Raw genomic sequence first — 288,358 nt, forward strand, 5'->3', positions numbered from 1 at the left:
CCGTCCCCTCAGTCATCCCCTACAGACCTCAATTTGTCGGCCAACCTGCCCATGTTTGCTGAGGAAATGTTCACTTAGTGCAGGAAATCTGAGGTTTCACTTCGCACGTTTGATTCCAGCGGTTGCCCAAACAACAAGTGGGGGTACGAGTCAGGTCAGGAAAACAAGGGTGGGAACTAAACCCAAAGGAGCCGTGAAACCTCACTTCACCTGTGTCAGATATTTATGACACTAGCTAAATCTTCTAAAGGCTCACTTAGGTAGCACTTAATTTTCTTATTTTTTGACATGCATGGCATCAGACATTTATAAGCCCAATTTGACAGAAATATTATAACAAATCATTAAAATATTTTTGTTCAACATTTGAATTTTAGCCAAAGAGCTTCTGATTAAATTATTTTCAAAATGTGGTTATGCTATTTTTGTTTGTACCATCTAATGTGCACAAGATACAGAGCAAAGAAAGCCCCAACCTGTGATTACAAAAAGGTAACAAAAAATATATATATTTATAATAAAGAAATTTGTTCATCAAAAGAAGTTTTCAGATGAGAATTTCATTTATCAAAGGAAACAGCTGTCCAAACCAAACTGGTCCATAACTTTAATCTTGTTTTTTTTTTTTTTTTTTGGGGGGGGGGGGGGGGGGGGGGGTTGTCATTCGGACTCGAATTTGTTGCTATTTTACTGATCATCATCCTTCTACATAACCCTAACGCAACTGAACTCAACGTCCCAAACTGACGGCTCAATGTTATGGTTTATCATTTTCTAGTCACAAAGGAGAATTAATAGTTCAATCAACCAAAGTTGTTGGTACATTTGGAAAGAGCACAGGGGTTATGCAGATAAATGTGGTGGGAAAAACTGAAAACATACTGACTTAAATTATCAATAATTCATCTGTGTTTTTGCTCTGGTTCTAGTTGCCCTCAGTGACACTAACATTCTGTTACTGTTCAAAAAATAATGTATTCTAGGTAGACAATTGTCTAATCCAAATCTGACCGTGGATTCTGGGTTGGTAGACTGCCATTTCCATCAACAGCTGTTGCATTTTTGAGAATGTTGTTGTTTTAAGTTGACAGGAAAAGAGACAAAAATTGTTTGGAATTCTGTTTAATCAAAGTGATTATGCTAACAGTTATCTTCTGCGGGCAAAATATTTCAATGTACGGTCATCACCTCTCACAGGATTATTATTCAGAATGTCTGGACTACCACTTTAAAAGAAAGTTTTATTCCTATTAAAACCAGCCTAAGTTTCAGAAGATAGGTATAAAACATAATTCATATCATAATAGTTCACAAGTAAGATCCATATCACAACAGAAAATTCATAACATTTTCCATGTCCAATTCTCCATCTTTTCATATCAATATTTCTACACTTAAAGAAAATGAGAGTGTCTACATATTATTAATAATAATAATAATTCATCACATTAAACAAAGTACAAATATGAAGTCACATCTGCCTCTTTGAAATCATACAGTGTACAGTAGCTACATCAACCTATTGGCAAGTCTTTCTGCTTTTGCATTTTCATTATCATCCTGCAGGGGCGGTAGTGAGCAGCATTCTCCTTACAGTTTCTTCTTAGCCAGCTGGGCCAGCTCCCTGGCTTTCTTTCTCTTCAGCTTCTTTTTGAGGAAGAGTAGGTTGATGTAGACAATTTGATCCAGCACAGTCGAGGCGCAGAGGAGTCCGCCATGCAGAGCGCCAGCAATCCCACAGCTGAACACATCTTGGCCTGAAAGAAAGAGAAAAACAAAAAGACGCTTTATTTTTCTGTTTTGCTTGTGTATAACAAAGCCTCATATAGCAGGAAACCATTCACCGATGAAGTCAGTTCACAGCAAAACTCCCTATACACACTGTCTATTTCAGTATGTTACAATTTAAAAAGAGGTTTCTCTGTCTGTGACAATTACTCAAAGGAGGAGGCTGTAACATTTTCCACACCTGAGATGTAGAGGTTCTTAACAGGAGTGCTGCTTCTGTTCCTGGCTACAGCCTCAGCATAGAAACGCTCCACGTTGTGCTCGGCAGAGTACATGGCTCCACGCTGAGCGCCCAGGTAGTGCATGTTGGTCAGCGGAGTTGCCACATCTTGGAAAACAAGCTGAAGAACAGTTTTTCCAAATTAATGTAAAAAAGATTATGTTGTTTCAAGTTACTTGAGCGTCCAATTACCCATAAGGAAAATGTTTCTATATGTACAAATTTTGACAGATTTTACCTTGTCTTTGACTTTAGGAAACACAGTGCAGGCCCAGTCAAAGAGGTTCTTTGCGAATCTCATTTTGTAGTTGTAGTAGTCATCACCTCTTTTGCGCACGGTAGTGTCCTTCCACTCTTCAAACCATTCATATTTGACCATGGTCAGTATTGTCATGCAAGACTTTCCTGAAAGCATAACAGACAGCACATGTTTGTTATTTTGAGTCAGATTTAAGAACAGAAAAAAGATTCCTGTCACCATTTTTGGTGTCAAAATCAGGAAAGAAGCAACTTTATTTACCTGGATGACGTATATTGGCTTCAGGATCTTTTGCAGATGGTACTGTGATGAACATCATCGGGATGTTATCAGGTGCTTCCTCTTTGCTCAATGCAAAAAAGTCCTCCATCCTACAAAATCGATAATAAAATTATTATTTTACTGACTTACTCAAGAGGGCTGCATAAAAATACAGGCCAAACTTTTCAGACTTTGTTGTAGACTTTGAGAGCCACGTCTCCTTTTCTTCCACTTTGCAATTATGCACTACTTTGTGTTAGTCTGTCACAGAGAAGATCCCATTAAAATACATCAAAGTTTGTGGTATGTGACAAAATTTTTAAAAAGTTCACGGGTGAAGGGTATAACGAGTTTCACACGGCAGCACTATGTGACCAAGTTTTCTAGTTTCTCTTAATGCAATAGCACCCTCTTGTGGCAAATATGTTCAAGTTCTATGCCTCATTTGATTTCTTCTACTCACGACTTATCCATGTTGTTGTCTTTGAAGAGCCAGAAATTTGTAGAGACAAGACCCAGGTCCTCCGCAGTTCCATCAAAGCCAGAAAAGATCAACATTGATCCTCTGCCATGTTTCATCATGCTCAGTCTTTCCTGAATATCTACAAAGTGGAACCTTTATAAACAACTTAGAATATCTTTGCAGCCCACCTTTACTTTGGGTTGAAGCAGTTCCTCGGCATACTGACCATGTCTGACACGAATCTCAGGTGGTAGGAGTTTCTGGAAAGTGGTAAAGACGCCACAGTTTGAAACCACTACAGGTGCGTGGACCTCGACTTCGTCCTGGCCTTTCTTCACCTTCACACCTAACAAACATACACCGAACGTAAAGTCTTGACCTTCAGCAAGCGGAAACAATCTGGTTTCACTTCTCACCATAGGCCGCTCCCTTCTCGTCAACCATGATCTGAGAGACAGGAGCTCTGACCAGGCAGCTCCCTCCATATTTCTGAATAGTTCTGATGATGTGGAAGGCGATCTCACTGGCTCCACCTTTTGGGTAGTAAGCACCTCGTTTGTAGTGATGGATCAGGAGGGCGTTGATCAGAATGCTGGATTCCTTTGGAGGCACACCTAAATGGGACACGAATAGCATTCTAGGAAGTAAATTTCAAGGACTAATGATTGATGTTCCCTTTTGATAAACTTTGAAGGCTGACTTTGAGACACACCATAGAAAAAGTAAGAAAAGATGACTTGGAGGTCTTTGTTTTTGGTCAGGGTGTCCACAAAGTCAGTCGCTGGTGTGCCAGATAGGCGAAAGACTGGAGAGAAGAGATCTGCAATGCCTGACTTCAGCAGAAGCAAAGAGACCCACTGAGGAATCAGCTTCATGGTTGCCAGGTAGTGGGTCTTCTTAGCTGAGAGCTGTTGCAACATGAAAGACATTTATTAGAGTCTGTAAAACACTAAATGTTAGATTGCTTTACCATAATCAATACCTTCATAATTTTGAAGAATTTCTCAATGGCCTCTGTCTCGTTTGGAAATTGCTCGATCAGGCGGGCTTTCATTTCATGTTTTCCAGTGAAAATCTTGTATTCCCGCCTCTCATCACCACTGCCGATTTGGACAGTGTCGACATGCGGCTGCAACTCCTGAAACTCCAGCTGACCCTCAGTGATCTGGTCAAACGCAATTCGAAGCAGACTGTTTTCATGGACTTGACCGATGTAATGAAGGCCTGAAGATGAAGAGTGACAGACAAGGTCTTCAACTATTTTTACTCGAGTGCCAACAAAGAACATTATATTTTCATAAACTGAATAAAAGAACAGCTGCAGGACAATTGTAAAGGACAGAGAGAAAAAAAATTATGCAAATGGAATTGAATCCTCATCCATTGTACATGAACAGAAAAAAATATTTTTTTTCTAAAGGAAGTTAGAAAAGTAGCAGTTTAAAAGTTTTATGACTTAGGAACACCTTAAAACAAACTTATTCTGGTGTTTAGCAAGTTATTATGTTGGGTATATTTGTGTATCAGAATGTCCTAGTCAAGGTCCAGATGTAAACTCAACTAAGAATCTATGGCAAGATTTGAAAACTGATGTTCACAGATGCTTTTTACAAAATATGATTAAGGTTGGGAGGATTTTTAATTTTGCATAGTAGAATGAGCGTAAAACATCAGTTTCTACATATACAAAGCACTTGTAGACTATCTCAAAGTATTGACAAACGGGAATTGAATACTAATGCTTTGCACTTTGCAAGTCTTGTGAGCTGAAAAGTTTTGAAAACCAGATTCTGTTTTTCGTTTAGTTTCACAAATCTGTGTTATTTGGTTTTGTCCTGTCCTGTCACCTGGAATCTTAGTGCATTTTACTAAGATTCCAGTAAAACACACTAATTGTAAATGTGGCTTTTGCACAGTGGCGCAGTTGGTAGAGTTGTTGCCTTGCAGCAAGAAGGTTCTGGGTTCGATTCCCAGCCCCAGTCTTTCTGCATGGGGTTTGCATGTTCTCCCTGTGCATGCGTGGGTTTTCTCTGGGTACTCTGGTTTCCTCCCAAAGTCCAAAAACATGACTGTCAGGTTAATTGGTCTGTCTAAATTGTCCCTAGGTGTGAGTGTGTGTGCATGGTTGTTTGTCCTGTGTGTCTCTGTGTTGCCCTGTGACAGACTGGCGACCTGTCCAGAGTGACCCCGCCTCTCACCCGAAACCGGAGATAGGCACCAGCAACCCCCCCGACCCCACTAGGAACAAGGGTGTAAAGAAAATGGATGGCTGGATGGGCTTTTAAGACATTTTGTATATGTTTAATTCTTCTTTTTATGACAGTTGGAGAGCACAGTGACCTGGCTTTCCTTTAATCGACAACCACAATCATACCTGAAGCTGTTTTGAAATTATATGGAAAGATTCCTTACCAACATCAAACTCAAAGCCCTTCTCTACGTAAGTGTGGCAGCAGCCTCCAGCCTGGTCATGCTGTTCCAGGACCAGAACCTTCTTTCCTGCTTTAGCAAGCGTGGCGGCGGCTGACAGTCCACCGATACCACTTCCGATTACAATCACATCCAGGTTCTGGGGCACCTTGTCGACACTGAAACCTGGACAGCAACACACAGGAATGCCTTTAGTTATCAGGTTTTGTTCCACTGTGTAATCTTACAAAAGTGTTGAGATTGACACATCAGTAGAAGTTACATAACTGTTTTTCAGAGCGCAGTCTGAAGGTTGGCTTTCAGGTCATAAATACTGAAGATGTGACAATGGCAGCATATGGGGTCCTGTTATCAAAATTTCCAATTTCCAACCTAATTTCGATCAAACACCCATAAATATGTAATCACACTTCTGTTAATTTAGATATGATTTCCTGTCTGATAAATGGTACGCTAAGAAAGTGTTTATACACATGCGTTGGTTCAAATCCATAGTGGTCATAGCATAAGTAAAACAGTTTCAGGAGAAATAAAAGGGAAAAAATAAAACTCAGAAAGTACTGGCTGAAAATAATACTTGTTCAATTGGAAATAAATTAAGCACCATGGATTTAATAACACTTCTGAAGAAGCCATATTGAGCAAATAAAAATATCCAAAGCTTGTTTGTCGAATTAAAAGTACTTTTGGGTTTGCAGTTGGTTTCAGAGGAAGAAAATCAGGCAGCTAGCACATAGCTGATAATTTGTTCAAAGAAATCAAGGTCAGACTTCCTATTTGAGGCTCCTGATTGGTTTGAAGGTAACTTGTTTGGTAAAACAGAGTTAAAATCACTTCTGAACAGTTTATGAGACTTCCTTTTCCAAAACAGGAGATCTCTTGAAGCTGTACTAACAAAGTTATTCAGTAAAAGGGTGCATAGTGGTGCAGTGAGCAGAACTGGGCCTGCATGGAGTTTACATGTTCTTCCCATTCACTTTGGCTTCCTCATACAATTAAAAAAACATGACTGTCTCTCTAAGTTCCCACATAGTATTTGCATTTTTTTCTATTGTGTACCCCTGGGATGAACGGGTGACCTGTCCAAGGTGCACATAGCATGTACAGTGGTTTATGGCCACTGTAGATGGGTACCAGCCCCCCTCGTGGTTCATAAAATAACATTTTACTTTACATAAGTAGGTCTATTACCAATAAATTTACTGAGAAATGTGTCGACATATTCACATCTGCATCAGCTTTACCTTGTTTGATGACTTTGTCTCTCTTCTTCTGGTCAAACTCACGGGGTGCGGGGGGTCTCACAGACTCCAGGGAGAACGGACTGGGCTTCCCGAATAAGTACCAGTAGGTGCCACCGGCCCATATAACCAACCAGACTACAAGAATCAGCAGCCACATTTTTGAATAAAATACGCTGACAGTGTCCTCAGCTGTTCTGCACAACAAATGGTTCAGAAGTCTCCTTTTTATTATGCTGCAGTCCAGAGCCAAAGGTCTGGGGACTGATACGAAACACTATCTGCGTTACAAAGAGCAGTAATGATAAAGCGAGGAAAGACCCACTTATTTATGATTACAAAGCATACGTAGACCTTCAATAATCACTGTAAAGACAACAATATAAAATAATGTTCACTCTGTTTTTCTGAATGTTTTTCATTAGATTGCCCTTCAGCTTGCCCACATTTTTGATAAAGTATTTGATGGATCACATGCAAACATTTCGACTTGTGTTCCCACCTTCTCTAAACTGGGCAGCAGCTCATATGTTTGCTTTTTTTTTTAACAAGCATATTTTTACATTCACATTTACCAGTACAAGAACTAAAGCTAATGTTTTCCAGTTTATTTGTTGGTTAAGCTAAATTTTCAAAGAATAACTGGACAATTCAAAGAGCATGGAGGAAATCAGAATTGATTAGATAAATCCTTGTGAAATTGCTTTTATCTGATAAGGCAATTAAGATAATTTCCCTCTGCAGATGTTTGCAGACTTTATACATGTCATTACAACAGCGCAGCTGATTAGATCAGTAGGTTTCAGAAACCAGATCATGTCACACATTGACTTTACCCTGAATAACTTGGCAATAAAAATGTCTTCTTTGAAAATTGAGAAAACACAATTCATAAGTAATCCTTTCATACCAGTAAGAGTGTCATTTCACTGTAGAGACAAAAGTATTAAAAAGTTTCTACATTTTGTCACGACTTAGATTTTAATTGATTGCACAAAACAAAGCAATGGATACTTTTCAGACACACAGAAAATAAATAGTTTGAGGACTGTGGTGAGGTTTTGTATTCAGTCCTGCTGGGTCTGTACTTTATAGAAACAATTTTGCTCAAATCACAGCTGCAGGTTTTTTGGGGCAATGTCGTTGCTTACTTTACACAACTAGAGACTGACATTTCTGCTAATAATTGTTTTATTTTATTCAAGTTTTATTTTTATTGTAATGTTTACGATATTCTAAACACTACCTGTATTACTCAACTTTCTGTTTCAGTTTATTTCATAAAGGTGTTGGAAATAAATTATCGTTTGTCATGATGTTGATGTTATAAAATTGTAGGTATTTATAATTATTAAAGTAAATATTCTATGAATTAACTTTATTCTATTCGTAGAATATTTAGTAGTGCATTATGCTGAATAAAGTTACAAACTTTCACTTAATCCAATTAACTGTTTAAACTAAACCTGTGTGATCTTGTATGCATTGAGCTTTGATCATCCTTCTAGTTATGGTCCTTAAAAGACAGACAAATTATTTCTTTTGCTACAAAGGAAAGAGAAGTTGAGTTTATTGGGCTCTGGCTGAAACTAATTGGATGAAGCGAGCAGATTGGAAGCTAATGAAGAGTGAAAAAAGGCTTAAAGACTTTGAAACAGGAAGCCACTCTGTGTAAACAGGCCGGCTTGACCAACCGCGCTGAACCAAAGAAAATCCTATTAAGGTTAAATTCAATTGGAGGCTCTGAAGGTTTTGCCCTGTTATGCACAGTAACGTGGGTTAGCAAACACTGACCAGTAAACATGTTTTCAATGCTGCTTTGTGTAAACTGAAAAGGTAAAAAGATCTGAACACCAATGATAAAAGCAGACAGAAGATATTTAAATCTATTTTTATTTATTTACAAATTAAACCCACTGTCATGCTGACAACTACAGTGCTGAAAGAAACGCTGATGCACACCTTCTGTTTCTTTCATTTAAATCAGAAAAAAAACACTACAAAGAAACCATCTCTGACAGAAATAGAACCTCTTCCTTGGATGATTGTGTGCTATGTTACAGTGCAGCCTCCTTTGTCTCCCTTGTAAGGGTTCTTGTCATCTGGAACTCCCTTAATCAGCGGATCGTTTGGCAAGAGTCCTTCAACGTAAGCAATTGTGTCAGCACAACTTGCACTCACCTGTCGAGGAGGAAATATGAGACACTCTGTGAACATGTTGCCAAAAACAACTTAACATGAAACTGTTTGATTTTTTTTAGGATTGATAGAGCGAGCTTTAGCAGCTACATGAGAGCAAAGTTGTTAGAATTAGATACTTACTACTGTTCTCGGTGTGCTCACTTCCTTTTTCAATTGGTCCAGTTCCATTTTCAAGATTTCCTTATCTGACATATCCCGAGCCATCCTGGCTGTGGAGAGAGAACAAAGTCCTGGCTTCAAAAGGTGTCAAGGATAATAGCGACTCCCTAAATGGTTTTCTTTAGTGATGTCTGTAGATTCATCCAGGTAGCCTTTCATCTTTCACTTCCTAAATCAAAAAAAGCAACAAAATGAATGTTTCTTGAGTGTTTACCTGTCGAATGGCCGGATCCCCAACGTTCAGAGAAATGTTTTGGCTCCTAAGAGCTCCTTGACTGTTTGCCTTCCTGCCGTCTGGCTGCCTCTCTCCACTAACTGAGCTGTGCTGTCCCACTGCTCCTCATTTACAGCTGATCCCCGTCACCGGCTTTCGTTTGAGGTCGCCACCAGATTGGAGGACCTGATGTCACCAATCCCCTGTGATGAGATTAAACAATCAAGGAACTTAACTCCTGAAACAGGAAGAGCACCCTCACCGGCTACATGCAGAAAGTGAGAATATGACATTTAAAAAGTGAATTTGCAGCATCATCTGTACTTAAGTTGTCATAGAGGAATACCTAGCAGAGTGCTTTTCAATCTATCTTCTAACAATAAAGACTGAAAAAATTACAAATCTACCAAGAAATGGATGCTCATCTCTTTTACAAAGTAGAATGAGATAATTTTTTGTTCTCGGAATCTCCAAACTTGACAGAGGTAGACTCAGAAAAGGTTGCAGGTGTAATTGCAGTGGAAGATGGTTATAAAGAGTATCTAATCATCCTGGATGGATGGATGGATGGATGGATGGATGGATGGATGGATGGATGGATGGATGGATGGATGGATGGATGGATGGATGGATGGATGGATGGATGGATGGATGGATGGTCTCTTAATGTTTTGAAGTTACTTTAACAAACAAGAGAATAAATCAACCAAGATGTCAAGATCAGTGTGAGTTTTCTCGTTTAGCTTCTTACTGAAGTAAGATTCTATTTAGAAACTTACTGTATTAAGTGAGGATTTGATATAACAGATGAAAATATTGATTACTTTGCACATTTACTACCTTCTGTTTTATGCACATCTTCAGAAAAGCGTAAGTCCTATATATAAACATGAAATGGGTTTTATTGTTGTTCTTTTTTATTCACAGCACTCTCTTGCCATCACCTCCTTATGACATTTGATGTGGGATACATGACAAGCCAGTGATCAGCTGCTCAGCCTTCCGCAGGACTCACACTAAGCCATTTCCAGGATCTGGGTTAGTACTCAGGATTAACCCCACACACGTCACATGGATTACCGGGTTGGAGATGCTTCTTATGAATGTGGGCAGAGTCACTGTGCACCAAGTGGGCTCTTTTGGATAAAGGGAAACAGCAACTTTCAAAAAGAAACCTTTCTTTGTTATTGTATTGATGTAGTTATTAAACAAATATACATGATTATTTTGAACATTTGTTTCACCGTGTCTATATATACATGGAGATATTTATTTATTTATTTATTTATTTATTTATTTATTTATTTATTTATTTATTTATTTATCACATTACAGAATTTTCCTGGACTTACAGAGTCCTGGATTTATTAATGTTTGCTAAGGTATTTATTTGATACAATGAATCTTTCAAATGAATTTTAAATTCTTTATAATTATCAATTTATTGATTGATTTATCAAACTAGATTTTTTTTTCAATTCAGTTCGTAAGTATCTTATGTCAGTAACTATAACCTGTTGTAAAAAACGTAATAATTAAATGTGTCCTCTAGATGGCGGACAAGGTCTCTTTTTACAATATATATCTAAACATGAAGACAGTCTTAGCCAATCAGAACGCTTTACCTGGGAACTTGACCGCTTCTTCAAAATAAAAGCCTTCCTGTATCCCTTTGAACGGCAGCTGGCTCACTGGCAACAACGTGGGACAGCCACATTCTTTTAATTTGACACGTAAAAGGTGTTTATTGGTCGGAAGTTCAAGTATCTGGTAGGTTGACTGGCGGATGGGATACATGAGCTGGAGCTATGGCAGGTCCAAGTAGGAAGCAGATGTTAAGGTTTCTCGGCCAACTTGGGGCGTTTATTCTGACCCGGTTCGGATTCTGGAACTGCTTCAGCATGCTGATGCTGTTCGCTGAAAGAGCGGACTCAAAGAGGTAAAAGTAGCGTGTAGTTTGACGCAGAGCTTTCAGCTAACCTTAGCTGAGCGAGCTAACGGCAGTTCAAGGCAACTTCTGTGAAAAAAGCAACTTAATGACTGTTCATAAATACCTGGAGCTAATCCAGGTTGATAGATATTAGAAGAGAGAAAAACATTCAGTGCACGAATTTATGTCTCTTTTCCGTTGTTTGTGGCACACCAAGTATCTGAATGAGCTGTATTTTACTTGCACAATTGAAAAGCTGACTTTAAATGTTCCTTTAAGTTCAAATAGCAGTTTATATTTAACTTAATAATCTTTAAAATTTAGCCCAACAGATCCTTGGACAACTTCCCACCCCAACTGACTGTGCTTTCATTTCTCTGTGGTTGGGCTCCTGAAACCTCACACATCCACACCCCTCCAACTTCTCCTGTAATTATATGCTATACGAAAGCAATAATAGAGGCCATGTTCGTACTAAGCAGAGTTTTAACTTTATACTCTTACACTTTTTAAAATCTGCTTGAGTAAATTACATTAGGTTATCAGGTGTCAGGTTATCAAATGCTCAGTACAGTTTCGTTATAGCTTTCTTCAGTTTAGTCTTAAAAGTTTTTTGCAAGTATGTATTAATAAATTAGAGTATGATTGGGTGGGAAAAAAATCGAATTTATTTTAAAAAAAATTAGCTTCCTTTATTATAGAGTCCTTATACATAGTGAAAAATATATATACTTGCTGTATAGACAACTCCAAATGGAGTTGGTCAGAAAATTATCGTTAGTTTATTTTATAACTACAAGAAAAGGGGGACTTTTAATGTCTAAATGCTGCTCTACTTCCAAAACATTCTTAGAATAATTGGTAATATTCCGAATTTCATTAATTTGGAAAAAGACATAAAGCACACAAGGCAGTATTACATTCTGGAAAAAACAACTACTGCCCCTCTGTAGTAACCCCTTTAACTTGAAAGCTAATTAGCAGTTCCAACCCTGGGTAGCCTTTTAAAAAGTTAAAGATACAGCTATATGAACTCACATTATATAATAATGCAAGATATAGTAAGTCACAAAGCAACTGAATAAACAGCATAACTTAGATGCTGTTTATTAAGTCTCCTGATTCTCTTTCCTCTCCAGAAAACCGGACATCCATGTACCATACCTGTATATTGACATGGGAGTAGCCGTCCTCTGCGCTAGTTTCATGTCATTTGGAGTGAAGAGGAGGTGGTTTGCTGTGGCTGCCGCCATGCAGCTGGCCATCAGCACGTATGCATCCTACATCGGAGAGCAGGTGCATTATGGGGACTGGCTTAAGGTGAGTGAAGCTCCTTGATTTACAGCGTTGAGTCAACTTCATCCACATAGCAAGTGAAAAAGTGCAACATGCTTTACATAGAAAACGAGTATTAAAAAAAAAGAGACAAGATTAAAACCATTAAAGAAATTATAAGAACAGAATACATAAAACATCGTACAGCCTCAAATGATGTAAAAGAACAGTAGAGCTGAATAGCAGCATAAAAATGGTATAAATATATTTGTAGTGAGTTACACTTTCTGTTTTGATCATATTCATCTAACAGATCTGTGATCTGGGAAGGACTCATTAGAAAGTGAGCCAAGCTTTGTGGAGGATCAATATGGAAAGAAGATCTGAATTTGTAAAAGTAGTTTAAGTCAAAGCGCTTTTTATTTTGGTCAGTCATCTTTTCCATTCATCCACACATGCGTCTGGTCATTGATACTTCTGTTCAGCCATTGATTAAGCAGGCAATCTATCCATCAGTATGTCCATTTATCCTTTGTCCATACGTCTAACCTTTCATCAGTCTAACGATCCCATCATGCAGGTTCTATATTTAATCTTGAGCTCATAAATTGACTGCATACTCTTGAGTTTTGAAAACTGTTAAATATCTTCTTGCAGAACGTGTAGGAACATTTCTATATTCAACACCGATCCTTGTTGTCCTGCAGGTCCGGATGTACTCCAGGGCGCTAGCCATCATCGGAGGCTTCCTGGTCCTGGCCAGCGGAGCGGGGGAAGTCTACAGGCAGAAGGCCCGCAGCAGATCGATGCAGTCCACTGGGCAGGTCTTTCTGGGAATCTATCTCATCTGCATGGTGAGGCTCTGATTGAAAGAAGAATATGCTCCATGGCTTTTTTTTTAAATTCATTTATTTTTCTGTTACCTTACTTGCACTTCCACGTTTTCTCCACTAGGTGTACTCGCTGCGGCACAGTAACGAGGACAGACAGGCCTACCTGAACCACATTGCAGGGGGTGAGCTCACTCTGATGCTGATAGAGGTGCTGTTTGGCGTTCTAGCTCTGGCCTTCCTCACCGGGTACTACATCCGGATGGCCGCTCAGATCCTGACCACCATCCTTCCCCTGGTCATCCTGCTCATCGACGGAAACCTCGGATACTGGCACAACAACCGCAAGGTGGAGTTCTGGAACCAGATGAAGCTGATCGGCCACAACGTGGGGATTTTCGGCGCCGTCCTCATCCTGGCCACCGACGGGTAGAACTCTCTGGCTTTTAAAGACAGTTTTTTTACAAACGGGAGCGTCTGTGCAGAATGAGATTGTTGTGGCTGGATTGTGCCGGAAGCCGCTGCCCGCCTCAGGATTTAAAGCGCCCAGCTCGGGAGAGCTCAGACGGTTCATCATTAGCTACCAGATGGCAGCTTTCCTTCTACAAGAAAAACACGTTTCCTTTTTACTTTTTAAATAGCAAATGGTTTTATTTATTTGGTTTCTTGTTTACACTTTGTTATGCTCTGAAACTTTACAACATGAGTGAGTATTATGCATTTGCAGGGAGCTTTTACTTCCCTGGGAAACCCTGAATATCACAATTCATGTTTTAAAATTTTCAAGTAAATGAAAACTGTTCTATAATGGTATGTTGCTTTTAAGATGTACAAAAATGTTTGGTTTTTTTTTCAATAAATTTAAAGTACCCAAGAATGTCAACTGACAAAATACTGTGCACATCATTTATATGTAGCGATAATATTATCAGCTACTTTACCGTGTCGGACAGATTAACTGCAACCAAAAACTACAAGCATTTGTTACAAAAATGCACCAGATTGTCTTTGTTGTTCGATCTGTCAGATGAAATTTTTCTTTTCTTTTCAAGGTCATAAGGCATAAAAGGAGACAATTTTGTAGCCTTTTTAATAAAAGCTGTTGGCTTTGAGTCCAATAGAAACTGAAGGATGAAAACGTTTCTCCTTGTGTTGCAATTATGCAATATTCTAGATGTAGCGCACAGAATATTGCGTAATTACAGCAACAAAAACCAAAGAGACTGCTACAGATTTAAGGTATGGCGTCAGCTGGATTTATTCCAAAACTGCATGAAACACAAGATGAAATTTATTCGCTACTTGGACGACTTCTGGAAGTAAGTGGTTGTGTTGGACTTTTTTAGAGTGGTATTGGAGCAAACTTTTAGTGATTCTTTTTTTTTATTCATTAAAAAATGGAAAACTTGATTTCCTTCCATTCCACAGTAAAAACACGACTTTGGATTAGTCTAGCCAATAAAAAGCCCAGTGGAATATGTTTTACATTTATGCTGATGACATGATTCAATATGAAAAACATTTAAGTTTCAATATTTTTGCAAGCAATTGTGGAAAGCCTTTCACTAAAACTAGTCAAAGGACAGAAAATAATGACAAAGTTTTGGATTGTTTTCCACTAACAAAAAAAAAACACTTGGTGTTTCTCCAGTGGCTGCTTCATGTAGCGTCCAGCAGTAGGCCGTCTGTGTGTGTCGGAGCTCCATCCTTTAACCAGTCACTTGTCTGAAGACTCTGCATCACTTGCAGCTTGTTTGTTCTTGCGGTTGCGCTCAGCTTTGACCAGCGCACCGATCACCGCCAGCATCACGGTGATGGTGATGACCAGCACTGACGCCGTCTCCGCCATGCACAGCTGGCTGTCCATGGACGCGAGGGGGCTCCCGGCCTGCTGAGGAGGGGCGTGGCAAAGGATGGCCTTGTAGTCCTCCACATGCAGGTGTCGCACGAACTGGATCTTACCAAAGACGCGCTGCAGGTCGCAGTCGCAGGTCCAGGGGTTGAGAGACATCTGCAGGTGGGTGCTGACGGTCTGCAGCTTCAGGAAGGTCTTGAACTTGATGTGCTGCAGCCGATTGCTGCGGAGGCCCAGCAGGGTCAGACCGCGGAGAGGGGCCAGAGCTTCGGCCTCGATCGCCGAGATGTTGTTGTGGCCGAGCAGGAGAACCTCCAGGCTCTGCTGGCGGCTCAGCAGCCCGTCTTTGAGCATGTTCAGCCTGTTTCCCTCCAAGTGCAGGAGGCGCAGTCGAGAGAGGCTGTGGAAAGCCCTGGCGTCTATCGTTCGGATGCGGTTGTAGCTCAGGTCGAGCTTCCTCAGGTTGTCGCAGTTTCTCAGGGAGGAGGAGTCGACGTGCTGCATCAGGTTGTGGTCCAGCCGCAGCTCCTGGAGGGAGGTCAGATGGAGAGTGAAGTCCTGAGGCAGCCAGCGCAGTCGGTTGAAGCTCAGGTCCAGCTTCTCCAGAAACTGCAGGGATGAAAGGGACTGAAACACAGACAGCCAGTAAGAAAGGGTCACTCTGAACTGGTAAGCACATTTTTCTTATTTTGTTTGTTAAGCACAAATAAATTCAGAGTACAAAGATTCAGAGTACAAGTCCATCATAGGAATTACATTCAAAAATTGAAACAGTTTTTAAACTAAAATGTAACGTCCTGGCCTAACGATTGTGGGTGAGTGCTGTATCTAACCTTAATAAAGGAAGGCGGCAGAAAAGACTGTACAAGAAACAGGGTTGCTAACACCAACTGGAATCTTTAACATGTGATGTTCTGTATGATAGCAATACAAAAACAAGCTAGTTGAAGTTGGCAATAGTGACACCCTATAAACCAAAGAATCCTGGCCAAGAACTGAGTGCATTTACTGTACAGTACAGGTACATACTATTCAATAAACTTGAAGCTTTGATTTTTTTTCTTGATCTCATGCAATAGTCAATTTTGATGTGAAACTTTTTTTTTTTTTTACATTTTCATTTTCCCATCCACTCCGAGTCTGATGAATCTAAATAACATAATATAGTTTCACAATTTTGAAATAAGTGGAATAATTTAATCTTTCAATTGTGTTTTATGCTAATAAGATGTGTTAAATGTTGCAGATTAGAATGGAAACAATTAACTATGGAAAAAGTGAAGAAAAGCAGAATAGTTATGAAGACAAATAGCTCAATATTCCCATAACATTTTAAATAATTCAGTCTGGGAAACAATATATTTGGAGAACTTTCTTCCCTTCCCATTAAAAACGGGTACATGATCATTTTAATGTGTTACATACTTGTCTTATTTATAAAAATGAAAGCTGAACAAAATAAATAAAGCAGACCATTATAAAGATATTTTAGCAAAGATCCTCTAGTTTCTTTACAGACAAGAACGTTGTTACTTTTCTGTGTTGCTCAGTTTTATTCAACGTGAAAAAACAAAAAAAAACATTTAGGTATTTGGATATTGTTTGGCAAATATTTAACACAATTACATACAAAGCCCCAGTTTGAATTTGCATTCACTCATCGACAATTCATCAACCAGGGTGACATATAAACCTTTCCAGGGTGGATTAATAACACATGTAACTTAAATAATTTTGAAAACCACTGTTAGATGCAGAAGTTTGGAACGTCCAACAAATGTTTCTAATTCATAATTAGTCAAATATATTTTTACTCCAAGTGTAAGGAATCTCTCTAAAATGACCGTTTCACTTTCTGAAAGAATACTGTTTCACTTTTACGCAAAACAAAAAATGTAAACTGTAATTTAGAAACACACGTGTACTCTACACGTGTTTCAAACCCATAAAAAAAAAAGATGAAGAAGAAGAGGGGGAGGAAGCTTTCCCATACCTGTGGATGCACAGCATGTATGCTGTTGTTGGACATCAGTAGAAACTTCAGCGACCACAGTCCCACGAACGAATCACTGCGCACCTCTCTCACCCTGTTCCCGCTGAGATCCAGTAGCCAAGTGCCGCGGGAGACACCGGGGGGGACCTGCTCCAAGCCCTGAGACCTGCAGTCCACCAGGTCAGAGGACTCGTAGCAAAGGCAGGGGCTTGGACACTGCCTGAAGCCCGACATGATGCTCGGAAGCGGCAGCAGAAGCAGCAGAAGCAGGGGAATCAAGCAGAGCATCTTTGTGCGCTCCAAGTTAAGACTCTCCTGCCGAAAGCCATGGCTGACCCTCCTGCGCTCGCACACAGCGACACATCGGAAACACTGCGAATATGTTTTGCAAACTGCATAGAAATGTGTCATTTCAGCAGACTCCCGAGGCACACGCATGGAATATTCCCGATTAGACGGGATTATGGGCTTAAACTGATGATCACATAACCAAATCTGGGGAGAGAACCTGCAGTCCGTTTTGAACCCTTTCCCAAATGAAGGATTTACATCTGCTTCTCTATATGGATACATCAAGCGCAGTTGCATGATAGCAGTCGGTTTATCCTGTTTAGTTCTATATTACATAACAACGAACGGATTATCTATAGACCATCTATGCAGACAGACCGGACTGAATCTGAGCGCCTTTTGTAAATTCCTAACAGTACAGACACAGGCAGATTTCAACATTACATCACCCAGAAGTTACTTTATTGCAGTATTTTAGTCCGAATGTTACTTTTGATAATTATGGCGTACAGTTGAGGAAACTTAAAATGTTACTTTTCAGAATCACACTAGGCTACATCCAGAAACGCATTTATATTTGCGGTACCAAAATAAGCATCGCTTACTTGTTCGGGGCTCCTTATGCTTGAAGTGCTGCATCAACACGGAGATGATCAGCTTGTGGCTCTGACTCTCTGACTCTCTCTCTCTCTCTCTCTCGAGTTGGATCTGGTGTCTCTCATCTTCCTCTCCACAATACTCCATACATTTTCTGTGAGGTTTAGATCAGTCCAGTTTGCTGACGAATCAATTCCCAGCAATATCCTGATTATTATTCAGCGCTGGTACTTTTGGCTGGATTGGGCCTTGAGTACTGCGGCAGAGACAGCTGCTCTGACAAAACACAGAGGAGCAACAGCAGCAGATGACATGTCCCCAAATCGTCAGACTTTGGGGACTTGGATTCTGTAGCTCTCCAAATCTTCCTCCAGAATTTGGGACCTGGATTTCAAACCGACATGCAAGATTCACTTTTTTTTTAATCTCAAAATAGAACTTTGAAAGACTGAACAAACCGGTTCTTTTGGATCAGTTCAGTCAGCTACTTTAGCAGTTACCCTTTAGTGGCTTACACCATTATCAGTATTACCAATGATTACATAGGCCATCATGTTCTGTATTAAAAACCCTCAATGATCTTCTCTTAGCATTCTAATTTTCAGGTCAACAGAATTTTGGGTTCATTAGCCTAAAAGCTATAATCATCAGAACTAACACACTACATATATATTTTTGAACTGAATTAAGACTTTTCTAAATAAAATGTCAATATTTGTATTGACATGTACCTCTATCATTTCAAGTATTTTCTGTTCAAGTTTTTAACCGTCATATCTAAATATTAAAAGCAACAGGTTGCAAGAAATATATTCGTGCAACAAGCAAATGTATCCAACTAACAGTATTCTATCACACAATAAAAAAATAGAAAAGGCTTTTTTACACAACTTCAGCTGGATTATTAAACTTACCATCATTTTCTCTTAAATGCCAACCCCAGAATTCACCTATAGAATCACCACAGGCTGATAAAATGCGAGTAATTTTGGTTGAGTCCTTTAAAACTGCAAGTTACATATTAAAGACATAACCTGAGCATCTGTGGAATAGTGAATCATGGTGCTTATAAACATGTTCACCTACAATTTCGGTCTGTATTCATTTCCTCTTAACCCTAATCCATATCTCACAGGTTCTTCCATAATCTGAATCAATACCTGTCAACACATAACTCCCCCCACCCCCACAATCTTTACAAACTGCTCAAAAAGTTGTTGAAAATTACAATATTACAGTCAGAATTTTTGTTACTTTTATTTTAGAAAATGTCCTTTAAAGTGTGGCATTTCAAGTCACATTTTGTTTTAAAATACAGAAAATACAGACAGTAGAACATGGATACAGAAAAAAAAGGAAACAATGACAGAAAATAAAGCTAACAAGCCTTTCTGACTGCTCTAGTTTTCTCTTTGAAATGGAACTGAAGGCAAAAGGAGGAGGAGGGCAGAAAAAGGAAAAAAAAGGTTTTAGGGGACGAGAAGAGGGAGGAGGGATGGAGGAGGGAGGTGGGGCGGGATGAGACAAGTTAGTTAAGGAAACTATGGTTTGCTTTATGGATCATGTTTAAATTATTCTTTATAAAGTCTAATTTAAGATTTAATCTTTCTTCTCTCTCTTTTTTTGTCTTTTTCATTTAATGGTATTTTGATCTTCAGGATCCAGGGCCCTCAGCGCTCCTCCTTGTGGTCTCGGACTGAGGACAAGGAATGCCGACTTTGTCTGGCAGTGGGAACAGAATCACCCGCGTCGCCTTCCCCCGGCCGATCCGCACTGCCAACTCAAGAAGATAAAGTGGAGTCCTTCTGTGTTTGCTGTGCTTGTGAACGTTGCATGGACTTCTGACTTTCCACGTCTCTAAAATGTTTCTCAACCTGCAACGACGACGGAGGGGGGGAAAAGAAAAGAAAAGAAAAAAAAAGAAACATTTAGATCTAATCTTCAACACTGACAGGACAAAATATTCTCGATTTAAATGGGAGAGAACAGTTTGGTCAAGGAGATGCTTCCAAGATTCATTGTTGTTTTGAGTAAAACCACACGCACGCACACACAAAAGGTAAAAGTAAAATAATCTGCCAGTGTAAGTAGTACTTTTAGAAAGTAAAAGTACTATGATCTATGAAAATAACCCAAAATGTCATAATATCAGGAGAAGCAAGCAAACAGTAAACCCAATTAGCTTAGCACAACAGCGCTGCGACGACAATAACTGTGCAAATGGATGCATTTCTACTACATAAGGTCTCGGATCTCCCTGATCCGATTCCTATTCACTGCACGTTTTCCAGTCGCTAACTCCAAACATGTTGCATTGCAGTCAGACTGGCAGCTCAGCTCAGACTTGTCTGCTTCATGAATGAATTTTAAAGCTGTTTTCTTCTGCACTCTGCCCTGTTGAGTGTGCAGGAAAAAAAAAAAAAAAAAAGAGACTAAAAACAGATTTAATCAGGGAAACATCTGTCAGTTACGCCACCGCTGGGGTTTCTGAGAACACTGGCAATATTCTGCTTTCTGCAACAAAACAAAACAGGAGACTGCAGGGATACGGACAAACAAATCCCACACTTTCCCCCCCCTGAAGATCTCTTTGAGTCAATGTGTAATTAAACTTTTAAATACAACCACCACAAAAGAAAAACAGATGGATGGTTACAATTTGATCTGTTTGCAAGATGGAAAAATGCCTCGTCTGTTTCTAACATGGGCTGATGTGTGAATATTTATCGCCACTAATGGAGTTATTGGATTGAGGTTCAAATTCAACTTCAATAAAATGTGAGCTTCAGCTTCACGTACTCTTAACTACCATAAAGTTTTTAGGTAAGGGAAGGAAATCTATTGCGACCAATGTGTTTAATTGCCAACATTGATCAATATCTATTCAAAGCTTTAAGTGCATCTCAGACTCTACATGCGTCATTATGTAAAATAATTGTGGGACATTAGGAGAGCCAGACAGAAATTAATCTCTGCAAACCTAAACAATCTGAGACAGTCTTGTGATGAGTGGGCTTACATTTTTCCACAGTGATGTGAAATTGATAGTTGGGCTGAACAAACTACTCCAAGTTATTTGACTGCTAAAGGTGGCTCTGCTAGCCACTAAATATGGAGTACTTTATCCTCACGCATATACATTTTCTCTACGTTTTTTTTTTAATAACTGCAGCATCAGCTGGGTTTGTTTGCAACAGCAGTAGCTGGTAAATATCAGATCAGTTTCATTACGTCCCGATTCGCGGCGTACTGCGTGGTCCCAAGTCATACTTACTATTTTGCGTACGTGACTTAAAGCGCTTCCCTCTTTGCCTCTGCAGTTCTCAACCTGATAAGGCGGCGAGATTACAACGTCGTCCATCACAATAATGTTCTTCTCCTGCCATTTACAGTCTTTGATGCTGCAAAGAAACATTGTTATTACTTTTCACTTGTCCATGTTTTTTAAAAAAAAGAAAAAAAAAAAAAAAAGAAAATTCACTATGAAATACAAGCAATTGCAACATGAATACAACGGTTACAATGATAGCTGACCCACTTCCTTTGCTTTTCCGTCAGCTTTATGTTCCCACACCTTCAAGTGAGTTTTAGCAGCTCACTCAAGTGTGGGCATCAACGGCAGTGAAAGATTTTAGAAACACGCAAAGGGATTTCAAGAGCTTTAAGAAACACCTTCACTTATCCAAGACAAGGGCCACAGACATCACATTTGTGGAGTTAAGACCCTCCTGGACCACGGACAACATCAGAAGCATCTTAACCTGGCCTAACGACAAGACTCAGTTGTCTAAAATCATCTTTTCGGAAGAAAGTGGAGTTTGCATCTTATTTGAAGTTTAGGGGCTTGGAGAAAGAGTGGAGAGGCTCTAATTTTAAGTTGTTTGTTGTGGTCCTGAGTTAAGTCTCTACACTTTGTGATGATGGCTAGATAAATGAACAGAGATGAAAACTGAATTTCAGTTTGTGGAGCCGCATCATCCAATGCCATCGCACCACTGCGTTTTCTTTTTTAAAAAATTTTATTTAATTCCTAGTCAGTGCCACCATCGACAAGGAAGTTTGAGCAATCCAACTTTCTTTCTTCTGAAGACGAGCAGGGCTCGGCACCTGCCTGTCTTGATAAAAAGCAGCGAAACCTGATTAACCATGGCATCAAACTCAGAGATAAACCCCGTAGAGCAGTGTTTCCCAACCCTGGTCCTCAAGGCACACTGTCCTGCATGTTTTAGAGGTTTCCCTGCTTTAATTCATTCATTAACTCATTCAGCTGACTGCAGTTCAGCAAACACTTGTTAATTGAAATCACCCAGCCTGAAGCAAGAAAACACCTGAAACATGCAGGGCAGTGTGCCTTGAGGACCAGGGTTGGGATACAACCCTGAAAATGGAGACGATGAGACTCCAGACCCAAAGATGAAGACAAGCTGAAGGCCACCATTAAAACCAACTGGGTTTCATATCAAAATGAGTCATAATCAAGTGCTGGATGCATATATTGTAGGGTTGCCAGGATACTGACATGTCAAACTTGATACAAAAGTTTATTAAACAAGCTCATGAAAGAAAAAAAACCAAAGCAAATATTGGGGGGGGGGGAACAGACCATACTTCTACATCATGAGCCTCACACACACCCCTGTAAATTAATATTAATTTACAAATCTGTCAGAAGAATTAAATGCATCTGAAGGGAAATTCATAATTTTTTAGACTGTTTTCACATGTCAAAAGCCAAGGTTTGGATCACAATATTTAGATCGTAAGAGGTTTATATAATCCTGAGGAAATGCCAACCCAGTCCTGAACCTGTAGGGGTGGGCATTTATCATACAGTTTATCATTTAGGGTGAGAAATTTCTTAGAGGGATTTTTGATTCATCTGTTGTCACCATTCCAACTAATGCTATTTAAAAACACCCCCAAAACTGTCCGTATCGTTGGGATTGTTAGTTTCATCTCCATTGCTTGATAAATAAGAGCATTAACAAATATCAAATTTTGAAATATGATTAAGTGTAGTTACTGTGTGCAGTTTTATGTGACTGGTGTCTTAAAGAAGCACACTACACTTTGGTATATTTTTCAAGAGCAATATTTGTGCTTGAGGGACCAAGATTGCTGTGCCATGCAGTCACATTCATAGTTACCTTAAAAAAAAATCAGTAATAATTCTTATTGTCACTTATCGTAATCACAACAGTACCACAAAATATTGTGATAAAGTCCATATCGCCCACCCCTATGTACCTGACACTTCACTTTTTATTAGTGGTTCCTGCTCCTCCTCCTGTCCCTCTTCATCCATCTCTTTCTCCTCCTCCTCCTCACTCCAACTGGCATTATCCTGTCCCTCTTTTACAACTCAGCTGACATGGTCCTTGTCTGCTACTTTACAGCAACAATAATAAGTTTTATAGCACTTTTGAAAAGAATTCACTGTTAGAACACAAATATAAAAAACTAATTAAGAAAAGTCCCAAATACACAGGAAGTGAATTACTGACCATTTGCTTTTTTCTTGAGGTGGTTTAAAAAATAAGGTATATGTATTATTGAAAAAACAGGACAAATAGACTGTCTGGTTTGTTTATTCACATTTCTTATTTACTTTGAACACAGACTTTCCATTAAAATATCTTCTTTTGGGTGTATTTTTCTGGTCAGCCAGTATGAACTGATTTTAATTGATAATCTGATCAGGTTACCAGGTTATCATTCACTGAGCAACAGCAGGAAGTCCTTACGTTTTGTGAATAGTCTGGAATAGCTGCTGGCCCTCCACAGAAACCCCAGCACTGATTGCATAGGCTTGGGACAGCTTGTCTTCTTTTTCTGTCCGTGCTCGATTGGCAAGCTGTGAAAAACAGAAGAAATACAGTGAGCTCTACTCAGAATTCGATATTTCTATTTCACCATTTGCAGCTGAAGACTGATGCAGGTACTGCGTGGAAAAGACAGGAAATGAAATTGTATCAGAAACGATACGAAAGAAGAACATTTAACTATGTTTTTTTTTTTTCATATCCAAAGACTAACATTTTGCTCACTTCAGCTAACCAGATATATTTAATATTTAGGAAAGTACTCATCAAAATGAAGCATCTTTTTTCAAACCAAATTTGTACTTTTTGACTTCCAAAACTGTTGTTGCACTTTGTTTGTGTTAAGCAATCAGCAACTGCACTGGACTCTAAATAAAGTGCATTTAAAACTCCTTTCATCTTGTGAAATGATTCCATGTGTTTGAATGACTGAATGTGCAGAGCAGCTTTTCACACAGTGGTGTAATAAAAATAAAGACATTTCCCTAAAGTCACATCTGTGAAGCTCTCAGCTATCAGAGGGAAAAATTTTATCTATAAGTGAACTTTATCAATTAGCAATGAGATCAATGTGATTTTTGATAACCAGTGAGGTTTAGATAGCTGTACAGCTTCACCTATAAGACAACTCTTCCGAATCCCTGCTGAACTATGTTTAATAAGACCAAAAGAAAATTAATTGCGATTTAAACAAATGTACTGAATTCATCTACTCGACATCTGCAAATTACAGTTATTTGTGAGAAGGTGGTTAGAAAACAAGGTTGTTAAATGCTTATAAGAATCACCAAAATACAACGGCACTATTAAAGTCTTTCAGATGTCAGTGATGAGGCGATTCAGACAAGCTTTCCTTTTTTTTAACCAACTAACAGATTTCTACCAGCAGATTTTAAATTCAAAACAGATGGAAGATTAGTTTGGAAACTTCTGATGATAAAAACACCTGAACATGTCATTTCCAAGTACAAATCATTTCTAATGAAGTATCCAAGTACCTTTAAAAATCAGAAGAAACATTTAATAAATCATACTGAGAATCTAGGCACAAACCATTACCAATGTGATGGCCTTACCTTGCTAACATTCAGTGATGCTAGAGGAGGTGGAGTCTCAGTACGGTCATGTATTATGTCCACCTTAGATACATAGGCTAAGTTGATCAGGATAACGTCGTTGAGGTTCGGCTTTCCGCTGGAGGAAGCACATTCTGAAGGGGGAGACGGGTTAAGGCAGAATATTTCAAAGCAAAGACTTTTGTGGAGGGTGGGGGGGGAGAATTACAATTCTCAGCTGAGCAACAAAGAACTTCAACACCATAGAGACAGAGAAGCTTGTGATGCAGAGCGCCGAGGCTAACACAGTGTCAGTGAAAGGTCGTGCCAGTTACAGCATGTGACTACTAAAAGCATTATTCAGTTCAGGAAATGTTTTAAACATGATCTACAAAGCAAACCTGAAACATGCACAAAACTACAAACCAAACATAATCAATGGGTGATATTTTAGTATTGGTGTGTGCAAAATGAAATCTTTGGGAGGAATTTAAACTCTGCATGCCGGTAATATATTTAGCCTGTTTGAGTTGCTGCAATAGCACAAAGAGTTGGGAACTTCGTAAAGGCAGATGAATATTTATATTCAGGGAATATTTGCATTCCCTATAAATAGAGCTCTTTCATTTGAATCAGTTTCTATCAATCACAGGTGATGTATTAACATCAACCTTCAGGAAAAGAAAGTCAAACTGAACACAAACGTGCAGAATGACACAATCTCTCCGATATAGCCTATTGATAAAATGCATGGACAAGATTCTTATTAATGGCAAAAAGAAAAAAAATCTCTAGACACTTATTCTAACAAGTCAAAATGTTTAAATAACTGAACAAAGCGCTCATTTATGGAGCCACATGACACCCGTTGAAGGGAATCAGAGCCCCAACAGTCATCAGAGCCCATCAGGATTCAACATGGTCCATAAATGGGCCCAACTTTAATCTGTGTGGCTGCAATTCAGACATGGAAGCCTGAAAAACTGCCTGTGCAAAGTAAAATGCATCACCACGAAGTGCGTCATCCAACTCTGTGGTGCACATTTCTATGAACTGGATGATACAAAACATGACCTGTTTCAGCACAAGATGGTTTTTAGAAGAACAAATTGGGGGCTGAAGATTGCTGCAGCACCATCAACTGGATCATTAAAACTACAATAACTGCTTCAACCAGCTATCGGTTGCATTTTCCTTACGTTTTCATTTGTTTTTATGAAGTCCCCCCAACTCCCTGTGAGTTTCAGCATCTTAGTCATAAAAATTTACATGAACTCAGGGCATCAAGGGATTTGACACTCTAATCGGCTAAATATATTATTGGCATGCAGAGATTGAAAGCAAGGCACAGTAAATAATATGGTGAAACAAATATATCCTCCAAACAGGGATATTTAACACAGATACGGCAAAAACAATTGCAATTTAATTTACTGGGCAGCTCTACAGCCAACCAAGTATCTACTGCAACACTGCACACATTGATATATTAAGGATGAGAAGCTATTTTAACATTTGTTAGCATAAAAGTAATAATTGAGACAAGGATGTGTCATCTTCAAATAATAAAGACGGACTAATACTGTTTGCAAAGCCCCAAAACTTGGGCCTGACTAGTTTTTCAGCTTTTCTATGAGCTCATTAAGTGCTTACATTTCCCAAAAAAATATGCGTCTAATTCAGCTGAGTACAACTAATATTTTTGCCAACAAGATTCAAGCGAGAGAAAATAAATAAACGGAAGAAATTGAACGGTTATTTCCAACAGGACGGAAGATGCAACTCAGCGTTTACTGGCAAACGCCCTCCACTAAACTCATTCATTCATTCATTGTCAGGCTGGACACGTTCACGTTAACCTCATTAATAAGATACGGTATTTAAAATTAAAACAACAACAAGATAACACATTTGAATGCATTTCAAAAGAATATGAGTGAATCTCATGACTCATTCAGCAACTCTCATGCAAGACTCATGAGGGAATGAAGATAGGCAAGTTCACAGGCTAAGGTTCATGGTAGTGATTAGTTCAAGATGTTCCCACGATTAGTTGTAGCACAATTCACCCCAGAAATCTAAGATTGTGGTGACACCTCAAGACTAAAACTAAACCAACAGAGCCAAGAATCCCCAAAACCGCTATGGAGCTACAGGGCGGTTTTGGGAGTATCTGGGTTTGACCGAAACTTAGCATGTTAGCCGAGTTAGCAGCAGCTTCTCTGTAGCGTGGATGGAGGGGAGGACAGTGAAACTCGTTATCGGACTCCTGAAAACGGCTGTTTGCATCCCCGACGATGGGAGTGGGTAACTAAGAGAAATAAACGCGTGGACACCTGTCAGAACAGGGTGTGCTGCGTCTCAGTTAGCCCGCTAACTAGCATCGGTTGAGAGCCATGATGCCTTACCAGGATTCGCTGCCAGATAGTGATCCATGTTGAGGGCAGGCAATACAATGAGTGAATTCAAAACACATGCACGTCCGGGCAGGTTATTTAGCACAAAATAAAAACAAAATAATAACAATAGACTCGTTAAAAGATAAAAAGATAACAGGTGGGTAGTTTGTACAAAATAATCTAAAACGAACAAAGATGTGTAACTCAGCCAAGACCAATTACGCCTGCGCGGATCACTATTTGACATCTTTTCGGTTACCCTACAGGCCCTTGCAGCCAGGCAGGCCAGCCAACCAGCCGTCAGCGGCGCCGAACAAACAAAGGATACTCAAGGTTAACATCTTGGACTGGTAGTCAAACGCGACCACTTCTCCCTGTAGCTGTTGGCCCAAACAGGTGAGGCAAGAGACATGGCTCCCGACGCTGAAATACTCCCCCGGTCCAGGAGCCGCCATCTTCTCCGCCAGGAAACCGGAGCGCTTGCTATACGTAAGGCAACGTGATGTCGTCGGAGGACGACATCTGGGCGTGTCGTCGTACGTCAGATTTACGGTCATGGAGGAGAGGGAGAGGGAAGGGGGGGGGATCAATATGATGGAGTTTACGCAAAATATCTTTATCCATCCATCCATCCATCCATCCATTTTCCTGCACCCTTGTCCCTTAGTGGGGTCGGGAGGGTTTATCTTTATCCAGTTTTTACAAAAGAAAACAATAGAAAAAAGAGAAACAGATTCAATACCCTTTCGATTTCAGCAGAAATAAAATATTTAAACTTGCAACATAACATTGTACTTATTAAGTACATGTACTTATTAAGTACAATGTTATGTTGACATGTTTGTCAAAAATTAAACTAAAACAGTTTCTGACATTTACTTAAAAAGTCATTTTGAAAAAGAACGTGATTTAAAGCTTTCAAGAAAAGCTGACATGCACCAATCAGCAATCACGTCCACTTTTTTTCTTTTTCAGTAAAATAGCACTTTTTTCAGTAACGAGTAATCTAACGCGTTACCATTTCAAATCCAGTAATCATATTAAAGTTACCTTCCCAAATCACTGTGCGTCACTGTTTTCTTTTGTAATATAATTTTATAGGAACGTGTTCCTCCTATCTGTGCTACCCATTCATTCGTCCTACCTTGCGGTAATGCGCATGCGCACGTCGATGCTACGCCACATACTGCTTACTCAGCAGATTTCTTATCAATACATCATACCTGAGCACTAGCGCCGACAGATCGCCTTAGATAAGCTGTTTCTCGTCAGATGTTCCTACCATGGTCTGGATGCGTGATTTATTTCCAATGTGGACACAGAATGGGGTTCAGTTCAGTTCAACTCAATTATTTAATCAAGGACAGCACATTGAACAAAGCAGAAAAACTGTTGTTTTGTGCATAGGTTTACTAGCCTATGCACAAAATAAATTTTTTGGTTGTACCTTTATTTAAAGACAGTAATATCAGAAGTTAAAAATTCCTGTCATATGCACAAACACCTATCTTGAATTTCCTCAACTATAAACCGGAAAAACATAAGCATATCAGAATGTATATCAGAGAAAGCTAATTCTCCATATGTAGGTCAGTATAAATGAGTCTTCACATATTTGTTTTTGTTTTAGCCAATGTTTAGTCTGGGTAACAAAAACTCGTAAAGTGAAATGTGCATTTTGAGTTTTAAAACACATGAGTTTGTTATTTGGCTTTTGATGGTTACATTTACCGATTTACCAGCGGAAAATTGATGGAACGGGACCTTTTAATTTAGAAATCTTCCCATTTTGCCTGAAACTTGTTTGTATTGAACCACCAATCACAAAAACATGCTTCTTTACATGACAGTTTACTGCTCTAATGTAATGGGTTTGAAATGTTTTCTTCTCTGAAAAACACATCGGCAATAAATCTCAGGCTCTGAAAGGAGTCAAGGGATTATTTAAATCCACAAGGGGTTGCATCCTGAACTGTCTTATACTAAAGACTAAGCATAAAAGAGAATTAAGCCCAACCATAGTAATTGGTATAATGTAGAAAACATTAATAAAACTTTAAAAATCAACTGAGTTTATTGTACTAGCAATTGGAGAACATGTGATTGAACTAAAATTACTTCAATGTGCATGTCGATGGCATTTGTTGTGAATTGGAAATATATAAAGTTGCACTTTCAAACTAACAAATGAGCCCCAACTATAAACAATATAAAAAAAACAAGCAAAAACCCAAATAACCAATACAACAAAGTTCAAAACCCCAAAACTAGATATCAAAGCATTTAAACCCCCAAAATATACCAAAACATTAAGGCTCCCAAAAGTAGATCAAAAGGTTAAAAGCTTATAATAATGTTAATTCACAACAATGTTATTTTCATGGCATTTTACGAAATGTAATTTTAATTTAGTCAGATTACTATTGATCCAAGTTATCAATTAATTAGGTTCACTTAATTATAAAGCAGTTTCAAAAGTTTGTACCAAATAAAACCCAACAGATTGCATGGAATCATTACTCATGGCATTCACTCCCCTGACCAGCAGGGGGCGACAGCAAATCGCTTGTATTGAGTCGCTGGCTTCACAGCAGTCCCTCATACAGGGCATGCATGTTGTGACAGTGGAGAGGAAGAACTCCCCTCTAACAGGAACAAACAAACAGCAGAACCGGAACCGGGTTCAGTACCAGCAGCCATCTGCCATGACCGACTGCAGCTGAGAGAAGACAGAGCAGAGACACAACAACAGGTCAACTGTTCAGGAGAACTTTCCATGTTCAAATGAAAAGGAGGAGGGACAACGGTTAGGCGATGGCAGCATCATGTCAGCCAGCGCCCTTTTCCAGGAAGCAACCACAACTAATCAGAGCAACAGGCCCGGTGTAGCTTCTGTGGAGAGAAAAATAACTGAGAAAACGAAAAGCTTAGTTTCTAACTAAACGTTTTAGTTGGAAAAAGGTTTAGTTTCTAACTAAACTGATTGTTTTCTAACTAAACTGATTGTTTAGTTAGAAACACCAGAGCGCCACCTTCTGGCCTCTCTCCAGATCAGTTCAGTTCAGAGCAGGGAACTGTTTCTGGCTTTGTTTTTTCCCCTCTTTGGGCTGCCACCTTACCGTGGTGGAGGGGTTCAAGTGTCCCAGTGATCCTAGGAGCCGTCTGAGGCTTTGTGCCTCTATTTGGGTTGGGTCTGCTAGGGCAAACTGGTCCTAGGTGGGGAATCGGACCAAGAGCAGCCCAAAGATGGCTTAGAGATATAAACACAGAATGTTCCTATTTAGAGATGGCGATATAGACAGGGTTCCTGCTTACGACCAGAGATATAGACAGAAGTCAGAGTTTCTACCAGTGTTTTGTCAGCCTGGCGGGCCACCAGGCTTTATCCCCCCACCCCCAGGCTATGGGTTTTTATTTTAAATGGAGATTGACTCCAGGATTCTCCTACTTTTGATATTATTGGTGGCAAACTTACTTATTATATATATAATATGAATAATATTGTATTATAATATTAATACATAATATATTCCTTATATTATTTGTTATATTACTTATTAAACTAATCATTTCCGCCACCACTAAACTAGCATTTGAAGAACTGGAATAAAACAAATAAATTCGACTCCAATCTGCCTTCAGACACACAATAACCTGTTATATGTTCGCTGATTTAACCCCAAAGAGCCCAGATAATGTAAAGTCGTGTTTCTTGGATAACGTTTACGGCTTCAATTAATGTAAGATGGGTTTCAGCACAGGAACAGAAACCATGTTTTAAATCATGAAATGATTCTAACTAGCTTTTAAAACGAACTCAACCCATTTAATTGAGACACATGCAGATGACAAATTTCATGACACATTTAAACAATTATTTTATGAGTTACAGTATTTATTTATTGTAATTTGGAACTCTTCATTCTCCATACAACCCTGGCTTCTCCGCATCGCATCCTCGCGATTTCATCATGGGAATTCAGGGACCTCTTTGGGATCTCGTTCAGTGTGATCACTTCATCTAAAAAAAAACCTAACGTGTTCAAAAGGGACACATCCAGACCATAAAAGTATTTTTCAAAAGAGTAGCACCGGCCAATATATAACTGTTAAAGAATTTGACGCATTAGAACAAATCATCACAACGTTTATGCCGTTTCTTCACGGTTGGCTCGCACAGCCAGTCAAGCTGGCTCGGGCACGAACGACACATCTGGAGCACACGAAGATTTCAATTTCAGTCATTATTTCTACCGATCTAATATACTTTAAAAGACGCCGTAGAAATGGAGGCGTTGCACACCAAGGGTATTTGGATGGCTGAATGTCTGCAGCAGCAGACAAAGAACATAGAGCAGTTCTGGCTCACCGTCACTCACTTCGGAGATCCTCAAGTAGGATTTCTGTTCCTATTCCCTTTAAGTTATTTCGTGTCTAATCGATTGGGAGTTGCGGTGCTGTGGGTCTCGGCCCTGACGGAGTGGTTAAACCTGATGCTTAAATGGTAAGACCGTGGAAACAGGTAAAATAACAAATTTAGTTTTTGATTTACAGTTTAGGTGCAATATGTGGATATGTAGCATCTGATTTTCGTCTTGTACAACAATCGGCGTAACTTATTTCTCCATTCTTATGTATGTCTCCACATTTTGGTTAACATAAAATTTGAGATTCTCTTGTATTTTACTTTAGTAGACGTTGTAGCTTCCGGGACAACACCGCAGTTCCTACTCTATATGTTGTCCGTGGCGGAACAGACTGTAGTGGAACCATAAACATAGGGGAACAGACTCTTAACGACACTTAACGCCACATACGTACGTCAGTGTCGACTCCATGTTGTGATTGGCATTTGGTTGAGACACTCAATTTTCCTTGCAATTCATTTTCGACAGCTGTTGATATCGTACAAAATAAATATTTTAAAAACAAACAAACAAAAAAGAAAAGTATTAAGTGGCTGGAGTAAAAGCAACAGCTAAATAAAATAATACATTAAATTAAAATAATAGTTATGCAAGGTAATATTTAGTGGGGTTTAGTTTGAATATTCTTGTAGATACTGAAAGCTTTCAGTTGCTTTTGTTTTCCAGCTTCTTTTCAAAACGTTTTTTTTAACTGAATGAAAACAAACATTTAAGTGAAAGTCTAAAATCCTCCAAAAACTTGAGATAATAATAAATAAAAAAAATCTCAATTTTGTATGCAGACGTTAGATAGAAGTGGCTTTGTAACTCTTTTTTCAACTAAAAGATGCCAGTTGTTTTGTTTCTTGCCTGTTCTTGATCAACCATAAGTCCCAATGGAGTTCTGTTTTTTTTTTGTCCTTTTGACTTCTCCTAGGGTGCTGTTTGGAGAAAGGCCGTTCTGGTGGGTTGGCGAATGTCAACTATTTTTCATCACAAAGCCCAGAATTTTCCAGTTTCCATGCACCTGTGAAACCGGCCCAGGTGAGGCAAAAACTAAACACACCCAAGTCGTATTCAGCGCCCTTCATTTGGAGTTAAGAGTTCCAGATTTGGTGTTCGTTTCTCAGGCAGTCCGTCAGGACACGCGATGGTGACTGCTGCAGTCTGGTGGGTTGTGGTGCCCCCTCTCAGCTCCTTTCTGCACTCCCGCACTCACCGGTAAACAAAACGAACAAAGTATGTTCGAAAGGAGGAGTAAGCGCAAAAGTTTTAACTGTTTTTCTTGTCTTTTGTCCACAGTTGGGAGATATCAGCTGCTCCCTATCTGATTTACGGGCTGCTGGTGGGTTCAGTTGGACTATCCAGGATCTTTATCCTTGCTCATTTTCCTCACCAGGTTGTTACTGGAATCATTGCAGGTCTGAGTACAGAATTATCACACATGCTTGATATATTTACAGCAATGCCACCTGCCTATGGTGCAGAAACCCTACAATTTAAAGGCATTTCGATTGATTTATTTGCATCTTTCTTTCTCTGGCCTCATTAATAATAACACAGTGTTAAAAAGTGGAATTTGAATCAATTTCCAAGTCTGGATGAGTTTAGGCTAAATGACAGTAGAGTTTGAAATAAATCGTTTTTATTTGAACTTTGATTTGCCACAACCTTTTTTTTTTATGCCAACTCTGACTATTTTGGTGTTTGATTTCCTGACATATAAATCCAATCCATTTTTTTTAGCTCTGAAATATGGATTAAAAAGCTGTTTTGGCTTTTTGATACCAAGATAAAAGTTTTAAACCAGTTCACTGGGTCTGATTTATATGTCCATTCAAATCCAAAATACTTTATTAAGCGCAGACGGACATTAAATACCTCAAACTATGTTTATTCAAATAATCTTTATACAGTTGAACAATTGATTTTATTCCAAAAAAAAAAGGTTTTGGTAGAAAATAAGACGGGCATTTTTCAAAGGCTACTTTGGAGTGTTAATATTAATTATAGTGAGAAAAAACATGTAGGGACAATTAAAATGAAATTTAAGATGTTAGTCTGGTAGCAGTATGAATAATTTTGGTCTTATAATATATAATGGCTGTAGGCAGGAAGGATCTCCAGTACTGGTCTTTGTTACAGAGGTTCTCAAGAAGCCTCTGACTCAAGACACTTTGTTATTGAATTATAATGTTATGAAGATGATTCTTGGATATTTCCATCATATTCTTCATAAGCTTTCTTTCTGTACAGCCACCTGTAGTGGTGAGGTTATCAACATTTTATTTGTGATTACCAAACTCAACGAAGGAAATAATTCTAGTGAATTATTCTGAATGTTATAAACAATGCTTGAAAATTGATTATGTAAAAGCATGGGAAATCTGTAGAAACGCTATAAGGATCTGAATTCCCTTTGAAGAATCTGAAAACACTGACAGAGGTCATGGTTACACATTTTTCATACTTATTTGAACTGATCGTCTCCAGGCATCTTTCTGGGGATTTTTCTTGGCCGTAGAGTGCCAGAAGGGCGCCCCCTGTTGTTCTTCGTCAGCTTCAGTGCAGGAATGCTGTTCAGTGCTCTGATTCTGAATGTTGGCCTGAAGCTGGTTGGCATTGATCTCCTCTGGTGAGGGTCTTAAACTGATGGAACATAAATCAATGCTTTGACGAGAGGCATCCTGTCTCATGGGGTTTTATTTTTGCTTATTTTAAAGGACTGTCACTTTGGCGAAGAAATGGTGCAGCCGTGCCGAGTGGGTCCGCTTGGACACAGTCCCGTTCTCCGCCCTGGCCCGGGACTGCGGGACCCTTGTTGGTCTGGGGCTGGCCCAGAACTGGAATCAAAGCGGATGGTGTACGTCGACGAATCACCGCGCTCTGTCTCTGGCTGTTTCATTCATTGGGCTGTACCTCGTGTACAGCCTGCCGTTCCCTGGCAAATCACAGGACCTCTTTTACTGCATGGTCTTCGTCAAGTTCACCCTGGTGCCTCTGACTGTCATGGCGGTCAGTCCTGTGCTGGTTCACTTTTTCATACGCAAAATGAAAAAGGATTAGAGAGGCACTTCTTCACATGAGTCCAAGTTGTCTCGAGTCTTTTACTCTTCTTACTTCTGAAGGTTCCAACTTTAAATGATGTTGTATTTCAGATATAGTTCTCTGTTTAATGGTGTTAAACAGAAACCAAAAAAAGAATGCTGGTATTTTTATTTATTTTTTGTTGTAAGTGACGTGATCAAGAGTTTTTATTTTTAGCCTGTCAAAATATTTTCGTCTTTGACAATGCACTTTTGCCTCATTCGTGGCGATTGTGAGAGAACGTTCACGCTTTCCAAATTTGTATTCAATGATTTGTTGGTGTTCTAAGTGTTAAAAAACAAAAACCAGCTCTATTGTGCGTGGGCCGACATCAGGTTTCCACTGTTTTACAGCTCTTAAAAGTGAAAGTCAAAAATTGCAAATTGAACAATTATTCCCCCTGCTGCTATGATCCAGTATGTTGTTTATTACAGTTGCAATAATTTATTTAGCAAAAATAAATTACTGCATAATTTATTACGTAATGATAATAGCGTATGTATGACACATACAAACACACAAGCGTATGTGTGCGTAATAAATACGCATTAGCAATTTTCCGGAGCCAATTGTGGGACCTTTTTGTTTCTCTGTTTCTGGAACAAAAACATAAATATTTTCAAAAGTAGCATTGTTTCTTCTGCAGTGAGCTGCAACGGGAGGAGGAACTACCTTATGCACTTTTTCTGGCATCTCATTAAAAGTAGTTCAATTTGTAGGAAATGTTTCATGGATAGTTCAAGACCATTACATTTGAAAACCTCAGTATTCCTTAATGTAGCTTACACTGGCCCATGCACATAAGGCGACTTAAAGTTGTGTCAAATTGTTTAAAGTTGAAAGCACTTTCATACACACCAGATGTGTCAAACGTTAGATTTCAATCACTTTTTTTTTTTTTTTTTTTTTAAAAACCCTAGTGGTCGAGATATCCGAGTCTGTGCCATTTTAAACTGTAGTATTTCAGTTGTTTACAAAAATACAAAAACAAAAATATTTCACTGTGCAGTTCAACACCTGTTTTTTTTTTTTTTTTTTAATAAATACTTCTTTCCGGACTATTTAGTGAAAATCCTTTAGAGAGCCAACTAATAAACATTCCTTGGCCGTCAAATCCCTTCCTACATACTCAAAGTAGCTAATTAATCCAGATCCACAAAGTCTTAACACTATTTTCTTGATAGGAAGATTTATTTTTGAATTGAGGAAACACTTGTCAATGTTATTCAAATTTATCAAGATGTTCTAATGTTTTTTATTTTTGCTTCTACAAATTAAAAATTCTATTTAAAGATCCTTAAGAGGGTTGAGTCCAGATTTTTTTTCTCCAGAGTATGGAAAGAAAGAATTGCTAACATTGTTCAAAAATCTCTGTTTCATGTTGCGTTGGATTAACATCTTTTTTTTTTTTACCATATCTATGCAATTGACAAGTCAAAAAATAAATGACCGACATGCATAACGTGTTTCAGTTTATAACCATTTATAAATATGTTTTTTTTTAATACATAGGTTGGACTGTACATGTTACAATCAGTTATCATGAGATAAAAACACATTCTTTTTTAACATTTTTAATGAAACTTTTTATCACAGCGATCTGAAAGCTCACATTTACAGACAAGAGAACTCTGCTCAGCAAGCAAATACGTTTAAAAACTAAAATAAAGGAAATCTTTTACTCGTTCTGGTGAGGCTGAAGGAGAATGGATGAGGACAGTTCGGGGACAGCAGCCGTCTCCTTATCTTAATTCCCGACACCGTATCACACACTGCTATACATGTTTCTGCTGGAGCTTCATGGAAAGAATAGAACATGCATCGGACTATTTACAGCAAACTAATATACACGTACAGCTCGAACTCGAACGCCCTTGGACTCCCGCAACCGAACAAGTCCTGTTTAAGTTAGGTATGATACAGTTTGACCTTCATTTCTCTGGTAGCTGTTGAAACAGGAGACGAGGAGGAGGTCTCTCTGTCGATCATCTTTATCTGACATCACAAAGTAAAAAAGCTACAGACAAAAAAGCCTATAACTTTTCTCAAATATAACAAGAACGTGACTATTTTTGTTATTCCACATTACGATGACTCCAAATATGGAGATTCTGGAGAAAATACCAAGCTTTATTGTTATTATTAGTCTATAATTATTCTATTCTCTTTCAGCAGATTTCTATTATTTCCAACATTTGTGCATTTAAGAAGCTGTTCTTACATAGGCTTTTTTTGGGTTTTTATTTTTTTGGAACAAGGTGAAACATGATTTGGCCTTTAAAACAAAACACAAAAAAAAACAAACAAACCCACAAATCCGAGCCGGATCGAGCGCAGTATCTAAACCACTATATACAGCTTGTGCTAGAAAGTCTATACATCTTCGCCAGTTTTTAAAAACGTCGTTCTCTCCTCATACCGTCACTCACCACCAAGCTGAAAAATTATACAGTAATGGAATCTCTGACAGTCTGGCCGCATCGGACGCACACCCATGCTCTCCAAATTCACCAAGCGCAGCAACAACCCAAGTAGATAAAATATATAAAGTGCACCCTTAGTTCAAAATGTAAGACGCATTCAGAGGGCAGAACTGGCTGGGGGGAAAAAATAAATAAAAAAATCATGAAAATAAAGTAGAAGAGGGAGAAATGTTTACCAGGAGCTGGTGAGGAGGAGGGGTGGTGGGGAGATGCATTTGCTTGCTTGTAACCTTTGAGCACTAACCTGTCACTATTTCGAAGGAGGGACAGAACCAAACTTCAATTGTACTTTCAATATTACACTTCCAGTTAATTACTCATCGTTAACTTAGGCAAAACCGCTGTATTGCAATCAAAGCAGATCTCTGTTCTGTAATTCCAACAACTGGAGCCACTAATTAATAACGAATAACCAACATACTGCAGCCAAATGGCTCTATGGACAGTGGATCTACAGTGACTCTTTAGAAAAGTCTGGTTTTTAATTACGTTAAAAAAATGTCTCTTTTCAAAACGTTTCTCTACTGAACAGAAAAATAAGCTAATCTGTTTGAAAATAATAATAATAAAAAAAAAACTAAAATCAATAAATCCTGGTGGCATAAGTGTGTTCAGCTTTAGACAAATGCTTCCTTGGACTCTTCAATTTCAGCATTCAGTGTTATTGAAATTCACTACAACAATCAATTATATTGAATTTGTTTAACATTTGGATCCTTTAGCTAATCTATAAAGGGATCTCACTGTACAAAGGTATCCCTAAACCTGGCAGAAAAAACTTAAACCGAGTATCATCTTGGGGAAACAACCATCTAAAGGTATTTACGTTTTACTCCAAAATGGAAAACAAGGCAAGGGAAAACTTTTCATTGGCATTAAAGCAAATAAAGTCTTTTTATAATTGCTCAGCAGCTTTTTGCATGTTTCCACTGACATTTTCATGGTTTATCTTTGGTGATGAGTAAGGAAAGTTCTCTTTGCAATCACCCTAATACTTAGCTCAATCCATTAGATTCAAGTTGGGATTCTGGCCACTCCAAAATGTTACTACTTCCAGTCTGAAAAAAAAGGTAAAATCAAGAGATGACTTTAAACATTAAAGCCAGCAGCAAAACATTGTAGATTAATGGGGGAAAAAAAACAAAAAACTTCAGCTTTTGGACCACATCCTTTGCTAGGGTGTTGCTTCTCTTAAGGACCGGCTGAGCCAGAATCCAGAACTAAATCAGACATAAAATCTGAAGAGAGCAGTGGACAAGGGATGTCCTCACAATCTGACGGATTTAGAGAACTTTTAGAATGGACTAATGCCAAGAATGCTGAACACTATGCAGTCATAAAAAAACAAACAAAACAAAAAACAGATTCTCAAAGAATTACTTTAAAGGTGTTCACACATATGCCACCAGGTTATTTAGGTTATTGCACCTTTTTATTAAACAATTTGTCCCTAAAATATATTGTTTTTAATTTCGTTATGCAAAAGCTTTGAAAATGGGCTACTTTTTTAACGTCACAATAACCAAACAGTCATATAGGACTGAGTATACGTTTCTAAACCCGTTGTAACAGATATGTTGCCAAGTAAAAGATAAAATGTAGATTTTTTTTCCTGTTTGTTTTTAGCATGCATAAATCCACACAGAAGTTGCAGCCTGACCATTTTAATTATCAACCTGTTGTAATAAAGTTTCATTTTGGGAAATATTACCAATCCTTTGTTTTGTTTCTTTTGCGTTTGAAAAAAAAAAAAAAAAGAAAGAAGCAGAAATGTAAAACATGCGGTCTACATCTGATCAATTTAAGCCCCTCCACAAAGAATAAATCGACAACTTCAATCATAAGCAGTTTGCGATTTTAAGCAGTTGCTTGCATCTTTCCAAACAACAATGTATCAAAGCTTGTCTGTCCCTCATTTGTCATTGGTCAATTTTTCCACCTCCACACGACTAGCAGTGTGACACAGTAGCAGGGCTAACAGAATAAACTTTAAAATGCAAACTATTCTTTGTTTTATTTTCTATGTACAATATATAACTTAATTATAAATATTGTCATTTTTCTCTAAGTACTGAGTCGTAGAACCTCTTGCTTTTTCAGAGCAATGTACAGTATTGAACAGATAATATTGTAGTACATAGAATAGAGCCTACACAGCAATCTTGGTTAAGAGCACACTTTGAAAGAACAGAAGATGAGCAGAGAGTCCACGAGCAGAGTCTGATGAGGAGGAGCACGGTCACTCTTTCCGTCCCATCTGGGGTGGTTACTTGTGGTCGCGTTGTGCCACTCTAAGTCTTGGAAGTGCACTGGTCAAAGAATGAAATGAGAACTCAGAAACTTTCTGTTGTTCGGCCTGTGTGCAGATTATGATGATGACGATGAAATGATCATTTCAGTATCAGTTATGTTTTTTTTTTTTTCATATAGGATTGCGTCTAAAAGCCTAAATGTGGTTTTCTCTCTTTGACTGGAGTTGTGTCTCTTTAAGAGTTCTTTTGCATGAGTTTGTCCATGACACATACACAGATCACATGTCACATTTTTTTTGTTTGTGTTTTTTTTTTTAGATAAATATTCTTCCACCCTCACTTCTACTGACACACCAAAGTCCAAACTGCCCACTCACACATTCGACTCCACAAATGGTCTCTTTGGTTTGATGGGGGATGTAGGGCCTTGGGTCCGGGAGTCACGTGACAGCTGGCGGTACATGTTGTCCTGGTAGGCCTGTGCCACTGGCAGAGTCCTCGCCACCTTCACGTCGGGGTAGGTGGGCACCTGGCTGACCCGTTCCAGAATATCACCAGTGCCCCGGGATCCGTTGGCCAGCTTTCCCAATGAGGAGGGCTGCGTCTGGGAGTAGTAGTCCTCCTCCAACAGGTGTCCATTTTGGGCATTGTTGGTCTTGTTGTAGTAGGCGATGTTACCCAGAGATGCCGGGGGACTGTAGGTGGAGCCCTGCTGGACTAGCTGCCCAGGGGAGGTTGGGCTAATAGCAGAATCCATGGAGGTCATGGGCCTGGACCGTCCGGGCTGATGCAGGTACTGTTGAGTCCGAGCGGTCTTGTCTATGATCCCCATGAAAGGCGTATTCCTGGAGCGGGTGGTTTCGCCCTGATACAGACCGCCGCTCTGAGAGGGAGAGATCGGGGAGATGTCATCACAGGTGCGCTCGTATGTGGCTTGCAAGGGAATCTCCATCTGCTGAATAGACGCGGAGGGCCTAAAGGCCTGAGCTATGTTGGAAGTAGACCCAGCCGAGATGTTGTTGCTAGAGGGGGAGAATCGCAGGCCTACACTCTGAGAATGGATGAGAGGCCTGGGGGTGGGCACGTGCTGCTTCATCTCAGTAGTATTGGCACTCACGGGACGTCTCACCATGTGGGGGATCTCAGGAGAGCCCAGCTGACAGGGAGGCATGGCGTTTGCACGCTCCAGTACGTGTTCAGAGACTGGGTAGTAGGCTGCAGACTGGCTGCGGCTTATCTGAGGTGTCTGGCTGTAACGGATGCCCCCTGGTCCCCCGCTGCTGGCGCGGTAGGCAGAGGAGGGGCGCTGGGGTAGCTCATCTTTCAACAGGTTTGACTCCATGACCCCTCCTCGGCCGCCGTGCTGACAGAGGGCCCCAGAGCTGAGGCTGGCCTGGACCTGGGGCATGGACCGCCCATCCAGGGACGGCTGGTACACCAGGCGGCTCTCCACATCCACTGAGCCCCCCTGATAGCGACCGCCAATGGAGTGGCCCATTGGACCGCTAAAGCTGTTGCCCAAGACGTTGGGCTGGTTTGTGCGGACGATTTGGGCGATAGAGGGTTGGAGGCGAAGACCTTGGGCTTGGTGATGCTGGGAGGATATTGACGGCTGTGAGGTCAGCTGGAATGAACGCTGGCTGCTCATCTTGGACAGGGGAGATTTGGGTCGTCCAGGGAGCTGCTCCGTCTGGTATCGCACCGGAGACCCAGATTGCGATCTGTACAAGCACACGGTTTCCAACGGTGGACTAGCTCTGTACTGAGCAGCCCGACGTAAAGGAGAAGGCGGTGGGCTCTGGTGATCCATCCCCTGACCCCCACTGCCCATCGGAGGTGGGCTGAATCGGTAGGACTGTTGGTGCACTGGGGAAGTGTGAGGAGGGCTGTGTCGGTAGTGGGAGTTTTGATGAGTCGGAGAGAGAGAGGGCGATGGGGGCTGATATGAACCTCGAGTTGGGGAGGACATAGAGGAGGAGGTTGGGAGGTATTCATAAGGCTGGCCCATGGGTGAGCCCCCAGTTAAATAAATCTGATCCGGGTGTGTGGGGGAGAGAGGTGGGCTTTGTATGATGGGAAGACTTGACGGATTGGTGAGAGATTCTGGAGGTGGTAGTGCCAAAGACATTGCCTCCAGCTCCTGCTCTAAGTAGTCCTCATCCTCAAACAGGTCTTGGACAGGCTCCATGTCCTCCAGGCGGGGCTCAGGTGGAGGGGGAAGAGGCATGGACAGGGACAAGGACTCCTCCTCCTCTGGAGGGGGTGTTGGGGGAGGTGAGGGTGGAGGCTCCAACTCCATGTCCTGCTGCTGGTGTTCTTCCTGGTAGAGCTGATGACATTCCTCCTCCACCCTCTGGAGGAGTCGCTGGATTTCTCTGTTATTTGGACATAGTTTTATGGCTTCATTTAGGTCCTCTAAGGCTTCAGGAAATTGTCTGAAAACAAGACAAAATTTTGATTTTTTTTTAGAGAACAGGTCCACAACACACACACACAGAGTATGAGTACATCTCAAAAATATAATACAAGAAATGAAGATGGTGAAGAATATTTTCCGCACCTTCCTTTTTGTACCCGCCAGGGAAATATTTTTGAGAGCCAATCATTTTGAAGTAATTTTCAAACAACTGATCCAATCACAAGCTAATTAAACTGGAACAGACAATAAAATGTTTTAGCTTCAGCTAAATTTCAAAATTGTCTGGTTTTTATTCATGCTATTAGCTTTTGGTATCTCTCCCAATATTATTTTTGTCTTATTAGTTTTACTAACCTTGATTTTATTTCTATTTTGTCATCTATCTATCTGTGATGATTGTTTGTTGTGAAGTGCGTTGGTCAGCTGAGGCTGTTGTAAATGTGCTATAAAAATAAACTTTGACTTGACTTGACTACAACGTTAACATATTATGTTTTAATATACAATATAACCTGCTTTACTTTACAATTGACATAAATTATACTACGAATAGACAATTCTATGATCATTTTCAACGACAAGTATGGTCTCAGGTCCACACAACGTTACCAATCAAAGGTTTTATTAGATGCATAAGGTGTGCCTGAGAGAAAACACTGCAAACGACAAAACCCTTTCATTGGATCTTAGAAGGATGAAGAGAGGTACCTGCTGCTACGTTTGGCACGTGCTCTGGCATAATAGGCCTCATACGATTTTGGTTTCAGTTCAAGTGCCTTGGTAGCAAATTCCTCAGCCATCCCAAAGTCCTGCAAAGATTGAAATGCATACAAAAAATGTGACAAACTGCCTTAAAAACATGAAATGACTAATACAAAATGACCTTGCACGAGGTTAAATCCCAGTACGTTGACTCTTTTATGCTTTTCATCTCAGCCATTTTGGGTACTTCTCCATTAGTCAGAGCAGATTAATGGCAGACTTACATTCATTTTCCTCCGACATCGGGACAGGTTGAGGAACAGTGATACTTTGAGTTCCCTGAATGTCTTGAGGTCCTCACTAAAGCCTTCACGTGGAAACTTTTTCAGAGCGTACTGGTAACGTTGAGTAGCCTCCTTCACCTTCCCCTTCTGTTGGAAGAAAACCCCCCACAGTTTTTAACTTCCATCCATACAGTATCATTTTGTGTCCTATCCTATGCTTCTATGCCATGCTGTGAGTCTTACTTATATTATTATTCAAATTTGCAGAATAATAATCTGAAAAAACATTTAAATCAAAGGATGAAATATGCACATTAGACTGAAACTCTTGTTCTCTAACCTTGTAGAAGCTGTCCCCCTCCTCAATGAGCTTGCTGAGTAAGATGATCATGATGTCAGGTTTTGAGGTGGCCATGGCCCACGTGGCTGGACCTGCACAACACACGACGGAGAGGATGACAGCAAAAACGTGGTGAGAAAGACAGGTGGCTAAATACAAATCTAAAGGGCGTGGGATGGAGGAAGGAAAGTTTAACTAGGAGACGCACCACAAACAACAGTAAGACCACAAGAATCAGGACAACAGTCAAAAATGGGGAATGGAAGAGAGAACACAGGCAATCGAATGCAGAGGAAAGATAAAACACATCTGCTCTAAAACCTCAATGTGACCTCGCTTTGGAACTTCATGCTTCAGTCAAAAATATTTTTCCAATTGCTCAATTTTTAAAAGGCTCCTGAAAGCAACCATAAAAATAGTCCAATCGGTAAAAAAAAAAGATTTCATGTCGTGTAATGGATCAAACATATGCAAACAGAACTTGGTTAAATCAAACTTCTAAACAGAATTAGTGAAATCATCATTTGAAAATCGTATCTTGTATTTCAGCCACAATAGAGGAGATCCATAAGGTGGGGGGCGGTATTTTACAGCACTGTAAGAGAAAGCTGGCTTCCACATGAAAAAAAAAAACAACAACCCAGATACAAACAAAAACAACAACAAAAAAAACCCCAGCGGACGGATTTGTTGCCAACTAGTGTGTGTGTGTGTGTGTGTGTTGTATCTGTGCAAAAGCAGCTTTTGACACACACACATATACACACACCAACCGATGTAAACTATATGAGAACTTGCACAAGCAGACATGGTGCAGGTGTGGTGAACAGCACACGGCAAGCAGAGTTGATGTGAGGTGGGGATGATCTGTAGATGTTAACTGTCCACTGAGCTGCAGGTTGAAGGACAAATGCTGCTGAAACAACCAGGCTGATACAGAAGGCACACCTGAAGGATGACCGTGGGTTTCCACTGCAGTCTACAAACACATGCACATTGGGGAAATCACTTCCACGTAAGCAGTAATGCGTGTTCCTGTTCATGCATTTGCGAGGTGAGAGGATATTTCAGCATGATGTCGCAGGCTGGAGGCCGGGCATGCTTTTATGAAACCACTTTGGCGTTAGCATCTACCTCTAGACAATCCCGAGCTCGCCACTGTCACAGCTAATACCTTTTTGCATGTTATTATTTGTCAGTTTGAGAAGGATTTTGGTAGCTAAGCTCGCCTGCTGACACTTAGGACCACACAGACAACACAGAGAGAGGAGATAGAGCTGTCAAAATGCCTGGTAGGGTGAGAGGTCGACAGCCTTGGCTTTACCTCGGGGCCGACTGGGCAGCGTCTGACATCCTGGCGCCGGTGAAAGAGGCAGGGAGGGGGTTGGAGTGGAGGCAAGAGTGAGGTGGTAGAGGGTGAGTGGGTGGGGACGGGATTGCCGGAGAAAAATAGTGGCGTGGGAGTGCAAAAAAGAGCAAGAGGAAAGAGAGAGAGCAGGTGGGTGAAAGAGAGGAAGAGGTGGTGGTGGTGGTGGATGTTGTGGAGGAGAGGTGAGAAAAGGAACACAAGCAGCAGTGAGAAGCGAAGGAGGTAAGTGCCTCAGCAAAAAGAAAAAAAAAAAAAAGAAAAAAAGAAAAACAGATACCGAAAAGAAACACCGCAGGCGCTAATAACAACCTGTCTCTGAGTAACTGCAGAGGAATGGAGAACGAAGATGTGATTGAGAGAGAAAAGAGCGACGGAGACAGACAGAGGCACTGAGAGAAAATGATAAGAGGAAAGCAAAAAAAAAAAACACAAAAAAAACAGCAGTACAGTTGTATAATAATAATACTAATAATAATAATAATAAAAAGACACATCAGAGCTATAGATAGCTGAGAAGAGGCAGCAGTAAGCAGGGGGTAGAGTCCATGGCTTGTTGCCACAGAATACAGCAAAGAGAAAGATGCATGTAGAGGAAAAACAGGAGGACTTTCATCTACGGAGTCACAGTTTGTAACCTTTCCATGCAGCTCATTCTCCAACTGCACTGCAGGATGTTTGGCCAAGATGCTACTTTAACTTTTGTTTCGTACCCCTCAAACTCTTTCATGTTTTCTCAAGTTTGTCAACTACAAACTTAGTGTAGGCAAATTAGATGTGAAAGATCAACAATTATGAAGTATGTCTCTACTAGTTTAAAACATTGTAAAGGGCCATAATGTTAAAAGGTCCAAGGACTGTAAGTACTTCTCCGATGCACTGTGTCTTAAAACATTCCCTTTATGATGCCAAAGATGCTGCATCCATGGTGCGCCTCACTAAAAGGCTCCTCAGTCTCTCAGAACTTTTCTTACCAATCTTGGCTCCTTTCTTGAGCAGGGCCACCACCACCGACGTGTTTCTGCAGCCCACTGCTCGGTCCAGAGGCCGCATGCCGCTGTAGTCGACGTGCTCTATCATGGCCCCATGGTCGACCAAGAACTGGACCTGGGAAAAAAAAAAACAGTTGATACACTGGAAAAAAAAAACTGATTCCAACGTAAATGACACAATACAGTAGATATATGAGAGCAAATTGGTTAAAAATGTAATTTTTGTATCTTTCCTACCACGTCAGAGTCGCCGTAGAAGGCTGCTAGGTCGAGGGGCGTGCGTCCGTTCTTGTCTGCGTGGTCAGTGGCAGAGCCGCTCTCCACTAGGTAGCGGACCACGGGCAGATGTCCTTTCAGACAGGCCCAACTCAGTGCAGTCAGACCCTCCTTATCCATCAGAGGCAGAGAAGCTCCTGGGAAAAGTAACAGCAGCAGCACCTTTAATTTGACTGATATTAACTGAAACTATGCTCATTGTTTCTCTAATTGATGCATAGTTTTACTGAAACTGGTGGAAACATACCGATCTACTAAACACTTCTCATTTCAAAGCCATGCCAAAAGTTCATCCTGAAGTTATAACCACTGGTGAATGTTTTTTTAAAAATATTAATGATCTCTTATTCAAACATTTTTTGGGGGGACATTACAACCTTCTTCAGATTTTGCGCTATTTCAACTCAGCTTATACAGAATACGTGCTGAGTATTTAAACATTTGCCTATTTTGTCTAGTTTTCGGTTGTTTTAAATGTCTAATGGTGAAAGTAAAGGCAAAACTAGCATCATCAAGCTAATGTTTTCTGCCATCTTCCAGTTCGTTAACGTTGTACTGGGACTACGTACCTTGGGAGAGTAAAAACTCAACCGTTCCCAGATGTCCCTCTGAGGCGGCCATCATCAGAGGCGTGCGGCCCTGCTTATCAGCCATGTTGATGTCGGCTCCATGAGTGAGAAGGAGGTCTACAATCTGCAAAAACAAAAACAAAAAATACATCAAATTCACAATCTAAACTTTGAACTTAACGACTTGTAGTTCGTTTAGACACATTTTTCATTTGTCCAGGAACAGCTGATGGAAAATAGTCAATTAGAAAAGTGAGTAATTACTTTGCATTGTCCCTACCAACTAATTGAATACATTTCAAATTTAAAACAAGGAAATGTTCAGTCTTATGGGAAAATATTTTCGTTTTTGCAAGATTGCATAACAAGGATAACAGCATGGACGGCGACCCGGATCAATAAGAAATCTAACCAAAAATCAAAACTAGCAACTTGGGAAACTTGGATCACAGATAACAGATGGAAGTTTACAAAGTGAGAGAATGCTGTCGCCGACCTGCCAGTGTCCGTGTCTGACGGCGCTGAAGAGTGGAACAATGCCTCGTCTGTTGGGTTGAGCCACGGCGGCGCCCTGCTCCAGTAAGAGGCGGCAAACCTCCAGCTTCCCGCGACCCGAGGCTGCCGTCAGAGCTGATGGCAAGACATACACAGACCAACGAGAAACAAGAGAGTAATGTTGGAAATTCATGCATCATTGTTGGTTTTTTTTTTTTTTCTACCTTTGATAAGGTTACATGCTTCACCCACTACAACCCATCTAAAATTCTTCTTTCCAAAGATTGGTTGTCTGCGTTGACACACTTCTGGGAAGTTGCTTTATGCGAGGCGTGTACACTTATGAACATTTATCATCTCATCTGGTGAAGATTGGACTTCAATTGATTCCTTGTGAATTTTCCCGAATGAGTTTTGCTTCTCAATCCTCTCAGTTTTCCTTCCACTTAGCTTTCCGTTATAATGCTGGGATACAGAAATTTGCGCAGCCAGCTTCTTTAGCACAGACCTTATGCTGTTCGACACCTGCCTAGTCATTAATGTATTTTGGAATATAAAGTTGTTTTCTTATTGGACTTTAATGCTATGATCACCAAAGGAGCTGCTTTCAGTTTGTCACACGCTGGCTATACAGAATTACCAATATAAATTAGCTTTTGAACTATATTCTGATGAATGGTTTTAAACTTAAAAATGTTTCGGAAAACATAAATGTTGCATTGGAAAAAGCGCAATCTTCCCTGATACATTTGAGATGTTCTGATAATCGAGGAGAGATTTGTCTCATTCAGTTATAATAATTAGGATTTTTAAAAAGCATGACCTAGTTTCTAACACTGAAGGCGGTTGCTGCCCCGTTTGTATGACCTTGCATCAGCTTATTTATTTTCTACTGCAGAACTCCTTTGAGCTGAGGTGTGTAGCTGGGTACATTTCCCCGAGTCGCTCTCAGAGCATCTGTTGGCCTTCTCATCCCTTACAAAATGATAAGTATGTGACTGAGTGAGAGCACGTTCGCGCCTCGGCAGACACTCGCGAACAGCCGTTTCCACGCCGCAGCTGGGGGAAGAAAGACTGTAATGAAATTTTGTAGCTGCAGGTTACAATGATGCATTACATTTCTCAGCACCCTGCCACAGTACAATCAGACTAGTCATTTGAAAGCCCCCCTGGAGCGACTGCCTCTCCTCCCCACCCTTTCCCCCTGCTTGTGAGCGACACCCTCTGACTGCGTCGTCATCAGCCTCTGACGCAGCAGCAGCGCGCAGGCCGACGCAACAAGAGAGATCGCTTACATCCGCACTGCAGCGCTCTTGCCTCTCGGCGGCATTCAGGAAGCACCCTCTCAAAGAAAAACAGTGCCTGTCTGGAGAGACCCCAGGACGTTCTCTCCTGCAGGACTTCACGTCAAGACATCTTTTGCGATTGATTTTTGCGCGAGTTTTGTGTGTAATGCGGCGGTGTTGAAGGTATCCCCACCTGTCTCTCCCCACAGGGAGTCAAAGTTATTGATCTGAGCACGCTCCACTTCCTCTTCATCTTTCTCTGGCAGGTCCAGCAGGTAGGAAACAATCTGATGGAGGAAAACACAAAAGAAGCCACACATTAACATCCTGGTTCACTTAAATATCTCCATTTTCTTTTTTTTGTTAAATCGCATGTTTCTCCTCTTTTATGTGCAAGTCTCTTGATTTCAGTCTAATCTTGTGCTTCCATGCGTTAAGTGTATGAATATTTGGGACGTGGAGTTTCTTTCCACCACAACCCATTAAAGAGTACTGCAAAAGTATTGAAAAATTTCAATGTATTTTATTCAGGATTTTATGTTCCACTTCACAACAAGCAATTGTGCAGAGGACGCAAAATGACACATGGCTTTCACTTTTTTTCTCCTTTTTAAAATTTTTTACAAGTAAAAGTCTGGAAAGTGTGTGTGCGCGTTTGTCTTCGCCATGTTTTTCTTATTTAATTTTCTGGTTTTCTGAGTTTGCTCGATGGACGCTCCTGAAGATACAGAAAATACTACAGGAAGATGCAAAAAAAAAAAAAAAAAAAACATGAGGCGGAAGTTGTGAATATCACCACTGTCAGGTAAATTCCACATGACAAAGAGACATGCGAAGCGTCACGGTAACAGACAAAAGCAGATGTGCTGCACCTCTGTGTAGCCCATGCTGGCTGCAGCAACCAGTGCCTGCTGGACCGCTTGGCTCTTGGTGAAGGCTGCCTGCTGCTGCGCCTGTGGTGACTGTTGCTGCTGCTGCTGTGAGCCCACGTTCCAGTCACTCTGGATGAGGAACTTCACCACCTCCATGTGGCCCCTCAAGGCCGCATGAACCAGGGCGCATTGGCCGTTCTTGTCCAGATGGTCCACCTTTCACACAAAAACAAATATTAACCCAAATGAACAGGGTCCGATCGAAGAGTCGCGCCTCATTGTGCCGCTCCCTCCCCTCCACACACCTTTGCTCTCTTGCGACAAAGTGCAGTGACGATGGCCATGTGTCCGCCGGCAGCGGCGTAGGCAAGCGGTGTGAGGCCGTTTTCAGACTGGGCGTCCACAAAGGCACCAAACTCGAGCAGCAGAGCCACCATGTCCATGTAGCCCAAATGGGAGTGGACGCAGAGGATGGGGGCGTTATTCAGCACCTCCGTGCGGTAGTTCACGTTGGCACCGCCCAGCATCAGAAGCCGACTCACCTAAACACGCATACGAAGAGGAATGCATTGGGATTCATCTGTGAAGTGTTCTCTGCGTGTTATAATTAAACGCAACCATCGTTTATGGATCACTGCACCTTGATGTTGGGAGTGTAGAGATTTCTGAGCGATGAGAGCGCCGCAGAAAGACCCTCTGTGCTGTAAGATATCCACAGACCTTGCAAGATGGACGACGAGACGCCAACTTTCTTGCTGAGACCCTTGAAGACAGAACGTAAACATTCTTTAGTGCAATGCTTGACCACAGCTGTGTGTGTGTGTTTGCCTGGTTACAACGTTCCACCTTGAAGATATGCGCTTTGAGGATGTGATGGCCCAGCTCGATGGTCTGCTGTCTGTTCAGCTTGTTCTGCAGGCGAGAGAACCAGAAGGCCAGCAGGGTGTGTCCGCTCCTGCAGAGACGATGAACACATGCCATCAGTGCTTCCTGTACTTTTTAAAGCTAACAGCACTGCTGGTGAGGTTAAGTTCTTTAATATCCACAACTAGTTCTTTTTAATTTTAAGTTTGGTTTTTTTACATGTGGTGTCTCTGATCCTGGATTTTACTGTTCCATTATCCACCTGCTCTCTCGCTTATGCTCACCTCGGGTCGCAGAGGAACTTTGTCTTTTCTCCCTCTTCTCTCCAGATCAGCCACTCCCTGAAGGAAGGGTGAACAAACATCCTGGTACCGTCCCTCCTCTTCACGAGGAAGACTGACAGGTTGTCGACGCGCTGCTGAAAGTCTTCCCAGTCCAGCGTGCCCTGCCACCAAACACAACGCACGTGTTAAAGCTGGAAGAAGTCGATATTTGTCAGGGCTGAAATTAAAGACAAAGCTTTTTTTTTGCCCAGTTCATATAAGCATAAACACAATCATGCTGTCCAGCACGGCAGAGGAAGGCCAATGATTTGGGTCTGTTTTGCTACCATAAGATTGTTTGGACCATTACTACACATAGGCTATGTTCACATTACACCCTAAAGTGACTCAAATCAGATTTTTTTTTTTTGCAGCCTGTGTCTGATCTTTTTATGACAGTCTGAACAACAGGGATTGGATTTTCACAAATGCTGCTCAGGCCACCTGGGTATGTGGTATCTGATACATATCAGATTTTTTTCAAATGTGAACTGTGTCTGTACACAGCACTCACCTGAAATGTGGATACTCAACAAACCTCAATAATCCACATCCCGATACGCGGAAGAGGGAAGAAAAACTAACAACCATGTTGGACTATAATGAGGATCAAGTTGTTAACGTGCTCGACAAACAACTTTAAAATCACATGATTTGCCCCGACATTGTCAAACACTGAGCCATGCTGGCTACGTGTGACGTTACTGTGCATGCAGGTGTGAATGTAGCCATAAAGTCTCCATCGCCTGACGCGCCGTTTTCAGGAAAATTACCTGCAGCGAACCGGCGTTGATGGCCTGGTATATCTGCTCGTCCGTCAGCGGATGGAGCGACGCCACGGCCACGTTGAGGAGGGGAAGCGCCCGCTCGAACGACGACTGCGTGGGGAAACGCATGTTGCACTGCAGCAGGTACACCTCCGCCAGGTTTACCGGAACCACCTGAGGAAGGAGGGAAGCAGAGAATCTGAATGGCAATGCCGATTTCCTTTGGATCCCTTCTGCACAACATGAATAATGCATCGTGTTTGCACGCGGAGCGCCTTTCGCTGCTCCACACGGACTTCCTCGGAGCGAAGAATGTAAATTTATCACTTGTCACTTCTTTATGGAGTCTGGAAGCGCATCCGAATACATGAAATTAAATGAGTCTGGGGGTGCGAGATAAAATATTTCATTACGAAAGGCACACTGAAACATTTCGAATGCATTATTAATCAAAGGACGCGCTGGGTCCTGGCTGTTCAAAAAAGCTTTAGTGACACTACAATGCAGGTAAATAATAATAATAATAATAATAATAATAATAATAATAATAAAAAGTATTGTCTGAGGTAATTAGTAACTTATTTATTTTGTTAGGAGGGCTTTTTTAAAAGAATAATTAAATCCATAATAAATAAACTGAAACACAGTCACATTTGCTTTCTATAAATGCTAAATGCAACACCTGGACAACGTTTATTCACTGTATATAAAAGCATAACGTCTCTCTGTCGAGTCATTCTAACATTTTTTATCACAAAGGGAATGCATTTTGATGATGGCAGGTGGTTGATAATTACCTTCATGAGCTGCGTAGTAAAGCTACAGCTGGTAGAACAGCACACAGCGATGGGAGGCAGAATAAACAAGTGGCTAAACTCCCTCTTTCCTTTCCACACTGCCACTGGTCAAAATTCAGTTTTTTTAAGAATCAAATTTCTACATTTACAGAACATTTTTATATCCTCACAACCAGACCTGTGGGAAGGCATTTCTACGCCTCGCAGATTTCTTTGATTTTTTTTTTATTTAGTTTTTTCCTCAGTCTTCGAAGCTTGAGATTAAACACATTTTAGCATAATACAGATATAATCAGAATACAGAAAATGCAGTTTTCAAAAAGCAAGGATATAATGTACTCAGGGAAAAAAATTCTACCTAAACCAGCATCTATCTAAGACGCATTTGACGTGTCTACAAACGCGTCAAATGCGCATTTGTAGACGTCAAATGCTCAAAGTTTAAACGTAAACCTGAACCACCCACCTTATAGCTGGAACTTTTGAGAACAAGGTAGCCCTTCTCAATGAGGTCAAAGGTGAGCTTGAGGTACAGGTAGGACCCCTGGCTCAGGGCCTTCAGGTGGCCGCTGAGCTTGCCAAAGGTGGTGTTGTCCATCTTGCCGTTAAGCGAAATGTTGTTCTGAATTTCGGGGCTGCTGTGGATGCGGTGCAGGATGTAGCCCTGCAGGTCCTGGTCTATGGCGTCGTTCTCCTCCAGGCTGTCCAGGGAGATGCGGTGAAACGGCAGCGCGTTGGTGATCTCCTGCAAGCAACACGTTCGATTTCGGGTTAATATTTGCGTATTCAGGCCGAATGCACCGACGACAAGTCGAATCTGGAATCCACTCAGAAATAAATGAGAAGCGGAAGTTCAGCGACTTAAAAGCGCTGGGTTCTTTCACCTGTAGCGTCGTTCTGACCGTCACCACTAGTTTGAGCCAGGGAGGGAACTTGTGAATGGTTTTGGTGAGGAAGGAAACAACGGTGTCTCCGTAGTCCGGCTTGTGGAACTCGGCCTCGTTGAGGCCGTCGATGAGGATAATGAGGTCCTCCTCAGAGCTGATTTTTCTCTCTATAAAATAATCAGTGGGGAGAAACTGCTTAGTAAAACTGTTCTATAGGAACCTTAGCTACAGATTATGAATCTAAATTTAATTGTTTGAGTTTTCTCTGTCTTCGATGAATTGTAAGCTTATTAAAAACGTTCTACAGAAGCCCAAACCCAACCCGACCCGACCCGACAGCAACCAGAGTTCTGGTGAGGTTCAGGCTACAGAGCTAAACTTTAAAAGTTCACTTTACTAGAAAACACCAGCATTCCAACACAAACGCTTAAAAATTCACCACAACAAATGCTGAAAGACTTGTTGCTGTGCTGCTTTAATGCTTTCATTACTTGGGTAGAATTTCCAGCAACGAGAGTCTCACCTTTGTAAAGTGCGTCCAGGGGCTCCAGGACCCCCCTTCTGAAGGAAGCCAGGGGGTCCTGGACGCAGGAGCGCAGACTCAGGACACTCTGCAGGTGTGGTTCCCTCAGAAGCTGCTCCCTGTAGGCGACCAGGTGCGGCGAGCGGCACAACAAGGCCGCGACGTTGTGCACAAACTCCGGCACCAGGCAGGTGTAGGCGTTATCTGCCTGGCAGTAGTGATAGGCCACCACCTGGGGGCGACAGAGTACAGAGCAAAAACGGCCGGTCACTAAATGAAGAATCCTGCATTCATCACTAACTCTCCTGAACTTTACTAGCCTTTGCATGTTACAAAACTTATTAAAGATCAGTGCTGAGGAGAACATCTCACCTTGAAAAATAACTGCTTTTAGAGCTGTGTGAGTGCAGAGTCCGCTTTTTTTTTTTTTTTCCACCGTCATTTGGGATGGAGTCAACTTCATGGTGGATGATTGCAGCATAATGAAACATAATACTTGTTGTTTCACTGTAAGGCTTTAGCTATTAATAATTCATAGCTGCAGGCTGATTCCTAGTCGGCTCACGCATGTGCGAGCTGACTGTGGCACGACGGAGTCAAGTGTTAAACTGCCACATTTCACAGCTACGAACTGGAAACATGATCAGATGAAAAGGGGGGAGGGGAACTGACTCAGAAAAACCTTCCAAAAGGTTTGCGGTGACGGAAAGTAGCGCTGGATTTTTTGCGAGAGGTTTTCAGATGAAACAACGGCAGCAGGTGTGACGTAGAGGTTGAATATTCAGAGGTGATGGCAGAGAGACGGGGGAAGAGAAACTCATCAAATAAAATGCAAATTTTTTTTTTTAGTCACAATGGAATACTGGGTTTTAAAACAAAAGGGGTGAAAAAGGGAGCGAGTTCAATTATTAATGCCAAGAGTTAACGAGATCTAATAGCTTGGCTAGAAAATGGCTTTCTTCAGATATAAATATTTTATAAGGCTCCCTGGCAAAGTTGTTTTTTTCTTTTTTAAACACATCTGCATAATGCAGGAGGCTGGGACTGGGGATGCAGATGGTCGAGCAGCAGGGAAAGGAGGGATCGAGGTGCAAAAGTGGCCTGGAAGAACAACGGGGGGAAGTGGGCAGGTGTTCGCACTTTGTGTGTGTCAAGACTCGAAATATGTTCAAGACAGCAAAGAGGAAATTTTAAAGCAGATTCCAAACGTTTTAGATGATTGTCCCCTTTTCATCTTAAAAGACAGTTTCCAGCTACACCAACATTAACACACTTTCTGTTTCAAATTTCGAGACAGATTTTCAAACGTCTCAGGTAATTTTTTTCGTACAAACATTTAAATGCGTTGATTTATTTAATTGGTTTAACTCTATTTGTTCTAAGAGTTTGGGTTATGACAACAATGTCCCTGATAAATCAAGAGAGGGCACAGTCAAAGGCTGTTCAAATGTGTAGGTATTAGTAACTGAAACTTCAAATGTCAAGCAAAAAAATTTATTTTTATATTTAAAAAAAAGGACAAGTTGTTATTATCTTGAGATAATCTTGGTAATAATTACCTTGTTAAAACGAGCTAACAGTTTTGTTGACAGTTGACTTCGATGGGATAAAGAGATGACTCAAAACGCTGACCTAATTTTAAGCTTCAATATCAGACAAAGTCTTAATCTTTGAATGGAGAGGTTTGTTTGAATAGCTGTGTGTTTTCCATACTTGTGACGCCAGCCTCCTCATGGACTCTTCCTGACGTCGCCTCATCTCAGGGGTTCCAGGACAGCTGCCTCCTCCTAGGGTGCCGTGCGTGGGTTGGGGCTGCGTGAGAGGGAGCCCCTCTCCATCTGGACACAAGACGACGAGAACAAGCTAAGGGCCGGCTCGGAAAAAAAAAAACATTTACCGTGACTCTGAACAGCTATTTTTCAATCAAATATCAAAGCGGTGCTAAAAGGTAGAACTTAAACGGGTTCGAAAGCAGATTGAAGCTCACGTTTGGGTGAGGCCTGCGGGCTGTCCGAGGCGATCTGCCTCATGCGGGTGCCGTGGCAGCTCAGCGCCACCAGCCGGGAGATGATCGCCGTCTTGCCGAAGCCGATGTTGCCCACGATCACGACACCGTGGTTGCCGCCGCCGTTGGGGTTGTTGAGGTGGGCGTCAATCTCCTGGAAGAGCCACTCGCGTCCCGTGAAGACGGAGTCCATGGTGATGCTGGGCACTTCGAACAGCAGAGGTTTGAGAGCGATGTCCTGAGGCCGATAAGGTGCAAAACGCACTGCGGGTTGCAGGGAAACGGAGGACGTTTTAGAGGACTCGGAGCTACTTTACTTAATTTTTTAAAAAGTTATTTTTAAAATCAAATTTCAAGATTTTTTTTATTTTAGCTCCCTTTAGCTGTACGTCAGAATGTCCATTATATAACTATCTAATTTAATGGATGGACGAATGGACGTAGACAAAAAATGTTAATGGACAATGTTATGGACCGACAGCCAGGTGGATAAATGGATGCATGGATAAACAAACCGTTTGGACTTTGAGACAGACTGATGGACAGGCAGCTCCATGGCCGGATGCAGGGATTGGCAAACGTATGGATGAACAGACGGACAGATGTGGGGATGAACAGACATGAAAGTGCATCATACAGATGCGTACCTGCTATATCTCCTACATGTTTGCTAATAAGTAAGCTAATAAGTTTTATGTGGACAGCTTGCAGCCTTCTGTTTGGTATCTCTACACCACGCAGCAGGAAAACGCAGTTAATTAGACCAGATATGATTTCAATGCTTAGAAATTTAGCAGTGGTAATTACAAATAAAAAAAGAAATAGTCCAAAAAGGGTTGCTTTAAACGTAAAACACTAGGAAAGTATTCATAAGTACAAATAAAAGGAATTGTGGGATGGTGATAACCTAAAGGAGTAAGATCATTATATAAATCACAAGAGGGAGAAAATGTAACTACAAAGATCAAAGAAGGTGATTACTGCTCTTCTCTACCCAGTGACTGCTTTCATCAGTCGCTGCCAACTGCTGCTTTTTCTCACTAGGGGGAGTTGATAAGCCAAAGTCACCCAAAGGTTGGACATGTTCTCTGCAGAACATATGGACCATTAAAGACTAATGAGGGTAAAATGAATCTGGTACACAGTTTTAAAGCCGTGTGATAAAAACCTCTGTAAACTTCAACTCGCTGCCTCTGGGCATCATCTCCCGAGCCTCGTCTTTTAAACTCTTAAAGCATCCCCTGCTTTTAATAGTTACGGCATTCGTTTAAATATTGTATCTTTAGCCGTTCTGCTCGAGACCGAATGAGATTTTTTGTTTGTATTTGCCGATTACTACAACAGAGCAGGGACATTTTATCATGTTACAAATAAGTACTTTAAGTGTTTTTACTGCGCCTTGATGTAATATTCCAACACAAAGTAATGCTTAATTAGTCAACTGTGTAATTGCTGTGAAAAAGATACATTGTTTAGTCTGTAAACTCATAGAAGTTTACGGTTGCAATTTGATCAAATGTAAAATTTAACTGTTACGAACACTTTCTAAGCCGCTGTAACTAGTAGCCGGCGAGGAAATTGTGTGAAAGACCGACAACCTGATGCGACAAATGAAATTTAAAGTAACTTACGTGACTGAGATTGCCAGGCATGGGTGTTATTTGCAGAAGCTGAGACGGACAGCAAGCAGAGGACAGAAAGTAAGGAGAGAAAGAAGAAAACAAAAAGCAAGTGAGGACAGAAATGAAAACTGCAGCAGTGTCAGAGGACAGAGCAAGGGGCAGCTCAGTGGAACAAGAAGTGAGCACACACAAAAAAAGTAGCTCTCGCATCAGCATGTTATGACGTTAGACACAACCAAACTAAGGTCATTTAGCTACTAGTCTTTGAATCAACACTGAGCACATTTTTAAGTGTGTCTGCAGGGCACGTTGGGGAATATAACTAGTTCAATTGTTGTTAACAAGATCAATAAATTCCCATAAAGAGTATTGGAGAGAATTTCTGGTATTAAGACGACTCGGGAATGGCGGACTCCGGCCTTGAATCCGCTGCTTTATTTCATGTAGGTTGTTAGCAACATTTGAACACGAAGCCATCCACGTCTGCCATGTGTCAAATCTCAAATTTGAAGCCACAGCAACAAGTCGTCTCTGACAACGTGCCAAATCCTATTTCTGGTCGAGTCTTTCTTTTGCTTCCCTTCAGTTAGGTGAGTTGCGATCAGATCCTTGCAGAGAAAAGTAGCTGCTGCTCAGATGACAGCCTGCGAGGTAGTTCATTTCACACTCTGCGGACTACCAGCAATAAGCATACAGAGAACCAGAGGTGCAGAAAATGTGTACTTTGCAAGACAGCAAGCACGATATGCTCAAAGAGTGCGTTTTGCGAGTTGGCATGAATTTTTATACTGTGCTGTGAGTTCAGAGGCAAATATCAGAGGGTTTCAATAATGCATCAGAGAAAATGTGAAGGAAAAAAAAGAGAAACTGGATGCTTTCAAATGAAATGTTCAGTATTTGGTGCGACCGTCCTTTTGCTTTCAAAACAGACAAACGTAAATGCAGTTTTTAAAAGGACCTCGGTCGGAAGTTTGGAGAATCGCATAACTCTGTGGGTGCAAACCGCTTCGAATCCTGGTGCCGTTTTATGTAAACCAACAGACTTGACGATGCTGAGATCAAGACACTGTGAGGAACTTCTTTTTTTGTCGCTTTTGCTTTTGTTGCTGCAGTTTTTGCACAAAAACATATTTTTTTCCTCAAACATTTGAACCCCACCTGCTTATGCAAAACAAACAAGCGAAAATTCAGCTTCCTGAAGAGACGCCTCGTTTTGCCACTATGTGACACCTTTTCATCTAAGAGTAACACAGAATTTGTTGTCCTGCAGCAAACAGCTCTCTAAAGGGCTTTTTTAGCCATGTATCCCCCCAAGAATGCTACCATGAGGATGAAAAGAAATGTGATGATCACACTGAGAATATTTCAACCAATAAAACCAGCAAAAAAAGAGAGAAAAAGATCAACCCGACATGTCTAGAATTGTGTGAAAAGCTGTTTATTAGGAGTGCATAGGCAGCACTAAGCTGCGTGCCAGCTGCAGCTCAGTGTAATAAAAGATGCTTCATCCATATTCCCAGGTCAGATTATTTTTTAGTGCTAACTCAAAAAACCCATGTAGTCAGAGGGAAAAGAGGCAGAAAAACAACTAGACACTGATGTAATATTCTCCCAGAAAGAATGATGACCTGATGTAACACTGGTGATAAAAAGTGTAAAGACTGCCCGAAGCTGCCAGCACCAGCGGTCACAGAAAGAAGGAGCTAAACACCCAGAGCTGTTCTGTTTTAAATGGTGCTAATCCAATTATCCTTGGGGGGTGACTGAAAGCCTAACGTGGCTGCAAATCTCCTCCCGTACTTGTGGAATTAGCAAACCCAACCTTGCGCTATCTGGCACCATCCCCCTAAAATGATTACCCCGCCTCACACGATTTGAGCCATGCAGCCTCCGCTGCGCCACTGTGCCAGGCATTCCAGGAAAACATGGCAGCCATGTTGTGAACGGGGGCTGAGGGAGTAGTTTCAAGGCTGCTGAAAGCAAATGTATCTGTGAGGGATGGATGGATGGCGGTTGCTCATAATCCTGCCCATAACACTCTCCCTCAGGCGACGCAGAGGAAGGTATCACTCCCCCCCTCCCCCCCATCTCCTCCTCCTCCACCGGTCCCCTCTCCAAGTCCAAACGGAGTGAGAGTCCCAGACTTTTTTAATTATTCACCAGGTGAGGATGACTCATGGTGGCAGGGCAGCCTTGAGAGTGAGGAAGAGGAGAAAATGAAGAGACGAATCAGTGGAAAGAGTTGTGGATAGACATTCTGCTTGTAGCAAAAGGGTTTTGGGAGGGTGACGATTGGGATCATATGGTCAGAGAAAAACCTAATTATACTTTCTAGGGTCGTCTCCACACCTAGCACTCGCCCCATATCCATTGCTGTGCTGCAACTCATTCTATAGAGGCGACCCAGCCAGGTCCTGTTTTATCAAAGCATCCCAAAACCATGACACTCCCACCTCTATGCTTCACTGCTTCCAAACATGTCATCTTTTAAACTGTCTAAATAATTACATTTTACAATCATTTGTCAAAGGAACATTATCCAACAATGTTCCTTTGATAATTATTTGCCCAACATGTTTATCACAGAGACCAAAGGTTTTCTCCTGAAAGTTCAGCTTTTACAGTCGCTTTCTGATTGTATAGGTACTAACTTCCATGTCAGCAGTAGTAAGAGTCCTGTGAAGATACTCTTTGGGTGGCTTTGGGAAACTTATTTTTGCATCTTGCAGTCTGCTTTCCAGTGTGATACTGCTTGGTCAACTAAATCTGGGCATGTTGGCAGTTATTTTGTAGATAAAAGTCAAGGCAGATGTGAAACAACAAATCAAAAAAGTTAAACTTCAACAATTTGTGTTTTTATCATCTTCAATACTGCTCAGCTCTTTATCATTTGTGGCCTAAAGCAATACTTAAAATCCAAATGTGCTTCTGCAAAATCCAATTTTCAGAATATACTTTAATATACAGACTCAAACATACTTTTAGAAATGCTTTACTTTTAGCAGCCAATGCACTCCAAGTTTGTTATTTGAGATTAAAATAATAACCTTAGCAAATAAGTAAAAATTTTGAGTATATTAATGCAAGGCTAGGCTTTAAAAGACAAAGATGTTAAGTCATATTTCATTAAATGTGAAATGTAGCAAGTACATGATTTGAATGAAAAATCATGTATTTAAAAATCATATTTTTAAATGATCGATTTTAAAAGGCAGTGTTAATTTTCTGCCATCTCATCTGCATATGGGCTAGAGAGTTTTACCTTACAGCACCGTTTTCAACTTAGCCGACTTCCTCATATTGCTTGTTGCAAATGTTGAAAGCTTGATATGTTGTTTTATAGCTTAACTCAGCTTAAAAACCATCTCTCTGTTCATCTGCCACATATAATATCCAAGAAATACATTAAAATCTGTGCTTATAATGTGACAGGATGTGGGAAAAGCTAAAGAAGTATTGATACGTTTCGTGGTGCCGCACAGAAGTGATGCTTGTTTGCAGGAGAGTTTTGTTAACTGTAAGGAAGTCAGTGCATCTTTCAATCCTCATTTCTTAAATGTATCATCTGTAACGGCACTCAGACGAGTTTCTCAGAGTTATAATTTACTCATCACTCTTGTCACGGAGTAACGAAACCATCTGGAAGTGTAATTATTTTTATACATAAAAGCCCTCAGTCAGAGTCAGATTTCTATCCATAAGCAAGAGGCAGAGAGACAGCGATGGACAGGAGGAGAGAGCAACAAAAATAAAAAAGGAGTGAAAGTGAAGATAAACGAAGGAGAAAATGTGTGTGCAGCGTACGGTTATGTGAGGGAGTTTGCAGTGAATAGATAAGGTGGGCGATAAATCTTAGAGGTGGGCAGGCAGGAGCACAAGACAGTCCATTACAGTCTGACTCACTCTGCTCAAAACAGCAGCACTGCTTGGCGCCCCCCACCTCCCCACGGTGGCTGGCTTCAAAGGAAGATCGGACAAAATCAACCACAGCTGCATCTTGCCAGCCGGCTACCACCTGACCAGTGGATAACCTCCTCCCTGCTAATCCATGTACGAGTCCGCATCAGTCAAATCGTTGGATACGATCTTCAGAGCAATTATTTTATTTTAAGTTCTTACAGCAAGAGTTTTAATTTGGATCCGCCAGCCGACAAAAGTCCAGAGAAGATCACAACATGATTCACTCTTTGGTAGCTTGACCAGCTTATGACAAATTTCACAGCAATCTGGACACTAGTTATCAGTGTGGCACAAGACTGCCGTCTAGAAGTAGCTTCATGTTCAGCTTCTACATATAATAACTTCATTTATTAACTTCCGTATTTCCCCAAATGCATTTGTACAGTTTTGCCAAAGATTTCTTACTCCTTTCTTTTCACCTTCTTGTCATGCTACACTCACAATGTACAATTAATTGTATTGGGATTTTATGATAAGCCAAAACAAATGTGCATTTTTTAAAATTTATTTATTTATTTTTTACAAATAAATGAGACGCATATTTGTCTTTGATAGGCTACACCTAAAATAATGAAGTGCAAGGAACAGTTTTTAGAGGTCATGTAATAAGTCCACAAAGCTAAATGTTTGGGGAGAAAGTATGGAAGAGCCATTGGTAATCCAGTGTAAAGCAAAACAACATGCGAGTTGGTAAAATAGCAAAACATGGTGGCGGCAACATTGACTTACACATAGAAGATGGAAAGATGAATGGAGCTAAATTCAGGGCAATCCTGGTAAAGAAAAAAAAAACTACAGATGCAAGTCACAATTTTTAACTTTAAAAAAAATAAAAATGTTCTCATTACTTTGTGTTGGTCTGTCACATGAAATCTCCCAAAAATTCAAGTTTGTGGTTGATAAGGGCCAAAAAGGAAACATTAGAGGTGTGAGTTTGACTGTATATTAGCCAAGTTCAGACTGCTAAAAAAAAAAAAAAAAAAAAATCAAGCTAACAGCATCTCAGTTTTTATCAGATGAAGTAAAAAGAAGCTGGTGAGATTTTATACAGTGACAGATTGATCTTGTTAGCTTGTTAAATCTACCAGCTTTTTCCTCCCTCTTCTTTAAAAGACAGACTCATTGGCCGATGCTGCTGTTTTTATTGATTGAAAGCAAATCAACCTTTATAATTATGAAAGGCTTTAATTGCGGAACCTTTTGAGGCGAGTAAACTGCGGCTTTGATGCTCTGGTCACATAAATTAATATATTTTCTCTTGGCCAAAACCCTATTTTACCTCTGCTTCTACTTTTAGATGCTTATTGATCAGTATGAGAGAGACAGAGGCAACGCCGTATCCTGCTGCTTTCGCCTCAAGTCTGTGTCATTCAGCTGACAAACAAATACATTGTTATATAGAATAGGCTCACCATGAACCATTTTCTTGCATTTTTCATCGTCTTGTAAATTGGAAATTAAGTGAAGTTCTCAACATGTGCTTCAGGGGTTTTTCCTTCAGCCATGCAAACCAAAACTAAAACCCAGAACCGCCCTCTAGTGGCCACAATCCTCAACAACCATGGCTGTGATGCTTGGCAATGTAAGGAGGAGGGGGACCTATTTAGATGAGTGGAAGGAGGATAAACAAGACTTTTACAGAACTACAAATAAATAAAACCTTCAGATATCTTGGGATAGTTAAGATGACAGCTACTTTTCTGTTCAATCAATTGTCTCTAACATGAGAGTGTGTAACTTCAAGCTTTAAGCATGACCTTGAGTAAAAACCTTTTGTCGTCTCATTCTTCTTGGGGGGGGGGAACATAGATTTTCGATTTACTCTCATGCCCCGTCTAGCTGTGCCTCTTCCTCTGTCTCTAACCAAGAAGCCACAGGAGCAGAGCACTCAGGGAGGCTCTGACACTGATCTAAAGGGGCAGAAAGCATGCTGGGATGCAGTCGTTTGGCTTGTAAACACACTCGGCTGCCCTAAGAGAGGGGGTCAGTTAAAACAAGTGGCTTTGGCAGAACCCGGCAAAGCTTTGGAAAAAAAACAACAACAGAGAAACGAGGGACTACCTCATCCCCCTGAGTCTGTCTCCATCCACTGCCCTACATTTTTCCACACTCCTTTCACTCCACGCTTCCCTGCAGACAGCTGCCCTCGAGCAGGGGAATTGCATCAAACCTCGGCTGAACGCTCTCTCGGGTGAGCAGGGTCTTAACAGGTGTTTGAAAAGACAAACAGATGCATATTTGTACTCGCTCGGGCGGCAGAGGGCAGCCATGACGGCGCTCGTTACAATCCGACAGCGGAGGAGGAAAAGGAGGAGGAGGACGGGCAAGAGGACAGATAGTGTTGTGACATTTGGCTGTTTAAAAAAAGAAAAAAGAAAAAGGGAGGCGCTCGCTGTGCGTTAGAATTAAAACAGTGTGAAGTGAAGCGGACACAAGCTGTGGCTGTTGAGACAAATTTTAGCTTTGTAGTGACACAGCGTGACAAAAAGCTCTTTGTCTGCTCTCTCCCTCCTCTGCTTTTTTTTTTTTTTTTTGCGCAGAAATAAGAAAGAAACTACACAACAGCTGAGAACGTTCAACAACCGAACCACCACATCTCTGGCTTAAAACCTCACAAACACATGCAACTGCAAATCTACCCGCCTCGGATTTCCTTTCGAATGCTAAGTAAGATTCGGTCGTCATGCTGCTTTGCCTCGCAAGTCCTCAGATGCTTTTGAGTTGTGCTGCTTGTCGAGGACGGGCTGAACTGATCAGTGGAGAAGGCAGCACAACAGGCTAATCACAAACAAACCTGAGACAAAGCAGCATTTTGTAATTGAAGAAAAAATCCATTATGGCTGCAGGGCTCTTTAAAGGATAAAAAAAAAAAACAACAGTCCTGGTATGCAGTCTGTTAGCCACAATCAACACAACTACAATAAAAAGAAAGTGCACCTTTCACCGCGGTTGGGGTTTCAGGTATTGGGACACATAACATATTATTTGTCCGTTGGACTCGAAGCTTGACTGAATCAAGCTTCGCCTCCAGAAAAAAAAAAAAAATGCGGGACAGATTGGAACATGCTGTTATTTTTTCAAGCCAAATACTTTGACTGTATTGTATTCATAAGAAAGCATGCCACAGGTGGTTTATCGAGGCCTCACAGAACACTTTATAAAACTAAAACACAGTTTCTTCAAAAATAAGAGGGTGCAATCGGAGTTGCAGCAAATACAGAACTAATATTATTGATTACACCAAAAAAAAGGATCCTTGGGTTAAATTCTTGGGATTTGTGACACCGTGCAGACGTTTTCTGTCAGTTACTTTTCACTTTATGGTTGAGAAGTCAGACTATCTTGTGATGCTTTCAAGTCACTATAAGCAATGTTTCTCAAAGTTTTCTCAATCAAAAAGAAATGAGCTAAATATTAAATGTCACCATATGCCCACATGGTGTGCGATATTTACACAATGCTTAGTCAGGGCTTCTTTCACACGAATAACTGCATCGATGCCATTAGCCTGTAGCTCTGCTGAGACGTTAATTAAGCCCAGGTTGCTTCGACAGCGGCCTTCAGCTCGCCTGCGCTGTTGGTTCTTGTACCCGTTTTCTTCCTCTTGTCAGTTCACCATAGATTCTCCATGCGGTGTGCTGACCAATCAACAACAGTGATACAATGATCATTAAAGCAGCTGTTGGCAATTTTGTTTGTGTGGGCTGGTTAAAAGTCCAAGTCTGGAAAATGAAATCAGCATTTCATCAGTTTGTCAGAAGATGGAAGCTTGAAGCGCTCTGAGATTTCCTGGTAGACAGCGAGCCTGACTTCGGACCAGAACCAGCGGATGAAACTTTGGACCAATAGGAGATTGCCTCTCCAATCTTCCTTCACATTCTGGAACCTTAATTTTTGACTTAAATGCAAAACTAGCTTCCATCTGAAGAAAAAAAAAAAAGGACTTCAGACCAATGAGCAACAGTTCAATCCCTTTTCTCTTCATCTCAAATTAGATGCTTAAATTATTACTGGTTCAGGAGTGTTTTTGTAGTCCACGTCTTGGATATTTATTTGTGATGGCTCTTAAAACTATTGAAACACATTTTAAATTTACCTGAAACTCCTAAAGTGGCTTCACTTCACAATACCATTAAGGTGGCAGTTACCCCTGAGCACTTTTCTCGCCGATACTTTTTTCTTCCACTCAACCTTCCATTAACATGTTTGCATACAGCACTCTGTGAGCACATGGCTTATTCAGCAATGATCTTTTGCGATTTACCCTCCTGAGTGAAAATGGCTTCCTCACAATTATGCAGGATATAAACATTTCATATTCAACAGTTACTATTTTTGGTCAAAATATGCAAATATTTCTCTGAGAAACTGTATAATAGTTTAGCTTGAAATGCACCACTACACGGAATGACTCTATATGACAAAGCAGTTTCACTTGTTGAATTGTAATGTAATAAAATGTATGTTTTGATGATATTGTAATGTGGCGAGACACACCCGAGAGTGTGTCCGAGTGTTTGCACTCACCTCTCAGGTCCTGCCCGGAGCGACCCGGCCCGCAGGTGGTGCTCTGCCTTGGCATGCGCAGCGAGGTGCGTAACGGAGTGTGCCTCTGATCATCCAGGTACGCCAGGTCCTCCAGGTGGGCCGAACTTGTAGCTGTTGTCGTGTGCGTGACGGGGGGTGGGGGGAAGGAAAGGGAAACAGCAGGATATATCAGAGGAGGAAAACAGAGAAAAAAAACCCATACAAATGCCAGAACGCGTGTCAACAAACTCATAGTGTGCACACATACAAAAAGAGCGTGGCAAAGGTTTCAGAGAAAGCGGTCCCAGGCTCGAGCTCCTCCAGGAAAGATGGAGCCGTTGCTTCAGCCCTCGAATTCCCTCCTCTCTGTGTCTGTCACGCAGCACGGAGGCAGATGCCATGCGGGCCCTCTCAGGATTAATTAGCTTAGCAGACAAATGTCTTATTCATGGAGCGGGCGCTGTCTGACGCCGGCTGATGATTGTTTCACACCAACACTGTGTCTCCGAGGCCGACACTCGGAAACCGCTGAATGCTGAATGAGATCAGCGGACGTGAACAACCCGCCTCGTCGTCGCACCTGAGCTTGCACGGTTCACTTAGAGGTGAGAAAATACGAGACGGGAGCATTAACATGCGGGGAACACTCGGGGATCAAGACGCGCAGGGTTTGGAGCAGATGAGGGCAAAAATGAATTTTAAAATGGATTAATATTCTATTTAAACTTAATATTCCCTCTTCCCAACCATTCTTATTCCATACGTGTTTTTCTATGAGGAACAAGTTTTAACATTTTGCTGTATTAAAGCGTATTGAATAAAACGTTTTATTACAATCATCTCCACTAGTTATTGTGGCTGTAAAAACTAGACTAGAACAACTTAGAGACAAAGAATCCCTCACTCATTTTGGGAAAAAAAAACGCAGCCAGATGGAAAAATAAATTCAACCAATGGAGCAATATTTTCTTTATCAAACAACTTTTAAATGTCTTGAGGTTACTTTCAAAATTCCCTGATTTTCCTACTGCTTTTGTATCTCACTTCTGTTACAGCAGTTATGGTTATTATGTTTGACAGCAAGAGCAAACAAACAAAAAAACTGCAGAAAAATAAACAGTTTTAATAATTAATTCACTCCTTTTCAAATGTTGCATGATACCTGAGGTAGTTCCTAGATCCAGTCAATTTTACGGGGGTGTCAGTGGGCATCCATCAGCATTATCTGTTGTCTCTCACCTTCTCTTTTCGCAGGCACAGGAAGCTAAGGCATTGTGATTCTCCAAGAAGAAGGCGGCCTTCTCTCACCTTAGACTCCACAACACTGACGCCTGCCCTGTCCTATGTCTAAAAACAGGTTTTACATGTATAGCTTAGAAAAATACCGAGCACGTCCGCTCAGTCGTATGAGTTTGTTGCTGGGTGTCTGAGTCACCCAAGTGACAAACCTTAAAAAATGAGCCACATTTGTTTCTCAAATAGGAAGGAAAATGGCAGCTGGGAATGTTGTTGTTAGAAGCTCAACCCTGATGGGAATAGGGTTGGAGGGTGGGGGGTAGGGGGTTACTGGTCGCTCAACTGGGCTAAAAGCAGAAAGTGTGGAGGCATTAATGTGCAGCTAAACCAAGGAAGAATGACTCAGGGCTTCAGGGTTGGGAAGTCTTCCCCCCCCTCTCTCTCTCTCTTCCTCTCTCTTTCAACTGTGTTTGAATGTGAGAACTGAAATCTGTGTGCTCATCATTCCTATCTGCAATGCAGCAGGCTGCTGGGGATCGCATTCTCGCTGTGCCAATGCGCTAAGACGGCACGCAGAGCGGAAAGAAATAAAGTAGGAAGGCGGAAAAGAGTGGAGTAGGGAGAAGAAGGTGTGCATTAAAAATTGGACTGTGTAGATGAATGCTCGGTGCAATGATAGCTGCACTTCCTGTTTAGAGGACAGACGGATAGCAAGAATGCATGCATGCACAAAACACACACACTCACACACTCAATCAAACAGCAGCTGGGCTGTCGTCCAGCAACGGTTACAGAATCAGCTGGCAGGACAAGGAGTTGTTTCATATAAAGGTTAGCTACTGGCACTTTAAGAGCCTAACAAATTATTATTATTATTTTTTTAAATCTGATTGACAGGAATTTATCATCACACCACAATGTGGATCATAGAGGTACTGTAGTGCCCTCCTATCTTGACTTGGAGAAAGTCTGGTGCAATAAAACTTGAGGTCCTTCCTGCCAAGTAATAACGTTTTATTTTTTTCTATCAGAGAGCTAGATGAAAACCTATTTAAGTAACAGAAAACACAAAGTTTCAAAAATGAACAGTGTTTCTGAAAGGTTCGTTGTGACGTTGGTGTACCTCAAGGCTGTGTATTCGTTCCTTACGCTATTCAGCTGCCATATCAATAGTTTCGCATTGACATAGCAGGGTATGTGTGTGTGTTTGTCCACCAACGTAAATAGGACATTTATACTAATAGTACCTAGGAATATCTATATGGAGAAAATAAGCAACATGTTCCAAGAATACATTTTCTGAACTGGCTGTAAAGTTCATCTTTACATTTTTAACAAGATTGTTGGAAGTGGTGGACTTGATCAAAGGGACAAAAGCAAATACAAATCTGCGGTAAGCGCTGTCATTTGTAGGCAGGAAAAAATCCTAATAAAATGTGAATATGAGCTCTATAACAAATACATTTATCTGTCCTATTTTATTTTTTTTGGGACAGAGAGCTAAAATTTTATTCAAGCCAGCCAGGAAGAATGAAAACTCTTTTGTGTCTGTGTTGGAAATTGGATAAGGACAGACAATTAATACTACTGTGACTTCAGATGAAAATTGGCCTGCATGTTTGAATAGCAAAGACCTGATAAAATCAAGTGCTTTTAATTTTTCATTCAAAATATATAAAGACAGATAGGCATTCAGACTCCCCAACTGACATTAAAATGCCAAAGTGATTTGGACTTTTGCAGGAGACATCTTAAATCAGAAATTTACTCCTCCAAGTACATTGGGCAAATGTCTTAAACTACCCTAACCTTTTTATAAGTAAGGAGAGTAAACTACACCTGAGAGCATCAGCATATTGGTAAGTGATTATTAAAAAAAAAATCTAATTGTAATTAAGATCATTTTTAATTAGAAGGGCAGAAAGAGAAAACATAATCTAAAACAGTTAGACATGGTTTCACTACCTGTGGTGTCATAACTTAGAGTGAAAATACAAGTTTGAATTTCCTGAATTTCCTCTTTGTGGGACAATGAATGCTTTTCCTGTTCTGTTCACTATTATGTAGATTTTAAGGCAATGTCTAAGATGACCTATTTTCTTTTACTTAGAAAAGCTCACCCGGCACCTCACAGCTTATGACGTGTAATGGGTGTTGCTATTTTTGTTTCTACACAATAACTGTCAGATTTTTCTGCCTTTAAAAAAACGGCTGCTTAATCCTGTCATAAAACAGTGCAAATCTGTAAAAACATGTTACTTTAAAACCCATTTTGCCATTTATTTTTACACTGTCTCCTCTGTACGGTGATTCAGTAAGCTTATTGAGAGAGTTCACAGATAGGTTTAGTGTAATAATAATAATAATAATGCTTCTACAAATGGTGGGGAGCTTCACTGCCACAAACACAAACTGGACGACACCTGTGTGTGTTTGCATGGCGCTGCTGCAGGGTGGCAGGTCTGAGCAGCCCGCAGCCTCCACCTGGATGGTGCAACAGCATGCAAAGACAAAAAAATGCAGGCAATTATATTTACTTTTAGGAGGGGGTGACATTGTATTACACTACGCTCCAATCAAAGAAGTATGTTTCTGGCATCTTGTTATCAGAAATGTAACACACAGGACAGAACAGTGTTTGGTTGTTTTGAAACATTTTAAACACATCTTATTAGCGGTGACCAACCATGTCTAAAAATAGCACACCTTCCACTTCCAACAGAAGACATGAAGGATCTTACTTCTTTTTTTTTTTTTTCCTTAGCTTCAATCAAACTAGGACACCCGACTCTCGCTGCTTAAATATTGACAATTCCTTCTTTTAAAATTCCCCCCCCCCACCCCTCGTTTTCACAATCGTAGTCAACTTCTTTCTCTAATACATTCTGGCAGCACCGTCAAGAGAGAAAGTGCGATGAGCATACTTGGTCCTAGTTTCTGCTTCCTCCATATCCATCTTTCAGCTCTACCAACGCACATGCCTTCATTAGGTAATAGAGTAGCCCCCTCACTCCTCATTCCTCCCCGGTCGCCTTCTGCTCCGGCTTCGCTTTTCTCTCCCTCCCTCTCTGCACATCAAAGAGAGTCTCTCCGTCACTCTGGGGGATAGAAATGGTTAATGCCTGGGGCTTTGATGTTCCTCTGCTGGGTGAGCTCAGCCAATCCTCGGCCCGCGCTCGCCTCCCATCCCTACATCATCTAATAATTCTTTGTGGAGGAGAGACGGCAGTGTGAGAAAGAAGAGATTATGAAACGCTCTTTCACTCCTCTTCCACATATATCCATCTCTCTCTCATAAATATGGAGTTCCTGTCCCTCTGAAAAACACAAACGCCTTCTGAAAAATCATCACATCTTTCCCTTCTCCCCCCCCACACGCCACCAAATTGCCTCATTTCTATTTGATTATCTTATTTTATTTTCATCATCTGCAGCTAGCAGCGTATATTTTAAAGCCGTTGCAGGCTAATTCGGTGCCATCTGAAGACGTGTGTCGGAGGGCAGAGATGAAAACGACGATGAGTCCTTTAACCCCGGTTGCTCTGCGAGAACGGCAGTGTCAAAGAGCAGAACACGAGCGGCATGCAGACAGGGTCACCACTCCACCTGAAGAATGTACAAGTTTTCACACATACAGTTGAAATCATGATTACATTTAAGGGGAAAAATGCCTTCTAAATTTGGCATGAAATGTGAAAAACTGTCTTTTTATTCTTTGGAAAGCTGAGTTCAGTTTCTCTAGTCAACTAGAACTTGCCCGACAGCATGAAGTAGGGTGTAGGATCTCAAAAAGCAACACACGGAGCTGTGAGGCTCCCGCAAGCCGCAGTGAGAGCCACAATCCACAAAGGCAGAGAACACTGAGCAGTGCAGAACCTTTCCCAGGAGTGGACGGGAGACACCAGAATTACTGCCAGAAAGCATCGACGACTCTTCAAGGAGATATCTAAAGTCCTGCAGGCTTCACTTGCCTTAGTAATGATCAGAGTTCAGGATTTGACAATAGGAAAGAGACTGGGGAGGGGGAAAAATGGCATCCTTCAGTGACTTCAAAGGAAATAAACACTGCCGACAATAAACAACAAGAAGGCTCATCTCAAAAACAGCCTCATGATCCGCGACACTTTTGGGAAAATACTCATAATAATAAATGTGGAGTTTTGGTGGTTTGAGGGTCACGAGATGATTTGCTGCTTTAGGTCTTGAGAAACTTGGTCAGGTGATGGAAACATGAACTCTGCTGTCCAGTAGGAAAACCTGAAGAAGAATGCTACGTCTATCAATCGTTAACCTTCAGCTCAAGCTCACTGAAGCTGTGCAGCAGAACAACAATTGGAGACAAAGTCTGGACATAAATCCCACCCAGATGCCGCGGCATGACCTTCAACTAGCCACTCGTGCTCGTAAACATCTCCAATGTGGCGCAAGCTGTAGTCAGGCTTAAGTGGCAAATACTTTTTGCCCTCAATAAACGAAATCATAATTTGCATTTACCTACGTCATTATTGGTCTGACATTAAAAAATGGGGAAACAGAAGAAATCTGTAGGGGAGCAAATACTTTTCAACAGCCCTGTGTAAACAAACGCTTTTGTCCCACTGGGAGTGGGAGGAGTGCATATTAAAGCTCATCATCTGTAACAGAGTCTCTGCTGATTAGAACAATAAAACAATCAGACCCATTATGGGGGCTGCCTCCGTGTTATGAAACTAACATTTTTTTTTTTTTTACTTTTAGGATTCTTTCACAGCAGCTACAGAAAAAACCTCATATGAATGAGACCTTTAGCCAAACAAAATCCAGCTTTATGCTATGTGATGTTCCTCCAGCCGCAGTCTGTAATTCCGCAGAAGCAGTTTGTCCCAGACAGTGTTGTTCAGCTGTGCGGTTTCGATCTACACCAGAGGGCTGAGGGAGCTTAGACAGAATGCCACTGTGGATTTACTACTTCCCAGAATTTTTATCATCACTGAATAAACGCTAAACACAATAGTAGTTTCAAACTTCAAATTTCAAAGGAAAAGATGTTGAAAAGCTACGTAAGCAAGCAACTAACCGGCTTTGGAGGAGAGCCGGTTAGTTGTTTTACTTTGTAAATATCATATTTAATAGCTGAACATTCCGGCTTCATACCTCAAACAATGAGTGACATTGTTGTAATTAATTGCACATCTCCATTCAGATCAAGCAGAGGAAAAATAATGGGATCGTAAACCGAAACAACAATTACTACTTCGTTGCAGCTCCTCTGTATTTTTGACAGCTTGAACTCTTTGAGGCAAAGGCTGTCTGCACAAATGAAAAACAAACTCTTCATCAATCGAGTTCAAACTAGAGCTGGGGCGTCTTGTTGGTGTAATCAATGACACTCGCATCGATATTTTTTAATCAACCCATCAAGTTTTAAACCAAGTTTTATCCATTTTGGTCCATTTCAAAACAAACATGCAGGCCAAATCGACTGCTTCTCTATTCAACAAGGTTGGGTGTAAAAGTTTTTCAAAATTTTAAGGGAGTATTTTAAGTGATAAAAAAAAAACAACAACTTGGATTTGGATGCTCTGCGAGGTTCTGTTGGGAACAGCTGGAGCACAAGTACGATCCACAATGAGCTGCTGAAAAAAAAAAATCGACACGGTGAGCTGACACTAAAAACAAAGCAACATTAAGTTTTTCAAGCTGCAAATGAAAATGAAACAAATGTCAGAACAGACTCCAAGAATAGGATGGCATAAATAGTACCATAGATTGAACAATGATAAACAGATCAAAACTGGTTTTGGAGAGACGAAAGTTCTCCAAATGATAAATGATCTTCAAAACACACGGACCTTAAAATCGTAGAAATCTTATGGCGTATGCTTACAAGAAAAGCCAATAAAAGAATAAAAAATAAAAAAGTAAGTTTCTTATTCAATCAGAAAAAGTCAAGAAGCTTGTGGATGGCATCAAGGAATAATCGGGGTGTATGTATATATTTGAGCTTGTATGTATATTTCTGGTCCTGTTTGGACACGAAAAGATCCACAAATTTAAACTTTTGAACCCAGTTTCTCAAGTTACATGTGAAATCATGATGAATGCATGTGAACTTGTAGACAAAGCTGAATACTGTAAACACGTTGAAAATTTTAAGAAAAACAGGCAGAGCCAGAGTTCACTCAGTACGATCCAAAAACATGGACATAGACTAGAAACTAAACTGCTGCTTCTCATCTTAATAATAGCAAAAATAAATGTATTCTTAATACACAATTATTTAAAAAAAATCACAAGCCAATCAGAGTCAAGTTAGTGAGAAATTAACTTCAGACAATTTAAGCTTTTAAAGCAATAAAAACACGTTTGACTGACAGTCTAAAACATTGAAAGTGTTCGATAATCAGACGCAGACTTGATTAAAAGCCTCAGAGAGGCACATCAAAGAAATCCATCAATGCATTAATGACTTTCTCACCAAAAAAAAAAACAAAAAAAAAAAACAAGCAGGGTTGGAAGGAAAGGAAGCACAGAAGGAGTCAACGAGAGGACAAGACATGACTGAACAGCAGCACTTCAACGCAATTTTTCTAGAACAAATAATTTGCTCCGGAGTGCTGTGTACACCGCGTTTAGTACCTGTGTATCACCACTCAGAGAAACCTTTGCCACACACCGTTTTGTTTGGTTTTAAAAACAGGAGGAGAAGGGGGAAGAGGAAGGAGACTCACCGGCCACAGAATTGGGACGGGGCATGAGGTACAAAGGGATGGAGTGGGCAGAATGGGAGGACATGCTCTCCAGGTTGCGCTCAGGGATTTTATTCAGGCTGAAGGTGGAGGCGGTCATGTTTTCATCCACCCTGTACAGGAACGAGTCCATGCCTGATTTCTGGGACTGCCACAGCTTCAGGTTCCCTCGCGAGCCCTCGCTGTATTTGCCGCCTCGCTCCATGTTCTCCGAGTAGCTCGTCAGAGTAGCTGGGGGGAAAAAAACCAAAAAAAACAACAGATAACGATCAACGTTTCAGACCATTTCTCACACTTTCTCTCTAAATCCGCTTCCCCATACGTCTGATTTCACATCAGTTTACTGTTGCTCTGAATCAATATCGTTGTGCCAGTGTTTTGGGGTTTTTTCCCATCTAACACTGCAGGTGTTTGCCATTGTTGCCAGGAAACAATGATGGCCCCTGTTCTGACATCTGAAAAGTGCCTCACATCGGTAGGCATTTCAGCTCTCCTGTTGTCTCTTAAATCATGCACAAAAGCTACAGTTGAAGTCAACATCGGGTACTTGAATTAGTTTCCGAAGGGAAAAGCAAAGCAGGTACTTGTACTATACACCACATTCAACAATCCCTGAGGATGTGGTTTTACTCTAAAGAGAAATGTTTCACATTTGTAGAGCAGATTACTGTTTAGAAATTACATGGTGGATAATTTCAACTTTACATTTTATTGTTTTAAATCCAGCTTCAATGTGTTGTAGTTATTCTTTTAAGAGGCACTACTAGCACCAAAAGAATTAACTCATTTTGGCATTTACACACGTGGACTTATGAGACGGCTCATTCTTAAGTCATTTGTGAGGTCAGACACTGATGTTGGACAAGTATGTTTGAGGAGTCTTCAATCTAATTAATTTCAAAGGTGTTTATTTTACGTTGAGAACTCATTCATCTCTTTATAGACTTTGCTTTGTTCACTAGTTGTGGACGGTTGTTGGAACACAAAAGGTCAATCCCTTAACCATTCCCACAAAGTTAGGCACATACATACGGTGATAATGTGGTTGCAACATATATATTACATAGCCTTGAACTGCAATATTTATTACATAATTATTAAAGTACTACACAGGCTAGCAATACCAGTCGTGTCTGTTCTTTAATGCATCTAAAAAGCAGATGTAGCCAGATGCTGCGTTTTCAATTAAACAATGTTGCTGAAATGGGAATAGTAAATTTTATTTTTCCTCCAGCAGCTAGATAGACTCCAGCGCAGAAAAGTAATGACACTATTTGCTTAAACACTCATTTATTTATTGTAATTTCACTGTTTCCATGTTTCCCGATCTCATTGCATGTTTTCCTAATATTGAGTCGTCCCACTGAAGCGTTAAGAGTTCCTTCCACTGACAGGAGCTGAAGACAACTCCTGAAAAACATATTCCCTTGTGCATCAAACATTACACTTGACCCAATGAAGAATGGCAACCACCATTCCTCTAGCAATTGCTAACCCCAGAGTCTTGCATTCGACTTATAGTCACAGAGGTCAAAACCTTCACTCCAGAGAACGCAACACCAAAGCTGTCCAGTCCAGTGCTGATGTGCTTTTCACCAATACGTAGCAGGTTTTTGACTTTCTAATGAGAGTGAAATTACACCGCGAATATTTATCTTGGGAGAGTCTATGTAAGCACGCAGGCAGATCTCACCTATAATCCCACTGTCTCTGCTCTCCAGTGTTGAGGTGGGGCTGGTGACAGAACCGTAGGCACAGTCCTTGTTGCCGGCCTGGCCCGGCATGGCCATGGGGAGGGTGGAGCAGGGGCTGCCTGCAGGCGGAGAGGCAGTGCTGCTGGTCAGGGTGGAGCAGGGGCTGATCCTCTGGTTCTGGCCCTGCCGCAAACACACATTCACAGGTTTTGTTCAAGCTTTGTACGCCCCCCCCCCAAAAAAAGTGGGAATGAATAAAAAAAGCGGCAATGTTTGAAGGAAAAAAGTCATTTCAACATTTCAGTTTTCAAAAGCTTTGCCGCCCTGCTGCTTTCGCAATGTGAAGTCCAACTTTCTTTGGATTGGTTCGCGAACATGTATGCAAACGCACGCTGTGTCACAACAGCAATAAATCTGCTGCTTTTATCTTCAATCATCAAGTGTAAACTAGCAACGGGCTGCTGTCAGACTCACCTCGAGTAAAAATAGCACGATTTTACACCATCGTTGTGTTAACACTAAAAATAAACACAAATAATGCATAACATAAAATCAATTATAAAAAAAGAAAAACAAAAAAAAATCATAATAGTGCTGCTCAGTGACCAAATTTTTACAGAAACAGTAACACTATATGCACTATTTACTGATTATTTTTACACGTAGGTGAAAGCAAAAGTGCAAAGTAACCACCTGCTAAATTTTATCGTAGCTTTCAAGTGATTTCGCAAACAATATTAACAAAAAAAACAAGTTAATATTAGTTAAAATATTTCCAATCAGCTGCATTTGTGGTCCTTTCATTTGAAAAATGTTTTTAAGAAAGAAAAAATAAGAAAATAAATAAATAAAAAAAGATTAACTGGCATGTTGTTGATTTAGGTTTTTCCACTCATAATTTAGAAAGTCAGTCTCATAAATGTCAAAGCTTTTAAATCCTCTAACTTCTAGCTATTGTACATGCAATCATGTAATCATTACCCATCAGCTGCTGAGAAATTGTACAATTACAAAAACTGATCCCCTGAAACATTTTCAGGGGATCAGTTGTTTTTCTTTTATTTCCCCCACTTAGAGTTTCTCTACTTGTTAAAAAAGAGCGAATAACACAAATGGCGCAGGCCAAGTTCTGCTTTACAAGACAAAAACATTCAGAGCAAACCTGTTGTGCATAATAAAAAGCAAATTGAACCCCCCCCCCCTCCCACAGACCACTGCATGAGACCTTCTGGAAAGCATCAGAGAGTTTGGAGTTGCAAAGAAGTATGCAAACAAGCCTGATACATTTCTATCAAAAGCTGAAGCAGCTGGCAGTGATAGCAGTGGTATGTTTGGAGTAAAATGGAGCAACATGTCAAGTAAAGAGCTCCATCTGATCAGCATGAGGAAGCAGAGAAAAGGATTTGTGATTGTGTGTGCAGGCACAAGTCCTTTTAACGGCGGCAAAAAATAAACTATAACATTACAAAAGTGCACTGTGGTAAATAAGATGCTTATTTTTAGCTCAACCTGCACTTATCAGCAGTCTAGTGGTTGTAAACCTTGCTTTTTTTTCGTCTTACCAATCAGAGAACACGTGACCACGTTGCACTGATAACGTCTGTGGGGAAGTTGCAAGTGAATATGACTGTTTGCTAATTTCGATATCAGTGACGTGTTTAAAAACGAAGTCAGAGGAAGGCCAGAGATGCACGAAGCTTCTAGAGAGGAAGCTGTATGTTCTGTGGAGGGATGTTGGCTGTTTGTTCAGGCTGCTGCTTATAAAAGAGCATGACGTCAACAGATAACAGCAAGCTAAATATAATACAGTGAAGGTGCTCTAGTTTATCATTTTCAAGTGTTGCACTCTGTCACTTAACGTGCTGGATTAGAAGATGCAGTCATCTTTTTATAGCTTACGTTTAAGGTGATGTTCCTCTTATTCTGAGGATAATACACACAGACTGATATTTACGGTGAATAAGTTAACTGTGCTAACCAAGCAAACCATGCTGTTATCCCAAATCATTAATGTAAAATGCTATGGAGAAGTAAAAATGTCCACTGTGTAGTAATTTTGTCTTTATTATATTAAGCTGCGAAGCTGTGGCACACCGATTCTCTCACATGGTGTGACATCACCTCTAGTTCTAATATAAACACTGACCAATCACATAAAGCTCCTTAAGGGTCCTGTAAAGTTAAGATAATTCAATGGTGATTTAAAATCCAACACAAAAATAAGTAAAAGCTACTTCCTCTTTAAGAGCAAGTAGCATAAAGTCATTTCAAGGTAATATTTGTACAATATCTCAGTCCAGTAATAAGGAGAATTTTACTGTGTTTAATGATTTCCAATAATAAAGAGAGGGACAGCTCTGTAACGCCGGGTTGTTTTGGGGGTGGTTCAGTGATTTACTTGACTATGAACTGAAGTTAATCAAAACGGTAGAAAAAGATATTCTGTTGTTCATAAATTGCTTTTGACAGGTTGGAGCTAAAAAAAAAACAAAAAAAAACCCAACTGTTGAAAGTGGTCACAAAAAGTCTCATCTACTCAAAAAAAAAAAAACATTTTCAAACAATGTTTCCTCAAATTTGATCCTTGTTCTACTGTTCTGCCCTGACACACTTCATCTTTACATCAAGCTCTACAGAGGGCATTTGAAGCTCTGCGGACTTAAAAAGGGTTCGCTGACGAAACCAAAAAGTATCTAAAGGACACTATTGCCCCGAGGACCCAAACTGGAAAACTCAACCTTAAAGTTTTTCCCTCATTACCTCAGGAAGTACTTTGTTTCCAGTGACATCAAGACCTTTTGACCTTAAAGGATTTCAAAAGACCAAGAAAATCAGCACGAGCAAGAATTTCACAGAACTCCAGGTCGTTTTCAGGAAGGAACGAAACAAAACCCAGTTCCTGATTGCAGCTGTCAAATGATTAACTTTATGTTGACCTTTTCACAGTAAAAGATGCAAATGAAAATGTAAACATATGAATCTCACTATATTTTAACTTTTCAGAAAAAAAAAAAGCATATTTTGGTTCTCAAAATTCTCAAAATTTTTGGTAGAGTTTGGAGTTGAAGTTCCAAACTCTACTGAAGTTCAAAAAATATGTAATAAGTTCATAGGTTTCAAGTAGTCCATAGTCACTTTACTGAAATGCTAGAGAGACGTAAGTTTTCTCTAGCTGTAAGGAGCATGAACTCATCCCCACCTATCGCTGCCCACTGACAATCATTTTGGTGAAAGTCTCCGTGCGTTTCCCTTGCTTACAGCTAAGCTAAGCTGCTTTATACATTTCTAAACTGTCATGGTGCTAAGCTAAGCTAGCCTGCAACATGTCTGTAAAGCAGCTGACTAAACTTCTACTAAATTTAGAGGATGTTTATTCCAGATCTTTTGTTTATTCTAGACTGTGTTGATGAAATAAGCCATCTAAGGGTAAATCTGAGCAAGACCTATGAACTGAATAAATTCTATACATTTCAGTATATCTTTTCTGAGTTCAAGATGTCTAGTATTTGCAATAAGTAAAGAAAAAAAGAATAAGTAAAGAAAAAAAAACAATTATACCCTGGGTATAATTGGTTTTAAGTCTTTGTGAAAATACAGAAATACTATAAATCTGCAGCGTTTATACACAAAGCTATCATACAATAAAATTCTCAAATCCTGCCAGTGAATAGATGATAATCTTTTTTTTTATTTGCTTTCTTTTGGCACCCTGCAGGGACCTTATTCTATGTCAACTCTGATTAAGAGACAAGCAATCACAGGGGACAAAAATAAAAACACTCATCTTATCTGCTACCGTAAACACCCACCGATTCAATCGTACGCAAAAACACACAGTTGCATCGACTCAAAAGACACAAACACGCACCTTCCACAGAAACGCCAGTATGCTGTGAGAGATAAAGTGGCTAAATTTGACTGCAACAAAGAAACACTCAGAGGTCTCTCCTTATCGGGGCTGTTGATGAGATCGGATCAAGAGTGGGATGAACGCAACAAGACCAGGTTGGGGGGAAGAAGTGATGCTCAAGGCAAATCTTAGTCTAGATTAATTTGTCAGAGGAAGACTGAAGGATCCGAGCAGTCAATTTGTATTGGTGCTGAAAGTCGTTATTTCCTAGACATTTACTTGTATTGATTCATGTGTCAATTACGGGTTGACGGCCTCTCGAGGCTCTGGAGAGGAGATAGGCAGTCAATTAATCTCCAGGTTGGATTCATTCGTCTACATGTGAAGGTGTCCTTCAGAGAGAGACATTAAGCCCCATTATTCTACAAACAGAAAGCTATTTGTGAAAGTTTTAAAAATGTATATTGTATTATTGTTTTTTTGTTTACTTCACAACCACAATCTACTTTATTAAGATTTTACATGACAGACAAACACAAAGTAGAGCATATTTCTAAAGTTTAAGTGAACTGGAACATTGCTTTACCAGTGTTTTTTTTTTTTTTTTTTTTTTAAATAGTTTCTGAAAAGTGTGGTTATTTTTGCATTCATGTCCTTTTTGAGTTGGTCCCACTGGATTTATTGACTACAATGCAAATGATTAAATTGCATAACCAACTCTCATCTTTAGGTGGCTAAGAAAATACAAAAACTTAACTATTCAGTTTAAAAAATGGCCAAGACGTCTTAAAAACAAATGGGAGTTTTGTGAAGTTAAGGTTTCTACATATTTTTGATTTCATTAAAACTATAAATTTTATAGACATGAATTGAAAGATTTAGATATAATGTCTTTGATCTGTTGTAAATGTAGACATATAAATAAGATACACCAATCAATGGCCCAGAGACCTTTGATGAGCTCTAATCAAATATTGACAAATCTTTTCTCTTTTTTTTTCTTTACAAATATTACATGCAGCAAAACTGAGAACTCCCACAATATGCAGCTTGATGGCATTTTGAGTTTAATGAAAATTTGATAAAAGTTGGGGGCATATGCTTTATCGCATAAATGTGGATTTTCTTGTTATCTTTTCATTTTCTGTTGGACTCAATGACAAACTTGCAGCACATTTTTTTCTCCCTTTGCTTGCTCTTGTCCTTAGTAAAAGAAAAAAAAGCAGCATAGGGAGATCTGACCTTAAAGAAAACGACCTCAATACCTACCAACTTAAAATAATGAATCCAGTGATAACTTATCAAACCTCGTTTCCTTAAATTCTGTGATATCTTCACTGCAGTGACTGCCTCTCAAACGTAGTGAAACCTACACATAGAAACATTGGGAAGCCTAAAACTTGCACCAAGTATAATAGGCTATTGACCCCCAAACTTGTGAGGGTGTGACCTTAAATGTCTCATGAGAATTGGACTGCACTTGCAACACGGCATCTACTCAGGCAACGAGAGCACAAGAATATGAGGCAATTAACTGAAGCCTCTGCATGTTAAGGTCACCTTGTTTTTGCCAGATGGTGAGGCATCGCAGGCCTCAACTTTTGCACATTTATTCCCAAATTCCCTTTAAACTGGAGGACGGTTTGCATGTCTGTTGACTACAGCTTGTTTTCCACAAAATGGCACAGAGTTGCAAACACACAACAAGCATCGTTTCTACTAATACATAAGAAATGATGACGCATTCAAATTTTACAGGGCAATGTGCTAAGATGTGCAGCAAACACTTGTGATAACGCAGACCTTTTTTTAAATATCGAAACCATTTCCAGGAACAAATAACAAAATTGAAGGTTTTACAAAGTTTTATTTTAGACAATTCAGTTCTTGCAGTAGATTTTTCATAAGATGTATGCCTTTTTTCTTTTTTTGGAACTGAACAGAAACATGTCGCAAGAGATGTCTAATAATCTAATTGATGTTTCTGTTTATATTTGAAAAAAAGACCTTAAACTAGAAACATTCCCCTTGAAAAGGAGAGCCTGTTGACTAAAGCAGAGTGGAAAACCAGTCAGACTCTGAAGGAAAACATTGAAGACCATCAGAAAGCATTAAAAAACTTAAATATTACTTTGAAGAAGAAATGTAAGCAGCTAAGGATTGACTCTAGACTTTTGCACTATAACTTTTGCCATCAGTTTAAACTGTATCAAACTTGGCCTTTATAGGTTTTAAGCTAAAGCCAATTGTCTCCTTTTTTTTTGTTGCCAATTAAATTTATCATAATAATCCAGAAAATAGTATTTGGGCCAGACATCTACAACAATAAGTTTGTGCCGTGCGCACGATGCAGCGAAGAGCTGATATGAGTCACATCTCTAAAACGAGCCGCTCGAACGAACCTCTCTCAATTTCTACACCCCCACTGCTCTGACAGTGCTTACATCGAGCACAGGCGGTCCATCAGCCTAATCGCTTATTCACACTGTTTTAGTGCAAACCCATACGTACGCCTGCATAACATACTTCAGCAACAGGTTAGCCGCCCCCTTTCTCTTCCCCTCCTCCCCGTTTCACCTCCTCTGTGTCTCTCAGCTGCAAACGTTTTTCCTCCCACAGTCTGCGAACAATTCATTCCTGTCAAATCAGGTTTAAATAGAGAAACCAGGACATCTGCAGCCGCCCCGCTGTGCCAGGAGATGTTTGTTGCACAACTGTCAAATTCATAAGCAAAAAGGTGACGGCGCAAAAACAGTAACCCAGGAGGCACTTAACGTGAGGTGCATCAACCGAGGATACCTGGTGCTATTGAACAATGTTAAACTGAGAAATTATAGTTGCATATTTTCTCTAACCAAAACATAATTTTAAGAATTTTATAGGAAGGCTCAGATGCACATAGGCTAATTATTTAGTTACATATTCTTCAATGAGTTGCAGCGAAACCACAAACTTTTTGCAGCCATCCACAAGCTTCTGGTATAATTTGGGATTGGGTCTCAAGATCCTTCTTAGTTTTTAGAACTGGTAGACTCATTTTAAATTGGTTGGTGTCCTGACACATATTAGCCTCAAGCATCATCAACACATTTTCAATAAGGTTTGAGGTTAGGGCTTTCAGAAGGCCAATGTTTAAATCCATCCCTACAGCAGTTTCAATGTATTGTTTTGGGATCACACTCCTGTTGGAACACCAACGTTTCAACCATGCGGTTGTCGGTTTGAGATGATGTTAAAGATTTTCCAGCCACTTTGTACAATATCACTTCTAGTGAAACCTTTGCAAATCATCGTCTTGATTGACAATCGGTACCCCAACTTCACTTCTTCAAATATACTTTGTGTCATTTTGGCCAAGCAGCTCAGTGTTTGTCTTCACCAACCAGAAAGTTTCCGGTATGTTCACACTGGCAGCTGGGGATTTCAGTCAAACTTGAAGTGGTTGATTTTGAAGCAGGATCTACTTTCTCTCAGTCAATATTGATATATAATTAGTTGTACTGCTGGGAGTGACAGCGGTGTTCCAGCAGGTTAAGGGTTCATGGCAGCTTTGGGCCTCGTCGGTTCTCGAGTCGTTTCCAAATATCCCCCCCAAAATTTCTGTCTTTCGTCTGAGAGATGTAAATTGGTGGCTCTTCCAGATCTTGGCAAAGTAGAGGCACATCTGAGTAACTTGTATTGGGGTACTATTGTTTGAAGTGATGGTCAAATATTACAGCTATTTAGAAATGGCTCCAAAATAATTTCCCAACATCTGTAGACACTCAATTATTCTGTTGAAATGTCCACTGAGTTATTTTGGACCTTCCTGTCATTCTGAGCTTTAGTCCACTCAAATGTGGTCAAATATAATATATGTTTTGCCTGACCATAAAACATTTCTTAGGAAGGCATGTGTCTGAAAATCTCTATCATGCTTGAAGTTGTTGATTTTGGAGCAGATGGTTTTTTTTTTTTTTGATGATATCTAAGTTTGTAATGATTTAAAACCTGCTTTATTGTGGAGAGCAACATTGTGTTCCAACAGTCTCCATTTCATGATATCCTTCAGCCTTTCTGGTTCCTGGATTGTTGCTGAATTTGGGGCTTCCGACTAGAAAATCATCCCAAACACAGATCAAAACTGATTTTGGAACAAAGAAAGCAGCTAAAGACCAATCGTCTGGAATGGTCCCAACCTCTATATCATTGAAAATTGTCGGGGTAAGTTTGAAATTCGGGTCAGTTTCCTGGAAACCAACCACTTTAATTAAACGAATTCTGCCATTTCTGATAGTAAGATGGGTCAGGTATCCACCTAGATTCAAATCAGGAGCATGCTGATCATTACAAAGTGTGGTTTCTCTGCAACACTAAAAATATTCTATCAAATTTCAGTACATTTGAACCTGAATGTATAACTTTGACCCTGTGTGAATTAGAGAAAACAATACAAAATTCAAATCTGTGGGTGTCTGAAATGTAGTAATGCCTATAAAAGGATAAGTCCATCTGAAAATAGTTTAAATGCTTCATTAAGAGGCCAAAATTAATGTGGAAATCATGCCGGTGATGTTTGAATGCTAACGTCTCTCCGGCACTGTAATAAATATGGATGTGTTAACAGTCAAAGATGTGTAAGAACTAAACAAAAAGGAGAACAGCAGTGAAAATAAATGTCAAAAGAGATTGATTTAGACATTAAGCGTTTTCCTCAAGCGCCTGAACACAACTTCTCATAAAAGGAAGTGAATGAAATATAAACACTACAACGCTTTTAGATGTGACCTGTAAAGTATGAAAAACATTTAATCTAAAACAAATCTGTGGTGACTTAAGAGTCCGAGACAATACTCTTTTCACTGCGAACAATGAGTGTCAAATATAACACTGGGACACAAAAACACCTTAATGGGAAAGAGGAGATAAGGACATCTGATCACCGCTAAGACATTTTTAGGGGGGGTGTTTTATTTGAATAGAATTGACAAGTCTTCGTTGTTCAATGAGAAGAGCAAAGAAATGCCATGCTCTTAGCTATACATCCTAATTAACTTTAAAGGAACTTTGAAAACAGAGGCAATTTGATAACATAATAGAAATGAGAAGTGCTGTTTGTAATGTCTTTGATGTCCTGCTTTTAGAGGAAGTTTCTTGCTTTTAAAAATAGCAGCAGTCACTATGCCTTCTGTGTGTAAGATAAGTAGAATACAGAGACAGAAACATGTTGCTTACCGATTCCAAACAATGCACCAACTTCAACAATGCAGTGCATTTCATCCAAAAATGTCAATAAAAATCAAAAACAAAAATATGTTTCAAGCTAGCTAGAAAGAGGCAAGAAAGAGTAGTAATCGTCAAGTCGCACCAAGTCTGGCTCAGTTCACTGCTCAGCTTCACCACTCCAAATGTGGAGGTGTCCTTGGGTAAGGCACTGTCCATCCGAATGAACCACTTTGATTCTGATGTGTTCCCCACAGTCACCTCAAACAGCACAAGTCTTTGAATGTGGCTGCACTGAGACAAAATCTGAAATTGGTACTCACAAGACAAGTTTTCACATCCTGCTTTCCTGCCCATCCTACCTCAGCGTTTCTGCCGCATCATTACACACTAATCATACTGACTCCTCAGTAATTACTTCCTGGGATAGACACATTTTGTGTTTAAATGCAGTTTGTAACAGCACAACCCAGGTGCAATTTGGAGGAGGGTGTGCTTTTCACCTGCTAGAAACCTAATGGATGTCAGCAACACGTGCAGTACATGCTGATCGGGGAAAATGTGAATATCCTACAATGTAATGGGGAGATCGATTTGATCCGTGTCAAAAAATAGCTAGCTGTGACACACGTAGGAGCTGTGGTACCAAGAGATATCCTTTGGCCAGACACTGCCATTGAGTATGAACCTACAGAAGTCTTTGACTGTGCTGGGATCATGGTAAAATTCAAAAATCTCTATTAAGACAGTTGCAGTGCTTTCTCAAAAAAGGTTTGTTTCATGCTACGTGCTCCTCTGTAATCAATGTTTCATCCTCAGAAAGTAAAAATCTTTACATTTTTTCCACTGATCATTGTCAGTCAATCACACTGACACCAAGTCAAATTATTTTAAAATTGTATAAAACATCTACCGCTACACTTTTACTTCAAGTCGTCTTCCTCCTCAATGCTACGCTAGTGATGCATAATCGAGGCTTTCACCTCGATTATGCACTTTTTTCCTTCCAGTCAACTTTCTATTGATATGCTTGAATGCAGCACTCTGTGAACGGCCACCTTCTCTAGCAACAATTTTTGCTCACCTATCCTCCCTGCAGAGCTATTCAAATTTCTGGATTTAGAGTTTAAAAACTAACAGTAGATAATTATCACAAAATATCACCCAATAGTGAATACATTTATACATCAGGTTACTATTGCTGAAATGAATATGCTTTTCCATTCTGTTTAATTTATTGAGATTTCGATGTAGAACAAGATAAAAGCTCTTTAACCTAAGCTAACAAAACACATCTTCTCCTCTTAATAGAAACCCATCGCCCCACAGTCAGCCTATCTCAGTAGATTTGAATAAAGGAGGAAAGTTACCTGTCTCGCCTCGGGTTCCTCCATGCTGTACTGCGTACCAGCTGGCCCCTCACTCACTTTGTCTCCCAGAAGGAAACCCAGCCGCGTCATCAATGTGTTGGCTGCCTCATCCACGGACGGAGGGGGCCCCAGCTCATGGCTTGACTCCCCTGCAGAGGTAGATAGACAAAAGGAGGAGGAGGTGGAGGAGGAAGAATGGTAGAAAACAGAGAAATACAAGTGGTGAGCAAAAAATAAGGGGACAGTTCATTTCACCATAAAATGCAGCTTTTAGCTTCACGTCCGTCTCATTTAAACAACCGAACACAAAATGTGTCCAGTACAGCCGTCCTCCATAAAACACAGCAGACAGAGGATACACAGCACCTGCACTCAGGCAAACAAACGAAACACCCTGTCGCACCTGAGTTTTCCCGTAGCTCAGAGCGGCGCATTACAAACACATTCCTCAAAACAAATGGACGCCGTGGCTTGGACGATCCACTTACATGAACTCCAAAAATCCCTTCAGCCACAACAAGGATTGTTTCCAGCTGTACTGAAAGACCTTCTTTTCACACTGAACGGCAAAAAAGTCCTCCGAACTGACGACAGCTGCTTCCGCACCACTCATTGCCACTGCAGCGTGAGTGACGTAATGAGAAACACCCTTTACCTGAGTGTGTAAGTGAGAGAGGGAGACGGAGAGGCGTTCCTAACCAAAGTGGGTGTGTACGCACTCACGCACATGCACCCCCATACACACACACACACACACGCACACACACCTCTGTCCTATTTATGGAGCCTGGAAGCGCTAAGCAAAGCAAAGAGACGCTGTGGGGTGAGCCCGCATGATGGTAAATCCACCTACAAACATTCAGAGCACTGGTGGGGGTTGTCGGCTTTTAACCAAAGCAAAAATCTCTCAATGACCTCATCTTGTCACCTGGTTGCCTGGTTACTCTTCAACCGTAACAAACCCTCGTTGGTAGTATCATGTTCTTCGGTAACACCTGGCTAACGTGCCTGGAGGAGCCGACTGCATGGATCAACTTCAGTTCAATTCAACGCTCGTCACAGCAATGTCGCTTTCTGGCGAGGGGATTTTGTTAATTACTTTCCTGCTCAGGAGGAAAAAGTAACTATTGGCCAGTAATTCAATGTACGAACCTCTGAATTGGTTCAGACATTAATGGCATTTAGGCCAACAGCTCTGGGTGGCCAGCGTTTAAATAAACAGCAGTCGAGACAAAGACGGCTTACTGGCAGGACCAGTTATTTTTTTTAAACCCTTTTCACCATACAGCAGGTCGAACCGGACAGACAGGTAGCCAGATTAGACTCTAACTGACAACTGTTACAATCCAAGCCACCAAAGCACCTCTTTGAAGGCAGACAGCTCCCCCGAAGCCTGCAGTCTCTCACTCATGAGCTCAAAGACACATAGGCAGGCAGGCAATCTAAAGCCTGGGCTCCCCTGTCCATTCCCTTATGGACAGCAGCCTCATTAGATTGACTCAGAGTCCCTCTGAGCGAGTAAGTAAGTGAGGCAGAGACCTTCTGAGAGAGGGGGGTGGGGGGGAAACAACCTTTGAAACAAATGGGAATGACACGCTGCAGAGCTTCAATAAAAACACACAGCAGCATCGAATAATGAGGTAATCACAGCACACATTAGGTACCAAATAGGCTAATCACATAAGAGCTTTGATGCTGTTTAGCTATGTACATGGATACAGGCTGCAATACTAGCAGGACATAACACCTATGTTAATGAAAGGTTTTTGCTTGAGTTTTATTTTTTTTTTTTACTGAGTTGCTCAGTCTATGAAAGCTGGCAGAGAGTCCATAAAGTCGAGGGAGCTTTTTAAATGGTGGTTTTTAATCATAAAAATTTAAACAGACTGAAAGGTACAGAGTCCATATATTATAATAATTTTATCTGCTAAATGATCACCATATGGCAAAAATATAGAGGAGGTCATAAACACTTGCAAGATTTATGAAGCAGCAGCTCACCGGTGTTTGACACTAATTCTATTTTTACTTCCTCTGCATCTGTTATGCTTGCTCGTGAATAAACAGGGACAACAATTTGATTCACTCATCAACTTCCTGTTTTTTATGAATTGTACAGATAATCAACATGCAAACAATCCTACAACTTTGAATAAAGTTGCTCTCAGTTGTTTAAACCTGTTACTTTTCTCACTCCCAGCAGTGACTGGCTGTACTGCACTGCTGAGTTGTGCATAAAGAGAAAAAGAAGCCAAAACTCGGCTTCCACTTCAACTTTCTGTTGAACCCATGGACTTTCCAGATTGCAAAATAACAGGTCAAAAACAATTACAAGCTCAATAGACCAGGGTCCCCAAACTTTTTCCTGTGAGGGCCACATAACTTTTCCTCTTCTCTGGTGGGGGGCCGGAGTCAGTTTATAAGAGAAAAATTGTGACGATTGCAGGAGTGCCTACATGTAAAAATGTATTGTTTTCCAGAAAGCACAATCAAATAACCCTCTCTGGGATCTTTACAGAAAAAAAATCCAGGAAATAACACTATTTATGAAATAAATACCGTATTTTCCAGACTATAAGCCACAGATATCTCTGCCACTCCAGGTTTTCCACAGCGATGCAGCAGAGGGGGGCGGACACCCAAAATTTGAGTCATAACAGGTCAATTGAATATCACATTTATTATGGATGAAAACTGAACTGATTACGGTAGTTTCCGAACAGTAACTGTAACAGTAAAAGTGCTGATCCTTCGTGTCTGCTATTTATGTGCTAAATAAAAATAGGCACTTTCTTCTTCTTTAGATTTCAACGGCAGCTTGCATCCATTATTGTTGCACTACTGCCTTCTAGGGGATCCTAATATCTATACCTCAAATTCTCATAATGATCCCAGTACTATTTAAATAAATTGAAAAATCTTCTTTTTCCCCTCAATGCTATTTAACTGATCAACAACATTCTCAAATTTCAATTCCCTATTAAAACCTAATTCCGTTTTAATGGGTGCTTTCTTCTTTTATTTCCAATTTTGACTTCCAATTATTCACTTCCTGCTAAAGAGCCCCCTGGTGGTTGAAGAAAAATCCACATATAAGCTGCATGGTTCAAAGCTTAGAAAAAAAGTAGCGGCTTATAGTCCGGAAAATACGGTATATAAAAAAATAATCTAAATGCGCTCTGGTATTGTTCAGGGGGCCGGAAAAAATGTGGAGGCGGGCCGGATCCGGCCCGCGGGCCGTAGTTTGGGGACCACTGCAATAGACAATAGTTCAACTTTATTTTACTTTAAATCACTGCTGTTAGTGATGATGATTTTCACATAAGAGCTGATGAAAATCTGACATTAACGATTATCAGACTTACAAAATCAGTTTAATAGACGCTGCTTCTCTCTATTAAACTGAATGTCAGGAGTTTGTTTTAAAAAATAAATGACCTACATAACCTTGAGCTTCACTTTGTAGCCTTTTGCAAGTTAGCTGTAGTTAGGAATATTTTCTGGTCTCAGATCATTACAGAGCTCAGTGTTCATGAGGTTTAAAATTAATAACTCTGTTTACACTGGAGAAACAGCCAGGACTGTCATGTTTAAACATGTATGTTTTGCTCTCCTCGAGATGTGAGCTCCACCTTGGACACACACACACACCACTGTTATGTACAAACCATTCATATAAGACTTGTTCCTGTTTGCGTTCCGCTCGATGGATGCTCACAGACACACTGCTAAAACCTTTATGTTAGAAAAGCATGATTAAACTCTACTCTAAGTAATTTAAATATGTTGGCAATAAGAGTGAATTGACAAGCTGTGGAAAATAAGTGAACTTAGCTTTGTGCAGCGTGGCATGCAAATGTGGTTCTCCTCTCTGAGGTCATGCTTGTGCAGTAAGCAAACATGAGCAAACATTGGTCTAAGAAAACTATAACAGCATAGAAAAGACAGGAGCAAAATGCCACATCTACTCTTCTAGTATGTATATACTGCTGTTGAAAAAAAACCATGTTGCTTTTGAATGCTTAACTTTCTCTGAGAGTGAAAATGTATTTTTAAGGATAAGAACTAAAAAAACTACTACTACTAATATTATTATTATTATTATTATTATTATTATTATTATTATTAACAAATAATAATAATAATAACAAAACACCAGCACACCTAAATCCACTACTGCACTATTCATTAGAAAGAAAGAAACTGGCAACATTCTGAGCACTCTGAGTTTTTTTTTTTTTTCAAATTAAATGACAAACAAAACAAATGGCTGAATAAAATGAATGGTACCGACCATCAGCCACATTGAGCTTCAAACAATATGTCTGCAAAAGAAAAAGGCCAATTGTCTGACCTCTGCTGTCAAATGCAGAGGTCAGACAGCATCGGAACTTAGCATCAAGTTCTGTGATGCTAAAACAATCTGAACAAGAGTTGTACTTTTACTAAAGAATTGACCAATCAGTCAGATTTTATTTACTTCTAATATATTAATATATTTATTTCTAATATAACCAGAGGCAACACAAAGAGGTGATGCAAATGTTAATAAAGAAGCTTGTATACAACCAACCATCAAACCCACAAAATTCTAAGCTATTAGATTGTTATAAGCACAAAAAAGTACAATATATAACAATATAAAAAGTCTGCAATCGCAAAAATATAGATAAAATCTGAAGCAATATATAATTTGTTTCTAAATCAAAACAGAGATTAAAAGAAAGATAAATAACATTAATGGCATTACGATATGAAAAACTATCTTGGAATATGAGACTGAAAAAAGTAAAATAAAATAAAACAATCGCTAAATTGCAAAAATAACATTTTTTTAAAAAAGCTTTGAAAGATGCATATTTTTTTCCTTGTATTTCATCTCTTTTTAGGACATTTAACATCCTCGTGGTGCAATACTAGTATACTTGTGCATTTTTAATGCAGTAGCTGCTGCATCTTTATGCCAGTGTCTGCTTATAGGCAGTGACGGCTTTCCAGTTGACAGACTGCAAGTCGTAAGGACTGAATACATCAGCAGTGATTAGTCAACTGCTCCTAGGGGGCTTGTGGCTCTGAGCGAGATCAAACAGCAGCTCTGTCCAACTTTTCCACCTCTATAGGTGCACCGCATACCTACCACTCAGTCTACGTTGCAGACTTTCTGCCTGTCGCTTCATTTACTCCTCTTCCCGCTAAAGTTCCTGTTTCCTTATCACAGCACCTCCGTGGCGGCCAGCTGTTGGCCGACCCCTTGTCTTTGTGCCGTTTGATACGGGAGCAAAATCTCTAATCTGGGTGTCTGAGCTCACAGCAACTCCCAGTAAGGCAGACACAGGCAATCCCTCTGTACGTACTCTAACCCTCCAAAAACACCAGCGGCAAACATACGCCGAGACCCAGTTTTTCCACCAACACTGAGCCGTCGCATCAAATCGACACCAAAAAAAAAAAGACGTCTGACTGCAAACGAAAAAAACAAAACAAAAAAAAAACATGTCGCACACATGTCACACAGCCTACTTCAAACTAATACAAATGAGCTGCTTTCAACAGCGATTCATTACCATAATGCAGGGGTTGTATGTTGATTTCTTCCTATTTCCAGTGCCTATGTTTTGCTCTTTAAATACCGATTGCAATTATATGAACTGCCTCTTACTGAATCCTGTGACAACAAGCATCTACACCACTTCAAAGCACTAACAGCACCTTGGAATGGAACAGGCATCTAAAAAATAAATAAATAAAAAGAAATTGTGATGTTTCTCATCAGAGACTAATGACAAGAAATGCAAAGCAGAAAATAAACATTCATTAAACATAAAACAGCTATTTTTTTTCCTTTTGAACCAGCCCACCTCACATATACACACACTTCTCTCCTCTCTATCGGATTCCAGAGCTGCGAAAGAGACAGATGGTTGCCATAGCAACTATCTTTGCACGCAGCTAGGAATGCATTTCAGTGCAAGAGCGCATCTGTTTCTGTCCGGCCGTGCACAGATCTGGTGCGCCCCCCTTCCCCGTCGTACAGAGAAAAGCCAGAGAGAAGCATGTGTGCTGCAGGCGGGGGGACTGGACAGGACAGGAGAGAGTATTAATAGGCCCAGGTAGCAGGTGGGGAAGGAAAAAGAAGAAGAAGAAGAAGAAGGAAAAAAAATGGTGGCTCTTATTTCATCTAAATTCTTGAGGTATATATTTTACTTCATCTAGATGAAAAAAAAATATGTTTCAGGGTGAATACAGCTCAAAAGATGCAGAAATAAAAATAATAATAAAAATAAAGCAATATTGGTAAAAATAAAGCACAAAACCCAACACAAGCACGGATTCCTCGCAACCAGGTGATGGAAGAGGGAGCACGAGATCAGATGAGGGAAATTTGCATTCCTGCTGAACATATTTCAGATCTTATCTGTGCAACGCCACTTCAGGTGTTTTATAAATAAAATCACAGGAGCAATCAGCAGCCAGGGTTTTAGGTGTCAGTGAACTGATGACGTTCATCATGAGATTAGGCTTTAATCTTTACGCTATTTTGGACAAAGTTACAAATCAACAAGCAAAGTGTTGCAGACATATTGTATGTTCAGACAACTAAGTTTTAGAGAGTTTTTATCTATACTGAAGAACGTATTTGTTTCTTTGGGATAAACTGCATTGCTTTCCAAAGGGGCTGTGCGATATACATCTGCATAACTGTTTAAAATTTGAATATTTAAGTTTAAAGAATATATAAAAGATTCTTCTGTTAGAGTGCGATGTATTGTATGCAATCTTAACTCTGACATTTCTAAAAGACGGTTGGCATTTCCAAAGCCAGCATGACCAATGACAGACAAACAGAGCAACTTCCTTGGACTTCCATCAGCCTTCCAGTTTTATGTTGGAAGTTTCACTTTCCTGCAGTCACAGATATGTTCGGCTATGTTGTTGTGGAAGACTGTTTTCTTTTAATTAACTTTGTGCTCTAACTTATTACTTCATGTAACACTTCAACTATTTTGTAAACAGCTCAGTTTAAGTATTCGTCTACGACCCATCACAGAATGTTGTCGACATGACCCACAAGTGATTGAATGTGGTGCAGTCAAGGACTGGGAAAAGATACGATTTTGCAGTTTCTTGGTGCATCTCTAACTATCAAACAGAATTAAAAAATTCATCCAACTCAAAAAGTGCAGACAAATCCACTGTCCACATTTACTGGACATCTCTACCTGAGATTATTTCATTAATTTAGGACTTTCTTCACCGTAAGAGTGAAATATCAAAAATGCAAAAGTTACGTTTGTCTCTTGACAAATGATGTCCCTATGTGGCATCATTTGCAGAAATCTTAATCTACGGTATTATTGTGAGTGATGGGTCTAAAGATGAGTGCCTAAAGCTTGACCCCTGCACCTATACTTAAGACTCTAAGCAGACAACAATTGGTTACATTAGTACTGATGAAGCCTCCATAGATGTTCTGTCATTCGTGTGGCAGTGTTTAGGGTTTTCAGTGGAGAAAAGAAACCATAGCAGAGAGAAAGTGAAGATATCGACCAATTACAAGCACTGTAAGAATGAATGTTCCTTTCCACTGTCGCCGCATCACTCAGGAAGAGGATCAGAATTTAGATAACAATTGGTATTTTTTGGATAGTCTATTGTCCACTGCATTGCTATTTAAAATCAGTGGCCACTTAATTGGGTACATTTGCTAAATTGCCTGCTTACATAAGTAGTGAGTCAGTCCATCACATTGCAGTATTTATACAGACACATTTAGGCATCTATATAGAAGTGGGGAATGCAAACTGCAGGAGCTCAAACCAGAAAGTGGATATAAGTGACTTTAGACTTGACATGGCTGTTGGTGCCAGAGAAATTCAGAAACTGATCATCTGCTGGGACTTTCAAGCGCAACATTCTTTTTGGTTTAGAAAGAATGGACAGAGAAAGAGAAAATAGGCAGTTGTGTGGAAGAAAATGCCAAGGTATGTGAAATACTCTTGAACACACAACACTTTGACCCTTTAAACAGACGTGCTACAGTGCAGGAGAGAAAAAAAAAAGAATAAGAAACTTAGGCTACAATTCAAAGAGGTTAGACAAAATGAAACACTAGCAGACTGGGAAATTGTTCGTTGGTCTGATGAGACTTGATGAGCTGCCACATTCAGATGATAGAGCCGGGATATAGAGTAATCAACATAAAAACACAAATCCATCCTGTGCGTTAATGGATCAGGCTGCTGCTGGCGGTGGTATTATAGTATGTTCTTCTCAGCACTTTTGGACCTTACTGCCAAGTAAACGTCGTCTCAATGCCACAGCCTGCCTGAAAGTTGTGGCTCATCATATCATTTCCTTTATGAGCACAGGGCTACCTGATGGTTACTTTCAGCTGGTTATTGCGTAAGTCACAAAGCTCAGATCACTTCAAACTGGCTTTTTTGAACATGAAAATGAGTTAACTCGTATCCAAACGCCTCCGCAGTCATCAGATCTCAATCCAACAGAGAACATTTGGGATGTGGTGGAACATTATGGATGTGCAGCCAACAAATATGCATCAACTGCGTGAAGACATTATCTGAACACAGACCAAAACCTCAGAGCAAAGTTTCAAGCAACTGAATGATGCGGTTTTAAAAGTAAATGGGGTGTTAAACCGGTACTGCGAAGGTGTACCTAATAAATTGGCAGATGAACGTAATTAGAAGGAATCAAATCACGTCAAACTGGTTTCTTGAACATGAAAATGAGTTAACTCATTGTCATTGTTGTTTTAAAGTGTTTCTAGAGGCCAAAGAGAATTTTGAACTGCGCTCAAAGGCCACTACACGACATAAAAACATACAGGAAGCAGAGGATTTTATTTGTAGTCTGAGACTGTTCCAGACTGTTAGAGCACAGCTTCTCTCCAACATCATCATGAACGCTTTTCCATCCATTATAAATGACAGATTGCTCGTGGCAAATTTCACAAGTCATCTTGCAAAATATTCACAATATTTATGAGCTCACAAATGTTTCCTTTTTTTTTTGTAGGCCATAAAAATAAATAATAATAATAATAATGATAAAAAAAATAAAATTAAATAAAAATCAGCTGATACCTACACTCCTCTAGGCGACAGTCAATGTCAGAAGCAGCAGCGGCTGCAGCAGAGTGTGGACTGGCAAGCAATCAAGTGTTTAAGTCACTGCCCTGCTGTTACACATGCCAGGGAGGCCTTGTTAAGAGCTCAGACCTCCATCTGTCCACCTGGGAGGTACGAGTACTCACCCTTGAAAAAAAAAAAACTCATCCCGGCTGCTTTTCAGCTTGAGTTATTACTCCACACACGCAGAGAATTCCTGAATGTAATCAACCGCTTCCTCTGTCGATTGTAGCGCAGAGCACCATTTCATCCCTGATATGTCACATCTTACAGCAGCTCTTGGCAGCTCATAGCTCATATGTCACAGTCTATTTCACAGGAACGATGCAAAATAAAGAGAGGGTCAAGAGTTATACAAGCCATGCGAAAACAAAAATAATGAGGGAAAAAAAAAAAGAAAAAGATTGCAAATCGGCAAATTTGTCTAGAGGTTTAAAATCAAATTGAAATACGTTCCAGTGTAAATCACATACTTAGAATTCCCCCTGGGCAGAAATTCAGCAGAAGAGGCCGACAGAAGGAGAAGGCGGGTAGTGCTCTCTCAACCATTTTTTTCCCCCTAAATCACACAAGGTAAGCCCCGAGGCCCCCCATTGTTGCTCCACTCACGTATTAAGTCCTGGCCTGAAGTGCTGAGGTCCACAAAGCCAACAGAGGTTGAGTCAACAAGACATGAGAGTGCGGGCCAAAACCGCGAGACGAGAAAGCAGATATATATCGGAGCGCTGTCCTCAAGTAAACTGCTTTAATGTCCGCCCTGATTGAGGAAGGGAGGAGAGCGTCGGGTTTGACAGGGCTGTCCGTGGCAGCGGGGGGGTGGGGGTGTATATGCGTGTGTGTGTGTGTGTGTGTGTTGGTGGGGGGGCGGAGGGGGGGGTGGATAGGAAACTGGACCGTCTGCGGGATTAACGAGCAAAAAGCCGGCAGTGAAGTTAACAGAAAACGGCGGCGGCACTCAAATGAGCTCCGAGAAAGCGGCAAGGGAGGATTAAAGAGGCAAAGTGGGAGGAGGCAGTGAGGGTGGGCACAGGCAAAGCTATCTGATTAATGATCTTAGCCATGTTTTCATCTTACAGCATCCAGCAGAAGATCTGTCCCACAGATAAGTTTTCCCCTCTCTGTTTTTGTGCCTCTACAATTGTAGTAGCACAACACGCAGAAACGACAAAATGAGGGATAAGCTGGCCAAAAAAAAAAAAACTTACCAGGGCAGTATGTGTCCAGGTCTGTATTCTTGGCAGTAGCAGAGGTGTGTGTAGGGGAGCCAAGCTCTGATTGTGGAATGCGAGGGCTCTCCACAAACTTTGCTTTCCGCAGAGGGGCTGGGAGCAGAAAGCACATGCAGATGCACACACAGACACATAAACATCCATATAGAGAAGGAGACAACACACACAGATACACACACACACACACACACACGCATTCAATAGGGAGATGGTGGAGGACAAGAAAGAGAGAAGTGACAGGGACAGGACAGAAAGAGGGGGGGAGGGAGACAGAGAGCTTATGAACTTGGAGCAGCACACTGATAAAATGACAACATCCTGCAGGCTTTTCTGTGAAGCTTTGTTTGATAAAGAGTAAACATGGAGCATGGGCAATCAGGAAACGGGCGCGAGAGAAACCAGCATCACCCTCACATAACATCAGCCCACTGACGAAATCTAAAAATACCTCCATACACCGTGTTCCCTGGCCAACATTTACCTCACAACACAGAGAAACGGTCCAGGAAAGATGCACTTAATGGATAAAGAGGAGTATGTGTGTTCTGTCCATTGGGTCCACAATCACACCAAGAACGGCAGTGACGTCCGCCGGCGCAAAACTGAAGCGTCGAATGCGAAATTTACAGTAGAAAAAGATGTGGGTGGCGGTTGTGATGTAATCACAAGAAAAATAGCTTCGCTGCAAAGACAGGGTTGTTAGCGGTTGTGGGTAAACATTGAAAACAATGGCAGCCATAATCTTCCGTCGGTGCGTCCTTTTCAGTGTGTGGAGCAACTTTTCAGAGGCGATGTGAAAACCGTGGCCTGTTCTCTTAAACCAAATCAACAAGGACGAGATTTAGAGATGCACCACAATCTGACGGTTTACTGCCTGATTATCAGTGACCGGATGGTTGAAAACTCAAACGCCCGATCTTTGTCTGATCGGTGAACTCATACCGTGTCAAAACAACTGCACTGTTTGGTGTGAGTAAGAAGGATCCCAAAGTAAGCAGTTTACATTGTGGTGCACAAAACAAAGTCAGATGAAACACAAAATATGCGAGAAGCTAATTCAGAGGAAAATATTTTCGACAATATGTCTGCAGCTCATTCAGGATGGGAGTGAAAAGACTTTCAGCAGGAAACAAGGGTTCAACAAGTTCAGCAATGTTGCTGGGTTTAATCTATTTAGGCTTTCAGCTTCCATCATGACATGTTGGATTTGGTAAATTTGACAAATTATGACAATATCATAAGGAATATTTGTCGTCTTAATCGCTGACTTAATCGCTAATATAATATGCTTAAGATCTGCTAACTGTAATTATTTTTTATTGCGAAACAGTAAAACCTTGTTTTGGAATCACTGCTATACATGATCTCAACCTTTTTCCTAATGTAAGTAATTACTGACTGCTCATTGTCAGTAAGACCAGAAAAAAAAAGCAGGAAGACCAGAAAAAAAAAATATTTTGAATGCTGCGGAAATTGAAATTTCCTAAAAACACTACAAGGAGGTCAAAACATACACCGGTAATTGTCCAATAACATTTCATCAGTCTGTTAAAACTTTTTCAATATGTGTGTCACAAGATCTCAAAGTATTAAAATATCACAGTGCTTCTTATCTCAAGAAAATAAATTCCAACAGCAGTATCCAATTGCTGCTAGAGTAAGTTATTGGGGCTAAGTTTGCCCTGAAGAATACTTCACTAGTTTAAAATAATTTGTGTTGCAACATATTGGGCAGCAGACTTTAAAAAACAAGTCAAAAAATGACAATAAAAAAAAGCTGTGAAAAGAGACTATAGACTAACGCAAAATGCGTTGCGTGGGGGAAAACCATCAATGCACATCACACCAAACACAACATCTCCATAGTGACACATTGACTTATTTGGCATAAATAGACTTTAGATGCATATTGATGATATGGCCCATTATACCATTAACACTAAATATTTATTATATTTGTGCAAATACACAAAATAGACCATTTTAATGGACAGTAAGACACAACACTGAAAATTCAAGAGGAGGACAGCTTCCACTAATCTGTCCTCCATCTGATGATCTTTGACATCAAAATGTAAAATATTTAGACTGACCAAACTTTAACTTGATAATACTGAAATTTATTAAAACAGTTTGCAATCTATGACACTTTCATTCTATTTGTGAAGAAGGAGAAAAGGTCAATTGTAATTCTTTTTCTGGAATTGGGGCCAACCTAGATGGGAGGCTTTTTTTCCCCAATCTTTTCTACTCTCTGTACTCATGAAAGTTTGAGATGGGTAACAACTGAACATAATTTACTCTTAATCAACTTATCTGGTTAAACAAGGGTTTTAGGATAGATTATGTACTGTACCCTGCAACTGTTAGCCATCATGGGTGAGCGCACATGTCCAAAGCAATCCGGCGGAGAAGTGCAGCGCTGAACCAGTCAACAGTGAGCAAAGAGCCACGAGCAGCAACTTAAACATATGTTCAATGAACAATGACTGCATGACTTGAATGAGTTTCTCCTCACTCACAGATGGGTTTCATGTTATGTTTAATGTCAAGATAATGTATCAGCCTGTAGTGAACGGATAGAGAGCCAGGCGTTCTTTATAAATATAAGCTGAATCAGAAGGGACTGATGCACACAGAGTACATGCTCTACAAGAAATAAATATTATTACTGCATGCCGCTATTATTACCGTCATCCTTTCTATTAAAGCAAGGCTGCAGACTTCCACTGTCTCGCTGTAAGACATTACAAAATTCAACTTTCCAGATATGTCACATTTATACTGGGTGGCGTTACGAAGAGTGCTTCATTTTATCCAAACAAGAGGGCTTCCAGGCACAGTGAAAGCTCTGAAGAGGCATGTATAGACGCAGACATGCTCTCAAGAAACATCAGCAAAGGTGACAAAACCTCCCATCAGGATGCTGGCATAATGATGTTCAACAGGTAAATAAAAAACATATCTTGCAACTGCATTCCACTATGAAACCTGTTACATTTAGTTGTTTTTTTTCCAGCTTTTTCTCCTTATGATGTACACTGTCCATGCGTAAACATACAAGCAACTGTCTAGTAGTGTATTGGTTCCAATTTTGGTGCAAAAACAGCCCAGACCCATTGAGGCATGGACTAGGCCTCTGAGTGTCTGCTATGGTATCGTGTACCAAGATTTTAGAAAGAGATTATTTACAAAAAAATACAAACATGAGAATTAAAAAAACCCCAAAGATTTCAAAGAAAATACCAACATCACGAGTTAAAATTTAAGAGTTACAGCACTACAAAAGGAGAAAATCTGGGGTTATTTAAGTGATCCATGATCACTCAAAAATGTTTGAAATTTGAAAATGCAATAATAAAAAATATATATAAAAAAATTTGTAATTGACAGAAACTTTAAACCATATTGAGATCCTGCAAAAAATGATTGTGGCTATTTAGAATATTTGTAGCAAAAATAAACGTAAATCAAGTTATAGGCCAATGCAAAGTTAAGACCAAGATTAGAAACCACTTAGAAATTTGAACACAGAAACCATCTAAACCAACTTCAACAGAAGAAACATCCCACAGTAAAACTTTAAGACCAAATGAAGAAGTTAAAAATAACTCCTTCTTCTTATAAAAACTTAAACGCTTAGATATCTTGACAAATCTGCAAATTCCCGGCCTTACAAATAAACTCGGCCTCTTCCTGGCCGAGTGAACTCCCCGGATCTATGTGAAGAAGCATTCGCTGCCATTCTCGAAGTGTTAATGCTGTGCAGCTATGGACTGCAGAGGAGTCCGTTAATTGACTACATCCAGGAAGTGAGCCAGCACAGATGCCACAGAGAAAGTACAGCTGACAGCCAGAGGAAGAAGAAGAGGGAATCCAGGTTTTTCATGGCCAGATCGACTGCCATCGCAGTGACTGTCACTTGAAAAAGGCTAGACTTTTCTGCCTGTCCAACCAATTTACATGCTGATTTCTTTGGCTAGTATCAGAAATGAAGGTGTCAGTTTTAACACCTGTATAAGCTTTCTATGAAGGTAATTAAATTATGGTTTTGTTCTTTTGTTCAACATGCGTCCTGCCACTCGTCTTTAAAGTTTAAAGCTGTCGAAGGGTTTTATTTTATACTGGCTCGAAAACATTCTTCTTGCTTTCAAATTCCAGTTTCTGGTCACAAAATGACTGTGTCCATTTGTCCATTTATTTGCAGCAAAGTTTCTGTCTTCAGTTTGTGCTACTGGCAATTAAGCAGTTGGACATAAAGTGCAACTGTAGACAGAGAGTGCCACCAAAGCAGTACAAACCTAAGCCAAAAGCTCGCACAGAATACGTAAAAAGCATTCAGTGCCTAATGCTGCATATTAAGAACTTTAACTTCTCCGTATTTTGACTTAAAACCACATTAAAACTTCAGACTTCAACTTTGCAAATGCATGTGGCGTGCCTTAGTCGGATGTCAGATTACAGCTGGCTTCAATACAAGAATACTTCTTAGACAATGATTTACTTTAAAAAAAACAAAACAAATGAATTTCTACTACTTTGCAGTCAGAGTATGTGAATGCTTTTTCAAGTCACTGTATTTGCCCTGCGTTATTAATAACCAAAGCAATACTGCTCTGAAGTCTGCAGGGTTAACAGCTTTTTTTATTTTAAATTATTTTTCATTTTACCATATGCTTTAATCAACTTCTAAACTATTAATAACTGTTGTTTTCATGTGACACACACACACACACCGCACGCGCGCACACACACGCACACACACACACACACACACACACACACACACACACACACACACACACACACAAAAACAACCCAAAAGACAATTGTAAAAAATTTCCAATGCTTCACTTTCAGTTGCAACAGCCAATCTGACACTTTAAAAGACGCTGTTGCCAGTCAGGAATATGCATTTTTGTGAGCAGCAGATTACCATGTCCTTTGTTTGCCGTGTCTCTGATCTCACCTCTACAAAGAAGAAACTCGGTCTCTACTCTATTGGAGTAAATCCTCCCTATATCACTGGCTCCAGGGGAGTAAATCCCATGGACTCCTCTCCGGCAGCTCCGTTGTCAGCTCGTGCCAGGTTGAGGAAGGGTGACAGTGTGATGGATGGCAGCAGGCAAATCCACTCCTCTAATGAGCTTATGAATAAATATATCTTGTCTTGCATGTGCAGATCCACGTGGCCGTGAAATGGATATTTGTTACGCGCTATGCATGCGAGGGTGTGAATATGAATATGCATGTGACATGTATGCAAGTGCACATGTGAGCTTATGATAAGAAATGGTGCAGAAAAAAAAAAACAAAGAACTGTCACAACAAAACACGGTGTGAAATGTTTCAAAGTTGATGTCTATTCCCGAGACTATTAGCTTTTGATTAAGTGATCCACAGAAAATAAAACAAAATCAGTGTTCTTGAGTACAACAGTCGAGTCATGTCTTCAATAAATGGATCACGAGCTCTGAATAAGAACAAGAACAAGCTAAAGGATGCGACGCACATTTCTTCACTGCTTCTGGAAATAGTCTAATGCGCAGGAGTCCTTCTACAGCGATAAATTACCATTTCTGCCACCGTCTCCATTACATACGACCACTCAGACAAAAACGCTGGCGCCTACACACGCATGCATTAACATACACACAGCGATGATGTGGGTGAGGACATACATCAGATCGCTGTCTGAAAACCCAAGCAGAGCTCTGCAGAAACCCAACACGCGGCTCCCGTCTCTATGGCAACAGCAGAGAACAGGGGAAAAAACAACAACAAAAACACAGGGGGGGTCGGAGAGTTGTCCACCTCTCAAAGGTGGTGGTAACGCATGGAGAAGCCAACTTCATCGACACTAAAAGCCTGCGATGCATTTTGCTCAAATGTAATCAAAGAAGCTCTTTGTCTTGATTGATCTTAGTCAATTTACAGGAGCAGTTCTTCCTGTTTCCAACTCAATTCAACTAGCTTGGCTTTTAAGGACTTAAGTAATGAAGGTTCGGCACCTTTTATGTTCAAGTCAGCCTGCTGCTACCCAAAGTCAGACAGGAACGACCTGACAAAGTTTCTTTACATTATAAGTTGCATTTAAGGCTGCTTCATTAAAAACATTATTTTTGAAAGTTCTGATTAAAGTGAAACAAAACATATCACTCTTCTATCTATGTGGAAAAAGTCAAGCTTATGCTAATGTTGCAAACATTTTTCTGCACAATTTCCTCGTCAAAATGTCACACTTTTCCAGAAGCAGGCTTTCGTATTCCTACTCCTGACTTCACAACTCTTTACTAGTCGAAAGCTTGGTATGATGCGTTGACATCATGAGGTTTTTCCACACCAGTAGCCTGACGATGGTATTGATTACAATTAGTCAGCATTTTCCTGACGCTTTTCGCTTCCGCCCTCCATTATGCTGTCCAGCATTGTCTGTTATGGGCATTTGTACAAATAAAACAAATACATCAGGTTACGGCTAACATATTTTAGCTGTAATTTGCACCGCAAAAGAGACTCAATCAGTGCAATCTGTTGTGCAGCTCTGGTTGCCAATCTTGAAGAAAGGAATTATATCCTGTTCATTACTTAAAAGAGGCATTCCGTGGTAATTTGATGCACAAGGCAAAAAAAATTAAAAAAAATCTAACTCACGATAGACTCAGTTACATTTCTAGTCGACCTAAAAATTATGCTGTGGTGCACTGCTGCCCAATTGGAGAAATATTCTTAACATGTAAAAAAGAAAATGTTAGCATATTAGTATTCTGTGACACTAGTACTCTAGAAGTACTCTAGGGATTGACTCATAGTCATAAGCAAAACAAAAATTGGTTTAATATTGCTCCTAGGGAAATTTGTCTGAAATGATCTGAAAACTACATTTCTTGTAAACAGAGCTAAAATAATAATTGATACATGATACAGGTTAAATTAAGTTTAATAATCAAGCTTTCACATTCATTTAGCATCAGTCGTAAGCAAGAGTAAGCGTTGGTTTCCATTTAAAGAATGCTGGCAGTTGCACCGTGGTATTTTTCTTCAAGGTTGTTACACTATGAAAATTCACCCTGGGCTCTTACACTGATGTGTCTTCTGCAGCCAATCAGAAGCAGCGTCTGAATGTGTTGACCAGGAAGAGGATGTTCCATGATGTTCAGAAAACTACTAGTATAGTTAACAGATGAAAACAAAGAGAGGAAAAGTACAGAGGGAGATGGGGAAAAAAAAGCTGCTATTTGTGGTTGGATTGTGTAAGGAGGGAAAACATCCAAGGTACACAAAAGGTCGGACAACAGGCACATTTACTTTTGGAAAGGCTTTAGTGATGTTAAATGTTGTGTAGCAGAAAAAAAAATTAAGAGAACACAAGGAGCGGAAGGAAGGATTACCAGAAATCTGCTATTACTGTGCAAAACAATGCTGAAATAGGCGTGACTTGAGTTAACATAAACAATCCCAAAGCGGATGGGAGACGCAGTGACACAAACAAGTACATATCTTACTAATGACCAATGACATGAAAAATATCAACCAACCATAAAGAGGTCACTATACAAATAACAAATTTTTACTTTGCTTTTTCCAAGTCATTTGACACCGTATCTGTTTGAACCAGAAGCGAGAGGGCTTGTAATCACAACAGGATGAGAACTGGAGCACTTGAGATTTGATCAGTTAGCCAGTCCTTACATCTGACCCAGAGACTTGATCCCCGTGTGCTCATCAGTAATCCGGCTCAGAGACCACATATGATTTTGTGTGCAATCCGTGTCGACTTGTCAAGCAAAAAACAATGCAGACCAGATGTTGCTGTGGCACACAGCAGCCGCTGACAGCCAGCGTAAACCAGACTGCACGTCCATTAGACAAGATGCCTCTTCCTCCTATTTTATGCATGTGTGCGTGTGAGTGTGTCTGAGCGCGAGGCTGTCTGCACACGTGCACATGCGGCTCCATTATTACAGCCTAGGAAGGATTAGCAGAGCAAGGTGAGGCGCAGCCAGAATTTTAAGAGAGCTTCGGAAGGGGTATGATTTCTAAGAACGCTTATTAAGAGAGCTCTCCCGAACACAAAAAAAAAAGCTGCTAATTCACCGTTTCACGTAGTCTTTAGCCAGGACTGGATTAGAGCTGTGGCAGAAAAACAAAGTGACCCTAACGGTATTTCTGATCCAAGAAGCAGTTTAGAATCATAAACACTTTATTTACATAAAGTAAATATTTGGAAATAGACCAGCTTTGTGAAGAAAAAAACCCCAAAACAGATAAATTGCATTTGCTTTACACAGATGAGAGACAGATCTCCCATCACAGTTTGACATGTTACAAATTACGTTGTGTTGGGATTTGGACCAATACAAATGTGTGCGGAATTGTGAAGTGAAAGAAAAGGGATAAATATTTTTGTCTGATTTTCTGACTCGATGCAGAGTTCCGTTTGGAGGAAAACTAACTCTATATATCAAACTGAACACACCATCCCCAAAGTGATGGCAGCATCACACTCGGGGGAGGCATTTCTCCAGCAGGGTTTAGAGGATCTCCTCAGGTTGACTGATAGATGGACGAATGGAACCAAATACAGGAAAATGCAGGAAGATACGCGGCCAGAAGCTGAGGATGTGTCTGTTTTCTGGATTTTAAAGCAGGCTTTTCAGTTAAAGTTTTTATCTCACGTTTCCGCGCCTTTTCATCATTTTTTAAGAGTATTTAATAAAGTGATTAAAAACCTCTGCCTTTTTCTAATGTTTAAACATAAACCTTCAGCTTGGCATTATTTTTATTAAAATATTTTTAATACATCTTACGTTGCACAGATTCTCTTTGTAGTTATTTTTGTTTATATATATATATATATATATATTTTTGTTTAGTTTCGTCTATATTCCAGTAACGTCCCTACTGCGGGCTTTCTAAGCATCTGTCCAGTCTCGTTTGCGAACGCTTCATCTCCGATGCGGCGTGACCTCGTGACTCAGCTGTAAAAGCACAGCGGCTATTGTCAACGCAGAGCGTTTCTGACGCTGTTAACTTTCCTTCCTTATGGATTCCCTCCGTCAGCGCGGAAAGGGGCTGACGCACAAGAGTGACCGGGAACGTTCCCTCTCGAAGCCCCTCGACGAGAAAACTCTCGAACGCGGCTGCGAGCTGTAAAGTTACCCGTGAAATCGCTTTAGGAGAGTATCATAATTGGCGAGGACGCCACTTGATAAGGTGGTCTAATAATAGCAGCGCTGCTGTGACCTTTATTCCAGCTGGAGTTCACCCCCTTGAGGAGGTATTTATAACCTCCCACTAGAGAACTCCACCCTTTGTCATTGAGAAAATTAGCATGAGCAGGATGTTTAGTTCAGCTCGATGTTATTTAATTAAGAACTTCCTTAAAACAAAAAAAAAACAAAACGGCAAACAGAGACGCGCTTTGCCGATACTGACTTTTGATTTTCAGCTGCTCTGATTAAGGAGGCGTTTGATAATCTGTGCAACACAACACAAAAAAAAAAAAAAAAGATCAGAGGCCATGAAAACTCTTCAACGTCTGATAAAAACTAATCATCTGCTGCCGCCGTGAAACCCTTTGGACCATGACGCCAACAGACGCCTCAAAGCAGACCCTGCAGTGACCGAGTAAATACGTTAACAGCGGACAGACGAGAGGCGAATGTTAACGCTGAGGACGGTGTCATCGTGGTGAAATGGCCTGCAATTGATTGGATTTACATGGAAACACAACATTATCAGACCGTATCCCGCAGCCAGGGAAACGTTTGCTCAGCTCCCCACCAGCAGGATTCGCAGAAAGCACTGAGGTGGTAGTATATGTAACCCACTGCTCTGTTTTGTAAGCAAATTCTTATCATTGCTAATAATAGCACACTGCGGGTTTCTCTTCTCCACTCCACAGCCTTTTCATGTTCCCAGAAGGAAAAGCTAAATACCCAGAAAAAAAATAAAAAATTAGGCGGAAAAAAAAAAAAAAAATCCCTTCAGAGAAAGCTATTCAAGTATTAAAATTACAAACACACAGAATAAATGACAATTTTAAATTAGATGTTAGTGTACGTAAAATGTGTTTATTTTGATGCAAATTAAATATGGTGGTCTGAAGAAATGACTGAGCTTGAATTAATGCTGGTTGTGTTAATAAAATAAAGAACTAAGCATTTTTATATTCGTCATATTCAAATCAGAAATGTCAATAAATATTGTGATTTTACCAAGACATAATGGAATAATGATGAAGAAAAAAATATTCTAAAAAGATTAATAAAATCATAAGAGCATTATCCCAACCTTAAAGCATGCAAGTGTGCTTTTCTGCAAAGGGGACAGAATGATCACAATATATTGAAGAGAGGACAGATGAAACATGTATGGTGAGATTTTGTAATACCAACCTCCTTCCCTCAGTAAGAGTATCGAAGATAGATATTCTAGCATCACAATGACCCAAAACAAACTTTCAAGGTAAATTGGAAAAAACCTTTGCAAGAAGTACTTTACGGTCCTGGAGTCGATTAACCGTTCCCCAGACCTGTACATGAAAGAAAATGCTTGTAGGAAGTTAAAACTTCACGTTGCCTGGCAACAGCCCTGAAACATGAATGATCTGAAGACCTGCATGGCGGAGTGGGACGAAATCTCTGCTGCAGTGTCTTCAAACCCAGTAAGGAACGACAAGAAATGTCTGAACTCTCTAATCGTGAAAAAAGTTTGTAGAAAAACTACAACAGTTATTTGAAATACTTGTTTGTTACAATAAAATACAAAATAATTATTTAAAAATCATACAAATGTGTTTCCCCCAGTGTATTATAAGCCTGGCGGGCCACCAGGCTTTACTTGTGCCCCCACTAGGCTTAGTATTGATTATTTATTACATTCTTCTTTAAATGTTTGCCTTTTTTTAAGACTTAATAGCTGGTGTTCTGATACTAATCTTCCAATGACACAAATATCAAGTGATAGTTTCAAATTTCCTGTCAACTTTAAACATTTTTTAACTCAAAAACACGGCAGGCGGCTGGATGAATAAATGCCGAGCGCCCCTACCACTAGGCTTAGCAAGTTTTCTTGGGGACACCTTGAATTCCTTTTAGATACTTTCACAGCTTTACGTGTACCTATGATGACAATTACAACTGTCAAAAAACAAAAAACAAAAAAAAAAAAAAAAAAAAAATCCACTGGTGTATAAAAATGTATTTTCCTCACTGAATAAAAGAAAGCAAACCAGCCAAGTCATGGCGTTACTCTTTAACTAACTTCAATGCAAACAGAGCATCAATCCAGAGAAATTAACTATTTCTTGCACACTCCAAAAAAACTGACCTTCAAGAATGTTTTGCCAGCAGATAATATTGTTCCAACAATGCCATACAATAATCATGTTGTAGGTGACACAGCAAACACATAAAGAATGGCGAAATGGTGAGAGGGGACCAAAACTATGTCTTGGGTCTTGCAAAACAACTGTGGCAGAAAGCTAGCACTGAAAATACCACCTCCATGGTAGAACATGGAGCGGTTTCATTATCATGCAATGGGCAAGCTTGTCGTCAGCAGGGACAGTGAAGCCGGAATCAAATATATGAATAATAAAAGCAGAATGGTTGGAGGTTGCAAAAAGGTTTAACCCTCCAGTAGGACAACAACCTAAAACATACAGCATCTCTAAACTAATTATTCCAAATAATAAAAAAGAGCATTTCTGTCCGTCTGCAAAGTAATTTAAAGGATTTTCATTAGTGTTATTAAACTCAGAGTAGGAGTGACTGAAAGGCTACAACAACACATGGCTCTTATGCAACTTAATTAAATTCCCCTCCTTACGTTTCACAGTCGGTAACAAAGTGATGCATTTGGGGAGGGGGGTGCGACAGTAGTGCTGTCAACGCCTGATATATGACCAGGCTGTCAGGCAAAGCGAGACAGTGTCCACCCGCCTATGACGACCGCTTCTGTAATCAACACTGCAATCAAGCACTAAAGCCGGTCAGAAGCTGCATCAGGAATCTGAAAGCCACACAGGCACAGTGTAACACTCCAATTCAGAAACATCACACAGTGAAAATTTGACATTAACCTTCTGTCTGCCTTTGATTTGTCAAGACTTGTCTTTGGCTATTGATACTTTTATCTGACACAAGTTCAGAGGATGACATGAGGAAGATATTGAGCAATTACAGGAATCAATATGAACCTGACTTGCTATCGAGGATGCGTGGCTTTTAAACTCACAGAAGTGGGTGTAAATTGGGACGGCGACTGTTCAAAGCTGTTCAAATTGTCACACGAATAAATACGACATGAAGGGCACTGACTACAGCCTACGTGGGACTTAAAATGTACAAAAGAAAGTAACTATGGGGGGGAAAAAAACGTAATTAGCAAGACAGTGTAGCCTCTGCACCATAACTTTTTAGGAGTTTGTTTAAGCTAGGAGACCACAACGAGGAGTGTAAAATCAGATTTCACACCTGTCATTGAGTTGAGGGCTTTCCAAAAACTTAATGTTTTAATCATTCATACCAAAACCAGGCCTGGTGTGTCTGGGATCATTCTTCTGTTAGAACATTCAGTCAGTTCCAAGTTTTTTTTTTTCTTATTAAATCTTTCATTGGAAAAGCACATGGAATATTACATTAGTATGAATATTTACATTGCTTTCACATTTTTTTGACTTTCAGTCTCAAAAACATTGGGAATTGGGGGGGTGGGTTGTAGAGAGTATCTCTCAGCACTTTTAGAGAGAAATACAGCTTTTCCATTGCATAATCTCTTGTACAACATTTATCCAATATTCAGTTGGTGGTTCAGGGTTTCATCTCGTGGAACCTGTTCACTGAAGGTTTTTCGCCATCAGTTATGTCCATGTCTTATCAAAGCTGCTGATTTAAGGTGAAGCTAAGAACTAGGAGGTTGTCTTCCAGCTTTGTTATTCCATCTAGTTTGTGCAATGCACCAGTCGTTCTGACATCAAAACAACCCGACTCTCTGATGCTGTCTTCTGATGATTGTAGACACAAACAGTTCAATGTTTGTCTCATCCTTGTTCCTAATCATGGTTTTGAAATCTCATTAACTTACTACAAGCTAGACATTAAAAAAACTAAATGTTTCGTTGGAAAAATGTACACAATGAGCCAACGTATCCGTAGGGAGTTTACTGTTTCAAGACGTAATATTTTAATGGATTGTGCACTTGAAGTGGTAAATAAATCAATGGATGAGACAATGCTGACTCTGTCCATCAATGATCTTCAACCACCACAAAGCAATGCTGGACCTGAGAGCGGATGCTCTCCGTTTCCCGGCGTGGCTCCGTCGGGCTCAACCACGCCACGAGGAATCCTAATGCGAGGAAAACCTTCACCCACCACTGACTCAATAAACATGGCTTTTTAGCAGCGCTCATTTTAATATTCCTAGCATCATTGCCTTCTGCGTTTTGAATGACAGCTGACAAAGTAAGCTCATCAAAGCCCCTCTCCAGGTGGCGGTACTAAGTGGTGTGAAAACCGGCTGAAGGCGCCTCATCAAAAGGCATTCACCTGAGACCGGCGATAGCAGCTGCTGATGAGGTGTTTTTCTGGCAGACAGTGTTATTGAGACATTCTGTTCTGTTCACAGATGAGCTAACAGCCCCCTGGGACCAGGCAGGGAGGCAGGGATGCCTGCAGCACCGGAGCTAGAAGGAGGAACCGCGTCCCAGCATAATGACAAGGGTGACTCCGGTGTGCCACAACAAGCTGCTGCCGACTGCGGAGCGGCGCGGAGGAAACAACTCCCCACCAACTTCAACGCGTTTACGCAAGCATATGCTACAAACGACGCTGCTCTCTAGAAGGAAAAGTGAGACGCACATCAGTAGGACCAAGCCCCATTAGCCGCCCACAGCTTGTGCTTAGACACACACACACGCACGCACGCGCTTCAACAGACATATACATACGCAAGCTGAAAGACAATTGAATGCTCACCCCAGGCTGACGCATGAAACAGACCAGCTCGCCACGAAAAAAAACCCACTTACATTATCACACTCTGGTTGATTCACAGGCCCTCGAGCCCACACTGTGATTAGTTCAGCCCTTTGACAGATGCATCAATTCACGGAGCAAAATTACTTTTCTTACTCTTCCTCCCATTAGCCCCATGTCTGCGCGAGCGTCACTCGAACCGGCGGTCGGCACAGATGCTCCAGCTGTGAGCTAAGACAGCAGACAGACTCTGGCTGAGCAAAGGTGGAGCAGCAGGTGAAAGAGGGGCTGGTGGACAGGGAGGGAGGAGAGACGGGAGGGCGGGGAGAGAGGGCTGGTGGTGGTGGTGGAGGGGGGAGTTTGCAGGGACATATGGAGGAATGAATCAAGCGACGGAGGGTGTGGCCGGGCTCACCATTTTCAAACCAGACCTCGCATTCCTGAAGGCTCGAGTACGGCACCAGGTCCCCTCCTTCCAGCGGCACGAGCAATCCTTCCTCCCCGAGCGATGACCAGTTCATCAAAAACAGGGAGGGGAGAAATGATGGAAGAGATCAGGAGGAGGAAAAAAAAAAAAAAAGGCAGCTGCTGTGAGGCAGCGTGGAGGATGAGCAGAAGGGGGAGAGGAGGCTCTCCCTCTCGCTTCCACTTGTCTCCCCTCTGAAGAAATCTCCACAGGTTTCAGTGGCGATGCTGCCCGCTCAAGCTCAGGCGCAGGAAATGATACGGAGCCGGGCAGCTTTGGCAGTGACGGGAGGAGCGAGAGGAGGAGGAGGAGAAGGAGGAGGGAAGGAAGAAAGGATGAAGAGAAAGGAAAAGTGCAGCAGTAACCGTGCCACTGGGGAAAGAGGGAGGCATGGAGGTGACAACTCCGCTAGTGGAGCATGTACCAAAGCTGTCAAGTGACAAAAAAAAAAATCTTCACTACTGCTAAACAAATCTGAGGTAAAAAAAAAAAAAAAAAAAAAGAAGAGAAAAAACAACAAGTGAAATTTCCTGCGTGTTTAGAGAAAGGTGAGCTCCCCGTTTGGCTGTGTGACTGCATTAGCGCTCACTGTGTTATGTATGGATGTGAGAGGTGCACTCTCTCTACAGGAGCAGGGAGCCCAGGTCTCCAGCAGATGAATGGTGCAGTGCTGCTGTTCTCATAGCAACCAGAGAGCAAAAAAGGAGGGGGAGGAGAAGGGTGGGTGCTGAGGCAGGACAGAAAATGGCATAAAAAAGGGGGAGGGCATTATTAAAGGGACACGGTTTTCTTGTTCAGGAACGGAGCTTTGGGGACAGATTGGATCAGGAGCGGAAAAAACAAAACAAAACAAAAAAAACAAGAAGGAAGGATTTCAATACACTCACTCGAGCTTCCTCTAGGGCTCCAACATCTTGTCTGTCCTTGTTTCACCCTTGAAAGTCTATTTGCACAGCTGCAGCCATGTTTTATGGCTACTTAGAGGTTCAAATCTTCTGGGGGTGGCCACTTTTATTGAGCACTGCCCTCGCTTTTGTTGAAGTTAACACCGGTAAGGCTGTGAGGCTGCAGTTCTGTTTTATTAATCTCCTTTAGTGACAGTTATTCCCCCAGAGTGACATCTCCAGAACCCTGAAAATGTTACCAACGAGCCTTAAAGAGGTGCCACAGTTAAAGGTCAAGCTCCAACAATGTACCACTAATTAAATACAATGCAACTGAGACACAGGAGCACATGAGGTACACAGTATGCAACTGATTTCACTAGGACAGGCATCTTCAACTTAACCATTAGGGGGAAAAAAAATGTAAATTGTGAAATCAGCAATATCAATCAGTCAGATCAGGTGTTTTGACCTGAAGTGCATAGACAAAATGTTTTCATATTTCATTATTTTATGTTCAACTTAAACAACTGGCTAATGAGTAAAAATATATATTTTCAAATGTTTGACATTGATTTGTTTATACTTTAATAGACAACCAGCAGCTGAAACGAACAGATGTTCCAGTATGGGTGGATTCATAATTTCATCACTTGTGCTGTGAATCTAAAACAAACAAGTCTGCTGTGCCTTTTAGATAAATCAAAAGGTCCTTCAATATTTTAAAGACAGTAAAAAAGAAAAAAAGTGATATTAGCATTTCAGGACATTTCATCTCTCAACTGTTCAGACTGTCTAGTGTCTACAGCATAAGTGTTTTATCGGCGGTTTTATACAGCTACTCCTGAGGGCATCCTACTTAGATTTCACTCCTCTTTCCTCTTAACCTTGCGACAATGGAGCCGCAAATGTCACATTTTCTTTCAGTGGAACAAATGATTCTACAGCGGCAGTCACTGTCAAAAGAGGGAAATAATGTCAATAATTGAAGAGTAATTTTCTCGAGGTGCGGCGCTGGCCTAAGGAGGCGTGGAGATGGAGATGTCAAAAATGTCAATGTTCATTGCACACAAATGTCGCAGAGGACACAAATGCCTCCTAAAACACGAGACTGGCCAGGGACGCAGGGAGAGTGCGAGGTGTCCCGGATGTCAGGGTTTGTGTCAAAAATACACTGTGTGGGAAAAGAGCATAACATCCTCTGACATAGTATACTGCTGGATGGATTTAGATTTAGATAATATTCAGAATAAGAGACAGTCAGAACAACGATACAGAGACTTTTGCACATTAGCCATATTATATTCAATGTCAGTACATAATGTTTTGACCTGTGCTTACGAACTACAAACGGTTTCAAATTATATCTAATTGAGCGGCGAAATATATATATATTTATATATACATTTCAACAATGCAGGACATTTTTTATTTTTTTTAAAGGTAAAAAGGGTTGACTCTCTAAATGAAACTCGCTTCTTAGAGAACATAATAGGGTTCACCTCATGGTTCCCAACACCATAAGCATGGTTATATGACTCATCAAGATATCATCAATTCTTAGCAATCACTTTACACACCGACCAAGGTTCAGGCCTTTTGCTCTTGTTGTCTATCCTTTGCATAGACACAACAGATGGTGAACTTCAGACACAATCCTAGATGCTTCCTCTGTGCACACAAGTGCTACTTAATCATCAAGTCCATTGCTGGAATGAATGACCTATTTTTATTCTTTGGCATTTGACTCAAATAGAGTTTCTTTTAGCATGACAGTTGTATTTTTTGTTGTAAACTTACCTTTATATATATATATATATATATATATATATATATATATATATTCTTGTTATCTTGCTGTATTACATTGAATTGTACAGCACTTTGGTCGACATCTGTTGTTTTAATGTGCTATAAAAAATAAATTGACATTAATTAGGGGGGGGGAAACAAGGACCTAAGAGCCACAGAGCAAACATAAAGTTTTGCATGCGCTCTGTAAACATGTGAAACCATTGTACTAAAAGCCAAGAGCACAGTAAAACCTTCTACTCCCGACTACATTAGGTGGAAACATCTATCAAGACGCCTAAACAAGGGTCACTGTGGCTTAGAAGCAAGCGAGCTGAGTGATACGCGGCCAGACAATTCTCAAACACCACAGAGACAATTTCATCTCCAGCTACGTTGTGCAAGTCTACCTCTTATCCACACATTCAGTCCATGTTTATGTGTATAAAAGGGGGTGTAACTACATTGCAGTAATGTAACCATCAAAACATTCTGCAGAGGGAACGCTCTTACGCCGTAAAAAAAATAAAAATAAAAATAAAAAATTCTCTTTCCAGTTAGTTTTCCCCACAACATATGATTTGGCCTTTCAAGTCACTTCGAATTAATCCACACATATGGTAGACAAAATGGAAGTTAAAATAATTGTACAATTGAAACTACAGCTGCAGCTTTGAAACTCTAGTTCATTTGGCTCAGACATAATGAAAGAAAAACGGGCAAAGCTGAAACTAATCATTGCATATAAAACACAGGAGGAACATCTAGAGAGCCATTTTTGATTAAAATGATTTTCAGCCATTTTGTGCTAATGGAAGACAAAAATCTAAAGGAAGTACCTTTATTAACCTTTTCTTCACAAACAACTACAATCAACGGAATTTTTGTGTGAAAAAAATTACTTATTTGTACTGAAAAACAATGGAAAAGCTGATTTACGCACTAATATGTTAGAAACATAGATCTTTAACTATTTATGAAGATGATGCTCATTTTATGTGGTCTCTCCAGGTACAGTAAACAAAATTTTCTCCAAAAACAAACTCTAGGACTCTAAGAGATAACAGGCTTGTTTCCGCGTGATTTTTTTAAAATCTGCACACATAAAAATAAGTCTTTAAAAAGATTTTAGAGCAAACTTTTCTGTCATCTCCCTATGGGAAATCCAAAATAGCACCAATTAAAGCTACTGACTCAAAGATGTAGCATTCATCAGAAGTACATAATTTACCCTAGTTCACTGTTCTGCAGGACCACCCACATAGTGATCAGATCTGACTCAGCAGTACTGTACACTGTGCTCTGTTAATCCTGACCCTTCTGACGAATATTTGGATGCCCACATCAGTGAATACCAGGCTCCTACCACAGTAAATATTACTCTGTGACTCAGACGAGATACATCTTTCAAAATTTAAAACATAGATTTTAAATTTCCAACACGCAACTGACAAAACTGCGAATCAAAAGTGTGAGAAATATCAATCATAGCTTTGGTCTGGTTCTAATGCAGGTCCCCCCCCACACACACACACACACTTTTACATGAAAATCCATGGGGAGACTGTAATTGTATTGATTGCAACCATTAATTAGAGAGGAGCAGTGTAATCTGCAGATAGACGTAGAAATAATTCCCTTTAAATGTTTGAGAGTGGAACAGAGCCAATCAATCATCTGGGGTGATAATCTCTGGTGAGCCCGACACTTGACTGCGAACAAATAAGTAATCAGTGATTACAGCTCATAACAATCAGGCGGTGAGATATCACTGCGAGAACAAGGAACTCATTTATATTAGACAACACTGGATAAAAAAAACATTAAGAACCAGTATAATATGAAACATGCAAAAATGCAAACGTGTATGTATTGCATAGGAAAACATACAGGAAATGTATTGTCTCTATCCATTTTATCAGCAGATCTTTGGAAACAATTAAACAAGTGTAGCCGCTGCACAATCCATACAGGGTTCCAATAGTTGCTAACTTACTTAGTATCTTCCATAGAGCATGAAATTATATTATGGCTACAGAGAGTGTGATTATAGTTCTTCACAGCTGATTCACTATTACAACTTTTAGAGCCTTCTGTGGTGGAAAAAAAAATAATTCCATTACTATAACCCATAATACCCAGTGCAAACCAAGAACACTCATTTCCCTTCTCACCAGTGTTTTGCTGTTGTTTTAATGTGAGAAAAATACATTGTGTCAACGTTTTCAACCACAATTAATTTATTTCCATATAAAGAGCCAGATTTCTTTATAAGACTCATCTTGGTTTTGAAAAACATTTTCAGTGGTCTTTTTGGGCCTTTAGCTGCTTTGGATCTAGTTTTCCGTCTTTGTGCCCAACAATGGCAACACATTGTGCTCCGTGCAATTGAAAACAGAGATGTACACATATACATAACAATGCTGTAAACAATAAGTTTAAATAATAACAGCAGTATAACAAGCATAATCTCATGAGAATACAAGTATTTTGGTAATATGTTTTGTTGTATTTGTTTTAAAGTGAGGCTTTTATTTTAGTTGTATTATAACTGTGGAACTTTTTCCACTTTAAGGGGCTCTTTGCCTGATCCCCTTTATTAACCCTCCAGGAAACAGGCAAAACGCAAAGATTAGAGTGGGATCAATTACCCGTAAAACAGCAAACAGAGGGAAGAAGTACTACTAATGTCATCCTGATCATTCAGAGTGGGGCATGGAGTGCTTCTGATGATGGTCAAGTGATCTCACCACCTTATTTCTCACTAGGTTGTCTCACTTTTAATCTCAGCAGCCGCTGCTAAAATCTGTTAACCTCAAGCTGAGCCACAGGAACAGTTGTTGCTGAAAATAAACACAGCATTAAAATGCTGTTATTCGTGATCGCTCTGGACGCTACGGTGAGGGCGCAGTGAATAATCTGCCGTCTCTGACCGTCTCGCAGCTCTGGGATGTAAACAAAACTGTGACACGACCAGATTTTTCAGCGAGGCCGACATCTGTATTTTAGATTAGTGCGCTGCACTGACAACCGAAGCAAGATGCTCACTGCAGAGGGAGTGAGCAGGAAAGACCACGACAATGTCAACTTCTGTCATGACTAGTGTGATTAATATAATTCTTAAAAACTTACAATTTTTATTATGATAACTGTCAAAAGGAAGGCACGATGACGGCAAAAGCAACATAAAATGCCAGTTTAGAACTTTCAAATGCTCTCAGAAACAAAGGTATTCATTTTTGAAGACATGTTGTGTGGTGTCATCCTAAATTTTAAAGGATTACCTTTAAAACCTTCAAGATGAAGTATGTCATCCCAAATATGAAGTACGTGGATGGCAGCAACATGATGTAAGGGTGTTTGAAGACGGGGGACTAGAGAAATTCACAAAGTAGGTGCAGATACAAGCAAAGAGACAATTTAGAGGTCACTCAAAAAGTTAAAGTTTAGACACAAATAGGTCTTTTAAACCCTATAAAAATTTAAGAGACGACAAGAAGTAACGTGGCCTAAGAAAGCTTGGCTCAGTAAACCAGGTTTGTTGAGAGGAAGGGGCAAAAAGTCCAGTAAAGAGTTGTGAGTGGCTTTTGAAATAAAACCTGAAAAGTCATACAGTTTAAAATAGAAATATGTAAATTGTTGACTCTGTAGAAAGTATTGAAAAATATCTCTTACTTTTAAGAGATTTAGCAAACAGAAATAATTCTGATTCTTTTAATCCTAAAAAGGGTACGATCTTCAAAATGTGGGCTTTTTTTTCTACTTACAGTACTTAATACAAGGGCCTGTTTTTGCTTTTCTTGAAAAATACCACAGACAACTGGAGAGAAAGACCAAAATCAACAGAAATGGTGAAATATAAATAAACACTTTCATACAAGCCTTAAGAGTCAGTTTCATAAGTCGACCCTTCAAGCATCTGAAGCCCCTCTTGAGAGTCGTTGCACCACCGGAGGGGATTAAATCAGTAACTCAATGATTCTCCTAAAAGGTCGGCGCCTTCATTGCATTTTTATTCAATCGGAGCCTTGAACAGTAAGTCCTCAACAGTCCACCGCTCTGCTTCCCTGCAGCCAATCAGGAGCTGCGTAGAGAAGAAGTCACTGACGGGCTGCGGTGTGTTGGGGGATCCACTGTGGACGATCAACGTGCGGCATCCGTCACTCCCCCCCCACCGCAGTTCACTCTCTGGTGCATTGCTCTGCCATCGCTGCTCCTCTCACCTCTGCCACGGGAGGCGTTCCAGCATGTGACGCCAGCACTACGCTCAGGCGGATGCCGTCAAGCTGTGCCGGATACGGCGCTGAGTTGAATTAATTAAAAGGATGAGAAGGCCGAGGTGGTTGAGCTGGTGCTCAATGCCACTCGAGAGCAGACGGGTCTTTGAGGACTTGAAGGACGGCGGGCGACAGGAGGCAAGTTGCCATTTGGTCAAATGAGGTGAAGGAAGAGCTGATTCACCTTTAACTGCTGTACAGACCCTATGGACGGCACAGGGTCCGTTAGCTGAAGGATGACATTGATTTAGTTATGTATGCAATGAAATATGATTTCTTTTGTTTTATGTGACTTTCTTTAATTAAACAAAAAATAGTGATATTACAAAAACATCAATATAGCAGTCTCAAAAAGTTCAAGGCTGCTTAAATCTTAAAACTTTTAGTTCCAGGCAGCTAGATTTTCTAGTGATATTCTGATTGTAGCAAACGCCACCCACAGACGGAGACATTTTGACTTATTGTAATACGTGAACACCGCGTCATCGTCGACATTCTGCTGTCATGCAGAGCATGGAAGCGTAAAGACCTTGACGGGCTTTTATAAGCTTCCAGCTGGAGTCTGGAGTCCCTCTGAGTCACCCACACAGACTATGTTTGTTTTCTGATTGAGAGAGCGAGACAGTTGAATCATTTCATTATTTTTTGTTGCTTTAATTGTTAATATTGATTTAAGGCTTTCAGATGTTGATAAAGCTACAATAAGACTTTTCAACTTTAAGGTGTTTTAATGGTGAGAGCTTGAGGACCTTAGAGAATCTGCTGTTCGACAAATGCAACTCATTTGGACAATAACAGATCGGAAAATACAGCCTAGACTGATTAGCTTCAATTGTCGCTGCTACATTCAATTTGTAGAGTCAGAATCTAATGCATCCTGCCTTGTGTCAATTGTTTAGTCTGTTGGTGGCAGTATAATGATGTGGGGCACACCTTGGTCCCTTTGCAGCCAGTTAGGTGTCATTTCATCCCTTCTGTCCAACCAGGTGTTCCTACTGACCATGCACCTCCCCTTATGTCCCACAGTGTACCCTTTGGCTACTTCCAGTAGGATAATGCACCATTTCACAAAAAACTCAAAACATTTCAAAGCTTTTACGAACATAAAAACGAGTTCACTGTACTCCAACAGCCTCCAGTCAACGGATCTCAATCCAATAGAGTAACTTTTGGATGTGGTGGAACAGGTGGATGTAATGTGGAGTTCAGCAGAAAAATGTGCAGTTTTCACACTTTTTAATTTTTTTAATTATGAAGAAACATTTTTTTTAGAAATGTGTATACCTTTGTGAATCTATACCAAAAATAATAAAACTGAAAGAGGTGTCTAATTAATTACCAGAAAATTGTACCTAATAAAGTGGCCAGTGCTTGTGACACAGTCAAATGTTCCATAGAAAGAATTTCCACAAAATAAACAAGCTTTATGCTGTTTACAAGCATAAGTCTACTTGGTATGATCTGTTCTTGAATTCAAATAGCTTAAAATGGCAAAAATACCTTTGAAGCAGGTTCGAAGTAAAATGAAAAGCACTAAAATATGTTCCCTTTAAGGGTACACATGTAGATCAAATACAGATGAAAAACACAATGATAACAGTGGAAACACAAGGTTAGTTTTACAATATAAAAAAAAAAAAATCGCCAAAATATAAGCTGAAACTTAAAAATGAAAAGCGGCCCCCTAAGACGAGCTTCACCTGCCTGGTGTAATATCTCAGGCCGGATAATGGCAGGTGCGACAGTCCAGCAAAGAGACCTCTCCCTGTGTCGGCCTCGGAAATAAGAATAGAACAAATGAGACAGCCCAGCAAATCATTAATCAGGCTATTTTTGGCTGTCAACGACACCGGTACGTACACAGGTGTTTATACACACACACACCCACACTGTGGCTCTGAAAAATTCACTTTGATTCTCACAGATGAAAGCAGAGCTATGGAGTCAGGCTGCCATGAACCATTACAGACAAGAAAATGAAAACAAGTCAGACAAGCCAAGAGAGAGAGAGAAAAAATAACAAGATTTGACCCGCTAACACTTACTTGTTCCGAATTTAAGATCTTTGAGCTCAAACCTTTTAAAAGCAGCTTTTCTTTGAATCTCTATTTGACTGTTAAAACGAAGGAAAGTGATGCTGCGTTTCCTCTAAACTTGCATGTCCCTTAAGAGACTATAAACCATTCCGTATGATGTCAAAATCACACTCCCTGTGGCATATTAAGAATGATCTAAAGAGGGTGCGAGTCTGGTGCGCCCTAGTGGTGACTCCTGAATCAAGCTTCTATAATCTCACTATGAAAATACAGAGGCATCTGTATTTGACCTATGAAGGAACTCAGTGTGAAGACAACACAAAGTTGTTCGTAATTGTAAAATGGAAAGAGGAAAAAAAAATGCAAGTTTTAAAATCTTTTCAATTAAAAATCTGAAAATTGTGACAAGCATTATGCAGTCTGTTTTACTCTGATGAAACTAAATAAGATCTGGTGCAACCAATTGCCTTGATAATTCGTAAATAGAGTCAACTTGTGTGTAAATTAACCTCAGAATAAATCAAGTCGTTTGAAGGCCTCAGATGTTTGTTGGAGAACGTTAGTGAACAAAAAGCTTCGTTGAGACCAAAGAGCGCAACAAACAGATATGGAAGAAAGTAAAGTTTACAGCTGGGTAAGGTCTAAAGCGATATTTCAAGCGCTGTACATCTCAAAGAGCACTGTTCAATCAATCATATAAATGGAAAGTACAGTACAACTGCAAACCTACCTAGATATGACTGTACATTAAAACTGACAGACGTGGCAATAACATCATTGACCAGAGAAGCAGCCAAGAGACCCTTGGTAACTCTGGAGCAGCTGCAGAAATCCACAGCTCAGGTGGGATAATATGTAGATAAGACAAGTATTAGGTTGCGGACATTTCTGCCCTTTCTGGAGGAAACAAAAAAAAAAAACAACAACAAAAAAAAAAACAGTTTGAGGCTGTTAAGATTGAAAAATGGAAGAAACTTTACTGTAAATTTAAAAAAAACCTGTGATGGGAAAATTACATTGGGAAATCCAAATTGAAAATCTATCCATCCATTATCTAGAACACTTAACCTTGCAGGGTCATGAGAGGTGCTGATGCCTATCTTCAACGGTCAACTGGCAAGAGGCAGGGTACGCAATGGATAGGACGCCTCAGAGCCACAGTGTGGGTGTGTGTGTGTATAAACACCTGTGTACGCACCGGCGTCGTTGCAGGCCAACACTCAGGCATACAGGACAAATAACCATGCGCACACACACGTGCACGCAGTCGTCACGCACGCACGCACGCACGCACTCACTCACTTACTCCCAAGGAGAATTTAGAGAAACCAGTTAACCTAACAGTCATGTTTTTTTGGGCTGTGGTAAGAAGACGGAGTACCTAAAGAGAACCCATATACGCACAGGGAGAACATGCAAGCTATGCTGAAAGACCACAGGCCGGGACTCAAACCAAGGACCTTCTTGCTTCTTTCCTCCTACTTCACAACCATTCAACACTGACAGAAAAGAAACCGTGGTTGTAGCGTCAGTAAATATTTGAGGCACTAGATGTCTGAGGCTCCGCTGGCACTGGGCGAGGCCTGGCAGTCGATACTTCGTTTCATAATGTGAAATCTGATCCGATGTTAGGCTTTAGATGTGCTGTGCTGCCTGGTTGTACCAAACCCACAACGCTCCCTAATATAATAGCAGAACAAACATGACACAGTCTCATAATGCAGCTAATGGGGAGACAGAGCGGAGGCAATTTCCCACATTCTCTGAATGTCAGAGATGAGTGTGGAAGGAAACAATTAGTGAGAGGGGATAAAGAAGATGGAGGAGGACAGAGCTGACCGCAGCTTGGAGTCCATCAGCTGTTCTTCGCGATGCCAATTAGATTGGGCTTTAGTGATTACAAGAATTGGAAATTGCAGTGTTTACAACAAGCTTTATTATTCTGCTCAGCATTAGTGGATAAGTGATCCAGTAAACGTTTACTACTCATTAACAACACACCCCTTTTCTCCCCCACTTGGACGCTTAAAAACTCACAAAATCTGACCTGAATTGGTGTGGTGGGGTTCTGTATTCAGAGTGGTATGGTTAGAGGAGGGAGAAATAGCATAATGGGACTTTGGAGGAAGACAGTTACAGAAAAAGACATTGAAAACCGAGCTGAACTTAGCTTAGCCCACGTTTGTGTTGACTGTAATTGTCCCGCCAGCGGTACCTGTGAGTTTCTTCACCGGCTGCAGCCTGACACCGATGGCCTGGTGGGCGAGCAGTGGGGAGGAGGGCAAAGAGCGCGACACGCCCTCCATGATGCGAATGTGCTGCATGCCCTCGGTCATGGAGAGCGGGGGAACGGCGTAGTCTCCCTCGAAGGCACAGTCGCTGTCTATGCTGCCACCTTCAGAACAGGAGAGCGAGAGATGTTTGTCTTGAACGGAGCATTAAAAATGCATAACACTGCGATGCTGATGGGGGAGATGCAGGATCAGTATCCGCTATAGAAACAAAGAAATGCCACGAACACATTCATAGAGATGGCATTTAACTGAGAAAATGGCATTTAATTTAAAAAAAAAAGTTTTTAGTTAAATCACATGACAAAAAATAAGGTGGACAAGCAAATAAAAATATACACTGATGTAAAGAAAGTGCAACCTGTTCCACTTCTATGGTTTATTGCAAAAGAATATCATCATTTAAATTTTACCAGGTAGCCATGGTTAATAAGCTCAGGTTTGTTAAAAAAAACCCAGAAATAACATGACAGAATACACACCAACTAAAAAAGTATCTTCCACACATATACAATCGAATCAAGCCAATACAATCCGACAATATAAACAGAGTAAAAAGTCTTTAAATTCACTTTATAATGCAGGCTGGTGAAAAAGTTTCAACTCTGCGGCAATTTCTCCTCCAACAGTTTGTTTCTGTGCGGTTCTTAAACAAACTGGCCAGATGAAGACTGAAAATCCATCAAAATCATATAAGTGTGGTTGATCCTCCAAAGAATAAAGTGGCACGGTATCTGTTTCTCTTTATTTTGCCATTTTGTTGTACATTTTGATTTAATTGGAGAAGGTTTACCCTTACAATCCAAAGTTAATCAGAGTTAAGGCTGAACTTATTCATACTTATGGAACATTTAAGTTTAAAATCAATATTTTCTGATACGCTTTTTCTGACCACAAGTAGTTTAAACAAATTGGAGCGGCCCAGACAGACTCCTGACTTTGTGAATCAGTGGAGGAAGCTAAAGATTAAGATGATGACCAGGAGGCCCCCCAACCTGGTTAAAATACACGACAAAGACTTAGTCAGTGGTTTCACAAGGGTTTGATTGATGCAAATAAAGAATTCTCACAGTTTTTAATACCATTCAGAATAAAATAAAACATTGCTATACATTTGTTTTTAAATATCATCTATATTATTAATATCTATTGCTTTATCATCTTTTGAGAGATCTCCTTTTCATTTATGTGTGATAGCAAGATAAATTAAGGTGACTAAGCTGAAAAATGCTTTGGCTTTTATATAAGCAGCAGATCATTTCCCCCCAATGATTAGAACAAATGTTCTGTCAAATCCTTCCAACTCTTAGCAGTGTTCAATTAGCAGTTAATTCTTTTGGGTGTTATTGAGTTGTGTTGATTGTTTTCTCCTTATATCTTCAGCAACTGTATAAAGTGTATGCTCTATAAATGGGGTGTTTCACCACTGGATTGTCCCTGGATCCTATCAGTGCATCATCTGTATTGAGTGTAAAGGCTAACATGACCTAAAAGCAGAAACAGCCCTGCAGGCAACATGTGCAGCTTGCATTTGCTTTTCTACAAACAACAGCCAATGCAGCCTCTAATCTCACTGAAAAACAATACTCCACATTTCATATATAATAAAGGGGCATTTTCTAACCACATGAAATGTGTTTAGAAAGATTTTTTTTTCAAAAAAGGATAAAAAAAAGAGCGCAGTCATGACCATGTGACTGTTTCACAGTAAAGCTTTCACAATGAGCAGTAATTGCAGGGTATAACCAGCCGCTCGCTATCTTTAATCAACTCTGCTCTGCTTCGAAAAGCATAAATTATAACAATTCGGGATTCTTAAAAGATTACACACTCACATTATTCAGTTTTAAAACACCTTCAACGGGTGGCTTTAGATCCCTGCAGAGAGGCTTGCCAAACTAAGTGGTCAAGCTACAGTTTCACATCTTTCACATTGCGCAGCAGCTGCAACGGTGGGACAAGAAGTCATTATCAAACACCGGTTTGTGACAAGTCCCAGAGGAAGTCTGGGTGGCTGTTAGAAGCGGCTGCTGCGAGAACGAATACACATGTATGAAAACATTTGGTGTGAATATCAAACACACACACACACACACGCGCACATGCACATGTGGCTCTGGATTTGCTCCAGTCATTCACTGGGAAAAGAAAAGGGGAGGGGAAAAAAAAAAAAGGGAAAACAACAGCCAAGAGTCGTGGTTACTTCCAAGACTATGGAAATTGTCCACATGTATGCAGACTCTGCAGGGAAAGCCAGAGAGGAAACTTGGTATTTTGGTTGCAATTATCGCTAGTCCAGATCCAACTCGATTCTTTTCCAACCCAACCCCCCAAAAACGAAGAAACCTCTCAGTTATTCTGTCATCAATCAATTAGCAACCACAAGACTAAAAAAATGCAACATTTTACTATAAAACGACAAAGTCGTTAAAAAAGTAGAGAAATTTCTTGGCTGATTGGAATTGGATGATTTTAGGATTGACTGTTCGGTGGAAATCTAAAAGTCAGTCCTTTTTTCTGGTCAGTGAAAACACAATGTAAGTGCTATCAGTTCCCAATAACCAGACCACTCTTCAGTGTCTAAGTTAATACTGAGGGAATACTATTAAATGTTAAGAAAAGGGAAGCACAAAGATGTAAGAAACTATCTGAACACAGAAATGTCATCTGTTCACAGATAACAGTTAGTTCAGGATGCAGTTCATTTCAGCACCGCTGAGATGTTTAAAAGTTTTATCAGAGGAAGCACAAGTGGTCTTTAAATAAGTAAAGATGATGGCAAAAATATCTGAAGGAATAAATAAATGAAGGAATGGGAAAAAAATTTATAAAAATCCTTTTTTAAAAATCTTGAAAATTTTGCTTCACAGTGAATCACAAATACTTCATTCAAATCTTAAGAAGTTAAATGTTGCTTATTTCAATAACAATGAACTTTCTGTGAAAAAAAAAACTGATGTGACTTCTGCATTTTACTATCCTTTAAAAATTCTCATTACCACCTTGAGGATTTGACTGCAGTTTATGATTTTAATAATGCAGACACCTCTCTAACATCGAGCTGTTTTTAAGGAGGCTATATTATCTTGCAGTAAAGTATACAGCACTCGGACAGTTTGATGTTTAGATTATGCAGAGAGCAGAACAAAGCATTTTGTTATATGCGTCTCTTAAAAAAGAAATGTAATCGGAATTTTGCAAAGACTTGGTGGTTAGAAATCAGTCATAGAAACTTTTTAATAGGTGCATCTCTAATTAAGAAAAAGCAAAACACCGGACAAAGCAGTACATTTTTATTTCCAAACAAAGTCACACAACCAGTCAGTAAACGAGATGTGCTGAACTAGAAAGCTGAAAAGCGTTCTGATCTGGGGCAAAGACTATACAGCTGGAGAGAGAGCACCAGCCACACTTGTGCGGTGAAATCTAAAGAACCAAAGAACTGAAGGGTAAAATGACGGTGTTTTATTTTAGACCGTGATGAGAGATGTGCAAGAGGGCCTCTCCAGGCCTTGAAATGAGCACAAAAACACCTACTCATCAAGGTGCTTAGTTCAAAACATGCACAGGAGGAGGGGAGGCAAACAGCACAGCATCAGATTTTTGTTGCTCACAAAATTTCCTGCAAAGCCCAGGCATTTGGACCTCTGCAATAAACAGCCCGTTTCCCAAGGAAGACGCTTAGATTTACAGACAGAATTACAGGAACATAAAATTCATACAGTTCTGTCCCTGTAAGTATAACTTCATTTCCACCAGTCGTAAACTCTTTTCCTATAAAGCTGAGTAAAATACAGCCCACTAAACCGAAACTCAATAGACTCCCTGGGCAAAAAAAACATGAAGGGAGTCTGAAAAAGAACGGAGAGGAAGAAATAAAGAAGCAAGGACGCGGAACGAAACCATCGCTTACCTTGGCCAATGTGGCTCAGATGAGGGTCCAAACTGGGCGAGCGGGGGTCTCCAAAATCGTCGCTCCCACCATCTGCAGAGGAGGAGCAGACAGAGAAAGACAGGGAGTGAGCGCGAGGGTGAGGAAAGCAGGGCGAGGAGGTCCGAGCCAGCAGGAGGGCCACTTCCTCGTCTCCGATCAGCCAGGTGTGTGATCGGAGAACTCCCAGCAGGCTGCTCACGCACAAACTCTCGACACCCTTCCTCCTCGGGCCCAAATGACCCCTGATCGTTGCGAAAGGGGACAGCGGTGCCATGGTCCACTTTTTCTGGCTCCCCATGTTTAAAAAGAAACAACTAAAGGCTCTTCTAGATAAGAAAACTGCTTAAATTACAGTCGATGTCGCATGCAGCTGTGATGAAGCTACAGTCAAAAAGCTCAACGGGCGTTATGGTTCACTAAAAGAGGATCAGCATTAAAAAAAGAAAAAGAAAAAAAAGTGGGCGTTTCTCTGGATAGATACACATCAGGGGAATGATATGCGGATCAATCAGGCCTAACAGAGCAAAGCAGATGAAGCAACAAACGAGAGATAATCAGTGGATTGTTTCATGATAAATCGTTAAGCAAGAAGCAAGAAGATCACAGGAAAATAATAGAAAAACTGACCAACCGCATTTATAATTTGCAGGTAAGGATACAGACAGAGTCCAAAGAACAACACCGAAAAACCTGGAGAACTGATGACCAGGGTAAATAGGTTTAAATAAACCCATCAGGAGCAAAGTGCAAAGGAAGTAGTCGGGGTTTAGACGGATTCACATTGTGTTTCAATCACGCATCACACCATCAACTCATAAAAACCAAACAAATAATTCAGTATTATCTCTGCCTTCACAGATTCACACAATGTCATCCAGCAGCCACACAGTGGGCTAGATTGGCTCGCTGGTGGAAAGATCAAGCTCATCGATGAACTGATAGAATAAGCTGTGGGGCATGACTGTGTGAGAACTGGGTCGACCTGACACCGACACCAACTGCAGAGCCGGGGTTACTCGGTTACCAAACATTTCCGAGGTTCAAATTCCACATTTTCAGACTCAAAGCTTAAGAGTTACTAGTCTTAAGCAGTTTGAATGAACCTCAAACACATCTTTGCGTGGCTAGAAAATAAGACTTCCCTTAAATTATGCAACTAACTTTGCTTCCTCTCCTTAAATTTTATATACCGTCCTGTTACTGAAAATCACTAATCTGACCAGTCTGAAAATGAAGTGTACATTGGTTTTACTGTTCAGTTTTCACATTTGATCAATCACAAAGTTTAAATTCATCATTATTTTTGTCTTTACAGTTCTCAATTTTAGTCGTATGCAGTAACTTTTGAAAGTGTTAGGTCTGAAGACAGTAAAAAAAAAAGCTAACTTTTCAAAAAACATTATTTTAAATGCTTTCACCGTAATGCAAACTATTTAAGAAATAGCATGAAATAGCATTTAAGCACGGCAATTTAATGTTTCTGTTCCTGTACATTTATGCTCTGCTAGAGCTAATAAGGGCACACATGTCACTGCTTTGGCTAGGACGTGAAAAGACCTAACAGTTTGTACTTGTGCAGGAACATCTCATATAATTGCAACACAAGTGTTTAATCAAAGAAGGGTAAACTGAAACCTTTTGAGATCATCCTGTACTAAACGGATACACGCACAAGCTGTTCCCGGGTTTCTGTCAGAATCTGAGATAGAAGATTGACTCATAAAAATAAAGGGGCGGGGGAGCTAAACTGGAAGAAACCTTAAAAAAAAAAAAAAGTAGCTTAACGGTGAAAGAACCCAGAATTTATGAGTCCAGAGACTTGCGTCCTTAAGCTTAATGAATTCACTCACTGACAGCCCCATGACTTGGCTGTTTGGTTCAGCACCTCAGCTCTTCTGTAGTTTATTGCCACTTTCGGACCTTAAAGTTACATTGCCCCCCAAAACAAAACCAGGTCTCAAAGTTTCTCAGCAGGAAGAAAAGCAGTACACTAATTAAAACCCAGTTACTCACCATGTCATGGCCCATTTTTCTTACGCTTCATCAAAATAACACAAAGTATGCCCACGAGTAGTAATCACTAGAGTCTAAGTAAGTTTCATGCATTATTCCTGGTAGCCTTGTTGGTCCTAATGAGCACTTGTACACATACTACATATAAAAATGGCTGCAATATTTGAAAGTAGCATCCAGGAGATCCCCTTGACCTTTGTATTCACAGACTTACTGATTAAACCGCAAACATTTTTTAACAGTGCTTAAGTTAAGTCAGCAGAATTAAAATGAGGGCATATTTATCTTTTTAAGCATATCTTCCGCAATGCTTTAGGGTTCACCTGTCAGAGTTTAAGGGCATACGTTCTGAATGTTATATATTTACAGTCATATACAGTAATTTGGAATATTACTGAAACAATCCTTTATGTCAGAAACTCAATTCACCAAGTGAAAAACATTATATAGATAAATGACACATAGACTAAGGTTTTCAGGCTTTTTTGATTTTGATCATTATGATTTTTCACATACTCCTAAATTAAGCACAACATTTGAAGACGACGTCTGACTAATAAAAAGTGTGAATCCAGAAATGCTACAGAAATAAATTTTCATCAAGTACTTCCAATCTGACAAATGAGCCTCATCAAGACTTTTATGTTCTAATGTGTGAAATAGGATTTAAAAACATAAACAAAACATGTCAAGTGTATTGAAGGAAATACCTGTGGTTGTATAGTTGTTCGTTGATTGGACAGTTTTCTTGAGACAGCTATCAAAGAAGAGTGAGAAAATGAACGCTAATAATAAGAGACAAAAGACGAATGAGTACAAGCCTTTGATTGAAAAGTTGTTGTTTTTTCGCAGCGAGTTGACAGTTTTGTTGAGACAAAATGTAGTTATTGCTCAATTTAATGTTTTTTTATTTTTGTTCTGCGCTGCATTATTCTAATCAAGTTCGTCTTGTGACTTCAAGAATGGATGGCATGGTTGTGAATGCCAGAACAACATTTTTTTGAAAACTGTTGGGATTTCCTTGCACAAAAGCCGCTTGGGTGTGTGAGAGCGGTAGCTGTGTGGACAAAAATGCCTAAAACGTTAAAGGGGTGTGTGAATACTTTTGTATGGCATTGTGATTAAGAATCATGTTTTCCTGTACAACTTAATTTGAAGCTGCAGAAGAATTTTGATATTTTATTGGAATAAGAAATCACTTATATGCTGATTCATATCCACCTGTGTGAAAACATCTGCAGGCCTCAAAACAAACTCTGTCCTCATCAGGTTTAATTTTCATTTTAGCTGCATTAAAATCAGATTCACTGTAAAGTGGAGCACCTTAATGAATCACACTGTGTCGACATCTGCTCAGTTCTAAACTTAGCAGAAGTCTTCATTAGTACGAGCCTCAGCGTGAGCTAACACAGAAATGTCTGCATGGATACCAAAGATAAACACACACACACGCACACACATCTTCTGTTGGAGAGCTCGTTAAGAGCCCATTCTCCTTCGCTGCTGTGATCTGGGCCTGATCCACCGCAGGAGAGCGGGTGGGTTCTCACATCCTGCCAATGTGCAACAATAAGAAGCCACTTTCATCCAAATCACTACACAGAAACAAGGAGAGAAGCAAAGATCCTAGAGTTGAAGAAATAATGGCTACACTAGCTGCATTTTTGGATTTATGTTGCAGTACACCAAGATATTGATGTTTCTATCTTTTCTGCACTTACGTGACAAAAGAATATCTAACAGACATTCAATGTGGTGCTCTGCATTGCATTTTATCTCTGCTTTTGGTTCTGGTATAAAGATGATTTCAGAGCAGGGCTTGGGATCCGCAACTCAGACATTTGTTTTGACGAATTCAAGAGGAAAGCAGTGATTGAAACGCAGCAGGATGGCATAGTCATGACAATAGAAAAGTTGAAATACAGGCTCAGCAGCAATTTTAGGCATTTCTCTAAAATAAGACAATAAATATTGTTTTTGTAGATGATTTAAAAATGTGTGCCAGAAATGCAATCGGCTTAGTCAGGTCTGATTCACAATGTTTGTCAAAGTTTTCTCTCGGATAATTTTTTTCCCCAAATAGTGTTTGTGTAAGCATTTTACAAACAGGTGCACAGCTAATAAAAATGAGGATAAAATACTTTTAACATTTCTAGAATTGTGTGTTTTCCCTCTGTTTTGTGCTCCTAGCAGAAAACTGGAGTAACATTTTCTTCTACAAGTACCTCTCAGCCTACAATACTGTGACATTCAGCTTCACAAAGACACTATATCCTTCTGCAGGCTGTTGTGAAGCCCATTTATACATTTCAGACCTTTTTAGTGTACTTGGAAATTTGACAATGATAGTCTTAGGGGCAAAAATCCAAGCTGTGAGTTATAAAGAGTGAAAATAAAACATTTCAACGGCTAAATGTGTGTTTTGGTAAAGAAACGAGAGCTCTTCGGAACACACTCGTAAGGAATGTATTGAAAAACTAGTTTGGAAAAAACTAATCCCAACCCTTATAACTGCCTAACCTGCTGATTCAAGAAATCAATGATAGGAACTGTCTGACAGCATGAAGTAGGCTGAAAGATTACAAAAAAGTAACACTCATGAAATTCAATCTCATGAAAACGAATCAAGTTAATGTTATTGACATCTTTCAGTCTGAAAAGAGTTACAAAGCCATTTCGAAGGCTTTTGGAGTTCTGCGAGTTGCAATGAGAGCCATTATTCTAAAAATGCAGAATACGTGGAAGATTATTAACCCTTATTAGGAGTTATTAGCCTACTGAAATACTATTCTAATGATTCATACAGGAAATCACGGAACACCCAGAACAACACCTAAAGCACTGCTAAACTGACATTGATGGGAGCTCGCAGGTCAAAACCACAGCTGACGAAAGATATCACAAATACCGAATTCACATCTGCCAAAACAATCCTCTGGTGATCCCTAAAGACGTCTATGGCCTGAGCAAGGAAAAAAGGAAATTCTTCAGAAGAGAAACATCACACTGACAGTCAAATATGGTGGTAGTAGAGTGATGATTTGGGGCTGCTTTACGCCTTGGACAACTTGGCACAGCTGAAGGAACCATGGATTCTGATCACTGCTCATTTGGGTTACGCAAGCAGGATGACGATTCAAAACATGCTAGCAAGTCCACTTCTAAATGTGTCAAAAAGAACCGGAAGATTATGGACTGTCTTAGTCAGTCAAAGGTAGGAGCTTCAATCCAACTGAGGTTTTCTGGTATTACCTCCGACTGGTTATTTACACTAATTCAGTCACAAAGTTGGGAAAAATTCAACCTCAGCAATGTGAAAGAATCATTGCAAATGATCACAAATGCTTTATGGCAGTTGTTGACACCAACGGGAGCAACAACCAGTTCTTAAGTTTCAAATAGGCGATTCTGGTTTGAGTTGTCAAACACACCTTCATGTAAGTACAGCACCTCTTACCAAACTGAATGGCTGAATTGACTGCATTCATGCTGCACTAAATAAACAGATGTTGGCAGGTTTTCTACCAGAGTAAAACCAACTTAGTGGGAACTACAGAATTGTAATTTTCACAAAAAAGGAATGTTAAATTTGACATGATCAAAGTATTACTTTCTTCTATTGTGAAGTTTTACTGCATAATGATTGGAGAAAATTCCACATGCCAGACAATCAGTCAAGTCTTAGGCGATTTCAGGGTGATCCAAACGGATCTGTAAGGCTGAGGGTGTGAGGTATTTGTCACAGGCTCTATTACCTGCAGTGACAGGCTAAAAGACAATCCTGTCAACTCTTAAGAAGTCTGATATTGAGGGAGGACAGGCTGCAGTGGGTATGAAGACTCCCAGGAGAGAGAATATAATGTTATGGACCATTGTTGTTGTGAGTCTGCGAGGATGGCATAATGCAAGTGCACAGGCAGCAGTTTCACAAGCTGTTAACTGGAGGTAGGACAATGTCTATATCATTTTTGATTAATGTGTGATCTACTCTTTTACAGAACAGAAAACTGGTCAGTCAGAGCGCAAGCAGGCAAAACACAGGGTGTCGTGTGGGTAGTAAACAGATCTGAACTTTTCTGAGGCCAACCCCCTGTTGAAGAGAACAAATCAACAAAAACAACGTTGAGTGCACAAAATGGGTTTTCACAATCTCATTTTGTGCGTCATAGATATAAATCCAATGCAAAAAAATATATATAAAAAAAGCGAACATACTTCCCCTTCAGTTTTTCAAAGTTTCCTCTTTAAAAGGTTATAAGCAAAAGAAAATGTGCTTTCTAATGTACCAGCAGGGCAAATAATGTAGATGAATCTTTGTTGCCGAAGCTGTTGCTTCCTTGTTGTGCCTGCAAATTGGTTTACCCGCAGAGAGCAAACTGTAAATCAGTGGCATCTTCCAATTTACCAACCAGCAGCAGATGCAATAAAAGAAGAAATTTCCGTATGCCAGTAAAGCCCAAAGTCTAACCGGGTTATGTCTCTTTGTTCTCTTTATAAACTGGAGAGCTAAAAATAATAATAAACAAATACCAGGGCAGGTCTTACTGTATCTTTTAATGATTAAGCTCCATAAGCTCCTTTTGGTTTTTGGGGAGGTTTTTTTTTACCTCTCTTTTTTTGCTTTCTTCCAGTTTGACCAACCTCAGTTGGTTTTAAAGTCGAGTGACTGATAAATTGTTTTTATTTTTTTTTTTTAATTTTAATTATTTCAGTGTAGGATAATTCAAAAAAGCAAGCTCTTACTTCACCACATCTTTGCTGCTTTTTAACTTTGTTCAACCTACTCAGTTTGCGTTATGCTTTTGTGGGCTATTTTTCTTGATACATTTAGTTTAATTATTTAAAAGTTCTTACATGTTTATAAAATGGTTTACGGATTGAGCGTATTGGGACATACTCATATTAAATGAGTACTGACTATTTAAAGTAGGCAGCATAAGAATAATTAGGACAAAATCAAAGGATATGATGTTGTCCAGGTTCAAATATACAACCCCTAATACAAGAGCAGTAAACAACTATTTTCAGATAGTCTTTGTATTTGCGTACATTTTTAGACATATTTTCTATACTCCAGTCATTTTAAACTCTGCAAATAACTATATCAACTGGAATATGAAAATTTTTTTGATTTTATTAATTTGTTCAGAAACTGATTCATCATATAGATTCAATATATAATAAAACATAGTCATAGACTTAAAGTATTGATTTATGTCAACCTTGATATTGTAGATCTGATTTTAAAGAAATTTTATGCAAGACTGATTTTAAAAAATGGATATCTGGTGCAGGAATTTTATCTCATGAAATCTTTCTCTTAATTACAGAATCAAGAGAATGACTTCTGACAGAAAAGCGACCAACGCCCTTTCCAAGCAGGATTGACCATAAAACATAATTGCTACACAAGCTGTCTGCTTAGAGAGCACTGCTTACAGGCTTAGTAATGGAAAGTTGAGAAAAAGGTGAAAATGTGGTTGAAAATCTTCTTTTCAGATGACAAAAAAAAGTATCCAATTTGGTACCAGAGTTTGGAATAAGAGCAGAGAGGAACAGAGTGCAAGCTGCTTGATGTCCAGAGTGAAGTTTCCAGTTTTTTTTTTAGGGAACTATGTCAGCTGCTGTTTTATTAAGCGTCTACTTGTACATTTTGTTTTCCCTGTTTCCCCAGCTTACCTGCTCAGGATATCACTGTGCTTGGTTACCGTCAAATTGCCCTGATCTAAACCACCGACCCACAGACAAGATGAGGGCCTCTATTAAAGAAATAATCCACGCAAAATTACATTTTTACATTTTTTTTTCCAATATTACAATTAATTGAGATGCAGTGGCCATTTTTTAAACCAAAGATTTGGCCTTGAATCATCCAAAACACAGAACAGAAAGTGTAGTCTTGGCATGAAGAAACACTATACCTTCCCCCTACCCTACAGAAAAGCCTGGAGCATCTCCTATCCTGGCCACTGAGGGTCTGTACAACTGAAGGACAGCAAACAGCATGGTGGCGGCGACAGGCCAGAGAGGTGACGCATATGAGAGTGGCTGAGTGCGTCAGGCTCTGGCTGACAGCACCACGACTCAGCAGTGTCCTGGATGGATGGAGGTGTTATGATGGAGGAAGTAGGAAGAAATGGAGAGTGTGTATGCGTGCAACAAAGCGAGTGAAACAGGAAAAAAAAAAGAAAAAAAAAAAGAACTGATATGCCCCAACTCCTACGCTGCCATTTGATGCTGAATAAAGCTATGTTGCAGCACTGAGTGGGTGGGATTCGTTTAAAACATATAAAAATAAAGGCGGTGAATAAGAGTCTGGAAAAAATGAGAGGGCCTACATTAAGCCTCTCCTACCTTCAGACTGAAACACCACTGGGGTTACCTCACAGAGCACAGAAATGAAAAAGCACGCAGCAAAAATAACCAAGCGGAATTGGATACATATTCAGCTTTCTGTGTTCTATCACAAACAAGAAGAGGGCAAAAAGAGAAATAAAAACTGGATATGGCTTCTGGTCTGAAGAATTTGTTGTTGCATATTTTCAGGTTGCCTTTCTTTATCTGTTATAAATGAAGCAGCTGACTGGCCTTAGGCTTCGGAGATATTCCATCAAAGATAATTGATAACATCAGAATGCTTGTGCTAGCTTTCTAACATTAGCTAGAATTAGCTAATGTTATGCAAGTATAAAATGAGAACACTTGCTATTGCTAGCATTCTACGTTAGAATGCTAGCCAATGCTAGCATCCTAATGCTAGCATCTCTGTTTTGTCATTTATTACAAAGATTACACAAGGAAGTCAGTCAAAAAAAGAAGCGAGTAAGACTGAAAGCAATCAAACTAGTTTTTATAGAAGTCATATGCAGTTAAGGTTGGTTAACTGATGAGACACTCATAAAATCAGATCTAATAAAAATGTGTTTTTTCCAGTTAAATGTGGCTGGTGTCCCTGTAAATTCCACTCTATGTTCTGCCTAAAAACTCAGAAAAATAGAGCATTAAAAAATTATTTTAATGCTCTGATGAACATATCAAGCTCCTGATTAATTGTTTCAGGACTAGTTGAGCTGTAAGCAAAATGTAGAACATTTGAAAGCCTGCTGTAATTGAAACCTGGCGTAGTGGTGCGTTTTTTTTCTTTTATTTAGAGCAACATCATCCCGTGTTCCCTTTGACCTCGGGGTGTTTGCAGCAAGAGAAGGGGAGTGTTCAACTCCTGCTAAGCTTGCAGATGCCACTCTCTGCACCGGCGAAGAGTGTTTAATGAGAAAAACTTGGAATCCTCATGAATTCACACAGAGAGGCTGGGAAGAAAAGGAGCTCCTGCAGCAGTCACAGTTCATTCATTATTGTGGATGATTTTTACTGGCTTTTAAATTGCCTAATGACTGTGAGAAATATTACCATACAGCGCTTTTAGAGGAGTGCTTAAAATTTGCTTCTGTTGCTTTAAGCGTTCTCCTATTATTACGACAATTTGTGAGCTTAGGAGCGGAAATTTGTAACGCACTCAAATCTTGCTTCTTACATCAGGTGAGTGAAATGAATCCTGTACAATGGAACTATTCATACAATATAGGAGGAAAAAAAACTTCTGTGAAGGATTTTTCAAACTCTCCATCAAGATTTAGAATGACAACGGATATTTTACACAAGTCTGTACAAAATGTTTTAAGTGTGAACTTAAATCCAAGTGACTTACTGTGCCTTATTGCTGAGTAATGCTTAAATTGATCGTAAGATGGTAAATATGTTTTATAGCCCTGCATTTAGACTTCAGATAAACAATTTCTCTCAGTCATTATTGCAGCATTAAATGAATGCAAACAATTCTGGTCATTCTAATTGACCAAACAAATCAATAAACACCGCATTTAGTCTGATATTGCGCTAGACAGCACATGCAAGCTACTGGTTTCAATGTGATGTAAGAAATGCTTGTTTCAAAAGTTATCTGCCGCCCAGAGCGCTGAAAACAAAACACAAAAACCTAAACAAAGACCCATAATAAAAATAAGTCTCACTGCTTTCCTATGAGCCACTCTGCGGTTATTACTCGCTGCAATGTTACACACTGGTTCGCCTGCAGCACTAATTATTTTCCCTGTTTATTTCAGGCAGTTGATAAGTCTACTATTAGATTTAATGAAAAAGAAACTGCCAAAGAACAAATGAAAACGAGTTCTCTAAATTACATACCGCATTTAACTCCACAGATGACAGAGGTCGGCTAACGTAAATAGGCTGCATAAAGTTCAAGAAATTTAATAACATCCAGACAAACAGCCTAAACTCTATCCAGTGTTGATGCCACGGCTCCAGGCGTCGGATTTGCGCACGGCGACACGTATAAAGACCGAATCCTCTCTCGGGGAGTTGTGCAGAAGTCAGTTTTACTTTCCATGGACCGTCTACAGGCTGCATGACTAATCATTCTGTTGAGTGGCTATTTGATGATATTCATGTTGAAAAAGCTGCAACCCTGAAATTAGTCACCATTTAATAGAATTCACCATAAGGGGAGGGGGGGGGTGCTACTTTTTACCAACACAAAACAGCCTCAGATAAAAAAAAAAAAGATGACCAATATTTGTTAAAAAACTTCAAAATGAAAGAGTACCATTTTCAGCTTATTTCTTTATTTGATGATTCAAAGCTTCTTATGCTTTTATTTGCACAAGAGATACCACTTCCCTTTGTGTGACACCAGCTGAATATGAAAAAGGGGTAGCAGATAAAACACAGCGTGCAATGACTCAAACACAACCAGAGGCAAAGAAAAGCAACAGCTGTAAAGGCGCTGCACCATGTTTGACAAAAGCTGGCCAGGGGCAGACGAGTGAAGTGTCATTTTGAATCTTGCTCCTCAGTCTGCGAAGAAAAAGCCATGAGGTTGCAGGGAACTAACCAGAAGTTGAAAATGAACCAACGGGAGCCCAGAGAAGAAACAAAAAAACTGAGGCGAACGACTAGCAGATAACGCGTGAAGGAAGACCGTTGCTCGCTCTAGCAGTTCTCACCCGCAGTGATGCAATAACTGACTCTGAGTTCGGCGTCACTGTGACGACAGGAGGTGGAAGAAAAACCACATGTGCTTATATACACGCAGATAATGCCAACGCGGTATACTTGAAATGCAACAGACGAGTCTGTAACTGCACACGTGAAGGACTGAATAATGAAATGGACATTAAAAAATAAAAGGACGCTGCAGAGGCACAGCAGACACCAACACTTCCACAGGGCGTGGAGAAAGTAGGCTAATGTCTGCGGCTGCGTATATTTTATCACCAGTATGACAGCTTCACCATAGACCGGGCTATATTTAGAGGTGAGAATATATATGTGCACATACATCAAAATGGAGCTTCTTCACCATTCACATAAAAAGCAGTAACAAGTCAGTTGGAAGATGGAAATGTTCTGATACGCTTGATAAAACGAGTAAGATTAAGTTCAGATAAAACATTTAAAAACTGTTGTATAACTGAGATTTTGCTGAATGCAGAAGTCCAGCGAAAGGTGTGAAGCTTTGATAAAGTTCAGTTTAGTTTATGGATAATCGTGTGTCTGTGAGAAAGAGACACTTATTAGTTTTGGCAGATCCTGCTCTTATGCATCAATTTTTTATATAAAGGGTTGCTGTCTGCTGGGCACTTAATATTGTGTGGCAGGAGACCATTAAAGAGACAAGTGGACATCAAGAGATGGGTTTCGTTCCTTTAAACAGTGTAGAAGAAACAAATACATTTGGTTTTTGTTTAACAGCAGGTTAGTTTAATGTCACCCCACCCCCGTTTAGCTTAAAGTGAAATCTCAATTTAATGAGGCAATTAAATTGAGAATTAAATTATCGAAATCTTCTCAAACACTTCTAAGAACAGAATGAAATAACAAAGGTCATGGTTTGTACCTTACTCTGAGTTCTTATAAATAAATCAATGAAGACTCATTAGAAGCTGTTCAGAACATGCAGTCTGACTCTGCATTCCCTGGATAAGCAATGTCTGAAAGATTATGATTTATCCTATTTTTTTTCTCACTTATTTATGAATACTTGGATTTTTTCACACCATTATTTTTCCCCCAAACACCTCTCTTACTGTAATTAACGTGATGTTGAACTAGATCAGTCACTCCGGCAGCATTTGCAAAGTGTTTGTGACGCAACAGCTCGTCCATTAACTGGCACAAAACACAGTATTAAAATATCACTTCAGTCGACGACTTTCTCCCATCGTTTCCTGTCCAGTTTCTCACTCATCTTTACAATTCTGCAGCTCATATTTTGGGGCTGTCACAATATGACAATTTTGCATCGTTATCATTGTGTTCAGGGTGCATGCACTTATTATCCGGAGCTGATTTTATTGCACTAAACAGTTTATATTTTAAATCTACATTTGATTGTTAGTTTTTTTTTTATTTGTTTTCTGGCTATCAAAAAGTGGAGCATCTAGGCTTGGATTCAGGATCTCTCAATTAGAAACGAGATGTCTTTACTTGATGAGCGACACCCTGAGACTGCGTCATGCACAAGAAACATGCAAGTCAGGGATGTATAATGTATACAAGTCTCGGTTTTATTCTCATAGTTTGAGAATTATTGTATTTTCCTGCCAAATGCAAATGAAGCTCCGTTGCTCAGGTGCCTCCGAGATGTTCCGTTGGCGCTGCAGGGTTGCCGCATCATGAGTAATTATCTCACATAGGTGTACTAGCTCCGGATAGGAGCATCTATGTAGTTTTTCTTTCATGACAACAAACTAACCTTACTCAGTGTTTAGCTTTCAAATAAGAAAAAATGGGTAACACTTTAGTTGAAGGGGTGTGCATAATACATGACATAACACCTGTTATGAACGTGAAGGAGTCTTCATGAATGTTTATGACTGTTGACATGAAGTGTCATTCAGTAAATGATCACACTTTTAATGCAAATGTGCATTAAAAGTTGCATTAAGGGTGTCCAACTTAGCATTATTTGGCAAATAATTAAATTTTTATGCAAAGTTGTATTAAAATGTACATTAAAAATCAAATAAGAGAGCCAGCTTTGCATTAAGTGTCATTATTTGGCAGCTCATTTTAATTGAGCTTTTCAGACGTTTGACTAAAATGTAATTGTGGTTCAGCACCAGATAAAATCAAGCCTGTTAACTCCAAGAAACACATTAATGAAAACACAGTGTATACTCTCAGACATTTTAGGATATGCTTATAGCAGTGAAAATGGTGCAAGTTATGATTCAGTATTTTACAGTTGACGTTTGCTAGTTTTGTGTGCTTGTCTAATTACATGTTTATGTTGGCGCCCACTGAAAATATATTCATATTTTAGGTTGGTTAAACATTACATCGCATAATTATTGCGGTTTATATTTTTACATGTTGGATTGGAGTTCAGTGATGTAAACTGTTAATATTTTTAATAAAATCTCCTAATAATTTGCATCCGTATTCAGAGCAGTTCTGTGTTTGAGGCATGCGTTTGGTGTGAGAGTGGTCTAATGCTAATGCTTGGACTTGCATTTGAACCTCCAAGAGTTGAGACTGGAGTTGTGTTTTGGAGAAAGAAAAAAAAAAAGCAGATCTCTAAATATCTTTGCTACAGATGATTGAGTTGGGGCTAAAACATAATTACATTTTAGTCACAAGACTGAAAACGAGCTGCTAAAGATAACTCTGCTGTTTACCTCTGGATGAGAAGAGATTACATTAAAATGATTTGCATCTGTGCTGGTGAGAACAAGCTATTTAGGAAAAAACAAGGTACTTTTCATTCTGGTCAAAGAATGGATAATGATAATAAATTCATACAGCAATAACCACCATATATTTTGCACAACTAACAGATCTGAGCTAGCCGACACGCTGATCTAGTGAGTCAAAAGCACTCAGAGTTCTGCTGTCCATAAACTGGAGAGAGGGAAAGGCGGAGGTATCAGACAGAGGAGATTTTGCTCTAAATGCAAGACGAGACGACAGATTCCATGAGACAGAGACAGCAGCGGAGGTGCATATGGCCGCAATGGGTTTGCAGTCCACGCCTCACAGTTGTGGTTCTCGCAATTACTGCTATTGTGAAAGGAACCAACACTCCCCTTTGCTAACACAGCAGTGTGCGTCTTACTGCCTGTGCCATGCAGCACAGAGCGACTCTGTGCTGGATTCCGACTCAGTTTATTGTGAACATTCCTAAAGACTCACAAAGTACTCGCTCTGTTTCTCTTTAAATATTATTAAAACAAAAGCGATGAATGTCAGGATGAATGGTTAGCTCAATGGACAGACGGTGGGTTAAAAAAAAAGAAAAAAAAAAGAAAAGTAAAATGTTTACAAAATACATGCTACTTCCATACTTCTTCCTGTTCCTGTTTTGAAAATCCCAACACTGTAACATTGGCATGCTAAGTAAGCCACGGCACTTCCTGTTATATAAAAGTTTGCGACATTGAGCAACCATAATAAGCCCATCCAGATCAATAGTCGCGATGAAAGACACTTTCCTGGGAAAAATAACAGGATGTGGAGGGGGAAAATATATCTGATACAGACTGAAAACCATACAAATGCTTTTATAAACATAAATTCATTTGTGTCCCATTTAACCAAATAAAAAAGGAGTCACTTTATCGGTTTTCTCCATAAAAGATTTGTACAAGTGACAGCAAGGTCCACCAGGAAGCGAAAAGATGACTAGAAATTAGATTTAAAAGTGTTTTAGCACCTGCAATTATGAGCATAAATGGATGATGAACGAGCGGAACGAGTGGGACTTGACAAAAAGAAGATGAGGGGGAGGGACGAAACAACCACTCCAGAAGGAACGAAAGGAACAGAGAAGCAGCAGGAAGGATGTGAAAAAGAAGCCGTGATGAAAATGTTACAGCACACAGATTGACAAAAAAAAAAAAAGAGAAAGAAACGAAGGCGGAAGAGGGAGAGAAGTGGCCGAGTTGGAAGAAGAAGACAATGATGGAGGAGAAAATTACTCGAAGGTGGGAGCACCCTGAGGGCATGAGGTGGACATTTGGTTATGAGATGATGCGGATAAATTGGGAGGCACAAGGACTCGGGGAACAGAAAAGAGAGGGGAGGAAGGGAAAGAGAAACAAAGTGGTGAAGACTCATTAGCCTACGCAGGGCTGGTACATTAAGTCTTCCCTGCTCTAGTGTTTTATCGCCCCCACTCCCCTCTCCTTTTGTTCTCCAGAAATATCTGAGTGGGCGGAAGAGAGTGTGTGAGGAAGAAGAGGAGAGTTGGACTACAAGTCAAGTGATGACAGAGAGGCAGAAAACAGGAAGACGTGTGACAAAGAGTGGAGAGGAGCAGAGAACAGGCCTGGTGTCTGAAGCAAAGTAAACAAAAAATAAAAGAGGCTCATCTCAATAACTTATAAAATCACTGAGTAAAAAAGTAAAAACTCTTATGTTTTACCAATTCATTGCACAAAGACTACACATTTGGCAAATTTGTTCTAGAAAACAAAGGGGGGGAAAGACATTGCACCTTGACTTTATTTATGAGATTGGACAGGCTAAAAGAAAACGGCACAAGGAAAATCTGTAAATCTTACAAATCTCTGAAACCAAACTTAGGCCATCCTAAGCTTAGGCCAGGCTAAGCTTGGTTTCAAATCAGTCCATCTCTGGCCTCTGGTTTGACCTGTAGCCTTTTTGTCAGTGCTGCTGTCTCCCATCAAAGACTTTAAACTTTGAACTTTCTGACAGACACCGCCCTGTTGATGCTCTGCTCTTCACCCCTCCTCATCCACCGTCCAAGTCTCTTTTCCTTGCTGCTTCTGTTTATTGACAAACCAAAGAATACTGCAAACATTCATCAAAAATAATCAATTATGCAGAAGAAACCTTTTACTGCAGCCATTAAGAGTTTAAAAGCCACAATTTGGATTCAACTTCAGCATAATGTTCTGCAGGGAGGACCCTTTCCGTGTAGTTCTTTTTCATTTGGCATTAGTGACCAGCTTTGTTTACATATCAGTACATATTTTGTTACATCTTTTTTTAAATTATTATTATTTTGACATCTTCTTGGGAAGACTGTAAAACCCTTCAAGAGTCAAGATTGAGTAGATCTGCAGGCCGATTACCTTAATGATACATTAAAAATGTTTTTTTTTTTGTTGGTATTTTCTAATACATCCATCCATCCATCCATTTTCTTTACACCCTTCTCCCTTAGTGGGGTCGGGAGGGTTGCTGGTGCCCATCTCCAGCTAACGTTCCGGGCGAGAGGCAGGGTCACCCTGGACAGGTCGCCAGTCTGTCGCAATATTTTATAATATTCACCAAATATTAGAAAACCAAATTATGAATTTTCATTAGCTGTAGGCCATGCCACAAAAGAAACTCTCCACACTTATCTACATTTTGAATTGAATTCCTGAAATGCAATAACTTTTCAATTACTTTTGGTTTTACTTCTCGAAAGGGAGAGTTAGAGGACATATTAGATATTTAGGAATGTCCATCTCTCTAAATACAAGATGTGATTGTTGAATGAAGGCTAACAAAAAAGGATTTGGGGGATAAAAATAAGTAATTACTGAAATAATTGTGACATTTCAGGAAAATAATATGGATTTAGGGGGATTAAATTAGGGCACGACATATTTGTCAAAATTAGAAGAGCTTTATAAAGAGACTTCCTGAAAGTCTGTCAACAAATGAAGATACAAAAGTATTGCGAATGGATTTTAATATCCAATCTAAATGAGAAAGAGCCGAATGGATGACCATCTAATATAAAATAGAATAATTTGACAAAGAAATGGGATAGAACAAGAAACAAAGCAGGGATTTATGAAGAGATGAAGAATGACAAGTATCACCTTAAAAACATGACTTCTAATACTCATCAATAACTTGTTTTGGATTTATTCTTCTGATTGCTTTTCACCATAACTCTCTTCCACCATTAGTGTTCTATAACAGTGACACACACGCACACACACGCGCATCTCATGCTTAAGGTGTGGCACGATGCCGCTAAGACACAAATTGCTGTGAAAGCCTGGGTCAAGGTGACTCCAAGCGCAGGAGCCAGTGCAGAACAAACAAATCATCAAGTGGGGATTTAACACCAGCTGCTGACACCAGTCAGAAACCAAACAACACCCAGACACTCTTCAATCCCACAGCTGAACCCCTCACCTTTCAAAGTACGAGCTGAGACACCTACACAGAGGCTTTTCCCATCAACTGCTGCTCAGACTTGCAGGCTAAAGCAAACAAAAATAACAGGGTGAATAGTGTCTATTTTCCTCTGCAGCCTGTCCCTACCACTCCCTGTATTCAGAACTGAATTCAAAACACCAATGCGGTCCATCCGCCCTCCTGCCCCGATTCATCCGGCTCACCTTAGTCAGTCGAGCGCATGTCTGGCCAGTCAATAAAAATCCTGCAGCATGGTGGAGGAGGTCCTGAACAAAAGGAAGAGGCTGTAGGGACACGGAGAGGAGCAGGAAACGACGAAGGGGGAGAAAGGCAGAGAGAGGGACAAAAGATAGAGGGATGGAATAAAAAGGAAAAGAGGGAGAGGTAAAGAACGGTCCAGACAGGCTGAGAGCTCTCCACAATGTGAGCAGCGAGGGAGGGCGAGCACCAGGTGTCAGCACGCATACACTCACCGAGCCGAGCCGAGCGCACACACACACATATACTCGCATACCCACAAAGCCGAGCAGACAGGCAACTCTCTCTCACTCTCATTCGCTTCCCACCTCCTCCTCCTCTTCTTCTTCTTCTTCTCACTCTCTGGCAGCAATAACGCTCCTCATCCTCCCTCTCACTCCATAGCCAGAGTGGAATTCCTTAACCATTTCAAAACCAAAGATCTCGAAATCCAAAATGTTTCGCCATGTTGTTCAATGACACTTTCTGTGATTGAACAACATTTGATAAAATACAAAAAACAAATCATCTAAATTTGGTGAAAAGTAACCTCCCCCCTCTCTGTGTTAAATCACAAATTAACTATGATTAACTGGATTTTCCAACCAAAATTACTAAGAGCGACAATTTACACTTCACATGGACTCTGTTAGCAATTTCCAAGGCAAAAACCACTGCCTACTAAGAGAACAGCCAGTCACGTATTTGCCAGAAACTTATTCATGAAGCAAGAGAAAAAAAAAATTATTTGGGGGGGTGTTTTCTGTTAGATCTGTCTTAAAACTTAAAGATAGACTAGAACATAATTTCCATCATTATACAGTCAGACAAAATGCAACAGTATTTGGACTGAACAATTTTCGGATCTTAAACTAGCCCTCCGAGCTTTACAACCCTCAAATATGGATGAGTTAAAGGAATTCTTTAAAGAAAATTATTATGATGGAAGAGAATAATTCATACATTTTGCAAAAATTGGCGCTACCAAACTGCTGCCACCAAAAGTGATAAACCAGTTATTGGGTATGGGGAAATTGCATTTTCACATAGGGCTAGATATTAAGCATATCTTTGTCTGACATCAATATTTATTTAAGTTGTTATGTGTTACAAAAAAAAGCAAAAGCAGAAGAAACATGTAACAGGAGCAAACACTTTTCCACAGCACAGCAGTCTCTTCCCTTTTGCCACTTGGGGGCAGGGCAGGAGAAACAAATTGTAAACGCAAACTTGATCTGGCAAACATGATGCCAAACAGATTCTTGTTTATGCATCTAGTTTTGCATGAAATCCAGAGGGAAATTTTCCACTCCAGCTGCTAAATTTGCAACGACTTCAAGCAGCTTTCTGTTTGCTAACATTTGTTTGCGTGATGTGAATTTATAGGCGGTTACAGATTTTTTTTCCACTTCAGAGCGCGTCCTTGAAAGTTTTCTGAAAGTTTTCAGTTCAGCTGAAATTTGCAGCTCCCAACATGGAGAATCTAATTACATTTTGGAAAAAGTACCTGTGGTCAGATGAGACAAAGATCAAAATTTTTATTTTTTTTCCAAAATGACAAGATGAAGGTTCACAAGTATGTGAGTTCACAAGTACGTCTCTCAAGTATGGAGGTGGAAGCATCATGCTGTGGAGCTCTTATGCTCCCGATCAGTGGCGCAACTACACATTATTCAGGTGGATGTGAAAACATAGATCGGGGCCCCCCGAGGCGACGATACGTGAACGGTAAAACTCGCTACATTTACCTCGTTATGTGTGCAAGTTGAAGGAGCGTAAGGCGCGCTGAAGTGTACGGGAAGACATCATCGGCCCCTTCCAGACGGGGTTTTGGCGCGCCCTCTGGTGCTGCGCCCCTATGCGTTGCATACCTTGCTTACCCACTTTTTGCGCCACTACTCCCGATGATAGTTGTGCACAAAGTTAATGGAAAAATGAAGGAGGGGGAAATACTTCAAATTCTTCCATTCTTCCACTTACTTTAATCAGGCAAAGTTGGGAGTTCCAAGAACACAATGATCCAAAATACACATCAAAAGTGGGTTTGGAATGGAAAAAGCTTCAATTTAAATCAACTCTGTCAAATATGCAAATAAGTGTGGTTAAAGTTTTGCATTTTCAAGGCTATAATGAGGTTTTGCCTAAACTTAAAGAAAAAAAAAAAGTCAGGATTGATTTTTATTTTTCAAAGATAATTATTTTTGTTGACATCAATAAATATAATTATCAGCCTAGTTGCTTGAAAAAATCCTTTTCATATTTCATACATTGTTTTCCTCAATAAAATCTGGGATCTTAATTATCTCCCTTCTCAACTACATCATCATCTTTTTTACAACTATTAAATGCCAATAAAACAGCCATAAAAGGAAACAACACATGTAGGTCATGGTAGTAAGACTTGCTAAATACAAGTCACACTTCACCCTCTTATCTTCATTAAGCCTTCATCTTTAGTTGAAGAAAGGCAATATAAACCCGGAACCCCTAAAACACACAATTAAATCCTGAAGGTTTTCTCCTTAAAGCCTATGTGAATGACAGAAGGGAAATTGAGGACAAGAGCCATAGAAGGAGAGCAAGAAAATAAATAGACCAAGAGGTGAGGGAAGGGAAAGATGCACGAGTTACCACTATTGACGCTGTGATCAGAGACGGAGGAGAGTTTATACCAACGCTTCTTTACCCACGCGTCATGCTGCCCACTCCGTACCGCTGATGCTGAAATGCATGGCTCCCATGACAAAAGAGCAGCATGCGAGAGAGAGACTCCTACAGATTCCAGAGCAGCTCTCTATTTAAATATCACTGTGCTCCAACACAGCAAGTGAAATCACTCAGAAAGATTGCGAGAGCAGCCGTCATACTGCTGTCAGTGGGATACTCAAGACCCTGCTGAGGGTAGTCGCAGAGTTGAGAGGGGAAATTCCCACAAATAACTGCAAAGGATTTATATGAAAGTCAAACATTTCTTTATATTTAGCTTACGGGGAGGCGGACTTTGTTTCCCTAAGTCTAAGTGAATCATTCTCCAGGCTTTGTTGAGTTCTTTGGACAATAGGCAGTTTCTTGGTCACAACACACAAAGATTCAGCCACAAAATGGCTTCTAAACCTACCATAATCAGGAAAAATATGAGTTTGTACAGGAGTAGGCTCAAGTTAGAGTCATTACATAGAGTTCAGACCTCACATTCTTTCTGGATCGTGAAGTTGCCTAGGTATAAAAACAAGAGTTTGCTGGCTGATCTAATTTTTAAAACATAAATGTCAGCCTAATGAAAAAGTGTGTTGATTCATTGCTCATTATAGGCACTTAATACTTTTAGCATGGGACGGAGGCCAACGGTCTGGGCTAAAGTGTTAAGGAAGCCTCAGTTGCTTTACGCAGCCTTCAGTGTGTCCACATTGTTGGGTCTTTTTTTTTTTGCCTAATACTCCAAAGATCTTCTCATGTTTAGGTCAAGCCAGTTTACAGGCCAATCAACTTCAAATAAAATGCTAAATTTACCTTCACTTATAAAAAGAAGACTTTTACCATTGAAAGCAAACCATTGCTTTTTCTCCTTGGTCCAGATAAGACATGTATGATGCTGTCTCTGCTGTAAGAAGTGGGTTGACATGAGAAATGTGGCAGTTGTAAAAGAAAAAAAAATGACATCCATGGTCAATACCTTGAAGCTTAAGTCCAAGGAGAAATAATTGTGTAAAGCCTTAAAAATACAGTACATAAAGGATACCATAAAAGATCGCAACTGTGTCTAGCTCCTTTCATATACAGAAGCTAGAGGCGATTTAAATCTTTTGCACAACATGGGACGGAACCTCAAGTACTCGGTGACGAAGGCAGACTTGTGGCTCGACAAATGCAAAAACCCCCGACAAGGACGTGCTTCACTGCGATTATACTGTCGATTGTGATACAAATGGAGCAACAAGCAGCCGAGTACCATCAGCAGCAGTGAGTGTGCCTTATTACAGCAGATCATGCACTCGACCGCATTGTTCTATTTTATTCTGCAGTTGGCTTTGAGAGAATAGTGTCTTTGCAGTGCGCTTTGGACTGAAACAGCGTGTTGATATAAGCGGGGATCTCATACTTCCAAACTAAGAACACTGAGAGTTGGTTCTTTAACACACTAGCGAGTCTGGCAGATTCAGCCTCTCAGGCTTCACCTGTTGTAATTGGATGCAACACAACTGCCAGAAAAATTTGTCTGCTCACTTTCGCATGCGGCAGCTGTGCTTACACTAGTGGCCTTCTTCGTCCAATCTCTGTGTCGGCGGTTTGCAGCATCCAGGCAGGAGATGGAACACTGCTGGAGACGGGAGCAAATGTTTTGGCACTCCTGGCAGGGATGTACAAAAAGCCTTGAAATTTTATTTTACACTGAAAAAACACCAACTTGTAATTTGAGTGTAGTTATTCAGTGTGTTGCAAAATGTACCAGTGGAAGCTATATGTTTTAAATAACATTTTAGAAGTTTCTACCTTAGCTTTCAGGCTTTCTTGAGGCTGTTGACATTTCAAAATTTGATATTTTTTTATGTCAGAAATGTTGGAACCTCAAAATGATGAGCTTCCATCATTTTAGTGAAAATCTCACTCTTTCTGTTTGGGACAGCCTGAATCAACCAGACTAAAAACTAAGTTGAGTCTTCTTTACTCAGTAAAATCTTCCACACAGAAGAGTGTTGTCACTGCAGTCTTGTAGCATTTAAAAACCTTCAAAACGTATTTCTTGCTAAAAAAAAAAAAATACAAAAAAACCCAAAAAAGATCCAAATTAGATTTTCTCATGACATGAAGTAAGAATGGGTCTTTGGGAAGGCGGGAGAGATTCCAAGCTGTCACATTCCCGACCTTGAAGGACTTAAAAAAGGTCCTTTAGTAAAAGCGTATGGACGGCTGAGACAAGGGTGGTATGTGCATCATGCAGCTCCGTTGAAGCATAATGATGGGCCTATAAGTGCCTCCCACACTCCACAAGACATCCACAAGAAAGCCGCTTCTGACACTTCGGTCACGTCGTCTATCTCAGCCCCCACACCCATCTCGACGCTCTGTCGACAGTCTGAGTGGTCTTTGACCTTCAGTGTGCTTTCGCTTTGGCACCGCTTCCGTTACCACAGTTACCCAGGCGAGGGACACAGGTGTCACCTGATGAGGTTAGCTGTTTTTAGCGTCCAAGCCGTCCACCTGATCGACTGGTAAATTATGTCTGACCCCACGAAGGAAGTGACTCCTCCTCATCCGTTTCAGTTTCGCAGGAAGGTCGTTAAGGTTGGTATAGAAGAACATTATCGTGCTCCTGCAGGCTTCAGAAAGAATAATGAACCTTCTGCAAAGAGAGAGAAAACGTGCAAAACTATCATCCAACGAGGATAAAAATCAGCTTACTGAGAAATAGGCGAACATTTTTGTCTTTGACGTGAGAAGCTACTCAGTTCAACCAACTCTCTTTTGGACCAGTGTATTAACATAGCACCATTACTCTCATAGGACAGTTGTGTTGGCTCACAGTTGCCCAGGCAACACAGCATAAAGGCACCTCGGGATGTCAACAGCTGAAGGGTGAAAGTTAAATGACATTGCAGAAGAAGCTGAAGAAGGTCATAGACATTAGTCTGTTGTTCTTAGTAACCAAAAGGTCAAAGCTCCCCCTTCAACAGCTATGAACCACACTGGCAGACTCTTTGTGTGAAGAGCGCTAGAAATAGGTTATTGAGCCACAGCATGATATAGAAATGAGGTTTAGAAAATGTTCTCAACTGTGCAAGTGTTTTAAATTGGCAATTTCTGATTACAGCATTTTCAAAAGCTACGCCTTACCACCAACTATTTCTCTTTAAAATCTACAACGCAAGAATATCTAAGAACAGAATTCCATTTTTTTTTTTTTACAGCCTGCTTGGAACTAAATAGTCAAAAATGACTAAGTAGCAGATGTAACATCTTACAGTGTGTCAGAGAGTATTAATAATGATTCACAGGTCAGTATTTTTAGAAAACAAAAGCAAAATTATGATCTGTCCGACCAGCCAGTTACTGCATGGTCGTGCCTCATCAAGCTAAAAATGGGATGATTCCGGCACAATATGATTTCTTCACAAAAAATGCTCTAGTGCTCAAAGTCATAGTGTTTACAGCATTGCTCTCATAAAGCTCATGATAAAACAGATGATTTTTGCTCCCAGGAAAAACAGGTCCAAGTTATTTGCCAGTTCAACAAATAATATCCCCATTTGTTTCCACCACATTCCCCTCTTAGCCCTCCTACTTTTTTCATACAGCATGTTTTCATATATTCAAATTATTTCTTATTCATGAAGCTAACCACAGCAGGTTATTTAATTTCTCATTAGTTAAGTATTTAGATGAATTATAGAGATAATCATCAAAAACTTAATTTAACTAAAATAACAGTCGCTGTTGCTTTTTTATTTGTCAAATTTGTGGTGAATGGGACCAAAAAATGTCCCACATTCAGTAAGCCACCCCCCTCTGCAGGAGGACGGTGATGCCGCCTGTTAACAGGATCTGGTTCCATTCACTTTTCCTTTGGTTCATTAATACAGGAAGGAAGGGAACATTCTGCGGAGCAGTCGGTGCCAATCTGTCGCTCCGTGGAGATCAGCCAGAATCGGCTCCTGTTCAGCCGCTGCCCCTCCTCCGGGAGTTTCTTACATCTGATAATATTCCACAGGGGCAAACCTTTTTATCTCAGCGCGTATAATCCAGCCTCTAATGTTTAACGGTTTATATTGTATAGCTTGTTTTGAATGTGAGCAAGCAATATATATGTAAATGTACATCTGCATATAAATGTTTTGCAAATTCAACTCTGAAGCACATCAACCGCTCTGCAGACGTTTACAAATGTCTTTAAGCGAACGCAGAAATAGACTAAATAATTAATGATATGACAATAAGCCGATCTGGGGATAATTGTTGATCTATAGGTCAGAGTTTGCACAGGGATTGCTCATAAATTAAAACATTAAATTCCAAGACGTCATTAAATACGTTTGGTCACAGAAACTGTGAGTGGAGTTGCAAAAACGTCCCGATAGCACATGCTAATTTATTGCGTTGATAAGAGAAAAGAGTGAAATGAAAACCAGAACCGTTTTTGTGGGATTTTGAGAAAGTCACAAATGAGCAGAAAAGTGGTGACAAGAGTCTTGAATGATGTCATGCAGAAAATCAATTAATAAGGAGTGACTGTGCGGAACAGAAATACTTTAAGCCAGCAACCATGACAACAGCAACAAGACAAAGCCTGGTACCGTTATGAGAACTCGCAGTCGGTGCAGCCGGGCTTTACGTGTTGTTCAGAAACGCACTGTAACCACATTTAGGCTGCATTAGGCCCCCTGCTTGCTGTGTCACTTCTTGCTTGTGCTTTGAATCTCAAAGCATGTTTGCTAATCTGATGATCTCTAATTAGATTTTTCAACTACTGTGGAGAATGAGCCATCAATTAAGACTCCTGTAATTAGAGGGGGCCAACTTGATTCCTGTCAAACAGCTGCTGCCTTCAGACTTTTAGAGTTACTGGAACCTACAGGAAACTGGAACTGTTCATAAACAAATCGATACTCGGATACTAATTGATACTAAAAGAAAGAAAAAAAGCCAGTCTCTGTGGAGTTTAATAACTTGAGAGTTCTGATGCAAGCAGAGCTGCGCTAGCCTTCTCCATATTATTTTGTTTTGAAGTTGTCTTACTTTCCTAGAGGTAGCGAATACGATACAATACAATTTCTCATTTTGCCCAAACCTATGTTAAAGCTATTAACATAGTTCTGGAACAGGCTGTCAAATGGCCTAATACAGTTGTTGAAGTTTGTTAAAGCCACATTTCATGTTTGTTAGTGTAAATAAAGAATTGCTAGTGGAATAGCTCTGCCAAGCAAATATTAGCACATTAACTTAGATTCTTAAAAAACAGCATGTCTTATTCTGCATCGTTTTCTTTAGTCAAGATATGTGCAAGTTCATGTATATATTTTTTCTTTCCAACCACAGTTCTTCATCCCATCCCTCTAAAAGCCCATTAGTCATGCAAAATCTTCCTGTCCAGACACACCAACCTTTCAACCCCATTCCTCGTTTTGTAATCAGCCGATGCCATAATTGTAATTGCAGTGTCAGGCTGTTGACTTTGTTTCAAGTCTAGTGCCACTTCTCCACCCCTCTGACGGGAGGATGAAAATTATGGAGGTGGAAAAATAACTCGGAGCCTCGCTAAAACACAACAGCTCCATACGTGCATATACGACAACACGGAGACAAAAGGGAACAATTTCAAGTTGTATAATTTGAATTATTGCTTTTTTGCTTTCAAAATATAAATCACAGAAACTCCCATCTGTTGGCATCTGAAAATGGTCTTTCATAAAACGACAGTTATATAAATCCCAACCTTGTCTCAATCAAATGGGGATTATCTCTGTAGTTTTAAATCTGCTACTCACCATCGTAGCAACTAGTGGCTAAGACATTTTTTCCCGCTCTGTTCAGATTAGTGGGTGGATCCCCCCACCCCCTGCTGTGGGCTGCAACAAACCCAAAGTCCAAAGAAGTCCTCAAACTGCTTCAAATACAGCAGACAATCATTTTATCTCGCAATCTCTCTTTTGAACCGATTTTAAACAGTCTGTGCATGCTGTACGGCAGCTCTGTTTGAGAGAAAACTCCATTTGTTGAGCCGAGTGCTTTGTCCCGTAGTAGCAGCAGCAGCAGCAGCGCTCCCTGCCTGTCAGACACAGATAAGTCAGCCTTGTTCTGCCCCTGAAAGAATTAGACCAACGAACGTCTAGTTTTGATTTTGCTTCTAAATGCAGCTTAATTAAGCTTCCTAAGCAAGTGTTCACAGTCTTAAAGGCAGAGAGACGCATGATGCAGATGTTGCAGAGCAGGAAACAGATTGCAAGAACAGATCCTGTCTGCTGGGATACTCCCGTCATGCAGCACCACTCTGCACATGCGAAAGGCAAGAGACGGCACAGTATTTGGTAACGTCAAGTTTTCTTCGAGCTCGAAGCCCTGCAGACAGGGACGTCACAACACTCAAGTAGTTCCACCTGTTCTGGGTTGCTGCAGTCTGGAAAATCCTCTGCTTCGGTGAGTTTCAAGACATTTGGTTGCATTCATTCAAGAGTTTGAAAGAAAATACTTTTTTTATGTCTGATAATAAAGTTAAATAGATGACATAAGATGCATTTTGTGATCATTTGCTTGTCAAATTGGCACACATTACTAAAGCAGGGATGAAGATCATCGCTTTTGGAGGGACGACACCTAAAGAGATTGAAGCAAAACCCTAAATAGGGGAAGAAAAATGCTTTGAAACTTTAACAGGACAGTTGTTGTAAAATGAACACAACTAAACTGAAGTAGTAACAAATTAGTCCACGTGGAAGTGAGAAAGCTGGATTCTTATATTTATTTTAATCCCAAATTATAATAATGATAATAGTAATACAAACAGGGATAGATGGACCGATAACATTTAATCTAACTGAGGCAATGTAGGTTTTTGGTGAAAAAAATGAAAAATTAGCACCGATTTTCTACACAGTTCTGTGTTTTTAAAGATATGTTTGATTAGCGTTTAGCTGTGTTTTATTACATCATCTAAATCAGGTCTAATCACTCCCCATGCATCTACATTAATATAGCGATCAAGTACAACTAAAGTACAGATTTCTCAAAAACAATGAAAAAACACTATAGTTTAGCGTCAGAAAAGCATTCAACAGCAAAGGCTAAGTGTTGTGAAGTGTCATAAGCTGGTATGTCCCGTCTTCCAATAGCTCACCTTCTACTGAAAAATTTGGAAAATGTTTTCTTCTGACTTCAAAATTAAGAATACATAGATTCCCCTTTCAGGCATCACACCTTAAGACCTCTGACCTCTGGGGTCATTTAACAATTTGAATCAATGCAATAAATCAAAAAATGTGAAGTTTTAAACAACAGGATTGAAAACAACTAACTGAAAGCCTGAAAAACGGAAATTCCCTGTTGTGCTTTTAAAATGACTATTCACAGAGCTGCTCCACTTGGCGTAGCATTCTTTAAATGCCGTAGAGAAGCCGGATTTAAGTTCTGACAACAGGCCTGAACGCCTTGAAAGAGAAAAGCTGAAAATAATAGTGTTGTTACCATCCCGTTTCACCCGTTCCTCCTCCTGCACAGGCGCAATCTGATGGCTTCCACATTCACATAGAGCGATGGGGGTCTTCCAGTGTTATCTAACCTTCTAAACACAGGGTCATGTCCTCCAAGCTTTGGAGATTTTTTTTATTTATTTAGAACTTTTGAAAACCTAGTAGAAATAAATTCTAAAAGGGAATTTATTCAAATCCGCTAGCTCGCATTTGTGGATTTTCGGTTTATTTCTGCTTCCAAAAATAAACCGAGATGCCTCGTCGACACCTCCCGCAGCTGACGGGCAGATGCGTCATTGTTTGTGACGGGAATCATAAGACACACTCACCGCTGCTGCGACTCTTGCGGTTGGCCTTCCCCCCCGTCAGTAGCATCTTCAAGCTGTTCCTAAACATGACTGCGGCAGCGGAGATCCGACTACAGAAAGAAACCTGGTGGGAGAGAGCAGAGAAAATACACGTTGATCTTTTTGAAGGAGCCTTTCAGCACGGTCGGATGTCCGCACGGAAATCCGACTGTCAACAGTAGAAATAATCAGTTAAAAGCTTTATCGGCGATATCAAGAGACTGCTGCAAAGCTACTAAATTCTCCAGATAGGAGAGAAGAAGGGAAACTTCAAAAGGAGTTAATGTATCAGAAAACTGAAGCGGGAAAAATCCCTTTCACAAACGCTTGATCTTATCGCCGTCATCAAAGTGTGAGATCAAGTGTCTCCTTGTAATTAGAGAAGAATAGAAGGAAGTACAAGTGGGTTTACAACACGTCGTGGAGAAAGATCCCCCCAGCCTTCACTTTTATTTGGTAAACAGAGTGCGGTCAGTGGCAGCGCAAGGTGAAGGATGACGATTATAAAAAGTCAAAGTAATTCGGTAGCATGTATGGAGATGGAAGGGAAAAGGCAAGACACGAGTACAGACACAGAAACACAACTAAGCAGTGAAAACAGAATAAGTAAAAAGCTGTTTTAATTGTTGGTATGAATAAAAAAAAACACTATTATTTATTGTTCCAAGTTTATAGAATCTACTGTAAAGTGTTTGAGAAAAGAAAGCATAATAATAAACCATTTAATATGCTGCACTAGAATGCAGCAAAAAGTAAAGGTAACATCCTGACAATATTTTCTTTTTCACAACCGAGTCAGTGATTTCCTCCGACCCTTACCCTCCTCCACAGCGCCTCACATATCTTTGATGCGAGCCTTTCTTTGAGTAAAGCGCATGGCAGCAGATGTTCTCCGTTAAGTGGTGGTTACTCTGTAAAGCCCCCACAGTTAAGGTCCAGCTGTGGACCCAAACGATAAATATATAAATAAAAAAAAGAAGAGAGTAAAGGCATGAAAAGGCTCTTGAAAAGCCTTCCTTCTCCTTATCCTTCTTCATATCCCACTTTTCTCCACAGTTGCGATATCCCACTGACTGTAAAAGTGTCTTTAAAACATCCACAATCTTCATATTACCTCCACTGTGAGTGAAGCTGGAGGAACGGATGATATCACCGTTACGGAAGCACCATCGGCCACAAGACTCACATCAGTGGATTTCAGGTTTTCTGTGACGTGTTTCTGGATTTCTTGGAAACAGCGGTGAACTCTAGGACTTTTATAAGCAAAGCTTATAAGAGTCCATCTCATCTACGTCGGTCAGGTTCCATTATCTGTGAGAAGAAAACTTGATGCAGACACACGACTGATCCTCTCTTCCAGCTGGAGGTTGGTTGAAAAGCAGCATCAAATTCATCCCACAGATTTAAGTTGACAGAACACAATTTGTTTTTTTGCTTTTTTATCGAAACTAATCAATTAATCCCATGCTGCTTCACAACCAACAAAGAATAGCACACATTTCTAGATTAATATGCAGTCAAGTGATAGTGTCTTCATCTATCATCTATCTATTATATATATATAGCTAATATGCCTTTCTGTTATAGACGTGAAGAGAGTAAAGAGGCAACAGGTCGGATCTGAAAATATATTCCAAAGCAGTGTAAGAGTCAACGTAGCAATACTCAAGCTCAATATGAAACATGAGTAGCAAACAACCCCATTATGACCGGTTTGGATAGCCTGCAGGGCATAGGCTAAGCTGTGATAATACTAACCTGAAATCTTAAAAAGCTATGACTCAGTCAGTAAATACCCAGTGTAACTCTGTCAGCTCCTCCTCGCAGTAAAAGGGCTACAGAGAAAAATAAGAAGGGGGGGGGAAGAAAAAAAATGTAACAAAAATGACTTCATCTATCCCAGTAAATGTGTTTCCATATGTTTAACCATGAGCAGAACAGGAGCGACAGTTCGCCGTTAACAAGCTGCCAGAGCAGAAAATGAGAAGAGATGTTGCTGTCTGTTTCCAGGAAGAGAGAATCAATGTTTAAAATCTAAACAGGACAGGACAGAGCGTGTGCAAGAGAGAGAGAGAGAAGCTCACACACAGCGTTTCATCTGAGGGTGTAAGCGTTCACCTCTCCCATTCCCACTCTCTCTGACCCTCTGTGCCGGCCTTTATGAAGGGAAGCCAAGAAGCAGCATGCTCTCACAGATTCAGAAATGTGCGCAAGCGGATGCAGCCCATCTCAGGATCCTCCACAGCCTGCTCCTAATGCTCATTCTGAGTGTTAAAACCCCACTTAAAGGCACATTCCCCAGGCTTGCATGAGCGGCTTTCAGCAGCTAAATGTGACTAAAAACAGCACATTTGTTTGTTCTAATGAAAAATGAATCGAGCAGCTTGAGGTGCTTGTAAGCTTTGCTGGAAAAATAAAGCCGTGTAAACATGCTCCAAAACAGAATGCTTTGCAAAAGTATTCACTCTCTCTGAAATTTTCACACATCATAGCCACGAAATCAATGGATCTTGTGTGATATAACAAATATAAAACAGAAAAAAAGAGAATAAATTACTGTGAAGGGTTCTCATGTTTGGAAATTAAAATTTTTGCCCATTGTACCTTGCAGAGTAGCTCACATTCAGTCATATTAAATGGAGAGTGCCTGTGAACTTCAGTTGTTTTTTTTTTCTGTAGAGCAGTGGTCCCCAAACTTTTTCCTGGGAGGGCCACATAACTTTTCCCTTCTCTGGTGGGGGGCCAGAGTCAGTTTGCAACAGAAAAAGTGTGACGATTGCAGGAGTGTCTAAATGTAAAAATGTATTGTTTTCCAGAAAGCATAATCAAATAACCCTCTCTGGGTTCTTCACTGAACAAAAGTCAGGAAATAAATAATAACACTATTAATGAAATAAATAATAACCAAATAACCCTCTCTGGGTTCTTCACAGAAAAAAATCCAGGAAGTATTATAGTCCGTATTTTCCTAACTATGAGCCGCACCGGACTATAAACCACAACCCAAAAGTTTTTTTTTTTTGTTTTGTTTTTTTTACCAGTAAACATACACATCTAAGCCGCAGATGTCTCTGCCGCCCCAGGTTTTCCACAGTCGTTGCAGCAGCAGCAGAGGGGGGCGGACACCCAAAATTTTAGTCATAACAGGTCAATTGAATATCACATTTATTACATTGAAAAAGAAAAAGTTGCCAAGTTTAGATTTAACTGAACTGATTACGGTAGTTTCCGAACGATAACTGTAACAGTAAATGTGCTGATCCTTCGTGTTGCAACTAGCATGTGCTAAAAGAAAATGGGCGCCTTCTTCTTCTTCTTTAGATTTCAACAGCAGCTTGCATCCATTATTGTTGCACTACAGCCATCTACTGGATCCTAATATCTATACCTCAAATTCTCACAATGATCCCAGTATCATTAAAAAAACTGTTGAATAGCTATTTAACTGATCAACATTTTCAAATTTTAATTCCCTATTAAAACCCAATTCCGTTTTAATGGGAATTAGGTTCCCATTAGGTTCCCGTTCTTCTTTTATTTCCAATTTTGACTTCCAATGATTCACTTTATAATGGTCTCGCTATGGTGTCTTGTACCAAAACTAACCATCAGCCAAACTCCTTTCACACGAGTCAGGATTAATTAGTTCTTCCTTTATTTCCATGTAGAATGGAGTGAAACTGTCAAAACACAAACAACTCAGGACGAGTGTTTTACATTCAGATACATACATTAGAAGTACAACTGACACAACAGCTACCTCAGAATGTTATGAGCGGCAATGCTACGTAGCGACCTGAGAAATCTTAGCAGCCTGCTAGTTAGCACTGACGTATCACATAGTCAAATCGCCCGCAGGTATTTCCAAAACTAATTCAATAAACAAGTTACTTATTTTATCATATGTTAACATAAAGGCTCATTTTGAAGTATAAGCTGCTACTTACAGGCATTGCTTCGAAGAACTCGACCGGAATACGACGTTCATAACAGACACTGTGTTCATCTGCTCTAACGCTACCAACAGTACTAATTACATAACTTAAAAGTCGAGCAGTTCCCTAAAAGTCCAACAGATGGCAGCAATGCGCCATGCAAAACAAAATACCCTCAGTTTACAGGACACACTTCCTTCTAAAGAGCCCCCTGGTGGTTGAAGAAAAATCTACATATAAACCGGAAAATGCAATCTGAAAAAAAATCGGAATGCTTTCTGGTATTGTTCAGGGGTCCGAACCAAATGTGGAGGCGGGCCGGATCCGGCCCGCGGGCCGTAGTTTGGGGACCACTGCTGTAGAGCATCCGCACAGGAGGTTTCAGTTCAGTTCAGGTCTCATAGGACCAAAGCTCTTTCCTCCACTTTTGCTGTGTCTCCTACACAGTTGGGGGCAAAATGCAAACTCATAGCATTCAGAAAGGATTTTCATCCTGCAATTTTATTTTATTTTTTTACATAATGACCAGGTTTGTGGAGAGTTACCAATAGTTGTCCGGTCAACAGATTCTGCGACCTATGCTGCAGATCCTCTGGAGATACTATGACAATAATGCGGTCTTCATGGTTGCTTAATTTATCAATACTCTACTTGCCCAGTCAGTTTAACATAGATGGACGGCATTGTCCCAGCAAGTTTGCAGTTGTTATTTCTGCATGCGTTTCTTCAAGATCGGATCACGGCAACAAATTATTCACGTTTAAAAACATCACTGGACTGTCCGGGGGTTGTACAAAAGGATGCTGACCAACTTCTGGCCTGCCACACTGCTCCCTATCCAGTTCCACTGGCTTCCTGTACACTGATCTTAGTCCCTATTTATACGGCCTTAATGGTCAAGCGCCTCCAGAGGTCTCAAACCGTTTGCATCTATATGTCCCTGAGGTAAAATGACCAGGCTCTTCTGGTTGTGCCACATTCAAGGCTGAAAACTAAAGGTGAAAGAGTCTTTTTAGCAGCAGTATAGTGACTCTGAAACACTATTCCCTTTAGTTTGATATCTCTGGACTCTGATGACCTTTCAAAAAGCAACAAAAACTAATCTTCTTAACATTGATTTCCTTTAACTATTGGATGCAGCAATATATAATGTGTATTGTAATGATAAATGTCTTGAAAGCCACTATAGACAAACAAACAGCAACTGCTAGATTTTCGCATTTGCCTTCTTTTTCATCTATAGATGCTTTTTCCATAACTTTACACCAATAAAAACTTGTTCTTATCTTTATCCCTAACCTTTTTATCTTGGTCTTCCTGATGCTGTTTGTTAACTAATGTTCTCTAACAAAACTCTTTGCCCTACATATAATATTTCAAACATCTTTTGGAGAATCGAAGGGTTCAAAACATGCTTGACAAAAAACCCCACCATGGTATAACACTAAGAAATCCGAGTTAACACAATACCATCACCTTAAATGTCTTATACTGCATCTTTATAACGTACAAGTTAAATTTTAATCAGCCTTTACATTTTTTAACACAAAAGAAATCTGGCCAGCAGAAGGTGCATGCACTCCCTCTTCTGAGTAAGAGCCAGGCCTAAGATCTGCTGTGACCCTCCATTAATTACAAAGCTTATTTTCAATCAATGAAGTAGCCTTTAATGGGGCCAGAGATGGCAAAGGCCAGTGTCACAGGGCATCAAATTGGATTTATCTCATCTTACCCTTCTGCCTTCGAATTAAAACCCATCCGAAAGGAAACCACACAGACTCAATGATACGATTAGAGAATGGGGACACACACACACACACACACACACACACACACACACACACATTTCCCAGAGGAAGGCTCTTACTGTGATTAACATTAAAACAAAAGCCACAACAGACACAAAGGACTTTAAAGAGATTAAAATGAATTCTGTCTCAGGCATAAATTGGGCACATGTGTACAAATCAAGAAATCTGTAAAAAACAGAGAAATGACTGTGCTCTTCCTGAAGATGGAAGAAAAATGTGTTTAAAAATATCTAATTAGGTGTCCTCCCATCAAAAACAATGAGAAGCCCAAGATAAATGAAGCATCGACAAACCGGAAGACTAATGCCGCCGGCCCAGAGGGATGCACGTTTCTTCAGGCAATTACAGCGCAATCTGTCAGTCTGACAAGGAAACATAAATGTCAAACCTTAATCAAATAAGAACAATGGCAGAGAGGAGTGGATTTCTGACTATTTATCTAATAACGGCAGTCTCGTTGAGACAGAGTAGCCCGGAATCCAATCATTTCTTCAGTTTGAGGGGGAGGAGTAAACATGGACCTGATTATTAAAGCAGAACCTTCCTGCCACATCGCATCGGTAAAGTCGGGAAACAACCATCTGCATTTAAAAAGAAGAAGAAGAAAAAAAGAAAAAAAACCTAAATTCTAACTTCACTTATCTTCCCGGCGGTAGACACTCCCCACCATCAGACAGGGATAAATCATAGTCTCCAGTTTGAAGATGGCCATGGGAACAGAGCTCCATAAATCACACTGATATCAATAACGGGAAGTGTCAGGGCCTGGCTCTCACCGTCGGAGTTGCACGAGGCAATGCAGAAACCACTCAGGGTTGCTGCTAACAAAGTTTCACTCCTGCCCCGCAATGGATTATTTATTAATATGGATTTATGTCCTTTCATTCTGTGCTGCTGCTGAGGGGAAGGTGATGATATCTGTATCACAATGAAGCAAATGTGGCTGTGATCAGTCACAGGTGAGACAGTTTTCAAACCTCCTGCAGGGAAAAATTAAACTGTTAAAAACTCTTCATCTTTCTAGGCTACTTTCAGGATTTGCCGCAACCTGCTTATGGCTTTTTTTTTACCCCCAACACTTTCAGATTATTATTATTTTTTTCCAATGGTTCTACTGTTGACAAAGAAGCCACAGCTCTCTTTAACGGTCAGTTCCTTTTCAGTTTCTTAGAAAATGATAACATAGTAATGAAATGACAATATTACAGAAGACCAATAAAAAATATATTCTTAAAATAGAAACGTTACTTTATTACCACTGTATAGCACACGCAGTCATGGAAGACTGCAGAACTGACATTGGCCCATCAGGATGTCATTGACACCACTCTCAATGTGTGTAAGGCACAAGAGGTCATTGATATAGAAGCTGGCTGTTCACATACAGTTTTATCTATCGACATAAATTAAAAGTTGCGTGGAAGGAAAAAAGGTGACACAAAATCTTATTTTGAGATGAAAGCAAAGTTGTATTTCCTTTGGATACCAAGGTACCAGACTGTAGAGGAAGAGTGAAAAGGAACAGAATAATGTTTGAGGGAAAGTGTGACATTTCTACTGTCAGTGATGGTTTTGGGGAGTCATGTCATCTGAAGCCATTCTGAAAACCCTTTATGCTTCCCTCTGGTGGCAAAATTTACGAAGAGGCTAATCAGACTCTACAAGTCTTTAAAGAGCCTTGAATCATACGAGTTACGACATTTAATTTCTCTTTGTGATTAATAAAATATTCCTGAGTCTTAATTGAATTTTCCATTAAGAGTTGGCACCTGCCCACACTTCAACAAGTGCCAACACCTGCTTTAATAACCACAATGTCGCTTTCCTTGACCAGCCGGAAAACTGGATCGATCTAAACGCAGCACAGAATCTGTACCATATTGTGAAGAGAGATTAATTGCTCACGTTGAAGAAAAATATGCCATTTTAGTGTCCCGATATCTGGTTACGCCTTCAGTTTTTGTAGCTAAGTAAGAAAAAAAATGACCGACCAACCTGAAACGGCCAGAAAACAGCTGTCAGTGGACATCCTGAGCGTGAAGAGACTTCTTTAGTAGGTCAGTTCAGATATGTGGACTCTCTTGCATTCCTGGCTGCACTGCTTCACTGACCTTTTCAGGTAACTCCTCCTAAACAGGACCAACAAGTTATGGGTCAGGGCCGATCCCTTTACAGTCCATACCAGCTAAAGCCAAGTCGAGTTGTACTAATAACACACTAACATGACCCACAGAGTGAACTGTCAATTGTTTTGGCCTGCAGCGTGTCCTCGTGGGTCATAAAGAAATCTTCCAACTCAGTTTGATTAGAACGACTCTGCCCAGTTTGAGCCCACGAAGGCCTCTTCTGCCCCAAATCCAGTCAAAGGAAACAAACAAAATGGCATTTTAACCTTTAATAGAATAAGGAAGAGCTACTTTAAGGTGAATGTAACTTGTGACCTTTTATTCATTACATTTAAAAAAATAAAATAAAATAACAAAGGATGTCTGGGTAAGTCTAAATAATGGAATGAAATATTGGTAGGCGTGTAGACGAGCGAAGAAAATTCCTTCACCAGACTGAACGCAGAAATAAATCACAGAACGTATTCTCTCTCAGAGCCACCTAACCACAGTTCCCCCCCACCCCTCCATACCTCAAGTTTTGCAGCATGTTCTTTTTGTAATCTGTTTAAAAGCAGACAGCGTGGTTCGTAAGTGATTTATGAAAAAGCGTTTTCCCCTGCAGACAACAAAATGACAACAGAGCTCTGATTTTAGGCTACAGGTGTGTTATTTTCAGCCTCCTGTGAACAGCAACACAAATGCAGCATTATGTGTGCAAGCTGCATGGAGCAAACAAAGAGTTGCAGAGACTTCTTAAGAAGCAGCTATGAGGGAGAAGAAAATAGCTGCTAAGAATTTTCCAAGCAGGGATGTCAAGAAACCGATACTAGGCGGTGTAAAAGTATTCACCCACTTAGAGTTTTTGTTTTCAATTTTTACTTTTTTTTTTTTTGTCACACTTCTAAATTTTACATCAACAAACAAATTTGAGTATTAGACAAAGACAATATGAAGACAGACAAAAAGCAGTTTTTTCAAATGTCGTTTTAATTCATTCATTATAGGGGAAAAGTTGTTTAAGCTTACCAGGCCCTGTGAGGAGAAATTATTTTTCTAATCCTATTAAAGTCACGCCATATCTAAGCCACATTTAAGTGTAGACTTTAAGAAGGCCACTCAAAACTTTTTTTTTTTATTGACATTCTGATGGGGATTATATATTTATAATATAATAATTATATATTTATACTGATTGACAGTTTTTCCCTTGATAAAATTTCAAATTTGAAACATGCTGTTGCATTGTACCATATACTAAAATTTGACAGATTGCTTGATTAATATGTGTGATAAAAAAAAAAGCAATAGCAGAATAAATGTAAAATACTTTTTCTCCACGCTGTATTATTAAAATGCATAGTAACCACTGGGTTAATAAGAAGCAATTCTCAAAGCTTTATCGATAAACAGAGCTGCGTAACGCCCTGGAAAAGGTCAAACACTGACTTAAATGCAGCGTCCCACTGGAGATGACTGAATAAGATGGTTCAATCAATCTTCCCCACTGCTGCTGCTGCTTCTCCTCCACTTTATCTCCTTCTGTGTGCCGCCTCTTTACTCAAAGAGCTACACCTGCTGGTCATTTAGAAGAGCTGCTGCCACACATAAATGAATGAATAGGCCAGAACTGCAAAATAAGAAATCGCCTATTAGACGTGATTGACTTTGAAACCCAACCCCGACGTGTCGATCATGGAGAAAATTTTGTTTTGCATAAATCTGTACACCTCCGGTCTCTCATTCCCTTTAAAGTGAATACAGCAGGGCTCCAGTAGCGAAAATCAGTTTGATGACAGGCAGCTTAAAGGGGCAAATAGAGTCAGGACATGAGAAGGCTGAAAACGGCAGGTAATCAACTTTGGCAGAAGTGCACATTTGCATAAAGACTGACGGATTTGCAATCAGCCGGACTCTCTAGACCGGGTTAATGCTGAAATTTAATTCTCGGAGGTTTTACAGCCTCTTTTCTCACTTCATTTCCCCCATTCAGCTGATAATTGTGGCTTATATTTACATTGCACTGAGATCTTCTTTTGACATTTGATCGATCGGGTAAATAACCGAGTCTCACTCCACGAGACGAAAGCAAATAAACGCAGATATCTGTCGACTTCCATTGCGGTACAGTAGCAAGCCGGCCATGTAAAGCTTAGGAGAAAAGTCCAACCCATGGAAGTAGTTTTGGAGTTTGCATTCCGAATGTACTGTAATCATTCAGAATACAGTGAATTTATTCTGACGTTGAGGTTTGACATTTCCCAAAAACATTTAAATTTTGTGAATTTTATGAGGGGAGACAGCAGTAGCAATGGTAGACTTTGGCAGACAGGAAAAAGTAATGTCGGTTTATTTGCGTAAAAACTTTAGATGAATTCAGAATTAGGTGAATCGGAAATACATGGTTTGCTGGTCATGGGTGCCTGTAGCGCTGCAAAGCTTGAAACACACTAATATACAAGCAACTAATTCAAAAAGTCACTGCAATTGAAGGAAAATATTTGTCCAAAATTTAAATATGTCTAAAGTTTTTCTCTTTAGTGCAGTAAAATAAGAAATGACTATTAATCATAACATACTTTTTAAAATGTATTATTCATGTTGTATAATTTAGATCAATTTATAATATTTGCATATATTGTCAATTAAAAAAAAATCATCCCCACATCCTGATGCTGCCACCACTGTTTTATCACATGGATGGTGTGTTGCTGGTTTGCTTTTTCAGCGTTTTGTTTTTCCAGATCCTGCTGAAGTACTCTAAACTGTTTTTTATACGTGTGTGCTTATTTTTTTTTAATGATATGCTACATTGGTTGCATACCAACACTACGGCGTTGGCATGTATGCATGCATGCTGGGAAGGACCCAGACGGTTATCCCACACGGAGACAAAGCAATCTGACTTATCCGTAGAACCCAAATTGGGTAATCCAGCAACTTAAAAGGGAAGTGCAGCACAACAAATTCAGCCAAGTTCCTGATGATTCTTCTTTTAGCAACATCACCATTGTATTGGCTTTCTGAAAACACTCAGAGCTGCATGTCACTTTGCCAGAGGCCCGACGATGAGGTCTTGTAGCTGCTTAATATCTCTAAGCAAGCAGAGCCAGATAAGAGCGTTGAACTTCTTTTGCCCGGGGCTGTTGTGTATGAACTGCTGCAGAGTGGTTGATAGGCTTAGTATGGTTGCTAAAGAGGAGGAAAGCCGCAAGAGGACCGAGCAAATTGCTTCATGAATGGACTGAGTTATAGCTGTCTTCATCAGAGACAAAATGTCAGTGCAGAAAACACTGTTGTTGTACTGGATAATGCTTTAATTAAAAATCTAAACAGATATTTGAAGCTCTCCATTGGGTAGAATTTAACCCACTGAAGAAGTATTTAGCAAAATGCTTGTGCACCATGTTCCTTCCAGAGCTGCCTTTGTTTCAAATGATGTTAGCAGCTTTGTCCAATAACTCCAAGACCACTAAGAGTTTTAAATACCAGTAATAGTGCCTTTTTATGTTTTCTTAAACGTCTGTGACTTCAGGAGTTTAGCAACCAATTTCTGAAGTAGCCATAATGGATTGAGCTAAAGTCATCTTTTCTATGAGCTATAAAAGTATGAACTAAAATCTCAGCACTGGACAGAGAGAAACAGTCGTACTTTGGTTTCTTCTTTGTCTTCTACATATGCTGGCTTGTGAAACTTATGTTGAAATCAAAAGTGACGCTTACTTTTTAAAGTGATCTGAAGGATTCATTTCTAGCATTTTTTTTTTTGTTATTGTTTTGCACCTAAAACCCTCATCACAAAACGTGACAATTACATGCCAACTGCGTGTTCTCCTAATATTGTTCAGCCCATTTCGTGTGAGTCGGGAACGCAAAAGACCATCAAAGAGCCAATGAAGACAGAATGTCAAGTTTTCATGTCAGGGTACGGTTTCAAAGCACAGGACGAGAATAGAACAGATCAATGACGAGCCTCCATCAAACACACAGGAGGAGGGAGATGGAAAGAGACTGTAGGTATGTCGAATAGGTGCTCAAGATGGCATTCCGAGCTGGAAATTGAGTTTCTGCCAACGACTACACTCACCCACTTACATCAGTCACAAAGCGGGTTCAATCGTCGAAAGCGATTGTCGACAGCAGCCTCTATTTTGCTCACAATCTGGGGAAATAAGACGACACGCTACGCACCAACCTGCTTTCAACGAAGCAGACGCACGTCGACCGAGATGGTGGATGAATCTGTTTCCTGATGAATTATGCATTGTTCCACTTCTGTGTGTGCACCGCCAACACGTTCAGATTCAGTCTAGAACTTCTTTGTCCACCGTGAATTAGCAGCCACCCTTATAATCTCCTTTCATCTCGTCCACAGACAGCTCGTACAGCAGAAGTCTGCCTTTAGAATGCAAATGAGTCGAGAGTGAAAGAAAAGCAATGGCACGTTCCAGAAATTAATAGCACTACTATTAATTCAGCCTTATTCTTAATGCAATCAGAGTTTAATGTGACAATACAAAAAGAAAAAATTGCAGAGCTTTGCAAATTAAATGAAGTGACATGTAAATCATAGTAACTCATTTTAATTAAATGTAAATATAATTAGGAAAAACACCCCAAAAAGCCTTGCAAGCTAATTGAGTTTGTGGCAACTGGTCAATAAGAGAAAAATTAACTTAAGCTGCTATGCTTTTTTATAAGGTCAAATCTTTCTGGGGGAAAAAAAAAAGAATAACTTATTTATTCACGTCAACCAGTCATCACTTCAGCTTAGCCAGCATACTTAAATCTTAGCGCACCATGGAAGAAGAGTGAAAAAAACAAACAAAAAGGATTTGAATCGATGTTTGTTGCTTTCCGGTTTATGTTGTGGGTATTGGGTGTTAAAATTAAATCAGAAGCCATGTTAAAACCGTAGCCAGCTGTTTAAAAAGGAAATTATAAGTAAGATACATCTCATCATTAAGGTTGCAAAACTGCAAGATTTATGTGTAAAAAATTATATGAATTATATGAGCAAAGAAAATATATTTTATTGATGAATGTGATTAAAACAGTTATAAAAATTTTATTTCCTGTCATTTTAACTTCATAAATACTCCTAGGATGGAGTTATATGCGTAATTAAAGTTTAAGTTAAACATTTGACCATTATTAGTAGTGGCATTAGGTTGTATGCATGCATATGCTCCAGAGAATGCACATGGAAAATGCTATCTTAGTAGTTCTACTTGTGCTAACTGTATTAATCACTAATATAAGAAACTCCAGCCCATCATGGCCTCTTTCATTACAGGCCACTTTAAAAAATATCCTTCACAGTTATGTCAAATACAGCCCATGCTGTGTGTTTTCTCCAGCATGAATCTCTTGCTGTATAAAAACACTTTTATTTTTGTAATCCACAGCCCTGTACACACAAACAAAATAGTAAACAAATTACTGTGTCTGGAAAGGGCGACGACACCCTGAGGATTTCTGTTTTGCAGCTCAGAACCCAGATCAGAGTGCAGCGTGGGAAGGGACGTGTAGGATGCAGAGAAAACATCCGAAATTACCTGCTCTCCAAGTTCAGCCCACAACTGCACTGCTGTCAAACTCGACTTGACGTGTGATTGAAGGCGCAGACGGGACCGAGAGAAACAGAGACCCAATTAGCAACGATAGCTAAGCGACTGCCCTCTGACGGCAGTTTGATGACAACCAATAAATGTCTGTTGGATCTCAGCAATCAACCCACTGTGCGTCAATCATTGGATTTAGGAGGTGGAAAATAACACGGTTCCAGTTTATTTCTATACCGTTACCACGCCGTAGACATTGCCTCACAGAAACTTGGAAATAAAATAAAGAAATCCACATTAAAAGGACCTGCGCTGTGTTTTATTTTATTTTTTTTACTTTTGCAGAAACGCATTTGAGCTGTTTCTCTTCACAAGACGTTGAGTTGATTCAGCAATGGTTCATTTAAGTCCTTCAGAGTTCTTTGTTAACATATAGACGTCTTCTTTCTAAACAAACTGCCTGAAGTAGTGCAGAGTGGTGGCCCCCGTCTAAAGTGTGCAAACACTGAGATCATATTAAGGCATAAACAACACTATCAAATAAATGTATAAAAATAAATTTAAAATAAAATGAAATTTCTCTACTACTACACATTAACTACACCAAAATTATAAAATACAAATCATAACGCGACTTAAAATATATGATCCAGAGATAAGTCAACCGCCTCTACATTACTGCTGCATAAATTTGTACCTCTCTGTGCCAATATAGTTTTTATATAAAAAAAATAAATATATAGTTTCCTAACTGCACAGTCTTCATGGTTTTTTTCTATTTGGCATATTATTAATAAAGCAGTTAGTTTTATTGGCTTCCATTACAACGATTTTGATCTTTGTGATTCTTTATAATCTCTCTGAAAAAAAGTATTTGCTAAAGGATGCAAATGAGAAAATGTAAAGGGGTAGTTGCTAAAAGTTGCTAAATCAACTTTTGTGGAGCTTTAGATCATGTTATAATGTCCCTCATCAAAAACATACATGAAGTGTTGCTTTTGATTTTTTTTCGTGCATGTCTCAGAAATCCTTTAATCTCTCATGGCAGTCATTCGCTCTAGCAAAGCGCCGCCTATTTTTTCCAAAACTCCACCTTGGAGTTTCAGTCCCCAGATGATTTCATCCCCTTCTTTCAGTTGAACGTTTTATACCGAACAAGACTAAATGCGAGTAAATTAATCAAAAGTGAAAAAAATTAAATTAAATAAAAAGTAGGAGATTAAGGTTGTGCTATTTCATTGCAGCCTTGTCATTTTTTTCTAGCAGAATACAGTTTACTTAAGGTGCATAGACTTTTAACGCTACTGTATTGAACATTCGTTCACTGTCACCATATATTTTTGGAGTATGAGGAATTGCTCCGTATCACTGATGCATTAAAACTAGGATCATAGGAAAGTATGTCATTAAATTTATGTTCAAAACATGACTGAATTAGATCATTTAGATTTAGATTCATTATTAAAGCAGGAATACGACTTGAATCCGTTTGTTTTCGTCTACAATCTCGAGATTACATTTGAATTGCCACAGTATAACAACAACAACAAAAACTGAACTAAACTGAGCACAATCAATATTTCAAATCACATGAAACAAACACGATGTTAAAACAGTAAAGTATTTACAACTGGACAGTCAAAATTAACAAGACAATGCAGCCATAAGGAAAGGTACTATAACAAAACTAACGTTGCAAACTGACACTCTGAACCTTGTGTAGGCATGTTGCCAAGAACAGCATTGTGGACCCCTAACAGGCATGTCAGCACATAATAATTGGTAATGGCAGCCACATGCATGTCCGCCGTCTATGTGGGTGGCATGTTTGTCAACGTCTCAGACACCTAAATAGAAAGGCTGCTTTGGTCACCACTGCCAATTATGATTCTGACAAACACTAACAAATCCTTCAAACTTCTCTTCTTCTGGCTAGCATCCCCCGCCTTTCAACAAGATTAATCTACACAGCGAGACCTTGTTCAAGGGGAACCACGCGGATTTACAGTCTAGTTACGAGACGATTTGCGCAGCTACAAAGCGTAAAACTGACAGGCTTTCTGTTGTTGCTTTTTTAGACTTTAGTTTCTGGGGGAAGGGCAGCAGCTGTTAGTTGGGTCCAGCTGTCGATGGCGGGAGGCAGAAACAGGAGGGGAGGAGATGATTTCTGAACAAACCTGTGCAAACACAGTCCCAAAGGAGTTCCCCCAATAAACTCAGATAACTTTTTATGCTTCCCTTTGCCCTTTATGCCCACTATGATGTATAGTGGTGATTGTGGGAAAAGATTAAATCTGCCAAATGGTACAGTGGGCATAAACCACAAAGGAGCTGGGTGACTTTAATATGACAAGAAAAGGTTTGCAGGGTTTGTAAATAACTGTGTTGATAATTAAAATATATATATTTCTTTTTTTTCCCCAGAGACTTTCAACAATCCCCTTTTTTTTCTTCTTTTTGTGGTTTGGTTGCACTGTGTCCAAACAAAAAGCAGTAAATTATGGTCATGTCAGGAAATGACAGATTTCGATCAATAGAAGACATTCTCAAAGCATGAAAAAAAATAAATCAGGACAAAAGCTGGTCCGGTGAATTCACAAGGTTATTTTATGTTAAAGATGTTAGGATTTATTACCCGTAGATTCATACATTTCAAGCATTTTTTTTGTTATGATCATAGCTAGCTAATCTAATGAACATCCCAAATTTCCCTCCTCATATTGGAATATTACAAATTAATACAGAGACCTATTTCCAAGTATATGTATAGAAAGTTAAATGAAAGGAAAATATGAAAAAGAAAAACATGCATTAGTAACCTGAATAACAAGAACATTGAAAATGTTATGGAGTAAAGCAAACAGATCAGTAGAATATGTAATCTGTGCATACAAGGCTTTCCGTCTTGATTTTAGTTGTGATTACATCCAAATTTGTGATTAATCTGTATAATTTTTTTCTTCTTTGGTGCCATTTTTTAAGCCATATTAATGGAAAGCTGAGTTGAAGGAAAAACTTTGTGGGAAAGGCAACATCCTTCATAGGATTTTGAATAAGGCCAATACTGAAAGTTTTGCTTGCAAATGACATACAGTTTGTGTCCATACCTTTCTGTATTAAATATAAAAGTCTAATTTTCAGAGAATCTGAATTTTGGGGTTTCCTTAACTGTAAGCCATAATCACCAAGATTGGCGCTTAAAAATTACCTCTATGGATTTTTGAAGTAGGGTCGCAGTCAGCTCACAATACAGATTTATCTTTATTATTCCTCTAATCCAACATCCAACAGCCCCTTTCTAGTTGAGCATCCGGTGTGCTCACTATGGGGAAATAATTCAATTCTACAAATTCTCTAAAAAGCCCCTCACTCTTACAGTGCCAGTAATTGTACAGAGTAACTTGTATTGTGAAACACTGTGTGTGCTATATGCTCTGAATTGGACTCAAGCTGTGAACCAGGAGCCAAACAAACAAGAAAATCTTCACAGAATACAAAAAAAATCTATCTAAAAATAAGCTACCAATGTTTCCCCAGCTGCATTCATCCAGACCGTATGATTCCAGAGATGTTCAATGTGTCCAGCTTCAAAGCCGCCAGCCTAACATGCCTTAATGAGCTGCATGACAATTAGGGCCGGTTCGTAGCTATAAACATACGAGTCGGTAAACACCCAGGCTTCGCTCTCCTACCAGCAACACAGGCAACAAGGTAGTTGCAGTCGTTTGTTTGTCTGTCTGTCTCTGGGCTAAACGTGATACACTACCCTCCTGCCAACAAGCCACTTCAAGGGCAGGTTGCGGTCACCCTGTGAATTTATAGTATTCTCCCTGGACCATGTTTGCCCCACATTATGCAGCCCATGGAGAATACATTGATCCTTAAGAAGCTTCCCACCTCAAATAATAAAATTGTTAACTGGGAACCGTGACCACAGCCATTATCAAGCAGACCAGGAACTACGTCCAGGTCTATAGGAACAGAACCTTACTTAGTCTGTGTTTTAGATTTTAATATCTAAATCAAACCTTTGCTCAGTAACTGAAACCGAAACTGTTTTTCTCAAAATTATGCACCAGTACTGTGCTCGCTGTATTTTGGTCTGCATAGAAATATGTGTCCTTTGGAATTTGTTGAATATCATAACATCAAAATGATCTGAAAAAGTGTGAGCCTGGAGAGGCACCGACAATTATCCTATGACCTAAATCAGCTAATTCTCAACTAAAAATACCTTTTCTTTTCAACTCGATGAATGCACAACGCTTATATGACTGTCTTCAGTGTGGAAGGTTTCACTGAGTGAAGAAGAGTAAATGTTGGTTGTTTTTTTAGTGTGAAAGAGGTTTGTTTTCCAGCTATTTCAAAGGAAAATTTATTTTCAATCACATGTTGACCAATGTGAAATGTCAGATAAGCTGCCAGAGACAGAGCAAGACTTTCAGAAGATAACAGGAAGGCTAAAATGAATACAAAGAAGTTGCTTTTTAAGTGCCAACCTTTGATTTCAATGGGATGCAAATATTAGAAGCTTCTAGAATGTACATAAAGACTGCTGTTTTAGTAATGATTGTCACATATTTATTCTATAAATAAACATAGAATGATACAATACAATAAAAAATTCTTCAAATTATTACAATGTGCAGAGCAATCAGGAAGTTTGTTTGAAAATTCTTCCATTCTGCGTCAAAAACCACCACCTCACTCGTTAAACATCTGAGATACTTGGGGAAACAAACTTGTCTCATCTTCTCTTAAAGTCCGGCCTGACCACAAGGGGAGCTTAAAAATCAAAGAAACAAGGTTAGACCAAAGCGAGAGCTTCTTCCTCGCAGCTCAGACGGGATTTATCGTGCCACCTAAATTGGTTTTTGTCACAACTGGCTGTCAGAGTCTGCGTTTGCGGGTTTCAGTGTGTCGGATTTAACACAGCTCCCTTTGAGTAGCCGTAGGCTGCAGCTCACCCACCCACACACCCCACTGGGGAACAACCGTCTCCTTCACATTCCCTTCAGCGGCTTTGACAACACAGATCTTTCTCATCAGCAACGTTCCCCGAAGCACCGAGCTAGAAATTTACAGCCTGCAGCATCTGGTTGGCCCATGCATGACTGATGCTATTAAAGGAAAGACATAAATGCAACTGCTTGACTGTAACAATAACCAGAGGCTTAAAAGACGAAACTCCCGACTTCTCTGGGAGAAAAACTATCCAGGAAAACACCAGAATGTGTGTCAAATCTGTTGCAAACTTACAACAGTCAAAGCCAATATTTTACCGCCCCGGAGACAATGTAATATTTCTGCTTCTCTGCAACATTGACCAGCACAGGAGCCACCACTCCAGGTCATCACGAAATGACAGATCTGCACTGCAAGCAAAAAAGAGCCAGGGGAGCTTCTTCTCACGCCAGAGAGTTTTATAAACAGCAAGATGTGTGTGTCTGAACACATGTCAAAAAGCATGAATTATCTGAGAAGCTGTTCTGACCAAAAAAAACAAACAAAAACAGTTGTTTAAAAATCATCGTTTCCCAGAATATCTTAACTGCAGTGAGTATACTAAAATAAAACGACTTTAAACCCAATTAACACTGGATACAAAGAATTTCTATGCACCCAATCTAAAAATGTGAGCATTGCAGAGCTTTGCAGCGTTTTTATGGCACGGGTATAATTTATGCCACCTCCTAAACAGCGGTCGCACACTGCATCTCCTTTGTGCAGCTACGGCTTTAACGGCCGGGGTAATCTCAGAGGAAGAAAAGAGCCAGTGTCATGCGGTCAGAAGGCATTTTAGCCAGACAAAAAAAATTGCGTCAGCACTTTCTGCTGCGCAACGAGAGGCCGGCATTCGGAGCCCCTGGCCTGCTTCTCAGAGGAGAGTCGGGGTTTAATGGGGCTACTCTTCCACTCCATTTGCCAGCTTGCATCTTACGGGCCGCAGATGTGTGTGCACGTGGGGAAAGCGAGCGTGTCACCCTGCATACCTCTCTGCAGCCTGGGAGCCGAGCTCCTCGTAACAGCTGACGGAGGCTGTTCGTCTCCCGACGCTGTGTTTACACACCAAATGTGTTACAGACGTGACGTGCCAAGAGGACACAAGGTTAAGCGTTTGAAGCAGCTAATGTGGTCGGAAAATTCAAATGTCTTCCGAAACCGACTTGGTCACTGGAAGATTTTTTTTATAAGACAGAAATATTTACGAAACCTTCTTTAATTGGCAAGTGTCGCTTTGAGGGCCATGTAATAATCCTAACCAAAAAGATGCGTTTTGTTTTCCCCGTGCATTTTCAAAGTGTCTGAATGAATTTAGAGCAGTCAGACAGAAGTCACTCCCTCAAAGATTTTTGCCACACATTATTGTTTTAAGATAAACGAAAATCAATCACCTCATTACAACAAAGTACATGCAATAATTTAAATTACAGAGGTAAAAACTATACAAACCAATCTACGGAGTGTGAGGTTGGGGGTTTTTTAGAACACTGTAGCTTGAGTCATGACCAAGTTGAATCCTAATATGCCTCACTCCAACATTTCGTTAAAAGATTTGCCAGTAAAATGTTGTGGTCACACTGTGATGGTCTGGAGCTGCTTTGCTGCTTTCCTGCTTTTCTGGTTTTCCCGACCAGGAAAGCCTAAAAGAGAAAATCCTGACACCTGTTTGTGACCTTAAGCTCAAATTTGCTTACGTTGTTCTTTAGAAAAAGGATCTAAACCAAACAATAGGAAATAAATAAACGGCCTGTCTTGATCTGAAACCCAAAGTGGATCTCTCCCATTGACTTGAATTCCTCCAGTAGAATTTTTACCGGCTCAGTCAGTGAAGAGCAGGAGAAGTTGTGAACGATGACGTTGATTTTCGGAGTTGTTTTAGAATTGTAGTCCGCCTGCGGTTTTAGCAATGGCAGCAGAGGAAATAATCAAAGCCGTGCTAGCTGTGCTAGCTGCACTTCTGAATATTGAATTAACATTAGATCGCCCCTATTCTCTTTGCAGTAGAGACAATGTGTGTAGTAGTGTAGGGTTAAAAGGTTGCATTAGAGCAGCAGAATTTCCTAAATTTCCTTATTTTATTAGCTTAGTGAAAAAGCAACTTTAGAAGACTTTGTTCCAATGTTGGATAAATTTCAGATCCAAACAACCATTTTATGGCTGGCTAGACAAGGAGCGATTGAAACAGCCCCTAGCTGACGCATCTATCAGCAGTCAGCCAGATTCTGAGAAACACCATTGATTGGCCGACAGCTTCATGAGGAGGTGACATCACCGCCACCAAAATACAGTGTAATCCCCCCAAAAACTGGAGCCTCAGCGATTAGGTTACTCCTAGTTTTAAATATTCTCTACATGAACATTAAAAAAAAACCAAATAAATAAGTCACTCAAAAATGGTTTATTCTAGATTTGTGTTTCAGTTTTAAAATCTACTTTATTAGTAAATAGGTGTGGTATACTCAATGTGATGCTATTTTTACAGCAGCAGATACAGTTTTTACTTTTAGGTTTTAAACACATTTGGTTATTTCATGGTACACATTGTTATTCTAAATTTTTGTGTAAATTTAGAATAACAATGTGTGATATTTTTTACTCAATATCATACAGTGAAAAGATCCTAAAATAATGGTCCATGCCTTTATTCTGATACTAAGAAACTGGTTTCTAAAAATAAGAAATGTTCCATTCAAAAGATAGTTTGTTGAGTCACATAAAACAGCTAGGTAGACTGATATGCTTTCTAGCATCCTACAGAAAATGTAATCTCCAAGAAACCCGAGACAGGACTCACCTTGAGTAGACAATAAATCCGGCTTTGGGAGCAGCGAAGCACTACATTTCACTGGGTTGAGCCAAAGTCGCAATCCTGCAGAGACAGTCCACGGTTCTCTACAAAGGGAAAAACATGAAACAAAAAATTTAAGCTGAGGTGAAATTGACCAAAAAGCATGAAAAAAAAGAAAGAAAAAAGGCTGACATTCAGATCTATGGAGTCTATAGAGTAGGAGCTTGTTGTCGATGGTTTCTCCAAGAGACAGACTACAAACGGGGGCTGGCAATGCAAAAAAAAAAAATAAGAATGTGGGTCAACAAGGAGTTCTTGTCACAGCACAGACTGGGACAGTTGTTTTATTCTTCAGTGGGAGGATCTGTAATGAAGTGCTGCTTTCAGAGTTGTGATGTCAAGCTTCCAAGCCTTCTGACTAAATGTATCATTATGTCATTAGAAGGCCAGTTATGGGCAGGAAAGAACAGGGCTCAAATATCTGTGTGGGAGATGTAAGCAGTCATGTGATAAAAGCTAAATGAGCTTAAAGTGTAGAGATGTAAAGCTGCAATAATGCACGTTTGATTTTTTCTTCCTCCTCAAAAAGTGTATAGTAATAATAACAATAATAATAAAAATGTCAATGTTAAAACAAAATCACTACCTTTCTGTGACTTGTACTCTATTATCAAGTTTGCTGCATGAAAATGCAATTGTGCTACAGTTCTTTACCAGAACATGTTATACATTACAGTGTAGGGACTCATTTACAGTAGTGATATGGTGTCCAATGATCTGCACAAACTTTTTATCGTGGGAAAGTCACTTGGTCTACAACAAGATTGTGAGAGGAGAGGAATATGGTGCAGACAGTTCTTTAAAAAAGTTACAATAAAAATCCGGAGTAATGTAACTTCATCTGTCCATGCTTCAGAAGGCAAGGCTTTTCAAGTCTCAATTTTCCCTCTGCTTAATCCTCAGGTGTTACTTTAGCTACAATCATAGGCATGAAATTGGGATTATGAAAACAGAAAATCACTTATGCACAAAGATGTTATTTATGGAAAAGAAAAACACTGCAACAATCAAGTTTCCTCCAGGGATTCTCTGAATATTTGTTTTTTTTCCATTTCCTAATTATAGCCGGCACATTGTTACTCCCTAAGGAAGACTTTGCAGGACTCCATCTAGGTTTTACACCACACAGCAAACACCTTGGTTAAGTTAGCTCAGCCACTGGGAGTCGAAATAAAACTACAGAAACAATGAGAACATTATAGCTTCATCAATCTCAGGAAGCTTTCCAGAAAATGCCATTCAGAAATTTGTAACATAACATATGTTTGGTTGTTGAAATTTGTGCAAAAGGAACATCTTCACAAAGGATCACTCCTAACTACCATGACATCTGAATGAAATTTAAATAAGATAAAACGTTCAAAGTTAAAGAAAAATGACTTCGAGAGTCACTTGCCAGTTGAATTTAGTGGGTTCACATTGAACCAACAGCTTTCCCATCAAACAAATAATAATTAGAGGAGAACAAGGAGCACATCCCCCTCCCAGGGATATTTGTCCTGTTGGCTACAATTCATATTTTTTAGCTGAAAATCTCTGGCACACATCACAAAAATAACACCCACAGAAATCTGAGGCCATAAAACTACGATTTTAATAATCTGTCACGATTCTCATTTGTCCACTGGGTGTAGACGTTAAATGAAAAGGCAGGAATTAGGATTTTAAAAAATAAATAAAAAATCATGTGTCCAACACTAAGTCCTCCCACTTCAGTGTTAATGAGTCATTTAAGCTCTGCTACTCATCTCCCTCTGGAGGACTAGGAGTGTTTACGTTTTCGTGCATTACAAATGCCTTTTAGTAAAGCGAAGGCTTCACACCATGAGGAACTGGCTGCTCTGTTCAACGTAGCAAACAGATACTCTGAACATATGGTTCTTCTCTCCTGACCGTGGTTTATATATGCCAAAGGTCTGGAAATTCAGCGCATGGAGAGCCAAATGCATACAGCACACAAAAGAGGAGAGCGCACACAAGAGAATAACATGTAACATACATTAAAATGACGAGAAACAAAAGTGCAGGCTTTTTAGTACTAATACCAATCAAGTGAATAGCTTTAATCCAACTGCTTAGATACGTTTTCCATATCATATGACTTATCTTTTCCAAAAGGCAAATAAATATAAAGCTAAGAGTCAAATTTAAAAACAATTTTTTTTATCCATTTAATCCTACAGGGAATTTTACCCGGATTTTATATGATGAATCAAACACAAAGTGTGGAATGGAACCAAAATAAAATGAAATGGATGGATTTTACTAATTAGGTGACTTTTAAAAGGAACGTTTTATCCAGAAGTATTAGAATAAAGAAGTTTGAGTACACAGGCAAACCACACTTTGGCTATTTTTTAAAAGATTATTATTATTTTTTTAAATGTGATGTACATCTGTATTCAGCAGTTTCATTCTGGTACCCCTAAATAAATGGTTCAACTTCCAGCAGGACAGTGACCATAAACACATAGCCAGATCTACAAAGGAAAGGGTTTAGGTCAAAGGATGTACACGTGTTAGAATGGCCAAGGCAAATATGAAACCTAAATCCAATTAAGAATCTGTAAGTTAAAAACCAGTGCCCATAGACATTCTCCCATAACATCTGATTGAGTTTCTTTGCAAACGTAAGGGACAAAAATGTAAAAGATTTTAAAATGCTTTTGGGATCATGGTTGGCTGTAAAGACAAATCAACCTCCAATATGAAGTCCTTGCAGTAACTCTTAGCAGGTCAAAAAATGCTATGTAAAATGAACTTCAAACATCCACAGCAAACATTCTCAACGGTGACACCAAACACACAGAACTGTTACGAAGAACATAAGGTAGCCGTTGATGTTGTAACTGTTCTTTTTATTGCCGAGTGCTTTACGCGGACATGCCGGTTAAACTGTAAATAACGTTAAAAAAAAAAAAAAAAAAAAAACGTCAATACTTAATATTGCAATATTCAAAGGACACAAACTTAAACATAGCATTACAACATTAATATATAACTCACCACATTGGGCAACACTCATGAACATTGGTAAGATTGGTAAGTAAATCCAATTAAGAATCTGTAAGTTAAAAACCAGTGCCCATAGACATTCTCCCATAACATCTGATTGAGTTTCTTTGCAAACGTAAGGGACAAAAATGTAAAAGATTTTAAAATGCTTTTGGGATTATGGTTGGCTGTAAAGACAAATCAACCTCCAATATGAAGTCCCTGCAGTAACTCTTAGCAGGTCAAAAAATGCTACGTAAAATGAACTTCAAACATCCACAGCAAACATTCTCAACGGTGACACCAAACACACAGGACCATAACTGCCAACAAGCTCATTCTTATGTTTTTCACATGGAAGAGAAGGGCAGTAAATTACCCCCCGCTCCCTGAGTTCATAATGTCTCCTGAATAATACACGCGGCACCGTGTTTTATAGCTTCAGACTGTGTTTAAGAATCGATTAACTTGTCTTATTAAGAAGATCAATTGAGCCAAACTTTGCTTTTGATCCCTGTGGATTATGAGCATCAAATGCTTTAACTCTTGATTGAATGAAAGGATAGCTCGAGGATGAATCTCATTAGCAAGCATTCTCTGACCAACTGATTCTCGGAGCAAACCACAGGCACTAATTGAAAGTCAACATACATGAACAGACAAGTAAGATTTTACTGAAGTCCGATATGATGTTAAATGGTGATATGTTAACGTTTCCGCGCAAGTTGCACTGTATGAATGACTTCCAAAAACAGTATAAAAAAAAAAAAAAAGGGTTGTGTGACTCTCTCCCGTAATCCTTCTCCCACGTTACAATCGGGAAAACGTTGACCTTGTGACACACATGCCAAACAAAGTGGCACAACGCAGGCGAGGCAAATTTCTTTGTACAGCACACAGATATTCTCAAGGCTGGGGAGATAGTTTTCTGCTTACTTTTAAAATAAACCCGAGTCAATTCAAATTTGCAGTCCTTAAAATGACAAGAGAGATGGGCGGGAGTCTGGTTTCAAAGTATGCCGCAGTTGTAAAAAGTCACACCCGCTCAACCACTAAAGCCTTCTGCCGTACTGTTCTTGCAGTTCGTATCCCCCCGGTTACGCTGCGGCCCCGTTGTGCTGACGGAGTCAGATGGATAACAAAACTTAGCTACAAACGCCCTGTCGCAGCCGCAAACGCTTTAAAATTAATTGCATTTCAGCAATTTGGGTTCTTTTTATAAGAAGGAGAAAGCAAACAAGACGCAATTTGTCTGTTGTGGGTAAAGTGAAGGATTTAATCATCTTCAGTTTAAAATCTAAAATCTTCGGTTGATCAAAACTTAACTGGATAATCATTCCCAGACTATTCATTAAAGCACAGTTCGAGGCTTGAGAAACCTGAAACATTCTACACTGATCACAGATTCTGTAAAATATAGTTTGCCATTTATTTTGTGATGCATAAAACCTTTATTCTATTCTTTCTGCAAACAAAAGGTGGGCTAGTTTCTTACTTTAGTTGGACTAGTTTCCCAAACATCTTCCTAAAAGAAAATGGCCTCTGATGACCCCAATACTTCGAATACTCTGTGGCGGCTCAGTACTAAATCTAGTTGGTGTTTTTTGTAGCTTAGATATTTGAAAAGTTGTTTTTTTTTTTTAAATAACTCTGTACTCAAAAAACATATACAGTGGGGAAAAAAAGTATTTCGTCAGCCACCAATTGTGCAAGTTCTCCCACTTAAAAAGATGAGAGAGGCCTGTAATTTTCATCATAGATATAACCTCAACTATGAGAGACAAAAGGAGAAAAAAAATCCACAAAATCACATTTTCTGATTTTTAAAGAATTTATTTGCAAAATATGGTGGAAAATAAGTATTTGGTCAATAACAAAAGTTCATCTCAATACTTTGTCATATACCCTTTGTTGGCAATGACAGAGATCAAACGTTTTCTGTAAGTCTTCACAAGGTTCTCACACACTGTTGGCGGTATTTTGGCCCATTCCTCCATGCAGATCTTCTCTAGAGCTGTGATGTTCTGGGGCTGTCGCTGGACAACACGGACTTTCAACTCCCTCCACAGATTTTCTATGGGGTTGACATCTGGAGACTGGCTAGGCCACTCCAGGACCTTGAAATGCTTCTTACGAAGCCACTCCTTCGTTACCTGGGTGGTGTGTTTGGGATCATCGTCCTGCTGAAAGACCCAGCCACGTTTCACCTTCAATGCCCTTGTTGGAAGGAGGTTTTCACTCAAAATGTGACGATACATGGCCCCATTCATTCTTTCCTTTACACGGATCAGTCGTTCTGGTCCCTTGGCAGAAAAACAGCCCTAAAGCATGATGTTTCCACCCCCATGCTTCACAGTAGGCATGGTGTTCTTTGGATGCAACTCAGCATTCATTCTCCTCCAAACACGACGAGTAGAGTTTTGACCAAAAAGTTCTACTTTGGTTTCATCTGACCATATGATATTCTCCCAGTCATCTTCTGGATCATCCAAATGCTGTCTAGCAAACTTGAGACGGGCCTTGACATGTACTGGCTTAAGCAGGGGGACACCTCTGGCACTGCAGGATTTGAGTCCCTGGCGGCGTAGTGTGTTACTGATGGTAACCTTTGTTACTTTGGTCCCAGCTCTCTGCAGGTCATTCACTAGGTTCCCCCGTGTGGTTCTGGATTTTTGCTCACCGTTCTTGTGATCATTTTGACCCCACGGGATGTGATCTTGCGTGGAGCCCTAGATCGAGGGAGATTATCAGTGGTCTTGTATGTGTTCCATTTTCTAATAATTGATCCCACAGTTGATTTCTTTACACCAAGCTGTTTACCTATTGCAGATTCAGTATTCCCAGCTAGGTGCAGGTTTATAATTTTGTTTCGGGTGTCCTTTGACAGCTCTCTAGTTTTGGCCATGGTGGAGTTTAGAGTGCGACTGTTTGAGGTTGTGGACAGGTGTGTTTTATACTGATAACGAGTTCAAATAGGTGCCATTAATACAGGTAGCAAGTGGAGGACAGAGCAGCCTCTTACAGAAGAAGTTACACAGCTGTGAGAGCCTGAAATCTTGCTTGTTTGTAGCTGACCAAATACTTATTTTCCACCATATATTGCCAATAAATTCTTTAAAAATCAGAAAATGTGATTTTCTGGATTTTTTTTTCTCCTTTTGTCTCTCATAGTTGAGGTACATCTATGATGAAAATTACAGGCCTCTCTCATTTTTTTAAGTGGGAGAACTTGCACAATTGGTGGCTGACTAAATACTTTTTTGCCCCACTGTATATCTATGACATATGTACAGCACACAGGTGCAAAGGTTTTGTGTGAAAAGAACTCTGCTCATCAGAAAACCGTGCCAAACGTTGGCACAGAGGAAGCCGACATCGTGAGGCAGAGAAGTGCCTTGGTTTACCCAAAATGAAAAAGGATTCTGAATGCTTAGATGCTTTGGATATAAGCACTGGCAGCTACACACCACAAGCGTCTCCATATGCTACTATAGCTGACAGAAAGCCATCCCACCAATGCGCTTACTAACCATATGAAGCTAAAATAGAACATCTGAGACATAGCTTGGCAGGTGCCTCTGCTTTTTGTGGCAGGTACATATTTAAGTTAACAGGGATCAGGTTTAAACAAAGCAAGCTATGAAACAGCACATTTTCCAGAATACGGTTAAAATATAAAGTCGGAAAGCACTTTACCGCAGCTGCTACTGTGGACATGAAACGTTTTTGAGCAGCACACCCAGAGAGTTATCCTGGCAGGAGGGCTGGAGCTTTCAAAGCATGGCAAATGGGATACAGTAGGGAAGCTGGTTAAAAGCATTTTCTAGGATAAGCCCCTTTCTTAAATTCCATCTCATTACAGAGGTTTTGTCTAAGAAACGACTAAGATATGACTTTTTTGTTGTTGTTGTTGTTGTTGCAACTTGAAGTGGAGCCGCAAAAGGAACAAGTTGCTGTTTCCTTACATCTGGATCCCAAACCACACAGCCCGAGGAGCCGCAAGAACTGTCCGACCAGAGGAAGACTGCAGTTCTCCAATTCGGCAGTCATCGTTAATTTTCCGGCCGGTCCAACAGGAAAATAAACCCATGAAGAGAAGTACTGAATGTGCATCAGCGCGTAATTGTTTGTTATCAGTCTTGAGCCAACAGAAAATCATTTCAAACACCAACTGCTGTGTCACCACTGTGGCTCTGTGTTAAAAATGTATGCTTCCGGGCATTCTGAGGCTTGTTAGCTAAATGAAGAGAGGACGCAATATAGTTTCCTTGGAAGTGGCATTAACACTCTGTGGGGTTTTTCAGCTGGATATCAATTAGAGGCTCATTAGGCGCTTAGAGACGGCAGTCCCTCTGGCTTCCTGTAGCCTGCTGTGAAAGTGGCTGACCCTGACCTCGAGGAAAAGGCTGGTGCGCTCCTTCTTGTGCGCCCATAGAGAAGAAGGGCTTTTGGAGCAAGTGTGTTAATAACGCTGCCTTTGCAGCTTGCATTTCAGAAGACACACTTCAAAATTACCAAAAATAAAAACAAAACAAATGACTTGACAAATGAAAGAAAATTAATCAATGACTTTGACCAGCAGCTCATTTGTATTCTTAAAGACGTTTTAAAAACTTTGACTGGTGAAGACATATCCACATAAATGACACCACTAGTAAGATTTCAATTTAAACCCCTTAACTGTCATCACCTTAAAGAGAAAATACTGCTGAGTTATAAGGTCATTTAAAAAGGCCAATTCTGAACAATGAGACTATTTTGAACTAAAAAACACTGAACGTGTCTACTGGTTTTTCCTTTCTTCTTCCTACTAAAGAAAACTTTTATGAAGATCTATTAAGAGCCTATACATTTTTTCTTAACATTCTACTGAACAGTTTGACACAACATGATGCACGTTTTATATTTTACAATGTTTTGTAAAAAAATAAAACGGCTAAATAAAACCTACAGAGGCTGAGAAATGCATCACAGTGCAGGGGTTTTAAATCTTGGTTCATATCTGCTGCCACTCGTCGAATCTCCCAAAAAGTTCATCTATTGTCTGCTTGTCGCTTTAGATATGCATTTTTGTGGTTTGTGATCTGTAATTTTAACTATATATGACCACTTTGCGTTTGTCATGTTTTGAGATGTTCAACCCCGGACAGTCAGTCACCCACAATCTTTGACTGGTTGTTACTGCCATTTATTTCAACATCATAATGACACGGGCATTCTATCTGGTGTTAGGACTTCCATGTGGCCCGGTTGTGGGCTCTGTAGGGTCATTTGCTAGGTGTGGTGTGTTCTGTTTTTGGGGTTGTTGGTAGATAGTGGTTGCGGTCTTCCACATGGGTTGTGTCCTTTGGCATTGCAGAGAGATTTCAGGGAGGCACATGGTGCAGGTGGCTGCTCCTCTCAAGCCTGAGTAAACGCCTCAATCCTGCAGTTTTTCTATACATCTGCTGACTTTGGGGGTGCCTTCCACCAGAACAAGACATGAACACACACACACACGCACGCACACAAACACACACACGCACACACACACTGCATGCATACACGGACACAGACATAATTGGACAATTGCATGTGAGCGCAACAAAATTCTGAATTACAATAGGTAAAACAAAGTGACTGTATTAGTCAACAATAAACATGTTTATTAGAATGTTGCATTTTATTTCTGAATACAATTTATAGTTATTTAATCAAATCTTCACACTTCTGCCTCTATAAGAGATTTATTTTCTAAAAGCTTCAGAAGTTGGCTGTTTTGCTTTTTGTTTTTCTGCTCAGAATTTGCTCAGCCAATCTCATGCTGCTTCTCTATATTTATGCCCCTTGCTGTGTTGTTTGGGGCAGAGGTGGTATGAAATATTTTTAGACAGACTCTGAGGGGACTTTGTGTTCTGACAGCTAACACAATGAACTCTCATGCCTGAACAAGGACATACTTTAGTGGCCGTACCCTAAAGCCATGGACCGCTCCTCCACTCTGAAAACAAGCGTCTATTGAAGGAACATGCCTCGCTAAAGCTCTGCTCCTGCTGGGTTTGCACTCTGTCAACAAGGGCATTTATCTATTCACAAGATTAAGAATGGGATAATCCAAAATATGCCACATTTACAAAGAACTACAGGAAATCTGAGTGTTAGACTGAGTGCTCCATGCTTACAAAATCTCAAGACTAAGAAGTTTTGTAAGATACCCCCAGGAAAGTCTACGTGCAGTAAATTCATAAGCCATTGCAGCTGCAAGCTATGTATTCAATATGCTGACATTTGGCTGAACTGAAAAAAAGATCTTTTTTATCTATATGTGCGATCCTCTTTGAAATATATATGCACACAATACATGTTTGGCTTTAGAAAGCCATGTTAGCCCTGAGGAAAATACAACGGTTTGTTAAAAAGAGTTCTAATAATAGACTAGCCGTAGCTTCAGAAAGCCAGAAACGGGCTAAGGTCCTTCCCTTAGTCAAAGCTAAGGGAAGGACCACTTCCCTTAGCTTTGACTCAGTCAGAATTTTTTGCTTGTGGGCAAAAAGTTCATTTCTGTTCAGTGAAGCATGATTTGCATAAAATCTTCCATTTCCAAAAAAATGTGTATTTGAATTTAATGTGCTTTAATTCATACAATATTAAAGCCATTGGTGGTTAATCGTTTTACAGGAGACGATTTGTTAGGTACAGTTTGCTTGTGGCAAGTTGAATCTTCTTTCATCTTTAGAACTGCCTTACTGCTTCACGCCGTACAGACTGAAAGTGACAAAAAAAAATTATCCTCCGAGATTTCGGTCCATATTGACATGACAGTGTCACATGGCTGCATGTCTCAGGCTTTACCACCTTCATTCTGAGTTGTACAAAGCAAGATCATATCATATGCAGCTGTGAAAAACAGGGAAAACATGTTTTGTTTTGTTTTTTCCAGTATGTTATTGTCTAATTTTGGGGACCTTATGTGAAGTGTAGCTTTAGACAGAAGGGGCACCCAGTTTGGTTTTCTGCTGCTGTAGCCCATCTACTTTGAGGTTTTACATGTTACGGTTTCAGAGACCCAAGTATTTTTTTTTTAAAGCTGTTTTTGTCTTATTATTTCAAACCAATATAACCATTCTCTTTCTGACCACCAGCATATGTGCACATCCAAACAAATTAATCAGACATGGACAGAGACGGCTGTCCATGAAAATTCTAGAAAATCAGCTCTTTCTAAAATACTCAAACCAGTCCGTCTGCCACAAACATACATGTCACAATCCATTTTGAGACTTGGAATTAGATTTACGCACACTTATTTTAGAACGTCTTCATTACAAAGTGTTTGATGAAGGAGGGAAAGCTGTGTCACAGTGAAAACAATGCCACCTTTCATTAAATCCTTTTCTCTTCACTCCTACTCCCAGTTTTAGACACTGAAAGCATTTGTCCTAACAACAACAGATCCACTGTGTTTTACAAACGCCTGGAAAGCAATGAGGAAGTTAACCCATTAATGGTGCTTCACATTACATATCTAGATTGATCTTCCACAGCCAAATGAGAATGACTTCAAAAATGAACAATGAGAGAAAGAACTGGTGTAACGATAAGGACTTCAGACCAACCCGATGATCCCATTTCAAAATTCCCAATATGACCTCGTTAATGTTCACACATTATGGTGTTTATCTATCACTGAGGATGGTTAACTACGCAGCTTTGAGGATAGCTAACAAAATTTTTCTTTATATCCCAATAATGACACCAGATGTTCGTGACTAAGCCAAGGAAGTTGAATGATTGTGCCTTTAGAGGAAGGACAGAAGGACACGGAGTAAGGAAACAATGTGCTGGGTGTAAAACTAGGCAAAGGTGAACGGAGCAAAGGTCACCGACTGCTCCCGTCTAAGCTGCAGAGCTGAAGATGTGGTTGCCGTAGCTGTTGCCGCAGCCATGAGGCGAAGCCCGCAGACCTAATGAGGACCCTGTCAGTCATCTGCCGACAACAGCTGGGGCCGGCTCAAGCAAGCTGTCTAATGGGCTAACGGGGATCTTTGTTTCCCCAAGAGGAAGTTTGAGTGGCAGAGTGATCTGATACAGCCGTAGAGCAAATCTGTCTTATCCAAAGGCTTGGCAAAGTCAGGTATGTCCATGTAATCCAAGAGGAAGGAGACATGCAGGAATGCATATAACACTCTCGCTTGTCTGAGGACAAGTGATTAACTTGATTTCATTAAAGCTGCTATGCAGCAATGAGATCCAAGTGTTCAGGCTCGGCAGTAACTGCCAGCAAGATATACATCAGTGCGCAGAGGGGGGAAGTGGCAGAAAAGATTTCGCACACATCCAGGCTCAGTGACAGTGACTCAGGCTTCTAGTTTAACAAATGTCTGCACTAATGCATCGGTGAGCAAGACGGTACAAGTCAGCATGTCTCGGGTTTTAAAGAGCCATTTACAGATTGTGGTTGGACTGTACAGTGAAATAAAAACAAAAACAACGCTGGCCACAAGGACGCTTACGGTGAATTACCGAAGGTTAATGCTATAAACAGCAAGTTGGTAAGAAAAACATAATCCCCCTGCTATCTGACTGTCACTATTACGCTATTTTTTCTGAAAGGCTGTTAGTGTTACGCCAGATGTAAGATAGGTTACACTATCCAGAAAGTTACATTTTAGTCTTCCACAGAACATTTAATCAAAAAGAGAATCATCAAAGTTGTGTTTGTCTTGGCAAAAGTGACGCACACCATTTTTTTTGGTCATGCCATATTTGACTAGTCTAAGCCTTTAGACTAGTTGAATTACGAACACTAACCTTGGTTGAGATCAGAACTGCAGTGGCTTTATATGTTTTCTTTGGTTATTTTCTGATCTCCTTTATGAGTCGCTAATTGACCAAATTCTGGTAGGCCACTTACTTCTGGGTAGAACGCTGGAGTCTTTGAAATCGCTTTGCAACCTTTTCCACATTAAATGACTAACTTTTTTTTGTCATCTATTTGTGGATTTCTTTAGTTCAGTCTGTTTCAATATTTTTGGCCTATTTTACGCACTCAGCGTACTATGTATTTGCAAGCTGAGATTAGATACTTTAACTGGTGGAGAAAATGTATACAAACTTCTAAATTAAGTCAAACAAATGTCACAAAATGTGGCCCGCAGCTCATTATGATGCATCTGGTATCGAAATCATTTTACAAGTGGTGATTAACATTAGAAACATATGACACACCAGGGCTCAACCTCCAGAGTAATATGTGTTCACAAGCTGAGATGACACCCTAAACATGTTTTATTTGCTTCAAATATGAAGATAAGATTAGAGCATATTGAATAATTAAGGTTCTTATTGTGAAGGTTTGAAGGAAGTTGCTTCCCAGTCTACTTCTTGTTTTGACATTGTGGAGACAAAGACAAAGACATAAAGCCTTGTGTTAGGATTTTGACTGATAAGTAAAAACAGCTTCACAGCTACTACAATAACGATAGCCAGGCTGTTAACAAGTTAAACCTAGCCATTCTCAAGGCCACATACATCTGGCCAAATGTTCGTTGATATTGGATTAGCCATGAGGCAGTGAGAGGCAGCTGAAGGTACCACAACTGAGTTTCCTTCTGAAGGGAGAGTTGAAAAAAAAAAGCATCTTCAAAACGTCTAACCTGCGCAGTTAGAAAGCCTCGAAAACAGCTACACGAAAAGCTCGGCGCACTTTGTTGATTTACTTTTATTTCTGCTCATGTCTGAGACGACACATCTGAGACGCTGCATCCGTGAGATGCTGCAGTAACGGATTGTTTGAAAAGAAAGTGCTATTTTGGTAACAGATAAATTTGGAAATCATTTTATCGCTACTACCATGTCAAGCTAAAAACAGCATTGTCAAAGTGCTTCTAGAGCCTAAGCTAAAATAAGCGACCAGACTGATGCTATGCTCCATTTTATTGTTATGAAACGGTAACTAGGTCGACAGCCTGTACAACCTTCTGCTGTAGCAATCCAAAACACTAAAGTTCTTTGATCTGCTGATGTATTTCAGACAGAGCTGCTGGTTTACTGTTTAAGGTGTATGGGACAATCCTTTGAAGAGAAACAGACAACAAGCAACACAACAGTCTCACCAGCACGATAATATACTTTTAACACCAAAAATATCTTTCCCAGAAACACTGCAGCTTTGGGGATTTTTTTTTCTTTTTTTTGGCAAAGTGCTTATAAAAAAACTACATGATACAGAACTTTCTCTAACAAAAATGTAAACGAGGAGTCAAAGTGCACTCACTAAAAATCAATATATATATATATATATATACATCAATGGCTCCCATGTGGAAAAAAAGGTACTTCTTCTCAGAGAATCAGCAATGCCAAGATTTAACAATCCTGCTTCCCTGAAAGTCTTGTCTCTGTAACCAAAAAGAAGGAAGGGCTAAGAAAACGCCTCCACCTCCTCACTCTTACATAATCAAAATGCTACAATGAAAAAGAAGGACATGCCTGAAAGAGAATCTGTCTCTCATTAAGAGAGAGACGAAGAGAAACAGAGTTAGGTCACACACCACGGTTTCTTCCAAATGAGGCAATCTCAGTGTTTGACTGGAGACAGATCAAGAATATCTTCATTCATGGATTTACTTACACGCTGACATGATGTCAGTTTTTGTCATTTTATCAGAAACACAACTGTTCATACTCAATCATATTTGAACGAGTTACTGAATTTGCTTGACCAGCACAAAACGGTGCATCATCCTGAAGTGGAAGGAAAAATAACACATCGTTTTCAAATATGATACACATGAAATACACATTCAGTCCCTCGTTGCACTGATACTCCTAATTTAAACCCAATGCAACCTACAGCCTCCTGCTGTTACTAAATCACTAACAACATCCCATTTGTGTGATATTTAACCTGAGTGATATTTAACCTGTGAAAGCCTGAGTGATCCAACAGCCCCACATGAAGATCTAGGAACACCCCAGAGAGGTCAAAGATAAGCCTGAGGAAAAGTTTAAAGCACGATTAGGTAAAACAATAATGACTCTGGAGGAACTGCAGAGATCCACAGCTCAGGTGGATATCACTCTTAGATATTAGCTGCGTACTACACAAATCTAGGTTTTATGAAAGAATGGGAAGATGGAGTGAATGAAAGAACACCTGATCCTCCAAGAAAACCCCCTGCTGTGTTTGCATAGAAACAAAGCAAACATTGTAAGAGAAGAGGTTCTGGACAAATAAAGATAAAACTGGAGATTCTTGCTAATGTGCAAAATGCATTATCAAGCTGTGAGGTATCTAGCTACAGTTAGATACAGGACAACCCTAGAAGGAAACAATAAAAATGTTAAATATTTTGTTATGTATTAGAATTGTCCAGTCAAAGTCCAGACCTCAACCTAACAGGGAAACTTGGCAAGGCTTGAAAACCAACAATCTGCAGTATGAACAAAACTACTCAGGATCATTGGATGATTGCCCTCCCCACTCTGGGGCATAAGCTGAGTTACTGACCAAGAGGAAAATGAATTATGGCCAAAATATCAATTATAATTCCCTTCACTTCGCATTTTTCCCAAACTGATGATTATGCTCCATTTGTACAGGCATGTGCACATACTGCCAAACATTTTTCCCAGTAGGCTCTTACTGGTTACACAGAATGCAGTTTAAAAAAAAAAGAAAGTACAAAAAGTGTCGCTGGTGAGAACATAGATCAAAAACCCCCAGGAGGATAACGTTTTCTAGCATTTCTGCAGCCGATAAGAGTCAGAGAGCAACATCCAGGACTATCTGCCCCTGCAAAGCTGCTTTATCTAATTAAACTGAAAACACTTTAATCTCTGAAAGAGCACCAAGACATATAAATGTCTTTTTTAATTAACTCCAGCTACCATTGAGGGCACAATTAGACAATAAATTGAATTTACACTTCTCTAAATCTGGATTGCAAGAACGCATACATAATGTTTGTTATTGTTATTATGAAGAAGTGCCTCAATTTAACAAGTTTCAACTTAACAAGTCTGCAGCTGATTGAATCAATGATGCGCTACATTTCCGAGACTGACCTACAGGAGCTCATCAAGGTGCGCTTGAAGATTTCAGCTGTCTCATTTTATGATATAATAATCAATGATGCAGGAAAAGAACAAGAGCGAAATTATTTTTCCATTGACACGCGCAGGCACTGGCCTCTATTGAGATGCAAGATTTTGGAAAGTTTGTGTTGTGAAATCCCTTAAAACATCTGCCATAAAGTTCCTACAGCTGCACCCTCAACCATTCCAGAAGATAAGAGGTTGAGGTTTTCCAGTAGATGGATATACTACTCATTGTCTGGGATTCTATGGTTGACATTTCTACTGCCAACTTATTTCATTTTCCAGGTAAGTTATAGCAGAATTCACCAATATTATCACATATTGCATGTTTTTCTAAGACTTTGCAGCACTTTTCCCCCCAGAACTTACTTGTTAATTGAAAATCTTAATTGTAAAGTTATCTAGTTTTACGGGTGTCGCGCAAACCTTTTCATCATTATCATTTAGAGATGCACCGGTCCGAATTTAGGGATCATCTCGCCCCAAAATCATCATGCTTACTACAAATAAATTGTTAAACTCAGCTCACAAACAAAAAACATAACATTTTTGCCATGTAATTTAAGACAATGAAATTCATCTTTTATCAAGTACTAGTCTCCTATGAAACATACTATTTGTAGTTAGGGAAATATTAAAGCCAATTCTGTAATTGAGGCCTAAATCTAAAAGCTTTGCAGTTTTCCATGGAGGTGGTCATCACCAAAGCCTGGGGCGAGTCTCGTCACTACGGTAACCCAACAGGCATTTCTCACCAACAGATGTAAAATGAACATGACCTCCTTACAGTCAATAAAGGAGAGGCTTGCTGCCTGACCTGGTGTAGCCATGCAGTTCTAAAACACTATTAACTATACAATTTACAGCACCCTCAACGGAGAGGGTTCAATTCTCTCCCAGGTTAAGAGAGAATTGTTTTATCCAAATTAGGTAACACAATTCACATGAAAGAAATATGTAAATAAATTCAAAGTTGTTTAAGTTGTTTAGCGTCCATAGAAAATGTTAATTAGTAATCCATAACTTCCTGTTTCCCAGGAGCAGAAATGTAAAGTGACAATTTCACACAGTGAAAGTAGCCTTAGTTTAAAAAAATAAATAAATAAGATAACATGTAATCAAGTTTGGGCAGATTTGTGTTGATCTTCAGTCGGGAAATGGCGACAAGAAAATTCCAGCTCGCCTAAGCTTGCCCATACTTAAGAGTCAGGGCAATAGTTAAATAAAGTTTAAAACCCAATGAAACAGGGACAAATAAATTCAGACAGCAACCCAAGTTAATGTCACCACCCTCAATAAGTGGCTTTGTGGATTTCCATTTAGTTTCCTTATATTACTGTTAGCCTCTCTAGGTTGATCTTCTCACGGTATTAGTCTGCCTCTTGTTTCTATTGTATTCAAACTCTCTCTTGCCATTCACCGTCTCTGCCTTATCATCCCCGTGTCCCGTGATCTGCCACTCCGTTGATTTTTCACTATTCAGCACCGTTTTTATGATTTACATCGAGTTCTTTCCACCGTTCCTCCTGTAAGTTTTGTTTGTTTGTAAAAATTCGGTAGACATCAGTAGCTGTCTACAGAACAGAGTGCACCGGTTACAGGCTGGGAGCGAGGATTCTGAGGTGAGGAGCTGTAAGGGAACTTTTTGATGGGGAAGAGCAGACTGACCACCATGTTCACCATAAAAAGACCCGGTACACACTGGAAAAAAAAGAAGTCTTGGTACTCTGAGGGGTAAAATTTAGAAGTTCTATTGCTACATATTGATGCATAGCGCCCCTACATGGCACTAATAGCGTATGGTGACTCAGGCGCAAACGCACACTGACCAGCGTCATGACATCACTGATGACTCAACTATTTGCGCATAAAATTTGATTGAATTCATGGAATTTTTAGGTGTCATCACAAACAGTAAAAATGTGTTGTTTGCTAGTTGCTAAGAAAATGTATTCCTTGCCAGATGGCATTTTAATGGCATTAATTTTGGGTAATTTCATTAGACACCCACTAAATAAAAAAATATTTGCTTCACAATCTCCTCTCGGCTGCGGTAATGCCTGTAGCTTATTCATATTTTTAATCCATTTTTTCTTCCACTAAACTTCCCATTAAAATACATGGAAAGTAAACTAGCTGTTTACAGATTGAACAATTTATTTTGGTGGCTTACCACTGTTAATGATGGTGTCAGTGTCTGTCTACTGGACAACTGCTGAGTCAGCAGTGTTCCCCATGATTGTTGCAAGCAATATCTTGACCATAAGAAGTCCTCTATTAAAATTATTTTCATTACTGCTCTGATGTCATATACAAACATTCCAACAAACTGAATTTTGGACTATTGTTAGCTGTGGGACATAATAACCAAAATTACATTTGTAAATTATTCTGTGATGAATGAATTTCCACTTTTTTTAATTTAAAAGGAGTAAATATTCCAGTTTACCGAAACGTAACTGCAAGCATTTATTTTGATTGCCTCCAACTGGGCTCTTTATTCTTAATCATAGGTGAAAAATAGCTCCCCATTTGACACGCAACAACACTTGCACTGTGAGTTTAGAGAAGTCAGTTTTGATTTAAAGATGTGAGGAATGTTTTATTCATGTGGCACAAAGAAAGACTGAAGGCTGTGTTTTGTGTCAGCTTAGTTTTGTGAGAAATCCATCACCCATTTTCTGCACCAGAATCCTTTTTTTGTTTTTTTGTACAGACCTTTGGCCTGTCAGTGAGCTGTGAAGGGGGGTGGGGGGAAGGAGGACTGCACTAGCTCAAACTGTGGAAAAACAAGGACTCGTCACTACCCCCACTGAGAAGGGAGAGATAAGCACCGCACAAGACAAAAAAAAAAAAAAAAAAAAGGTTTAGGCCTGAACGATAAAAAAAAAAAAAAAAAGGGAGAACATGGTGATCTCACAATGGAAAACATACACACTGTGAGCTCACAGATGTGTGTCAGGACAGGGAGGCAAAACCAGCGCATGTCAGTGGTGTGATGAGAGAACGCTTTGAGGATGAGTGTCTTTCATCTGTGCAAGAGAAGAGTTGACAACCAAGAACTTTAATAAAAAAGTACAACGAGGCGGCAGTCATCTCAAGCCTCACACAGAAACCATGAAAACTGAAGCACACTTCATATTCTTGCGATAAGTGCTTTGTTAAAAAAGAAGAGAAAAAAAAAAAATCAGCCGCTGAAAAGGCATAACTTTGTGTTTGTAAAAGAGTTAAATAATTTAACATTTCATTATGTTTCAGCTGCCATTTTGTAGGGATGCTCTCTCTGCACGAGCCAATTATTATTTCAGATAGTGGTTAAAATATCCCGCTAAGAAATGGGACTCTTCAACAAGAATTAGCATTACCGTTTCCTGCTACATGCATTACAGCTTCCTGCTCAATATCCAATTTGATATTGAGTGACTCAATACGCCTGAACGTGTTGTACAAAATCTAAACAGTATTTATGATTGTTAAAGAAGAACACAAACAATTATACCAATTTGAACCCATTGAAAAGCAAACCTACCATGCTGTGCTTAAAATCCACTGCATCTTTTGTGATACGACACAAAGTTGCTTGAGGCACGAATGTACCAGCTTTACACATCGAACTAAAATTGTGGCATTTTTCTTTTCTTTTGCAGAAAAGAAAAATGCAACTCCATTGGACTGAATCCAATGGAGTTGGATTCAGTCCAACTCCATTCAGTTGGACTGAATGGAGCGTATCTTTCAAGGCTTTCGACAGATTCTCAGTTGGATTTAGGTCTTTATTTTGACTGGACCATTCTCTGGAGATTGTGTGTCCACATAGATGCCCAGTGTTAGTGTTCTACCTCATATATAGCATTCTGAATCTGCACCAAAAAGTTTCATTTTGATCCAATTTGATCGGAGGACATCCTTACATGTTTGTCCCCAAAATGTCTTCTGGCAAACTACAAATGGGATGATGTTTGAATTAGCTGTAAGTGGGGAAACCATAATAATTAGCAAAAATAAAGATTTGAAAACCCATGGGTGTGTAATTAATCTGCACAATGTGTTTCACTTAGTGAACCGAGTTACTAAAATAGAATGACTTTCCAGTAATATTCCGATATATTGAATTTAACTACGTGCAAGCAGAAAAACGTATAAAAATGTATACATATTTTTCCTTTTTTTTTAAATTTATTCTTGATGATGTTATTGCATCATCAAAATAAGTTAACTAGGAAAATATTTGAGTGTACCTACAGTACAGCTCAGAGTTCTTTGTCTCCAACTGTTTCCCCTACAAATCTCCATTTTAAAATCAGCTAAATTCACCTTTCTAACAAACTTGGAGAGGAGGATTAGGAATAAGGGGAAAACAGGATTCAGCTTTGATGTCCAAATCTATTTACAATTTCTTCTGTATGATGATCCAAATGGCGAACAAAGGGGAAATAAGTGTTTTCCCCCCCTTCCAAACAACAGGCATTACACAGATTAAGTGCCTCTGCTGAAACATACTATTACCACATAAGTCTCTGTCAAAGAGGGACCAGATGTCAGATAATAGGCTGTGCACAGGGAGGTAGATGCTGGCCTGGAGCGAGTGAACAAGTAGAAACAGCTTCTGCCATATAGACCTCTTCATTTTATGGACAGTTTGTTGTCTGGGTGGGCAGTCCCTCTTACAGAGAAACTGCTGAAAATAGGTTAGAAGAATGCTAATCTAGATTTATAGGCTGAACCTTAAATAAATCCAGCATCGCTTCTGCAGGCAGTCTAGGAGGTTAAAAGTGGGAAGAAAGATATTTTGATTATAGAGCAGATCAACACAATGTGTTGCGTTGCGTAGTTTGGTAGCATCACACATGATGCATTTAACCCATAAGAAGAAAACGCTTCTCGTTGTGTTCAAAGGAGCAGCTAAGTCTATCTCATTAAAACACTACTGGGGGTTGTTTATTGGCTTAGCTTGAGCAGGCGCCAGATACCAGCAGTACAGATTATATCTGCGCTGATGTAATAAAAAATATATCTCGAAACTTTCTGCTTAAAGCAAGAATATTTTTTTTGGGGGGGGGAAACAAACGGGTACTGCTGAGATGAAGCAAAAGTCGCAGAATACAACAGAGAGTTTACCTTCTCTAGACTTGAAGCTGGGCTTTTCTTTCCAGCTCGGGCATCACATTCACGGCTTCTGTGTTGCTGCTGCGGTCCGCCGTACGGGCTCCTCTCTCTGTCCGCGTCCAATCGCTTCAAAAACAGCCAAAGCCACTGACTCTAGGAATAACTGCACCGATCAAAGCGACCACATTCAGCCCGGTCACAGAGGCGACTCCCCCCGCCCCCCACACCTTGTCCTCCTGGGTGTAGGACGCAGCGCAAAGTCGCTCTGCAGCAGGTAGCTTCGTCCGAGTCTCGCGGCTGCTTCTCGCCGAATGTAAGTGCCAAGCGTTAAGGCCATTCACGACTAAAGCCACGCGTGCGTTTGTTGTGCAGCCAGCCAGCGGCAGATCGGTGCCCACTGCCACGCAGCGCCGCAACATGGAGAGCTGCCTTCCCTGCCACTGAAACCCTGACGTGTTGCTCGACGCGGAGCCGACTCAACTGGCCGGTTCTTTACCTTGAAAGAATGGGAATCGATTCTTATTACAGACTGAACGTACACAATAAATGCGTCCCCTATGACTTACAAATATTATCAAAATGATATGTTGTAAACGTTTATTTTCGGCTAGTTTTGATTATTACGGTTTACAGCTAAAACAAACCCAAAATGTTGTTTTTAGCATTTCTGTGTTGATTTAAACACAGAAATGCTAAGGCCAGACCTAACATTTGTTCAGCAGACAGATATTGGCACCCTCTATAAGGAAGGTAAGCCACAAGATGTTACTGCTAAACAAGCTGGAATGTTCGTATATCTGGTAATATTATTGAAAAGTAAGTGGAAGGAAAAAGTGTGGTAGAAACATGGATAACTGCCGCTTACACAGAACAGTGAAATAAACAAGATCCCTTTTGTTTTTATTTTGAGGCACACAGTATTCTGTGCGGTTCTTATTCTAAACAGGTTGGTAATGAAATCTGCCTCCATTCAACGACTTATAAAATAAAAAGAATCAATGTCGTTTATGTCTTCAAATGCCGTCCATAAGCACACAAGGGAAGTGTACCACTGGCTGGAGTCAGTGGTACAAGAACCAGTAGTGTCTTACATGAGCTAAAGGGAAAAGTGACTGCTGCCCCATGAAGTAGTTTTACATCTCATTTGAAAAATCGAAGTTCCTGAGTCTAGAGGGAGTCTGTGAAGGAACCGAATCCAAGTTGCTAGTCTAGACTCTACAGTGATGTTTCCACTGTCTGGGATGATTTCAGAGTGATGCCTTCTGCTGGTGTTGGTCCACTGTGTTCAACGTCAGTGTAGCTGACTGCCAGATCATTTATTTATGAATCTACGTTTAGAACTCCAATAATATTTTACTAAACTTATCACATTTACTAGCAATGAATTTGTGCAGACACAGCAGAGGAACAAGCATTAAGTGGTGGGCAGAATGAAGGCAGGCTTAATGAATTATTTATGATGAAAGCAGGCACTAATACCTCAATCATTCATAATTATTCCGGAGAAACAAGGTCCATGTCAATCAAAACTCAATTCGTCTCCCTGCAGATCGCAGCATCTGACTCTTGAAATGATAAATGGGGAAGACGACGGCGAGTGTCAGAGATTATCTTGGCCCCGTTGTCCAATAAGTCAAAAGAAATTACAAGCCTATTTGCCAGAATAAGAATAAGGGTTGCTGTGAAGGCTGAATGCATCATAATTAAACTATAAAGCAGCCTGTTGGCTGAACTGTCGAATCAAAGAGAGCAGTGCACCATCTAAACGCTGTGGGAATTGACCAAAACGTGATGCTTAATTTTAATTACTTATTTAGCTACCATCAAATTAGTGCTAATTCCTGGTAATTATGAATCACCCTCAAAACTTAACCATATTCCAATATGGTATTATAGGATAGTAGTGTTGAAAACAGGCATTACCAGACATAAAGTATTTATCATTTCTAATAATATACAATGCTGTGTTCCTATTGCACAAAATAATTTTTAAGCAAATGCTCTTCTACATTTGTTAGATTGAAGGCATACATGCCATAACAAGGTCCAGATGACAAGCATTTGTATTTTGTTTTTAACGAGGAGCCTAAAAATCGTGCTTTTTTTGTGTGTGTACAGTCGGAGCGAGGGATGAAGTGGTCACAGATAGTGTTTAAGCCTCCACTCACCTCTGGAAACACATATGCTTGTCCTGGCTTTGACTCAATCCCTGCAGAGATTTCTCAGCCTCTGCAGATTCCCAGATCTTCCCCGCCGCATGGACATAAAGAAAGAAAACACTGAAGGTGAGTGTGGAGTCCACTCCTCCTCTAACAGACTGCAGGAGGAGAAAAGATTAATGAGGGGCGCCTGAAAGAGGACCATCACAGTCGCGGGGAGCCAGAGAGGTGTTTCAGTCATTTCTGACTCTGGATCTTCTGCTAAGCTACTGGAGCTCCAGCTACTTTGGCTCACCAGACGCGGTGCCACTATGAGGCAAAAAGAACTTGCAGCCTGCGTCTTTATTGCTTTGATCAGTTGCACATGGCTGGGTGATGTAACGGAGAAAAGACAAAGGATTGCTTTGTTTAACGTCGAAAAAGGCAGATTCACAGTGTGCAGCATAATTTCAAGATTCAACTTTATTGAAGAATACACTTAAAACATACTTTTATAACATAGTAACGCTGAACTATAACAAGAGTTCATGAACAAAATCGCTTTGAAATGTACAAAATAATTCTTTTACTTTCCATTTCAAATTTTCTTTATCAATCACAATAAAATCTAATATGTGCTGCTATCATAGTTTGATAAAGTTTGATCTTGATCTCCGTTTGCATATTAGGTCATTGCATCTGATTGTTGGGTTGACAGGCAGTTTTTTGTTTTTATTTATTCCACATAGCTTACTGATGATGACATCCAGTGTTGTATAGACTGCTATCAATGTTGTTTTGGCACACTGTATTGTCCCTCATGTTTAAAGCTTGTCTGTATGTCTCTTAATTTTTACGTCTGTTTTTTTTATTTACTGTAACAATAATTGCTCTTTCGGACTCGAAAAAAACTTGAATCTGTTTGTGAACCTGAATCTAAACATTAAAAGTTAGAAATGAAAATTCAAATGACTACATGAACAGGTTAAACATTTATTAGGAGTTCAACCTGTCAAGCTAGTCACTGGGAATGACAAGAATAGAGAGGATTAAAATGAATGCAGTTATGGTGCAACATTTTAAAACGGGTGTAAATGTGGTTTTCAGTGTTGTTAGTTCTTTTTGTTTCTGCAATATAGCAAGTTTTGGTTAAAAAAATGTTTTGCATGTTTCGAAGGTCCTTAGCGTTCAAGTAAATGGAGAAAAATAAACAGGTTCTAAACGGGATTGGGAGTTCAAATGTACCTGAGGCAAAACTGAAGTGTTTTGATATCTTTTGCCTCATGACAGGGTCATGCTGAAACAAAGCATTAGGTCAGACAAGGTTCAATACCAATTTGCTCCTTAAAGGGTGTTTTCATCCCCTTCTCTGTCGCTCTGTTTTAGGCAAAACTGTGAGTGAGATCACTCTTTGATTGGAGGCAACTCCACACATGAATGGTCTCTGGATGCCTCATTGTCAGACATTTCATGATAACCTTTAAGTTTTCTTCTTCAGACAGTCTTTTTTTTCTAGATGTCTCAGCCAGTCTGAAAAGGGCTTTATCAAGTCTCAACAGGCCAAACATGGTACTTCTTCGAAAACACGAGCGTCTTTGATCTTTCTTTTGTTAGACAGAAATAGCTTCTTTGCTGCTCTTCTTGTGACCAGACAAAAACTCATAAGTCTCCATCTAACTGTAAGTAAGTGTTTACAGCTGGATTCTCTGTGAAAGCAGTTCAACCTTCTTCTTTTACTTAAACTGCTTAGTTATGCAATAAATTATTGATTTGGGTACAATCTTGTTAGCACAAAGAACATTACCAAGATATTCAGTTCCTCAGAAAATATGACAAATAAGCGGTAAAAAGAAGTTAGAATACAGGAATGTCAGTTTACTGAAAAGTATGTCCATGAGCCACAACACGGCATCAGCATGTGATTTAACCAACTTCTGCATAGACATAAATGCAGCATGGCATGGAAGTGATCAGCCTGTGGCCCAGCTGAGGTGGTAAAGAAGACCAGGTTGCTTTAATAGCGCCTGTCAGCATAATTGGCTTGGGTCATTCTTATGACAATACTACAACGATTCTTAGGGGTTTAGGTCAGACCGAGTCTGCAGCCCAATCAAGAACAGCAAAACCATCCTCCTCGTTAAAGCAGGTATTGGTACTATTGGCCATGTGGAGGAAGTAGCTTAAATTAAAAATTAAACTAGCATCTCCATACAACTTGTCAGCAGATACATAATGTCTCTTTAGATAGCTGTGCTAAGATTGGACTTGAAAAAACACAGAGCACCATCATCGGTAGATGACATGGCTCCACGCATAACTTGGATTCCATGTCTCTCCCTTCTTCCTCCAGACTTTGGAGACTTGATTTCCAAAAGCAATTGAAAAATGTATTCTAATCCGAAAAGAGATATTTTGGGTCACTGTGCAACATTTCAGGCTTCTTTTCTAATCTCCATAGAAACACATCATTTGAAAAACAAAAACACTCACAAGATCATTTAAAGCGTTAAACTCCACAACTCCCTGTGAAAGCTGACCTCTCTACAACTGTTCATTTGAAAAGTAAGTGAAACTCTGTGCAAGTATTTATTCTCAGTTTTTGTCCATAATTCTTGTACATAAAACTGTCAATATTTTCTTTTGAAGATTTATGAAGTAGAGAATTGATATAATTTCTGTTATTTCCCTGAAGACCCATGCTCCTTTTACTCACCGAAGGTCCTCTCGATTAAATTTGTCAGGTCTCATGATTTCAATGACTGTAAGCTGAGATGGTTGTTAAACCATGTAGCCACAAGGTGGCATATTTTGCATCTCTATATTATTATTATTATTATTATTATTATTATTAGATGGACATTCAAGTAGAATAGCAAGACCAGCTATAGTAAACATTTCAATCCCAGACCAGTTTAACAACATTGTTTACATAATGGAAAATGATCGGTTGATTGGATAGTCATGTTTTTTTTTTTGTTTGTTTGTTTTTTTGTGGTAAAAATGTATTTAACTTGAAAAATAACCAGAACAAAAATTTACTAACAATACCGAGTAAATAATATTTACAGCGTGTTGTTTAGGAATTATCTTCACAGGCGTTTCTGTCTAAGCTTTTCAGAAAGAACATGCATTTAAATGAAGTCCAGATTCAGTTGTTTTGCTATTTCAAATAAAGTAAGTAAACAAAGAGTTGTTTATTTTCAAAAAAAATAAAAAATCCAAAATTAGCAAGCTATGTTCCAATTGCAATGTGGAGCAATTCTTCCTTAACTTTAAGATCATTTAATTGAGTTGTTAGTAATATGTTTTAATACTTGTTCTTATAGTCTTGTAACAGCTAACTTAGACAAATCTGACCTTTTGAGACAGACAATTCAAATTCTTCTGGTTCTGTCGCATCAGCTGATCGGACAGGGTCACGTTTTGAAAATCATGTCATCACAAGGAGGAATTTTCCACAGCATTGAAATTATGTTACGTGTGTGTCACCATGGTCAATCACAATGTTGTTAAGTTTCCAACCTATTTCACATTAAATTCAAGTTCAGGAATCCTCACCCCGCTCCCTGTTTAATTAAAGTTCTGTTGAAAATACTTTTGTTTTGCTCAGAGTTGTGATTTTTACTTTTATAAAACAAGGTACTATAGCTCCATCTGCTCTGTTATAATTATGTAAAAACAGACTATAACTCCTTTTGTATTACAGGTTAAATTAAGTGGCAAAGGAGAGGATCTTCAAAAATGTTTAACAAGTTGTGGAAACGTATCCGTCAATGGGTAATGACACATTTATGATCTCGTTTGACTAAAATGTTAAAAACCTGAGCTGTATTTAACAATGTGACTGTACTTACAGTATATGAAGTGTGGAAAGTTAACACTGCAGAGTTATTCACTGAAAGCCAGGCTTCTAATTAGCCATAGCCATAGAGACCACATAATGTAAACTATGAGATAGGGGTAAACATGTCAAGAACTGTCAAAACTTTAAGGACATTTTAATAAACTAAGACATTTTGTGGTGGCCTTTTTCAGTTATCTTTCAACGCCTGTGAGGACAGTCCATTACCTGAGTCAGCGAATGAGCAGAGTCAATGGACCACAGCTACAGATGAAGCAGCTCGATTACCAAAAAGTTTAAAAAATGATGCTGCCTGCCATCACAAAGAGAGGTAATCACAAAAATAAATAAATAAAAATACTTTTTGATTTCTTGCAACCGAAATCAATTGCATGATTGATTCCTTGCAATCCCCTATAGGATTCTTTTAGAGTAAACTTAAGGTGCTATTTTCTTAAAAAAAAAAAAAAAGAAAAGAAAAAAACTGAAAAATAGCCTTAGTAGGAATGTAATTGGTCTAATAACATTAAAGATGTACTTTGATAACACTGTCCTAAAATATCAAATGTTTTTCAATAAGATTTCTATTGTCTTACATAGAATTTTGGGAAATATATGTAAATGTGTCTTATAAGGTGCAAATGTCGTCTTAGAAGCAACTTATTTACTTCTGTTATTAGCCTTGTGCTGTTGGTTATGAAAGCTGATCAACTCTTTAATTTATTAGTCTATTTAAACTATAGCTCCTGCACAGCAAAACACCACATTTATAATTTCTTGTATTGATTAGTTAGTTCATGAAAACACATAGGAAGTTCTACAAAGTACAGAAATGATTGGGTGTCATCAATCAATCAATCAAATTTTATTTGTATAGCACATTTCAGCAGCAAGGCATTTCAAAGTGCTTTACATCATTAAAAACAAAAACACAGAGTCATATAGCATTGAATAAACAGTAAAAAGAGAAAGAAATAAAATAAGAGAAGATAAAAAACATTAAAACCCACACCCCTTTTTTACCCTATAGAACTTTAGCTAAAACACTGTTTAACTGGGACTCTAGCCCTTAGGACTTTAGCTGAAACACCATCAACTGGGACTCTAACCCTTAGGACTTTTGTCATATTGCACACTCTTAACTGGATCACCTTGTCTTAGCAATACACCAGATGATATATCACATGATAATGAGGACAACCAGTGCCGCATCTGCTACGGAGACCGTTCAGATGCCGACCCCCTGCTGTCGCCCTGCCTGTGTTCAGGAAGTCTGACATATATTCACCGCAGTTGCCTGAAAACATGGATCAGGACCCGACTACAGTCAGGTCAGCTGCGGAATAGTAGATGACTAAAATAAAAATGTCTGCCATCATGTTGTTGGGTAACCTGCCAACACTTTTTACAGGGTCCACCTTGGGTGCTGCCACAAGATGTGAGATTTGCACCAAAACATTTTACTCTGCGGACAACAACCAGCAACAGTCAGAGGTAAACACTTGCAGGACCTCTTAATGAACAAAGTAAAACGTAGAACAGAAAAACATCAGCTATAAAGAGGAGTACTTCTTGAAAATATGCTGTCCTAACATTTTCAGTTGAGTAACTTCGAAGAACTCATATTCGAAGTGGAACATCTGATGTCGGAACTGGAACTCCTGAGCACTGTGTTGTTTATGAACAAAGTGCTTTGGTTATCACCTATGGTAACGCAATGTCCTCTAATCTTGCATTTATTTACTCAATGAACTTATTGTAATGTGAAATACAGGTTTGCCAAAATCTCAGGATTGGAAGACCAACAAAACATAGTTCCAGTTTATTGGAACCAGAATGCCCCAATTAAACAGTTTAGTTTGAATAAGTGAGGTTAGCAAGAAACCAGAAAATCAGTGAAAAAATTTATTTTAGTCATTCAATTCAAGATTAGCTACATATGTGATTGATTCAGTTAATTTAAATTACCGTATTATGGCTTATAAGCTAGCAAAAAAAAAAAAAAACACATTTAATTTCTTATGAAATTTAGAACACTAAGCAAGATAACAAAATATTTTTTGATGCAAAAATGGTATCGCATACCATCATAGGGAAGACAGTTGTCTTGACAGCTTCCAAGCAAACATTTTTAAAACTGCTCAAAGGTAAAGTAGGTCACATAAATTGATTGCTAGAGAAGCTAAGTATTCGTGTAATGCCATATGTAATTAGAAAATTAAGCAAAAGGAAAAAGTCTGGAGAAAAAAGGGTGCACAAGTAGCAGAGACAATATGGATAATAATAAATGGTTTTCAATACACAAAAGGCTGTCAATGTATTTCAACCCAACAGTATTTGGATTAGAGTCATTTTTCATGAATTATTACGTTAGTGCAGATATTTTTGCAAAATCTTGCAATAATATGATAACATTGGCAGGTGTCAAGTTCCGCTGGAAATTTTAGAGATGATATTGACTTTGGATATTTCAAATAATGATATTATTTGAAATATCATTTCAAATAATCATTTGAAATGATATTCAAATGATTATTTATTGTGAAAACCTCACACTGGAACTTAAGGAAAATTGATTCTGACTAAAATGGATTACCTCTCGATGATAACCTTATCAGTCATGCATCTGTATTTCCAACCTCCAGAGACTTGCAGTGGAATCTGTAAAGTTTTTATAAAATTCTCTCTTTTTGTTTTTTACAGATGTACACAACTTATTTCAACAGAGTAGGGAGCCCGGTAAGAACTGTAGGATGGGAGGTTATACTAAATGTTCGTCCACACACACCTGATACCTAATCAAGAAGCCAAGTCCATCTTAATCTCTGTGGAACTAAACAATAAACTGTAAAGCAATTCTGGTTGAGTTGATCAACGTGGCAGATGAAACAGGATGAGATTTATTGTGAAATATGTCAACAAAGTGAGTCCAAAAATAATTTACAAATCTTTTCCATTTTTTTTTTTCTGATCAGCAAAATGAATATAACGTTTACAAAAATTCAAAGTAGCATTTCCCGAAACACATTAAATTCCTAGAACACAGCTGTAATTTGTTTTCGGGGGATGGAGAAATCGTTCCCCTAAAATGCATGCTGGACATTTTCCATCTACATATGTTGAGCTTCTAACAACATCAGCACTGTGAGTTTCCTTGTCTACACTGCTGAAGAACTGGTACCAGTAATGTGCGCTACTATCACTAGAGCAAATTCAGTGATGTTTCTTCTGGCGATTCCTGTGATGTGGCTCAGTTCACCCACCACCTGTGGCATAAGTACAGAAAGAGCAATCACTCAGTTTGTTTTGCGTTGACAAAAAAGAACCATGGAAAGAATAACACAGAGAAGCATGAAGCTAGTTTAATAATACGACAGATAGAAAATGTGTTTTTCACCTGTTTCCATCTTTTGAAACAAAGGATGTATGTTGCCACTGCAATAACACAAACTCCACGAAGCATGCGATCCTCAGTCACCGTCACAAAATTTTCCCTGGTGTTAAAAAATGTTTAAAATTAAGATCACATAGCAAGACAGGGACATCTTATAAAACGAACACACAGCCGCTTTTCCCACTAATGGTCTTCCCCTTATGTATTTGTAGCTTTATGGATGTGTAGCTACAGAAAGAAGCGGCAGCATTTATAGACACAAATAGGAAACTGCTGTGTTTTTATGTTTGGCTCCATCGTTACACATCTGAATCCAACTGGGTTTGCTGCAAGTGCTAACAGCTGACATTCTTCTGTTCAACAACAAAATGGTGGATCTACTGTGTCTATGACCAGATGCTATGCAGGGTACCACCATCTACTGGCCAGTAGAGCATTTAGTGTCCAAGTCACTGGACAGATGTTGCTGACCGAGCAGCAACTTTTTTTTTTGAAAATGCTATTGGAGAGCATTTTCAAAACAGAGACCTACATCAATTAGAGAATATTGTTACATAAACTACCTGTTGGAAATCATCAGTGGCTAGACAAATGTAATACCTCTGTTCCATGGACGGGCTGACACACTGACAGACGCTTCTTAGCAGGGAGTCATAGATTGCAGTCTGCTCCAGGGTGACGAACTGGAGGACATAATGGCAGAGCCGATAAAGGTGCTCTACGGGCACGGACGGCTCATTGTGCCCTGCAAAAGTGAACCGATCGAATTCAAAATATACATTACATGTATTTTAATTCACATACTTCTTACAGTGGCAGTCAGAGGTTTATACAATTACTTGTAAAACATAATCACCATTTTGGGAATTTACAGATGTATCTCTTTTCTAATTTGGAAGAAGTAAAAAACACACAGCTACAAGGATTTGTTTTTTTTTTAAAGGCCAGAGGTCGTTCTGTATTTTCTATGAAATGCAAAGAGTCAAATTTATATGCAGACTTAAATATCTATGTGCAACATTAATAATATCTGGTTTTGTATCCTTTAACAAGCTGTGCCTTAAGTTGTGACATAATTTGATCTCAATATTAGACAATATCTTGGAAGTTTTAGTAGACGTATTTTAAGATAGTTGAAGTCAGGATTATTTGAGAAGTTTACTGTTAGCCTGACTTATCTATTTCAAAACAAATTTTTATTCAAGGATAATGACACCACTGATCTATTTGTTGATTTGAAATGAAGGTGAAGAAATGTAATGTAGTCCTCCTCCATTTCTGCAATGCAGCAGTACAGGCCAACAGCAACATGCTCTCCCGTTGTTCAGATCCATGACCAATGTTGTCAAAATAATCTTTTTTATACTGCCAAATTGACAATACAATCAACAATCAGCCACACATACTTATGAGAACGTAATCATCCTTGGATGCTAAAATGCTTTTTAACAACCTTCAGTTTAATTTAAAACCGATTTAAGTGAATATCTTTATATATTGCAGCCAGTACACATAACATAATTTATTGGATTAGAGCAAATCTGAAAATCTAATATCAATTCAAACTTATCTACTGAATTCTTGTGTTTAAAAATCAATTAAAGTTGTTGGTTGCATAAATCCACCCTAAAAAAAAAAACATTTCAAGTGCACAAATTAAATGATCAAAATTCACATGACTTTTATTCCTATACTGAGTGTATGCAAGCCTTTAACTGGAACGGTACATTTCTAATGTAAATTAGTCATCATCAACAAAACTCCTTACCAAGGACCTCCAGAATGACTTCCACGTACGTCAGAGAGTTAAGGACATTGAGTCTGTATTCAACGCCTTTAAAGACCATCAACTCTGATTCCAGGAGGGTCTGTTTGGAAACACTGAGGCCGAAAGAATGCAGGAACTGTACAGCAGTGGAAGTATCTATCATCTGCAATGAAGAAAAAGTCTTGGCAAGTTATTTTTTTACTCCAAGATACTGACAGTTATCAGTCAACTGCACTAAAACACTTACATGACAATGCAAAAACAGTTTGTTTGCAAGTTGTACACAAGAGAAGAGGATCAGAGGGAACGTATCCTTGAGATTGTTAAAAATCAAATCCCCATATCTCTTTGACTCGTTAATGGCTACACTTTGAATAGGGATTTTGGCAAGTGTATCTGCAACATGCTTTACCATAAACCTAGAAGAGATTAAAAACACTGCATTAATAATGGATAACATGTGAAAAGGAAAGCGAGAGGTCTGCCATCTTCTTACCTCTGCAGCAGTTCGATTGCATGGTATCCTACTGATGGATCAAGTTTCAGTTGTTGAGTGATCAAGAAGATGTATTCTAGGAAACAGGACGACTTTAGGATGGAAGTATATAACTTGAGAAAACTGAGGTGTTTTTTGTTTCAATAATTCTGTGTTACATTGACAAGTTAATTTTATGTAGAGCAAACATCTGTGAAGGAAAAGTATTATTGTGTTTTATAGAAATAATAACTCAACATTACAGGAACATGCAGAACAATTCTCAAGATACATTCTTTTTCTAAAGTTTTATAGAAGTTAGCTTTTTATAGAAAAAAATCTAACACTGGTGAAGCTTCTGTCTGCTAATAGTACAGAATATTACTCTTATATAAGGTAAAGGGAAAAAAAACTAAATCTAGAAAGCATATTTTCCTAACCTTAAATTATGCGCGACTATACATGGGGAACACTGCTTAAAAATAGTTTTACTGAACAAAATTAACGGCTGTTAACGTATATCCAACAGAATGGTACATTTAGAGTATACGAGTAACTCTAAATGTACCATTTACTTTTTTTTTTCTTTTAGCAAAACTTAAGACATAAAATGTAAGAAAACCTTTTCCGTCCTTTTTTAGTCAACAACGATAAGTAAAAAAAAAAAAAGATGGTTTAATTTTATAAAACATTTTTTACCTACCTACGAGTCTTTTCTGTTTAAAGGTTCCGCTCCATTTCGGTAAGCCATCCAGATAGTCCTTGTTAATGTTGTTTAAATTAATGAGGAAATCATTGAGAACGTCGAAGGGAGTTTCGCCAAAATTTAGACGTGCGACGACACGATGGCGCTGAAAACAAAGGAACGTTTTTGCCATGCTGCTTTGACAAACCTAACGTTTAACGTGCGGTTCTCCTACTAAGTGTTACATTACAAACTGAACTGACATTTTACTCTGTTCCGAAATACAAATACTACCCCTCGCCTGAGAATTATATCTACCACAAGATGGCAGTGTTAACAAAGCTCCTTTCTAGGACCATTTTTAGTAGGAACCAACGTACCCGATTTTTACTCCGCACCGGACACGCCAAAGCATCCGCCATATTGTGAAAGGCAAGCATGTCCGTAAATACGACACAAGTAGACTAGTATTGGAAACCGCGGTGTCCACTTAATACAAACACAAAGGTTTGCATTCAATAAATATTGATGAATCTTTCTTACGAATGCTTGGTAGTCAATTAAAATCTGTGAAGCTCATATGTGGAAATGTAAAGCACATGATTTATAGCAGCCAGTTGTCTAAAGACAAAAATCCCATTTATTCTGAAAAGTCTCCGTGGGGGATTTATAAAGTAAATTTCTAAAGTAAATCAGTAATCCACGGTGAACAACAATTACAACACAAACAGGCATATTTGGTTTCACTTAAACAAAAATAATGGCATTTAATTTGTCTAGAGCAGGGGTCAGCAAACTTTACAGTCAAAATACCTGGTTTGCTATGAGTCCAGCAAAACTGTTGTTTATGTCATATAGGAAATGTGCTTCCTATAACGTGTTTCCATTTTATTTCCGTTTTGTTTTGTGATTATATATATATATATATATATATATATATATATATATATATATATATATATATATATATATATATATATATATATATAAACTTTAAAACTGTTAAAACAGTTGTTTTTATGTTTAAATTTAAAATCAATAGCTGGTTCTTTTTCATTTTAGCCAAAGTTATTAAAAGTCACGTGGAAGGTCCAAAGAGCCACGGGACACTTTTGAAAAGTATTCGCTTAATAAAAATACACTGTGACATGATTAAGACGTTAATCATATATCTGTCTTTAAATCTGTCCGTGCTGTTACATCTGAAATGTGATTTGCCACCCACCAATGAAAAGGAAGAGGAAAAAAGATCTGACAACCATGTGCTGAGGCAGTACGCATTTACGTTACATCGTCAAGTTCCGTAGTAGCAGATGATTTGAAGCTCGGTAGCGTCGTCTGGAACCACCCCCTGACGCTCCACTGACCGTAGACATGGCTGAAAAGAAACCTCCGAAGTCTGACTCTCCGTTCGCCACTAGGATAGACCCGGCCAAAGAGAATCTTTCCCGGGATCAGATGCATTTCATCAAGCAGGCGGAGCTGGAACAGTGGAAAAAGAAAACATCAAAGCTCCGAACGCGGAACGTTGTGACGGGACTCGCAATAGGAGCCCTCGTGCTGAGTATCTGTATCCTTTACGTCAACTGCAAGGTGAACTACGTAACGTTAGCTTAGCATGCTAATTTTACTTCTGCTGTGTACAAAATACAAAATAAGTAGTTCTAAAACTCACTGAAGTTTAGTACTAATTAATGCATTAATCATAATCAACCGTCTTGAAATTTACTGGAGGAACTGTTCCATTTACTACGAAGATTTCATGATTTACTTACGTCTAACTTTGTAGTGTGGTATGCTAACTCACTGTACATTGAAATGTTTTCATTAGCATAATATAGACAAGTAAAAAATTCCTTAAATTAACATTTAGCAGACAATGTTAATTTCGCTCCATCAATCTTTCCTTTTATTGTTAAAGAAAATCGCCCCCATATCCACATGCTTCCAATAATTTCGCATAGTTCTGCTTGAGGAGCAATTATTTACTCTCAGAAGTTAGTTTAGTTTAAGGACAAATAGGGCTGAACAAAAAGAAGAAAAAAAACACAATCTTGAGATCTTTGTAAAAAAAAAAGTGTTCTTTTCCTTCCGCTTCAGTGTTTTTGCATTAATCTATCATATAAAATCCCACTGAAACATATTGGAATTTAACGTTTGAACATAAAAAAAATATGAAAAAGTTCAATGAATTTTACATACCGCTGTATTTCAGAATGATGGTGAATGTCTAAGAACTTTTTATTTCAAACATCTGTTTATGTTTTTGTCCTCATATGTTATACTAAGTAGACCTTTTGATTCATTTGTCACATTTTTTCCCTTCTGATTTCAAACATTTGCCTTGACCCATCGCTCTTAAATCAGATGGCTACACGTTTTATTCAGTCTCCCAGGAGCGGATCATGGATGAAATCGATGAGGAGGCCAAGCGTGCCAGACTGAAGGGACCGAAGACTGGAGCCAATTGAGGCAAACCAGGCTGCCAGCCTCTTTATGGACCGTGTTCTTTGTCCTGCTCCTAATAAGGAGAGGGCGGACAATGCCACTGAGTAATATTCCATACCTGGCTGTGTTTTTTTTATTTGAAACAGAGCAGGACTTTGCTTTGTTTAGATAATAGGGATTTAAGGGGTGGTTGTTTTGCTTCAATCATTGATTTGTCTTGAGCTTCATTAGGCTTCAATCAGTGCAACAGGCTAATCCACTGACCTCAAAATGGCCATTCAGTGCTCTGTGGAAGGCCTTGATGGTATTTCTGCCTGACTCTTCCATTTCTAATCATGCAATTGCACCATGTTAGAGAAATACAACAGAAGCTATGAACATTTTATACGACAGTGGCCTTGGATGGACATAAATACTACTACACTGGTAAAAAAAGACACACGAATCAGCTTGATAAAATGTTATTTATGTTGATCAAATGTGTTTGTACTATATAAATCTAATGTGTTGAATTCAAAACATATCTTTAAAAGTTGTGTTGTTGTATGTCGTAGTAAAAATGACAAGAGCCGAAGTATTTACATTTTTATTTTGTTCAAAATTTATTTATATATGCAATCTGATCTAGAATAAAAATATAAAGTAAGACATTTTAAGAGAAAGGCACAGACTGAGCTTGGCAGGACAGCAGCTTCAGTGAGCAATATGATTATGTATTTACATTCAACATCTTTAATGCATTTCAGAAGTTTTGTCTGCCAGAAAATCCTGTGTATAAGGCAACAGCTAGAGATTCACAGCTTGGACTCTTGGACACAGTCCGAATCGAAGCAGAACAGATGGACAACTGAGTTTTTAAACCACAAACATGTTGTTGGACTGACTGAGAATAACATTTGAATCTGCTAAAGTGCACAAGGTGCTTGATCTATAAAATAATACACAAGTGCCTCTCAAATTAGAATACAATCTAAAAGTTATTTAGCATTTCAGTTAAAAAGACAAATTCAGATTCATTGCACATAGCGTGGTTTGTCTTTTTTTTTTTTGGAAGATTTTGCTATGAATTGCATAATGAAGCATAAAACGACAATTTGACCGTTTTCCTGCAGACAGTCGGAGATGCCCATTACAATGTAGGTAAGCCACAAATGATCAATAGCTAATAAAGCTGCTGGTCATAACTGCTGTATCCAAACACATTTATGCAGAACAAAACATTTGTGGCAGGAACAAATGTGAAGCAATGGCGATTCAGTAATTCATGCAAAAGGAGCTCAACAAAGCTTTGCACATATAAACCTTAGCAAACTGAGATTTCAATTTTCACATTTTTAAGTCTTTTTTCTATTAAATTTTTTCAGAAAACCTGAATTTTGGGGTTTCATTAGCTACATTCACTCTGTGTGTATTGAGTCTACCTTAAAGGAGTTGAGCTTTTTAAAACTGAATTATTAAAATAAACTGAGTTCAGTTACATTTTTAATTTACATTCATGCACCTGCATGTTTCTTTTTGCTCCAGAAGGATTCATGGTACCAGAAATATTTTAGTTTACTTTTGAAACTGTAAACATGAGCTATATTAAATGCACTCAGCTATAAATGCACAGTGAACAGGAAAGCCAGTAGTTTTGAAACAATTTAACCCAGCTAGAGAATTCCTAACATAATGGGCTTTCTGCATCAACTTTCTCACTTGATAGTACTGTAGTGAGAAAAAATCTTGCACAACAGAAACATTAAAATGTCACATTTTCGTCCCATCTCGTCCCACCAGAATGCAGACATTAAATTAGTTGTCTTAACGGTACGAATTTGAATAAATCAGAACATGATGCAGGTAGATTCTTCGCATTAGTTCAAGGAAGGAAGTAACTGCCGCTCTTCTGAATGAGAATATATTCACTGTTCATTCAGCAGAGGATGCGAGTTCATTATAAAGTACAGCAAGTGTGTCAGCCTCACAGTGGCTCCTGGTACTGTTATTATGAACAGCATCAAGTCAGACAAGCAGGAAAACATCAATTTCATTCTGGGTCAGCTTCATGGTAGACGCCTTCTGCAGCACACGGCACCATCGCTTGACTGCGTCGTTGCATTATCAGGGAGAATAATCAGCAGAGAACTATGGCAGATTTACATTTGTACTGTAGGAGTGAACGCGACGGCACACATCAGGACCTCTGGAGGTTCACATTGTTTCTATTAGCTGTGCTGCTTGGAGTCCACAGAGCATCTCCTCTGGGTGACTCCTTCACATGCTGGGCTGGTCAACACTCTTGAGAACTGGATTGTCCCGTATCGTCTCCAGCCTCGTCAGTAACGGCTTCTGTACAAGTGAGGTAAATGAGCAGCCGGCGGAGCCACATGATCACTGACAGAGAGGCGCAGATTGTTTGGATGGTGCACCAGTGAAAGGGTTAAAGGATTTTGACCTCTTGCGGTCACACTTCAGATGAGGTAGTCCGGATATTTAGAGTTCTTGGCCCAGGCTCTTACTGGAAACAGGAAATGAAAACAAAACAGTGATGAGGACGGCGAGGATGCAGGTGAAGTTTAGTTGACCCTCATCTCACTCACCATTCTACTGATGTTGGTGGCAAAAGTGACGCCTTTACCGGGTTTGTCCTGCGAGCCGCTGCTGCTGCCTCCGAGAGAGTTTCTCCTGATGATGCCTGGTTAGAAAGTGGTTCTCAATAAATCCACATAGAGAGTAAGTTGTCACATAAGGAAAACAAAAGTAATTTCTTACCTTGGAGAGGCAGGATGTCCACACGCTGCAGACTGTTCCTGCGCGATGAGGGAAAGCCATTCCCTTTGGAAAGGCGGCGCTGCCGGCTGCACAGCATGGCTGCAGGAGAGACGATGCCCGGCGGAGGAACCTTCCCCATCCTCGCATACAGTTCCTCGATCTCTCTCTTCTGTTCGGCTTCCAAGGCCTGAACCTCTGATAGGTGTCTGTAAATGACCAAAAAAAAAAGTACAATGTGAATAAATTGCCTTGCCGTAAGCTGAATGAATGATTTTTTTCATCCCATGTAACCCATTTCTACGCTGAACGCAGCCAAAGTTGAGCAAAAAGAGAAGCTTGTCCTCAGAAAGTACATCTAAAAAGAGCAAGTTAGTGTTTAAAGTGTCTCTGGAAAAAGTCCCTTGAAGAGACCAAAAAGAAAAAAAAAGCTTTTTATTTATAAGAATAAAAGTTTATATTTTTTTCTTTCCTTATGATTGCTTTCCTACTATGTAGTTACAGTAGTTTGCGTTGCATTTTCAGTGTCTGTTCAGAGATGAAACATCACTTGCTTTTCTCTGAGTTCCTGAAGTTCCTCCATCATCTCCTCGTCCTCGCTGTCCGAGTCGTCGCTGCTCAGATAGGGGGCGCTGCGGTTATAAGTCGTCAACCACAGGTTGTGAAGGGCGTTGCTGTACTGGGGGCTCCCCGCTGCTCCGTCCCACAGCCTCCCCTCCATCTCGGCGGCCGTCACAGAGAGGCCGCTGTCCGCAGAGGTCCCCATCAGACTGAGGCTGCAAGTCCTCCTCCGACCCCTCTTCCTCACCCTCGATCGCTCCCCTAAGATCCCGCCCTCTTCCTCCTCATCTTCTTCATCGTCTCCGTTATGGTGCTGATGTTGCGGCTGGCTCACGGCCCACCCCGCCGGCCTGTCCACCTTCTGGGGGATCCCCGTGAGGCCTCTGTGGAGATGAGGCTGAGGAGGGGACATGGTGAGGGAAGTGTTGAGGCTGGTTTCAGAACCCCCCACCTCCTCTGTGCTGCTCTCTGACTGGGTGTTTTTGTTGTTGTTGGCTGGCTGCGGTGCAGCGACCACTGGGACAGGGGGGTCCAAAATGTCAACACTGGGCGTCACCTGGAATCTTCCAACCGTCACAGGTGCTGACTTCACTTCTGTGATGGTAAAAGATAAAAAAAGAGGCATGTTTCCAAATGATAATGTGCTCTGCACAGAATTGAACTTCCGCAAAGTTAGTTGAATCACACTTTCTAAGAATCTGTGAGCATTTAAATACTAAAAATATCATTGGAAAAATATTAACATATGGTGCACAAATCACGAAACGAGACAATGTTGAAGTCGGTTATTAATTCAAAGATTTGTAAAAGGCCCATCTTAATGACCTCACGGCGTCTGAACCAAGTTAGATCAGCTCCATTATGAAATTAGTAACAGACTTCTCAAATCTACACCACATTATTTTTCACTGAGCTATTTTTGAGAAGGATTATGAGTAGAAAAATTGAAGTCTCTACATGTGCAAAGCTGGCAGCCATGAAGTCGATTCAACTAAATATTGACTCTGAGATGATTCCAAATAAGAGCAGTTTTTCCTCTCCCCTGGTAGAGCCGCTCGTTCCATTATCCAATGTAGTTTTTTTTTCCTTATAGAAAGTACTTCTGACTTAGCGATTCAGTGTTTAGTTGTTGATGAAGCCATCAGTTTTTTTCTTCACTAAAAAAAGTATCCCCAATGCCGTGCTTCAATTTAATAACTCAATCTGACAGTGCTTTGGTAACGAATAATGTGAATTTGAATGTAAAGAATATGACTATCATTAGATTGCATTAGAATGAATAGAAGTTAAGCGAATTGAATTTGCACTACACAATGGAAGTTTTACAAAAATGTTGGCGATGTAAACAAAAAGATTCTGAAAGATCTGCACAATGAGCCACAAAAAGCCTTACTGATCATTAAGTGATGAGAGTTTGTTGGATAAATATCCACTCATTTCTAAACTTAAGTGCTTTAACAGCAGGCAGCTGGACTGTCAAAGTAACATGATTAAAGTTTCAGGCTAACAGGATTAATGGAACAGCCACACTGCATAGAAAACATGAAAATCCTTAAACTGCATAAATAGCATGGACAAGGTATATAAACTTGTAATTAAATGGGACTGATTTGATGATTTTTACAATTCAATCAAAAAAAAAAAAGCGATCAGCATAATCAGTTCACATCTGTCTTTCAAATTATTCATTCCAAAATAATTACTTGGTTAAAGACAACTAACTGGGTCAAGGATGGACTGACGACCCGACCAGCATCTGCTGTGTCCCTTGTTGTTTAAGGAAGGAAGGAACAGCAAGGAACACGATCTAAGAACAGCCGGATTTATGCTTGGAATAAATTGAGCACAGATGGACTTTGTTTTCTGACTCAATGGCTTTTGAAAGCAATGACATAAATCCTAATAAAATGCGTTGTAGTTTGTGGCTGTAATGTGACATAATGCGAGAAAGATTAAGGGCTGCGATTAATCTTTACGCCAAAATATCAGGATGAAACAGCCAACATAAAAACCTAACTGGGTGATGTTTGTTAAAAGCTAAAAATCAATTTAATGCTTATTTCTTTCTCTCTTTTGCAGCAAATTGTCAGCCATTAAAACAATTTGTGCTCACATCTGCACACCATTAGAGACTTTGAAGTTCTGCAGTGCTGCAGTTTGCCCACTGTGGGTCCTTCTTACAGTAAACACTCAAAGTGCCTGTATTTGTAGCCTGTAAAACAGAGGGGCTCTGTTGACTGTGGGATTCTGGGGAGCGTATAAATACTGACAGGTGTAGATGTGGGAGGAGAGGCCCGTAACGACCTAAGCTGTTGACTGATTGGTCACCGCTAGTGGGTCGGGCAGCCATTACACCTACGTCTGAGTTCACATCGAATGGAACATTGCATCCAGACTCCCAGTTACGCAACAGCCCCTAATAACGTCCACAGAGAGACACAAAAGGGACTGAAAAGAACAGGAGAGTGTCTATTAAAGACATGTCAGTCGTTTTATTATTATTTATTTAAACAACTCCATGATGTGTTAAATAAAAATGCAAGAAAGCTAGTAAATGTCTCAAGTTGGATTTTGGCATTTATTTGTTTGGTTTATTTGGGGAGTAAACATAAAGATAGTACACGGACTTCATGTTCCAGGTCTCCGAGCCCTTAGTGAAAAATAAAAAAAAAACCTATTTCAGGTGTTTATGGTGCAGAGATCTGTTTTAGCAACATGAGAACGTACACAGAAACTCTTACCACATTCAGTGGAAGAAGTTTTCAGTTCTGGGCTGATGGTCCTGGCTGCAGATCCAACAGAATGCAGTTGATTGCTGAAGGAGGAGACCTGATGAAGCATAAACACAGCCAACTGAAATACATTGCAACAACAACCCAAATTGGGAAAAAAAAAAAACCCAATCAAAGTAAAATATTTAATTTCTTTGCTGAACGTGTTAAAATTAAAATTTTGGAAAATATAAAATACCTCTCCCGAACTGGTACCTGGTGTCAATTCAGTTGAGTATAATCAGAAAAATGTTCATTATTTTGGTGAGAACTAGACTGAAAGGAGATCCTGTGGTAGCTCCCAGATTTTTTCCCCCCAACTTTAAAGTATTGAAAAGTGTCTCCCTAATCATATATGTTTCTAAAATAAAAGAAATTCATTGAAACTCACAGTATTCTCTGGGCTCACTGGTGGTGATGGGGAAGCCTCTGATGAAGAATTTGACATGGATACTTCTGTTCCAGTTTGAAGCTGGGGTGAAATCTGGGCCAAGTATGGTGCCATATTGCTATCCTCCTTGTGTGGAATGGGTGAATTGGTTAGTCGGACATGCTGCTGGGGCTCCAGGGTGGCCAGCGGAGGAGTGGACGGCATGGAAGGTGGAGTCACAGGATGCTGCCACTGTGGATGATTGTTCTGGTAAAACCCGAGTCCGTCCATCTGAGGCGCCTGCTCCGGAATGTGATAGACGTTCTGAGCTGGGACGCCCACTGGCGGTGGAGTCTGGTAATGGTGCGGGTAGACGGATGGGTAACCTGACGGAGGAGCGATGGGACTTTGCAGGTGGGGGTGGAAGCCCGGATACGAGGGCATCACCTGGGTGGGCAGGTTTGGAGGGGGGATGAATGACTGAGCCATGCTCATGGCCATGGAGATGACGTTAGCTAAAGAGAATAACGGCTGAGAGTGGGAGGGCCACATGTTGGGAGGCTGTGGTGTGGGTGGGGACATGGTGACACTTTCCACTGTGGGACTTGGGGTCTCATTCACTGGACTGGGTGAGCTGGGTGTTGGCGAGGGAACAGAGGGAAAGGTAGGGTTACTGGCTACCCGAGTAAGGGGAGGATGCAGCCCTGCTGGCTTCGGAGAACCTGGAGATCCCGGATATGGGAAGGGAAAATGAGTTTGGCCCATGTAGGGTAAATGGTAGTGCTGCTGGTGGGACAGGAGAGATGAAGGTCGTTGGTGCTGATGATAGTAAAGAGGAGATCCTAAAGGAGGAAACAACAGTTATAAATGTTGCCGTGTGAACTCATCTTAGGTTTAAGACTAGTCTTTAATATTTACAGCTTTCCAAGTAGTATGCAGAAGGACCCGGTTAACCCTGTATTAGAGCAAGGGAAGCTGGACGATGTAATTAGCAAGTGAAATGGTTACAGTTCAATTACAATGCTGTTGCAGACCATGTAATAATTATATTATGCTGAGTGAATGTACATTTTTTATTTTACAAAAATTAATTTTAGCACTGAATGAATCCCAATCAATTTTGGAGAATTTAACATAACAAAAACAATGGAGAAAAAAAACTGAACCTGGGAAGTAATAGAGCTGCAGAGGCCCTTGGTTTAACCAGCTTATTGAAGGCATACCACATTAGATTACTATCCTATATCACCGTCTCTGGGTATTTGTACCTAGGTTGCTTTAATGTTGCACTTGTTTGCTACAGTTTATATTTAGAGTAATTGTATTAATTCACTGTGTAGGAAAATCCCTTTATTTTCTAGAGCTTGAAAAGTATTTCAGCTAATCAAGTTTATGCTGGATTTTCTTAGAAAATTAGATTATCCTTTGTTGTCAAAAGTTAGAGTAGCTATTTCTATAATAGAAGACTATTCTCCATTAGTGTCATTCGGCATCACTCTGTGCTCTTTAATAACAGCTCCACGTTCCATTACATATTCTCATCTGTTCCCTGTAACAATAATCAATAGGCTCCGTGGGTTTTTCAGTCATCGTCAAATATAGTGTTGTTTCCACTGGTAGTATAAATTCGTTGAAAAAAAAAAAAGTAGGATTAATATGTTTAAGTTGTGCATCAAAGTGGCTTGAAGAGTCGTGGTGGAGCACTTTATTAGTAAAGAACAGTTCTGTCGTCCTATGGCGCATAAATCTTTCGTGTATTAAAGTGAGGGTTTCCATGCTGAACAAAGACGTTTTGTTTAAAGCTCCATCTGACTGTAATTGCATTTGTAAGCCAGAACATTTGCACACAAGACTTGCGTGGCTACGCGGGGATTTAGTATCACCAGAGCAAGTGAAGCTTTCACGTTTCAGCAGTTTAAATGGAAAACGTGCGTGTGCGTGTGTGTGCGTGTGTATGGGCATACACAACTTATTGGGTTTGATTAAAGAAGTCAGGATCTCTAAATCATTCCCTGAGGAATGGTTTAGGATGTCTCAACAATGGGAGCACAGTTATAAACCACAGCTCCACTCGGTGATGATGCAAACCAGCCTCTACTTTTTCCACGCTGACGGAAACACGAGTTAGGCAACACTGTAAATGGTGGCGGGCAGCCATGAAGCATTGCGAAAGCTGCCATGCAAGTGGACATCCAGCAGGAGAAGGACACAGGGATAGGAAGAGATGAGGATACTGATATCCTCATCTCTGATACTAGATCTCTGATACTAGAGAGCCAAATGCAGCATGTGTGTCATTAGAGCAACTTCAAATGTCTGCTGCTGCGAGTTTTACGAAGGACTTGGAGGCCCAAGAGAGAAAATTCTTGGAAATTCGGCCCGAGTTTGTGCTGGCAAACAGATGTGGCTGACTATCACAACACAGCAGAGACCTCATGCTTTACAGCGACAGCATTCACAGCTCCCTGAAAGCCAGAAGGCTCCCTTCAGGTGAGGTAATTACCCAAGAGGCCCCGCTGCAAGGCAGACACAGACTGAGGCTTTGAGGTGCAGCAATGGTGGATGGCGCCATGTGGATTTCTGAACAATGCTAAGAAAAGGGTGTGAGGTGAGAGGTTGTAGAGGGGGGAGAGTGGGGGTGCTCATGAGTTGGGTGAACTGAGCTGTGACTCATTTGCTGCCAGAAGACCATTACGATTTTTCAGCAACAGTAAACAATGCTGGGTCTCTTCAGCTGGGAACCGGAGGGAGGACCGCGGTGCTGTTTACCTGGGGTGTTGTGGAAAGACTGTGAGCGTACAAGAGGTCGCCCAGGTGAAGTAATATCTGAACTCAGGACATCGCCATTAGGACAAGGGGGGGAGCCACGCGCTCCTACACTGGGGTTAGCCATACTGTAGTCTACAACAAGACACACACACACATGCATGAGAAGACTTTGAGTCACACAAAACTACGGACACACACACACATACACAAGATGATCATGCACGGTACAAAAAAAAAAAGATGCAGGAGGTTAATAGGACAGGCTGAGAGAACGACAGCACATTTAATGGGTCTCGGTGGTTTTAAATCAGAATTTTAAGAGTCGAAGATGAGTTGTTAATTTCCTCTTTAGTGGTGGATTTAGTTATTAAAACACAGGAGACTTACCTGGGAGAGAAGAAGATGAGTGTGTTCGAGGCATAAAGTGACTGTGCAGATTAGGCTGCAAAAAAACAAACGATAAAAATCAGTCAGTCAGGAAGCATTTTATTGCAACACATTAACACTTCATTGTTGGGTAAGCATAGGGGACACGCAGTAATGTGTAGAAGTCGAAAGTCGACCATCATTCCTGGGTGCATTCAAAAAATACTGCTAAAAATGTGTTTAGAAACCAATTTCAAAAAAAGATCTTCATAGTGAGTGTTTTTATTACACAAAATGTCACAGATTTGTCCATATGGGACTAAAAAGACACAGGAAATGGATGAGTGTCCAAGCTTTTATGTTTCTTTCCACAGCCAGCAAGCAGAAACACAAGCAGAAAACTTCAAATACCTCATTTCTATAAGATGATGCACCTCTATCTACATTTAGATTGTTTTTCCCGTTTTCGGTGTCAGTAAGAAGTTATATCGTCACGCTGACATTGACTTTAAACTGTTTAGGAAGGTTGTGGCAGCCAGACAAGCACAGCTTTCCAGGGATTTACAATCTATTTAAAGCGTATAATAATAGAATTTAAAAATAGTGACCTACCTAAGAATGAGCTAAGAATAAAACAGCCTACAGACAGGTGATCCTGCAGACTGGCTTTCAGGTTTTTTTCTGTAGCTCACTACTAATAATAATAATAATCTATACTTTATTTTCCCTCTAATGCATCACACATCTACAAGACTTTTCGGATTTATGTTTGGAGTAAAATATGGCACTAAAGGATCATATCTCTTCTGTGTCTCTTATCTAACAAGAAAGGAAAGATGTTTACTTCTCCTTATCCTTTTGCTTGAAGTTACCAGCATATTTTGTTCTTTGTGCTCCACAGTGGAACAGAACCCAACAGAATGAGCACTTCTTTCTCTTAAATGGACAAACCATGTCTGATAAGGCATTAGGTCATGGATTTGGGATGGCACTGCCCCAAAGAAGAATTTCTTTTTTACAGTTTCACAGAAGCTTCATTCATCAGGGATTAATATGTCGGAACATAAATTATTTTACCCACTTAGAGTTGGCAGGTACATTGGAAAGCTTCTTAAGAGCTGGAAAGAGTTTGTGCTTGTGGGAGCAAAAAAAGCGCGAGATGGAAGTGGGGTGTTTTTGTTTTTCTTTTTGTCAACCAGAAATCACATGGTTTTACATCACCAGCGCTTTTAGTAACATAATGTTCCAAATGGAAGCTGTACCATCAACAGCTTCACTGACACTTAATCTTCCGTCTTAAAAACTGTTTAAATCCAGCACTGCCTGTAACTTTTTACGCATTGCATTTAACAGCTCTGCCCAACACAGACACAACGTGACGTAATTTACAAGAGCCGGGTTAGTATGATTTTGTTTAGCAGTATCTGGATAGATGGCTGCTAACCTGTGAAGAAGACAATGAGTTAGCCACGCCACTGGAAGCCAGCTGGGCGAGGCGATGTCCGCTGTTGTGAACCGACGGGTCTTTGGACATCAGAGCCTCTGCCCGTTTGATGATGTCTCCCATTCGGTGGATAAAGCCCTCCTTCTCAGACGGAAGGATGAATTCACTTCGAATCTAGAAGGCAACGGGAGAAGTCATATTACTCAAAGTTATTACTTCTTTGCTAGCCGATTCTCACACCCTCTAGGTTTAAATATACAGTTTTACAGTTATACAGCAAAGGTGCAAATAAATACTAAGAAAATGCCAGCTATTATTAGCATGCTCCGATCCAACAGGAAAGCACTGACATCAGAAAAATGATCTGTCAGCATAGAACGCCTCTGGAAAATGCAAAAAAGCAAACAAAATAACTTTATTTTTAATGATCTAAGCACAAGGTGAAGACTTTGCCCTTGCATATGCATAGGTGCTTGGATAACTTGCAACAGATGCTGTATATCATAAATGGTCTCCATTTGTATAGCACCTTTCTAATAAGCTGGATTTGCAAAGTGTTTGAATTGTGCTTCTCAGTCACAAAATTACAGATAGGTGCCTCTGGAAGTATTTTGGGGGTTTACTTTCTTGTCCAAAGATGCGAAACATATGGAGGGGCAATGAACTAAACCAGAATCAAAGCCATTAGAGGGGAACTCGTTTTACAGCCAGAGGCAAGGCTCCTGCAAGCTCAAATGAACGGGATCATTATGGGGTCTCAGTTTTACATCAAACAATTTTTTTACGCCAACTTTTCCGACTTGGCTTTTGAGTGGTGGAGAAACAAACCGGTTCTATTACAGGACCAGCTAAAAACGGGAAACTATTTGATAGAAAAGCCCTAACAGTGTAGTTTATCATCTGTTTTATTACTAAGCCAAAAGAGACAAGAGCGCTGCTATATTTTTAGGTACCTTGAGTGTCACCTTTTCTTGTAGCACGTTATGTTGTAGTACCATTCACCCAATAAAATTGTAGGAGAGCTCAATAATTAACGGATGAAAAAAAGCTTGCATTATGATTATAAGCATCTTGGCAGTATGAATATTGTACCCACAGATACTGTAACGATATGTTTTGTAAAATATTGTGCATTTTTGATTCATTTTATTCAGTTTTAGCTTTATTGTTCTAACTTGAGCATTTATTTATGTAACGTTTGCCAACAGAAAAGATGTCGTATTACTTACAATGAGGCGTGCCTATTTAAGTACAATTAAAGATTAGCCATATGAATGTCTTTATTCACTTTGCTTGATTGCAAAGCTTGAAAACAGGCATCCAACAAAAAGTTGCCTAAGGCTTATTATCATAACTTAGACATCTAATGTAAAATCTAAGCTATACCATTTTATGCTTTGCTTTAAGCTGCCGTTTTAGTGCGTGATTTTTTTTTTGACAGCATAGCACATTTCAGCTCATTTAAAGCTCAGTGCCGAGAACCACAGGGCTGTTTGTGATGCCAGGTTTCCCCTGCTGTGCCCAGACACAGTAAACAAAAGCCCACTGTATTTTAGAGTCAGGGAGGCGGCAAATTGAGTGAGCGAAGTGTGCTGCTGCTGTAAAACGCCGGTCCATCGCGTCATGTTCACAAACAAATCTCTTGCATGTACACGGCCTCTTCACCTTCAAGCATCTGGTAAACTCAAAAATGTTAAGATACGGAGGGAATTGCTTACTGGCATTACGAATCAGGTGTATTTGCAGACGAGGTAAAGTAACTGTAAAGCTGTCCTGAAAAATTCATTTCTGCATTTCTTGATGAGCCTATAAGGGTTTAAGACAGCTTTTACTCCTTTAACTTCTGTATACTTTCTGTATCCTGTCTCTAAATGTGATATTGATTTAATTTACCTAAAAATTGCTCATGTCATGAACCCTGAGGCGCACAGAAGCTGCCGTCAGTCTAAAATCTGTCCACAATAAAAAAATAACACATTTTTCTCTTGGCTTTGTTATCTTTCTCCAGCCAACAAAAGTTGAATAAATTAGGCTTGATTTTACAAAGCTAATTGTAAAATTAATTACCTTTGATTTTACAATTAACTGAAAATTCTCAGTGTTGAAACTTTTCAATACTCATCCCCTCAGGAGTTGCGGGGCAAAGCAGAAAAACTTACTGTCACTACTGATTATTCCTGATGAATATGAAATAGTAATTTATAGATTTAAGGATAGGTTTATCCCCGCTTCGGTTTGTGACTCACCATGACAGCGGCGATGTCTTCTGGGTTATCTCCGTCCAGATCAAACTTAAAGGTCACCATCTTGTCATTGTGTGTCTGAAGCTGACATTCGACAACCCGGTCCACTTTATCAGAAAGCTGCAGAGACAGAGGGAATCAACAGTAATGGTGTTGAATGCTGAGAGACAAAAAGAGAGGAAAATATTCTTGTTTAACTGCAGAAAGACGAGTCTGGTGTTTTATTAGTTAGTCGACATTTTCCATTTTCTGAGCGTTTCAGTTTCCCGACTCAATTTTTATTTTTCAAATTTCCTTTAGTTTCCAAATTGTATCTGTCATTATTTTTGTCCCACTTGATCTTTTTCCAGATGGAATCTCTTTCTACTAAGTGAAAGTAAAAGCATAGGTGCCCTCCTTTAGCCAGCTGACCAGCAGAGCACAGGAACAGGTGGGGGAGAAGAGATAGCAAGAAAAAACTCAGGTAAATCCACCTATTTGTCTGGCATCTTATTAAAAAAGGACTTTAAACTGTAGGGACAGAAATTTTAGCAAAGTAACTTTTTAAAATCTTACTTTACCTTGATAATTAGAGTCAATTTATCTGTAGGTTATTACAGTCAGTAAGTAAAAAAAAAATATAAACAATGTACTTGTGTTGTTTCTTTGCATCCAGATTAAAAAAAATAAAAATCTAAAAGGCCAAACCCAGACCACATAGCAACCCCATGTTACAATGTATACTCTCCGACCAAATGTATGTGCGTGTTGTTACATGCGAATCTAGACTCGGCCAAAACATGGTCGTTAAAATGATCTCAGAGTGTTCTGAAGAGGACAATAATGTGTGGTCGTCAGAAGGGGAAAACAAAAAGCTAAGACGCTGATCCGAAGTCAAATAAACAGCGTGGAGTCGGACCACAAGCTCAAAAAAAGAAACGCCTAATGAAATAATTCAGTCAAAGCTGATTTGTTAGTTAATCTTGTGAGGGGAGAATAAAAGTGCCCGTTTGAAGGTGAAGGCAATCCAATGAATCCACTGTACCCCTGTGATGCGAAGCCGCGAGCGCGCCCTCCGCCTGAACAGCTTCGCGGCCGTTCGCCTCGCAGCCGTTTTCTCGCTCTTCTCAGGCAGGCCTTCGTAGCCGTCGCTCAAGCCTGACGTTACATCGGAAGCGTAGCTGCAAAAAAATAAAAAGATGGCAAAAAATAAAATAAAAAATTGGTGTTGACTCTTAGTTTGAAAAGCAAACATCCTCATAAGCCCAAATGTCACCTCGAATCTAATGGCAGTCAGCACAAACGAACTTTAAAAATCGTTGTTGACAGCTGTCATCGACAAGTGAAGTGTAAAATTCAGCGTCCCTAATTATAAACAGCGCTCCTGAGTGTCACATAAAGCATAATGTGTTGCATCTGTTTATTCCCTGGTTGTTTATAGTCAAATCAATGCAAGTTTGAACTGTTTCTTCAAAGTCTACAGGAAGCTGTCGAACGTCTGACGGAAGCAGCACACTTCCACGTATTGACGCCATGAGTAGGTTTTGGGGTTTCAGATGGCTGGTAAATAGTTTCAGCTAATTGCATCTCCTGGGTCTTTTCAGATCACTGCGGTTACAAGCTCCCCTCCGTCCACTTCCCCGACGCAAGCTGCAACCATTTAACATAGCCTACATGCTTGGCAGCCTTCACCTGCCTCTGTTTAAATGTTCTCTACCTCATGGTGGACTTCAGCTTAAAGGGGAGCATGTTGTCACCTCCTGAGAATAAGCCAAACAAAGCAAGAGTGAACTTATGTGGTGATGCTGCAGTCGTCCTGTTTCTGATCAGAGGTAATCAGGACCTGTGTCAGAGGAACAGCCGGGACTGTGTTTGCTGTTCTCACTAGAACATGGTGGTGATGTTCAAAAAATGACACTGTAAGTCGTTTCATTTGAAGACAGAGTCAGATTGTCTCTGGTTATTATTACTCTTGTTACACTTCTGCGTGAAAAGACTTCAGCCGCACCCGTTCCTTTCAAAAGGCCAAGAAGACTTTCTTGTTTTTATTAAGTAATAGTTACCAAGATCCTCTGGAGGTGTTTTTGGTGGTTTTGTTTTTCTCTTGATATAGTCTTCCCTTTGACAAAAATAAGAATGAGGCCTTGTTTTTTTTTTTGTTGTTGTTTTTAAGGCAAAGATATGTGAATTATTCAGCTTCATTATTCAAGCTGAATGATGAACCACTTCCGTGTCATGTTTTGAAATGATACCACACCTTGAAATGATCTCTTCCTATTTCCTTTTTTGCACAATCTCTCTACATTGTCATAGGTCTTTACGTTTACCCACAGTTTCTCCATAGAACCTCAGAGTTTTATGGTGCTTGCACTGGGATAAATGAATAGAATCCGCTAAACTTTGATTAAATATTAATAAAAATTAACACCGACTCCTCCTTGAGCCAAAGCCATTGTTTAGGGATAAAGCTTAAATGGTTTGAAGTGGCGATGGTCTGACAAAAAAGTATAAAGAGTTTTGTCCCCAAAAGTATATCACTATTGTTAGTTTTTGTTTTTTTTGTGGCTACTGCTCCTTTAGATCTGGTCGCAGGAGTCCAGCTCTCTCTTGAAAGGGAAGTAATATATATATGTCTATGTCCCTGAATTCCCTCTAAAATCTGATCAGTCCATCGGACATTCACAAACTCTGTGGTGACATTGTTTAGCTTTTAAACTGTAACTGCTATGAAACAATCTTATTTGCAAAATCGTTTCACATCAGCCATTTTGGAGAGTTTTCCCGCATACATGTCCAGTTTAAGATCGAGCCACTGCATCTTATCCAGACTTAAATCTGGACCATGACTTTGCCAGACCTTTAATTAGTTACTTTTTTTTTTTTTTTTTTTAGCTATTCTTGTTCCTTTCTTAGTTGACTCATAAACAAAAACATGACTTTTTTTTTTCTCATCTGGTTTTGAATTTCAAGCCACAGATTTAAATCTGGACTGTTACCTGGCCACTCCTGGCCGTAAGGGTGACATAAAAAAAGACAGCAGAAAATCGACAGAAACTATAAAATAAAAGGTTAAAAAAAAAATTTATTTCAGGGCTGTGTTGTTGAATTGCGCATATAAATTAAAGTTGCTAAAGTGATGACTCAAACAACAACCACAATTACAGCTGCACAATATTGAGAAAGTATGAGTGACCATCACTATGGTGATATCAATGTAATTAAGTCGCATTTTTAGGATTGCTTCTTTTCTCATCATTGTGAGGTTCCCATTGCCTGATCTGCATTTCTTCCAATAAAATGAACAGAGGAAATAGTTCATCAAGTTGTCAATTTTTATTGTAAAATTGCAAATAATGCAATGACATGCACAACTAATATTTTGCATCTCTAACCACAATGTTAATCAAATAAAAAGATCGATAAAAAGCACTTCATCTTTGCAGTGCAACAACAATAACTACCGAATAGAAGACGTTTAACCCACGCGATTTCCAAGACGTACGTATAAGAACATGATTTTCCTCGTCCTCTCCCAGACGCCACGCTGAGAGCAAAGCCTCTCCCACTAACGCCCACCAACTTGGAAAGTCAGCTCTGCACAACATCTGAGACACAGTCGAAGAGAACGCTGCAAGGGTCCACCGTGCCTCGCTTCAACAAAAACACAGAGCAGCCCGCGATTGCCCCAGGCCTGTTGTTTCAGCCCCACAGATGTGGAGCAAAGAGGGGGAGTTACATTTCCTAAAATACCAAGCTAATTTTTCAGGTCTCTAATGTAAATATTAAAGATAGAGTAGGGCTCTATTGTGCAATATAAGGATCAGACAGTTGTAGGAGGTCAGATCAGAAACTTTACCTGTCCACAGGAGAGTTGAACCCACTCGGAGGACCTGAGCTGCCATGTTCTGTGTTGCTGCAGACTGCAATGCTCTGTAAAAACAAATAAAAACTGGTTTAGCTTTATATAAAGATGGAAGCTCGAGGAATTCTTTGCTCCAGATTTTTTTATTTATATTAACCCAATTCGCTATTTAAACATTGGTGTTGATATGTAGCTAAAAAGTAAACCGATGAACCATAATCAGTGCTTAGAGAAAATCAAGCACAACATGGCGGCACTGGAGGAACTGCACATATGAACACAGCTCAGGAGAAACGGTTGATGGGAAAACTTAATTTTGTTTCCACAAAACAAGCTTTTATGGTAAGATTCCAGGAAGAATGCCACTAATAAAGGAAAACTATGAGAAACTCACCACATGTCATTTAAGGGACACAACAGCCAAAGCCCAAACCTAAAATCCAATCAAGAATGTGTCACAACCCTGAAACCTGATGTTCGAAGATGCTCAAACCTTCAGTCCAATCTGAAGGTTTTGCACTATTTTCCTGTCAAAATAACTCCAGAGCAGTGACTTTTTCCTACAACATATTGTCAATGCAAGTGTGTGTCAGCTTTGGTTGCAACAGGTGCAGACAACCATCCCTGAAGAAATGAGGTTTTGTAAAGACGTGTGTTCTGCCGCCGCCGCCACCCCATCCCCACTTGAGCATTCCACTTTGACAACAAACTCTTTACTGAGGCAGCTCACCGAGGGGAAGCGAAGTGCTGGAATGGCGAGGCCGTTTACAGCGGGGGTGTTGGCGCGCGTGGTCAGAGGGGTTGAGGGGGTCGGAGGGGTCGCAGGCCCGTTGAAGCCGCCGGCCTCCAGTGGATCCTGAAGGCCAGAGGAACTCAGGTCGCCGTCCGTTTCACAGTCAGCTGTTTCAACAAACCAAAAAAAAAAAAACAATATTAGATTGTAACCAGCTGTGACCTGAAAAGAAATGACTTGTACTGTACAGTACAAGTCAACTGATGACCCTCAAAGTGCAATACGCCATGCAGGCAAACTCATAGAAATGGGTTGGTCCGTTTAGACCAGATCAGATTAACTTAAGTTTGTGACTGTACAAGAGGTTGTTGACACTGTTTTTTTTTTTTTTTCTTTTTGTAACTACAGCAAAGACCTCGCGCTCACCATGAGATAAGACCTACAGGGGTTGAATAATTCAGTTATCTACAGTGTCACATTTTTGTGTTTTGGTCTAGTACATGTTGAGATCTGAACGATCTCTGTTCTGTACAGCTGTACATCTAATACAGTGGAAACATTTCTTTGGTACACCTTGAGGTTTGAAAGACTTAGCTCAGCACCTTTTATTTACAGTATCTAAAGTTGACCTTAAAGTTATCATGCTTCAGTAGTACATGCTACTAACAGAGCTTTAACAGACTCATTACAGAGCATTGCATAATTGTGAAGTGAAACAAATATGACGCACAGCATCCAATTTCCTTCTAATGAATAAAACAAGATTCTGCTTCATACTTGTCGGCATCATTCATGTCTCTACCAGAGATGCACATATAGAGACTGAGACTTTTGCATGATTCTTCTCCGCAAAGCAGCTCAAACAGAGACACATTGGATGGAGAACATCTGTGAAAATCAAGTTTCAAGCCTTTCCACAGATTTTCCATCTGGCTTAGTTCTGAATTTTGGCCGGGCCACTCTGAAATAGGAATACGCTGCGATCTAAATCATCGCATCGTGGTTCTCCCTGGGTATGTTTATGGCTGCTTGTCTAACTGAAGGGTTGTGCTGCCACACCAGGTGCGTCACTCTCTTTGCATTTTCCAGTGACGGATTGAGCAGCGCTCTGTGAGATGATCAAGGATTAAGGTACTGTTTATAATTAAACTCTGCTTTAAACCTCCCCACAACTTTCTCTCTGACCTGCCTCTTGTGTTTCTTAGGCTCCATTGTGTTCCTCGTTCTGGAACAAACTTCTGAGTGTTTCACAGAAGAGCTAGATTTATGCTTAGTTTAAACTGGGTTCCAATAATTAGGAAACTTCTTCAGGCAATTGTAGCAGTGGGTTTTATTTAGCATGGAAGTGTTAAATTGTTGTTTTTCCTTTAATTCTAAAAAATAATTGAAAACCATTTTTCTTCCATTTAACAATTATGAACTACTTTGTTTGTCATAAAAAGTCAAATTAAATACACTGATTCTTGTAGTTGTGACATCACAAATTCTGAAAAAGTTCATGCGGTGCAAATACTTTTTCTTGTACTCCAGATGTTGATTTATTAATAACAGTAATAATCAAACTGCACAACAATATTCTGATAAACCCTTAGATACTTTTATTTGCCATTGTATATTTTATTATCAAATTGCTTTTAAAGAAAATTTTATTTTAAGTTAATTGACTTTTTTAGACTTTAACCGCACTCAACACCTGACAGGGATTTGTAAGCATAAAAAAAAACATGTTTCATGATGTTGGGTTGTAAGATCAGGCTGCTCACAGTTAGCAGAAGACAGGCTGTTGCTGCGGACACGGAAGTGCTGGTCTGCCTCGGGCTCCTCTGGCTCTGCGGGGTAGCTGGAGCTGACACCAGAGTCTGCAGAGCTGGTGATGGGGGAGGAAGCAGCGGCCAAAGGCGACAGGGCCGGGGTGGGGGACTCTGCTGCAACAACATCAGTGACCTTCGGTGAAGGTGGCTGAGACTCTGGTTCTTCCTCTATTACTTCCTGTGCCTCCTTTTTTTTGCGCTCCTCCGCCTGCCGCCTCAGCTTCTCCCTCTGCCTCTTGATGGTCGTCACTCGGTCCCGTATGGCCTTGGCTACGATCTTAAAGTCTGCCTCGCACACAAAGCCGAGCACGACCTGCAAAAATGCATAAATAAAAAAAACACAACACACTGGTTACGGTGCATTAAAATGCTGTGCATGCGCATGTGTTGATGCAATATGCACAACATGTACGCAGGTCTGCTGACCTGATCAGGCACGCACTGACATTTGCGCTAACAACGTTTGTTTTGCGACAACACACACGGCCTGCTTCTCTAGGTCGTTTCAGGTTCTCGAGTTCTCTTCGGTCCAGCAGAGTAGCTCGCGCTTCCTCTCAACACATGGTCAGATTACAGCGGAGCGGCCGGACGAGATGTCCCCTCCCGATACCAGATTTGATCTTGATGAAATCTTTAACAAAGGCGTAAACAATTTGGGAATTGTGGGCATGCTTTTTCATTAAAAGTGACCTCTAAGAGGGGAGTTGCTTTGAGAACATCAGGGCCCGTTTCGCAACGAGCACAAGAGTCGCTACATTATTAAAGGGATGACGTCAGCTGCTTCCTGAGCTGCTCGCTCACATTTCCAGCCAGTGATGATTAAATGTTGCGGTGTGACCTTGACCGTCTCTCTCAAAAAAAAAAAAAAAAAAAAAATTATTTTTACATTTACATATTTCAATTCATACTTTCCACATTGAAACTTTCCAGATATTTTACGGGCTTGTTTTTAAGGAGTAAGTTCAAAATGTCAGGAATAAACTACTGTGGAGAAAGGAAAGGAGGAAGGAAGGAACATTATTCTACTGATATTAGTTGGTTATGTAATCTGGTTATTTAGCCTGGTAAAAAACCAGCCCCTTGTTCTACACTCTGCTTCGTACTGACAGTTTGGTCTCTCAACTGTTGAGAAACTATTGCTTCTTGGACGCGTCGACTCTGTTGAAGTTTTACATTTTACCCGTTCGCTAACATTTCCCCATGACGTATGTAATGCGCCAGTTTGACTCTTAAGCGTACCGGAAATTGCCTGCGGTGTAAACAACCATCCTCCACCGCAAAGAGAAAAGTGCCGAGCCGAACGAGGCGGCTGTTAATGTTAATCCAATATTTGGAAGTGTGGCTAACACTAACTGAGCCGTTTCGTTCACTTTCTACGCCGCCATTGTTAAAACTACGGGCAGACTAGGATTCTAAAGCTGCCGGGCTGCACCTCCACTAGCCCACTTTCCTTTTTTGCGCAAACTGCTATTCTGGAACAAAAACTGAACAGATACCAAAAAAAGCAGCCAAAGTTGAAAGGTAAGCTTTGGAAGACATGCATAAAGTCTGGATAACTATTGACTAAGGCTCATTTGAAAGCTTACAAGGATTCAAGAGTGGTTCAAAATAAATGTACAGTACCACAAATGTGTCTAAAAATTACCAACAGATGCTCTCGTTAACCATCAAGCCTTCTAGCTTTAGGGACATGGCGAACTCCTTTCTATCGCTTCCTTTTCGACAGCCCATTAAAAGCCACCAACGCCATCAATCAGGACCAGAACTCAGAGAACATTTCCGGGTTAATCGGAAATGAACCCGGAAATTAACTTCCGAGGTTACTGCTTCTACATAATGCTGCTTCTACATGATCGGTTCCGCTCTAATGTGGAAACAATTACGAAAAAATTCCTAGCTAAAGGCTGCTTCGAACTGGGTCAGCAGAGCTGTAAAAAAAAAAAAAAAAAAAAAAAAAAAAAAAAAAGACGTCCAATCTCGGTGCGCCAGCCTACCATTTCCTGAGCCACCTCCTCGGGCACGTCCTTGTAGAGCTCGAAGAGGAACTCGATGGCGTTGTTGTCCTTGTACTTCCCGTGAAGCTTCTTGGTATCGTCGATGCGCAGCCACAGCTTCAGGCCAGGCTTCACCGTGTCGTCCTCCTCCGCCAGCTCTACGTGAACGCCGTTGTTCTCCTGGAAGAAGGGGTGCTCCAGAAGGTCCTGAATGGTATACCTGAAATACAAGCAGCCACATTTATTTCAACTCGTGTCGTGTAACTTAACCCTGAAGATATTTTTTAAGTTTAGGGGGAAAAATGTTTGTAGGTCACACGTTATTCTGGATCATTACTAAAACTACATTGCCTTGATAAACTAGTCATAAAATGCTATTCTTTTATGTTTTGTCACATCACATAAAAAACATTGATATATATATCATTAGTAAATATTAGCTTGAGTAAAAGGGAAGTTGACATGTCAACTCTGCTGCAGTTAAAAGTTAGACAGACAGAGCTAACCTGAGGGCAGTCATTAAAACAAACCTGTTTAAAGCTGCAAAAGACTCGATGCCAGGCTGGGACTGAAAACTATGCAGCCAGAGCTACAATGTAATAGTTTCGATCAAAGCACATTAACAGGTCAGAATGACCCAGTCAAAACTTAGACCTAAAGTAGATTACTGACTCAGGAAGGCTAAAAATAAATGCATGCCTCATGATAATTTGTATAAAAGAAATTAAAGCAACTTGTCTCTTTCCTTGTACTTCATAGGTAGATGCCTGTGTCCCATAAATTTCTAAAAAAGCACACACAGGGCCATTGTGATCAGACAAATCGTGGGAAAGCCCGACAGGTGTGAACATGAAAAGCCAGCGCATGTTTTTGTTTTCACCTTTCATCTTTGATCATGCGAATGCAGCCCTCGATAATCTCCTTGAGTTCTGGGACTATGACTTTGTAGAAACTGTCAGGTTTGATGCCCTGTGAACACAAAACATAACGAGAGTTTCAACACAGTCCGTTTTTACAAACCAGCTCATTCACTGGTTTCCTGTTTGTCTTTAGGAAGAACAGAACTATTTCGGCTAACTGTCACTTGCATATTTCTCCAGTAAAAACCATTTCCCCAATTTAATGCGTGTTGCTGCAGTCATCTGCTTTGTGACATCTGTCACTAGTTGGAATGACATCTGGGTGAGCGATCACACCAGCAGATCATAAAAATAGGGGACAAAAAAAAAAAAAAAATCCCCAAAATGCAGTTTTTGCTATATCTTTTTACCTGAAGCACAAAAGAAAACAAATGGGAAAAGCCAAGCCGGTTGTCTGAATGCTATCAACAGAGCACAGATAGATTACAGAGGAGTCACAATCCCTGCAAAAACAACGATAACAGAGGAAAAAAAACAAAAAAAAAGGCAAGGTCAGAAAGACGTACGGCATGAAGATATGCAAGCATCCGGAAGATGTTATGTCCCAACACTCAAACATAATTATGTACCAGTTAAAGGCAGAGTCCTACGTCACGTTATCACATCTAAACACTGCCGCGTTATGCAGCGACTGATGGGTTCTATAACCACATTGAATTTATCAGAGATGTTCCCGGCTTCCTGTTTCAAAGAGACAAAGAGCAGATCTTTGACAAAGCACAGATGACGTGAAGATGTTTACTTTTTCTCCATAAGTGCACTTTGTCTTTTTTTTTCTTTTTTTTTTTCTATCTTTAGGGGACTGATAGGGAAAGCTTAGATAAAAGCAACCTTTCAACCTAATTCATTTAAAGCTTATAAAGAATAAAGGCACAAACAGGGGACGCCTAAAAACTACTTACTGGTATTTAACTTGTAAAATGTCCCTTGCCTCAGAGAGCTTTGGATTCTTTTTAAAGCTTGCCTCATAATGAGACCCCTCAGGATAAATCAGTCCATCCTTGATCTAAATCACATTTGTGACTCTGCTCCTTTCCTGTGGTGAGAAAGGTTTGGGATAAGATCATGAGAAATATGCTGGTGTCATCCCCACTCTGTTTGCTGCTTTGTTTATTTTTTTTATCTAAATGAATGAATACTTTGACATATCGAAAAAAAAAAAAAAAGAATTATTTTGAAACTATATATATATATTCTGATGCTAATATAATCAGTTGCTTTTAGTCCAGAGGCATACAAAATTAGTAACGAATACAATCTAAAGGAATGTAAATAATCGCAAGGGGCCATGTCAGCCCTGATCTCAATCCTACAGAAATTTTGGAGGCAGATCTGAAAAGGTGCGTGCATATGAGGCGGAAAACAAACTGATTCACTTGCACCAAATCTGACCATTAACAGGGCAAGATTCCAGCCAACTACTGTGAGAAACGTATGTAGAGATACCACAAATATTTGACCCAGTTCTACTGAATACTAAAGATACGTACGTAAACTTCTGAAATTTAAGTTAAAAAAAACAAAAACTCTCTTTGATTACATGGTTGTTTAGGAAATATTAATAACTTCAAAGACGCAAAACCATTGTGAATATATAGTTTCCACTGTATCAGTTGAAGTACTTTTTAATCACCATTTTGGTCCCAGATTGTAATAATCCCTGAAAAAAAATCGGGGTGCAATTTTTAATCCATTTTGCTCATGTCGGATTAAAGTAAATGTTGTTTTATTCATTATTCAAATACATCCACAGAAACAAGCAAACTCTCCTTTTCGGTTCTTTAGGCAAATTATGAACTGAATGAGTCTGCAGACAGGATCCAAGAACATGTCTCCTCTTCTTCCAGTTGTTTTATACGTCCAGACTAATTTATTACTTATGATCATCTAATTATCTAACCTCTTCAAGCAGATGTCAGACACTAGGGGTGGGAACTACACAGTTTTTAGTTTGTAGTTAATGTTGGAAAAGATGCAAAGTTGTAGAAATTAACTGCTACACGTCTCTGACGGTCCAGGGAACATTATCATAAGTTCTGCTGGCGAGGCAACCCAACTGGCAGTAGTCACCGTATTACTTTCCAGCCTCCATCAGACGTTGTTTACTTTTAATACTTTGACACACGGGAAAGAAACAGCCGTTTTGTAGAGTAAAGAGTGAGACACTATTTCCAAAACATGTAATTCTGCCATCGCCTCCTCTCGCCAAGCCTCACCATCATCGCAGCAACGAGTGCTCAAGAAAAGCAAGAAAAACTTAAGAGGCTACTAATGTACTGTTTTTTTACTGTTCCAGAACAGTATATACTGTGTGGCACAGTATATATTTTACATGCTCGTTTGGAGAGAGCAGTCTTTCTGCCATTCTTCGATGGAGTATCGGCATCATAATAGGTGGCTAAAAGATCTCAATAAACTGATACAGCTGATAATCGGGAGATGGTTGTTGAAAGAAGGATGCTTCCTAAATTGAAGTACCACAACCTTCAATTTCCTTTAGAATAATGTATTTCTGAACCAAATTAAATTAATTTATGCGTGCAACTCCACTTTTTTTAAATTATTTTTTTTAGATTAAACAGATGCACTTCTGCTTTACATAAACTGTTCCCTCCAAAATATTTAAAAGTTAACAAATATCTGAGAAATATCTGAGAAATATCTACCAATAAGTCGCTTCAGTTTTCTACTCAGACATTGCTCTGGTGTAAAGGAAGTTTCTTTGAAAGCTACAAGCAGGACCAGTCAAACTGGAGCTTTACACGGACCCTTAATGGGCAGAACATGTGTGTGGTTGCACCTTAATCATAGCCTGAACGCAACCGAAATGTCCTGGTAGTGTTCTGTACAAAGCTCCTAACATTTACCAGACATGACAAAGACCTGCAGTCCCTGCTATCTAATTATTTAGGATGTCAAACATCAAACATTATCATTAACGAAGTCTTGGTTAGATTCCAGATGAAAGTAAGCTAGCGCATGGGGACCATTATGCTAAATACAGGGGAGGGGAATGAGGTGACCCTGCTTTTCCCCCCTTTACTTACACTGGTGACTTTGCGGTAGATCTGTGCAGCATTTTGGCACTCGTAGTACGGGTACTCGGACGTGGCCATCTCCAGGATGCACATTCCCAAGGCGTAGACGTCCACTGCTTCGTCGTACTTTTCCTCGTACATCTCTGGGGCCATGAACTCCGGAGTTCCTGCCAGGGATTACAGGGCATTACATTTATTCAAACGTATTTGGATCAATATGTTTGCAGCATCTTGCAAACATGATACTTTCATATTATTATATTATTGTCTAATAATGGGCCCGTTAAGCTCTAACCAACAAGAGATCTAAAGCATTTGCAGAATCAAAAGTTAATATCACTTGTCGCTAGCAAGTTTTTGTCAATACAACACAGGATTAGAAATAGCTTAAAGTAGCAGAAACAGCAAATGGAGAGTTCCAGAGAAAAGTGACCGTGTATTATTTAATTTGGAGTGATAGTATTTTTGACTTTGGAGTATCATTGGAAGATAATAGTCGCTCTGTTGCTGCTAAATGTCCATGTGATCTCAGAGTGACATTTTTTGAGTGGGACCACATAATAGTGAAGATACATAGTAGATATCTGTTAGGAAGGGAACACGGAGCCAACTTTTAAAAGAAATGAAAAACATTTCTTTTAAAGTATGCTCAAAAATCTATTTTCTAAGGGAAGAGGCATTTGTTCATAGTGACGTTACGGTAAAAATATTGTGTGTAACACAAAAAAATGCACACCACAACAACAACAACAAAAAAAAGTGTGGAATCTTAATTGCTAATTAAAAATAACAACAGTAATCGACAAGCTGCTTCTTCAAGCCACAAATATTTACAAAGTCTATGGCGCAACTGGAAGCAGTTTTCAAATTTAATTCAGAAGTATGTGAGGTATGATAGGGAAAAAAACCCATCTGAATTGCAGAAACATCCTACCACTAAATAAAAAGTGTCAAGACAACCCTCCATCACCAACATTGAGACACATGCTAGTAAAAATCTTGATTTAATAATGAGAAAGCACCAAAAACAAGTCGCCGTCTCATAACAATGTGTTTAACTACAAATAGTACTGAAGCTGTATTACTTACTAAACCAAAACCCTCAAAGTCCTGCACCAATGTTTTCTGTGGTGAAAGGCTGCTTCCCCTTTTATTTTGCTTGACCGTAAAGTGTTTCACTTAAACCTGTTTGACTAAATTTGAGCAGCAGTCTGTGAGAGAACAAACAAATCATTCTCCAACTCACTCCTGCAACTTTCTAAATTAACTTGATAGAGCAATTTCCAGCTTAATTAAAGCCAATTTAAGAACTAAGTTGCTTTCTAAAGCCAGCGGAAAGTTAAACAGAGACTATGATTGCTTGAGAGGAGGGATAACAAACAAAGAAAAGCAGTGTCATTTTGAACGATTTTCCCATAATTACAACGCGCCACATGCTAGGCTAACTGTGTTCTGCGGATGTCCCGTTACTGCCAGGCATTACTTACCAATGACACTTTTAGCAAATGAGGCACTTTTGAGAGTGGCCAGCCCCAGATCTCCGATCTTAACAGAGCCAGTGGGGCCGGTGATGAAGATGTTGTCACACTTGAGGTCCCGGTGGATGATGGGGGGAGTGCGTGTGTGCAGGAAGTGAAGCCCCTTGAGGATCTGCCGACTCCAGCGTTGCAGCAGCTTCAGCTTCATCTCCTTGAACCTCTTCAGATACCTAAAACACAGAGAGGTCTGATTCAACACATTGGCCTAAACATATCCCGGACATTACACAGCGAGAAGCGGAAGCTTTTAAGAGCCATAAAGAACTTCATTCGGCATTCTCACAGTCAAAAGGAGGTTTCTAAACTTGGCAAGTTTACAGAATTTTCTCCAAGCAATTTCAAAGTAGAACTTTTTTTTTTTTTTTTTGCTCTGTAATTTTTACCTACTTTAAAAGTGGAAATTAAGCTGTCAGTCTTGACAGAGATGTACTTATTCGTGAGATACACGGGTGTTACACAGAACAAAAACTTCTTTTAATCTGAGACAAAAAGAATGAAAATGTGGAATGAAAAGAAGAGGTTCCAGACACTCACGTCTTGAGCGTGCCCGAGGTCATGAGTTCAGTCACGAGGATGATGCACTTGTGGCCCTTCACCGTTGACTTCCAGGAGTCGTGGAAACGTACGATGTTTGGGTGCTGCAGGCCTTTGAGCATCTCCACTTCCTCGCTGAAACGCTGTCGCTCCGCTTTGGTCAGCTTACGTGTCTACGAAGGGATAAAGTAAAAAAAAAAAACAATTGAGGAAATAGATTTGCACAGCTTCGCTTTCATTCTCCTTCTAATTGAATAAAAAAATGTCCATGAAATATGGCCGATCTATTGAACATCCTAAATTCAGTGAGAGGAAATAGAAAGTATGCATTTTAGTAAATCTAGGCTCAGAGATTATATCAAATCAACCACAAGATAACAAAACACACAACAGCAGCACCACTGTTGTTATTTATTAAAGATAAAAGACAGTAGATTATATGATTCAGTTGCTTGTTGAACCACTGTTATTAATAGCTAGAAGAGGTATATTTTTTTCTTTATGATAGTCAGTCTCCTTGTAAAGAATTTAGAAAATAAGTCCAAATCATCAACCCTCCACTACCATGCCTTACAATTGGCATGAAGTGTTTGTTGATATGCATTGTGCTTCTATGCAAGGTTTTACTAAAACATTGTGATGTGCATTATGACCAAACATCTGTAACTTGGTCTTATTTATCCAAATAACATTATTCCAGAAGTCCTGCATGTTCTTCCTCCTTAACACTGCATTATAGCACACCTGCAAGCTCCATCCCAGAGATGATTATAAAGATAATTAAACTTCCTTCTTAAAGCCTATGTGACTGACGCCTTAGACCTTGCACAACGGCTCCTAATAACTTTGACTAAAAATGAGAGAACAAACATGTTTTTTTTAAATGTAGCTACACTACTAAGTTTTAACTATTTCCAAATCTGTTTTATTCTTGTCTTTAAGTTGGAAATTATGTGTTTTTTAAAAAAAAAACTATTTTCCACAAATAACAATATGCAGTTTAAGAAAATGTATCCAACCAATTCTGGATGTATGCTTTTTCAATATTTTAAAGCCTAATAATATGAAAATAATCGTGGCTCTTTAAAAGTTCTGAGATGTTTATTTAAAGGTGATGAAGATGTAACACTCCCAGCACTAAACGCATTTTATGGAACTGGATGGAAGCAAGGGGGGGGGAGTGGCTCTCTGAATTGTAAAGGTTACAGACCCAAGTCCTAACAATGTTTATTGAATGGCTCTTGAAAATAAATTTGCACTGAGGTGACATTGGTTGTAAATCGGTACTAAACACACAGGCGGAATAAAACCGGTCAGCCGAGATCATCTTTTTTACGTTCTCATATGTCAAACCCTAGAAATAAAAGATGAGAGTAATTTTTTCCTATGACTGAATGTGCCAAGAGCTGATCACTAGTTTATTTTTTTGCGCCAAAATGAACAAAAAAGAACTTGAAGATCCCAGTCAGGTTGGAAGTCTAAACCGCGCTTACTGCGTTTACAAACCATAAATTATGTTGAAAGCTCTACAACTGTATGGACGTCGAGGTGAGACTAGTTTGTCAACCATAAAAATGTTTTTCTTTGGCAGTGATATGAAGTCTTAACACACACACACGCACACACACATGCGGTCTCTGGTTTTCTCAGAATCATGCATCATTGCGTAAGTTTGCAGCAATATAATGAAAGCAACTGGATAAATCACTGCTACTTCAGCTAATGAGCCCCCCGTCAGATTGGAAACCACAGGTACGTCCATCTGGGTGAGCCGCCAGTTGCATAACCTTATTTAAGAGCCAATAAAGGAAGTACCAACTTTATAGATGTATGGAAGAGATCTCCAAGCGCCATGTAAATTCAAACTAAACACTCCAATCAAGTTCAACCAACAAAGACATTTCTGTGCTTCCTCTAGGATGAATGACCTGATTTAGCTGCCGGTGGAGTAACTCTGACTGTGGTGGGGTGGCTAGCGGAAAACTCCTGGGAATCTACAGGACCATGAATCCTGCATTGAGGCAGAGTTCTTGGAAAAACGCTCCGCATGTGTTTACGTTTACAATCAGCTCCACGGCTTCTTTTTAATATTTTTTTTTGCTTTCTCCTCGGACAAAGTTCTTCAAGTACTAACTCTGATCACCGACACCGTTGAGAGACGCAAGCGGCATCGTGAGGTCACAAAAACTCTCCGCCTACGTCATTCACCTGTCAAAATGCCGTTTTACACCGGCAATCCCGGCAGGGAAGCAAAGGCACAGAGGCGACCTCTGACCAAATGGATTACAATCAGGTCAATAGAAATACGTTTATGACATGAACGTGGACTGGAGCTTATCCTCTGTTTGAAAAACCTTTCTCGGAAAAACCGAATGATTTGCAAAAAGAGCAGAATATCTCAGGTTAAGGGTGAAAAGTAACGATCTTGACAAGTTTAAAATGTAACTGGACTGCAAAAAGCTGTCAAATGACAAGTTTAGCCACATTTTCCAGGTACCATAGAGCGGTTTCAAGCTAATTTCTACCAGACGCACTAAATTTAGGCTTGTGGACTCTGGGGTTTACCACTGCCATCGATCAGTGCACTCCGACTAAAATTAAATAAACAAGGTACCACACACAACACGGTGCAAACCACAAGGTGGATGTGTGTTTGCAGAATGAGCGAGTCGCTGGGTTTCTGTGGTTGATCTGCATCTGGATATTTACAGATCTCTGTGATACCATCAGACCCCCTTGTATAGTGAGCTTTGTCTCCAGCAGATAGGCGTCTCTGCAAAGGAATTGACAGTTTACAGCACAGAGATGTTGCACAACGTTCAGACAAAAATGAAATCCTGGCACTTCCAAAACCCAAAGATACACCACAGCTTGGCACGCTGTTTGGATGGATGGATGGATGGCATGGCTGCAGATTACGAAACCACTAGGAGGCTTTCTGAAGCCTTCATCTGCTCAGAGCAGCCAATGTTCTTTTGAAAAGTCAAGAAGTGGAAAATGTCCTGCAAAATCAAGCAGTGATGGAAAAATGCAAAAACAATAAGATGATTTAAGCTTGTTATGCAGTCATATGATTAAATTATTACTGACCTTACTCGGTGGATGCAGGCAATTAAGCTGTGACTAATAGCAGAAATCATATTATAGAGGGAGCTTTTAATATTGTGAAAACATCAAATACTATCCTTCCAGTGATGCAAGTAGCTTTACTTCACACAGGCTTGCAAAAGTATTCACATCCCTTGACATTTTTTCAACATTCTGTCATGTTACATCCACAAAGTGGAACATATTTTGTTGAGATTTTATGCGACACTCCAACTTAGGGTAGCAAATAACTGTGGAGGGGGATGGAAAATGATAGATGGATTTCCCCCCCAAAAAATTGAAAATATACACAGAAGGTGATTCTACAAATTATTAGAATTCCAAACGTATTTGTAAACTAGTTTTGAAACCATATATCTTTTTTTTGTTGTTGTTGTCATGGAATTACATATTGCATCATCACATAAATCCTGACAAAAATTAAAGTTTGAAGTTGTATCATCACAAGTATGTGAAAAAGTTATTAATAGTTTATCAAGCTACTGTAACTAAAATAAGAAATATTTGTCATGAGTCACTAGGATTTATAGAAGCATACTCCAAAGTCTCAAACTTTTTTTATGTTTTTTTTTTTTTATTAAACATCAGACAAGTTGTCTCTCTCTTTAAAATATACTACAGCATCTTAGAACCATCATCTCAGTTATTCTTTGCCAATTAAAAGTGGGCTGGTGGTCGGGTAGCCGATGGAAACACTTGGATGTGTTGCCGTGTAAGTGGAGTTACATAAGGTGTGTTGACGGTCGGGGAGGCGTTGGTGTCAAAAAGTACTGGTCAGCGCCACTATTATGACAACCAGGACGGGAACACGGAACACCGAAGCAGCAGCCAACTTTTGTTCCAACCCAGGTGGGAGCACTCGAGTTTTAAAACAGGATCCAACAGTGTGCTGGTGTTACATATATAATAAGTATGGACTGGGATTGTGCAACAGCCAGTGGACAGACTGTGGTGTCTGTAGGAATTCATACTGAAAAAGAAAATATATATATATATAGGTCCAGTGGGGGGAGAAAATAAATCAAACCTGTCAACACTACTTCTAGCGTGCAAAAATGAATATGGAGGGTTGGAGAAGGCGTTTCCTTCAACTTGCTCTTCATAATATTTGTGCAGCATTGTGTAAGAGATAATTAAATCAAAAGGTTCAAAGGTCTTTTTTGTTTTTTGGGGGGGTTGTCTCAAAATGATAGTGTTTAGCATTGCTTTTAGTAATCTGTATCAGACATAAGTGTAAACACTGATAAATTAACTGTCATAACAAAGAATTGGGCTTTCTTTGCTTTTAATTTGCAGCTTTTCTACATTGTCTTGTCTTGTGATCTTGCATGTTGCATTTTGATGTGCTTTTACTCTCTAAGGCCTTCTTCAGAAGGCACTTTTGATTAAAGGAACTGCATAGTAAAATATGGTAATTTGACTACTTAATTTACATCTTTATTTTGCAAGCCTACACTTTCAAGCAATTATTTTTATCTGAGCATTTGTTTAGGATCTTTGACAATCGATAAACTTTGAGGTGGCATAAAATAGAACCATGAAACTTTTTGGTTTCATGCTCTGTGCGCTAAGACTGCTTTTGGTTTGCTACAGGTTTGAGATGTTTACCACAATTCAGCCACGTAATGAAGATTGTAGAATGGACTTAATGCTCCAGGAAGGAGGGCTAATCAAGACCTAACTATATATTGTTTCCAATAATTTAAAAATGTTTCTTTAAATCATTCATAAGACTTAATAAACAGCTTTGTCTTTAAATTTAGGAAATATTGCCTGACCTAATTGTTATTCTATGGATTATACAGTGACTCGTGTAAAAACAAAATGTCCTCCGCAGATTTTGTAGGTTTTATTTAAAAGGAAATGAAGGAACTACAAGAATATATAGATTTATCCTTCCAAGCAGATGTCCCTAGCCATCTGTCCAGCCACCCATCGTTTATAGCAGCTTAACCTTGCAGCAGTCATTGGGTAAGAGGTGGGGTACATCCTGGATAGACATATGGCTCTGATATTTATCATATTTTTATTGACCTTAAACACAAAATTTGATTTATTTAGAAAATACAAGTTAAAAAGAGAATATTTTTCAGTGTCAGTGCCAATCACTAGTCAGAGCTAATCACAGGAAAACTGTCCAGTTCCAATACGTGGTCAACTGATCGGCACATCTCTAACAATAATATTTTTTCGCGTTATGTTGCTCGTCTCGGTGGCGTTAGCCGGTCGTGTGTCGGCAGAGGAGAGTTCTGCAGGTCAGAACCAGAATTTACAGACCTTCCAGTGACATCCGAGAGCCTGAACTGCTACTGGGAGTCCATCCGAAGCCACAGCTTCGGATGACCCCCTTATATCTGAAGGGGGTCAGATATTTAAAAAATAATAAAAAATTGACCTCAGCTGCAAAGCTTGCATACCTGCCACATGACTGACATGCGAAATGTACCAACACGCACGTAGGTGCCGGTGCTGGGACAGTGTCGTATTTTAGATGTTTGCAGGTGAGAACTGAGTGTGTTTGTGAGTCTGTCTGGTGTGCTCATTCCAAGAAAAAAAAACAAAAAAAAAACTGACATGCTCCGTAAATGGAGCGGCCAGAGGGAGGTTAGCCATTAATCTCATCAGGACCGAGGAGTCAAACCAGAGTCCTGACTGCTGCTCTCACTCAGAGAACCTGACATGACTCATGGCTTATGTCCAATTACCATCAACCTGCACTGCAGCTTTGCACAAAGTCTTGTGTATTTAAGGCACGGAAACTTTGTGGTCAGTTTGGCTAAGGTGCATTCTCTGATCCTAAATGAATACATGGAATAGCAAGTCTGAGGCAGATGTGGTCCATCTATCTAGGGCTGCTATATTTACATAAGTGTAAGGCTGTCCTCTATGAAGAGTTGCCTCACATTTTTATTTTTTTTTTAACATCACATTTATCAGGGAGCTCCTAGCTTTCATATTGTCTGTTTACTCTGGTGTCCGTAACTTGTCCTAACATGTCTGGTGTCTGCTTTTAGTAACTCATTAAAAACCTAACAGTGACCTGTAATTGCTTTGCGTTTACAGTACTGTCCTCTTCCCCCTGAATCTCATCCTCAGTAATCCTCTTTCCTTTCAAGCTCAGCACTGAGTTGCGTAATGTCAGAAACCGATCGTGTTTTCTTGCACACCGCATGCCAGATTTATCTCCTTCATTCACATCTATAAGCAATTTGTTTTGTTACTTGGAGAGGGTCTTGTGATTTTGTTGTTTTTTTTTTCCAGATGACAAAAGATTGTTGGAGTGCAGCTCAAAGACGTCAGTTGTTCTCCACCAACAACAAAAGGTGACGTTGCTGATCAGATTCCATGATGCGTCCAGAACTTTCTTGATTGACGCAACGGTGTGACAATCAGCTTGACCCGAAACACCTACTCTGTTGACGTCTGAGCAATGAACAGGTTGCAGAGGACAGATTACAGAGATGCAGAGGAGATTCTTCCTCTGGTCTGATCAAATTACCCAAATAGTGAGGCAGGTTTTGAGATGCAAGGGGCTCTGAGAGGGATGGTGACTATTTTATTTGTAGAAAGAGCATTTCAGGAGAGGAGCATGAATGGAAACAAACACTCTGTCCAAATTAGGAAGCTAAGTGAACCACAGAAAGATCACAAGATCCCTGAAGGACATGGCTTGTAGGAGTATTGTCTTAAAAGGAGAAGTTCAACATGGTTATTTAAAAAAAAAAGTGAGCAATGGGCTCTATAATTTGGAGTACTGTTAAAAATCTCTACGCTTTTCTTCTATTATCTAGATTTTAATAAATAAGATAAGTTCTTATTTTTTTACTGAAACTTATATGGGTCAAGTCAAACCAGTCTTACTATCAGACATTAAAAAAATGACATAGTTTTCAAACAATCTCCCTGACTGAAGGGGAAAATCACTCTGTCCAGATGCAGAAAAGTAATTAGGCACCAAACTGACGTCATATAGAATTTGTGAAAACTACCGAGTCTTTTATCTCACTCTTTTATTGCAGAATTGTCTTAATTCAGCCGTATTAAAGTTGTTGTGTTTTTTTTTAGCATGAATGTCTCATTTAAGTTGATGCCACCGCATCTCATTCCGATTCTATTCCAGACTTTGACAAGGCCGCTCAAAAATCTTCATTTTGTTTTGTTTTTGAGACATTCAGAGGTGGACCTTACTGATGTGCTGTGGATCATCGCTATGATGCATAACTCAAGTCCACTTGAACTTAAGCGTAGGACCAGCTGGTCAGACAGTATCCCTTGGGATTTTCTGATAAAAAAGCTAAAATTATCAAGATGAACAAACCCTCCTACAAGCACGACCGCCGTCATATCTGACTGTCACTACGTTTTTCTGTTTGTTTTACATCAGTTGTGACGGGACACGTACATTCCAAAAAGTTCCCTGTCTAACTTATCAGTTCACAGATAACTTTTCCAAAAGTCTTGGCGATTATCAAGATTTTATTGTCAGATGTGAGCGAGGCCTCGGCGTTATTTTTTTGGCAACAGTAGTTTTCCGCTTGAAACTCCCTCATAGATGTCTTATTGCTGAATCATGGACACTGATATTAACTAAGTTAAGTGAAGCCTGCAGTGCTTTGGATGTTCTTCTGAATGAGTCATTGATGGAGTCATTTTGGTAAGCCGGATACTCCAGGGAAAGTTCACCACCATTTCATGTCTTCTCCAAAATGTGATAATTTCTCGCATAGTGTATTAATTGGACTTCCAAAGTCGTTCATAACACTTTCAAGACTTTTCTTGAGATCTTTCAGCTTACTTTGCGCTGACAGGTTCTCTCGGGACACTTTTACAGCTAATATTTACAACACAGATTATTTCTGGTAGTAATAAAAGATGCAATTTTAAATAAATATTTCCTTGCGTCACATTTACAAAGGTCTAAAACATTTTGGTTTTAAAGCAGTTTTACGCCACACATAAAACACTGGCATGTCCCAACTGCTTCAGATGAATCCAGAAACCCACAACCCTAATTATTTTTAAACAGTTTGTGAGATAAATCACCCAAACTACTGTTGGGAGAGCACAGGCCTCTGCAAGTCCATGAAAATGCATATCTGGTTTTAAAACTATGTGCCTTCTGGCTGGTTTCCGTTACCAGAAACCTTACAAAAGACTTGACAATGTAGAAGCATTTTAAATTACCTTTTCTTTTTTTCTTTTTTATTGTTGAAGCCTGTTGATGGCAAATGTTCCCATGACTTCCCTTGTCATTTTAAAAAATGCAAGTCATTGCTGTAATTTTAAACAGCCTTACGTACACAAACAGATTTCAGATTTATGTTAAAGCCATCGGGATACGTTTCTATAGGCAACCGTTGCTTTTCTTGCATTAGAGAATGGGTCATGGAGGAACCAGGTCCAGGAGGAAAACCCTCTCCCAGTGACTTTCCAGGTTAATCTGGGGGATCTCAAAGCATCCACAAACCCTCCTCAAAATTCTGGGTCTGCCTTGGTTCCTTCTCCTAATGGGATGCGCTGGGAAACGGTGATCTTTACCAAAGTAAAGGTTAAGTTGAAAACTTAACAATTATTTAATCAAGTTAACTCAATCCCATATTCCAGTGTGGTTCAGGTTTTGTTTCATCAAGAGGCGGATTAAAGTGTAGAAAGTGGCCACTTGACCAAAAATGTTACACAGCTAAAGCTAAATATCCACTTGAACCAGATTCTATATAAGGTAGCATCGTCAAGCAACTTAAGGTCCGATAGCCGGACATTCTCTTTCATATTTTTCCGGCATCAGAGAATTCAGATCCATCAATTTTGGCAAGTTTTCCACATCCAGCTGAAGCAAATTAACCCTAGACCACCACACTACCACCACCACACAATGGAGTCATGCTATTTTTAGAAATTATGAGTTAGCTTTATGAAAGGAAGCACACCGTCTGTCTTATCAGTTCACAACGTATTTTCTGAAGTATTGAGATTTGTCAAGAGATATTTTTGGCAAATCTGAGATGTGTCTTTGCTTTCTTATTTATTTTCCATAGAGCCAGGTTGGCTTTAATAGATTAGAACTTAAAAAATAATAATAATAAGTTGCTTTGTGTATTTACACATTCGCTTGATAATCTGAAAGACGTCTGTTGAAAACGTAACTTTTTCATGACACAGTAGAAATAAATTGCAGAAACTATACTAAAACTGAATTTCCACTAGGTCCTGTTCATTTTTTAAGGCGGCATGAGCGTGGAAAACCTGTAGAAGTAATGGATAATTAAATTGTTGGGAACAAAAATTGGCAAATTAAAGCCCACAGTGTTTAGATGAATAAACAACAAGGGGGTTGTTAATCTTTTTCTTGTTGCATATTTCTTCAACGCATTGTTTGCCACTGGCTCGTCTAGGTTCAGTAAGACATCTGTGTGTTAATAGTAATGATTCAGTTTAATCAAATCGCTTTCCCCATACGTTGTGGTTTTTTTGTTTCTTCGACAGGCGGATTGCGTTACGCTTTGGAGAAAACTGAGATCAGACCATGAGAGCATCAGAGTAAAGCCTGAAAGTTGTTTTGGCCTCAGGCTCTGCAGCCAGAAAGAAGTGCGGAAGCTTTCATCTCCGTCGTCTCCTGTAATATTACTTTCTCTTGTTCAAAGTGAGAAAAGACCTGAGGATGATTTAAGATTCTTTCAAACAATCCCTAGGAGAACTTTTATTTTTTATGTGCGTCAAAGAAAAAACTGAAATGTTCCACATTAAAAAAAAAAAAAAGTCTGGTCAACATCTTTATTTGCAGTGCACTTCAACCCTGACTGCAGGAGGTGGACGAGGCCTCGTGTTACACTGACAAACAAGGATGTGCTATCGAGTGCCAATGGCAAGCAGGACCGGATATAATTTACGAGTTGACGGCGTTTCGAGTGGTGCCCGTGTCACAGAAAGGTAACGGGCATGAAAGATTTATGAATCCTGGACTCTTTACTCCACAGTTTGCTTTCAATAAAGACTCACTGAAAAAAATTATTTTTAAGCTGTAAAAGGGAGAACTGAGTTTAGAAACCCGCAACGCAAAATGAACGTGAACTAAAACTGCTTCATTTACTTTTGTGGGGGTCCAGAGGCGGGGAGGCTATAAAGAGGGCGGTGGGTACACTAATTTATCTGTTTTCTGTTGACAGAGGAAGCACATAGCAGTGTTTGCAGATAGCTAATGAAGGGAACCCAAACCATTTTTAAATAAACTCTTCACCCTGGATCTTACATGGTACCTTTGAGCACGTTTACTCTGTTAACACCTCCGTCCTGCACACTTCGACACACACGGTCGCTTCAGAAATGACCAGAAGTAACCTCTGCATGAAGGCCCCCCCCCTCCCCTGCCCCTTACCAACTATGGCTACAGAGCCTGGGCAGCTATTAAAGCTTGAGGTCTTTTGGTTTGTTCAGGAAGCAGGGCTGCAGTGTGACCACATGCTTTCACCAAACTAACGGCTGCACAGCAACACACAGTTAAAGACAATGAGAAACAACAGGATGTTCTAAAAGTTTGCTGGGAAAATGCATTTTGCTTTGTGTAGCACAACTAATAAGTTAGTATGATAGAGAAACCCTGATTTTGATATCAGTTTCCAGAGAGGAAACATTTTCAATAGCAAAAAGCACTTTAAGTGGAATTTACGTAGATTGTACAATATTTATGTAAACACAAATACAAAAAAAAAGGTGAATCTTGCAAAATACATTCTTTTATAGGATATTTCAGGACATGAGTTCTCCGTCCAAATAAATCAAAACTGTTTGTTTTAATGTGGCATAGAAAACCACAACTGCTGCATCCAAGAGCCCAAGTTAAAACACCAGGTATGCTTGTTTATACCTTAAATTGCTGCAATTTGTTGCAAAAACCAGTCAAGTTGGTTGACTGGTTTCTTTGTCTGGGTGAACAGACAAAGAAATGGAAGATGAGTCAAGTAAATACGTAGATGGACAGATGGACACGTGGATAGATAGAACAGCAAAACAGAGAAAAAATGTTTTGGAAAGAAAGTTTTCCAGAGCGCTCCATTTTCAGGCAAATATTTAAATCAACCTCCTAATGGAGCTGCATGATATCAGAAAATGTTGAGAAATATTCTGATAACTATCAGTTGTGGTATATACTTATTTCTTCCTCCCTCTGTGATATATATATATATATATATATATATATATATATATATATATATATATATATATATATATATATATATTCTTTTGGCAATGTTATTAATTTCTGGTGTCCAACTGGTTAAATGTTACAATAGTGTGTGAAACGCAAGTTCACAACACTTACAATGTACTAGCCAGCAATAATTATGCTCCAAACAATCCTTTGCAATATGAATAACTTCATCCTGATATTGCGATAGTGATATATTTGCAACATTGTGCAGTCTTACTCTAAGGTTTTCCAGACTATGTCGAAACTCTGCAAACTAAATTATGGAAAAAAAATCAACGGAGCAGGAAAAATAATCGTAAAGCGTTTACCGAGAAAACACTTTTTTTCTCCCAGAATAGCAGTGAGTCTCCTCTCCGCTAGTGTTCCAACTCTTAAAAATTTAAATTTCTATGTTTTAATACATGTGGTTAAATGTGGAATATAAAACACTTGCAAATTACTATATGTCCTTCGTATACAGTTAAATAGTTCCACAGCTAACCAGGTGATGCTCACATCCAAAGCCTTAAATTAGACACGGTAACATTTTAAGTCTCATCCCTCTCAAGGGGACATGCAATTAACCTCCAGTTAATAGAAGAGCCTATAGTGTGTTAGGGATGGTCTGGATAAAGAACAGTTTTGCTATGCATATAAAAACCTGGCTGGAAAAGCTCACCTGAGAACTGAACGGATAAAACAGATAAACATCAGATCAAGTCGTGTGTGTGTGTTTGTGTGCTCCTCTCAAATAAAAAGCTAGTGTGATTAGAGAGAAAGACACGGATCCAGATGCAATTTTAAAAGGCTCCAAAGGGATAAGCTTTGAAACAAGACACACGCTTTTCCATTTGCAGAACACGAAGCTCAGCAGGCGGTGGAGACCTCTCAACAAACATGGACAGCTTACGGAAATCTCTCTGGCATAAAAAAATTGATCGACTGTGAGAACCCTAATAAAAGCAGTGACTCGGCTCAAATCCTTTGGCACCAGAAATCTTTGTTGCACTGACAAAAAAAAAAAAAAAAAAAATTGTTTTAGACATGGTCAGACCACGTACCCATATATATATGTGTATATTCATTTAATGTACATACATTGAGTCACAGTAGAGCCAACACGTAAATGCGTTTCGCTGGGGTTTTATGTGACAATCTAACACAGTTTACTGCAGAGTTGAGAAGAGGAACAAAAATGCATACAGTGATTTATAAGGAACTAACTGCTCAGCAGTGAGCTACACTAAACCATATGTTACAGAGATGTAGCATAAACCTGCACCCGACAACACCTTCAGTTGTCATTACAAACACGCCAAATACCTTCAGGCCAAAACAAAAGAGCCACCAAGCTGCCTGTGCTTGTTTCTTCAGTATCCACCCAAAGTCAGACATTGACAGACAGCCAATGAGGCAATGTTATCGCGACTCGGCAGCGAATGCACTTGAATTGATACTGACAAGTTGTATCTTGCGGGTCGCGCACATCGAGTACAGTACCGGTTGTATAGGTGACCCGATGCAGCCTTCTTTCTAAGACTAGCAGTTCTAATCCAAACAAACAGGCTTCGGGTCAAAGTGAAGCGCTGCCAAGTGCAGATGTAGGCTATCGTTTGTGAGCCCTCTTAACTGCACCTTAGAGAGCATGACTTGGCTCTGATAGTCGGCCTTGCCTCTCCGTGGGCCCTAGAAGGAAAGACAGAGTTGATGTTGGCTGCAGTCAGGCTGATAGGATGCCTGTGAGTGAACACTGGCCACTTTCAGATAAAGGACACACGGCTCGGTTTGTACTTTAAAACGCTGGCAAACAAGCAAGCAGCATAAATCGAGGGCTTGGGTTAAACTAGCTCTAGCTATCATTGTTTGAGCTCATAACTCTGTGCACAAACTGAGACGCAGCGAGATAAAGTGGGGCTTTATAAAACTGGGACACTTCAAAAGTGTTTTCAAATTTTGAAGTGAACACAGAGCAGCTTCCAGTTCCACTTTTACAGCTTCATGGATGGCTGCAGCAGGGCTGGCGTAAATGTTTTACCGCAGCACCCTGCTTTGATTTTGTGCTCAGACTGCTGTGCTTCCTAGAAACCAGTGGCATTTAGGCATGGAAAGGAAAAATAGAGACAAGAAGTCACTTTTATTGCGTCCTAATTAAATAATGAATTATGTCATCACATTGGTTGCAACTGAAAAATGGTGACCACAAAAACAGAGTTATTAAATTTCACTGTTTAATCCGCCACATATCGAATTCAAGCCAAAGCAGTTTTGAGGTTTACCATAAGAACTGATCTTGTTTGCACAGAAGATCTTTTTGCCTTGTGTGTATTGTAAATGTGTGTTTATAACCAGTAAGGTGTACTGGATTTAGTGTGCCAGTCCCGTTTGACTGTTAATTTGCAAACCGAGGGGGAAATCCTGGAACGTTGTATTCTTTCCCATTTATTCTTTTCCCAAATAAAATTAAAAATGAAAATCTGGGCGTGTCAGCAGCTGCTAGGATCAATCTTAATTATGTTACTATTTACAATCAAGAAAATAAACTCAGAGTTTGTGAATGGTGCTATTCATGTATGATTTTACCATCTTCTGACTGAAATAGTAATCTTATATTTTCTTCTTCTGGGAGTTCCAACTCCATCCCTCTTTAAAATGAAGTCATGCAATCCTTTTGGCTTGATCAATGTTGGAATGTAACTTAACTGCAGAGCTTTGTAATATCGACTGCTCTCTCTCTCTCACAGCGTAGCATCAACCCTGGTCCTGATATCAAAACACATCAATGCATCTTATCACAAACCCTGAAGTACCTACAGGCCCCCTGTACATTAACGGGACAATACAACACTTACAGCAAACACAAGTTTATTCCAGTCAAATATTAAACTTGATTGAGTTGACATTCATGTTTTATTAGATCTTGTAGATTGTTATTTTTAAAACATGAAGTATGGCGTACTTCTACATTTTTGGTGTACCTCTGAACTGGAGCAAAATATGATGTCAGTTCTGTGTTTTGTGAAAACCTTTAGACAGACAGTGCATCCTCTGCAAGCAGAAATTACAAACAATTTAACAATTGTCCTCTTGCACATTTGCTACTTCATGTTAGCACAAAAACAAGCCTTAAATTATGTATTTCAGCTGAAGTTTCATGTTGACTTTGCAGTTCTTCCTTAGAATTCTGAATTGCGCTTGCTGCACTTACAGGTGGCTATGGGGGAAGCTTGAAGATGGAGCCTGACTAAAGAATGTGAGTTGGTATGGGCTTAAAAGTGAAACGTGAGACGACACAAAGTATCTGGTGCAAAGTGGGGGAGCACGCTGGAAGCTGCTGGCCTTGAATGAGAACAGGTATTGTGCAGCTGATGCCCTATAGAGGGGCTCACCGACAAGGATTTGCGCTTGAATGCTCTCATTCCTATTGGTTATTCAGTAGCTCACATGTCTGGCGCATCCAGTCATCAGAGTGGTACCACATAGGAGCTTTATGCTTCATCGAGAACCAGCAATCAGATTATTAAACTCAGTTTAAAGCAAACATCAAAGCAGCAATCTGGTAGTTTTTGCACCACAACCCAATGAACGCACGTGTGGAAAAGAAAGGGAGCAACCAACAGCTCATTCATATTTTATCACTACTGCATTTCCTTCAAAAGCTCAGATTACGTTTCCTTTATGTTAGTATGTTACTTGTGGATGGGCGGCGGTTCCTGGGAACCTGCCACACAGATAATATCATCCCTATTATTATTTTTTTTGCATCATTTCTTTTAGTTAAACCGCACCGGACTCTTAATTATGTGTTCACGTGGCTACGTTCTCACGTTTTTAATGTCCGCAGCGTTACAGATTTCTAAATTATGGCAAGAATGTCAACATACTCTGCAAAGGTTGCGAAGAATGTAGAGGGAATATTAAACTGAGTTAATAAATCAGCATTTGAAGTGATAAGGCATGCATACAGAATGAGGGAGATGGGAGAAGAAAAAAAATAAATTAAATAAATAAAAAAAACAGTGGCTGTATATCTGGAGTTTAGTGTGATGGACTGCAGACTCATTCACAATTAAACATGTCCAAGTACAAGTATTTCAATCCCATTATGCTGTCATTTTCGGAGACCTCTGGCACAAAGTGAATTCATTCCTCAAAAACTCGCTGTGTAGAGAAAACATGTTAAGTGTACACAACGCATTCTCTTTAAATATGCAAGACATTTTGTTACTTCACTATCACAAACAGTTTTTCATTTGTATGGGATTTTATCTGACAGACCAACACAAATTAGTGCAGAGAGGGAAGAAATTATTATATTTTATAAAGTCTGAAAAGTGTGGTGTGCATATATTTTAAGTCCCGTTTACTTTGACACCCCTAAACAAAACCTCAAAAAAAAAAATCTAAGTCAGCCATTGTAGGTCACCTGATTAGCAAACAACATCCATGTGTGTCTAATTTGATATCAGTCTAATAGAGGTTTGTTAGACAACGTTAGTGAACATGTGCTCACTAACGTTGCGAAGATGAGGGAACGCAGGGACAGGCCAGTGAAAAGTTTAGATCCCAAGCTTTAAACATCCTTCTTTCTTTATTGTTTATTTGCATAGGGAGAAGTGTTAAGTACAAAACACTATAACATTTATCGCCTTAGCGTAACAAGTCACGCACATCCCCAATTGGACCTTTAACAATGTAAACAGTTTAAAAGACAATAAAAACATCGTAGCAAAATAAAATGTCTTACATAGCATAAATCCTAAAGTTATAACTTAAAGCAGACCACAATGAAACAGGAGTCATCTTGGAACCATTATGGGCTGGCTGCTAGCCATGACTGAACGCCTGTTCTTCTTTAAGAAATTGCTTCAGTTTTACTATAAAAATGGAATTGGTTTCCAGTCCTCCACATGAGTCGTCATACATATTAATGACTCATTTAGAAAAAGCTGTTTGACCAAGAGAAGCTTTATGAGAAGGTACCTTACAGTTCCTGCTGGATGCACCATGAATTACTGAAGAGAAACCACAAGATCACTTACTTTCAAACATTTTAAAATGAATGATGTATATTAAGTGATGTATTCTGAAATTTCATCATATTCAGTTTTTTGAGAACCTGGAAATGATGAAATCTAACTGGTTTTATAATTGCTGGATTATATATCATTTTTAAAGGTTGTTGATGTTGCTTGAGATCAAGTCGCCTCACAGTAACTTAAATGGGAGCGAAACATATACTGCAAAGCAGTCTCTAGCAAAAAAGGGAAGAAAATATCAAATTAGTCTGAATGTATATTGGTTTCCTTTTGCAAGTCTGCTCACTTTTGTAACATATCTTTCAAATTTTAGACGAGAATCCAAAATTCTCATCTCATCCATTGACATTGTTGCACTTCACAAAACTGGCCTTCATAGGAGCATGCCAAGAAAAAAAGCCATTGTTAATATAACCCCAAAAAAGTCCTGCTTTTAGTTTCACATAAGCATTGAGGACACAACAAACACGTGGAGGAATGTGATCTGATCGGACAAGACCAGAAATCACCAGAACAGAACATCGGCCTGAACTCACCACCTCTACGGCGAAGCATGGTGGTGGCAGCGCCGTGCTGCGAGAAAGCTTCTGGTTTGTCACATAAAATGGCGGTAGAATTGAAGCTGGTAGTTGTAAAGTAATAAAATGCGAGAAGGTTCAAAGATGATGAGGACTTTTAAGAGGCGATGTGTCGCTTGAAAGCAATGTCCAAAATAAAACACTGAGATTCATTCAGACAGCGTGGCTCACGTTTGATTTATATTGATATTAAAGAAAGCGGAGATAGTAACAGATTAATTGTATCCTTGGTTAAAATTTGTAATTCCAAACAGTGTTATAAATTCTAAGTTGACATAAAAGAGAGCAGCTGTGTTATGTTTATAGGTCTGATAAGGGTTTTATGGCAGTGTGAATGCTGCCAAATAAAGCTTATTGGAGCCTTTCCTTCAGTGGGTGTTTTTTTTCCCCAATCGTAATAGTAAAGTTTTGCTCTATAATCCCGAGCGGTGACAGGAAGCTGCATCCAACATACGGTCCTAGCCCAGCTGTGGGTGTCATGTCACGAAAGAATCTAAATGTTTTGTTTAGTTATTGTGTGCCAGCACAAAAAGTTCAAGTGGACACCGCCCAGACAAACCTGCATTCTATCTTACCGTGTTGACAGTACACTGAGGAACACCTGTGTATTATCTGTATATGTATATATAAAAACCCATAGATAACTTTGTGTAAGTGGGAATCAAGCAAAGTAGATGCGATTTAAACCCCCATTAAATACCCAAACAGCACATCTGAACTTCCTGCAGATTAGATCTCCGCCTCTGTTGCACATATTTAAAGGAGCTTAAGGCGTTCCTAGCAGAGTTGTGATGACGCATCTCTGACTGCTGTCCCATCAACATTAGGGGAGAGACTGTGTTTAGCCACCAACAGCAGAGCTTGCCGCATTTCCCTTTAAGCATCCGGGCGCATGGCACAGGATGGGGCGGCGATTTCCGTAAAGGAGCACCACCGCAGGTAAAGTCTGTCTATTTGAGGTTAACTTATCACAACAGTAACCATATCAACAGCCGCCACCCCTAAGCTTATTAGCAGCGATTAAGAAGCTTAACTGGACTCATGTCTCGAGTGAAGAGATGAAACGAAAAAGCTTGGTTGCAAAAAATAAAAAAATGGTTTGTGGACAATGGATCAGTCACAAAATATAAACTTTGGGTTTTCTCTACTAAGAAACTGAAAGTTAGGCGTGCGCACGTTATTTGAATAACAGGTGTAGAGTCAAATGAATGAGTGAAACAGAGCAGGAAGAGAATATTTTCCTGTGACTTTACAGCTTAAAAGACACATTCTGTGATCCTATAGGTGACACCTTGGGGCTTTAGGGTAGATTTATGTCCCTCCCACAAAATCAGCACCCAGCAACCTTCTGCACAGTTAAAACTCAAACCCCACCTCCACCACCAGGCCTTTTTTGATATTCTAAAATAAACTTGCAGCCCCTGCTCTCAAACAACAAACAATAGCCGAAAGCATGCAGTCAACTCGGTGTTCGTGCCTACCGAGGCTCACGCGTCTGCCAGACACTAACGCCGGCCAGGGTCAAGCACAAAGGCAAATGTTAAGGGTGGAGTTAAAGCTTAAATCCTTAAATCCACCGCGGTGCTATCACACCATTTAAGTAAGAGGAGAGGCAGCTGTTGCCCAGGCTGTTTTGGATCCTGCATGCTAAACTTTAACACCTCTACACGTTTTACAGCGGCCTGCCTTCTCGGTTTGTGTTTGCCTGCTCCAGCAGCCCACGGGGCATGAAAACACAATCGAGATGGAACAGACGGCTTCATCTGTCACATGCAAACGGCGCACAACAGACCGTCCGAGCTGCATATGAAATGCTCCACGTGAAGTCCGTGGAGGACCTCGGCGACGGGTTTCTTAATGAAAAAAGGGATTAGAGAGGAAGAGGAGGGGATCATGATATAAGGAGTGGTTCAGCTGGAACGGGCTGTTAAAAGGATGACCCGGGTTACCGTGTCAGGCCCTCCGCATGAGGAAGCGCAAGGTCAGTAAGGAATAACACACTCCAGATTAGCTGCTTCACGTTAGGAAGTGGAGCAGAGTGAGCTGGGAACTGCCCTGACTCTGGAGGAGCAGGAGAGATCCGTAGCTCAGGTGGGGAAAATTTGATGACAGAGGAAGTCACACACTCCACAAATGCCCTTTGTGGACGAGTCTTTCCACAAAAGACTCTTCCACAAAGGGCAGTTGAACCTTTTCACCTATATGCAAAAATCAAGAGGGACTAGAAAGCTGTCTAAAGTCAATGGGAAGGTAAGTAGGCCTTAAATAAGGCACCAGTCATGGAAGAAAAGCTGTTTGATGCTGCACAAAAACTCAGCTGGAGGTTCACTTTGCTGCAGTCAGGGCTACAAAAGATTCAGAATAAATTATTTTTGGTGTGTCACAGCAGCCCCTTCAATGTCCAGACCAAAATCCAATTGAGGAAGCTGCGAAAGACCTAAACTTGACGTTCATAGATTATCTCCATCCAATCTGACTGAGGTTGACAGGAAAACCTTCAGTCTCCAGATACAAAATGCTGCTGGAGGTTGTGTGAGATATTTTTGCTCTCGGAGTTCAAACGCAAACGCATGCCACAATTTTCATATTTTAGTTTATAAAACGTGGTATTATTATTATTATTATTTTATTTTTTTGCTCGCTTCTTGTTGATCTCTTAAGATCCAAGGCAAACCCACCTAAGTTTGTTACTCTAGCATGAGGAGGGGGCGTGTATTACTGGGTTCCGAAGTCTAGGTATGGGCGTCTTACACGTTACAATGAGAAATAATGCCTGAATATCACTTTAATCGTTGAAGTGAAATCGTGCACAAAAGGCGCGCCTACCTGTAGCTCACACCATGCCACCTCCACTGTTGTTTCCGTGTCCAAACCTTTATACACAGTCTTGAAGGAACCCCTTCCGATCTCTATGTTGAACTTGAGATATCTTCCATCGGGTGAGGTTGCCACCGCTTTGGTCTCCACGTCCTCCTTCTCCTCCTGCTCCCACTGGGTGTCAAAGGTGATGCGGGACAGGACCTTGTTTTGTCTGTTCTGAAGCTCGTTGTCGGAGTCCGAGCTGGCATCGTGAGCTTTGGATCTGCGCTCCGAGGGCCAGTTTCCTCCCATCTCGTCGGGCTCCCGGCTGCCTGAGGGCGCGTCGGTGCCGGCGTCCTGGCTGGAGACGGGAGACAGCTGCTGCGGGGACTCGTCCGCCTTTTCCTCCTCCACTCTGGACTCTGCGAGCGACAGGATATTCTCAGCCGACCAGGACAGAGCTTTGGAGAGGGCGCTGCTGTATAGGGGAGAATCAATGTCCATGGTGATTTTCTGCAGGCAATAGGAGTTCCTCCGCGCGTTCAAGCCGTGCGTCCTGAGCACGTTGCGGGACAAGCAGTCGTCCGTCATGTCCACGGAGAGGCCTGGAAAGCCGCGTCCTGGGATCTCAACCTGTGCGTGAGACATCGCGGCCGCTTCAACACCTTCCAGATTTAGAGCCTAAAAGTGGAAATGACATTTGGCACATTTGGATAAAGCTGAATTAGTACGTTCGGGTTTCAGGTCACATTTCAGAGGCAAAACACAAGCTGTGGCTTAAAACATGAATTACTAGTTGAAAACAACGCAAATATAACTTCATTGGAAAAAAAAAAGTATCTGCACAAATTTATGTTTTGTACTTACTCGTGTGTGTAAAGACGTCTCCCATAAAAGCGACGCGTAAATTTAACGCATAGTTAAAGTCTCCATTAGTTCTCCATTTTCTTTCTGTCTTTATCAAGCTCTTGTCTTTCCAAAGACCAGAAGATATAACCTCCTGTGAAAGGACGGAGCAGCCAATATCAACAAAGCTCCAGTGGGCTGTGCGCCCTGATCGCTCCAGCTCCGCCCACCGCTCCTCCTGACGCGCAGAGAAATCCGTCCAGAGGGAGCCAACACATTGTGGCCTTAAAAAATGTATTAAATAAATTCAGAAAAAAAATAAAGCTGATAAAAGGAAAAATGTATTAAAAAAAACAAAGACATAAGAAATAGGAATGAAACAAAAAGTAATATGTTCTGATCTTAAATTAGATCAAAAATGGAGAAAAAAAAGTTAAACTTAGTTAATAGCTAATAATAAAAATATATATTTTAAGAAGTCTAAATATGACTTAAAATCAAAATGGAAAGGGGATTTTGTTAGCAGGTGCCACAAGCATTGTGTAGTTTTAATACTTCTGGGTTAAATTCACATCCAATTTCCACTGATTAAGATGAGTCATTTTACTTCCACTTTAAATCTGACCTCATTTTTATTAGCCTGAATGTGAGAGATAAGCAGCACTTGGAGAAAGAGGATGGGAGAGCGGCGTGGCTGGCCTGCAGGGGGAGGGACATGGCGTCAGAGCAGCGGCCTCTGGAACATGAAACCTCTACCACAAGGCCACACTGGGCTCCACCTGTGCCACAAGTGCGCTTGCAGGGTCTCATCAGCAAATATATGGAAACACACACATATACACAACTCCTTGGAGCTGCATCATGCTCACAGCACATCATGTGAGTGGACCTTTCAGGGTGCTGTCCTTATTCACAGCTGCAGCCAGAAAGAGCTCCATTACAAAGGTTTCACTCTGCACGTCCCACAGAGCCGAGCTCTGCCAGTGGCATTTACAGAACTGAGGTGGGTTAAACCCTGCACAGTTCTGTTTCTTTTTTTTTCAAACAGGCACTTTAATGGTTCCAGTTTTGGATGCAAAGACAAACTTTGCATCCAAACTTGGTCTTTGCAAGACACTTGCAAAGACACTTTGTAGTGTGTTTGCAAGAACTGCATCTCTGAAGCATTTGAAATGACTCATATTTAGAAACACACACACACACACACAAAGAGAATGAAGCAAATTTAACAAATTCCTAATTTATTTTTTTCTGCAGGATATGAAAAAGAACAGAGGGAAAGATAACAGAAGCATCACAGAAGCTACAGTACAACAACAGGATGACCGAAATCTGTACACAAAGTCCAATATTATCACGCTCAGTCAGGATGAATGAAGATTGCCTCGAGCCTCTGCAGTGTTCCTCCTTTGGAAGCATTTATTTAGAAATTTAAAAAAGTCCCTCAGGTCTTGTGTTCTGGGATTTCTTTGGGAATTCTGGCTGGGCACCAAGGAACGACGGCCGAGCCAAGGTCCAGCGCTAATCAGACACAGTAAACTCCTTGATAGAGAAAATGGAGATAGAACTAGTTGCATTTAAAATCTAAATGAAGAAGTTGAGTGACAGCTAATGGGAAAATGTTCCCCTGAAATATTCAGACATGATAGTGTTTAGTCCCCTGATACTCATTGCATCTTTAAATGGCAACAAATGTCACCAACGATAATTTTATAAACACAGTGTCACCTCAGATACTTTTTTTTAAATTTCCTCTCGCAAACAATAACGGTTCTCTTCCAGAAAGAGAAGGTCGTGAACCAAAAAGGCAACTACAAAAACATTTAAGGGACCAGCATCCACCTCTGCATCGAGGTGCGACCCATCCTAAAGATCCGCCTTGTTTCCCGGTCGGAGTGTACGAGTGTGATCCCAGCGCCGCTTTAGAAAAATTTGACACCTTTTCCGTCATCCATAGAGATGATCTCCGCTTTTCCTTCTGTCTGTAAAGCCTGCAGGGAGCGCTGCAGCATCCAGTCCTCTAAACCGTGGAACTCTGCGTAAAAAAAAAAGAAAAAAAGAACAACGATCAATTGACGGTATTATCGGAGCGCAACTGCTCTGTAACTATCATCATTGGATGCCTTGTTTTATTTATTTATTCATCTTGTCTGTCCACGTTTGTCTGATTTTTTTTTTTTTTTACTCAGCAATTCAATTTAACAGGAAAAACTAATATTCACTCATAATCAATGCAATAGACGAGGCTCAGCGTTGGCGGAGAGACGTCACCGACCCCCTTGTGACGACTGTGATATAAAGTTTTGGTTCATGTTTACATCAACAGCAGCTTTCCAGGCATTACCATTTCCTAACTACGAGTTTATTTCTCCTCGAAGCTACCGAAATTGTATTTAGTTTCATTGCACATAATTCTCCAGATATTGTTCTGATCCCTTTTAGAGCCGCGAAATACGAGAAATTAGGACAGTATCATACCTTCACCGTCTGTGTCATCACCATTGGAGAGTTCATAAAGCGTAAACACAGAGTTGTTCATGCCATTTTTAGACACCTGAGGAAATGGAGAAAATAAAATACTGTTAATCCTTCAATTTGCTCTAAAAAAACAAGGAAAAAAAAAACAAGAATAGGCACATTTTAAATTTGGATACTTTTCTACTAAAAATACTTTCTCCCACGTGAATTTGAGTCAGAGCTATTTTGCATTTTCATATTTTCCAACTTGAGAGGGATTTTGTGGAAAATCTGATGAAAATCTTAATTATTTTCATTATTTTTTACTTTTCCATACAAAAGAACTTTGCAGCTCAACTTTTAACAAAATGTGCTACAACAATAGCATTAAAAGCACAAAGGAAGAGAGCATATGATAAAACTGGCTGCAAAGAGACATTTAAATACGATACAAAAATTTAAAGACATTCTAGTAGAAATTGTGTTACTTCTTACTGAAACCTTTATTCCCAGATCCATTTCACACACGTTTTAACACCATTGCCAAGAGAACAGTTTTAAATGTACTTTTAGGAAGAAATCACCACATTATCAGTGTGAAATGTCTGAACATTCTGTTGGTTTCTGCCGATAAAATTACACAATATCTCAAAAAAAAAAAATCAGTTTTCCTTTAAGCACAACGGACACTGAGACATCAAGCATTTTATTGTAGCTCAGCCAACTTAAAAGAGAGCGAACATCAACACTGATATTACTGGCGGCCACTACAAAATGTGCAAAAAAATACATCTGCGGTTTATGTCATCTAAAAACTCACACGGTGTGACGTAGCACCTTTGTTGTTAGAAATATATACAATTGCATAACCCAGGGTGCCAAAATAATGATGTCGATTTATTAACACTGGGTTTGTTTATATGCACACCGCCCTCAGACGCTACTGAGTATAAAGGGAAAGTTTGACACACACGGGGCAGCTCTTTTTTTTTCGAGCACCTTTGGAAAAATGGAGCTGGTGGCATTGATGCATAAAAAAAAATAAAATTCTAGAACTAAAAACAAAATAAAAAAAACAAGGTATTTGTGATGTGAACAAAAAAAAATTTCACTATCATAAACAAACCTTGTTCACTTTAAAGATAGCATTTACCCTGTGCGATTCAATGGAAAACACATTCTAAAGATGTAATAACCTGGTTCTACAACCCCAGTTCAATCTGAAGGAGGAAAAAAATAACCAGGTGAAAAATGCTGCCACCACCATGTGCCACTGTGGGAAATGGTGCTCAAGGTCCAAGTTATGGTTTGATCAGACCATATTCTCCAACATATTGTGGCCAGACCTGGATTATGTTTTGCAGTCCTAATCCTAAATCCAGACAAATGGGAAATACACGAGTCGTACGCAAACAACAGCTGTCAAAATATTTGAAAAACATTCTATATTTACAAACATATTTTAAAAAGTTAATTAATTGTCAGTTAATTAATATAATTGTACTGGTTTAAATACTTTATGACAGAAAATATTGGTACATTAACTACAATCTTAATATATTGCCCAAGTTTAAAGAGAAAGAGACACACAATCCATTTAAGCTAGAAAATAATTGCTTTATCTATTTTTTTGTAGTACTAATACATTCTTGTTTCAATATATATTAAATGTGTGATGTCAGCTAGTACATAAAGAGTGTTTTAGTTTGTTTCAGATAAGCAGTTCCCTTCGCAGAGGTTAAACATCTCTAATATTTCAAGTTTTGCCAAAGAAAGACAAACAGTGTGGATTCTGACTCTTAAAGAGACAAGACGGAGAGGACACTCTCACGCCTCCTCCATATCTCTGTTTGGTTTCAACGAGCTATGAATTTGCACAGATTCATTCTTATCGCGAAGATAGCATGAAGATTTACAATGGCAATAAGTGAACGACTATCAAACAAAACCACTCGGTTTCTGGAAATAACTGCTTCACTTTAGACTGGCAGTATTCAATGACAATGATGTTTGAAGTTCTCAAATAATGTCGTGTTCAGCAGCACAATTTGAACTTTAAAGTAGGAGGCGTTGTCTAATTGGGGCTTTTGGAAAAACTTTGAATGAGGTTGGTGTACAGAATGTAACAGTTCCATCGATCGGTTCCTTTAGGTCCCTTGTTCTGATGCCACAGTAAGTGTTCTCCTCATGTCTTTAAACTTTGTTATTAAGAAGCGAGAATTTATTTTTAGCGTTCTAGGTAGCTTTTATTAACAGTTAGGATTTCAGAAGATTTCCCGAATTTTCTTGTGCTTTTTCAATCACTTCCTGTCCAGTACTCGTCATTTTCAGACGAAATGTTTTTTTTGCAGGCATGAAAAAGCTTTTAAATTCAAAAATGAACACCGCACACAATCTGATGAGAGATATATCAAATGCATTATCTATTAGCGTGTTATTAGAGTCCTGTCACAAGGAGTTTTTTTTTTTTAGATTACTTTAGCCGAACAGAAATAATTATATATATCAGTATTTTACGCGTAACTAGGTGGTTTCTAAAGAATTGTTGAAAACCTATATATATATATATATAATTCCCACCAGATACAGGTTAGATTATGTGTTGATTTTTGTTTTTTTTATATTTTTCATCACTGAATATTCTTAAGTAATCTTATCTCCTGTTTTTCCTGCTTCTTCAAGCAGGGTTCATATAAATCTTTAACTACAAACTATAAAATGTCATTTTATGTCACTCCGATTTTTGAGCACAAATTATGACTAACCCCTGCTTGGAGAGTTTCTGTATTGTATCTGCAGGTCTCTTAATAAAAGAAAATATTGCTTTTGTGGCATTTAAGATAAACAGATTGGTTGTCTTTTAAAGTCTATAATGCCTGGACTTGTCAATTGAGGAATTAAATATCCTAGCTTAAGTAGATTCTTTAAAGATTAGCTTAAAAACTTTGTTACCTTAATCAAAGCATATTTAGACTCATTTTAAGAACCCCGAGTCCAGCTTAGCCTGAATTTTAAGATGTTTAGACATGAAACAGATAGTAAAGTTCACTTTTGTTAATTTTTTTAATGAGTGTCCATTCGGTCAATAACTCAAAAACTAAAATAGTGGGAGGAAAAATATTAAAAATCAAGATCTCATGTGGAAAATCAAAGATAAAGCACATCAATTTCATATAAATCATGATGTTGACTTTCTTCAGCATTATTGGACTTTGTCCTTTCATAGATGGAGAAAAAGTAATGCTTTGCTCCCACTCAACGGCAAAATGACAAATTTTCCACTTTCAGACATTTTAACGCCGCAAAGAAAATCTGTGGGAGGAATGAGTTCGATATATGATTCGTCTGCAATTCTCTTTTCTTGGCACGAGCAGCACAAACTTAGACTGCTGGACTAAAAATGAATTTAAAAAAAGTAGCAAAACTCCAAATAATTCAGTTTGGAAATAATTCAATTGTACGTTTTTTGAACACCGTGGAGGGAATAAGATTACAGCAGAACAAATGGCTACATCAAATATGTCAATGTTTCCATAATCTATGGTTAAGAATAATGTTGTTAAGATTAGGCTGGTTTTAGAGCTTTGATCATCCCAGAGGTTTCCATGACACAATGAACATGTGATTGGAGAAACATTCTTCTCTTGGTGCTATAAATAGCAGGTTCTCTCACTTTATCAGCCCCACAAACAAGACAACAGAGGACAGATTGTAACTCACCCACTGGTATATTAACTTGCCCCATTCCTCTGGTCGTCTCCACATGACTAAACACCGCGACTTATTTTTGTCCAACCATTCCAGGTTGCCTGAAGAAGTCGCAGACAACAGGCGTGTTTAACGCTGCTGGAACATCAACGCGGCAAGAACATCAACGCGGCAAGAACGTGAAGACAGAAGACAATTTACCTTTTTTCCTCAATTCTTCAAACACAACTTGAATTGCTTCCACTGAGAGTTTTCCTGGACTTGCATTAAGGATGAATCAAACCAACATTCAGAAAGGCAGATGTAAATCGAAGGGTACAAACCTCGATAGAGGGGAAGGGGCGGGGGCATTTCGTCTGGGAGGTTTAAGTTGCAAGATAAAAGGGAAAAAACAGAACTGCTCAAAAAAGGATTCACTCGTTCGAATTAACAGCAAGATTGAAATGTATTCATGGACATGTTTGAGGCAGTTTTCATCTTTTTTCCCCCTCTGTGAGTTTAAGAAAATTGTTAATAAAGTCAAACTGTCATACTTAGAAAGAATGACAGGTTGTACTTGTCATAGCCATTCTACATTGCAAAAAGAAATATATATATATATATATATAAAAAAAAAAAAACATTACCAGCAAAAATTATATAAATATTCCAACTCCAAAGAGTAAATTTAAACTTCTTGTATTAAAGATCGTGTAAGTGTGCTTTCAGGATACTCTCTATCTTCTTGTTGTTGAACACGGGACTTTCCTGCGCTTCCATGACATCCACAGTGTAGAGCTTGTGATGCCGGCAGTAGGACAGAACCAGGGAACACCAGGCTGCCAGCTGTTTCTGTCTCGTGTCAACATTGGGCTGAAGTCTGTCCGAAAATACAAAACAAACAAACCGAGCAATGTAAGGCATACTCATAACTCAGCAGCTGTCAACGTGCTTCAGCTTATTTTAGAAAACATAGAGGTCCAAGTATTAGGATGAAGCTTGCAAATCTGGTTACGGCAAAGAAACCTTGAACGAGTAAAAATGTTTGACAGCACATATTCACATATAGCTGTGCTATAGTTAGGACATGTCTAAAACTGCAAACGCCTGATCCGTTCATCCAAAAAGAAGAAATATGTTGCAGTTTTTTAAAATAGAGGAAGTAGTTTATAATCCAAGAGAAGATTAATGGATTATTAGGTTACCTCCCTATGCATCAACGACCTTGTTTATCTCATCAGATTCATAAACAATCTGTGAAAAAGCAATGAGCCCCTCTGAGATTTTGTGTTCTTGTGGGTTCCTACCCTCCCTCCACCCCCGTTTGTTACTCGGGGGTGGAGTAACAAACGGGAGTAATTTTCAAACAATTATTAAGAAAAAATCGCAATCCAAACTAGCTTGAAACATTTGGCCAAAGACAACTAATTTTGTTATATCATTTTCTTACTAGTCATTGATTTGTGATGTTCAAAAAAAACCTCTTTCCTCCCCAGTTAATAACTAGCAGGAGGTCTTAAATCAAAAAGTGTTATTCTGATAGATAAACGACAGGGGCAGGGGAGTCCAAACACTGCGAATCTGATGTCACTAGTGTCAGTGAGTCAACATCACCGGAAACACATCCCATAAAACATATTTCCCCTCAACACAAACCTACAATAAATCACAATATACATGTGACCAGTTATTTGCTCAGAATTACATATAAATCCGTCAATAAACCAAGCCATAAGTAGCTAGTTTATTAACTTTAGAAAACCTGAGTGTAAATTCACTTCCTTAGCAATCTTAGCCGAAATTAGCTTGCTAACGTAGTGCTAGGTTGAAAAATAAACGCTTCTTCAAACAACCGCAGAGACAAAACAATAGTTAACAGGCATGTTTTAACGCTCTTTCTATGTGGTAGTTGTTAAAAGCACGACTCACGTAAAAAACGGAGGGAAATTGTACTGCCAGGGCCACTCAAAACTCATCGCAGTTGATGCGGTGTTCACAGCTGACAGCGTCCGGAAGAGCGTCCGACCACACAAATAGTTCCGGCTGAGCACACAGAGCAGAGAGAACTAACAGACTAAACACATTATTAAAGTGTCTATCAGAATTGATTGGAATTTTTTTTAAAGCATTGTAATCAGTATTTCGTCAGGCTGTTAGAAGTTCTGAATTGGTTTCTTCTTCACATTTTTTCAGATCAGTTTTTGTTGCTGTGCTACTCAGAAGAAGTTGAAGGAGGGGGGATTCCTCTGTCAAGCTGGGTTTTTTTTTTAGCATATTACATGGACATAAAGTGAAAACGAAGAGGTGCAGTCATAATAAAGCAGATAATCTGACAAATTACCCAGCCATATGTCGATCAATTTAAAGAGCAGCAGAAAGTGCATATTCCCCAGTAGAATGAGCATTCACCTGAAAACTACTAAATTTAGTTGGTTTATTCTGCATACAGCTAACAATAAAAAAAGTTATAAACATTATAGTTATAATTTATACACTAAATTATTTTTGTAGCAGTAGAAATGATTGTTGATTTTGTTCATATTTTATTTGAATTTCTGTATAGACTTTGAAAATCTAGTCAGTTATGGTAATTTCGTGCCTGTGAGAAAGTAAAACAGATTTTAAAGCTTTCTTCTAATGCTAGTGAATAAAGCTGCAAAAATGTCTGTAAATGTGCTCATTTGTTTCACAACTTTTTATGTGTGAAGTTCAAAGCCTAACATCTGTGGTTTCAACCTGGAAAAACTCCACAGAGGAAGTATGGAGTATTATCAAGACAATGAGAGACACTAGGCCCAACGATTCATACGAACTGAGGACAACTGATAAAGCACAAGGCTACTTCAACACCCCAGTTACAGCATTTATTAACAAATAAATGCTTGACATGTATGTTGCAAATAAATTATACGAGTTTCACTCTTAAAAAGATTTTAATGATGAAGACAGCTGGTTGTGTTTTGGGACGACTGTGGAACCTCTGGAGATGACGATGCAAAGAAGGATTCATCATAAAACCAAGAAAATTATGGACAACCCTGACCATCCTCATCACGAGACTGTAAGGAAAACAGAGTCTTCAGTCAGAGGCTTCTTCAAGTTCACTGTAATACAGACTGCAACATGAGATCTTTTCTGCCAACAGCCATCACTATGTACAATAACTCTTTGAAGAATCTGAATTACATTTATTTTCCCTGTGGGATCAATAAAGTATTTTTGAATTTGGATTTTGAATCGAGTTACAGACATACACTGAATTTTCTATATTCAACTTTTTCTTAAACCAGTCATTGTCTAAAGCTAAAACTTTGCCAGTAATTTTTGAACTGGAGTTTGTATGTAAATTCAATGAGTAATTGAACTTTAGTCCAGTTGGTGCTTGTGGACAAAGCATCAAACCTGTGATGGACATAGCTGGGTGTCCCCCAAATAACATGAGTGTGATCTATATGACATATTTTGATGTAAAAAAAGAAAAAAAGAAACCTCTGCATTTTTTTCAAAAGTTAATTTATTATAGAAAGAACTGTGCTTTTTCCACCAACTTACAGCATAAATATGCCATTTATTAATATTTACAGGACACACAGTTATGCTAATTTCCACTTTTCTATTTCACTATTAGATTTAGTTTGCTTCAAACTCTCAATAAATCATTATTTCATCTTCATGGCATTATTTTACAATCTCTAAGAACAGCATTAATTGAAAAATACTCTTACTGTCTTTTAAAATCTATATCTATTTCATTTTCTACTTCAGACCAACATGTTGGCACATGGTGGCATTACTTCAGTTGTCTATATTACAATAAATTCAAGGGCAAAGCGGTGAGAAATAAGGAAAATATTAGGATACAATCTGTTATTGACTTAACTGATATACTGTAGCATAAAATACAAAACAAATGCTAAAAAAAAAGATGTAAAATGTTTTAAAATAAAGATGAGAGCTAATTTAAGACAGCATTAATGCTTTCTAAGTGTATCCTGCTTTGTTTTGACACTTTGACTTCAACGAAAAACAAAAAAAAAAGCAATAGTCAAAATAGGAGAAAGTGGCTAGTGAGGTTTAGACAGTTTAGAGTCTCAAAGAGAGAAAGCAGTTTGATAGTGCTTCTTTCACTGAAGAAAAGTCAAACCTGTGCGGCTCAGACACATTCCTAAAAATACTGGTGCAGACAGTTTGACAGTGCAAGGGTCCTCAGGTTAAACCCCCCCAAACAAACAAACAAAAAAAAAAACAACATACAGAGCAACAGCAGCTGAAAATCCCTCATCTTGGCAGGTTAATTTGCAACGGCACATTTAACTTATTCCAGAAAACAACTTCAATTTTACATGTGGCATTCAAGCTGCTGATGTACATGCAAAGGGAAACCATAAAAAAAAAAGAAAAGAAAAAAAAAAAGAAGAAGAGTCAAGCACTTTATGCACTTTTGTCCGGGTGCACAAGCGACTGCGTTTAGCTAGAGTAGAAGAGACGGCTGTATTCATTCAGGATGAACTCCACGATCTGGTTCTGGAAGACCATGTGCATGGTGATGTTCGCCGTCTCCGTCTCCGGCCGGAGAAGCGTTGGGCCGAACACGATGGCAACGTTCTGTACGGTCATGCGATTGTCCTCTCCAGATTCAATTACCCTGTCGTTCAAAGAGAGAGAGACAGAAGAAACAGTGAGTCTGAGTAAACTGGAATTTAGCCAATACAATCTTCTTATTTTTAGCAGAAAATTAAGTTGTTTTTCATTTTTTTTACATTTCAATTAATTAGATTGTCAGATTCCGGCTGTGTTCCTAGGTCTTTTTGATGTTTGACATCAGATGTTAAAAAACTTTTATGATTTACCCTCCACTTCACAACTTTGCATTCATTTGTGTTGGTCTATGACATGAAAAACGTTTTCGGTGAAACATTGAAATCATATTAAAACTTTTAAAGGGCACTGTAAAATGCTATTATTTTCAAAATAATGCAATAGAAAAATCAATCAGAGCAGAAAAAAAAAGACTCAAACCTTTGTAAATGCCCAAAAAGCAGTTTCATAGTGTCATGGTTTACAGGAGGAAGTGATTTGACCAGTTCATAAATGTGAGAAAGTTTTGCGTTGTAATCAGAAATTCCTAGAAAAATGAAAGAAAATCGGTAAGTACAGCATCGTTATGGAGCAATCATTGACAACAAAATGACAAGATTCAAATAAAAACGAAAGTTTTACTAATTGTTCCATGAAATGACATATCAAAGAAGTGGGGGAAAATATACTTACTTATAGCTGTGACGAACTCATTAAAGTGGCTGAATGGGAAAAGAGGTTCAGGAAGCTCTCGGAAAAATAATTTCAGTGCTCCGGTGATGACGTGAACGTCTTCCCACTGACCGTCCTCCAAGTCCAGCTCCTCTGTTGTAAGACAACGTGTGCACAAAGCATTAAAACCCAGCAGGGGGCGCTGCTGTTTAAAAGTTCAAACAAACCATCAATGGACCTCACCGTGATCAGCCTTGAAGCGAAGCTTCTGTATGACTGCAAGGTTCCCACTGACTCTGTATAGCCCATCGATGTCTAAACCTGAAAATTACCAGCAGCTCTTGATTAACTACTTTAATACAGAAAGAAAAAAAAAAGGATTGAAATATTTGCCTTATTTAACTAACCTCTCCTTTCCACTGCATTAATACACTTCTCCACAAAACTTGGAACTGTGGTCCTCTCGTGGGCACAGAGTGTGTGCAGATGACAACCAAACACGTTTTCTGCGCAAAATAAGATCATTGTTTTTGACGGCATGAAAAACAAAGATATTAACAAGCTTCTTATTACAAACATTGAGACAAAAAAAGCAAAAAAGTGTAAGAACGATTGAGATTTATGCAACAAGCTTTACTATTACTGTTTTTTTTTTTGTTAGTTTTTTTTTTTTTTCCCCCAAAGTACAGGAGTTTTTATTCTATTTTGATCTGTTGTAGTTACATTATTAGCTGCACGAAATCTGATGTCATCCATTTAAGCTCTTAATTTAGCCTTTTTTTATAATATAAAAACCAAAAGAGAGTAAAATGTATCTAACGCAATAAAGGGATGAATATCTCCGCCGGCAATCCATAAAATCATTGGTTAGAAACCCTTGCCAAGCTGACCTCTTATGTAGCCTTTTTCTTTGACTGACTGCAGCGTCGGGCGCTTCATGAGGAACTTCATCAGCTTGGTCCGAACCTTCTTCGGGTCCGTTTCCCCTGCATTGCTGGGCGATTGAGATATGCTTGGCCTTGGAGCTAAAAAAAAAAAAAAAAAAAAAAGATACACAGTGTGACTATATTTTGTGGTCACAGGTGAAGGCAGAGATCAAGAGGCTACTCTTTCAGGTTCATCACAAACAGGATGGAAGATATAAAGCGTCCCTGGGAGGTCCAGGACATGGAAACAAGCTCAACTGTGTGCTCAGAATGTGAAACCAGTTCCTGTCTTTGGTTGTGTAAGTTTAGCAATGTAGCCTTCAAAATCATTCACAGTACTACTTACTAATGTAGTACTTTAAGTCTTCTTCAGATCCGCAAAACACAAATGGACACGACAACCAAACACACAAACAACAGTAATGAGCCTCTTTCAACACCCTAAATAAACTTTCCCAGTTAGGATAAATTATTTAGAACTTCATTGAGGTTAAAAAAAAAACAAAACAAAAAAAACCCCTCATTTTCCACATAATCACCAAACTCCTCCCACAGATGATTTTTAGTTTCTACAACCATACAGAATGTTGTCCTTCTGGGCAACATTCTGTATGGTTGAGTCCATACAGATTTTTGGCACAAAAACAGCATTTTTGTGCCAAAATGCCGTTTGTTGCTAAAGGCAAGAAAGCTCAGTTGATCAAAAACATTTCACCAAAATTAAGTTAACCTACGTCTTCGCTTGTCTATGGCAGCGCTGGGTTTCTCGTCTCTGTCTGCGTTGCCAATTTTTTCATACAGGTCCCCATCCTCTTCCTCAGAATGATGCTCCTGGTAGTCCTGAGGAACAGAGATGAATGCAGTGTTGAATACGGATTAATTTAGTTTCAATCTGAAACTAAAAGTATATTTAGGACTATTTTTTTTCCCCTTTCTTTTTTGGAAACAATAAATATTCCCAGCAATTGCGTATGTACAGTTAGCATTCTAGCCACAAGATGTCCTTTTACCATCTTTAGATCTGTTTGTAGATCTAAAGCAAATACTGAAATCAAAGAGGGCAATTTAAATTTTATTTTTTTTTAAATTGGCAAATTTCTTTTTCTGGTAAAGCAATTCACAAAATCTGAATCCAGTGACAGTTTGACCCTTTCATTAAAATTTACTTGTGTAGTTAAACGTGACGCTTATGCTTGACCAAAGTAAGTTAAATAAAACGATCTAATTAGCTTGGTGCTAAGTTTCTTAACTTTCTAATTGTGTTATTACAACCAACAAAAAACAACAAAAAAACCCAACAAAAACGAGTCATTGACAGAAGCAAACAGCATAGAATCTTACAATGTAACTAAATTGTATAATTTAGAACATACTTAAGACTTTTTAAAACCTTGACATGGAGGTTTTAGCCACTTATTTCAATCATAGTTTTCAAGTCAAATCTCTTTAAGCATTTACTTTCATAAAAGACCTGGGAATGAATGGCCACGTCAAGAAGTTTTTAACTCTACACAGACATAGAAATTTTAAGCCAATAAACAGCAAAGCATTTCTGCAGGTTTGCAGGGAGGGCTCAGCGTAACAACACCTGAATTCCTCAGTCAGAGCCTCCAATGGCCGTATTTAAGATTTAAAGTAAAGGTCTTTCAATTCAGAGCAGATTTGACATTTTCTGACCTGAGAGACGAAATGTAAAACAGAATCTAAGATGTTCAGCGAGATTAGCTGATGACAGAATGGATCTTTTTAACCTTAAGCCATAACATGTTGTTCCTCCCATTTCCTGGTTTTATGAAAAGTTCACCATTTTAAATATAAACACAAACGTAAAATCAGCCTCTGTGTCCTGGAAAGAACAAGCAATCCTAATTTGCAAATTCAAAGCATTTACATAAGAGATGCCTTTTTTTCATCCCCTTTAGTTCCCCCCTTTTTTCATGGAACTACTTCCTGTTGATGGCTCTGCTCATTGCCAGGACTTACGAGCTGTTGAATGGTGTCCTTTAAAATTTTGTGCCAGTCATGGATGATGCTTTCCGTATCGTACTGGATAAGAAACTCCACACCATTTTTCCCTTTGAGCTGAAGGAGGGGAGAAAACATACAACATGGAGGATTTAATCAAAGTTTCTATTAATGATTGAAATAAAAAAAATTTCCATGTATATAATTATATTTTAACTGACCATGTTCTATTTTCTCATAGTAAAAATCATCCACTCAGCAGAACACTTAACATTGCTTTCAGTGTCAACAAACAGACACACCTCTAAAACATTCTTTTTACTGGATTTGTCCTTTGTGGCCCAGCCAATCGTAGCGCCCTTCAGCTCCACCGTAAACTCTGGAACAATCTGATTGGTCTTGTTCTGCTCGTTGGAAAAACAAGAGGAAAAAAAATAAATAAATTCAGCTGATCACCAAACTGACTGCGCCACATTCCAGGAGGTGAACTGAAGTTGAACAAAAGACGTGACTGTCACTGCCGGCTCGTGACCCGAAAGCTCGTCTACGCTGGCGATTCTGACAGAAGTGACAGAACAGCCGAGGCAGCGCTGCGGCTTAGGGTTTTATTTGGGGATGAAGAGGCAGCGCAGGTGAATCACAAGAGCGAAGACTACTGGTGAGCGTGAATGCAAGAGAAACGGGAGGTTTACTAATGATACGAGAAGGAGATAAGAATAATTCAAGAAAGGCTAAAACCAGTTTAAGAAGCAGAATAGCAAAGAACAATAAGGAGGAATAAACTAAGAAATGAAATATAAAGGAATATATATTCATATGGCAAAACCTTACGAGCAATAATTAATACAAGGGGTTGAATAGAACACAGCAAGACTAAAACCACATTAGAGAATGACGGGGGGAAAAAATTACACGCATTTTAAGGAAGGAGAAAACAAAAATAAACTTTGACCCAATACTGAAAAGAAATATACTTTTCTGGCTGTAATAGTAATAAGCTTATTGAACTCATAAGTCGAAGGGTGACTTGTCACTTCTTTGTGCTTTTTAAGAGTTTTTCTTTGTTTTTTCAAGGTTATTTTTCAAGTCCATGTTAATGCCATGAGGCTTGACGTTATTAAAAGTGGCTCCAAGTACAATAAAACTGCTAATCTGTAGATTGATAAGCAAATGTATATAGAAATATTACACACATTCCTGTCCCATATTTGTGTGACATTAACAGAGAAGTGCCAGAACTCTCTTTTTCTTTTCTACATAAAGCACCGAATTTAATAAAGTGAAGACCCTACCACAGCGCCTGGGGAGGGTTTGGGGTCTTTGTGGAACGTCAGGACTCCTCCGTGGAGAACTGTCCATGTTGGAACCCAGTTTTTCCTGGGGAAAAAAAAAAGATAAGACATACAGATTAGGTGCATCTCAAAAACTGATAACATTATTGAAAATGATTTTAGTAATTAAGTTCTTAAAAGCAAAAATATTATACAGATGTATTACAACCAGGGAGATCTTTCATCTTTGCAATCACAGTGTTGACTGCTGACTTAAGGAGAAAGTCAGTGACACTTTCCAACAAGGAGTATGAGCCACAAAACGCCATCGGTAATGGAGCTGGAGTTTGACACAGTTCCGTATCCAACAATGTTGATGGAAAAGAATGTGTTGGAAAAAGTTTGCGCGCAGACAACAGGAAAAACTGAAGTCTTACGAGGAATACGAAACAAAGCCTGTTCAAGAGTTTTGGGGGAGATTCAGAAGGTGCGGACTGCAGCTGGAGTCAGAGCTTCAAAAGCCACCACACATACCTATCAAGGACATGGACTGCAACTGTTGCACTTTTTATGTTAAGTCTCTCCTGAACCAGAGACAACGTCAGAATGTCTTACCCTTGGCTGAAAAGGGAAAAAAATAAAAATAAATTGAACTGCTGCCAAGTCTCCAACTCCTATTTTCAGATGAAAGCAAGATTTGCATTTCATTTGGAAATCAAGGTCCCAGAATCAGTAAGAAGACTGCAGAGGCATAGAAACAAGCTGTCTGAGGGGTAGTGTGAAGTTTTCACACCGATTTGACGACTAATCTCATCTGCTGCCCACTGTGTGCTCAACTCCCCCAGCCAGTGCTGCTGAAATTTTACCGCACTTAATGCTTCCCCCTCTGCTCGCAAACTTTCACTTGACCCCCTTTGTCACGCTGCCAAACGTACCACAGGCCGCTTTAATGACCCTGGTATCACCGTGCTGGATTGCCGACAATCTGGGTCGACTCCACACATGACCTTCGGAGCGTCGTCGGGAGAAAACGCGTGACACCAGAATCAACTAAGGAGATGAGCCGAAGTTCTCATCAATCAGTCCACATTCTCCAAAAGAATGCCTACAGCAATCAGTAAGCAATGATTTCCAGTAGGGGGGGATTGATCAGCTGAAGCCAGTGTTGAGCAATCATTGCTTGCAGTTTTTACTGCATCAGGCACAAACTCCTTCTGGTTTTTAAATTGCTTTTAAAAACCGTTTTCGCCCACCTTTAACCCAGGACAAGCAGCATAGCATCAAAGCAGTAATTCACAGCAAAGGAGTCCTGACCAAGTATTAAATGCATATGCATTACAGTAGGTAAATGTACTTTTCAGGAGGCCTGCAAGTCTATGTTAAAAGTCTAGGTTTTCATGGGATGTAAGCCATAATAATTAATTTTACAGAAACACGTGCTACTTTACTTTTTGAATAATGGCTACGTTTTTAATTATATTATATTTTACTAAAATGAACTTGCGTAAGAATCAAAATATACATAAACTATGAAACAACGAACGTCTAAAAAAAAAAGAACAATGTGGCTTACCTTACTTTCTTTCCGTTCTCACTGATTTTTGTTTTGTTGAGAATTCCCGCTTTCTCCAAATTCTGTACCTGGAATTGTATCAGAAAAGCCAATATTTCATTGTTTTGAAGATTTGCTTTGTACACGTTAGACGTTTGTGAGAAAAATGAGATGAAGGAGGCGGTGTTCTACAGGGAAATAAAACTAAAAATGAAATGTGTAAAAGGACTCCGAGTGCTCTTGCATTATTCTACAGTGCAGTGTCATCTGCAAAAGACAAAGAAATAAAAAAAATAAAAAAATCTGCACCCTGACCACAAAAATCTGCATCTGAAGTTTGCAAATAGACCCCAAGACAAGGTTGAGGCGTTTTGTTCTGCAGACTGAGTGTATAAAGATCACCTGACATGAGGACCTTTTTTAGTAGAAGAAAATTACAATGAATGCTACACTGTGAAACAAATGTCACACAGTCAGTAGAAACTAAAAGACCTGAGATTCACTGACCAAAATTAAAGAGCACAGGCTGAAAGTGAAACTTAAAGCGCAGTTCTGCAAGCCGCTTTGATGTCTCCCAACACCTATGAAGAAACAAGGATTTTTGATCTATAATTTTTCAGTCTTTTAACCAAAAAGTCCAATACTTAGTGAATTAATAGCTCAGTCACAAGTTAGGTTGTTGCCGTGGAAGCTCGACGCACAACAGTAGGAAGTAAAAGTCAGGCAGCGGAGAGGACATGTTAAGACATCCCATGAAGACATGTTAAGACGTTATTAATCCACAGTTAATATAAGACTTTCAAACGGTTGATGCTTTGAGGGCATAAACAAGGCCATATTCTTGTTCATCCATGCGGGATGAAGAAACATCTGCTTCGGATTACTTACAAAGTACTTTGAAATAATTGGATTCGTTCTGGAAATCACAAAGATGTGAAACTAATCTTTTCTTTTCTTTAGTTATTTTTATAACATATTTTGCTCGGCTAAACTCACATCAGCATCTAAAAGCAAACATATTGAAATTTTGTTTTTGCCGTCAGAAAACAGAACATACTGCTTTCCTTGATTGATATTAAGGCAACAACTTTCACTTTATTAATATATTTATCTGCAGTGGTGATGATGCACATGGGAGATGCTTTTTATATCACTGCAGAGAAAAGATGGTTTGCTAATGAGAGGCAGGGTGATTTGAATGTATAAAGTTTTTATGGAAATTATATATTAAAAAAATGCTTATCAAGTTATTAATAGCCACACCTTCTGCCCATCATAGATAGACGCTGCTATCTATGGCTAAAGCTCAGGTGAGTGCTTAAACTAATGACCTACATTATAGCGCAGCCACTTTGAGGTCAAATAATAAGGATTTCTCCAGGGTCTAAACCCAACAGCCTTAAAGGAGAGACACAAAACACCATTCAGATGCAAGGATAGATCGGATGGTTCACTTTACTGATGTCACAAAACTCAAATGGAAGAGCAAAAAAAGTCCACTTACATTATGCTCTGGAGAGTTTCCCGTACTGGAGCCGTCGCTGCTGTGGTCTGACGTGTTCCTCAGATGACTCTGGGTGAACCTCTAAAATCGGAGCACGAATGAAAATCTTAGTGTCAAATATGCGAATGTAAGACAAAACAGAACAGAAGAATAAGCAGGGAAAAAAAACTGAAGCGTGTCGTAGATTTCAATGGGTGCAACTTCCTCCTACACGTCTGTAATTGACCAGAATTAGTCAAACTGAGCTCATTTTGGTAGAATGATTATTATTAACTCAAGGAGTTAAAATAATGACTCAAGTGATTAAAAATAGTTGTTTGTGCTGTAATATCTTTTTCAATTGTTTCAGAGTGAGACATAAAAAAAACCAAGTAAAATCTTTTCTACCTGCAATTAACTGTTTTTCTGCTGCCATTTTAATTTGATAATAATCAGACCCGCAAACATTCAGCGAGTTTCACACAAACGCAGATTCGGGCACGCTCGTGTACTGAACTTGGCCGAATACAGAAAGCGTTCACATAGAAAGGGTTTCTCATCTCCAGTTCTTATGCTAAGCCACAATGTTTTCTTTCGAGACCAAAACAGAAACCTTCTTTCTTTTAAGGCAAACCTGCAAAAATCGGTTTCATCTTTCTGATCTTAAGTGATTGATTTTCTATAACTAGACTACTTTTAATGTTGAAATTTGTGGCCTGTGAGTACCTTGCCTATGTCCAGAATTTATTAATTCAATATTTTCTGATTAAGCGATCTCCACTGCGCCCATTGGAAAAAAAAGTTCAACCTTTGGATCCCGAGGTTTGTAGTAAGGAAAAGTATAAGCCCGTATTCGTACACAGGAGTCTCACTGGCGCTTATGCAAATGTTGCCTCTCCCTCAATCAGAGAGCAATGCAGTCGATTTGCCTTGCTAAATAAGGGTTAAACCTTTTCAGTGTTGGCGGATAAACACAGACTTACCCACACTACTTGCCAACTGCATAACTTTATATTTAGCTGTTGGACACACCCTGGATGTGTCACACAACCTGTGTGTACATGCACATGTCTATGATGGCGTTAGTGTGTACATGCATGTACCCCATCTTCCTGGCCAGTGCAGAATTGAGCAGGTATCCTCGAGTCTCTCCAGTTTTTGATGACATGCACATTTTCATTCTCATCGCCGTTCGGGATGTTGGAGTGAGAAGGAGCTGCAGGGGCCTTTAAGGACAAAAAAAAAGAAGAAATTTCACACCATAAAAATGACAAGAGATTCCACTTTCTTAACTTAATTTGTCAAAAAAGTCTGTAAAGTAGAGAAGGGTCTTCACCTCAGGTAGATTCCACTCGGACTTGGTGCCATCTCTTAGGTAGTAATAGGTTTGGCCCTGATCATCCACAGACTTGATCCACTGTTAGACAACAGAAACATTTTTATTTGGCATATTTTTCTGTAACTTATTAAGTCACACAGTAAAAAAAAAAAAAAAAAAAAAAAAGAAGTTACAGAATAGAATATTTTCTAAAAAAAAAAAGACATGTTCCCATTTGAATCCCATGTTTAGTGATATATGGTAATAAGTGAACTTCTTTTTCTAATGCAGTTTTTCCAACCAGAGCTGCTGCTTCACGGCTTAAATCCCACAACAAAATATACATTTAGGGTTTCATAAAAGACATCAGCAATGTAATGAAAAACAGGTGCCGTTTATTAAACCAGGATGTGATTTTAAAGGGCATATATCATATTTTAGATGTCATAACCGTTTCTCAAAGGATGAAACATGAATAAATGATATTTCCCAAAGCTGATGTGACTTTCAAAACATGCTTTTCTGAAAGAATTATTATGTTTTTTATGTCACAGCCACTAAACAGGAAGGCCCCATCATGCATGTGTGACAATGTTGAGCCTATATAGTTATCATCACAGAATGGATTGTTGTGAAGATATGAAGAAAATGAATTTCTCCTCATCCATCAAAAATGGTCTCTTTTTCTCTCAGGATTGTACAACAAATTGGGTCTTGAATTTAGGTGAGAGTGCAAGCCGAGGTTGGGGGAGGGGGCTGAACACAGGCGAGAACACAGTTTGAGTCAGGGTTATCGGTCATAGCTCGAGCAGAGTCAGCGTTTATGGCGAGAATAAAGTGTGCCAGGTAAGAAATGTCTTTCATCGCCTGATAATTACCCGTCACGTTGCTTGTTCCTCAGTGTCTGAGCCAATTAACAGAGAAAACTTTTGGCTGTAGCACCCGTCTGAGTATTCTAACTGGTCTAGTATTGACTTAAACTTTAAGGCAAAACTGATGAGTTTTTCTGAGAAATCAGACTGCGAACACTTTTACCTTTTCAGTGGCATAACAGATGGTTTCCGCAGGATAAAACTGAGAAAACTATGTAGGTATGTAACGCGCAGATTACGCGGAGAAAAGGTGAGACTTTGTAACCACTACAGGTCTCACTAACAAAGTATTCTGGCCGCACAGCTGTTTGAAAAAATAAAAAGCCATTTTGTTGTGGTTTTTAATAAAATAATACATCCACTCATACTGCAACAGATACAAGTGCCTTGGTGCAGTTAGAAATGGTAAGCAAGTTAAATTTATCTTATGCTTTTTGAGTCAAAGCACTTGCTCTGGACCATGTCAACATGTGACAAGTGTAGCTAGAATTGAACCTACAACTCTGTGATTGAAAGACAACTTCTCCACCACTGAGACACAGTCACACACACAGTTGAGCGACGTACTCCTTTAACAGCATTGGTATCATGTACCGATGCTGGATACGGCATCTGTGAAACCAGACCAAAACAAACTGAGCTCCGAGCTGAGCATGCTAAGATTAGCACGCTAGCACTAACATCCGCAGGTATTTATTGAGATTTCCAGGCACACCAGTTCCTCAGATGTATCAACCCTTATCAAGTTCTATCCAGAGGTGTATTCTTGCTCTTCAAACAAATTTACAACACCTAGTAAAAAACACAATTGTGTTCTGGAGCATGAATTTTCACTGCATGACTTCGTCAAATGTTTAAAGAAAAAAACAAAACAGTTATTTCTGCGTTGTGACGCAAGGGGCACAATAACTGAGCTGATTGGCTGTTATGTCCGCCTAACTGTGACTACATTTGTTTGCTTTTGACTTAGTTTCTAAAGCACGAGTTGCATTTAAATGTAAAAGTGTTTATGTTGATGTGCCACATAACACGTCAGCCTGCCTGGCAACATTTTCCACAGCAGTTTTTGCATGAAAACATTTTTAGGGTCTGATAGAATGAAGCTTACTATATGGCTTTAGAATAGCATGGCTCAAAAAATAATAATAGCTGGCGTTTTCTCTGGTCGTCTGCAAAAATCACTACCTTGTGCTTCCTGAGATCCATGTACTTATCTCACATAAGTCTCAGTTAGTGTAAAATGAAAAAAATAAAAGGACTTTGAAAAGCAAAATAAATCTTATTTTTCACAGTGAACCTTTGAAGCTTGATGATAGTTTCACATCCAGCCATGTGACCCGTTTCTATTTACGTTGTATGTTGTTCACCAAGATATTTCTCGACACATTTTTTGCAACTAACTTTTAAACCTTGAGCAAGTTTAAAATAAAAGTAGCACATTTCAAATCAGCATTTTATGTGTTGCCTTTTTGACAACAAAGAGCTATTTTACAACAAAGCATAATTATTTTTTTTTTTTACTTTATTATTTATATATTGCACCATGCACAGTAATTTAATCCTGTGCTATTTAAATAATGATAGCTACTCAGTTATTTTTTAAATTTGTACAGTTTAGTTTTTTTTAATAAGTTTAAATGAAGCTTAAACTACAGTAAACCTCCAGCTCTATTCTTTGTTATGTTATTGGCAGAACTACTGAAATCAAAGGAGGAACAGATAGAGCTGAATATAAGTGCTGCAAAATACTGGCACGTTTAACGTGAAAGTCCACTGAACGCCAACTGACACGTCCACATTTCTTGTATTCAAACACATCTTCAGTTACATTGAGGGGCTGTCTACCTGATCTGGAGAGTTTTCGCTGGTGAAAACCCATGTCCCATTGGGTTCCACGGTGAGGTTCCAGCCAGGTGGGGTACTACGGTCCAGGTTGGCCCGGGGGATGGTGGTCCGACTCACGTGGCCAAGAGCGTACTCCTTCGGAAGAGTCGGGGGTCCCGTGTTTTTGATATCCTCGTAAAATGCATGGTCTGGGTAATCCTCTGGTGGGTAGTCCTCCACAGGTAAGGGAGGCTAGCAAAAACAATGTACATTAAAAGAATTTATTGGTTATTTTGAAGTTATTTGTCTTTTTAGTGAAAATTACACTGCAGGAACAAATTATCGAAGAAAGGTTGGACATCGTCAGAGACGGGATTAATCTGGAGTAAACCTAGTCGGAAAAAACACACTTGACATGCTTTTAAAAATTTTCAGACTATCATAAACCTGCCTGCATTACATTTATATTGGTCTACATAACGTAGTATACTATGAAGAGAAAGGAAAAGAATATGGGTAAAAAAAAAACACTAAAAATTTAAAACTGTAATGTTTCTGTGTTGTTTTCGGCTCAAAACAACTCAACCAATACAGATTTGGATCAGTTTCCAAATCTCACCACGGATTCTCAGTTAGATTTATGTCAATTGACACAGAATATGCTTTGATGTAAGACATTTCAATGCAGCTCTGGCTGCATGTTTAAGGTTGTTGTTCTACCTACACCACCTACACCACGGTCTCAAGTCTTTTTTTTTTCCTGCTTCAAACAGGAATGCTCTCACAGGAATGCTTTGTACCTCTCTCCATTCATCCTCCCATTGTCTCTGACGAGCTTTCTTGTCAGCAATGATGCTGCCAACGCCAATGTTTTACTGGAGGAGCGGTGTGTAATGGCCACACCCAAGGCTGCACTACAGGTGAGTCAGTAACCCTTCATGGCCTTTCCACTTCATGTTTTGTACATTTTCAGTACAAAATGAGAGTTTGTCATAAATGATTACCGAGAAGTTTAAATAGATTTGTTCTATTTCAGGTACATCTATGAATTCCTGATCAGAAATGGAAACTTTTGACGTCTAAACGGAAATTTCAACAAACGAGTACGTTTTTCCATTTATCGCTCGTCAATTGCAGCAAGTGACACAAACTGTTTGTTCATACTTCATGTTGAAATGTTCCAGCTTAACGCAGAGTCACCGAATAATGTCAGTTTCCTCAGTTACTACTACGACCTTCATGTCAAGTCTTTGACTTGCAGAGCTGCACTGACTTCCATGTTCTCTTCCTCTTTTTGCAACTCATACAAAGTCATTCAAGGGCAAAAATTGGATCACTTGCTTCTTGGAATGTGAAAGAAAAACAAACCCCCAAAACAAGTGAATTTATACGTTTACTGATGGGGTAAAAAATGTTTCCCGATGATGACAAAATTCCTGTGAAATCTCAGGCTATTCAAAGATTAATACTGTCTCTTTTTGAAATCCAAATGAGGCCAAATGTTCTTTCAGGGAAACTATTTGGGACTACCGCTGAGCCTATTCTGTTCGGAGATAATGAATTGAGTCATGTCTGTTATGTAGGTGCAGAACATTTCGTTCCATTAAGAGCAGACTGCATTTAGGTTCCCCCTGGGTGAAGCTAAAACTGGAGACAGAGGAAGCCTAAGTAGAGCAGCCAGGCTGTCTGTCCTTACCGGCTCAACATCGCGAAACCTGTGCACGCTCATAGGCTCCATCGGAGAGGGGTAAGGGCTCTGCTGCTCAGGAGGGTCCCAGGATGTCTCCCCGGACATGTGGTTATAGAAGTAAGGCTGACCAGTGGTCTCATCCACCAGCTGCTCCCAGTCTGAGGCCCAGTCGGATTGAGGGGACGGTGGAGGGAAAGGAACCTCCGGAGGGAGTTGCTCTGGGTCTGTGGGGGAGTCTAAATAGGGGTTGTCCCAGGTGGTGCTCCCCGTGTCGGGGTGGTAGTAGTATTCCTGTCCACTTTCTTGGTCAACATGAACCTCCCATCCCTCCTGTGTTAGGTAGGAAGGAGAGCAGGGCGAAGGGTCCGACGGGGGAGACTCCGAGATGCTTTGGCGAAGCTCTGCTACGTTGACGTACACTGCTGACCGGAGATTTTCATTCTGCACCTGAAGATAAGAAAGAACAGTGCAATAAGAATAGAGAGTTGCTGACATCCAAACACATCTATTAGTGTTTCTACTGTAGAATAAGAAAAACCTGGCCTGCATCCTTCTCTACCTGTTGAGTGCTGACAAGGTACTTTTCTAAGGGAAAGATATGAGACTTACTGCAGGGTGGCAAGAGGGCAATTACGGGGCACCTACAGGGAGTTTAACTTTTTAGTGAGTAGTATAAGTTAGAGTAGTTAACCAAAGGTAAAGGTAAATTGGAGTACTTAGTATGTTTTGCTGTAGTTTTTACATAAAGCCATAAATAAAAACCAACGCAGGTGCCCTGTAAATACCCTGTAGGTATCCTGTCGTACCAAGTGGGCATCTGAATAAGAATCCTCTCAAATATTCTTTAGATATCCTGCAGGCACAGTTTTAGAATAATTTACATAACAGGATAGGTTAAAGTCCCATTACCTCTATGTACCCTATAGGTATACAGTAATTACCCAGTAGATATCCCTGTATGTCTTGTATGTACCCTTCTGAAAACACACAAATTATACCAAGTAAATTAAAATAAAGTTTAAAACAGGAAAAGCTGTTGTAGGAAGTACCACACCCACGTTTTAAGCTAAGCTGTTGTTTGCCCTAAATCTGTCTTCTGCAACAAACTGAAACACAGGAAGTCTATCGCTGAAAACCCCCCCACAAACCTCTGGGGCGTTCCCTGCCGTGCCAATAATCAATAATGAAGCCCAGTTGCATTTACTTTGCAGTGTTGCACCCAGACTTCATCTTCTGATGTGAACCACTGTAAGCTGTTGCCTGCCATTGAGCTCAAATTAAAAACGTGGACTGTGTAATCTGGGCTGCGTTTAATTATGTACTGGATTGAAAATAAAAGTTTAACAGCCACACAAACGCCGACATGTGAGCGTGGGGCATTTTCAGTGGACTCTAACTGGGTTAAACTCCACTGTAACAGTCACGCATTAACTTCTGTGCCCCACTTTCGTCCGGCTACCTTTCACGCACAAAAGCTCGTCTGTGTTTTTCTTGCGTACACAAACTACGCGTTCGGTTTCCAGACGAGAAAGGGAAGCTGCACGTAAACAGAGCTCCACATGGCAGGAACACGGCATGTAAAGTAGACTCAGCCTTCACAACTAATTTGCTTAAAGAATACCAATGAGAGTGACAGAGAGCGATGAAAGGCCGTCTCTGTCCTCTGTGCTGCTGAAACTGATCATCCCGATGCATATGTGTCTTAGCTTCCATCAAAACACCCTCTTCTTGGCAACATCAAAAGCCAAATGCCTTTTCCTCTTTAAGCTGATTTTTTTTTCTCACCTTTACTCCAGTGAGGCGCTTAATTCTCTGAGTAAAACTCCTGGGAATTATGGTCCTGCGCGCCCTTTCATTCGCCATCGTGAAGACAGCGCAGAGAAAAGCTGTGACATGACTATTCTAGACTAAACTTTAACTAGATCTTGTGTCGCAGCTAGACCTCTTGAGCTATATTTACCAAAACCTGCGTGTGTGTGTTTCTGCGCAGTATATGCTGGACCACTAGAATAAACATGTCATGCTAAAAAGAGAGAAGTGTAGCAAAAGTTAGCACAGAGAAAAAGAACTTAATGTAGAGCAGGGGTGTCCAAAGTCGGTCCTCGAGGGCCGGCATCCTGCGCGTTTTAGTTCTCTCCATGGTGGTAGTAACAACCTTTTCAGCTTGTCAATATTCCTCTTAGGGCTTCTAATGAGCTACCATTTTATCCAGGTGTGTAAAACCAGAGAGAGGACTAAAACATGCAGGCCCTCGAGGACCGACTTTGGACACCCCTGATGTAGAGTATCAGAACTAAAAAAAAAAAGAGAGAAAGGATGTACAAGCATCTGAAATATCTGTCACCTTCTATTTTTATTTACTGTTTGTAGGTCCGCTTTAGCTTTACTTTTATTTTTGAAAGAAAGACCGATCAAAGGGCGTGCAAAGCAGTCCAGAAGAAAAACAGGCCTTGGGATTGTGTTCTCTTCCAAAAATGGGACTCGATAGTCAACAAAATAATGTTACAGGCTCTTCGAGTTTTTTTTGTTTTTTTTTTTGCATGTTTCCAACATTTGCATTCTCTTCTAGTTTGAATGAGCATTGATATTTTGTTTTTCTGGGAGGAAATTTAAACATTTGTGGGGGACACGGTTACAAATTTACAGTAAGGTCTTTGTAAAATCCCTGGAAAGCTGATTTGTTGATTTGGTTCCAAACAAGTCAGGATTAAAGGTTGCGTTAGGATATTTTAGGATTGTTTAAGAATGGCTGTATGCATCACTTGCTCTAGGAAACTAGTACAGGCCAACATTTAGGGGCCCTGAAGAGACAAGCACAAGAATCTTAAATTCTTATTTTTTCTTAAAGGTGACGCTTTATTAACTTCTGCTACTTGCCTCTGTGCTGACGTCAGACACATTTCATTTACCTGCAAATTTATCAATTGATTACAGTTGGCAGCCACCCTCATTCCAACTCTGATGAGTCGCCATGAAATCTTTGTACCATCTCAAAAAGAGCAAGTCAGAGAAACAAGGTCATCTCCACAGTTTATTTGCTGCTTTTTATTCAATAAAACAAATAAAATTCTGTGCAGGACACCCATTATAACAGAACATCTGTTACAATCCGGTTCTGGATTATAACAGATGGCTTGTTGTGGAGGAAAAGCTGCAGGGCCAATGATTAGGGAAGCAGGCAGCTGATAGAGCTGACTGAATGAGGATGCATGGAATGTGGTGTGCTTGAACGTAGCATAGCATAGCAGTTAGCAGACCACAGCTTCAAGCTAACCTGTGGGAAGGGAAACAACTGCACATCAGCTTTGTCCTGCTAGTTTTTGTCCCTCAGATAACAGGATGGATTATTTACTGTGGGGAAAAACACCTACAGCATATAATATAGTAAGAGTTTGTTATCCTGTGTGTTTCTGCTCGGAGCTTTCTGCGCAGCTGACAAAGAGATGGTTCTTCAGGGAATACATTATCTTAATGGTGTGGTGCATCTTTGAATGAAATGGAAGTAATGGAGACTAAGCCGTCTACCTCCAAGTAAAAATGACCATTGAGTCCGGATGCAGCTGGCGGGCAGACAGTGTGGAATAATAAAATCCCACTAATTTCTACTGCAGTTTTTGTGCTAGTCGGTGTCGAGAGATATAAAAGGTGTTGTTTTTCTCCAAAGTGGTGATTGATCTCTAAATAAATTAAACTACTATAGGTATCTAAGAAAACAAATTGATGTCAAGATCCGTCTTCTTTCAAATAAACAGGACGTAGAAATAAAAAATGATTACGAACAAAGAAAAAGGAGCCTTTCTGCTCTTACACAACACTTGTTTTGATCCTTCTGTTTTGGTCCTATCACATTACAGACTTTGCCTCAGTCATTGATCAAAATGTAATCTCTAAACAATCGATGTGGATGGCCAGAAAACTGACCTCAAAACAGATTGATTTCAAACAATGCGAAGCGGAAATGAAAGGATTGCTTCATCGATCCGTAAGAAAAATATTACGCCGGAAATCTTTCAAAACAAACCATGGAAATGCAAGAGCTGATCCCGACAAACAACCATTTCCAAATGACATATTTGGACACTATTTCTGCATTATGCCTGCCTTAGTTCAACACAACGTAGTGCATAACTGAAATGCAAGGAAATGGATACATGGTTTTCTTTTTGAAATATTCTATAAACATTCATAGCCACAAAAGTTTAGTTTTCTTCCAGTATTGCCCTGTATTTAACTCCAGCCTACATTCTACATGTAGGTCAGAAAGTTCAGTTTTGATTTCCTCTAACTAGAGCACATTCTTCACATATTAGCTTATTCTCTTGTAACAAACTATAAGTTGGACTTCTTTAGTTCCATTTTACACAGGTGGACTCCTTTGGCTAGTTGGTTTACTTCTAGGGGCAATTGTTTTGCACTGGATTTTATTTAGGGTGAATGAGGAAAAAGGGGCTGAACAGAAACTTATGCTGCACTTTTTAGATTTTTATTTGAAATACATGTCTATTGCTTATCTTTGAATGTCTTTGTGTTGATGAATCACTTGAAATCCCCAAAAATACAATCATCTTAGTGGTTGTAATGTGACAAAAACGGGAGAAGCTTTGAGATGAATCAATACTTGGAAAACCCGCTGTATCCACCTGATGTAGAAGTGAGTCCCTTATCAGATAATGATGTAATCTGTCATTTAAAGTCCCATCTATCTGAAGTTCCCAACAAAACATACATATATCTCTTTTCATACTTCTGCAAGGGCTTTGGTTAATGTACATGACGCCAGTTATTGTGTGAGCTGATAATACCAGAATTTATTGCACCATGGTTCTAATGACCCCATTTTTGCAGCATGCCTGAAGAAAATCTGTCCTTTCCAACTACCTCTCTGTGTTTTGCTAAAGATCCAGCAAGCGCTGCCTGACAGTCAAGATCCACTGTGACTTTTTGAGCTGACGCTTGTCTCCCCTCCACCTCCCTCAAGAACGGTCCGAAATTATAACCCACATGAAGTGTGCTATGACACAAAACAAACGCCTTCGCCTTCAGATCTCACCCAAAGCCGTACGCTACAAACTGCTGCAAGGACATCTGAGCACACTTACAAAGTGTCTCTCACATTGAGGAGCAAAAGAGCTACAGATTAAAGGCAACAGCTGCAAAGATAAGAGTGTTGTGAGTTTATATTTACACCACTTCAACATGTACAGGAAAAGACAAGTGCACAGGAGGCACGGTTCACTGAAACAGGAAGCGGCGCACTTGTCGAAGTGTTCGAACCAAGTAGCCAGTAGTAAAATTAGAAATTTTAATTTTACAACGCAGTAGGTGTAATCTCCTACCTGGGCAGCCACCGGCAGAGTCAAGCCCCGTTGGGCTTGATGACCTGTCCAAACCCTGGAGTACATCTCCACCATGTTTATCCGTTTCTAGCAACACGATCCATAGATCCAAACATGGAGAGACTCAGAACCAGCGAGCTAACTATTCAGCAGCCTTCAGTCGACCTGCGCTATGCCAGACTCCTAAGCACCCTCCTCATGCATGCAGCCTTCTCTCGCAGCTGCAGTGATAGTTGCAGCCCAGATAGAAAAGAGAACTGAGGTCTGTTACAATAAGCAGCAGGAAGGGACCGATGTGGGTGTGTGTGTCACTGTTTGTGTGTGCTTAAATTCTTGTGCACAGGATAGGAGGGTAGAGGGTAACTGTCTGACTGAGCTAAAAAAAACAAACAAAAAAAACAGAGTCGGTAAAAAATAGACAGGAAGAAAAAAAAAAGTTTTAGTAGGCAGAAAAACATGAGAGCTCTGCAGGTCACTTCAACCTACTTCCTGTCTGTGTATATACATGACAAATAAAACGGAAATGACAGCAATGGAAACAAAGATTTTGGAGAAGGACAGCAAACACTTAGGAGAAGAAAAGAACAGCTTTTGGTGAGCTTTTAACCTTTCCTTGGTTGGGTGACTCAGACAATAATGGAGAGAAAGGGGAAGCAATAATTTCTTACAATAAAGAAGGGAGCTGCCATGGCCGGGCCAATCTGAAAGTACGGTACTACAGAATTCAAACGTCAAACAGGAAGCTGAGTTTTTGTTAGATCGCAAAAATACCCCAGCATGAAGCTTGTGGTCGATGTTTTGGAGGTTTCTGGGTTAGAGTTGG

General features: G+C 39.7%; 13 protein-coding genes across 29 annotated transcripts in view; 4 read left to right on the top strand and 9 right to left on the bottom strand.

Annotated features, from left to right (window-relative positions):
- Positions 1-1,117: 1,117 nt before the first annotated feature.
- On the bottom strand, positions 1,118-8,452 carry LOC103481656 (inactive all-trans-retinol 13,14-reductase). Its single transcript, XM_008437282.3, has 11 exons — positions 6,666-8,452; positions 5,404-5,586; positions 3,974-4,215; positions 3,704-3,899; positions 3,408-3,605; positions 3,218-3,337; positions 2,992-3,130; positions 2,529-2,638; positions 2,247-2,413; positions 1,970-2,129; positions 1,118-1,757 (listed from the first exon to the last, which is right to left on the bottom strand). Exons 1-11 carry the CDS (start codon positions 6,820-6,822, stop codon positions 1,591-1,593), a joined length of 1,839 nt encoding a protein of 612 aa, XP_008435504.1. The 5' UTR covers positions 6,823-8,452; the 3' UTR covers positions 1,118-1,590.
- Positions 8,453-8,537: 85 nt separating this feature from the next.
- On the bottom strand, positions 8,538-9,375 carry gngt2b (guanine nucleotide binding protein (G protein), gamma transducing activity polypeptide 2b). The gene is made up of 3 exons (XM_008437283.3): positions 9,238-9,375; positions 8,985-9,073; positions 8,538-8,843 (listed from the first exon to the last, which is right to left on the bottom strand). Exons 2-3 carry the CDS (start codon positions 9,066-9,068, stop codon positions 8,715-8,717), a joined length of 213 nt encoding a protein of 70 aa, XP_008435505.1. The 5' UTR covers positions 9,069-9,073; positions 9,238-9,375; the 3' UTR covers positions 8,538-8,714.
- A 1,581-nt stretch (positions 9,376-10,956) lies between these two features.
- On the top strand, positions 10,957-14,155 carry tmem101 (transmembrane protein 101). The gene is made up of 4 exons (XM_008437285.3): positions 10,957-11,176; positions 12,307-12,487; positions 13,150-13,296; positions 13,397-14,155. The coding sequence occupies exons 1-4, from the start codon at positions 11,046-11,048 to the stop codon at positions 13,703-13,705; spliced, it is 768 nt and encodes a 255-aa protein (XP_008435507.1). The 5' UTR covers positions 10,957-11,045; the 3' UTR covers positions 13,706-14,155.
- A 490-nt stretch (positions 14,156-14,645) lies between these two features.
- On the bottom strand, positions 14,646-19,160 carry LOC103481658 (uncharacterized). Of its 3 annotated transcripts, none has more exons than XM_081600761.1 (3): positions 18,017-19,160; positions 17,121-17,512; positions 14,646-15,754 (listed from the first exon to the last, which is right to left on the bottom strand). In XM_081600761.1, exons 1-3 carry the CDS (start codon positions 18,153-18,155, stop codon positions 14,990-14,992), a joined length of 1,296 nt encoding a protein of 431 aa, XP_081456887.1. In that variant the 5' UTR covers positions 18,156-19,160; the 3' UTR covers positions 14,646-14,989. The 3 variants fall into 3 exon arrangements, with proteins under 3 accessions (XP_081456887.1, XP_017166465.1, XP_008435506.2); XM_017310976.2 differs by having other exon boundaries at positions 17,121-17,460; positions 18,017-18,098; XM_008437284.3 differs by having other exon boundaries at positions 17,121-18,105.
- Positions 19,161-19,246: 86 nt separating this feature from the next.
- On the bottom strand, positions 19,247-27,799 carry lsm12b (LSM12 homolog b). The gene is made up of 5 exons (XM_008437601.3): positions 27,613-27,799; positions 24,907-25,040; positions 23,753-23,862; positions 21,283-21,409; positions 19,247-19,882 (listed from the first exon to the last, which is right to left on the bottom strand). Exons 1-5 carry the CDS (start codon positions 27,737-27,739, stop codon positions 19,790-19,792), a joined length of 591 nt encoding a protein of 196 aa, XP_008435823.3. The 5' UTR covers positions 27,740-27,799; the 3' UTR covers positions 19,247-19,789.
- Positions 27,800-31,442: 3,643 nt separating this feature from the next.
- g6pc3 (glucose-6-phosphatase catalytic subunit 3) lies at positions 31,443-36,073 on the top strand. The gene is made up of 6 exons (XM_008437286.3): positions 31,443-31,788; positions 32,628-32,734; positions 32,821-32,911; positions 32,993-33,111; positions 34,184-34,325; positions 34,414-36,073. The coding sequence occupies exons 1-6, from the start codon at positions 31,571-31,573 to the stop codon at positions 34,754-34,756; spliced, it is 1,020 nt and encodes a 339-aa protein (XP_008435508.1). The 5' UTR covers positions 31,443-31,570; the 3' UTR covers positions 34,757-36,073.
- A 170-nt stretch (positions 36,074-36,243) lies between these two features.
- Positions 36,244-195,373, bottom strand: tanc2b (tetratricopeptide repeat, ankyrin repeat and coiled-coil containing 2b). 11 transcript variants are annotated; one of them, XM_081600758.1, is made up of 33 exons: positions 194,932-195,373; positions 174,685-174,782; positions 161,213-161,346; positions 153,454-153,556; positions 125,493-125,564; positions 121,504-121,683; positions 95,826-95,942; positions 85,469-85,617; positions 75,046-75,229; positions 73,335-73,583; positions 65,389-65,520; positions 56,911-56,949; positions 55,262-55,543; positions 54,988-55,112; positions 53,275-53,506; positions 52,749-52,918; positions 52,331-52,609; positions 51,074-51,241; positions 50,262-50,422; positions 49,960-50,068; positions 49,754-49,876; positions 49,419-49,655; positions 49,114-49,329; positions 48,435-48,528; positions 46,957-47,090; positions 46,461-46,584; positions 45,853-46,028; positions 45,598-45,730; positions 44,582-44,611; positions 43,258-43,349; positions 42,918-43,064; positions 42,640-42,740; positions 36,244-41,947 (listed from the first exon to the last, which is right to left on the bottom strand). In XM_081600758.1, exons 4-33 carry the CDS (start codon positions 153,518-153,520, stop codon positions 39,886-39,888), a joined length of 6,384 nt encoding a protein of 2,127 aa, XP_081456884.1. In that variant the 5' UTR covers positions 153,521-153,556; positions 161,213-161,346; positions 174,685-174,782; positions 194,932-195,373; the 3' UTR covers positions 36,244-39,885. The 11 variants fall into 11 exon arrangements, with proteins under 11 accessions (XP_081456884.1, XP_081456883.1, XP_008435509.1 ...); XM_081600757.1 differs by lacking the exon at positions 161,213-161,346; XM_008437287.3 differs by lacking the exons at positions 161,213-161,346; positions 174,685-174,782; positions 194,932-195,373 and adding an exon at positions 157,419-157,439.
- A 4,140-nt stretch (positions 195,374-199,513) lies between these two features.
- LOC103481664 (uncharacterized) lies at positions 199,514-203,755 on the top strand. The gene is made up of 7 exons (XM_008437295.3): positions 199,514-199,619; positions 200,764-200,834; positions 201,093-201,229; positions 202,060-202,229; positions 202,310-202,392; positions 202,500-202,607; positions 203,602-203,755. Exons 2-7 carry the CDS (start codon positions 200,799-200,801, stop codon positions 203,695-203,697), a joined length of 630 nt encoding a protein of 209 aa, XP_008435517.1. The 5' UTR covers positions 199,514-199,619; positions 200,764-200,798; the 3' UTR covers positions 203,698-203,755.
- A 5-nt stretch (positions 203,756-203,760) lies between these two features.
- On the bottom strand, positions 203,761-207,673 carry cntd1 (cyclin N-terminal domain containing 1). Its single transcript, XM_008437296.3, has 8 exons — positions 207,601-207,673; positions 207,239-207,386; positions 206,557-206,632; positions 206,308-206,479; positions 206,061-206,223; positions 204,893-205,037; positions 204,296-204,392; positions 203,761-204,164 (listed from the first exon to the last, which is right to left on the bottom strand). The coding sequence occupies exons 1-8, from the start codon at positions 207,658-207,660 to the stop codon at positions 204,057-204,059; spliced, it is 969 nt and encodes a 322-aa protein (XP_008435518.2). The 5' UTR covers positions 207,661-207,673; the 3' UTR covers positions 203,761-204,056.
- An 870-nt stretch (positions 207,674-208,543) lies between these two features.
- Positions 208,544-210,191, top strand: coa3a (cytochrome C oxidase assembly factor 3a). Its single transcript, XM_008437297.3, has 2 exons — positions 208,544-208,790; positions 209,588-210,191. Exons 1-2 carry the CDS (start codon positions 208,595-208,597, stop codon positions 209,689-209,691), a joined length of 300 nt encoding a protein of 99 aa, XP_008435519.2. The 5' UTR covers positions 208,544-208,594; the 3' UTR covers positions 209,692-210,191.
- Positions 210,192-210,699: 508 nt separating this feature from the next.
- Positions 210,700-258,114, bottom strand: wnk4a (WNK lysine deficient protein kinase 4a). Of its 3 annotated transcripts, XM_008437298.3 has the most exons (21): positions 257,926-258,094; positions 257,086-257,739; positions 237,353-237,525; positions 236,768-236,988; positions 235,290-235,447; positions 232,203-232,291; positions 231,323-231,542; positions 229,281-229,641; positions 227,515-227,684; positions 226,779-226,852; positions 223,968-224,103; positions 222,947-223,063; positions 220,701-220,874; positions 219,278-219,332; positions 218,891-219,022; positions 216,143-216,963; positions 215,722-215,809; positions 212,974-213,574; positions 212,423-212,628; positions 212,251-212,345; positions 210,700-212,168 (listed from the first exon to the last, which is right to left on the bottom strand). In XM_008437298.3, exons 2-21 carry the CDS (start codon positions 257,704-257,706, stop codon positions 212,166-212,168), a joined length of 4,515 nt encoding a protein of 1,504 aa, XP_008435520.2. In that variant the 5' UTR covers positions 257,707-257,739; positions 257,926-258,094; the 3' UTR covers positions 210,700-212,165. The 3 variants fall into 3 exon arrangements, with proteins under 3 accessions (XP_008435520.2, XP_008435521.2, XP_008435522.2); XM_008437299.3 differs by lacking the exon at positions 218,891-219,022 and having other exon boundaries at positions 257,926-258,093; XM_008437300.3 differs by lacking the exons at positions 210,700-212,168; positions 212,251-212,345; positions 212,423-212,628; positions 212,974-213,574 and adding an exon at positions 215,540-215,630 and having other exon boundaries at positions 257,926-258,114.
- Positions 258,115-259,128: 1,014 nt separating this feature from the next.
- On the bottom strand, positions 259,129-266,131 carry vps25 (vacuolar protein sorting 25 homolog). Its single transcript, XM_008437301.2, has 6 exons — positions 265,978-266,131; positions 264,783-264,928; positions 264,271-264,324; positions 264,082-264,170; positions 260,383-260,458; positions 259,129-259,939 (listed from the first exon to the last, which is right to left on the bottom strand). Exons 1-6 carry the CDS (start codon positions 266,022-266,024, stop codon positions 259,827-259,829), a joined length of 525 nt encoding a protein of 174 aa, XP_008435523.1. The 5' UTR covers positions 266,025-266,131; the 3' UTR covers positions 259,129-259,826.
- Positions 266,132-267,596: 1,465 nt separating this feature from the next.
- The window catches only part of arhgap27 (Rho GTPase activating protein 27), a 32,739-nt gene continuing 11,977 nt past the window's right edge, over positions 267,597-288,358 (bottom strand). For 2 of the 3 annotated variants that reach the window (XM_017301722.2, XM_017301723.2), the window contains 17 exons: positions 282,206-282,646; positions 280,531-280,761; positions 277,832-277,912; positions 277,599-277,721; positions 276,517-276,597; positions 276,348-276,410; positions 275,034-275,101; positions 273,482-273,566; positions 272,492-272,593; positions 272,208-272,306; positions 270,959-271,064; positions 270,189-270,323; positions 269,706-269,804; positions 269,542-269,619; positions 269,320-269,451; positions 269,068-269,173; positions 267,597-268,693 (listed from right to left, as the gene is read on the bottom strand). In XM_017301722.2, the coding sequence (XP_017157211.1) occupies positions 268,516-268,693; positions 269,068-269,173; positions 269,320-269,451; positions 269,542-269,619; positions 269,706-269,804; positions 270,189-270,323; positions 270,959-271,064; positions 272,208-272,306; positions 272,492-272,593; positions 273,482-273,566; positions 275,034-275,101; positions 276,348-276,410; positions 276,517-276,597; positions 277,599-277,721; positions 277,832-277,912; positions 280,531-280,761; positions 282,206-282,646 (2,208 nt within the window). In that variant the 3' untranslated portion in view covers positions 267,597-268,515. The remainder of the gene's footprint in view (positions 268,694-269,067; positions 269,174-269,319; positions 269,452-269,541; positions 269,620-269,705; positions 269,805-270,188; positions 270,324-270,958; positions 271,065-272,207; positions 272,307-272,491; positions 272,594-273,481; positions 273,567-275,033; positions 275,102-276,347; positions 276,411-276,516; positions 276,598-277,598; positions 277,722-277,831; positions 277,913-280,530; positions 280,762-282,205; positions 282,647-288,358) is intronic. The other variant, XM_081601005.1, reaches the window with a different exon arrangement.

The sequence above is a fragment of the Poecilia reticulata genome, chromosome 19, assembly GCF_904066995.2.
Source record: "Poecilia reticulata chromosome 19, P_reticulata-male-v2, whole genome shotgun sequence".
Lineage (NCBI taxonomy): Eukaryota > Metazoa > Chordata > Actinopteri > Cyprinodontiformes > Poeciliidae > Poecilia > Poecilia reticulata.

Coding starts and splice junctions, on each gene's coding strand:
- LOC103481664 (XM_008437295.3), top strand. CDS start 200,799: ATGTTTAACAAGTTGTGGAAACGTATCCGTCAATGG. Junction 201,230..202,059: donor GCCTGCCATCACAAAGAGAG/GTAATCACAAAA, acceptor ACCTTGTCTTAG/CAATACACCAGATGATATAT. Junction 202,393..202,499: donor ACAACCAGCAACAGTCAGAG/GTAAACACTTGC, acceptor TAACATTTTCAG/TTGAGTAACTTCGAAGAACT.
- gngt2b (XM_008437283.3), bottom strand. CDS start 9,068: ATGGCTCGGGATATGTCAGATAAGGAAATCTTGAAAATGGAACTGGAC. Junction 8,844..8,984: donor TGAGCACACCGAGAACAGTA/GTAAGTATCTAA, acceptor CCTCCTCGACAG/GTGAGTGCAAGTTGTGCTGA.
- vps25 (XM_008437301.2), bottom strand. CDS start 266,024: ATGAGTTTTGAGTGGCCCTGGCAGTACAATTTCCCTCCGTTTTTTAC. Junction 264,929..265,977: donor AATTTCCCTCCGTTTTTTAC/GTGAGTCGTGCT, acceptor ATTTTCGGACAG/ACTTCAGCCCAATGTTGACA. Junction 260,459..264,081: donor GCAAGTTAATATACCAGTGG/GTGAGTTACAAT, acceptor CCATTTCCTCAG/GTGTCTAAAAATGGCATGAA.
- coa3a (XM_008437297.3), top strand. CDS start 208,595: ATGGCTGAAAAGAAACCTCCGAAGTCTGACTCTCCGTTCGCCACTAGG. Junction 208,791..209,587: donor AGCCCTCGTGCTGAGTATCT/GTATCCTTTACG, acceptor CTCTTAAATCAG/ATGGCTACACGTTTTATTCA.
- tmem101 (XM_008437285.3), top strand. CDS start 11,046: ATGGCAGGTCCAAGTAGGAAGCAGATGTTAAGGTTTCTCGGCCAACTT. Junction 12,488..13,149: donor ATTATGGGGACTGGCTTAAG/GTGAGTGAAGCT, acceptor GTTGTCCTGCAG/GTCCGGATGTACTCCAGGGC. Junction 13,297..13,396: donor GAATCTATCTCATCTGCATG/GTGAGGCTCTGA, acceptor TTTCTCCACTAG/GTGTACTCGCTGCGGCACAG.
- g6pc3 (XM_008437286.3), top strand. CDS start 31,571: ATGGAGGCGTTGCACACCAAGGGTATTTGGATGGCTGAATGTCTGCAG. Junction 32,735..32,820: donor CACCTGTGAAACCGGCCCAG/GTGAGGCAAAAA, acceptor TTCGTTTCTCAG/GCAGTCCGTCAGGACACGCG. Junction 32,912..32,992: donor CTGCACTCCCGCACTCACCG/GTAAACAAAACG, acceptor TTTTGTCCACAG/TTGGGAGATATCAGCTGCTC.
- lsm12b (XM_008437601.3), bottom strand. CDS start 27,739: ATGGCGGCTCCTGGACCGGGGGAGTATTTCAGCGTCGGGAGCCATGTC. Junction 25,041..27,612: donor GTCCAAGATGTTAACCTTGA/GTATCCTTTGTT, acceptor CTCCCCCTTCAG/AATGTGCTTCCTCCAGCGGA. Junction 21,410..23,752: donor TTCCAGACTATTCACAAAAC/GTAAGGACTTCC, acceptor GTTTCTTTGCAG/CATCAAAGACTGTAAATGGC.
- tanc2b (XM_008437287.3), bottom strand. Junction 55,544..56,910: donor TGCCTGGCAATCTCAGTCAC/GTAAGTTACTTT, acceptor TGCAACCCGCAG/TGCGTTTTGCACCTTATCGG. Junction 46,029..46,460: donor TGAGTTTTTACTCTCCCAAG/GTACGTAGTCCC, acceptor TACTTTTCCCAG/GAGCTTCTCTGCCTCTGATG.
- LOC103481656 (XM_008437282.3), bottom strand. CDS start 6,822: ATGTGGCTGCTGATTCTTGTAGTCTGGTTGGTTATATGGGCCGGTGGC. Junction 2,130..2,246: donor TTCCTAAAGTCAAAGACAAG/GTAAAATCTGTC, acceptor ACTGTTCTTCAG/CTTGTTTTCCAAGATGTGGC. Junction 1,758..1,969: donor TAAGAACCTCTACATCTCAG/GTGTGGAAAATG, acceptor TCTTTCTTTCAG/GCCAAGATGTGTTCAGCTGT.
- wnk4a (XM_008437298.3), bottom strand. CDS start 257,706: ATGTCTCACGCACAGGTTGAGATCCCAGGACGCGGCTTTCCAGGCCTC. Junction 237,526..257,085: donor TGGCATGGTGTGAGCTACAG/GTAGGCGCGCCT, acceptor ATCCCTTCGTAG/ACACGTAAGCTGACCAAAGC. Junction 216,964..218,890: donor GTCTTTCCACAACACCCCAG/GTAAACAGCACC, acceptor TTCCTCCTTTAG/GATCTCCTCTTTACTATCAT.
- LOC103481658 (XM_008437284.3), bottom strand. CDS start 17,708: ATGCAACTGCGCTTGATGTATCCATATAGAGAAGCAGATGTAAATCCT. Junction 15,755..17,120: donor TACATGCTGTGCATCCACAG/GTATGGGAAAGC, acceptor TCTGTGTTTCAG/TCCCTTTCATCCCTGCAGTT.
- cntd1 (XM_008437296.3), bottom strand. CDS start 207,660: ATGCTTGCCTTTCACAATATGGCGGATGCTTTGGCGTGTCCGGTGCGG. Junction 207,387..207,600: donor CGGTGCGGAGTAAAAATCGG/GTACGTTGGTTC, acceptor CTTTGTTTTCAG/CGCCATCGTGTCGTCGCACG. Junction 205,038..206,060: donor AGTCATTCTGGAGGTCCTTG/GTAAGGAGTTTT, acceptor TCACTTTTGCAG/GGCACAATGAGCCGTCCGTG.